This window comes from Centruroides vittatus, unplaced genomic scaffold (genome assembly GCF_030686945.1).
Source record: "Centruroides vittatus isolate TY-2023 unplaced genomic scaffold, ASM3068694v2 scaffold_386, whole genome shotgun sequence".
NCBI classification, from domain to species: Eukaryota; Metazoa; Arthropoda; class Arachnida; order Scorpiones; family Buthidae; genus Centruroides; species Centruroides vittatus.
The window spans coordinates 4,247,842-4,517,444 of record NW_027122706.1 but is presented as its reverse complement, the minus strand read 5'-3'; the positions used below and the strand labels follow the sequence as shown (position 1 = coordinate 4,517,444).

General features: G+C 31.1%; 9 protein-coding genes and 1 long non-coding RNA gene across 14 annotated transcripts in view; 3 read left to right on the top strand and 7 right to left on the bottom strand.

The window, feature by feature from the left end:
- Positions 1 to 5,039: 5,039 nt before the first annotated feature.
- On the top strand, positions 5,040 to 7,638 carry LOC136988832 (uncharacterized). 2 transcript variants are annotated; one of them, XR_010882812.1, is made up of 4 exons: positions 5,040 to 5,089; positions 6,032 to 6,265; positions 6,888 to 7,022; positions 7,615 to 7,638. XR_010882812.1 is itself a non-coding variant. In XM_067286795.1 (3 exons), the coding sequence occupies exons 1-3, from the start codon at positions 5,043 to 5,045 to the stop codon at positions 6,949 to 6,951; spliced, it is 345 nt and encodes a 114-aa protein (XP_067142896.1). In that variant the 5' UTR covers positions 5,040 to 5,042; the 3' UTR covers positions 6,952 to 7,056. The 2 variants fall into 2 exon arrangements, 1 of the variants encoding a protein (XP_067142896.1); XM_067286795.1 differs by lacking the exon at positions 7,615 to 7,638 and having other exon boundaries at positions 6,888 to 7,056.
- A 3,128-nt stretch (positions 7,639 to 10,766) lies between these two features.
- LOC136988705 (E3 SUMO-protein ligase ZBED1-like) lies at positions 10,767 to 18,332 on the top strand. 3 transcript variants are annotated; one of them, XM_067286647.1, is made up of 5 exons: positions 10,767 to 10,941; positions 11,057 to 11,178; positions 11,357 to 11,542; positions 14,979 to 15,156; positions 16,573 to 18,332. In XM_067286647.1, the coding sequence occupies exons 1-5, from the start codon at positions 10,929 to 10,931 to the stop codon at positions 18,270 to 18,272; spliced, it is 2,199 nt and encodes a 732-aa protein (XP_067142748.1). In that variant the 5' UTR covers positions 10,767 to 10,928; the 3' UTR covers positions 18,273 to 18,332. The 3 variants fall into 3 exon arrangements, with proteins under 3 accessions (XP_067142748.1, XP_067142747.1, XP_067142749.1); XM_067286646.1 differs by having other exon boundaries at positions 10,768 to 10,941; positions 11,357 to 11,546; positions 14,983 to 15,156; XM_067286648.1 differs by having other exon boundaries at positions 10,915 to 10,941; positions 11,057 to 11,252; positions 11,357 to 11,546; positions 14,983 to 15,156.
- Positions 18,333 to 30,201: 11,869 nt separating this feature from the next.
- On the bottom strand, positions 30,202 to 49,275 carry LOC136988899 (histone-lysine N-methyltransferase PRDM9-like). 2 transcript variants are annotated; one of them, XM_067286909.1, is made up of 4 exons: positions 49,183 to 49,275; positions 46,372 to 46,548; positions 36,330 to 36,522; positions 30,202 to 31,617 (listed from the first exon to the last, which is right to left on the bottom strand). In XM_067286909.1, the coding sequence occupies exons 1-4, from the start codon at positions 49,183 to 49,185 to the stop codon at positions 30,647 to 30,649; spliced, it is 1,344 nt and encodes a 447-aa protein (XP_067143010.1). In that variant the 5' UTR covers positions 49,186 to 49,275; the 3' UTR covers positions 30,202 to 30,646. The 2 variants fall into 2 exon arrangements, with proteins under 2 accessions (XP_067143010.1, XP_067143011.1); XM_067286910.1 differs by lacking the exon at positions 30,202 to 31,617 and adding an exon at positions 31,731 to 32,143.
- A 12,505-nt stretch (positions 49,276 to 61,780) lies between these two features.
- Positions 61,781 to 70,533, top strand: LOC136988910 (uncharacterized). The gene is made up of 3 exons (XR_010882830.1): positions 61,781 to 61,808; positions 63,351 to 63,436; positions 70,487 to 70,533. It is a non-coding gene; the product is annotated as an uncharacterized lncRNA (long non-coding RNA).
- A 6,068-nt stretch (positions 70,534 to 76,601) lies between these two features.
- Positions 76,602 to 97,969, bottom strand: LOC136988897 (cytochrome P450 3A21-like). Its single transcript, XM_067286907.1, has 14 exons — positions 97,894 to 97,969; positions 94,617 to 94,719; positions 90,909 to 90,961; positions 89,157 to 89,253; positions 88,373 to 88,489; positions 88,042 to 88,136; positions 85,782 to 85,927; positions 82,917 to 83,029; positions 82,215 to 82,332; positions 81,991 to 82,151; positions 81,698 to 81,786; positions 80,924 to 81,067; positions 78,215 to 78,377; positions 76,602 to 76,773 (listed from the first exon to the last, which is right to left on the bottom strand). The coding sequence occupies exons 1-14, from the start codon at positions 97,962 to 97,964 to the stop codon at positions 76,696 to 76,698; spliced, it is 1,548 nt and encodes a 515-aa protein (XP_067143008.1). The 5' UTR covers positions 97,965 to 97,969; the 3' UTR covers positions 76,602 to 76,695.
- Positions 97,970 to 111,805: 13,836 nt separating this feature from the next.
- Positions 111,806 to 135,966, bottom strand: LOC136988896 (cytochrome P450 3A11-like). The gene is made up of 14 exons (XM_067286905.1): positions 135,831 to 135,966; positions 128,919 to 129,021; positions 122,691 to 122,743; positions 120,107 to 120,203; positions 118,808 to 118,924; positions 118,475 to 118,569; positions 117,563 to 117,708; positions 114,908 to 115,020; positions 114,030 to 114,147; positions 113,806 to 113,966; positions 113,519 to 113,607; positions 112,827 to 112,970; positions 112,274 to 112,436; positions 111,806 to 111,970 (listed from the first exon to the last, which is right to left on the bottom strand). The coding sequence occupies exons 1-14, from the start codon at positions 135,902 to 135,904 to the stop codon at positions 111,893 to 111,895; spliced, it is 1,551 nt and encodes a 516-aa protein (XP_067143006.1). The 5' UTR covers positions 135,905 to 135,966; the 3' UTR covers positions 111,806 to 111,892.
- LOC136988767 (glycerol-3-phosphate acyltransferase 3-like) lies at positions 121,029 to 121,505 on the bottom strand (the record flags this gene model as incomplete). The annotated part of the gene is made up of 1 exon (XM_067286732.1): positions 121,029 to 121,505. A coding segment is annotated over one exon (477 nt), but the record flags the coding sequence as incomplete, so codon positions are not given.
- Positions 135,967 to 137,340: 1,374 nt separating the features above from the next.
- LOC136988791 (uncharacterized) lies at positions 137,341 to 241,584 on the bottom strand. The gene is made up of 41 exons (XM_067286753.1): positions 241,429 to 241,584; positions 237,709 to 237,811; positions 234,633 to 234,685; positions 231,148 to 231,244; positions 225,455 to 225,571; positions 223,666 to 223,760; positions 223,305 to 223,450; positions 221,451 to 221,563; positions 218,806 to 218,935; positions 217,851 to 218,011; positions 217,627 to 217,715; positions 216,207 to 216,350; positions 214,748 to 214,910; positions 214,498 to 214,556; positions 194,351 to 194,428; positions 191,692 to 191,794; positions 185,426 to 185,478; positions 183,208 to 183,304; positions 182,387 to 182,503; positions 182,029 to 182,123; positions 181,178 to 181,323; positions 179,134 to 179,246; positions 178,471 to 178,588; positions 178,244 to 178,404; positions 177,954 to 178,042; positions 175,772 to 175,915; positions 174,512 to 174,674; positions 157,432 to 157,544; positions 155,550 to 155,652; positions 153,608 to 153,660; positions 150,405 to 150,501; positions 146,802 to 146,918; positions 146,531 to 146,625; positions 145,957 to 146,102; positions 144,913 to 145,025; positions 142,994 to 143,111; positions 142,773 to 142,933; positions 142,488 to 142,576; positions 139,817 to 139,960; positions 139,064 to 139,226; positions 137,341 to 137,446 (listed from the first exon to the last, which is right to left on the bottom strand). Exons 1-41 carry the CDS (start codon positions 241,512 to 241,514, stop codon positions 137,369 to 137,371), a joined length of 4,623 nt encoding a protein of 1,540 aa, XP_067142854.1. The 5' UTR covers positions 241,515 to 241,584; the 3' UTR covers positions 137,341 to 137,368.
- A 3,218-nt stretch (positions 241,585 to 244,802) lies between these two features.
- On the bottom strand, positions 244,803 to 253,385 carry LOC136988790 (JNK-interacting protein 3-like). Its single transcript, XM_067286752.1, has 13 exons — positions 253,071 to 253,385; positions 252,858 to 252,978; positions 252,742 to 252,791; positions 252,595 to 252,674; positions 251,077 to 251,308; positions 250,590 to 250,710; positions 250,373 to 250,463; positions 248,257 to 248,330; positions 245,687 to 245,747; positions 245,524 to 245,611; positions 245,204 to 245,382; positions 244,972 to 245,133; positions 244,803 to 244,905 (listed from the first exon to the last, which is right to left on the bottom strand). The coding sequence occupies exons 1-13, from the start codon at positions 253,371 to 253,373 to the stop codon at positions 244,803 to 244,805; spliced, it is 1,665 nt and encodes a 554-aa protein (XP_067142853.1). The 5' UTR covers positions 253,374 to 253,385.
- A 4,811-nt stretch (positions 253,386 to 258,196) lies between these two features.
- LOC136988889 (cytochrome P450 3A2-like) overlaps positions 258,197 to 269,603 on the bottom strand; it is a 23,307-nt gene continuing 11,900 nt past the window's right edge. Inside the window, exons 3-14 of the mRNA XM_067286898.1 lie at positions 267,848 to 267,900; positions 267,686 to 267,782; positions 267,013 to 267,129; positions 266,438 to 266,532; positions 264,640 to 264,785; positions 262,345 to 262,457; positions 262,042 to 262,168; positions 261,629 to 261,789; positions 261,145 to 261,233; positions 260,309 to 260,452; positions 260,084 to 260,246; positions 258,197 to 258,553 (exon numbers count right to left, since the gene is read on the bottom strand). Of these exons, the coding sequence (XP_067142999.1) occupies positions 258,476 to 258,553; positions 260,084 to 260,246; positions 260,309 to 260,452; positions 261,145 to 261,233; positions 261,629 to 261,789; positions 262,042 to 262,168; positions 262,345 to 262,457; positions 264,640 to 264,785; positions 266,438 to 266,532; positions 267,013 to 267,129; positions 267,686 to 267,782; positions 267,848 to 267,900 (1,383 nt within the window). The 3' untranslated portion in view covers positions 258,197 to 258,475. The remainder of the gene's footprint in view (positions 258,554 to 260,083; positions 260,247 to 260,308; positions 260,453 to 261,144; positions 261,234 to 261,628; positions 261,790 to 262,041; positions 262,169 to 262,344; positions 262,458 to 264,639; positions 264,786 to 266,437; positions 266,533 to 267,012; positions 267,130 to 267,685; positions 267,783 to 267,847; positions 267,901 to 269,603) is intronic.

Here is a 269,603-nt window from a genome sequence, read left to right as displayed (position 1 = left end):
TCGACATTCCTTCCGCCACTGAATTATTCGAATATACAATAGCAATCTTATCGTTTTTTTCACATGTAGTATAGAAATTTGTAAAAGATACATAATGCAGTTATAATAAAATATTAATTTTAATTAATGCAAAGTACGTTAAAATATGAAAATTTATATTTTATAAAATACAAGGGGAAGGTCATTGGAAGGTGGAAGAGGCGCTTCCATCGCTTCCAATGACGGCACCCCACTGTTAGACTGACATTTTTAACAGCAAAACAAGATTTTTCTCAAGGTCATAAAAATGCGCATTGACTTACGGACTGACCTGATAGAAACGTAAAGCATTCTGTTAAGAAGGTGTTGATACCAAATCGAAGGTAAATCAACCTGTAAAGAGGTCCTAGAACCCTGAACAATTTCGACAGTGAAGGGGAAAGAAATTCCGGTTCGACGGAAGTCAACTTCCTTTTAGTGGAGTCCTTATCGCACTGTCATCATAGAAGTTTGACGACAAAATGAAGATTTTACCCCTCAAGATTGCCCCCGTGCATCCTTTCCACGTGGGAGAAATTCGTCTGTTTGATTGGACATTGACAAAGAATATTATCGCAATTTGCTCCAAATTCGAGGAGTTAGCCATTACTCTTCAGATGAAGGAGGAGCTTCTCTATGAGATAGAGAGGAGTTAGCCACTACCCTTCAGGTGAAGAAGGAACTTTTCCATGCAGGGCCGGATTTACCAATCCGGGGGCCCTGGGCACAAATATAGTGGGGGCCCCCTTTAACAATAGGCAAATTTGATGATTTAGAAAATTTACACAAAATACTGTACTTTCAACTAGATTTCAACTAGGAAGTTGTAAATTTCATTTAAAAATAAGGTTATTGTAAACATACATATATTTTATTGTGTAAAACTAATTATTTTAATTTAATTGAAAAATACCTATGTAAAATTTTTTCCCGAAATTTTCCGATGTTTCATAGGTTTTTTCCCGGGTTTGGTTTTCTTTGCCTGTGACCCGCATGATTAGGCCACACTAGGCTGTCGCAGTAATAGGAAAAAAATTGTTTAAACATAGTTATGTGGGGCCCCTATTTTGTGGGGGCCCTGGGCACCGGCCTCAAATGTCCCTATGTAAATCCGGCCCTGTCTCCATGAGATAAAGAGGAGTTAGCCAATAGCCTTCCATGCGATGAAGAGCAATTATCAGGGCTTCTCCATGAGTTAGTTAGTTCAGCCACAAGTATCTCGAGAAAGAGTACGTATTATCAGGCACTCTATTGATAGAAGAAACGTGTAGAATCAGGAAAACCTATAAGGAATATCTACGAATCAACTCCCATATCACGGACATTTAGAACATTGAAGGAAGATCTCGATACTCGATGACATCAATGAAGACGTCGAGAAATACAGTTGAGGTCGTATGTCTTGTTAGAGATTTGTAACTCTCCACACGCGAGATAGGCATAGTTATAAGATAGATTAATCTCCATTCGCGACATAGACATAGTCGTAAGGTAGAATAGACTTCCATACGCAAGTTAGGTTTAGGTGGAATAGCCATTAATATAAGCGTAGATGGAATTATTATTTAGAATATATATATCCTTTGTAATTAATCAATTAATCATTCAATTTGTGTATATTTTGTATCTATCATATAATCAGATTTAATAAATATTTTAGTTTATTATGAAACGCATGACTCATCCTTTCGCTAGACGCTCACTTGATGCATTCGACTTCCGCGAGTAAAATGCGTGGTTATCCGCATTATAGAAAACTGATAACCTGGTGTCGGGAATCCTGACGTCACAACCGACAGTAAATTAGAATTATGCACCAGGACTAGGAGAGGAGTTACTTATCTTACTTAGCGCGAAGACACTTTATTTAGCGAGAGCGGAAAGTCAACTGGCAATTAGATCAGCAGAGGTAAAATGGCGGGCGGTGCGGTATAGAGAAGGGTGTAGCACGTGCCACACTGAACCGCAACGTCACTCTCGCCGCCGAGGATAGCTCACGTAGCAAAGCGGCAACCTCGACAACGTAGACTTTTGCGCCATTATTTAGAAAGTTAATTGAGTATTTGCGGATCCAGCAGGCCGAAGAATGCGCTGGATCCAGGTGGATTGCTGGATGAGGGATCCAGCAATTGCAATCCCTAGCTACATAATGATGTATTTATAACTATACATGATATATATGTATACAGAGGATGCAAAAGTAGGTATACAGTTGTTATTATGGGGGGAAAAAAACATACAAGGAGAATATAGGAAGAAAAACCATTTATTTTTATGTACAAATTAAAATCATAAATAAGGAATAAGAACTAATAAAAGACAACAAGCAATAATAATGAACACCAAACATTTGTATTTCTCAGATTCTCGACTATATACCTACTTTTTCACCTCTGTGTATATATAGCGTGTGTACAGGTACTGTACATATTAATATATAAAATATATATATTATATTCACTTTATAATAAATACAATAAATATGGTAGAATTTTAATAGTCGTGGAATTAATAGTAATTGGCTGTAAGTCCTAGGCCTTTTTGGCACATGGATCATAATTCTCTACTGGTTTATTGGCGGTCGGATGACTAGCGCTATCATGGAGGAGCGGTTGCATTCTTTGAATGCAAAAATAAGAAATCAAAATCGTAAAACCATAGTCTTCTTGGATTATGCAATTCGCCTTTCAAAGATCCCGCTGTCAAATGTAAAACATGCTTCTTTCCTTCAAACATGCATCCAACGAATCAAGGTATAATTTACATCTTCAAATCTTTTTATAGAAAATTTATCTTACCGTCATTTGTCTCTAAGATTAGTACATGGTCTAATGTTTCTGAACTCTAAAAGCAAAATTAATCTTCTATATGCAATAAACAAAATCCAATAGGCAAAGAAAACTTGTTCTAGAGACGCTGAAGAAGTATTTCTTCAAAGTTCGTTTCCTTGTAAGAACACTTTTTAATCAAGGACACATGCAATAAACTCTCAGGTAAATTGCCGAAGTTTGTAAACAAAGAAAGCTGCTGATTAAAGCTTAACAATCTGAAGTTGTTTCTCCGATGTCGAAAGCGCTATCTGTTGGAAGCGAATGTTTGTAGAACCTGTTTCTGGAAGCGGTTGATACACGATGTATTCGGATGCGTTCGTTAATAGCAATCGCTCTGAGTCTCCGCTACTACGAGAGTACGTTGATGTTTGTAGGCATTTAGGAATGAAGTTGAAAGAAAGTTGGCGGCGCCCCTACTATAGATAGTACCCTGATGGAGGGATCTATGATTTTAAAATATGAGATTTTAGAGACAAAAGAAAGATCCCAATTGTAAAATTTAACAATAAAATGAATAATCTTGCCGACAGAACACACAGAGAAGCCGCGAAAAAATTCGAGAAGACATTTACATCACTGCGTGCATTAACTTGCGCTTTCCTAATAAAGCATTTTTACGAATAAAATGCTTTATTAAACTAAAAAAATCGTCATTTCTTAATGTAAACCCATAGACCACGTGATGACAGTCGACAGAACATGGCGGCGATGACTCGTGTGTCGCTACTCTGATATCTAGGTACTCTACAGGAAACTAGAGAGCTTATAATGAGAGACTGGTCATATAGGAATAGATAGCTGCCGCCATGTCTTTTCCAAACTGCTTATTTAGCTGCAACCACATACTATACTTAGTTGAGGAAACGGAAACATTCTAGCACTTATTTAAATGGAAATTCAGGAAGAGGAAAATGAATGTCGTTTTCGACTTTTAGAATTATTTTTTACTGTTGTTATTTGTTTATTTAAGAAGCGTACAATAGAAGTAAAATAAAACATGTTTCGTTAAAAGCGCATAACAGATTACCGAGCTATAGGCGTATTTCTGTCTTCTGTGACGCCTTCCGTTCTAGAAAGTTAGCCAGGTTGTTACTTAATGATAGCGACGCAACTCTTTAACGTTGCTATGATTACTGTCTTATAACGTCAGCTCTCACTTTAATCCGCCGGACCAAGGTTCATGTCAAAGTTGATTCGAGTTTTTTCGAGGGGAAATCAACCCAGATATGTTAGGTTCTATTCCCGACCGTTCAGCCGACTCCAATGCGGGCCTTTTTGAACTTGCGACGGGCAAAAAAATAGGCCGAGCCGAGTTGAACAGATAAAAGAATTTTAATGAGAATTCAATAACATTCCCACGTTCGCTTATTCATTTATAGGATAGAAATAGAAGGAACGACACAATATAAAATTTAAAAGAAAAATGAATTTCAATTAAGAAAGGATTTTGGCATTAATATAATTGAACAATGTTACAGTAATTTTAATTATTTATTGTAGAAAAATTGATTAATAAACTGTCATCAACAGCAACACTGCATACAGTAATATTATTGCACAAATGCCGGTTCAGATGTAGCTATTGTCATTAATAATATTCCTCTTTTTGCCATGTAAACGTTAAAAGGGAATACATTAGTTGTATATCGCAACACGACACGCGAGGAGGAGTGCCTCTCGGGAGAATTTTCAATGGGAAACTGACCCCTGTTTAGGTGCTACAAACATGAAGAAAACTCGGAAAATTCTACATTGTCAGCCCGTTGGCGAGGCGCGAACTCGCGAAAAACTACAAATGTTCAGTGGTTTTTCCACTCGGTCACTGGTGGGTAACTCTAAAAGGCCTTCAATCCTGTTCATTGTGGGTTACAACATACCCACAATGGTGAGGGAGGGACGAGGCTCAATGTATCTGGGACAGAGCTTTCATAAAATATTCTTGGAGACTTGCTCGCCCGGATTTGATCCCAACTCCTTCAGAGAGGTGAGCCGAGACATTTACTGCCACGATCATCACTCTTTAATCATTATTACACAGGGACAGGTTCAAAAATTAAAAAAAAAGATTAAAAATTAATCATTAAAATTTTTTATCTTCTTCAATTTAACGCGTAACAAAGAAACTCAACAATTGACCCGTTGATTGTTTTGCTCTTTTATTGCGAAGAGTGCGATTTCGAGTGCGATTGAAAAATGTTTTTTGATTCTGGCGATTATCGACCCTTGCCTTCACCCTTGGGGTAAGAGATTTTTCACATTTTGTTGTTATTTATGCAAATAAGAAATTCATTCGGAAAATTAATGGCTTTAAAAAGAAATTGCTCGGTGCAAATGATAATTAATTAAATTTAATTTAAATTGTGTATTAGGAAAATCGATGCTATTAAATTTTGGTTGTTAATGGTCGACGGGTGGGGAGATAAAAGAGGTCATGTGTCTTATCTCGAGTAGGGTCGGACCTAATGACAATTATACTCTTTGTTAGCATTTACAAATCTTTTGTAAAACCCATTCCTATCCTCAAAATTAAGCTTTTTACCATTTCACAATAGTTGAAAATATAAAAAGTTTTTAAGTAAAATATCATAACATATGGAGCAACCAAACGTTGCAAGGAAAGTTATGCAACTCGTTGCTGGATTGTTAAAATTAAATTTAGTCATTTTTATACACATTTTTGAAAATTCTCCTTGTTTAGACGATGAATATATGGTCACTCCATATGTGTAACACAGTGATGATAATTATTTATATATCTATCTATACCTACTACACGTAGAAAAGGTACAGGCGTATTCTTCGGCTCCATTAAAAACTATAGACCTCTGTCGTGATGTTATTGGGTCCATCGTTAAGCGACACATACTTCCTATTATACGTAATCAAAGTTCGATAGAGCACCACTGTTCTCCTCTGAGATTGGCACTAAACCGAAAAATGTCAGAGATAAGAATTACATAAAGTAATGAATTCTGAATTCGAATTAGGAGAAGCCCAACACATCCACAGAATAGTAATAACATTAATATCTACGCGATAATTTGCTTATTTCATAGAAAATTTTGCGAAAGGTTAGATATTTTATCTAACCTTTCGCAAAATTTTCCAAGTAATGTATTATAATTTCTCTATTAATTTTACAAATATTTATTGCATTGTAAATTCTTTCTTTCCGCTTTTAGTGAGCGATTGGTTAAAGATAAGAAGGATTGTGGATTAAATAATAACGTTAGGGTTTCTGCAAGAAAGATCGAAAGGAATAAAGACTTCAGAAAGCAGGAGGATAGCACGGAAAATAGTTTTGGATATAATATTGGATATGTTATTGGATATACTATTGGATGTACTATTAGAGATAGAAAGGCATTGAAAAAAGCCGGATCTTTCTTTAAGGCAGTATGGAAACCAGTCAAGAGGTAAGTTTCTGTATATGTCAGTACAAAGTTCGATTTAGCTCGGTCATTCGTTCGCCTTTACAATTCTCACTGAATCCAGTGTGATGCTGAACCGAAGTACCTCAAACAGCAACACAATTATTCACAGTAATTTTTATATCAATAGCTACACAATAGTTACAGATATGAGCTTGAAAACTTCGTAATTTTTATGAGAACTTTCCTATATTTTTGGTGATACATGGAGATTTACCAAACTAGTTTCATTTCTAATCCAATGAAAAGATAAGATACAAATGAAAATAATAATAACGAGCAATTATTTATTGTGACATCGTCACAATGTCGGCCTGCAATCTTTAATAGTGGAAATTTATAGTACAAATTTTTCAAATCGCAGCCCAATAATTACAAAGCTTTTACAATAGTAAAATTGAATTTAAAATATCGCTGAAAGAATATCATTCAGAATGAATAAATATAACACTTTTTTATTCTAAATTTGATATAATGTAATATTTGCAATCAATCAATATAAATACAGCCGAACCTCCATGTTGCGCTCTCTATATGCTTTGATAATTTAATTCAAATTCAGATATAGTTTTTCAATAAATAATTATACTTGTTTTTCACATTCCAGATCAGCGCAGAAAGTATGGGAAAGCATGAAAAGTGGAGAAACCGAATACGTTCGGTTTGAATAAGGATCTCTTTTTCTCCATCATTGAATCAAGTATAAGATTTATCTGCTTGATTTTGTCCGAGTTCGTCTCGGGTAAGTGTTTAATCGGAATGTTTTTGTATTCTATACTCAGAACTTAGGAGGTTGTCCACTCTCAACTTATAAATTAAACGCCATTTCTGTTCCCGATGTACAGTACCACCAACACACAATGGCCAGGTAACAGGAGAACAGGAAACGTGTATTAACGTGGAGATACATTATGTTCTTCATACGATTCAGATTTCACATATAGACAGACTAAGCTAGGCTTTCAAAGCATTAGAATTATATATACAGTGTATGTATATTCTTGTCCAAGTACCGACAAAAATATATTCTGGGAGTGTACTAGTCTCGTAACATAGGAAAGCAACAGCATAAATAAGAGTAGAGATTAAAATATTCAGCATGTTTATGTGAATATGAGTACATGAAGATTCTAAAGTAACCAAATTAATAATAGTATATTTGAATCATAATAAATGACACAATAGTAGCGAATTAACAATTATGCACCGGATAATTTTCGTTTGATTCGTATATAATTGTTTTTAGAAGAAAATTAACCTACTGATTTAAAAATTATTTAAATAATTGAATATTTCAGATTAAAATATTGATTATTTTCATTTTATTTTCACAGATTTTAGAAGAAATTTAGAGATTTCATCTCTATTGTCAAAATTTCAAAAATTTCAAAATTTATTTATACTTTAATGAAATTGCATTCTCATTATTTGGACTTTCCGAATGTGGCTTCCCGAAATTTGTCTTTATTTCGATTATGGCACTTTAACTGAATTTTGACCTCACTAATTTTGACGTAATCCCGATTTTGACTCTAATTTTAATTATATCCCGATTGTGACGTCTCGAATATTGATCTCAACTCGATTGTGATTCACCAATTTTGACTCCCAATTGCTCTTTTCGAATTTTGACTTTATTTTGATTGTGACTCTTCTAATTTTAATTTCTAATTGTGACTTTCCGAATTTCGACTTACCATAATTGTGTCCATTGTTTATCTCGTCTGAATTCGTCGACCATCTGATGAAGACTTAATATACTTGTAAAATTGGAGAAGCTTTACCCATTGCAATTCTAATCAGTGTTGTGGAGTCGGAGTCGGTAAAATTCTTAAGACTGGCGATTCTGACCTCGAATTTTACTAATGGTAAAATGTGAAATACGAAAAATATTTTAAAATTAGTATCTAAAGAAATTTCTTAGAAAATGGATACTTCGATAAATTTAGATAAGTATAAAGTCGTCCTTTTATTACAAGCTACTCATTCATTGTAATATGCAAAAAAAAAAAAAAAAAAAAAAAAAAAAAAAAATTAAAATTTCAGGGTGATAACACAATAAAATAATAATAAAAATATATTAATTTACACATTGGCCAGGACGACTGGCCTACCAATTGTGTGACTTACTATTATTTGTATTTAATCTCAAGAACAGTGCTAGATAAATGAAATTCAAGACCAGATATGGAAAGCTTAGGGGCAGGAGGCTCAAGATTAACTATATTTAACTATATATGAACTTCCGATGCAAACCGGAAGTCACATCATTTCATGAACTTTTCGGGCTTGAGCTACCAGGCTATGCAGCCCCGGCAAGAATCGGACTTGCTTTCAAGAAGCTTTCAGTATCGCCAGATGTTTTTAACTTTTCCAGGCAAATTTAAAAAAAAAAAAAATAGCCCATAAGTAGCTCGGAAACCAGATTCCTTTTTGATAAATAACCTAAGATTTGACGATAAAATCAAAAAGATATTTTCCGTACTTTTCCAGCAATTAAAAAAAAATCTATTGACAGGAGTCCTGTCAATAGATATATACAACGGTGCTAAAAAATAAAAAGCTTTCTGAAGCACGATTTCAAAGTAAATACCGTATTCGCGTATAAGACGATCACGCATATAGGACGAGGTGTGACTTTAAAGATCAAAGTAACGAAAATTAGATTTATTAATACAATTCCAACTTTATTTCGTTTAATCACAAATAAGATATAGAATGCGCGTAAATGCACACATTGTTTCGCAAAAATTACTAGCGTTTTAAACTTTAAGGAAAAATCTTGGGATCGCAGCTGGAGAATTGGGATTTTTTTTTTTTTTTTTTTTTTTGCCAATTCATAACAATCGAATTCACCCTCCGCTTGTCCGAATTTTGACTTCCGAACAATCATCTGTTTTCACGTGGGAATGGATTAAAACTTATATCGGGTTTCCATGTTATTTTCAATTTGGAATTCAATTCAAAAGCTTTGCTCTTCCTATTGCTATTCATCTCTACTCTTAACAATATATAAAAATGATTCAAACGACTCAGATAAAATAATTTTGTTCCTAAACACAAGAGGGTGAGCATCCGGTAAAAAATGCGAAAACACGGTTTACAAACAGGGCCGGATTTACCAATCCAGGGGTCCTGGGCACAAATTCGGTGGGGGTCCCCCCTTTAAGAGTAGGCAAATTTGATGATTTAGAAAATTTACACAAAATACTGTACTTTCAATTAGATTTGAACTAGGAAGTTGTAAATTTCATTTAAAAATAAGGTTATTGTAGACATACATATATTTTATTGTGTAAAACTAATTATTTTAATTTAACTGAAAAATACCTATGTGAAATTTTTTCCCGAAATTTTCCGATGTTTCATAGGTTTTTTCCCGGGTTTGGTTTTCTCTGCCTGTTGCCCTCATGATTAGACCACACTAGGCTGTCGCGGTAATAGAAAAAAAAATTATGTTTAAAAATATTTTTTTTTTCAGGTATTAAATTAATTCTACTTTTTTTTAAGAAAATAATTTTTTTTTTAGTTTTGTGGGGGCCCCTATTTTGTGGGGACCCTGGGCACAGGCTCCAAATGCCCTTATGTAAATCCGGCTTTGTTTACAAAAATCATTTGCAAAAACGCAAAGAATCCTTCGCTTACGCCTATAGGACGACCTAGAAGCAGTGAAAAATGAATAAAACCCTCGTGTTATATGCGAGTAAATACGGTATATGTTTAAGAAATAAATTGTTTCATATGAGTCATTTTCATCGAAAATCCCCCATTTTCTACTAGCATGTCCTCCGAAGAGATTTTTCTGTAGTTGGTAACCCTAGGCCAAACCCATAATAGGCTTGCAAAAGGTTTTCTTAGTGTTCAGAGGGCAGAGGGCAGAGGAGCTTAAGAAAAAAAAGTCTGATATCATATGTTCAATTTTTATACGAAATTATGCAAAAGTTATATTTGCATTAAACAATATATTTTACAATTCTTACAGTATAATGTAGATCCGGATAGCCGAAACGTCAGGGTAGCAGCCTACCGCTCTGGAGGACCCGAGATGACTTCCGACAGATTGAAAAATCCCCAGGAATTTTTCGGGGGTTGGACCGTCCGGATATGTCGAGCCGTGTCCCTCACCATCCGACTGTTCCATTCTGTGTCTGGCCGTCCCCATAATGGGTTTGCTGAAAGAGGTCCTCTTAGCAAACCCATTATGGCCGGCAATTTTTCACTTTCCGCCCACAGAGCGGAAAGTGAAAAAAAGTATAATATAAATTATATACGATAAATAATATATTACAATACAAAAATTATGTATTTTGTATAATATTTATAAAAAGATACATAAATTTTTCCTAGAGTTAATTTTTAAAACTAATTCTTTCAATGTTCGACTAGAGTAGTGTCGATGATCTGAACTAATTGGGATCGAATAGTTTGTGCCGTAATAGTTAAATAATAATAAAGGAGTAAAATAATAGAATATTACACACACTAAAAAAAAAAAACACATAAATAAATCTAATTAGGAAATATTTGTCGTTTGTAATAAAATTGTTGCCTACGAGATTTTTTATTCTGAAGTCTGGCAACACTGCATTAGAGGGAATAGTGTTTATTTTGGTAAAGGTGATCGTGTTCGAGTGTAATTACATTTCAAATGGAAAAGAAAAGTAAGAATCATAAGAATATGGGCAAATTTGCAACTAGTTTTGCAAAGCAGTAGATTATTTTAATTTGTTTATTTTTTAATTATGAATATTATCAAATGTATTTTTTGTTTTTCAGATTTTAATAAATTTCAAAAAAGTTATGAATGTAAAAAGGAACCAGAATTGGATTGCAACTGTGAGAAAAAAGAAGAATGGGACTGCACAATTCATGGACTCTCTGTTGATGTGCAAGTGCAGGTGAATATTAATCAAAGACTACATCTACAAAATTCTTATGACATGAAGTAATATGAGAATTTTTTATTGGAATGGTATGATGTAGTAATATAAATATCATATATTAATAAAAAGACTTTTTGTATTTTTTTAAATTTACATATTTATTTTAAAATGAAGTAACTGTGTTTTTTACCAGGAAGCATTAATCGAATCTGATTATCAGTCTTCGCCTAATTTACCAGAGAATCTCTCCATCCGACTGTCGTCGATACCCGGAGTCGGTTATGGAATTTGGTCCAATACAGAAATACCCAAAGAAGTTATTTTTGGTCCTTATGAAGTTCTTACATATCAAAATATCGATTCGGGACAAAAGAGTGAAGTATGTTCTAATAGATGTTTTTAAAATTATTTATTTATTCATATTTATTTTTCTATGGCTGAAAGTTAATGTATTTTAGATCAAATGCTGAATGATACTAATGAATGAATATGGATGAATATTCCTGGTTGATTGATTTTTTATTGCAGGCAATAAAACATAACTGGTAAAAAAATTAGTTACTGAAAATGTTTGCTTTATACTCGTAGGCACAAAAAACCTTTCACACTATTTCTAGCAGACAAATTAATGAGCACAAACGTTTTCGGCCGTTTTAAAAGGCCTTCTTCAGGTGCACTGAGGACGGTTGGAAAGCCGGATAGCCAATGTTTACGTGACGTCATTGTTTATGAGGGGTTTCCTCTTACAAGTGACGCCTTAGCAGAGAAGGTTTAAACGAAATTGACCTTGGAAAATATTTTAAGATTAGCCAAGATGCGTGAACTATTGTCGAAGATATGCGTTTTCCGCCTTTCACGATTCGCATATCTTCGACAATAGTTCACGCATCTTGGCTAATCTTAAAATATTTTCCAAGGTCAATTTCGTTTAAACCTTCTCTGCTAAGGCGTCACTTGTAAGAGGAAACCCCTCATAAACAATGACGTCACGTAAACATTGGCTATCCGGCTTTCCAACCGTCCTCAGTGCACCTGAAGAAGGCCTTTTAAAACGGCCGAAAACGTTTGTGCTCATTAATTTGTCTGCTAGAAATAGTGTGAAAGGTTTTTTGTGCCTACGATTTTGAATTAGTTCTAGCTTTGTGTGCAGAGATTTGCTTTATACAATCTTATTTCAAAATGATTTTGTTTGAATGAAAATATTTAGGCTTATTTTCAATGTTCATTAATTGGATATATCAAAACCAGATTGTTAAATATGTTACATTGGCAGTTATGTAATTGTTCTATAGAAGCAAGAATAGATTAGTATAATGATTGATTACTGCCAAAATTGCACAAAAAATGTAATCTTGACAAGTACAATTGCTGCTTTCATTTAAATTCCACACTACCAATTTCTGAAGAAGTAAATGTGTTAATATGACTAGACAGTATAGGTGTTTAATATCTATAGTATACTGTTTAGATATGATAAATGTTAAGGTCAGGTATTTTTGACAGTTCTTTCAGTTAGTATGGAAGCTCCTAGATCTGTTCAAATTGTTGTAATATGACTGTGCTATACTTTGACAACAATAGCATATGTTGCCAACTAGTTATATAAACACAAATGTGCATTACTTTTGTTTGTTATGTGCTATTTTATATAGAGGAAAAATGGAGAGTATGGAAGAAATGCTTAAAGAGGTATTAATTGAAAAATGCAAAAAAAGAACATTCTCAAATAGTAGCCTATACTATATAGATATGGTATGGTATAATACAATTTTACTCTGTGTATTTGGAAATATTAAACTAAAATGTTATTTATTGTAGTAAAAACACAAATAAAACATAAATACATTTGAATGTTTTTATGTTAATGGTAAATGGTTACATAAGTGTCTGGACAATCATCTGAGATTACTTAGGGTGGAGCACAAATTTATGTGGAATTTGGTTTTATGAAGTATCAGCTGACATGAACCTCTGTAAAACAATACCCTACTGTAGTTTTAAATAACCAATAACAGCACTTAAGTCCTTCAAATGCTTTTGTTAAGGCATTTACATGTCATTTGGTAAATTTATATTTAACAAATCACTTATGTGAATACCTGAAGAAATTTAGAAACAAATTTAGAAGAATTATCAAACAAATAAATATAACTTATTCATTTTAGGAATGATTTTTTAAAACATCTGTAATATGATGAGAATGCTATTATCAGTATATATACCATATTTTACAGACTATAAGACAACTTTTTTCTTCGAAAAATTGCCTCCAAAATTCAGGTGCATCTTATAGTCTGTAGCGTCTTATAGGTATTTTTTTAAAAAATTGCTTAAAAATTAAGGTGCGTCTTATAGTGTGTAGCGTCTTAGTCCGTAAAATACAGTAGATTTTAGTGAGGTTGCAGCCAAAGTTTTTATCTTTAAACCCCTGGTCATACCATGAGATTTCCAGCCACGCAGGCGACCCCAACATGCACGAGTCGAATGTGTTCTTCTCGTGGTTTTCGCTGGTGTTGCAACTCGGACACACGTGACCCTCTAATAAACCAATAAAATTACAGTAGCTTGTTTTTGACTACTTTCATGAGTTTACCAACATTTTATGTTCTACATCAGAGTATTTATGGAATTTTAGCCAATTTTCTTATTAAAATGTAAGCAGTTCCTTTTCTAGAGTAAAAGAAAAAAAGCAATTATTTTGATAGAGCTGATGAGAATACACAAAAAGATAAAATCTTTGATAAAACGAAGAATTAAAATCCCAGAGGTATTCGTGAGCCTGAATAAGCTCAATCAATCTCTGTTCTGTAAAAGTATGAATCCTCTATCTATCTGTCATGAGGATGAACTATTTTCAATGTTGTCACAATATGATGTGGCACAAAGGCATTTGCTGATTGGATGCACGTTTGCAATCGGTGCAAGTAGAACAAACTTTTTGTTTCTATTTGCAGTTGTAGTCATGCCAGTTTTCAAAAGGGATTTACTAGTTAATGGGAACAACCGTCATGGTTCCAGTTTCCTGCGCAGCTGGAAGTCGCATGGTGTGACCACGGCTTAAAATGTGAACATCGGGCACTGCTATCTTGTATTGACATTTGACATTCACATTTTAGAGATGAAAACTTTGGTTGTGACCTCGCCTTTGTTAAGTAGCATAAAGTGAGGATTATACATAATTAGTTTGTATTGGGAGAAAGTTTTAATATATATAATTTTAGACTTTAAATATGCTATATCATTCATTTTTAAAATTTTTATAGTAAAAATTTTTAATAAAATTTCTTTCATCAGTGTTTAAACTCCTGATATATTAACACCATTCATTAAAATAGTTCAAGAACTCTGAGATTTATTAAGATTAAATTTTAAAATTTTCTCAAGATTAAACTGACTCATGAATTAATAAAGCATTTAATTTTAAGATTTAATCTTAATAAATTCCAGACTTATTGATCTGTTTTAACAATTTACATTTAATATGATTTCTATGGAGTTGTTTATTAATAAGGAATTGGTTAAACAATTGCTATTTAAAAAATTGAAATCAGTTATAAGAGTTAAGAGTGGTTTCATCTAATGCATGCAAAATAACAAATTAATAATTTGTGGATGTATAAAGAATTTGCACCAAATACTTTTTTGAATAAGCAGGAATATTATTTGACTGTTAAAATAGCAACTGTTCATTATTATGAAATCATTTAATAATCTTAAAATTCTTTTTATGTTAATGTTTTTAAATTTCAAATTAATTTCTATTTATTTATTTTGTATATAAAAATCCAAAATATACTTTTTTTAAAAATTAATAGGTAGCTGTTGATAATTGGATGCATTATATAAATTCAACATGCAATAAACAACAACAAAACCTGATTGCTTTTGAATATAATGGACACTTATATTATCGCACATCTAAAGTAATAGCTCCTGACACAGAACTGCTGGTTTTACATGATGATGAATTAAAGAATAGAGCTAGAGACAAAGGTACAAAAATTTTTGATTATTTTTATTTTAAAATTTATTAAAATAAATTATAATATTTATTGTTTCTTAATTTTTTTATTTAATTTTTTTAAGTTATAAAAGCTAAGGGTATATTTTGTACATTGTCTTACTATAGTAAAGTCACAGTTAGCCAAAATAGAGTAGAGTTGAGGTATCTTGGATAATAATAAAAGTAAAGAAATTTTAAATTATAATTATTTGCTTTTTGTCCTATATTTTAATTAATGTTCTTAATAGCTAATTTTAAATGTAATTATCTTTTTTAAAGTTTATATTGTCTTGAGAAGTTAACACAGTAATGTAAAGTAATGATATAGTGCTAAATGGACATGCTATACCATTATTGCGATGGGTAGCACATAGCACTGTGTGTCAAGTCAAAAGTGTTACACCGTGAAAACTATATAAGAATTGGTTTTTCACATCTAACAATAGGGTATTTATATCTAAGGATTTGTAAGGACTGAAATATTCTTTATTTTTGAACAGTATTATTATAAAATTAATAATTTTATATATTTTATATTTCTCTCTTATAAACCCAGGCAATACTTTCTGTAACAAGCTAGCTATATTATATTCTTTGTTGACAAAGTAATTTATTTCAGATGATATGGAACCTCAATTAATCACTTCTCCTGTATCTTATGATCTGAAACAGTAAAAGACTATGTACAATATATAATATAAAAATAAAAAATTAACAAATAAAACTTTGTAATTTCATAGTAATAGTTTATTATTTTATAAAATTTAACTGAAATGTTAATACATTTCTGGCAAATTTTATTTTGCATAAGCTGTTTCAAATGATTAATATATTGCAAATAGTCATCTATTATTTTACAGTTTATTATCATTTATGTATAGTAAGAGAAATAGAATTATATGTGTTAATATATGTTTGTTATGAATATTTCTTTCAAAAGAAAAATCTTTATGCGTGTTCAGTAATACTGTTTGCATATTTTGGTAGAAATAAGTGTCATATTTTGAAAATATGTTGTTTATTCCTACTATAAATTTCATAAAATTTTCCTCTTAATTGCTTTTAAACATACAATATTTTTCATGGGAATCATAGCACTTGTAAAAGACTGGGAAAGAAAAATGAAATGTGAATAGAAGCAAGCATAATATGCATATCTTTATACTACTATCAAATTATGAGCAATTATTTAAATTGATTGCAGAAAATTTCCACAATTTGATAAGTGATTAAATATTTGTCTTTTTATTTGTAATTTTTAATTCTATTTCTGAAAACTATATAATTCACAAGTATTTTGTCTAAATTACTTTTTTGTGATTTATTGATAATAAATTTAGTAATTAAGTTGAAAATATGTTAATATGCATACATATAATTTGTGTTATTAATTAAATTATTTTCAGAACTTCTACATAAACTTAGGCCCAACATTGAACTGACTGAGCTTTCAGATAAGACTGTCAGTTTAGGAGCCACTACAACTTCATTAAATGAAAATATTTACAACAATTCAAAATCTTGGAAATTATCAGAACAAATTTATCAACAACAATGTGCAGAATCTGTTGTAATATCTAAAATAAAATATAAAAAGTCAGATCCAAGACAATGTAGATTAACAGATGGCTTGATTCATTATCTTTGTAGAGGCATGCATTCATTACATACTATAGAAGAATCAGCTTTTATAGATTTTGTCACTTTGTTGGATCCAAAATTTTCTATTCCAAGTTATAAAGAACTTACAACAGATTTAATTCCAGCATTGCATGAAGTTATTAAAAATAACATTATTTTGGAATTGAAAAAAGTAGAAAATGTTTGTATAGCTCTTGATTTTTGGAATATAAGCAGTAGTAATTATCTTAGTGTAACATGCCATTTTATTAATGAAGAATGGATATTTAAGAATTATTTATTAGAAACAGTACAGTTTTCATGTTCAAGGAGTTCCAATGAAATAAAAGAAATATTGAATGAAATCTTTTCAAAATGGAATATAAAAGACAAGGTACATGTTATTGTATGTTGCAATGATACAAATTGTATTAATACAATTAATAAAATGGATTTGATTCATATCCCGTGTTTTAGTCATATTTTAAATTTGGCTTTAAAAAAGTGTCTTAATGCTGGAATAAACAGTTATGTAGAAAAATGCTTAAAATTAGGAAGAGTTCTCTGTCAATTAAATGATGAATCCTTATGTTTGCAAAAACAAATTTCTTCAAAATTATCTATCCAAAAATTAATGGTTAAGTGTAAAATAAGTTGGTCATCAATTTATTATTTAATAAAGCATATAGTAGAACAGAAAGAAGCAATTTGTTCTTTAGTTCTTGAATTAAATGAAGTCTTCTCAGAAAGTGATATGATCATTTTTGAACAGTTAATAGAGTTGTTAGAGCCATTTGCAGAATTGACAGAAGATTTGATTCCAGATACTTATCCTGTGATTTCAACAATAAAACCAACATTATATCAATTGAATAATCATTTATTGTCATCACCAAAAGATGAGAAGTGTATAAAGATGATAAAACTTGTAATACAAGAATGTTTGAATGACAAATATCAAGAAAACTGTCATAGTTTTCTTTTAGAATCTTCATTTTTAGACCCTAGTTTGAAAAAACTCCCCTTTCTTGGATCTAATGAGATGACAAAGTTGTGTTCTAACATTAAAGATAAAATGGAAAATGTTCAGAGAAAGAAATTTTCATTAACAAGTAAAAATTTAGAATGTTGCACATCAGAACCATCATACAAAAAATTGAAAGGATCATTAAAATTGCTGCATTCTTTATATGGAAATTCTCACGAATCTGTATTAAATGATAAAATTTCAGAAGAACTAAATCATTACATAACTGCAACAAGTGTTCCTCTAGGGACAGATATTTTACGTTACTGGAAAAAGCATATCACTATTTATCCAAATTTAGCAATTTTAGCTAAAAAATATTTGTGTGTTCCTGCATCAAGCATTCCTAATAACAGAGCATTTAATAATGAAGGTTTTATTATGAACTGTAAAAGATCAATAATTCATCCAGATAATGTAAATGTACTTACATTTCTTAATTATAATCTCAAAGAATAAATGAAACAAATATGTAAAAGTGAATTAAGTCATATTAAAGCATATAGTAAAAGGTTTTAATTGTATTGATTTATGCTTTTCCATCTTCTATTTGTTATCTTTTTGTAATTTTATTTTAGACTTATGAGAATGAAAACTACATAATTAATAAATCTTACATATTTAAAACTGATATGTGTTCTTTAAATTGTTATATCTTGGATATTTTCCTTACTTTTTACTTTCCTTATAATATAATAGATCAGGGATGGTGAATCTATGGCACGCATGTGCAAAATGGCATTCAGGAGAAATTATCTGGCGCATAACTTATATGATTTCTTTTCTTTTTTTTTAATTTATCGTAATTTTGGTTTATTGTTATGGTTTTATATTTAGTTCAGTATATTATCATTCTTTTCTGTCAGCTTCTTTACATTATTCTAATTAAATTATTATTTGATCTGATTCATATTCATTTGATTTCTTTAAAAATCATTATTCAGTCTAAAACTTCAGCATTCTTAAGTATTTTTAAAGATAATTATGCTTACTATATGGCATTTGGATTCAAAAAGGTTTGTCATTCTTGATGTAGATAATTATTAACATTCAAATATATTTAGCTGTTTATTTGAATAGTTGTTAATGTATTAACTATTAGGTCTTCCATTAATTATTTGTACAGTTTAAGGAGGAAGAGTCACAAAAAGTACATCATTGGAGTTTTTTGTAGTATTAATGACATTCATGTAAGCCTACTTGCAGTCATAAACTACTCAACAAAAACCCGATACATTATAATAAAGCATCAACAACTGCCGTATGACACTGGGCTATACAACGACTATAATAAATTTGACCCAAGAGGGAGGTGTTAGATGTATTTTTGAGATTGTGGTGATTTCTATGTTTATTCTTTGATTTTCTTGAGTATGGAGCAGTAAGGAGTTGTTACTCCTTACTTCTGCCATAACTTGTGGAATTAGTTGGCTTAGATCACTTTTTGGAGGAGGGATATGCTTGGAACCACATTTTAGGATTCGGTGGACTCGTTCTGGTACTGTAACATCGAATCGTGATACTCCCATTTTACAGGCATACACTTTTTCTTACACTTGCTGGAATACTTGAGCCATTGCAGTTTTTTGTTTATTTTATCTTTCATAAGTTTTAGTCTATGTGAGATAATATATGCAATGGCTCAAGTATTGCGGCAAGCGTAAGAAAAAGTATGTGCTGGTAAAATATGAGTATCACAATTACTCCAATGTTATAGTATCAGAATGAGTCCATCGAATCCTACAGTGTGGTCCCAAGCATACCCCTCTTCCAAAAAGGAATCTAAGCCAACTAATTTCACTAGTTATGGCAGCAGTAAGGAGTTGTTCTCAAGAAAATCAAAGAATAAAACTAGAAATCACCACAATCTGGGAAATACACTTGTCCCAGTGATATTGAACAGCTGATCACCAAAGAATGTAATGCAGTGAAACAATTCCTTTTAAAAGGGAACTTAAGATTGATTACTTCAGACAAAGTTTCAAGCAGTTTGTATTGTGTGAAAATGGTGGTTTTCTAATTATACAAATTTTACAATACATAAAAGGAACTATTTCTTATTTAATAAAACATTTATTAAATAAATTTAAATTCTTAGAAAAATATTTAGGATTATAAGATACTAAATTATAGTTTTTAATGGGAATCTGGAAATATTTTTTAGATAATACAGTGATGTATATTTATTTTAAAAAATTATCAAGCAACAGATTTGTTTGGAGGTTTGAAAACCTGTAATATACTGAAACTAATTTCAGTCCAATTCATAATTGTTTATGTAAAATAAAAATAATAAAATTTCTTAAATAATTCTCTAAATGTCTATTAACATTTCATCATTCTAATTGGTTTTTGGTTTTAGGATTGGTAATTGCATCAGAATAAATTTTAAAAATTATTAATTTAACTAAAACAATCTCAATTTAAATTGATAGGCAACTAAATAGACAATAATTCTCTTAAAATAATTCATTTAAATTCTAGACCTCTGTCAGAAGTAATATATAGATCTGGATCTTCACTTACAGGTCTGTATTAATTGGATTCTTTTAAAATTGCAATCAAAATTTTGTCAAAAAGTCAATATTTGTGAAAAGTTCTAAACAATTATATCATTTTATTTGGATTTACAAATACAGGATGATTCAGGATCTCTGTGGCATGACAGATATTGTAGGGAAGAGCATTTTATGTGCAGCAATCCATATTCCGTAATAGATTGTTTAGGAGCTATATGACTGCAGACAGGTTTTAGATGACAGCTAATACAATAATGGAAAAGAAGTAAAGGCATAAATTATGCATGCACTTTCAATAGCTGTAAACTGTCTGCACACTAGTTTACAGCTTTTGAAAGTGTCCACTCTAAACCTCAATACATTCCTACATGTGTTGTCAATAGTATGGGCAACAGCACTTATGCTAGTTGAGGACTGATTGGTGAATCTATACTGCTTCTTTGAACCCAGCTGACTTCACATTCCATCTGCCCATACTAATATGACAGAAAAAGCCGTCCTATTCTGTGAAAGCATTGATGCAGTTGAGCAAACTTTGTAAGGTGTGGGTGTTATCTTCAGTAAAACTGCTGTTGGTAAATGCAGAGAGCTTCTCATACATATCCTCTGGCTTTCTCCTGACATATTATTGTGTCAATAGGCTCAGTTGAATTATAATGTCTATCCTTGATTTTTTATCTAAGTGAACTGTACAAGGTCATCTGACAAGGGTTGCATAACATTTCAGGGAACATAGATTGCTCCACATAAAATGTTCCTTTCTATGAGATCTATCATGCTGCAAAATTTCAAATCATCATCATTTTCTTTTTAAGAAATATTTTCATAATATGCAGCAACAACGTTGAATTATGTTAACTTCATTTTCAAGCAAGAAAATTTAAGAGAAATTCTTAAAATTAAACTCAAAAAAATTTCCAGTTGCAATGTAGATTTATATATTTTATATTTTAAATACAATAAATGCTATTTAAAGATTTACTGTTTAAAAACATTGACTATTATTATAAAAGATACTTTAATTACAATTACACAAAATTTAATAGTTAAGATGACAAATGGAATTTTTTCATTGCAAAAAAGGCATTTTCAGTGCTAGTTGCATATTCTACATACATACATACATACCCTCATGCTCATGATCCAAAAAGGGTGAGCAGCAGGTAAAAAGCAACTGCAATGTTACAAAGTATCTATTCAGCAACTTTCTCCACATTTTCCTGTCCAGATTGTGGTGATTTCTAGGCATCTCTTTTGCTTCAGACACACTCATCCTTTCTTAGCACACTTTCTCATTCTCTTTCTGACTCAACACCTTATGTTCTTTCAGATACTCATCCACTGTTTCACCAAGACTTTCTTGGCCTTTCCCTACTTGCTTCCCATCCACCCAATGTGACTTCTGTGATTCTTCTGCCATACTCAAGTTTTGTACCTTACATGAGCACAAGAACAACACTCCCATACACAACTATTCATGTCTCTTTGGACATCCTTTTATCCCTTGCAAATCTATTCATTGCATCCATTACCTGTGCTCCAGCATTCACTCTTCCAGTAATTTCACCATTTATCCCTCCATTCCTATCTATCATGCTATCCAGATATTCAAACTCATTCACTTGTTCCAATTGTTTACCATTCAGCTCAATTACACAATCCAATTTACTCAGCTTTGTGTTCAAACATAATTACTTTAGTTTTACTTATATGAGGACTATATGCTGCAAATGAATATGCCTCTTCAAGATTAGATTCCAGTGTCTGAAGCTCTTCCTTGCTCTCTGTTAATAGCATAGTGTCATCTGCATACAACAAATGACAGACTTGTTCATTTCCAATTCATTCCACACAAACTTAGGTACTTTGAATCTCCTCATACATGCAAGCATCTATGAAAACATTAAACAACCATAGGGACACAACACAACCTTGTCTTACACTCTTCTCAATTGTGAACCACTCAGACATTTTGCCACTTTGCTGTTTTCAAATATTGCTCTCACACCTCTAAATAGTTTACCTCTCATGGCATAATCACATAATACTACAGTTTCTCCTTATTCACTCTTTCATATGCTTTCTCTAGATCAATAAACACTGTAAACCCTTTTTTACCCACATTCAAAATTTCTCCACAATCATTTACAACATGAAGATCTGGTCCACACACACCTTTCCTTTCATAAATCTATATTGCACTTTCAATATTTGCTTTGCAATCAGATGCTCAGCAAACTTATGCCATGAAAGTTCTTTCAGTCTGTTTTTTCACTTTTTTCCTTGTTTATTGGAATAATCATAGCATTTCTTCAATCGTACTGTGTTCTGTGCTCTTATCCTAACATAAGTTGCAGTCAGAGCATCCACTTTTCGCTCCATATTTTAACATTTCTGCAATCACACCATCCAGTCCAGGAGATTTGCCATTTTGCATTCCTAACCTCCCTCATGAATAGGGTCACATCCATTACTATGTACATTTATATCTGCAACTGTTCCTTCATTCATGCCACGTTCACTGCCTCAAGAGGCTTTCAAAATTTTTACATCACCTATTACACGTCTCACCATTTGCACTTCATACATAGAGTATACCTCTCAGTCTATCATCATATACAACAAAATCTATTATACTCATCTGACCTTTCATATGATTTTCCCATGATGAATGGTCTTGCGTGGCAAAAGGTGTTGGACACCCTTAGGTCTCTTTCCACACAGAGCTCAACCAATCATACTCCATTATTATTCACCCAGAAATTACAGATTCTCAGATGTCTCTACCCACTCATCCATTCATATCTCCAGTTTAATCAATGCTCTTGAAGGTCACATTCATCCAAGACATCTCTCCCAATATTTCCTAAAACTCATCCTTTTTAGCATCCCCAGCAGTATCCTCTGGGGTATACACAATGACAACAATCACTCTCTGCATTTTCACTTTGAAGCAGACCCACATCATTCTTTCATACACTTGCTTATACTCCTTCAAGCATGCATTCACTGAAACACCTACTCCTGTATTTGTTCACACCAGATCACATTCCTGTTCACATTCATACATTCCTTGCCTTTCACTCTTAACCCACTCATGCAAAGAATATCTAACATATTTTCAGTTATTTCCCTTATTAATTCATTTACTTTCTCTCTCACTTCTCTTACATTCTACACACCCAATCAATGATCATGCTTCTGTCTTCTTTTTCTCATTAGCCTATTTTGGTCCTGTTGCTTCCTGGTTGGTGGGGAGACAACTCTCAAGGTCAAGAGCCCACCACTCCCAGACCCTGCCTTTCTTTCCTTTTGCCATCTTTTAACAAGATGAAATTTTTACATGGTGGAGGTGTTAGCCCTAAATCTGGACCAGTGATCCTGCCTTTGTCTGGTCCCTATCCTCTGACCTTTTCACCAAGGGTATCCCTGTTGGTAGCAAAGCTGCCACTAACAGCTCACAGTGTCTAGAAGGCATACAAACATTACTCACCACATTTAAGGTGTGGATCTTGGAGCAGTTGTTGCATATTCTCTAAATAGGAAAATAAATTTCTAAGCAAAATATTTACATGACTATTTAAAATTCTCAATAATGAAACTTTTTGAATATTTGCTGGATATTGTTGACCATATTAAGGTACTGTATTAAAGTATTTAATATGGTAAACAATTTTTACCTTTTTGAAATGTCTAGTAGAGCACAAAATAACCAGAGCTTCTAAGACAAATTAAATTTATGTTAAAATGGTAAAACATGTTAGAAAGTTGTTTTTTGCATACAATAAAACAACTTGTAAAATATTACTAGAATTCAAAAGTTGGATAAGGAAATTTTTGAATGCATTGAAGATATGAATCGAGAGAGAAAGGATAAATAATCTGATCAGATCTGCTAGTAATGTATATAAATAAAATTTTTGATAGACAGAAAACAACAGTCATATTCATGGATATTTTAATATTTTGTAAATGTCTTTTTCACTTTACAAGACACTGTAGACCAGTGGTTCTCAATCGTTTTGAAGTTGGGGAACACTAAACTTTGACATTTTTTTCTGCAGAACACTTACAATACATCAGCTTTAAAACAGGTGGCAAATCTTTTTGAAATCAAGAGTGCATTTGGTCTAGTATATGATGTCATTGGTGTTTGCTGATTACATTCCCATACAAAAATTATTTTACATTGTATTGATATTTCTTTTGCAACAATTTTTAATTGTGTATTTGATTTTCGTGGAACACTTGAAGTGACTTCCTGGAGCACCCGTGTTCCGTGGACCACGGATTGAGAACCACAGCTGTAGACAGTAATTCACTATTAATTAACAATATTTAACATTGCAAAAGTTTTATGGTTTAAATAAGTTACTTTGAAATATAATTTCAATTCCAGTAACAAATTACAGTATTTAAATCAGAAAATACTTTATTAAGTCTATATTTTCAATTTTGTAAATGATTTATTACAAGTTAAAACGTAAAATTGTATTCAGTCCAAAGTTAAAAAATTTTGAAAATAACCATACATATTGGAATACATAAACATATTCTACATAAGATTTCTTTTTCTAGACTGTGTTTACATATTTCAGCATCAGACTATAATTGTACAACAAAATAGAATATAGCAAAATGTAAATGAATTTAAAATTTTAATTCATTTAGATTTACAGATATACAAAACCCAATAAATATAAAGTGTTTTCAATAGTGTTTTCTTCTGTTCGAATTTAATAAGTTTCAAAAACATTTGAAATTAATATAAATCATGTTTGATTTTAGTAAAAGTTTTGGCTGTTTTATTTATGATTTTAATCTGTAAAAATGTTTGTACAGTATAAGAACATTAATTTGGCTCCTATGGGTCAGAGAGCTACCAGATTATCAAAAATATTGGATTACAGATCTTTTTATATTTTTGCAAAATTTTATGTTAAATGCAATCTGAACATTGTAGACATTGCTGTGATTCTGTACCAGTGCATGCTGATATATGATTCTGATATGTTTGTGCACACTCCTTAATCAGTTTGAAGAAAATGTAATGCTACTCTTAACACTACTCTGTGTTAATGTAGTCATGCCCTGTCATCCTATTGAAAAACATTGAACAGGTTATTGCACAAAATTGGCATTTGTGATGATTTATGTGCATATAATAATTACATTTTAGACATGCTGTAATGTGCGATTCACAAAAACTACAAGTTTAAAAAGTCCGTTTTCAGGTATGCTGTCCTTGCATTACCCTGTAGGAAAGAAAATACAGGTTGCAGTGTGGGAACTTCCTTATTTGAAACATGCACAACACAGCGGCCGTTACTCCTTGGAGATTGGAGTTGAGCACATTTGAAAGGGCGGGGTCTAATGTTTTTTGTATGGTTGGTTTAGTAACGATCATGCAGTGGATGAGAGAAGCGTGCGTTTGCCGTGGCAACTTACTTTTCCAACGGCCGTTCGGTCATTGCAACCCAGTGTGCATTCAGAAAACAGTTTAATATTGCGCCTGCAGGTTGTGTTCCTGATCGAAAATCGATTGTTCAGTGGGTGGACCTGTTTATGGATACTGGTAGTGTGCAGAAAAAGAAACCAGGACACCAGAAAACATCGAGGGAGTAAGGCTGGCGATTTTGAAATCCCCTAAGCAATCTGCATGCAGCTGTGCATAGAATTTCTGATTGCACAATGAGACAAATTCTTCATGAAGACCTGAGATTTCACCATACAAACTGACAGTAGTGCGACAACTTAATCCACGCAATTTTGTTTGATGGGCAATCTTCAGTGGCCAGCACGCTCGCCAGATTTAGCCCCGTGATTTTTTCTTATGGGAATATCTTAAGTCCTTGGTGTATACCAATTGTCCAAAGACCCTGGGTGAACTGAAGAACAATATTCGTGCTACTATTGCCAACATAGATACAGACATGCTGGACAAAGTGGACCGAAACTTCCGATTTCAACTCTCCAAATGTATTGACCAGAATGGAGGCCATCTTCAAGATATCATTTTCAAAACCTAATGAAATAAAATTTTAAATGTACCTCTATGTAAAGAAAAAAGAATTAAATTGATATCTCAAATACTTTTTGTTTTATGATTTTTTAAAATAAGGAAGTTCCTGTGCTGCACCCTGTATATCAGCCATGTACTTACTGAACACAAAGCATTTGTACTAGCTCCAGTCTTGAGACACAGTCTTGCCTGAAGACCATCATAATAATGTCTTGGTATTGTGAAGTACATTTTGGTCTTGTCTTGGTCTTATGTCATTCTTTTATTTGGCATTTTATAACAGTAATAAGTAGGCCTATCAGTATCAAGCTCTGATACAGATGTTTTTCTAAAATAAAAGTTGTCTCAAATGTTTAAAATCCAATCATAATGGAGAGAATAAACATTTCTTATAAAGATCATGAATATTTGCAAACAATCTTTAAATTTTTGGTATTTAATAAAATATTTTCCTTTATACAGTATTTACTGCTTTGTAAATATAAATTATCTAAAACCAATGAATTTGATCACCATTTATTACTACAATGTATAATTGAAATAACTTTGTTGTTTCTTAACAATATATCAGGGAAAGACAATGTCTTTTTATGAAGTAGTTTACATGCATTTGTTTCTGTTGTAAATAATACTGATTCTGGTTTGTTGTACTTATTTTATAACACAAAGTATTGGGTTGATATAGATGATAGGATTAAAAAACAAAAAAATGAAATACTTGGTAAAAGCAAGTTCTGGATCTTCCTACTATTAGTTCTTTGTAAATTACAAGTGCAATTAACTGGGAAAAACATGAAGATAGGACTACTTTACTATCACAACTTTTAAAAGAATAATTTGAACAGTATGCAAGTTCAGGAAAAAGAACCAAACCCCTAAAAATATTTCCAATCCAGAAATAAAAACTAAAATATCTAGAATTTTGTCATTTAACAGATATGTGCAATTCTTGCAAAAATTCTTTATGGAAAATATACCATTGCAGCACAAAAAGCATAAAACTTTAAAATAAAAAATCATAAAAATGATTTATACTGCTTTATGCTATTTTATTTAATTATAATTTATATAAAACTGTTATATGTAATTATAAAAAAATTTTCATTTAAACAACAAACTTTTGTAATTTATGTTAATCAGTCATAATGACCAGTCATGCAATGAAAGCTAATTCACAAATTGTGATTTTAGTGTTAACCTGTTCAATAGTCTTGCAGTTAGGGATTGCAATTGCTGGATCCCTCATCCAGCAATCCAGCTGAATCCAGCGCATTCTTCGGCCTGCTGGATCCAGCACTGCAGATCTGCAAATACTCAATTAACTTTCTAAATAATGGTGCAAAAGTCTACGTTGTCGGCGTTGCCGCTTTACTGCGTGCGCTATCGTTCAGCAGCGAGAGTGATGTTGCTGTTCAGTGCAGCATGTGCTACATCCCCTCTCTACACCGCACTGCCCGCCCTTTTACCTCTGCTGATCTAATTGCCAGTTGACTTTCTGCTCTCACTAAATAAAATAAATAACTCCTCTACTAGTCCTGGTGCATAATTCTAATTTATGGTCGGTTGTGATGTCAATGAATCACGTGACGGAACGATTTATGATTATTTAATGACCCTGAAACCAACTAGCGCAGAGGCAGAAAGGGTCTTCTCCGCAGCAGGATAAATATGCAATTCATTAAGAAGTAGGTTGGAAGATAACACCATCAATACCATTTTTCTTGAGATCCTACTTCCAGAAAAGTCAAAAAAATAACAGATGTGATTGATTTAATTTTATTTAATTCTTATAAAATATTAGTCTTGTCTTGAATAAAATATTTTAAACTTCTACTCTAATTCTATTAAATAGAATAAAAGTTAAATTCTATAAGTGGTTAGTGGGCTAGGCTAGGCAATTTTATTGTGAAAATTAGTGAGAAACTGAGAATACCTAGTTAGTTAAATTGTTAAATTAATGAGTGTCAGTATCTTAGATATATGATGATATGAATGTATGTGATTCATGATTTTGATGATAATAACTAACTACTAGACTACTACTAATTACTTACTCACTATTTTACTAACACTAATAATTAAATTACTTATAAATAACTACAGACTGATATGTAGAGCCTATATAAGAAAACTGGTAAGACTGATAGCCACTTAGCCACAGATTATCCATCATTACATTATTATAATATATTAATACAAATTAATTAGTAGAATTACATTTGCTATTATTTAACTTAAAGATTACATTATAATTATAATCTAACTAAACATTTAAAGTTAATTATCTCTATCTCAAGTGTTAAACCAAAACAAAGTTAAGTTTACTACCTAAATGTGTAAGAAGTTTTACTGATTTATAGTGACCAGTCTAAATAATAGTTTCTTAAGTATTAAAAAAAATGTTTTTTTTCTTTAAAAAAAACCATAAATTGCTGGATAAATAGATAAATAACACTTTATTGCACCAAAAATACATCTGCGCTGGATCCAGCTGGAATGATGTTAGTCCAGCAAAAATCCAGCTGGATTGCAATCCCTACTTGCAGTATTATGAATAGGAATTTATAATGTGTATTTCTTACAACTATTTTATATAATTTCTTTTGTAATAATAAATAAGAATAAGGAAATAATAATAGTAAAACAAGAATTTTTAATCATGCAAGAGAAGCATTTTTGTTGAATTATACAATTGAGGAGCCTGCATAATAAAATAATCATACAAAATGTATATATCTTGTATTAGTTTTTAAATGAAATAAACATAGATTTGTGTTTTTACTAATGAAGGTTATCATTAATTAAAAATATTAACAAAATCAGACTTAGTGTTAAACAAAAAAATAAGACAAATATAAAGATCATCTAGTTCATAATTGCAAAAATTTCACACATTAAGTTTGCAAAGACAGAATTTACTTTATGTTAGACAATATAGTGTTTTTTATATATATTTGAAATTAGTTTTACATTGATAGAATAAGTTTTAAAGAATTAACATAGCAATTTTACATTTGACACTAATCATCTATGCATTATTTACATAAATATGATTCTTATAAAATAGGTAAAACTATAATTACAAAATTTGAAATGACTAGAATGCATTTGCTAGATACAAGAGTGAAATGCATTATTTCAGTTGAACAGCTGATACTTTTCACATTACAAACATTTCGAAAAAAGTGTAGACAGAAAAATTTAGCTAAAAAAATTACACATTTACAATAATACAATACCTTAATATTTAACAAATTTCAGTTTAAAATTATTTAACTTGTTTTAAGAAAATTTTAAATTTTTTGCATTTCATTGATATAAAAAAATATTGTAAAAAGTTAACTTTGTCCCAGTAACACAGCTTTACAAATAACATTTTAAAATCATTTGAATAGAATTATATACAAATCAAGCATCTTCTGATATAATAGCTACTTTCATCATACAATTATTTTTGTGTAAAGAAATAAGGCTAAATACTTTCATTTAGAAGAAAAATTTTTTTTAATAATAATAATGTTTATAATTTTATCTTGATCAATAAATATGATATAATGAGGTTCAAAAAATGTCAAGTTACATCAGTAATATTCTTCATGACTTACTTTATAGTAAAAATCATCAATTTGATCGCCTAGTTAAATTCACTACTAATTTTAAGAAAGATAATGGATTTATTAGTCTTTAATCTTTTATCAATATTGTAATTCATATACAATATTGATAAAAATCATACAAAAATTAAGTTTTAATTAACAAATCTAATCAATAATACTAGTGAATTAACCAAATATCCATCTGGACTAAAAAAATGGATATTATACAAAATAAATAAGATATAGTATACTACTCTTACTCTTGCTAATCTGGCCATTCTTTTTCACAGAGGGAATGCCAGATTACTGAATGTGATAGGTCTAAAGGCATTGAATGAAGTAACCTGTCATCTTCAGTACTGTATACACAAATGCAAGCCAAGTAAACAGGAAAACAGGATGTGACACTAACATTTTCATGGAAATGTAAGTGGAAAGACAATCACATGGGTGGTATGCCTGATTAGCAATTGCATTGTACAGTTTTTGTTTTCACTAACAGTATATGGAATGCACAAATATTTGGCAGGAGTTAAACTTTTATCAGTTGTTACTTTTATGTGCCTTTTAATTCACAATAAATATATTATGCAATAAAAGATTTTCCATAGTATTATCTGTAACAGATATTAAATAAATTGTAATTTTAATATAACAAAAAACAACTGTGTTTAATATTCACTGAAAAATTTATTTTCATAAACATAAGTTATCTTCTTTGTTATCAGCAGAACACTTGTGTGTTGGATGATTACTATTAGCAATAAAACCTTTTTTACATATATTACAGATGCAAGGTCTGTCATCTATATGAGTTCTTAAATGTTCTTGGAGTTCAGATTTATATGAAAATCCTTCTTTACAAATATCACAGAAATATAGTTTTTCTAATATGTGATTATTTGAAACTACTACATTACAAGTTTTGTCAAAATAGGATTTGTTCCTATTGTGAAGTTTTTTGTGTTTTTGAAGATAGGCATTACTCACAAATCCTTTATTACATATTTCACAAGTATGAGACTGTTCTGTAGTATGGATATGTTGATGTTTTTGAAGATCACTACTGTCAGCAAAATTTGTCTTACATACATCACATGTAAAAGGTCTCTCTTCACTGTGAACTTTTTGGTGTCTTAGAAGATGACTACTACTGGCAAATCCTTTTCCACAGATTTCACACATGTAAAGTTTTTCTCTCCTGTGAGTGTTCTGATGTCGTTGAAGATCACTACTACTATTAAAACCTTTTTTACATAATTGACACACATAGGGTCGTTCTCCCGTATGAATTCGCTGATGCTTTTGCAGACAATTACTGGTTGTGAATGCCTTTTTGCATATCTTACAGATATAGGGTTTCTCTCCAGTATGGGTTCTATAATGTTCTTGAAGATTGCATTTATATAAAAATCTTTTATTACATAATTGACATACGTAAGGCTTCTCTCCTGTATGTCTTCTTTTGTGTTTTTCAAAATCACAGCTATAAAGAAATCCTTTATGACAAATTTCACAAATATATTGCTTATGATACCTTGGTGTCTTATATAATTGATTTAATGATTTTTTAGAGTAGCTTTGATTTATTTCCAAAGAATTTTGGCTTTCTACCAATGACGATGATTTAGATAATTCAATTTTATCCACTGAAGAAATTTTATTTTCTGTAAAATATAAATAAATAAATGAATCATATAAACAAATATAAGGTGGCCCAAAGTCAAATAACCATGTAAACATTAAACTGTAGTCTTATTCAAAATACTTCATTACTTACAAACTACTAAAATTGCTCAAAATGAGATTCTTCTTGTTCAATACATGATGCTCTCTGCTTTAACTTTTTTAAAATCCTTTGATAGCTTGTTCGAGTGATTCCAAATTCTGCCAATGCTTTTCTTGTTGATTTACCTGGGCTGGCATCCAATGCCTTTGCCACTCTTCGTACATTATCATCAGTTACTGCAGTTCTTGGTCGACCTGATCTTGGTAAGTCTACTACTGCTCCCGTTTCTTCAAATCTTTTATTTAATTTGTAAATTGCTTGGCGAGTAGGTGGTTCAACAGCTGGATATTTTTCAATAAACAATTTTCTAATTATTGCGTACTTTTTATCGTGTTTCCACCAATTTTGTAAAAGAAAAACACGCTGTTCTAAACTCAGTTTACGATTCATATTTGCAAGTATACCTGGAACACACAAAACAAAACATGGTTAACTGACTGTTGGGCCTCCCTATACATATATATATCTAAATTACTTTAGCATAAAGAATTTTTATTAATTTACATTTTCTTATTTAAGCTATTATTATATTTAATTAAACTTATTACAATAAGCAAACTGTAAATAGTATAAAGATAAACTGTTTTATTCCCTTAAATATTTTCAAAATTTAATGTTAAAATGCTTAATTTGCTGAAGATTTACCCTCTTAGTGTTCACAGAATGGAAAGAATTATAATATTTATATTAATTAATTTTTTTAAACTTCCAGCATAAAGAACTTTTATGTGATAAATTAATTCCCATTAATAAAAAAATAAATGCTATTTCTTTGGTAACCTGTATTCATCACATAAAATAATTAAATTAAACTTTTCATACTCAGTGTGTGAAATAACACTCCTTTTGCATATGATATATTTGTTAAAAGTGAATAAGTAAAATAATGTTGTCATAACAAAATTTATTTAAGATTTTCTAATAAAACAAAAACATAAATGCTTAAGTTCTCATTTTACTGGTTTTTGCAATCAAATAAGGAAATAATTATTAGTAAGAAACCTTGTAATTTATAAGGTTTCAAGACCACATTATTTATAATTCATTTGCTCAGTTATTTTTATACAGTTTTATGGTGTATGGAATTTTTATTTAAAAAATTATGCAGAGTGAGCAAGTAATAAATTTACTTTTAAGATATGAAGAAGAGAGTTTGGAAATACACAGTCAGACTTGGCAATGGCACGTTGCTTAATAAAGCTGCTTTGGTTAAGCTACTAGAGATTGTTTTAAGTGAGGTGTTCAGTATTACGTGGAACTGTTTCATATTTTTGTTCCATTTTTGTTGGAATCTGAAATATCCCATGTTCAAGAAAAAATGAATATCCTGTATTATGAATAATCCTGGTTCATTTTAAGTGTAGTAGGTGAAAAAAAAACTACATTTGAAACACCTGCTATTAAGTGGTAGAGAGCATAATGTATTCTATTAAGTACATTGAAGGATTAAATACTAACAATTGATGGTTATTCTGTGTACAAATGTAGTTTCTAGGTTAGTTTTCGGCTTACAATAAAACCTGTGACTTACTCAGGAACCTAACCTGTTCATAAGTAGGAGAGCATCTGTATAAAATTTTTGGAATCCAGATCCTTCTGGTTAGCAGTATGCACCTTAGGCTAGGCCTCCACTTGCGATTTCTAGTTGTGGTGATCAATAAATCACTGCCACAGAAAATCTACAAGGTGCACACCCTGCAATAGATAAATTGTTGAATTAGAACAGTTTTCCAATGGATGACATTGAAACTGCTTGTGTGATCGCTCCTTTGCATCGGGCAAGAAGTAAATGGCGGAAGCATAGTTATTGGTTACATCCAATAACAAGTGAAAGATTATTGAAAGGGCAGTTTTATGAGTTATTTGAAAATTTATGTGAGCATCCTGCAAAGTTTTTCCAGTATTACCGAATGACAAAAAGTAGTTTTGACAAATTGTTGGGAATAATTGGTCCATCAATCACACACATTGACCAGAACAAGACTGTAGACTGCTTCAAAACTGCAACTAGACTATTGCAAGTGGCTGCATGTCCATGCCTGTTTGTGTGATTCATTGGGTTGTGTCACAGCGAAAATAGGACCAGTTGCAATTTTTTAATTGCTGCAATTGTTTAGTTGCAAGTGTATGCACTTGTATTGGAAACAATGAGTTTTATTTTTGCAACTGAAAAATCACAAGTAGAGGCCTAGCCTTACTGTGTAATCAGGCAGGTTTTTTTAGACAAATATTTAATGAGTAATAGTTATCAATAACAATTATTGTGAAACAAAGAGGGATATTATTTTTTTATTACAATTAACATTTATTTTTTTTTTATTTAGACATACTGGGAAGAACCCATGATGCAGTTATTATAATTAATATAAATACTAAAATAGTGTGGTTGAGATTACAGGGTGATCTCAAATTTGTAATATAACCACTTAAAATTGAGACCTTGTGGACAATTATTGCATTTATAAAGATGTTTTATTCAATTGTAAGTGATTACAGTACAAATCTGAGATTATCCTGTAATCTCAACCACACTATTTTAGTAATAATAATTAATAAAAATAAAATTGTATGATTTTTGTAACTAGCTGTTTGCCACATTAAATTGTGGCATTCCTATTTTTATATATGACCATATGCAAGAATCTGGTAGGAAGGATAAGCAGGGAATAAGGAGCAGGAGAAAGAGGGTACTGGTGTCTTGTATTGGCTGTACCAAAATCTGATCAGTTTGCTTTAAGCAATTTATATTTTCATAGGAAACAGTTCTACAACTATTGTTTTGCTGTTTGCAAATGTAATTCAAAATGTTTACTCAGAAATGATACAAAACAGTAACTGATGTTATAAAGATTATATTATCATTTTTATCCCAGTATAAAAAATTTTAAATACTTTGTTGTTTGTGGCACCATCTTAAATTGTCTTCAATGCTTTCAAACTTCATTGCATTAGCATTGTATCTAATAATTTAAAATGAAAGTTACTGAAATATTTCTTAACAAAGCCATTTTGAGCAGCTTTGCCAGACAATGCACCCAATATCGTAAGCAAATGTCACTCAACTGACTTGTCATGTATCATCTATTTCCAACGATATTGGAAATAGATGTATCGAGTATTGTTAGTTTGGATTTGTTATTTAAATTAAATTGCAATAACTGCACCATAAAACAGAATTTTCACATTAGAAATCTACACAGAGAAAAGTTATCAAGCATTAAAGTAACAGTTTATGTAAAAATATTCTGAATTATCTGTGCCTATAAAAGTTTATAAACAACTTTTAATAAGTGGAGATTCATGGAGTTGTTGTGTAAGAAAAAAGAAATGTCAAACAAAACATTATTTGGAATAGTTGGGCACTTTCAGAAGTGAGTCCCAAAAAAACTTTTAAGACATTTAGCTTAAATGACTGTATTCTCTTTTGGTTCTGTTCATATAATTACAAATTGAATCAAATTTTGGCTTTATAAAGTAATGGTATAAAGTTTAAAATAATAAAACATACTTCACTAGCACTGGAAACATATATCATCTTCAGACCATTAAACCTCTTCAGCTTTCAGCAAAACATGTAAAATGTAGCAATACTGATCTGTTTAACTTTGAATTCTACATGTGTGTTCTATTTGATGCATTCCAATTTGAAATGAGCTCTGTAAACCTGAAGCTGGAATCAAGTGGATTCCAAAAACAATAGTGAATTGCTACATTTTATGTTTTGCTGGAAGTTGAAGAGGTGTAATGGTATGAAGATAAAAGTTTAAAATGTTATCTTTCAAGTCTATAGTAAATGAATGTTCAAGATTTTGTTCTCTTGATAGGTAACATGTCAATAACTGCCAAGTCTGACTTGCAACAACACCAATCTCCTTATGTTACATCTCATAATCTAAATATTCAGATAGGCTAGATGACCAAGACAATTAAGGCATCGCATACTACTGGAAATTTCAGGAGTTTTTAATAGAGCTGTTTTCCTGGATATGTCAGGCCCCATTCTTCACCAATGACTGTTTTTATTGTGGACCTGGCCAAACCCATGATGGATATGGTTTAAAGACCATCTTTAATGTCCACAAAGTGGAAAATATTTAAAAATCTAAATATTCAAAAATATGTTTTATTTTTAAATATTTAGATTTTTTCCTAGATTGTTTGCTTACCTAATATATTAGGTGCTGTTATTAGTAAATAAAAAGTTTACTTATAACACTTTTTATTGATAATTATTAAAATAATAAATTTAATCTGCTATTCACTTTATTAATATATTTTTACATTCATTATTAAATAACTTTCTTCCTCAATAATTAGTAATATAACAATGAGATGTAAAATTCTTAATTTATTGATAACATAATAACTCATTTCTTATCAAATAAATATTACACTACAACTAAGAAATTTTATATAATTAAGACAACTAGCTATGAAATTTTAATATTACAAAAAAATGAATCTGATAGCATCTGGACTTTACTTATGAAACATTAAACACAGTTAAATAATATTTATATAAATATTATTTAACTAATTGTTTCACATTTTAATTTATTAAAGTGATATTCATTATCAATATTAATTTACCTTCTTTTTTAACTTCATAGAAAACTAAAAGTTCTTTTTCTGGTGGAATAACTTTAGAAGCACGAAAGAAGATTTGTCCATTATATTGAAATGCAATCAAATTTTGTTCTTCTTCATTAGATGTGGAGTTAATATATCTCATCCAATTTGTAGAAAGTTCTTGTTTATCACCTTCTGCATCAACAGCTTCAATCTATGAGGCACAATTGAAAAAGTAAAAATGTGAGCTTTATAATTTATTAATCAATGATTCTTTATATTCTTACAGAAAACTGAATAAAATATAGCTGGTTTTTGGGATTGCAAGATCGGGCTGTAAATAGCAGATTGAGATATTTGTAGAGCTCTAGACTCCTACATTTGAGCGACTTACTACTTTTGGACCACTTTAAAAATATAGTAATTTGGGCTAAATTTCAAGGAATTCTGCTCTACTTTTTATAAAACCTATCTGACGACCTATGAGGTTCTCACCGGACACGTGCTGCTTACCTGCAGTTTATATTACTATTATTATTATTATTATTAATTAATGAAAATAGCATATTGTATACATAGCTGTATTCTGTTTGCTTAATGAGTTACATCACTTACATGGCATTTGGCATATTGTACAAAAATACATAAATCTTGGATAATTCAAAGTCGTGATTATTTTGTCCCTTGAATTTTGAACTAACGAGGATTTGCTGTATTTATATTTATGCAGAGCTTAACTCTTCAGACAATGTCTTTCATAATATTTGGGATGTTTTGTAGTATTTATCTAACCTAATTTTGAAAATTTTATATCTAATTTGATTCATACTTGCCAACCTTAGACTATAGTTGAGGCTGACTTTGATTACAAAGGCTGAGAAATAATAAAAAAATTTATAGAAATGTTGTTGACAGTTGTAAACACTTATTCAATCTCTTTATCACAATAATAGATTTATAATATTGGTTTTTCCTACTAAAGAAACTACTAGTAATAGAAAAATAGAATACAGAGTAATAGTATATTGTATTATAAATAAGTATATAAAAAGTTCAAAAATGGCTAAATTTTAACAACTAACCAAATATATTAGATTTAACATGAAAAACACTGAATTGACAACATAAGGTATCTGAATTTGCTTTATCATGTTTGTTTTAAGGTGTGTCAACTGTATCAACAACGTGGCAGTGACATTGAGAAAGAACTCAATTTTGCCAGACTCTCAGATTGATTTTGTTATACCAAAGATCTATCTATCACATATCTATCACATTCTGGGCATATTTTGTATGCAGCAATTTTTTAGAACAAATTAATTTCTTATAATTTAATCAGGAATTTAAAGCTTCTGTTAAAATTTTCATATGTGTATGAGAATTCTTGTATGTCTGACAACATAGAACTCAAAGAAAATATTACATTGAAGCAGACAATTTCTAAAAAAACTGCTAAGAAAGCAAACTTGGGATGTTTAGTATTGGTATAAATCCTTGTTTATGAAGACAATACATTAATGGTGTCATCTCAAAAAGGCAGAGAATTTCTATCTCAAGCTGACAGACTGACTACTACTTTCAAAAGCAGATTCTCAGCCTGAAAGATGGAAGTTGGCAACTATTTGGATTATTACTTCCACTCCAATGATAGCTGAACTGTTCATTTACCTGGAAGTCTAAGGTGTTGTTTTATTTTTTTAAGGATTTAAATATTTTAAATATTTTTTAAGGTACTTATTTTGACATTGAAGAATAGAGAGCTGAATATACAGTGATACCTCAGTTTTTGTTGATAATCCATCTGAAAACAATTGGCAAAATCCAAAACCGATGAAAACTGAGGCAATTATTTCCATACAAATCAATGTAAATCCAATCAATTCATTCTAGACACTCCAAAATACATACTAAAAACACATTTTATAGAGAATTAATATAGCGTTAACTACTAAAAGCAATAAGAAATTAACATAAAAGACTAATTAGCATAAAGATGAAAGCAATGGAATTGTTCGGCTAGACACACGGAGTAATGTCTTCTCTTGTGAGAAGCTTGTTGGATATGAGCTTCTAGTCTATATTGCCCCATGATAAAGTGTGATGTAATTGTCATGTAATAGTAGTTGTATGCCTTTATGATGGTCATATCGAGGGGAATAATGCCTTCCTGGAAATCCGTTTAAGAGTAACTGGCCCCTATTCAGGCGTACAGACATACAGAAAACCCGGAAAATTTTACGTGGCCAGCCCACCCTGGCAAAGCACGAACCATGACCAAACTCCCAGTGTTCAGGGAATGGAACCATTGGCCAATGGTGGGCCGTCACGGGGTAATGTTCACACAACGAGAAATAATGCCACACTGCTCTGGAAAATGCCTGGGTCGCCCTTTGTTTTCGCAACATTAGCAGTGAGGTCACTTGAGCACACCGACAAAATCTGAGGCAATCAATGAAAACCAAGACAAATTTTTCATGAAAAAAAATAGACGAAAACTGAAACCGACGATAACCAAAGTCAACAAAAACCGAGGTATTACTGTAATTACAATAGATTAGATGTTGTTCTATATCGTGTTCTTTTATAGAAGTCATTATAAGGCTAATGTCAGAAGAGTGCGATTTCATGTCTGTCAATTTTCACAGATGTCACAAGATTGCATAAAACACGTGGGAGCAGTGAGATGGATGGGCTGCTGAATTGTCTGCGACAATTTCATTATGTTGCATAAACATTTGCACTGGAAGATACATTCGAAGCCTATGATTGTCAGATGAGCATGAAAAATGATGGACGTGGTAACATTATTTCAAGGAAATACTGGGTTGGCCTCGTTCCTGTTGAAGGATGTAAGGTATCTGCATATTCTAAAAATGGGACATGGATATCATCCTTGGGAATACAATCATACAAATTAGTGAGGGGCCAGAATTGAGAGAAACTTCAGTTGAACTTTATAAAAACAGAAACAAGAAAAAGGAAGGCTGGTTACAATCAAAAGAACATACCCAATATTACCAGTCTTTTTTGTTTTTAAATACTTCTATACATAATAATAAATGGAACATCACAATCTATAAGATCCATGTTGACATATACACATCCGAAATGAAACTGATTCCTGACATGCTCTGTGAAAAATAGCAGTCAACTGATAACTGTCTTTCTATCAGTGAATTTTCACATCTGCGAATAAAAAAACAGCATCCACGTGTTTTCACACTTGTCTGATATTAGCCTAAAGCCATGGTTCTCAATCCATGGTCCACGGAACACGGGTGAACTGTGAAGCCACTTGAAGTGTTCCACAAAAAAATTAAATATACAATTAAAAATTGTAAAAGAAAAATCAATACAAAGTAAAATAATTTTTGTATGAGAATGTAATCAGCAAACACCAATGACATTATATACTAGACTGAGTGCACTCTTGATTTCAAAAAAGGTTTGCCACCTGTTTTAAAGCTGATGTATTATAAAAATGTCAAAGTTTGGTGTTCCCTGACTTCAAAACAATTGAACCACTTCCTATATTCTGCTGTCAGTTTTATTTTTAATATAATCTTTATCAAATAGTTATATTCTTGCCAACTTATCTTTATATATAAAAATTATAGATGGAATGATTTCAAGTTATTTTTTTATATTAGACTGCATAAGAAAATAAAATTAATATTAACAATGAAAATTTTAATACCATTGAACATTAATTATGATGATATAATTATTTTAAATTCCTTTTCCTTTTTATAGGAAGCTAGTAATTATAAAATTTGTCATTGTTAATAAAGTTAGTTTTGAGCTGTGTTTGACAAATGAATTTCTGTTGTCTTTAATTGATTATGATATCAAATTCAAAAACTGTTCTATTTCTGGAATTTCTTGATTTGATCATAACATTTCTATCAAGTTTGTTTGCTGTTCACAAAAAATTCACTTTTTATGCTTTATGATATAAGAAATAAGTAGGCCCTACAACAACTAAAAATATGATTTAATGATGGGTTGTTATTTTTTAAACTATTATTTTGAAACAATAACACACATTGTTATTTAAATAAGATTGTTATATAAAAATAAAAGCTGATACAAAATATGTCAGATATGCATTGTTGTTACTTATACAATACTGTATAAGTTACAAATGTAGAATAGTCAGAATAGCAAATCATAGAAAAAGATTTGATAACATATTAGGCTCCTATCCTGCTAACATGGGGAACCCAGGTTTATTCTGAGTTGGAGACAGTGGCTTTAATGGCCAGTCCATACAGAATATGTCAATTTCTATCCTTCTCCACCTGGCTGCCTGTTATGCACTTGGTCAAATCAATGGACATGATTAAAAGACAAGCCAAAAGAGGGAACTAGAGAGTTTCCACAAATTACGTAATACTATTTTTTATGATTTTTAATACCTTCCCTCCCCTTTTAAAACACTGTAATGTTACTCACTACAACCCTTATAAAATTATGTAATGCTATAAGAGTAACACCTGTTTAGAGTTACTGATACAAAGATTTGACCAAGAGCAGAGAACATTTCCTTAGTAATACTACATCTTACAAATTAATTTTCTATATGCATACCATAAAAACAAGATTCCAAATTTATTCACATCAGTTAAAATTTAAAAAGTTTAACTCTACACTTAAGTTAATTAAATAGGCTGCCTACTCAGCCTATAAAAAGCTTCTTGCCTGTATTATTTAATTACAAAAAAACTACTTAGTTACTTATGACTTCATTAGTCATAAGTAACTAAGTAGTTTTTTTGTAATTAAATAATACAGGCAAAAAGCTTTTTGATATATCTACACATATGGGTTTATTCAACATTGAAGATAGATTGTAATATTCATCTGTTGGAGAAAAAGATTTTAATTGGTCCTATTTTCATCCAGCTTTAAAACATGCACATGTGAGTAACCAATTTTAGTTGGCTAGGTAATTTACATTGTAAAGACAGGAAGAAAATTCAAACCTATTTCAATTATTTTCATGCTTAGGAATAAGTAAGATAATTGATTTGAATTTTCATAATTACCTAGAAAATGTAAAATTCTTTACTTTCCTACAAAAAGAATCTACAACCTAGACATTGTACAGTTATGTAATGCTGTATAAAACATCCCATCTTGCATAATGCTCTGTAACCACTGGTGTACACACCCACTTACCCCATTAACATTGACAATACAGCATTACATAATCATGGAAGCCTCTCAGACATAATCATAGATTAATCACAGATGATTGCACAAATTCATTCATTCATTGACCATTAATTGCTTCTAAATCATTATACAGCACTAGTAACAGTTGTTATTTTTACCTGTTCTTTTTAACAGTTATTTTAAAATAATAATCTGTTACTGTTATTTACAAATAACTACTTTGTCATTACTATTATGATTATGATTATTATTTTCAATACTATTGTGATGGAAACTAATTAATAAATGCTTTTATTCTGAGTTTTGCTTTCAATATTCTATTTCTCATCACACTTTCCAATGGTTCTTACATATATCAAACATTTTTCTTTTTCGGATTTAAATAGTGACAATTGTTAGGAAATATATTTCTACAGAATGTTAATTCTTCTTCACTTAACATGTTTTCAGTTATCACAATTATGAAGTGATTAGCAACTGAAAGTTTTAACAACAACTTTGATTCAGAAAATGAAATCAGTATAATGTCAGAAACATGATTTGTGCTTGATACATAGAGCATAACATTGGACTAGTTTACAAATCCTGTAGCTCCAAAATACCTACTTTAGGGGCATCAAAAACTGGTTTTTGAGAGAAATACCACATTCATGGCAAAGTATTTTTACTTCTCTGAAATCAAACACACCAGAAACATGAGGTTTGTAACAATACAGAAGCTGTATTACACTGTTTTGATTATGCTGGTATAATAATCTGAAATACATGAAATTTGGACATATGAGATTTGTGAACTAGCTGACAACATATGTTACATTATTATTTAACTGAATAAATAATTCTCATTTAAAAAATATTTATTATAACAATTTTTTTCACTAAACAAAATGTAATATTTTATTAAATAGTAATTAAAATACCTTCTAACTATTTTTACAAAACAGAAAAGCAAGCAAGTCAAGCTATGTTTGCTTTGTTTAATCACTCTGATATACTTGATCTACACTTAAACGGCAAATACCATCTCCTCTTCATTTTGTTTGATTTCAAAATCATTTAGAACATAAATTTGTTTTTGTAAATAAATTTTATTTTATTTAACTTTATTTAGTATATTATTTCAAAATATTAGAATTTAGCAATGTCAATCAACTATTAAGCCTTAACTCCTTAAATTATACAACCTTGACCTTGGCTGAGAAAATCATTAATGCAAATTTTGGTACTTTACGGTTAACGAGATGCAGCCTTTATACATTGCAACAGGTAAGATTTAAGCTCTGAATGAGGAGTTTCACACAACTCCAGAATTGTTGACCCTTCACAAGATATTTGTCTCCAAAGTCAGTTTTTAACACTTATTAGTCTACTGCCTTATTCTACATGCTAAATATGTAGACATGTGCCTTGGTGCGAGTGATAGCAAGCACCCCCTAAAACTATATAATATCAAGTACTCCATGAACAGTCAAGTAAGCTACTTGAAGCTGGCAGAATTGCATGGGCCAAATTGTTAAACATGGTAGTCTTTTGTGATAGTTTTCTGGCATCCCATTAACCAAAAAGTACCCAAATTTTTGTTAAAGCAAACTAACTACTGTTTTTCTAATGATTCATATTAACCAAGTTGGCTATACTTTATAGGGCCATCTTTCTAAGGATTCTATATCAAACTCTTCTAATACATTCCTGCAGTTGCTGTTTATTTTAAAGCTTCTTCTTTGTAATTTTTGTGACCATAATATGCCATCAGTACTCAAAGAATTGAAAGTAGAACTTTTTCAGGCCAGTATTGACATCTTATCTGGGGCTTTTAAAGGAAATTTTTTTAAATCTAAACCATAATTTGTGTTTTAGTTTTAGTGACAATAATAAATTAACTTGGCAAATAAGATGTTTTCTGTTGTACTGCATATACAGACCCAATTATAAAGGGTAGTCTGCAACATCTTTACTGGATATGCATCCCCAAACCATTTCACTTACTGAAATTTTACTGTCAAGCAATCCTTATTATACATCTTGCCTTTTCTATATCTAATGTAGTTTGTCAGACATCCAAGTGAAATTTGAATTTATTCAAAAACAAAAGAATCTCACATGTCAACACTTCAGTTTGCATACTGTTTAGCTCAGATAAGCCTCTGTCTATACAGTTTACTTGCCAACAATGGTTTCTTGACAGTAGACTTTTAACCCAAGTTACAGAGGCAATGTCACACAGTTTACATAGTTAAAAAAACTAGCAGTAAGTTCTTGTATCCTATAATGTCATGGTTTACTCATATGTTCACTTCCTAATTCAATGTTGCCATGTTTATGTCTCCTTTGTAACAAACATATGATTGATTGATTGATGAAAATGCATTCTCCACTATTTCACAAAATGATAAATCTTAAGCATTAAAAGCAACAATTACAGAAATTTATGCAATGTTAACTGTCAAAAACTTTCCATTTTGTTTATAAAATCATACTAATGAATGTTAATTTGTTTATACCAATGAATGATGAATCATTGGAAACATTGCTAAAACAGACTTTGTCAGTCAATGCAAAGCATTCTCATGATATATGATGTCATGGACAATGAAGTCTTTTTGGTTTGCAGTACAGTAGACCCCCCCATAACACAGGTTCATATAACATGGATTCATATAACACGGCGAAAAAATTGCGATCGTGTTCATATAACACACTAAAAGAGATTCGTATAACACGGTAAAACGTCATCGCTGACTCATGTTGCGACAGGATTGGTCGAATCTGGACCAATAGCGGATACTGTACAAACCATTGAGTTTAAACGAGCATTGGACCTATAAAAAACATTTGTTATTCAACAGCCATAAAAATTATATTTTTATTAATGATGTCTCCAAAGTTAAGTTATTTTTCTGTGAAAAATTCGCTGATCAGGAAACATGCACCCGCCGTTCGACAAGCCACTCTGCGATGAAAACAAGCTTAAGCAATGGTGTCGTCAAACAGTGCGCACTCGGTAAGTAATCCTATAATTTTTTGTTTATAGCATAATTTATATGGATTATTCCCAAAAAATTATACGTGATTTGGAAATGCTGAGTCAAATTAGTCTAAAATCGATTAATTTTATGGAAGAAAACCTTTCACACAGCCGTAGCCCCTAAACTGCACACGTGCCAGGCTGTGATTGGCTTATGTATTTAAGTGACTCGTACAACATGGATTCATATAACACGGAATGTATCTACTGTGTTATAGGGGGTCTACTGTATAATGATACTTTAATTTAAAAAATAAATGTTTTTATAGTTATTTTATGGATGATGCAGTTTCTAAGGCATCTACTATAAATTTACAACACATGAATGATGCTGCATTGAAGTAAAACAACACTGCTTACTAAATATGTTATAGATCAGATTCCTCTTAGTAAACCATTAAGATGACCATTTAAGAAAATAAGACTAATTTTTGGGTCATGTAAGAAAAACTCCACATCAACTCAGTAGAAATTGTTCCTAGCAGCCTTATGGGTTTTTGCTTAAATTTTGTACATCTATGATTATATCATGTTAATGGCGTTAAAAAAATAAATACATACAGAGAATATGTGCATATGTTCATTTCATTAATAATAATAACCCACACAAATCTTTTAAACCAGCATATAAAAATACTTTAATTTAAACCATTGCAAATGTTTTTGGCTTGTTTTAAAGTCCATCATCAGGCTGTTATAGAAAGAATATATCTAAATTAACATAACTTCGAACAGTAAACAAATATAATTAGAACACTTTTGAAACTACATAAAGTTTTGAATATAATATAAATTCAATGATATTTATCAACAAAATTTATATTATATAAAATCCTGTTTTTATTATATACTCTCATTATATATCTATTTTTTGTGTATTTTTTACTTATTTTATCATGTTTAAACTGCATTATTATTATTTTTATATATATTCATCCTGTATTTATTTATTTTTATATACTGCACTTTGTTCTTAATTTTAATTTGAAATGTTTGGCATTACTTGTTTTAAATATTTATATTATGTTCTTGATTGTTAGATTTTGTTTTATGTAACCTGAAGGTCATTAAAAATGACTGAAAACAGTGATTAAAATATTTTTTGCTGCTTACAAAGATTTTTAATGACTTGAATATTCAACAATATGTTTTATGCTCAGCATTGTGATTGGTTAAATTTATTTTCCTATCACAAATGGCTATAACAGATATAAACAAAATTAAAAATTGTTATATAAATTATTGTCCACCTAAATTATGTAATCCAGCCAATTCCTAGGCACATTTAGAGATATCATACAAGAATATCCATGATCTGGAGAGTCTGTCTTCATCCTTGAAGTTCATCATCTTTCCCATCATCTTAGTTTTATAAATTTGTAGTCTCTGGATATTTGAGGCTATTTCTTATTCTTATTGGTTTGATTATTCTCATATCATCTCATTTTATAGAAAGTGTATCATTCATAATTTGTAGTGCCAAAGCTGTAGAAGGTATTCTTTTCTAGATGGATGGCACTTTAACCTATATAGTAAAATGTGCTGCTGCACTATATACTCATTTTCTGATTGTCTCTGGCATCAGGAATGGGATACTATACACTCTAGAAATCTCTTAAAATCCATCTTATCCTTGTTGTTTCCTGGCAAATCCATAGAGAATACCAGAAATTTACAAGACGAGAAATTATTGTTGAAATTCTAATCAAATTTGTGGATATTATTTCTGCTATAAGTAAGCTAAAAGTGATTAATAAAAGATTTTTTACAGTCTTAATGTAATATTCATTCACTATAAAGTCAAAACAAATTTAATTACTACATGTTTTTTTTAAACAAAAGTAATAATTTAGTATTTACCTCACTGTTTGACTTTTTTTCTGTGTTATCTGAACTTTCATAAGGACCAAAAATCATATCTTTAGCAATATCTGTGGTAGTCCAAACTCCAAATTTATTTCCAGAAACAGCAGATGGTCGAATGCAAAGATTTTCAGGTAAATTTGATATGGCTTCTGTAGAAAAACTAGTTTCCTCCTGAAAAAAGTTAAATACAATTACATTTTTTAATATCCTAAAATATTGCATAAACATTTATTTTTACAGATTCTTACAAGAACACAAAAATCATCTTTTACTGAAAATTTACAAGGATGACAAACCAATCTTTTGCATATTCATATTTATTGAATCTTGTGAAAACTCTGACTACTAAAAGAATAATGCCTGTTTTCTGACTAATTTTTTCAGGCTTTTATCTTCTTCGCTAAATGCAATGTACAGCACTTATTATATTCTATGAACTCAGTGTGTCAATTACTCCTCAAGTAGTTGTAATAACTTGTTTTCTGTTTTCATTTTGGCAGAAAATTGATGATAATATATTAATTTATCTACACAAAATAAACACTGCACATATAACCAATATCCAGCAATAAAAAATTACAACAAAGCAAATGTTTTCATCTGTGTTTAATGGGCATTGTGAGGCTCTGGAGTTAATTGAAATTAATTCTCTGAAGTTAATTGAATGTCTCAAGGACATCATGATCCAAGGCCCAGTATACTTTATGCTTTGTGACTTTCAGTCTCTATCCTTCCATCCGTCCTGATTTTGTTCTCTGTGTAACTTCCTCCTTAGGACTCATCTAAGCACAACCTTAACATCCTAGAGCTTGCCAATCTCTTATGCCACAGTTTTTACTTTGCTTTTGAGGTACAACTTTTTGGCAGAGAGGTGTGCCTAAGATGCCCCTTCTAAGGCACCCTTTGCGAACTGGTCATTCAGCAACTTGAAGCCTCCAACTTGCCTTCAACCACCAAATTCTCTTGCATGTTACTTTGACAACATTCTTAATCTTGTGGCTGCAAAAATTCTGTATTCAAGATTTCTCGCATAAAATCTACACCAACCTCTACAGCCTTTGTCTCCAACTGGAACAGGACAAGAGCAAGAAGTTCACTTTCTTGACCTCCAGCTTACCTTATCCAAAGAACAAATCTCAACTAAAGTCTACAGGAAGCCAACACACTATCCAATCCTCATCCCTGCTCTTCTCTTGATCCTTTTTTCTTCAAGATGGCTGACTTCAATGCCCTAATTTGTTAAGCCTTCACCCATTTATCTGACACCGAAGACAGGAATCAAGAACTCCAAACTATCGCCTGCTATGCCAGACAACATGGCTACTCTCTGAACATCATCAAAGATCTAATTCGTTGTTGTCGTTTCTCTACAAGTTCTGTCAAACCTAACAAACGATCCCACGACACCATACACAAAGCTGTTACATATGACAGAAGACTGTCCACTCTGCCACTCTACAAAGAAATTGCCAGAAATAATAACTTTTGAATAACTTTCTGAAGTCCCTCAGTTTTCACCCTTCTCTGCAACACTTAAAGACCATCCAGATATGCACCGCCTACCTGGTATATATACTATCCGTTACGAATCACAGAGCCAACCGCAACGTAGATACGTGGATGCTACAGGACAATCTTTAAAGACCCGCCTCAAAGAACATTGAACTTCCATCGGGTAAGTGCTGGACAACACCACATTAGCAACCTTGCAACCTCACATCAAAATGTACATCTAGATCCTGATATAGATATAAATTTTGATTGAGTATGCCTCCTACATAACACCTCTGCAAGAAATGATGTGTTTAGATATTTAGAACAATTAGAAATTTACAAAGCAGCAAGAAAAAATGTGGTTATCAACTTTAGAAATGTAGACTCCTTCCTCCCTACTTGGAAGTTGATCTACAGAGATCTTACAAATCTCCCCCTCTCTTACATCACTCCTCTTTTAACAAGTGGACAGCAATCGCCTATTCCTAGTAACTTTTTGGTTCAAACTGTTTGTTTTATTTTTTAGTTAGTCCAATGATCCAATGATGCCCATTGAACATGGATGAAAACGTTCACTTTCTTGTAATTTCTTCTTGCTGGATATAGGCTCAAAACAAATACAAACATTTTCTTTTCTTTCTCAATATATCTATCTTTATAACATATTTATATTCTTTTTCCAAACACTTTATTTTTTGCACTTATGGAGAATAAAATAGTTTTTCTCACTTTCCGTAATACAAATTTAAAAATAATAAAATTAAATAATAAAACTTAAAAAATAATAACATTTTCAAAATTAAACTTATTAAACAGTTTAACAAATATTAACTTAAAATGGAAAAAGAAGGGAAGAAATAAATAAACTTTCATTGCTTTTGTTATGCTAAAATGTTATGTTTTACTTTCAAAATGCATTTCTTAAATTTACTATTTCAATTTATAGTTAAATAATAAAATATAAAATTATGAGAATAATATACATAATCAAAACACATTTGTTTCGATTATGCTTACAGCAACATATATATGTTGCTATAAGCATATATGAAAATATACATTATATATGTTAAGGAGTATTCACGTATTCATATATGTATAAAACTTAATTATGTTTGATACTTAAACGAAATTGATTTGAAATCGAATACTGACTAATTTTTATACACGGAAAAACATAAGCTTCTCGAATCACTAAACCAAGGCAATCAGACTACAATACTGACGAATGCTAAATGTATTAAGAGATAAGAAAAAAATGAATAAAGGAATAATCTAAGAAATAATTAAAAGCAGTCGCAGTTTTCTCACCATATTTTGAATTTTTCCTTTTCTTTTCAGTTTCTCACATCATATATTTTACAGAGAACATCCTTTAATGTTGTTACTTAATGTATAGAAGCAGTGTTGTCAGACGAGAGAGCGAACAATCTGCAAGTACCTAGAATTTTACTAAATTCTATATATAAAATTTTCCAACTTAATCGAACTTGTATTAAATTCAGAAGTGTTAATGTGAATTTGTTTTTTATTTTTTTATTCTATTGGATCTCACATATAAAATTTTTGTATAAAATATATAATTTGCAAAATACTTGAATGGCCAAAAATACAGTGGCAGTGGCCGGATGGCCGAGCGGTAAAGGTGGCAGCCTACCGCTCTGGGGGACCCGGGATCGAATCCGAACGGGTCGAATAATCCCCAGGAATTTTTCGGGGGGTGGTCCGTTCGGATATGTCGGGCCCCGTCCCTCACCACCCGGTCGCCCCATTGTGGGCCTGGCCGAACCCATAATGGGCCTACTAAAAAGAGGCCCTCTTAGTGCCCACAGGGCGGAAAGAGTTAAAAAAAAAAAAAAAAAAAAAAAAAAAAAAAAAAAATACAGTGGCGTGCCGTCATTGAAAACGGTGGAAACGCTGCTTCCCTTGTATTTTCTAAAATATAAATTTTCATATTTTAACGCAGTTTGAATTAATTAAAATTAATGTTTTATTATAATTACATTATGTATCTTATTACAAATTTCTATACTACATGTGAAATAAACGATAAGATTACTATTGTATATTCGAATATCAGTGGAGGAATGAAAGCGCTGTATTGTCGAAACCGGATCAGCTTCCAAGCAGCCAGATTATACGCATTGGCGCATGCGCTTTACAGACGGCGCCAACCTCACACGGCTTAGCTGGTGGAAGCTACACACGTATAACTCTTCCAATGATTCTATCCCGGAACGGTTCTGGGCTGTTAGCCGCCCTCGCCTGATTATGTGAATCATAAGTACGTTTATAACTTAAACCAACCGATAGGAATTTACTGGTATGTTTTTATGATAGTTCTGTATAGTTGACAAAAGTTAAAAAGGAATCCATTAAAATATTTGATATTTTTATTCTGCTCTCCCATTTTATATTACTTACGGATTTCAATGTTAAACCAGTGATATTACGATTTCGTATGTCCCATCTATAAGGAATATGTAGAAAAAAGCGTGTACAATTCTTGTACAATGTTAAAAAATTAACTGTTACTTTGGCAGCATCATTTACAACCAAATTTAATGAATGAGACACAAGGTACAAGAAGCTCCAGAATTTATTTTCCTTAAGTTTACGATTTATATATCCGTTGTCATAAAAATTTGTCTTTCCACTTTTTTCCCAAGATTACAAATATTCGGGTACAAAGTAACCGGTTTCAACTTATTTCTACTTAAGAAGTAATTAAATAATTAAGAGATTAGGGAATTGGGCACGAAATAAACCCTGCTGAAAGAGCCAGAATTTTACTTAAACAAAAGCTTAACCGAACCAATTTCTAGCCCAGTACAGTGGAGACTGATTTTTTCGTAATATTAGATGATAAAGACAGAAATTTTTTCAGTTCAATGAGAGTGGCTAAATAGTTGTAAATTTTGGAAATTTTCGTGGACACTGGTCCTAAAACGAATTAGTTAGAAAACAAATGACGGACAATCTACTTAGTATTAAGTTTAACATATTTAGATTTTTACAGCTATGGCGAAAAACGTTTAAAATTTACAACAACCCTGTCGCGTTCTTTGAGGTACACTAGTGATGCGACGAGACGCATTTGATATTGACCGGTATCGGCACCTTCGGCATGCACACACTGCACACCTACCCGGACCGTCTCTGATTCCATTCATTAGCCACTCGTATCGAGCTATTTGACTAAGTGGATTGTTTTAAAATTTAAAAAGTTAAGAATATTTTATGTTAAGAGGGTTTTTTAGGAAGCCCATTACAGGTTTGGCCAGACCCCCATGAAAAACCACCTTGACCCGTCCGGATTTGATTTTGAGTCGCCAGAGTAGTAACTGCCACCTTAACTGTTTGTCTATTCTGGTTTCCATCTTTAACATCAACGGATACTGTTATAAACCATATACCGGGCTCTGTCCTTCACCCTATTGTGCACCTGGCCGAATCCATAATGGGCCGGCTAAAACGAGGCCCTCTTAGTGCACACAGAGCGGAAAGAGTTAACTAACATTTGCCATTAAGTGGGGAGTAACCGAGGCTGCTCAGAATGTTGTATGTCCAACTTTACAGCAGAAATTTATACGAATAAACGTTGCTTTGAACTACCCTCAAAACTAATGAAAATAAATGAATAGTGACGCACGAATATGAAAGTATTCCGTTCGTTTGATAATTCAGGTAACGTACAGTACATATTCAAGTTTTAACAGTGATCAGTAGTATTGACAGGTGTAATTGAATACACGTGGATGTTGATCTTAACCAAATTTCTCGAACTTTCAGCATCATTTTAAATACCGTATATTATATACGGTATTTAAAATGGTATTTACGGTATTACGGTATGTATTTTTAGATACATAATACATAATGCATCATGTATCTAAAAATAAAAAATATGGAAAAGTTAATTCATTCGAAATTTATTTTACTAAATATTTGTTTTTATTTCTAGGAATGGAAGCGGTATTTAATAATCAGTTTTTACTGAGAAATTCTTAGCCGTTGTGAACAAACTTATTTATCATTAGAGTACAGATTTTCAGTCAAGCGGCAATGGTATTTTGTGCATAAGAAAGGAATTCATTTTGAATAATATTATACTAAATCTACTTAATAAAACGCAATTAAAATTCAGAAATCCATACTCAATAAATGGGTTTCCTGTTAACTGGAAATTCGAAATTATCAGAAAATATTTCTAGTTTTCTGCGAATTGATCGTCTGTTGAGAAGGGAAGTGAAAGTTAGTGGTATGCATTGAGTGGCTTAAGAGTATGCGAAAAAATAATAATAAATAGTAGCTAATGTATTGTATTCCGGTGCTACATTAAAGTTTTTGACCACGCTACGTCATTGGGTGCTTAGTCTTAAATAAAATGTAATTATAATTTTATCACATTTATCTATGTTTTTCCTGCAAAAATTTTCGCTTTAACAAAAATGTTTTTTACATTTCATTGCACACTGCTATATAATTGACCAAGGCACTCCCGTTTGTCGATAATACGAAATACAACTAGCAAAAATGCGAAATGCAAAAATACTTAAGAAAATGGCTGCCACGGGGTATGCATATCAAAAAAGTATGGGAACTGCTGCTGTGAATCAATGTAGTGAATTCGGTTCGTTAATTTTTATCTAACCAACGCAATTTTGTCTAATAAACATGAGTTATTCAAGTGCAACGAACATAGAAATTTCTTCCGATTGTGGGTCTCAAAAATCGCTTGCCCCTGGATTGCGGAGGGGAAGAAATTGTTACGGTACTGCTTTTTACAATTTTGACCAATAATATAACTACGTAACTTATATTTGAAACAAAATTTCATAGATATTTTTGTAATTTTCTATAATGCATACGATTTTCCACGAATTCACCACTCACACTGACAATTTTTTCGCAAATTTATTACTATCTTCCAATTACAATCTCTTCTCAAGTACAATCTCTTTATGCTTTCTATCGGACAATATGTGTACCACGACGTGTGTTGCAGGACGACATTTGGTCACACTGCTATTTCGAAACCTTAGTCACAGTGTGACGTATTTCCCGAAAACTTTCGAACTCCGAACAGTCCGACCCCAACAATTTTGGTTTTTTTTTCGTTTTCGGTGATATCGTAACTTTCTGAAACAAAATTAAGCTTTTATTGCCTTTGACAGGTGCATTCCCTACAAGTTTTTAACAGAAGGGATGTAAAATTATCGTTACGATATTCCTTGCGACGTTACGAACTGTAAACATAATTGAAATGTCGTGCACAGATAATCCCTCGTATCTGAATTATACGAAATTGAAAGCTTATTGAATATTTGTAGTAATGACTTAAATGGTTTATCGTAGAAATTTCGACGTAATAAGTGACGAGCTTGATGCGACGTAATACTCGACTAACAATACTTTACAATCGTTCTTTTTCATATTGTTTGTGGAAGAAATAAACATGATTTTTATTGTTGTTTCTCCTTAGAAAGTTTCCAGCAAAATTCTGTTTCGGTAAGTCTCACGGAAGTAAGTAATCCTTTGTTTTTGTTTATGTAATTAATATTGAGTATAAATTCTAATAGAGCATCGACCCGAAACATATTTATGCCTTCAAGTTGAGATATTTATACAAATTATTGTTGAATTAAATTAGCGAGATTGATTTATAAACAGATTTTTGTTAGATTCGAGCTTCTTTTCGTTCAAATTGAGATAATTACAAAATAAATATTAAAAACATATTAACTGAGATAATTACCCTCAAATTATTAAAATGAAGGTGCGGTAAATGTGCAATAGTTTGGACAGAAATCAGTTGGAAAAATAATCTTAGTTCTCTTAACATATTTTATATATGTTATAATTTTCTATGCAAAGTAGTTTAATTCCGAGATTTCTAAGCTATATTTCGGGTTTGATTAACAATACGAAGTATTGATTAACATATTGTTCATATTGTTAATTAAATCATTCGTATTGTTAATTAAATTTCGAAACAGAAAATAAAAGAAAGTGTCTTCTGTAGCAATGTCTTGATTATATAATCGATATATGAAGCAAAATTCTATCAAATATAAATAAAATAAGCAACGTTCTAATCAGTTAGGTCTAATTTCAGTATCGAAGTGGAATAGTTAAAGGAACACTATGGCCAGGATCAGTGTCATGAATTAATTTATAATTTAAGCAGAATCAATTGTGTAAGTTATCATCTTTGTCTTATAGAACTTTTTTCAAATTTTTACAAGAATATTACTTTCAGGTTAACGACGTTCAACTTGGAATTTTACTTGGACATTTTTCTTCCCGATGCCAGACAGTAGAATCAGGATGAATAGCATAATTTCTACACCTTCTTTTCATTTAATATCGTAATACAGTAGAGAGTCGTTAATCCGAATCAATTGGGGAGTGGGGTTGTTCGGATTAGTAATTTGTTCGGATAACCGATTATGTGCGAAAAAATATATTAACCTATCCAATGTTGAAATTTTTCTCCGTTGCGTGTCGCTTCGTGTTGAATTCTTCGTTGCGTGTCGCTTCGTGTTGAATTTTCGTCGATTTTAAGCCTAACGAAAATTTTTATAATAATAATCGAGGCTATCGTACCGTTAAAAATTATTTCTTTATTTTGTACAAACAAAATAAATATATTGAAGAATATAAAAACACGAAAATTATACTTTAGAAGTAAATCTAGTACCAAAAATGTTGTAAAATGTACCAAAATTCTGTACGACACAGTCCGACTGAAAATCGTTCAGATAACCGGCGATTCGGATTACCGGGGTTCGGATTAACGACTCTCTACTGTATTTAATTTAAGGATTTTAATAAATAATAATCGGGTTTTTTCCAATTCCAATTAGTATAAAAGCTTGTATTTTAGTAATATTTTACGTTTCAATTTCATAAAACTTTTTCACATTATTGGGTGCTCTAGCCAGTCGTTAAGTAAGGCTTAGCGCCTTTGCATCATATGCGCTACCTCCTGCATCACGTTCTGTACGCTACGCACTTTGGTTCTTTTCTGTACTAAAAAGGCAAATAATGCTCAACCTTAACCTATTTGCTACCAACGACTCACATGTTACAGACACTGGTAAATCTTACTAGGATGCACAAAGGTCGAGAATTTTAGATATATATTTATCTATTAATTCTATAGAGGTTTCACAACTAATACAACTGTCATAGTTGAATTACTTAGAGATTTCATTCTAAACCCTATAGCGCTATCTCTATTATGGAATCCATAATTATACATCCATAAAAAATACGGAGGAAATGCATTTACAAGTATTGTGGTTCCTAATCGTTATAATTTGTTTGTCAATTTATTCACTTTGCTTTCATGTGTTGAATTTGTTTGTAGTAGATTTACTTATATTTTTATAGTCTAGTGGCTTAGTTTACACTAATAGCTATAGTCTTTAGCCCAAGAGCTTAACTAATTCGCTATAAAGTAATTAAAAATTGTAGCGAAGCAAATTATTATAAACACACGAACCTCCGGCCACCTACGGAAACATTAAAACGTGGCCGCTGTTGGTATTAAATGAAAATAAGAATTACCTCGATTGTTCTTGTAACGTGGAGAAGAAAAACGAAATTTTCGTATATGGAGAGTATGGAAGATGGCTCGCGAATTATATTGTTTATATATAATGGAGAGTCAGTGGCGTAGCGTGGGTGTCAGCCGCCCGGGGCGGAGGAAAATTTCGCCGCTCCCTTATTTAGGTATTTTTACAAGATATTATTATTTATTGTGAAATTTTGCCGCCCCCTAAAAGTGCCGCCCGGGGCGGGCCGCCCCTGCCGCCCCCACTACGCTACGCCACTGTGGAGAGTGGTCGCGAATTATATTGTTTAATTCTAGATTGAACTCTGACTCTATCATCACCAGATGAAAGCATTGAAAAAATTGACACTAACAGAAAGCGTTCTACAAACTCTGAGTACAGATCCAGCATTGTGGCCAAGAATTTTAGGAGACGTCGAAAGAAGTTTTTTAGTAAGACAAGGTCCACCTAAACCATTGCATAATTACAAATTTCCTTCCAATGACACTGGTCGACATTTTAGCGTAAATTATTATACACGAATTTTAAGCAATGGAGAGCAAGTTTTACGAGACTGGCGTAGTGTACTCTCTTTCACAAAACTGCGTTTACTGCTTCTGTTGCAAAATTTTCGGCTGTATAGTTGGTTCTCTTTCAAAGGAGGGTTTTAAAAGTTGGAAGCACCTCAGCGAAACTTTAAAAGAGCATGAAATTTCCAAAAATCATGGCTAGAAATGAACCTAAGGTTAAAGTGTTGTAAAACTATAGATGCGGACTCTCAAAGAACTATTAATGCCGAAACAAATCATTGGAACGAGGTGCTTCTATAGGTGCAATTACTAAAATGCTTCATAAAACTGGTCTGGCTTTTCAAGATACAAGTGACAAGTTGTTTGAGTATAAAAACGGCAATTTCTTAAAAATAGTTGAGTCGCTATCTGAATTTGATCCCATTATGAAAGAGCACGTCCGTGGAGTGCTAAAAAAAAAAGACTAAAGCTCACTATCTCGGGAAAAATATACAAAACGAAATAATAGATCTGCTGCATCAAAGTGTAAAGTGTCATATTATTGATGAAATAAAAAAATCAAAATATTTTTCCATAATTTTAGACTGTACTCCTGACATTAGTAAGGTAGAGAAAATGACTCTTGTAATCAGACATGTTTCAATCAATAAATTTGACGCTGATGTTGAAATTAAAATTAATGAAAGCTTTTTAGGCTTCTTACCAGTGGAAAGATCCACAGGAAAACAAATGTCTGATATTATAATTGGAGAACTTAATGACTTGGGTTTAAATTTGCAGGATATCAGAGGGCAGGGATACGACAAAGGGTCCAATTTTAAGCTTACGAACAAATGAATTTTAGTTTTTAATATAGTACAGAAAAAAATTAATCTAAATTTACGAATACATGTACAGTACTTTACAGTACATACCTGTAAATGTACAGTACATGTTTACAATTTGGTGATGTTTACAGTACATCGCGGACTCTTTATTTGTGAATGTGGTTTCTCTAAGACATTATAAAATGAGATGATTTTTAAGGTTAAATAACAAATACAGTTATTAAAATTATTTTGCGATAGTAGAAAATAAACTAATTTATGTTAAATTTACCAATATCGAGTGATGCTGACAACGACGCCAAACGGTAGATATTGGAACTACCGTGGAAAAACGCCAATAATGAGCACTTAAAGACCGCTAAATAGGACGACAACACAGAAACACAGATGTTTTCATGTTTCGTTCTCTAGCATTTATGATGATTATATTAACATTTACTGTAAATGTACATATTTTAATATGATTTTATGTGCTTTTAACGTTTTTCTAGTGATATTACGACTTCAATATTTGTGGCAGACGGATGTAAATCGAATAAAATGACTTAAACTTGATTTTTATTTTTCCATATACTTTTTTGACAAACGACGTATAATCGAGAACGACGTAACTCGAAGTATACCTGTAGTTTTTAATTTGTTGCTAATATTGCTTTCAATATATTTTAGAAGAAAATGACTACCGCCCAAGGACAAATACAAAGCACGAAACGCAAAAAACAAATCGAACAAAAGGCAAGTTCCATTTATTTTCTAAATTGAAAGGAAATATACAAGGAACTTCGCAATAAAGTAGTCTAAATCTACAGATACAGTATTGGCTTGGCTAAATTCAAAAGTAAAATATAAACAACAAAGTTTTGTGCCAGGAAGCAAATCAGAAAATTCAGAAAGTGGTTGAAATATTTGTCCAGAAATTTTCGAAGAAATCCGTAGATTCCCTGAGAACCACATTTAATGACAAAATTTTTAGTATTTTTCAACTTATTCTAGAACATATTGCAATTATTAAATCCGAAATAAAACGCCTAAAAATGGCTGAGTGGATAAAATCATTAAACACTGGTAATTAATTGGTTGTGGAGTCGTACCTCGCCAATGGGCTGGCCACGCGGAGTTTACCGGGTTTTCTTCCCGTTAGTAACATCTAAATAGGGGCCAGTTTCCCATAAATGACCTCTCTGGAGGCATTCTACCTCGGCAGATCACCCATGTGTCGCGTCGCCGTATATGAATAAAATCAAACCGAAATAAAAGAAATTCGATTATCAAAAACTTTTAATGAATCTATAATAATTTACAAAATAACCAATATACAGTAATTTTGTGGAAAAACTTTACAAGAACTGAATCAACATCGGACTCCTCAATTCGCTTTACTGATATAATAATTATTATTAAAGCTATTTGTTCAAAAAAAAAAAATAAAAATAAAAAACATTTTTTGATTAGTTGTTCAAGAACTCCCTTCTTTAAAAGTGACTAAAAATGTTTGTAAAGAGCAATTCTAAATTTAACAAGCTGTGTCAAAAAATAACTGTTTGAAAACAGCGCTCAAATTCGAATTCCCAAATAAAAATAGAAGAACGAAAATCCATATACTTTTTACAGACAAGAAACTATGACTGAGTAAAAACGGGTCAATGACAACATTGAAGTATTTATTTTATTTTAGTCTGCAACACTTCTTTCGCGAAATAAGCCGGGGGTCCTGGAGGATTCAGAGGTCTTTAGAGAGGGTTCAAAAAGAAAGAAAAATGCCTTAAAAACTTTTTACTAACTTTTTAATAACAAAACTTGCAATGATTTTTAGGGATGATTTAAACTCTTTTAGTGAAGCACAGAAACTTATGCAACTCGTTGCTGAATTTTTTAAATTAAAATTTATTTACTGAAGCTTTATTTTGATGTCTTCTCAAATAATGATTACATTTTTTAAATTCTAAAATGCAATCATTATTTGAAAAGACTTAACTTTGTGTTGAATGTTTTTTATTCTGACAACTTTTATTTCACAGTAATGTAATTTAATTATGTAAAAATTAAGATAGTTGCTTCTATGTTAAATTTTACAATTTTAAAAGACGTAATTATAAGTTTATTTATTTAGTGTTAATTTCTTAACTAACAAGTAAGTTGTTATAGAATATGATGTAGACAAATTATCGTGACCTTCGAAGTATCAAACACAAATTCGTGTTAATAACAACCACTTGGCTTTTTTCCACCTTTATTTAGTTGATACGGTACACGTTTCGGGCCTTATGCCCCTCATCAGTCAACTAAAATAATATAAAATAATGTATACAGCGTTTTTACCGACAAGTTATATAAACATTTAAACGTATATAACATACCAGTTCTTCCCCCAGTATGGCACTTGTACACGGTAAGTTTGGACATTACAAACTCGAGGATAAAAGTTATAAAATTCTTTTACATCTGTTTTGAGTTAAAAAGTACAACTATTTAGTATAACAATAAATTTACATTAACTGTGAATAAAACTGGGACAAGTTCTTACTTTGTTGTTCTCTTGTACTTCTTAGTAGATGGTTAATACACAGTACATTTTCAAAGGTCGTTCGAGCACTTTTGGCTCGTTTATGTTGAGACAGAATCCAGAAAATTTTTTAAAAGACAAATTTGTAGACCAACTTTGGGTATAAGTTTTAGTCTGAACTTTCCCCTGTTGAACGTTGTTTAGGTTTTGCGACATTTAAAATTTGCATAACTACATGGGTTGAAACGAAGTGAGCCTCCTAGCGGTATTTTTGGTAAGATATTGAGATTTATTGTATTTTTAACTAATATTAAAATTTATAATATATTTAACCAGTTTTTATTAATATTTATACTTGTATTTTTGTTTATACAATTTTTTGATTTAATTATAGCAAAACTTTCTTTAAACTTTCTATTATATATGTCTTTTTCTTTATACAAAACTTTGGTGTTGTCCTTATCAATATTACAATTATTTATTAAGCAGTGGTCGTGGAAAACGGATTGCATCCTTTGGTGCTTCATATCAGCTATATGTTCTTTTATTCGTATTTTTAGTTTCCGTTTTGTTTCTCCGATGTAGGTATGTGGGTCTTTGCAAGTACATGGTATTTTGTAAACGACGTTTTTGGATTCTTCGATGTTTTCATTAAGTTGTTTTTTTCCTTTATTTATTATCCGTGATTGCAATTTTTGATATTTTGGTGCCAATTTTATATTTATTTTTCTCATTTCTTTGTTTATTTCTTCGTAGAGTCCTTTTATGTATGGGAAACTTTTGTATTTTATATCTTGGTTTTTTATTTCCTGGATTTGTTTTTCATAGGTTGATTTTTCTATTTGTGTTTCCCATGTATTTATCAATCTAATTGGGTATCCGTCTAGTATGAACTTTTTCTTTAAATTATTTACGTGTTTTTGAACATTTTCAGTCGTCAAAAACGTCGTTTACAAAATACCATGTACTTGCAAAGACCCACATACCTACATCGGAGAAACAAAACGGAAACTAAAAATACGAATAAAAGAACATATAGCTGATATGAAGCACCAAAGGATGCAATCCGTTTTCCACGACCACTGCTTAATAAATAATTGTAATATTGATAAGGACAACACCAAAGTTTTGTATAAAGAAAAAGACATATATAATAGAAAGTTTAAAGAAAGTTTTGCTATAATTAAATCAAAAAATTGTATAAACAAAAATACAAGTATAAATATTAATAAAAACTGGTTAAATATATTATAAATTTTAATATTAGTTAAAAATACAATAAATCTCAATATCTTACCAAAAATACCGCTAGGAGGCTCACTTCGTTTCAACCCATGTAGTTATGCAAATTTTAAATGTCGCAAAACCTAAACAACGTTCAACAGGGGAAAGTTCAGACTAAAACTTATACCCAAAGTTGGTCTACAAATTTGTCCTTTAAAAAATTTTCTGGATTCTGTCTCAACATAAACGAGCCAAAAGTGCTCGAACGACCTTTGAAAATGTACTGTGTATTAACCATCTACTAAGAAGTACAAGAGAACAACAAAGTAAGAACTTGTCCCAGTTTTATTCACAGTTAATGTAAATTTATTGTTATACTAAATAGTTGTACTTTTTAACTCAAAACAGATGTAAAAGAATTTTATAACTTTTATCCTCGAGTTTGTAATGTCCAAACTTACCGTGTACAAGTGCCATACTGGGGGAAGAACTGGTATGTTATATACGTTTAATGTTTATATAACTTGTCGGTAAAAACGCTGTATACATTATTTTATATTATTTTAGTTGACTGATGAGGGGCATAAGGCCCGAAACGTGTACCGTATCAACTAAATAAAAGTGGAAAAAAGCCAAGTGGTTGTTATTAACACGAATTTGTGTTTGATACTTCGAAGAATAATACAACACGGTTTCACAAAAATCAACAATTATCGTGACCTGTTAAATTTTGATTCCTAGGGGTTTTTTTGCGTTTCTCAATGTTTTGACATTACAGGAGCCCAAAAGTGTAAAAAAAAATTACAAAATCGTGTATGTGTTTGCTTGTGTCGACGTCTATTTTGGGTTATATCTAAAGACTGATTAACCAAAAACCTGAAATTTAACATGGTTATTTCTGTACACGGGACGGTGATACTATTAAAGTTTAGTAATTAAAGGACAAGGAAGTAGAGAGTACTGAAAAAGTAATATAAGAGCTCCTGACAGTTTTTTTTAATTTTAAATTTGTTAAAAACAATCGGTTATATCCGGTTATTGCACAACCAAAATCCTGTTTTGTGAAACAAACGATCTTTAGAAAAAGTATTATCAATATAATAGAGATGAACCCCCCCTCTATCTCACCATTCCCTTGACCTTTATATATAAACATTATTTTAAAATAAAATATCATAACAGATGGCGCCACATATACCATATCGAACCTATATCGAACGAAAAACCGTAGATTAGAATACTTTTAATGGCGTTTCGGCGATGTTCGCCAATTGGGCGATTTTACTTCATGGTTTGTAACAGTCTCTACGTAATTGCCATTTTATAAATCAAGAATTTTTGATCATTTATATAACATATAAGTTTGAATTTTTTGTTGATTGTTATTAATGCATTTCACTTATATAATTGTACGTAGTTTGCCTATATATGTAATATTGGTTAATATATAGTATTAACCAATGTTTGCAGATTGCAATTTTATAACCGACTCGTTAGGCATTTTTATGACTTACTCTTTTATAACATTTATATTTGAAGTTTTTGATATTTTTGTATTGATAATTTTTAAAACGCTATTACTAATAATATGACTACAGTAATATTAACTATTAACCTTTACCAGTTTTTAGTATATTTGCTTAAAAAATATACTAAAAACTGGTAAAGGTTAGTAGACTATATAAATATAATATACTAAATATCTCTTCGTAAAAATTTATTATTGGAAGTATTTTTTAATGAGAATTAATAAAAAAATTTTAATAAATAAGGACACTTTATGTTATGGTTATGTTTTGTAGTATCTAGAAATAAAAAAGTCTGGCGCATTGCCACACAACTTTAACTTCGTAAAATGAGTACGGGAAAGTCGTGTAAGAGTTCCTGACAGCGTTAAAAACATCCGGTTATATCCGGTTATTGCACGACTAAATCCTGTATGGCGAAACAAACGATCTTTAGAAAAAGTGCTATCAATGTAACAGTACGAAATAAAGTAGATACAGTGATTAACTTTATTATTGGAAGCTTACTTACATTAACGCTATTACACTATTACGTCATACATCCGTCTGATATCTATTGTTGAAATTACGATTGATATATTTATCATGGAGACTTTGAGAATCTTAACCTTGATTTGACTATTTTGCTTTTACTTTATTTGTAAGTTTATTATTTAACAAATATTATATTAATTATAAGCTGTGATTCTGCAAGTAGATGTAAATCATTTACACAGGTTATAATAACAGGGAATGTCCTTGTCCTCGTTCGAGCTTGTTAGACATCCAACGTTAAACATACAGTATTTATTTTTTAAATTTACTATTACAGATATTCTCAGAAAAAAATACAGATATTGGATTTCTAAAGGCATTCCTCAGACCAATTTTGTTTTTCTTTTGGGTTCCATTTACGAATTCTTCAAAGCAGTAACATATACATATATTTAAAAATATATACCCGGAATGGCAAACCTTTTTGAACCCGCGTGATGATCTGGTGATAAACCGAAAGGATGATTGAAAAAGACAGATGGTAAACCGAAATCGTATGATACGTTACATGCAGATGATTTCTCCTTACGTGTCACAGGTTTGCCATCCCGGATATATACTGTACCTTGAAATATTTTATACTTCTGTTTTCTGTATTATTTTTGATTTATTAAATTTGATGAAAATTCTTTAAACATTTTGATTAAGTTTTCAACTAATTATTGAAGAAAATTTTATTTTTAGTAGACAGAGTTTTTATATGATGTTAAAAATATTATTTTTAAATATTCTAGTTGCTCACAGCAATTTACTATTTATTATTATTATTACAGAATTAGTGTTTCACGTTTCTCATTATATAATAGCCAATTCATGAAGTAGAACTAACATGGTATTTGAAATATGGAAGAATATTTGGGTACGTTAGCAAGGTTATTTTCTTTTGAAAGTTTGCTATTAGTTTGCTTAATTAAATATATGCTAATATAAATGAGAATCGTCCTGCAATCTACCTTGACATTTAAAATATATAAACTTTAAATGATATATGCACACAGTAAAATCTGCTTATTGTAATCATGGATATTGTTATCAATCGTATAATATTATTAGAGCATGTTCTAAAACATATAAGTTAATAATAATAATTATAATTAATAAAGCTACTATTTATATATTTTACATCATTTTAATATGTCCTTTTTAATGAAGAATCAATAAAAACAGAACTTGAACTCATTGTAACAATATTAACTTTTACTGTTTAATGTTATTACTTATCAATATAGACGAGTCTCAGATTACAACAAGCGAAGCCCATTGTATGCATGATAATTATTATTATTTAATATAAATTTACAAATTTTATGGTATATTTGGTAATTTCTGTTATATGTTTGTATGAAAATAATATATATATAATAATTAATTTCATACATATAAAGAACTAATGATAACAGTTTCGACTTTTTTTGAGTTTATGTTTATTATTTACCATTCGATGCGTATCATGTTGTCGTCTATTTAATGTTAAAACTAAGACACCGTGCGACTTTATATTATCGTCATAGAATTGAGACAGAGCGTTGTGTTTTTGTAATTAAAATTTTTCGTTTATTTCCTATTATATTGATAATTAATAAAACCCAGCGTGTCCCCATTATTGTCAATTATAGTTCTTTGTGATAAATGTATCGCCCCTAGTCTCAGGTTGTTAAGACCTTTATTAAGTCCTGTAAAAGACATCTGTAACCTAGAAAGTACCAATACGAAGTATTAGTACAAATAAATTATCTTTCGCTCCATCTAACCCCAGTGCTGGCACGTGTTTGAATTTTTACTTTCCCGGCTCTGTTATGTATAATACAAGGAAAGTATGGCCATCGATCTAAAAATGAATCTCAAGATTTTTACATTTTTGGACATATTAAAATGTTTTTACATTGTTTCAAGAGACCTTGAAACATCCAGAAATGCAAAAATATTCGGGGCGCAAGATTTCGTTTTCCCTCTTTTAATCTTAATAACTCCTGTGCTTTTTGTCGAAAATTTCTGCAATTTTTCAGGGACGTTTGTGTATTAGGGAATTAATACAATTAAATTTTGGTGGTTAAAAGTTGAGGGAGTGGGAAAACAAAGAGGAGTCGTGTGTCATATTTCGAGTAAGGTTGGACTTAATGATGTTTTTACTCGTTATTAGCATTTATAATTTTTTATAAACCCATCCCTGCAATCAAAATGAAGCTTTCTGCCATTTTATAATAATTACAAATATAAAAATTAAAAATAAATACAAATATACAAATATGTCATAACAGATAGCGCCACACACGCACTTTTAAATGTTGCCTGGAAAGTTAAGCAACACGTTGCTGGATTTTTTTGTAAGGGTGTGCATATAAATATGGATATGTTTGTGAGCGTGAGAGAGAAAGTGTGTTGTGAGTGTGTGATCAGAAAAAAACGGTTACTGGCTACACAAGAAGGCAATTCTCTCGGCGTCGTTTGTTTTGTTCTTGTGTTCTGTTCGTTTTTGGCACCCATTTTCCGTTAGGCGCGGTCAATGCGGCTTTTTTTGCTCCCTACAACGTATCTATTTACCAATATGCTGTTTATCATACATTGTTTCAATTTCTTGACAACATTTCTCGGTATTATACGTTTCGCCTTGTTGCAAAAATGAAAAATAGATAACGCCTGTATCACTCTTGCCCGGATAAAGGACACCATAACCTTGCCTGGATAAAGGATCAGTTTGGCTGCTTCTTCCACATTTAGCCATTGCGCAGATGTCGGTAATTATCGTAGAGGATCCATTTTTTATCGAACATTTCAGAGCATTATACCTTTATTTTTGTTCCAGAATATTAAAGAATAGTAGTTTCAAATGACCTGCCGCTTTTGCTGAGTTTGTTTGGCACCCATTCGTCAAGCTTCTTGACTTTTCCCAGGCCTTTACATTTCAAGAAATCGTCAAATAATGAACAATGAACAACAAGGGAGAAAATTTAACTCTGAAAAACAGTAATTTCATTTGCAACTACCCAATATATTCAGGTTACCGTTATATACCCAATATACAGGTTGTATTTATTTTGAAGCCCATCGATCGAAATATTTTGTATCAAGTACACACATAAAATATTTCAATCGTCTTAAGAGTGTTTAAATTTTCGTAAAAAAAAGTTGAAACATGTTATGAGTTAAATGAAGTATTTTCGATGTCATTTTGAATATATTCAAACAGGAGTATAGAAATCTGATTTGCAGGATCTTCTTTATCGTTTTTAAATTAATTCAGTCATTATGCTATCTTTTTATTGTTTTCTATTATTAGTTTTAAAATATATGTACAGTGGAACCTGGTTAACTCGAACCGGAAAATCTCGAAATCTCGTTTTCTCGAAGTCATTTTCTTTTCCCCGATCATCTAGTATAACATGTTAAATGAAGCAGGTTAATCTAATACACAAAATAACACCTTTTACTTATAGCTGAGATAATTTTAATTAGAAAACTAACGTTTTCGGCTTACTCAATAAGCCATCTTCAGGTTCTAACATTCGAAAAAAGGAACATTATCGTTCCATTAACAGAATACAAATGTTTGAAAAAAATTCAAACCGTTAGCAACGGACAAAAAAAGAAGAACATGGTAATATAAGTAAATAAATATACAAAAATAAATAAAAACAAAAAAGGAAGAACATGGTAATACAAATAAATAAATATACAAAAATAAATAAAAACAAATAAAGTAAGAACAAAGTAATATAAATAAATAAATATACAATCAAATCGTCATAGTGGGAAACGATTCCACTGGTGATGCTTTTTTAAAACAGAGTGGCAGATTATCGAGGAATGATGCCAAAACAAGCTAAGACAAGCCTACGAGTTCGTCATACATCTCTTAACTACGAATTTCCAAGCTGTTGGTAGGCTGTCAGCGTCCCTCGCATTTATGCATGCCTCTCCCAACTTGCTTTTATAAATTTCAATTTTTTCTGCGGTGCCTGCTAACGTTGGGGAGCTCAAGGGTTTTACAATATCCGCTTCCTCCCATTTAATTACTGAGCCTTGGGTCTGCGCGTATTGCGAAAGTACTGTTGCGTTGGAGCCTTTCCTGACATCATACTTGTGTTCCTTAAGTCTTTTCCCTAAAGTTCTTGTTGTGACTCCAATGTAGTCTTTTTCGATACCCAGCTCCGCGTTCTCGTACGGGATTTTGTATACTCCTGCTTTTTCTTCCTTTTTGATACGATCCTTATCATTTCTTAAGATTGTGTATAGGTTCGGAGCTCTTTTTAGAACCATTCTGGTCTCCTTGCGATTTGCAATTTCTTTCATGATACCTTTTGAACTCTTGTTGTAAGTAAACTTTGTGATTTTATTGGGAACATATTTTGAATCTCTTGTTGTGCCCATCTCATACTTTTTAACTAATCCTGCTATTGTGCCTTTTTTATAACCTAGGGATTCTGCCACTTGCGTGATTCTGTCGATTTCTTTATCTTTGTTAACAACGTTGTCACAATATATATAGGCCCTTCTGATAAGAGCTCGGAATGCTGCCAGTTTGTAATGGTATGGGTCGTTAGAATGCGATGGAATATAAAGTGGGCTGTGTGTAGGTTTTATGTACACGTTGGTGGAAAAATGCCCTTCCTTGAACACAATATTGATGTCTAGAAAATGGATAGCGAGGGAACTCTTTTGTTCCATTTTTAATTTTAGGCCGTCATTGTTGCTGTTTACCCTTTTCACGAAATTACCTATCATACTATTATTCTTCCAAACAATAAGAACATCGTCCACGTATCTCTTGAAATATAATACATCCTTTCTAAAATCATACAGGACTTTTTTCTCCAGTTTTCTAATGACCAACTCGCACAATACTCCTGAGAGCGGACTTCCCATTGGTACTTCCCGTTTTTGCCTGTACGCTTGGCCGTTGAAACTAAAGCAGGATTCATAACATACTAGATTGACCATCTCTGATATCTCCTCGTTGTAACGTGCTAATTCCGGGTTTACATCAAATAAGAACTCTAAAAGGGCTTCCTTGCAAGACTCGATTTTTACGGAGGGATACATGTTTTCATAATCAAATACCGTTGCCACTTCCTCTTCCATTAATGCTAAGTTTTGTATCTCCTCGACCACTTTGGCAGGATCTTGTGCCACCAGTGCGCTGTTATCAAGCTGAGAGGATATAAATTTGTGTAATCGCTTTTCTAAGATGAAAGTCGGTCCTTTGCGTTTTTCTACTATTGGCCTTATTTCCTTCCCTTCTTTGTGAGTCTTGGCGAATGCAAACAATCTTGGCATCCCTGGTCTTGCGTTACTGCATTTCTTAAGAAAGGGTAAAATAGTGTTAAGTTTTGTTCCCGCTAGCTTTTTGACTCTCCTATCAATGCTCTCGATGATTTTGTATTCGACTTTTTCACATTCTGTTTTTGTTATGTAATCCTCTAACGCTTTGTTGTACGTTTCTCTTTTCATAATAACTAAAAGTTTACTTTTGTCCGCTCTTGTAGCTATTAAATCGTTCACCCTCAACCATCTTTTAGTAAACTGGATGTAACTGTTCTTGCTTCCTCCTTTCTTCCAATTTGCTTGGTTCTTAATAACCGTCTTCCATCTGAAATAATCCTTTTCTAAGGAATCCAGCCCTACAATTCCTCTTTCAATTTCTTGAATCGATGTTTCCCAGTCTTCTGAATTCATTGGGACAAAGTTGGGGCCTTTCTCTAGAACCTCTTTTACCTTCGCTGGAACTTCTATCTGGTCCCACATGGTGAATGTTGGAAAGTTCCTCCTGGTTCTTTTAATTGTTTGTTTAGTGATGATCCATTTCATTTTTCTGACAAAGTTTTTCGTTGTATTTTTATAAACCTTATCCGTTAGTTGAATTACTCCTTTGTTAATTTCCAATAACATTTCCGGATCTTCATCATGTATCTTATTTTCAAGGTTTATAAGCTCATGCAAGACTCCGTATTTCTTGTTTTTAGCTATCCTGATGGACTTACGTAGGCACGCAATGCAAAATTTAACTTTTAAAGAGCGGCATTCTTTTGGGACGCTGAGTCTATAAATAGGCATCGGAAATACCTTATTTCTGAAACACTCCTTTAAAAACTCCAGTTTGCCATTAGCCTTCACCAGTCGTAAAGCCAACCTTCTGTACTCCTTATAGTATTTAACCGGTGCCGTCATTACCCATACCATTACAAACTGGCAGCATTCCGAGCTCTTATCAGAAGGGCCTATATATATTGTGACAACGTTGTTAACAAAGATAAAGAAATCGACAGAATCACGCAAGTGGCAGAATCCCTAGGTTATAAAAAAGGCACAATAGCAGGATTAGTTAAAAAGTATGAGATGGGCACAACAAGAGATTCAAAATATGTTCCCAATAAAATCACAAAGTTTACTTACAACAAGAGTTCAAAAGGTATCATGAAAGAAATTGCAAATCGCAAGGAGACCAGAATGGTTCTAAAAAGAGCTCCGAACCTATACACAATCTTAAGAAATGATAAGGAGCGTATCAAAAAGGAAGAAAAAGCAGGAGTATACAAAATCCCGTACGAGAACGCGGAGCTGGGTATCGAAAAAGACTACATTGGAGTCACAACAAGAACTTTAGGGAAAAGACTTAAGGAACACAAGTATGATGTCAGGAAAGGCTCCAACGCAACAGTACTTTCGCAATACGCGCAGACCCAAGGCTCAGTAATTAAATGGGAGGAAGCGGATATTGTAAAACCCTTGAGCTCCCCAACGTTAGCAGGCACCGCAGAAAAAATTGAAATTTATAAAAGCAAGTTGGGAGAGGCATGCATAAATGCGAGGGACGCTGACAGCCTACCAACAGCTTGGAAATTCGTAGTTAAGAGATGTATGACGAACTCGTAGGCTTGTCTTAGCTTGTTTTGGCATCATTCCTCGATAATCTGCCACTCTTTTTAAAAAAAGCATCACCAGTGGAATCGTTTCCCACTATAACGATTTGATTGTATATTTATTTATTTATATTACTTTGTTCTTACTTTATTTGTTTTTATTTATTTTTGTATATTTATTTATTTGTATTACCATGTTCTTCCTTTTTTGTTTTTATTTATTTTGTATATTTATTTACTTATATTACCATGTTCTTCTTTTTTTGTCCGTTGCTAACGGTTTGAATTTTTTCAAACATTTGTATTCTGTTAATGGAACGATAATGTTCCTTTTTTCGAATGTTAGAACCTGAAGATGGCTTATTGAGTAAGCCGAAAACGTTAGTTTTCTAATTAAAATTATCTCAGCTATAAGTAAAAGGTGTTATTTTGTGTATTAGATTAATTATTGGCTGAGCTAGTATCTGCTTTATGAAGCATGTTAACTCGAATTCGTCGAAATTCGAAGTCCCATTCGAGTTAACCAGGTTCCACTGTATTTTACTTTTCAACTTAAAAGTAATGGAATAGATTTCGTGTTAATATTTTGTTATTTATTTTTTAATGCATTTTCATAGAGCGTACGAAGGTTTCACACCTTATTTATACATAGCAAAACCAGAATATTTAAAAAATATTATGGTGAAAGACTCAAATATTTTTAAATCGACGAGTAAGTACTGTATGTCTTATTTAAATACAAAATTTTCAGGATATTTAATTTTTTTATTGGATTTTAGCTGTTAGTAATTTATATGTATTTAATTTATTTTTTGTCAGTTGTTTTTGTTCAAGCGGCGTATTAATTGTATTGTTGGGAATAATAATCGCATGCGACACAGCATTACTGAGCAAACGTACTAAATAAATTAGTATTGTTATGTATTAGTATTGTAATATTATGATTTTCGTTTAAAGATTTTTAGCATAAGAAATATTTTGCGTTTTAACTTCTGTTTTGTATTACTTAAGTTAAAGTTTATAATTTTTCTTGTATCCTACTTATTTTATAGAAATTTCAAACTGGAAATATAATTTTCGATCAAATTTTGACGGCCGGCCGTGACCAGCAATGGAAGAAAATTTGGACAATTATTTCTCCAATATTTACTAGTGGTAAAATGAAAAAGGTAAAAATAACATTTAGTTATTCAAGGAATAATAAAAATGCTGATAATTGGAAATTAAAATAAAAAATATATTAAATTATTTAAAATTAATATTATAAATTATTGCTTGAAATTGTAAGGATTAATTTTTCAAGTGTAATTGAGACATAACGAATTTAAAACAAAACGAACTTTTCTCTTTATATGATTTTGTCGAAAGTATTAAGGAAAAAACCCCGGCGATTAGTATAATACTGTATTTCAATGCGCTTTTATAAACGTTATATATTTTTTACTTTAGTTTTATCTCTTTTTCTGATGATATATATTTTGTTCATGTTTTCATTAAGATGGCTCCTTTAATAGCAGAATGTGCAAATAATTTGATTAAAAACGGCATGGAAATTGCAGAGAAAGGAGGCGTTTTTCATTGCAAATTGTAAGTACAGTATTTTATTTTGATGCTCTAAGTCTTTGTCCTTATTATATTATTAAAACCTTTTTATATTTTTAATTATTATAAAATGGCAAAAAACTTAATTTTGAGGGAAAGGATGCGTTTTATAAAAAAAAATTATAAATGCTAATCACGAGTAACATCGTTTTAATTTACTAAGCGTAACTTTTGGCCTTTTTTGAGTAACATCAATCACACAGAGATATATTAATTGATTATGTAGACTTTGTTATTGTATTGTAGGGACTCTTCAGTCCTTTTTTACAGATAGTATTCAATTATTTAACACAGATTGGTATTAAAACTGGGCAATTAAACTGGACATAGTATATTAAAAAAATCTTTTTTTCAAAAAAGGTTTTTAAATTCAATTTTATATCAGTTTATTTATTTATTTATTTAATTTTTAAATTTTATCAATTGTACTTTTACCCATATACAGGTTTTTTTTAATATATGAATATATCCAGTTTAATTGCCCAGTTTTAATACCAATCTGTTAAATAATCGAATACTATTTTTAAATGAGCAATTATTTATTGTGAATTATGAAATGGCTGCAATTTTTAATCATATTTTAAATTTATTTCATTTAAAATATATGCTCTTTACATTCAAATTAACAGTGTCTTGCCCCTGTACATCATACTTTTCGTTTAACAATAGCGTCGTGCCAGTCATCTATCATAAACCTCTCAGGAAAAAATTTTTGAATTGAAATAAGATGACTTCCTATTTGCATCGGAAGTTTGTATATAGTTAATCGGGGCCTCCGCTCCCTAAGCTTTCTATATCTGTCATATTTGGGCTAATCTATTTCCATTCTCGAGCTTAAGGAAAGACGAACGGACGACAGTGGGATAGGTCTCCAATTTTTTTCAAATTGCAACCCAAAAACGTCTGAAGAGGGGTTAATAGAATCCGAAATGAATTTTCGAATACAATAATAAAGTCTACATAATCAATTAATGTATCCCCGTGTGATTGATATTACTAAAAGTAGCCAAAATTTAAGCTTAGGTAATGATGATTGAACCCACCAGCGGTTTCTTCCACAATAAACTACCGAACACTGGTAGTTAGTCGTTGGTTCGTGTCTTTCCAAAGGTCTGGTCACATGAAGTTTCCTGGGAATTCTTCACGTTTGTAACATTTAAATACGGGACAGTTTCCCATAAAAAGTCATTCCCCCGGCAGATCGCCCACGTGTAGCGTTGCCATATACAAACAAACAATGACATTTGAATAAATCAAAACTTAATCGTAACACGCAACTTGTCATAAATATTATTAAAATTATTTAACTTTCCATACTTTCTATCAGAATAGAATTACTTTAAATCTATGCCCAATTGATAGATAAATTTTTACTTTTTGATAAATTTTTAGAATAATAAGAATTGACCGATTTTACTGGTGGCCATTCTTTCCCTCTGTTATATAATAACAGAGGGAAAGCATGGTGATTGGTCGGAAAATGACCCCCAAGATTTTTACATTTTCAGACTCGAGACACCTTGGAACGTCCAGAAATGCAAACAATGGGACTTTTTTTTGTATGTATGGATGTTAAAGTGTGGGGAGCACGATTTTGTTCACGCTGTTTGAAGCCTAATTACTCCCGTGCATTTTGTCGAAATTTTGCAGAGAGGATTTTTTATTTATTTATTTATTTATATTTAAAGATAAGAAGGGCTGTCTGTGTAAGCAACAGACTTTGCCCTGTATGATAAGGAAGGAAGAAGTAATAGAAAGTAGAATTAGAGAAAGAGGAAATAAAGGAGGAAAGGAAAGTGTGAAATAAGCAACCTTAAGCCCAAGGGACCCCATGGGCGTCTGCCTCGCTTTTATTAAAAGAAAACAATTAAAGTATATTGGAGTCAATTACAAATAGAAATTACATAAATAACATAGTTAATTGACTATGTTAGTGGCTGGTTTGCCAACAATCACATTACAATTTACATTATGTACATTATTTACACAAGTAGGTCCAGTTAGTAACGTCGTCGTCATCGTCGTTGTTACTCTACTCATTTGGTTGTTGTATCTGATATCTTGATCTTCGTTTTCTCAGTTGTCATGGTTTTCGTGGTTTTGTTCATTTGTGTTTGTTGTTGTGGGCGTCGTTATAGTTGTGATGTTTTCATTTTGTCAAAGTCATGGTTAGCATTGTTGTCTTTGTCGTTTTCGTCGAGTGTTTTATTGTTCATCATTGTTGTCTTGATCTTGTTCCTAGTTGTTGTGGTCATCTTGATTCTCGTCGTCGTTCTGATCATTATCTCGGTTTTCTATAATTGGTGGTATTAGTGCTTTACTATCTCGTATGAATTTTGTCATGGCTTTTAGTAATTTGTCACAGGCGAACAAGTCTTGTGTTTTGGGTGGCCAATTGTGACCCTCCTAGGGAAATTGACGCTATTAAATTTTGGTGATTAAAGGTCAAGAAGGTGGGGGAGATAAAGGAAGTTGGTCTTGGCATATCTCGAGGAGGATCTAACTTAATGACGATTTTACTAGTTTCTTTTAATTTACTAAGCTTAAATTTTGGCTACTTTTAGTAATATCAATCACACGGGGATACATTAATTGATTATGTAGACTTTATTATTGTATTCGAAAATTCATTTCGGATTCTATTAACCCCTCTTCAGACGTTTTTGGGTTGCAATTTGAAAAAAATTGGAGACCTATCCCACTGTCGTCCGTTCGTCTTTCCTTAATCTCGAGAATGGAAATAGATTAGCCCAAATATGACAGATATAGAAAGCTTAGGGAGCGGAGGCCCCGATTAACTATATACAAACTTCCGATGCAAATAGGAAGTCATCTTATTTCAATTCAAAAATTTTTTCCTGAGAGGTTTATGATAGATGACTGGCACGACGCTATTGTTAAACGAAAAGTATGATGTACAGGGGCAAGACACTGTTAATTTGAATGTAAAGAGCATATATTTTAAATGAAATAAATTTAAAATATGATTAAAAATTGCAGCCATTTCATAATTCACAATAAATAATTGCTCGTTTAAAAATAGTATTCGATTATTTAACAGATTGGTATTAAAACTGGGCAATTAAACTGGATATATTCATATATTAAAAAAAACCTGTATATGGGTAAAAGTACAATTGATAAAATTTAAAAATTAAATAAATAAATAAATAAACTGATATAAAATTGAATTTAAAAACCTTTTTTGAAAAAAAGATTTTTTTAATATACTATGTCCAGTTTAATTGCCCAGTTTTAATACCAATCTGTGTTAAATAATTGAATACTATCTGTAAAAAAGGACTGAAGAGTCCCTACAATACAATAACAAAGTCTACATAATCAATTAATGTATCTCTGTGTGATTGATGTTACTCAAAAAAGGCCAAAAGTTGCGCTTAGTAAATTAAAACGATGTTACTCGTGATTAGCATTTATAATTTTTTTTTATAAAACGCATTCTTTCCCTCAAAATTAAGTTTTTTGCCATTTTATAATAATTAAAAATATAAAAAGGTTTTAATAATATAATAAGGACAAAGACTTAGAGCATCAAAATAAAATACTGTACTTACAATTTGCAATGAAAAACGCCTCCTTTCTCTGCAATTTCCATGCCGTTTTTAATCAAATTATTTGCACATTCTGCTATTAAAGGAGCCATCTTAATGAAAACATGAACAAAATATATATCATCAGAAAAAGAGATAAAACTAAAGTAAAAAATATATAACGTTTATAAAAGCGCATTGAAATACAGTATTATACTAATCGCCGGGGTTTTTTCTTTAATACTTTCGACAAAATTTTATTTAATTGTTTTCTGTAACGTAAAACAGAGATTTCAGAATCAGTAAGTACAGTACAAATTATTGAGAGCGGTGGGCCATTTAATTGCAGCACTTCTGTCAATACTAGTTGTAGGTAAACTAAGCTTTTCATTACCTTTCTACCTACGTCGTATGTTTGTAGCTTGTGCTATTATTTAAGATCTTAGTTGTGCCTTTTAGATTTAAGTCTTTTATATAAATAATATAAAAGACTTAAATCTAAAAGGACAGCAATTTTCAAATAGCAGATCTACAGATTTCCACTGACTTCTGTCTGTCCGCACGTTCTTCCTTAATCTCGAGAACGGAGTTAGATAAATGAAAATGGAGACCAGGGCCAAGATCCCAAACGTCTTATAAGATACGACATAGTATCTCTCCAATATCGTAAAGTTATCAGAAAATAACAATATTTTACATTTCGTATTCATGAATGAATGATTCGTAAATTTTACGGTAAAACAGACAAAATTGTTAACCTATACTATGTAACCCTATTCGCGACGTCTATGTTAATATGAAGTTGTATAATTATGTTAAACGAGTAATCGTAAGTTACGACAAAATGCTGCATAGGTTTCTTTTATCTTATTTTACAAAAATATTCGCCAAGGTTAAAAACTTTTTCTCAAACGTCGAAGAATGCAATTCTTATTACAGCAATCTGTAATAAAACAATTTACCGAGAGGCAATAATTATTTTAAAAACACCAAATATAGACTGAAAATAAATATTAATAATATGTTTTTGAATACTGTACTTTCAAAATATTCACACGTTATTAGATCGAACTTAGGAAATAACCGGTATTCGGGCGAAGAGACACCAATTAAATGGTAACGACATCATGGCTGATTTGAGTTAGTTGTATATCGTTACTTAGATCATATGCCCTCAATAATTAAAATGTTTTATTAATTCACTATTTCCGAAATGGAAACACACTTATTATTTTGTTCTAAATATGTTACCCATCATATTATGTATTGTAAAACTGTATGGTTTTAGTGCATTCTCTGTATATATTATATCTAAATTAATTGTAATTTTGTTTTTATTAATAAATGCGATACAAATGCCATGAGCTACTCTCCCTTTCGCCACGTAACCTGTCACACTGTTCACCTTCTACGCTTCCATAACTGATCTCTCTCATTTCCTAACGTTTTCAACCAGGTAATACAAATGAATCATCCTGATCTTTTTGATCTTTGCTAGGATTTTAGTAGACGCTGTCACATACTTGCAACATAGGAAGATAACATTTTATTTAGTTAAAGTAAATATCGGCTTACGAGACTTTTTATAATATCGTAGCTTGCGATGTGCTTTGTGAATATGAAACTTTTCGTATCTGGCAACTTACGATGAATTACTTCCTAACTTACGATACGAGATGTTTGCGAATCCGGGCTCAGTTATAGAAAGCAGTTATAGAATCCGGGCTCAGTTATAGTAGCCAGAGACCTGAGAATTATATATGAAGTGTCAGTCTGGACCGGAAGTCATATCATTTCAATTCAAAATTTTCTCGAGAATAGAGTTGAACAGATGAAAATCGAGGCCAGGTTTCGAAAGCTTATTTTTAAATATTAAAATATAATTAAAAATTGCAGCCCTGCATTACTACTATGTCACAATAAGTAATTGCTCGTTTTAAATAAAAACTTTATTGATAATTCATAAACAAATTTTCGAAATTAAGTTCAGTACTTATTGATTGTAAATTTCATATCAAACTTACTTTTTCAAATCATTTTTATTTCAAGCATTGTAAAAAAAAACATTAAATTCATTAATTTTCACATTGTTATCTAACAATATTATATCATTTTCTTCTTTCTACTTTGATCATAAGTTTTTTTGGTTGAAGTATGCCTTGTCCGATAAAATACTCTAAGGGCAACTAGAAAAACCAAAATAAAGATATTATAATTTATAATTAAAAAATTATTATTATTATCTCAAAAGTTTGCTATAGATTATGTTTAATTTAGAATAACGTATTGTATAAAAATTTTTTATATAAACAGTATAAGAACAAAAATAAACAAAGCAGCATTTAATAATAAATTAACTAATTTATTGCAGAAATTTACTATTATAATAATAATTAGTACTCATTATCAATGAATCGAAACCCATTATCATAATTTGACTTTATATTATTGTAAACGTAAATATATTAAAGTTTTAAGTTAGAAATGTTTTTTGCAGCATTTTGACGATCTTAATCAATTGAATGATGTTCCATGCCATACTATTAGTTTTATATGAAGTGACTTGTCTTTATGATAATCTAATTCTATTTTTATGAAAAAAAAGATAAAATTTTCGGTTAATATTAAAAATTATAACAAATACTATTCCTCAGAGATTACTTACATTAAAAAATAAATAAATGGAAATAGTTTGTTTTGTTTCATATTATTTTATATAGGCCTATATCAGACCTTACAAATTTATAGTGCTGCGTAATCTATTTTCACTAGTCAAAAAGCACCAATAGAAAGAATAAAAATATGGCGGTAGAAGTTTATTAACTAACTGTTATAAAATTACGCTGCAAAACAGTTAGGTCTATACTGTATTTATTTATTGTACGGTAATTGACATTTCAGGTTTCCTCTTTATGGTAAAGACACGAAGGCTTTATAAATTAAAAAGCAGCTTTTATATCTTTCATGATAATAAAAAGTAATTTTATTTCCATTGATTGTTGAAGTCATAAGTTTTGTTTCTCTTTGGCACATTCATTTTGCATATGAATGAAATTGTTTAGGACATAATATATTAATTTTAAAAATAACAGTACAATCTGAATATGCCAATTCAAATAAATAGCACGTTCCACTTTTTCGTGTTGCTTTTTGAGTATTTCACGTGTCTTTCATTGTGCCGAAATCAGAAAGAAAAAAATAACGCATGCTGGGGTCTATTTTATTTTGTTGAGTTACCGATCCATAGCGATGGTTAAAAGATATTTCCATGGAAAATATGGAATTCGCATGAAAATTACACATGTTTTCGCGTTTTACTAGGCAATATTATCCAAGATCGATCAAATATATGCTGTGATAAATTGGCTGATTGTGCTTCATTTGTTGGCCATGTCTGATTTATATAAATATTATAGCTTAAGAGACGTGTGAACATTAATGCAAGGATAGTTTATATAAAAATTATTTTATACACACATAAAGCAGATAAAATAGAAATAAGTAAGCTATTTTAAGAAAGATATATGCATTGGTATGGAGTAGCATTACATTTGCATATTTTTATTACTCGAGAAAAATAAAATTAAATAAACATCTTAATTAAGAAAAAATAAATAATATAGTTACTTTTGTTTCCTCTGTAGCTTCCACTCGAAGATTGCGAAAGATGTAGACGAGACACATTTTTACTACCATTAAAGCAAATCTCATTCCAATACAGTTTCTTGGGCCTTCTCCAAATGGAAGATAAGTGAATGGAATAATAGAACTTCGATTTTCTGGCAAGAATCTGAAATACAATTAATGTGAAATTTCATAATAATTCGTGTCATATAATAAATTAATTAATTACAGTGAATTTATAAAGTTTTAAATCGTATTTTGTCACAAAATTCTTGAATATCAGAAATGTTAGGCAATACGAACGTATATTAATATATTATTAATATAAATATATTAATTATTAACATTTATAATACAAAACAGTGAAAAAGTATTAAGCCTACTATGTCATTAAATCAGTAAAGAAATTTTTCTAACCGAAAGTAAATCCAATTTTTAGAAACTTTTACATTTAATAACGAATGAATAAAACCATTTTTTAATACATATACAATAAAAACCTGATTTTTGGCGTATTTTTAAGTGACATGTGCACAGAGACTTTGAGTGACCTAAATTCCTATGAGAAGTTCTATAGGAACCCTTCGAGAGTGCTAACGAAAGGTTAGATGTAATAAGCAAAAGTAATCAAGGTTAATATCCCCTTGTAGAAGAATCATTTTACAAAAGATTTAATTTAGCTTATACCATGCATTGTTTCATACTATTAATTTGGATATATATTCAGTTCAGAAATTATGTATTATTATAATATTATATAATTCAAATGTGTAATTGTTTACTCCAAGAAAACGACAAAAGAAAATGTTAGAATTTCTTTGCTCCATTTATTATAATATTGTAAATTTCAAAATCCAAAACCTGAATTTAAAAACCGATTTAAAATTATTTAAGTTCAGAATTAAGTCATTTTACATGAAATCAGCAAAATTTGAGAAAAACTTTTTTTTATCACTGATTTCAATTAAACGCTTTTCTGTAATATACAGAGTAGTTCCAAACTATTGGAACAAACTTTGGGAACTGATTCCTGGCAAAATAAAGAATAAAAATGGTCCTATTAACATACGTCCAGAAATACATTAGTGCTCATATAATCCATTTTTGTGTTCTTGCTTGCAAGTACAGTCAAACCTGTTTTTATGCGCTCTTTTTATGTGCGATTTTTATTTGTGCGATTTTTTTAATGCGAATTTTTAATTTGTGCGGTATAGTTGGCTACTAGTCTCGTGCGATTCGTCATGTCTTACGTTGACTTATTATAGCTAAATAAACTTATTATAGCATAAATGCACTTATTATAGTAATATTATTGCATGAATATGCGAAAAATGAAATAATTTACTTTTTAAGTCAACAAAACACCACCTGGACAAAAATATGTAAAACAGACGATAGACCAGACGATGCAGTCAAGTGCTGACATCTGTTGTCAATAAATTCTATTTCGTACGGTTTTGAGTTATTTTCTATGTGAGACTTTTTTTATGCGGTCCCTGTTGACCGCATTAAAAAAAATATTTTTTTAATTGTGTTGCGAAAACTATTTTTTACAGCCATTCGTGAAGTTTCGTGAGATTTTTTTTTTTATGCGTTTTTTTAATGCGGTCCCTATCCCCCGCATAAAAACAGGTTTGACTGTATATGGAATTACCTTTCCCAGCAGATGGATTGATTGAGAGAGGACTGTTGTGTGGCCCACCCAATGGTGAACTCTGATTTCTGCCTGTGAGGCATCTGAAAAGTACTGTAGATGCTGAGTCAGTTCCTAATGTGCAGACTTGTGGATCCTACCTATAACGCTGTCGGATACAAGCAGAAAAGGGTGTGTCAGTCCACGATATGACGTGTGCATGCTTGAATAAACCCATGAAGGACTTCTCGATCATTTTCTGTGACTGTCCAGACAGGTGTGTCATACTATTCTGCAATTTTATGTAGCATAATAAAAACTATGATTTATTGGCATATGTTTATAGGAGCATTTTTTTCTTTGTCTTGACAAGAATCACTACCCGAAAGTTTCTCTCCATATTTTGGAATCATCCTATATATTATCGTAAGAAATATTAACTATCTTTAGGTCTACAAGGGCGAGTCAAAACAAATTCAGGTTGGACTATTTCATGTCGAAAGAATGACACCAACAAATTTCGAATTCATTTCATTATAAAAAACGTTTATTGATACGTCTGTTCGAAAACTGTATAAATATAAGAAGCTTTGTTTGGTCAATGCAAAGCTCAGAACAAATGTTTGCTTCCTACATGTTTGCTTCCAAAAATAAAGGAACCAGAACAGAGCTTAATCGTGATGAACAATATGCAGGTCTGAACTTTTTCTTTTGTTTGCGAAAAACAGACTTATGAAATGTTCAAATAGACGTACGTACATTAATTTAAAGAAGCTTTTCCACAATCCAAGCATTTACATGGTTAAAGACATTTTTTGAAAGTTGAGAATTGACACTGACACATACAAACATCTACAGACTCATGCGAGAGTGTCGATTAAACTCTCGTTAATTAATACAGTTGATAACTTCACAGAAGCCTGCCGAATTATCACGTCAATATGTTGAACATCTCACACACGGAATAAGAAATACAAATTTGAATGGTCATTTAATCATTACACGCTTTTGTTTTCGATTATTTTATTATTGTTTAATTATTACAAATTTTCTTATTAAATAAAAATTAAACTAAATACCTGTCAGGATCAAACTTTTCTGGATTTGGGAAAAATTCCTTATCATAATGCATTGCATAAACAGGAATTAGAATATTCATTCCTTTTGGTATTTTGATACCTAACTCTGGTAATTCGTATTCTTCAGTGCATTCTCTGAATAATCTAATTAAATAATAAAACGAAATAAATAAATGTGGTTTATTTAACTACTGTATAATTATAAAAATAATACATTTTTAATAGTGAGAAATGTATTAAAATTAGGTTTAAATATAAATTTGGTAATATTATTGACTATCATTTTAAATTATCATGAATTTAAGAAAACGTTGTTTGAATTTTACATAAGATTAAAAACAAAACAATTTTCCCTGATTAACATCTCATAATACACGGAAATGTGTAATTTTTGAAACACGAAAAAATTTGCGAAACTAAAGTTATTAAATTGGTATAAATAAACGTTATATTAAGTTATACACAAGTGTATGTATCAAAATCTACAATATCTTCTGCATTTTAACTAAATCATCCTATATTTATAGATATAGGACATCTAATCTTCGGATATTTTAATTGTTGAACGAAACACTACGTCTATAAATATAGAATTATTTAGTTAAAACACGTAAGAATACAGCAATCCTATAATTAAGAGAAATCTACGATTTCTGTTAACTGTATTTATGTATCAATAAATATTGCTATATTTAAATAAAATTGAAATTGAGTCAGAAAAATAAATAAAAATTAAAAAATTTTTTAATTTACTGAATCTTACTGAAAGCTTACTGAATCAATGCTGGTTTTTTTCTCAGTGTCTCGTTGATAACGGCATCCATATATTGCATTTTATTAAGCACGTCAAAATTCAGCTCATCCTAAATAATATCATTTAAGATTAAAAATAAATTTTAAATAAAGTTTGATTCCCTAAAAATTTTAAAAAATTTAATTAAATATGAGACATTTAATTTTCTAAATTCCAAATTTATAAAGTAATAAAGTAAGTTTGATAATCTTAATAAAATGTAGCATTAAATTTAACTAAATTTTGAAATTGCATCCTTCAAAATTGATCTTACATTCGTTTTCCAGATCTCATCTACTTCTTCAATTAATTTATCCTGATATTCCGGATGTAAGGCCATGTGATACAAGACGAAAGCTACTGCGTTTGTGGTCGTCTCATTTCCAGCAAAAAGAAACCCAGCGCATTGAGCCATCATTTCGTCGGAGCTCATGGCTGAAAGTACAGTTAAAATTATATTAAATAAATGAAAAGTATTTAAATATAATCGAAACATACTTTTATGTATTGGTAATATTTTAATATTTGACATTTCTTCTTCTTTGGCTTCTTCTGGGGAAATTTCCAAAACACCTTTTTGTGAATCCATTAATAACTGAAGAAAATCGTAGGCTTTCTGCAAATATAAAATTGTTATAAGTGAATTTAATTATTATTTAAAATGGAAAAATGGGATAGGTAATTTAATGTATTTATTTTGATAGGCAGAAATATAGTGAGCAGAGTAATTCCCTTATCCGTGGTTTGAAAATATTTAATAAAAGAAGTCTGAAAATTAAAAATCCATAAATTTGAATTCATAAATTTTGCGCATGTGTCTCTATCTAGGCAGAGACATGAATCATTCTTTTCTTAAATATTTTCCCAGTCTCCCGCTCACCATTTCATTTACTGTTGCGGTATCGCTATAAATACCGTACAGAGCTTTATATAATTTAGTTTTCTTAATACGGCTTTATCATTTTTAAATTAAAATGTATCTTAAGTATGCATATATGCTAAAAACGTACAGTATATAATATGAGGTTTGGTATTATTCGTAATTGAAAGCATCTGCGGGCAGACTTAGAACCTAGTACTATTCCTGTTTCTTATATTAAAATTATGTTTAAATAAAAAAATTGAAATTATAAATCAAACAATAAATGCAAAATATGTAAGATATTACTAAAAATAATTTAATAACATTGATTAATTTACCATTTTGTCCTTTTCTCTTTGATTAATAACATGTAAAACGAAATCCTTATAATAACTGAATGACTCATGGATAGATTTTATCTTTATCAATTTTGTTAATTTTGGGAATAAAACTAAATAAAAATATAAATAAATAAAATAAATAACACTTGAATCCATTATAATTATAAATTGTTTTAATAAAATAAATATGATATTTAATGCAAAAATAAACTACTTATTAAATATTATGTTCAAAATTAAGATATCAATATGTAGTCCATTCGCTGTAATTTCATGCTCGCATTCGCAATAAATAGTTCCCAAAAGTAGTACTCTTTTTAAACTATTGTCTCCAAGACTAAATTTATAATAATTAAGGGTTGTTAACATTATCATTAGGACACTGCTATTGCTTCTACAATGAGAGAGGTAACGTGAAAAGATACATTTTGTAGCATACTCTGTTAGAAGCCCTTTAATAGAACTTGCAATATATAAAATGAGAATGGCAAAAATTTAACTTTTACAGATATAGATTATAGATGAAGATACCACTGAAATACTAGTATAAAACATATTAAGGAGTTACCTAGTAGAATGTCATCAAACTCTTCTGTGACAAATCAATGAATTTCATTTTTCTATTCGGCTATTTTTAAAATTAGACTTGCCTTTGCAGGTAATACAAATAAATTAACCTTCTGTACATTAATCTTACAGAAATTTTTGATTTTAATATTAGGATGTGGCAGGTCATGTATGATATCAGCATAGGAGTGTCTAGAAATTAGTGACGATATATTTGAATGACCTCTAAGCCTGATGTAAAAGCTAGTTGCCATTTCAAAAACATATTGATTTCGGTGCGGTATCGATTCTATTGTGAGGTTGCAGACGAGGTCCGTAAATCACGAAATTCTTGCATTTAAATTATAACAATAGATTATATAGAAAAGAGAGAGAAGAAAAAGAAAAAGAAAAAACTCTTGATCTAGACATCGCGACGCAAAATGTAAACAACGAGTGTCGGAACACGTGACGGAACACGTGCCAAAACATGTGTTAAAAACGATCCATCTATGTCAAATGGAAGGGTAGAATTCTGACACGAAAGTCCATAAATAAATAGAATTATGACACAAAAACTCATAAATAGGTGAAATTCTGACTCGAGTGCTCATAAATAGTCGATCTAAGAAGACAACTTCGGAAGGGGAGAACAGTTTAATAGATAGAAAACGTCGCGCTTGAATCGTAAAAGTCCCTAGATGACAGAAATCGCAATTAACGGGCTAAATTATGAGTTCGAGTCTTGTAAATTTATCAACAATCTCCGAACACAATGGTCAAAAAGGCGCCAGATGGACACTCCGAATCGGACCTTTCCCATGACCCGGGTCGTCCCGAGTTTCGCCTAGAAACATGGGAAAGACCAATCGGAAAACGGGAAAGGGAATGAGGGGCCAATCGGAAATTGGAATAGCGAGCGAAAAACTATAAAAATCGGAATCTCCAAGATCGGGGAGAGTCTCCTCCGCATCCAGCAAAGAGCCGTGATCTGTGTTGTGTTGTGTCGCCGCCAACAACATAGGACGTCTCAGCACCTCTGCGAGCAGCTGTCCAGCGATCTCATCTCGTCCGCCCCGGGGCTTCGACGGAAGGGAAATCCTCGCCACTCCGAAGGACTGTAGAGAAGTGGACTGTCAATTGTGGATGTAAGCATATATGTTATCCAATAAACGGGTTTTCTTATGTAAAACACTTGTCATCATTTGCATCCTCCGCCACACCCACATGCAAACGTCCCTTAGGCTCATCCTGACACGGGATTAACTTATCCCCACCAGTCGGCGACCTTACACTATCTATTGATAAACTACTAAATTATTGTTCTATACAGTATTTGAATGAACCGTGCTTAGAACTATATTCACTGTAAATTACAGTACATTTACTTTGTATTTTAATTCTCTATTATTTAATATAATACATTATCCTGTATGAAAGTTTAAATTATTGTATATTGCAGAATATGTATAGCATTAGGCGTTTATTATTTATTTTGTTTTTGCTTTTATGTAATCTATATTAAGTTTTCAGCAAGATTCGGTAAGACACTCTAATTACAATTAGGTATGTCAATTTTTTATAATTTGATTTAGATTGCATCGAATTTATCGATTTATATAGATTTAAATCGACTAAATGTATTATAAATTGATATTTACAAAGAAATTCTCGCTAGCACAATTCATTTTGCGAATACTTCTCTTTTTTCGACTATTGTCTTTCCCATTTTCCTGTAACAAATTAGATTACGAGAATGTGTGCAAAATGTCCTCATAGTAAAGTTTAGATTAACTGAGAAAAGTGGATAATGAACGTGACCATATATCGAGACATGAAAACATGGACTAGTTTTTATAGATTTTCATTACTTTATTTTACTTAAAATTCTTCGAAACAAATGATGAACATGCACATTTAAGAAAATAAACCATTACTTTACGATATTCTTCACTGTAATTATTTATATTACTGTATTTGATAGCAACAGAATATTAAAGTATGTTAATACGATGACGAAACAGTTCTACACAGATAGCGCTAAAAGGATGTTACTATGCGAGTATTTTTTCTATTGTTATTTTCTTGTAATGGAACAGATATTTTTAATTATATTTTTTACATAAGGCACTGAATTTCTATTTAATTTAAATTTGTACAAATTAAATAAAATTAACTAAATACACAAAACGCGATTGATTCATTAAAATTACGCCCTGCATAATTGTTTCATATAGAAATATATATATATTTTAAAAATTTTAAGGAATATGAACATTTTTATGAATCATTTGAATAAAATATAATAATACTTACGTAAAATCATGTCTAACAATGTAACATCTTTGTTTACTGCTTTTCGAGACATGATAACAAACTCATTATTTGGATCGTCTAAAGAAGATAATTTCGTTCCAAATGCTGTTGAAGCTATTACATCGATAGTGAAACAAGTAATGTATCTAAAAGCGTTGAAAATATTAATTCAATATTGCCATGAATAAAAACGTTAAATAATTAAACTACTCGCAGTTTAGAATATTATTGTAAATTATTGTAATAAAAAATTGATTAATTCAAGGGAATTTCATACTTGTAAGGAAAAATAAAATAAAGTAAACACCATAATTAAATAAATGTAAGAATTATACATAACATAAAACCAGTATGAACAAAATGTTGTTTAATATTCATAACTTAAAAATATAAAGTTTTGAATATATTTCATTTATTTAATAAGCGATTATTTATTGTGACATTGTCTCAATGAAGGGCTGCAATTTTTAATCATATTTTTAATTTATTTCATTTAAAATATATGCTCTCACTTCAAATTATTACTGTAGTATCTTGCACCTACACATCACACTTTTCTTTTAACAATAAAGTCGTACCGATTATTTATTAACTACTTTCAGAGGAAAACATTTGAATAGAAATAACATGACTTTAGTTATTCATCGAAAGTTCATGTATAATTAATTGCAGTTTCCTGCCCCTAAGCTTTCCATATCTGGTCTTGAGTTTCATTTATCTAACACAGTTTCGAGATTAAGAAAAGAAAAACAAACTGACAGACAGTAGAAATTTATAGGTGTACAATTTTTCAAATTGCAGCCCAATTAATAAACATAATATTTGCTTACATAACTAGATTGCAAGAAAAGAAACATTACATTTCACAGTAAATATTTAAAAGTGCTACAATTTTAATAGTGCACACAGAATTTAATAATAGGTATGGTATTATTACAAAATAATAAGCAAAATTATATATCGGGCTTAATAAATAATCAGGCAGATTGTTTAGTAATACAGTAAAACCTGTCCAAAACAGAAACCTAGTTACAGGGGAAAAATTCTTCGAAACGAAGCGTTATTTTCTGTAATTTTACTTTTACCTGGAAACCTGTCCAATGCGAAACAGGAAAGGTATTAACCTGAATAAAAAGAAAAATTAAAATTTCACTTGTAGACAAACACTTTCAGCTAAGTATAACTGTCATGGCAGAGCGTAACAAGCTATATTCCGAAAACAATTTTGTACAGTACCCTGACAGAGAAACGAAAATCACACGACGAAGGTACATACGAACACAGGGTTGTTGTTAATATCAGTCTTTGTTGAAATTAACCAGGAGCAGAATCTAATACTTTTAAGAAAAGAAAGATTTCAAATCGGAATGGGTTTGGAAGAATCGAGTTCACGAGAACAAACAACTAATGTATTCGTGAAAACAACGAGAATAAGTTAACACAAAGCTGTCAATTTGTCTTGCAGAGAGTATTAGCGTCCAACTAGTACCGAGTATTCGAGAACAAGTAGAACAACATTGTTGGTAATTAAAGATTTAAATTAAGCATTAATATTCACGAGAAATCAAATCACAGAATAAGTTGGAATTTGTATTACGGTAATGAAATTAGAATTTTCCAAGGCAGCAAGACACGCTAATTCTTGGTATTCGAATTATCTTGTTCGCTGTGATGTAACCTGATAAACATTCGAGAAGTATTCTAATATCCAGAACTTGTTCTAGATACAACGAAAATTTTTTGCAGTTGAATATTTGCCAACTCTTCATTGAAATGTTACCATGTTTAGTTGGAATCATTTTGAATTAAACTTAGTAATAAATTTTTTTACGTGTGTTAAAGTGAGTTTAGTTTAAAAATAAATGTACTTTGTGACGGTTATCTAATACAATTTAAAGATTACAGATAAAATGAAAAACGTGTTCAAAACAAAAATTAATTCGGTATAGTGCGATTCTGGTTTACACAGATTTTACTATACTACAAATGTTATTTTTTGTTCTCAGGTTGTTAATATTTTAAATATAATATTAATACAATAATCTTTAAAAAATTGTAAATTTCTCAAAAATAAACGAGTTTAAAAACAACTCTTTTTTATCCGACTTTTTTAACTCATTTCGAAGTCGGATAAAAAAGAGTTGTTTTTAAACTCGTTTATTTTTGAGAAATTTACAATTTTTTAAAGATTATTGTTTTAATATAATAACCGATCCCATTGCTTGATATTTATTTATTATAATATTAATATTTAATTTACTTTTTACACTCGATGCAATTATTTTCATTTTCGTCAGCGATTTTCTTCAATTTTTCTGAGAATTTCTCCGCACATTCTTTAACCAAATAAGCCATCTAAAAATATTTAAACATGGTGTATATAAATTAATTAGTTGGAAAATATAACAAACGTTTATTCTGAATTTATAATACATGTTAAATTGATTAATGGATAAGTTTCATATATTTAATACGCAGGGAATTGATTACATTTTGAAATTCTTTTATCGTTAAAAATCTTAAAAGTCATTTTCAGAATTTAAGTAACAAATAAAATTTTCTACGATTTTAATCAAATGAATTTAGCTTACTTTCCTCATTTTTCCGCTACTGAATGTTGGGCTCACGATGCATCTAATTCTTTTCCAATCATCATCTAGTGCAAGAAACATCGTTTTGTCGAATAATGGATTGCCCGTCTGTACATTCTGAAAATACAACTTATTATTTAAGTAATAAAATTAGTAATAAAATAAAGTAATAAGCCTTTTTAATATATTTAAACTTAAAATTTTTTACAGATAAACAATGTTTTTTTATTTTTGTGGGAATAAAATCCACAAAAGATATACTGTATTAAAATTATGTCTGATAATGAATATCTTATATATATCTTAGATTATTTAATATTTTTAATAATTATTTTAAAATTTTCAATTAAAATTTATGTTAATAAATATAATTAAATTTATTTCGTAGTTAATTTTCTATCTTTTAGTTTTTAAATATAACGGTCACGACTTTAAATTTGCAAAGATAGGACACCATCTTCTGTCTTAAAACAACTATTTAACTCCCTTTACAGTTCCAAAAATAAATACAGTAAGTACAAAATTTATCCCAACTTGAAAAACTCAAAATTCTAATACTTATTTAATTCGCGTGTTCTCGTCGTTCATGCATAGAAAAAAGAAAGTACTGTAAAGTACTGAAATTTACTTGGCGAAGTACTTTTTCTTAACACCTAGAAACTTCAACAGACGATGTAAGGCATGTAGGAAGAAAACACAAAAATAAAAGCTTTTCAAAATATGACGCAAATTTCAGGTTATTTACCACAAATTCGCGATCTGTAAAACATCTTTTGCAACTTACCGCTCTATTATGAAATGTATTAAAATCTTTAACAAAAATTTTTTTCAGAATATGAGGTTCTGCAATACAAATAATTGGTCTAACGCCCATAAATCTCCTACAAAAAAAAAATATAAAAAATAATATGAATTTGAGTCATTCATAAAAATATTATATTACAGAATTTAATTTTAAAAATTTATTAATTTCAATATTCTTATTACTCAGAGATATATTAAAAATAGTTTTTTCAAAAATTTATCAAGTTAACAATAAGATTATTATTTATATTCAACTTCACAATATTTATCCGATGACGAACTTTAAAAGAATGAGTTTAAAATGTCTTTATGAATTTATATTAAATTAAACAGATTCAAAGAAAGATTAGGGGAGACCGTACCACGTCCGGACACTTTTTGGTTTACAATCATTTTTTGTGAATCGAGACTATGAAAAATAAATTTAGTTATAAACTGCTGCAGCACTGTCTATTGCCTAACTTTTGATGTTACAATTTTGTCAGTACAGAAAGCTTGTTTTCCGAAAAACGGTAAATGGTCCGATCGCCTAACAGACATAGCTGACAGGAGAATGGATCGTAAGGACCAGTCAGGCCAGTAAGTCAGGCCAGAAAAAGTTCAAATATCATACAACTTCTGTAAAAAATTTAAAACTCATTCTTGTATTTAAATAATTGCAAAATGCTTCGAGAATCAAAGGAATGACAATCATTTGACGATCTAAAATTTTAAATACATAATATTCACTTTTCACTGAAAAGCATAAGCTACACGTGCTAACAATAAAATAAGCGTTTTAATGTTAGCCAACATTAGCTTAACCATTAAAAGATATTAAATAAAAAGATTGCTGTTACTGCATCAAGGAGATTACAGGTATTAGTACGGGTTGAAGTTTGGCCTTTATATCAGCTTTTAATCTCTGTTTGTAAATACTTATGAACGATTTTTCCTAGCGACGGTTTGCGACAAGTTCGTATCAAACACCTATTCGTTCTGTATTTCTACTCAGGCAATACTTATAATAACATTTCATTGATCCTGATGGGTAGTCCATCTAGAAAAGTTAATGATGTAAATATATTTCTTAATAATGATTAATTTTCAAAAAATACAAAGTTGATGCAAACCAGTTGAAACATAAACAAAATTCATTTCACAAGTGGGCACTGAATGCACCCTGTAGTGAAACATCTGATTGTGGAAACAGGGTGCATTTTTTAACACGAGTGATAGAGAAATTGCTACGTGAATGCTATCGAACGAAACTTGCGATTTGATAATAACATAACAGAGACCCAATAGACATATTCCTTTATGGAATACTCTCCATTGAAATACTGCAAAACCTGCCGACCAAGAATCTTACTAGTGTCATCGGAAAAATGTAAACGAGACATCTGAAATTCGTTTATCACTTCCTGTGTCCACAAGATTGCTGAAGTTTAATATCGCAGATTCAGTATATGGATGCCAGTTAGCAAAGAACTCTGGAAGTCCTTGATGAGATAGGCAACGCGAAATTTAAATTGTTCGTCGATGGAATTGTCCGCAGGTAGAATTGAGTCTCCTGAATATAAATTCAAGAATTAGAATCAAGACTGGAATTTCGAAAATAATCCGAAGATTACATTAATGATAACGTTTGCTTCGACGTTTATTACTATATCTGATGTACATAAATAATATAAAAGACTTATTGGATTTAGAATGTGGAAGAAAGATATGAACTGTAAAATATTAAACTCACCCATATATTCGGCCATATTTTTTATAATATTCCAGCTCTATTGAATGCAATGGCTGTGGAAATAAAACAATAATTTAAAAATATAACACGGACACAATTACAGGAAATCCTCGTTAATTCGAACTCGGATAATTCGAAATCCCGTTAGTTCCTACTATTTGTCCTGGCCAAGGATATAGAAAACTACATGTTAAGGTATTCGGTTAGTTCGAAATACGGCTACTTCGAAATTACAAGTGAAAATTCTGTGCAAACTATGATATGCGTGTGTTCGGACTTGTTCGTTTAGATCAGTGGTTCTCAACCGGGGTCCACGTGACATTACTGGGTCCAATAAAAAAGTACCGATTTGGGGGTTTACGGGGGTCTATAGGGTAATTCTACTTCAGAACCTCGTTTTACTGAGAATTAAATTTCTACTGTATATATATTGTCAGTTTCTTTATTACTCATTTCTTGCATAAGGGTTAAAATATAAATTATTTAAAATATTGAATACGTATACGACATATATATCTCATTGACAAAGGTCAAAGAGAGATTATAAAGCCGGGGTTTGTTAGGAGAATCTTATACCATCAGCGTCATGTCACTTGATAGTGACATTTCTGAACGTTTTCCTTTCTTTTTTTATTAGTGAAAAATATAAGATTTTTTCCTGTGCAATGTCTACGGGAGTCCACAAAAACTTAAGAGGAAAAGGGGTCCATGGGTAATAAAGGTTGAGAACCACTGGTTTAAAATAAGTGCTTCCGTACTAAAAGGAAAACCATGTTGACTAGACTAAAGCATTTTCGGATGTCATCTTACCCATAGAATACTTTTTTCCTCTTATCTCATATAATACGGCTGGGTTTAGAGATTGCAAGATTGGGCTACATTTCCAGGAATTCTGCTTTATGTTTTATAAATTCTAACAGCCTGTGATTCTCACCAGACACGTGCTATTTATCTCCAGTTTATTCACATTAGTATTATAAATTATTAATTAACGAAAATAGCGTCGTATATACGTTGCCGTATTTCGTTTGCTTAATTAATAAATTACACCAGTTACGTGGCATTTGGCATACTGTACGTACAGAAACGTGTAAATCTCGGATAATACGAATTCGCGATTATTTTGTCCATTGAATTTTGAACTAACGAGGATTTCCTGTAATATTAAATTATTATGTTTTAAATATAATAATCAATTATTAGATTTTATAAAATTTATATTTTAAGAATTTTCACATTTATTTTGAATTATACTCGACAGAAAAAAAATTGACGCACCCCCAAAAATAATTCAATTGTAATAAAATGTCATATTCAAATACCTTTCAATCGAATATGCAAATGTTAAATAATTAACACCCAATGAGTGAATAGTCTGAGCTACAAAGCATTGGATTTTACTAGACGACAACACGAGCAGAATCTATACTCATGACGTCCATTATGCTGGCTGCCATTGACCCACAGGCAACATCAAGAACGATTACAGTGGTGCTGGGCTCGATTAATGTGGAACTGTATGCAGACGTGCATGGAAACATTCTGGCTATCATCAGAGTCCCGCTGTTATTGTCAAATGTCACACGACCCGACAACAGGGAGTTATAGTTCGGTGGACCATAACTCCCTGTTGAGTTCTTTTGATAGCAGGACCATCACAGCAAAGCGATATGTTGACATTTTGAGACCTGCTGTGATACTGTTCTTTTTGCAGTACGCAGGGCACACTTTCTAACAAGACAATGCCCGGACACACAGCACGCCTCTCAGATGAATGTCTTCCTTGTTGTGACATCCTTTCTTGGCCAAACTGATTGCTTGATCTCTCTTCAATTGAGCATGTTTGGAGCCTGATAGAGGGTAATTCAAAATTTAAAATCTTTGCATCGATGTCGGGCTATTATTTATGGCAATTAAATATGTGTTGTTTTTTCTAAATCGGAGAAAAATTAATTAATTGTTGGTCATCACGATATTATTTTTCACTTTTCAGTACTCTATGAATTTTCTCCGTGTATATTATAACATTTTGAAGAAATGTATTTAGCTAATACGGAAATACGGATTATCGTTTTATTACTGGATAGACCGATCTTAAATATTTATTATCTTATTTAAGAAAAATCTGGCATTTGTTTATGTAGGCCACTAAATATGAATTTGATAGAAATAGAAAATTAATAAAGTGTAAATTAACTAAATAGTTTAATTTTATATAGTTTGAGGCTCTGGACATGCCCCGGAACCCCACTAAGTTAGTCTAGGTTTATTGTTTTTAATAGAAAAAGAAAAAGGTGTAAGACAAACTTACATTCTTTATGCATTTTTTTTTTGTTAAGTCCCAAAATCGGTCGTCTCAAGTTAATATCTAATTTTAACATCGTTATAAAGTATTGGCTTGTAAACAGAGAGGGAACAAAAGAAGCGCCGACTTCGTTAATTGGATCCAGTGATAGACCACTTGCCAGATGGTAAACTCCTAGCTGTAAAGAAGCAAGGTATTCTAGGACTTGGTAAACAAGTGGGTCGGATATCTGCGGACGTAAATGTAAGCTTCACTCTCACACGATCAAAGCGGATCTGGGTGAAAGATGTTCGCGCAAGGAAGATTTCTAATTGGTCGAAAGTTTCCGTCCAAAAAATCCTTAAATTGCGGAGCAGACGGGATAGGGGTGAGACGGGCTCGAGACTGGTAACACGGAAGTCTCAGACATTTGGGAAGCCCACTGAGCTTAGAGAGCATACTCCTCTAGTAACTATCTCAGGAACGGATAAGTGCTGATTCCGGACGAACCCTGCAGTAGAGCCACTCCACAGTCTGACCGAGGCCTCTCCAGAGCTTAATAGTTCCCGAAAGCCAATTTAGTACGTGAGGCACCACGCTTTGTGTATCCCGTATTAACTGTGTTTTCCAACTTGTATACTCTATATACAGTTTATTTACAATATATATATAGTTTATCTTGAATGTGGTGGTGTGCTTTCACCGAACCTGGATCACAACTATATTGAGTCACGATAAATATGACAAATCAACTCAACGAGACGGAGTTTGGGGAAGAAACTACACTATCGTCTTAAACAATGATGGCTATCTCATTCTCGATATACGGGTCTCGAATTCCACTTGGAAACGAGAAAGAAACCTATTAGAATACAAGGATAAAAAATAATCGAAATCGCTACTAATCGGGATGGACTATTAAGAACGAAAAGAGAATAAAGCTCAAGTCCAAGGGCAAGACGGTCGTTTGTTACACGGTCTCTTGTTTCGTACGTATACGAAAACCTGCTCGTCACTACCCGAGTGCTCTAAAGTGTCACCGCGCCTTCTATACTTGTGTGGTGTTCCCGATATTATCGATTCGACTAATTAACCTGTCTATCCACAAGGAATCGTGAACAGTACGATCGAGTATGTCCACCACAAGAGACATTTAGGCCTACTCGCTTTCGAAACATCCTACTCGAGAGAAGGAATTTTGAAATTATTTTGTAAGCGTTTTTCACGTAACAATTGAAGTGATTGTTTGTAAACGTAATTGGTCTCTGTGTGGATGAAATCTACATATGGGATCAAAACCCCTTTTTTTGCCTCCAACAAATTTGGTATTGGACGGTGACCACGATCTCAATCAAATCTCTTAACAGCAAGTTCAAGCAATTTTATCATAAAATTAAAATATGTATATTTTAAACATCAAATACCTTTTTCAGCGCTTTGGTTGTTTCCAATACAAAACTGCAAATTCCATTAATTGCACATTGAATTCCTTGTCGTTTCCAGTACTGAAATTTTCTATTCACATAACTAAAAATATTTATATAAAGAATGAGTTTATATACAGTATACAAAAAATTACAGTGCGTTTCATAATGATATGACTACCTATCTTTTCACATATAACTTTAGTTGTTTCAATCAATCATTTCTAACGATCAGCTTTTAGCATTAGAAAGTAAGTTTTTAAAGAGCAATTATTGTTCTCTAAAATCTTTTGGTAATCCACAGATAAAATCGATTACTAAAGTGTTAGCAATCGATTATAATCTGTGGATTAACACTGATTGCCACAATCTTTCCAAGCCGTAATCTGGCCTTTCTTATATTCCCTTAAAGGTTATCCTCAGCCCATCTTACGCACACAAATATCTGGCAGTTCCACAGTAGAAACGTCATCCAGATGGTTGCTTTTATCTTTGGAGTAATTGGCACAATATACGATGTTAAACATTGATGCCAGAAGTTAATTGTGTGCGGTATCAAGATAACTGTTTTGATTTTTATAACATAGACATATCATTTTTAACACAAAAATACAGTGGTGCCTCTTACTTCGAATTTAATTTATTCCAGAAAGCCGTTCGAACTCTGATTCGTTCGAAGTCCCAATCAATTTTCCTTAGAAATAACGGATGGTGATCCTAAAGAATCCATTCCCAGACCCTAAACGATAAGCTTAAAAATTATGTGTATATGCTGTTTTAAGGTAACAATAACGCAATTTAATGCCTTAAATAATAAATTAAAACTGAAAAACAATAAATGAAATACGCAAATATTGTATATTGAAATGAAAACTGCATTTACTAATTTCATTGCTGACAGATCCGCTACACGTATACCGCTTTCATGCTTCGTGATAAGTTCCATTTTCGTGTCAATCGTCGATATTACATCCTTTCTTTTAGACCTCGTTGTTTCCTCATACTTCTTGGAAGCCACGTAGAGTTTCTCTAACGGGATCCCGGCTGCTTTTTAACCGAGGAAATCCCCTTTCTTAAAATTGCAGGAAGAAATTTTAAAAAATGACAAATAGCACACTAAACATCAGAAATGTAAAGCGAAAAACGCACTGAAAACATACAAGCATAATGAAAGAGCGAGAGACGACTTGGCGCTCAACAGACTGCGTTTAGCTTCGAGCACATTTTTTTTCACTGCGCACGCAGTTCTAACTCTGAAGTGTTCAAACTACGAGTACCTCTGTACTGAGATAATAGGGTTTTTTTTATTTATTTTGTTTATTATATTGATCTTTTACTTTTGATTCACGATTAAATATATTATAATCGAAGCGATGTATTTGAATTTGACTTTTATTTAAACTGGTTTATTTGGAAAATCGATGCGGTCATATCATCAAAACACACTGTTGAAGTCTTTAATATAAAATTTTAAAAAATTGTTAAACTGAATTACATTTGAGTAATTCATTCCATTTAAATATACTTTAATTGTTCTGCATTATTTAAATAAAGCTTAATATTAAATACATAGAATATATCCCAATAAAATTCTTTGTTAAATGATATAAATTAAAATAAGTGAAGAATGAGAATGATTATTTGAATTTAAAATATGAAAAAACAAATAAAATATACTTAAAATTACTAAACTACAAATTATTTAAATTTTTTCTTTCAAATTTCTGTAAATCTCCAATTAATAATTTAGATTAATTATTAATGAAGCTTTGTTAAGCTGCTTTAAACAATCTATGATTTCTTAATCGAAATTATTTATTGTAAAATCTTATAACTAATCAAAAATTTAGTTAATATGAATGTAATAAATGAAACAAACGAGTTCACAATAAATCGAAATTCAATTTTTGTATTGTACGGTAGTTTTATATTTCAGAATTAAACTGACGGCAATGAGACACGCATGGAGCCGATTCTACTGAACTGAATCGAATGAAACTCGGTACACAGCAACACAGATTGTGGAAAAAAGATTTACGAAATTTTAATCACCCGAGGAATGTGATGACGGAAATATGGAGCTGAAATGATGACAATTATAAGACAGGTAGACAAAATTTTATAAGAATAAAAATACATTTTACACATTTAGAGTATGTGCTCAATGTAGGATCTTCGACCACGTATTGTAATTGTATCGTCGACATCAATGTGTCGACCACGTATTGTAATTGTAAAACCGCGTTATCAACTACCGTACATTTCAGGTGAAATCTGAGAGACGTATCGCACACTCCTGACCATCAGCTCCGATACGGAGTGCACACGCCTGATAAACACGATACAAATAACCACACTAGAAACTAATTTGATTATTCCTAAAAATTTATGGAACATTTTCCTTTAGTTCAAATACAGATAAAAAGTTCACTGTTCCGTGAAAAGCCGTATTCGTAAAAGTACAATAGCAGCTCAGACTCGGACAACTCAGTTCTAGTACATTTTATTCAATTAATCTATGATAAAACTAGATAAATAAATCTCAATATTCTATTCTAAATATTACTTCATAAATATGATAAAATACAAAATCTCAAAGTTCATGTCATCAATTTGTATTTTGTTTTTATTAGTTAGTTACAATAGTTACTATTATTTTATAATGATTAGCGATAACCGAAAACAATTACAATTATATAAAATATGTTTTATTTTAATAACTTACAATTGGATATTTAAATAATAATTTTTAATTTTATTTTTACAAAATTGATTGATTTAGGCCTATACATAAAAGTAGCTATAGTTAAAGCCTTCAAATATTATGGATACAATACAATTTTAATCTTCTTATATAATTTATCATTGTTTATTCAATGACGTAATTCAACATTTTCAAGAAAGCAGATGGCATTGAACAGGATGTAATTTATCAATGCTATTTTTTTTCTAATTAAATAATCATTTGGTCACGAGATAACTCACTATGACTATAATATTTAAATTGTATTTACATATAATTTTCATTAGTATTAACTTATTTCTATTGATAGGCTAATTGTTTATCTGATCATTTATATATTGGCAAAATTATTCATTTTATAAGCTGCTAATAACAATATTTAAATTAGTTTTGGCGAAAATACAAATATAAATTTTTGTTTATTTTTAACTCACAGTGAAGAAATTAAATAAGAATTATAATTAAATATTAATTAATTTGATAAAAGACTTTTTTTAATAATAGACATTGTTGTAGATAATGACATATACTTACATGACGCATAACAGCAATACACTTGCAATAAGTGTAATCCATGTGGAAGGAATAAACTGATTTAACTCCATCACATAAGAACTGTACAACTGTCAAGTACTGTACAAACACAGCTACCAAAAGGTCACCATTTATAGAGGAGAGGATGCTAGCACTGCCATCTATGAATTATAACAGTTACTATATCTTGAGTGCGATAAATATCGTCGCCTGTAATGTGAGGCTTCGAAAGTGGACCGGAACCACACAAAAATGTAAAAAAATTTGTAAAATGATTTTATACAACTATTAATGTTAAAAGGTATAAATTTCATGCCTAATAAAAGGACGTATTCCACTGACTTTCCAAACACCATTGTCAAACTTCTAGGCTTACAGGAAAGCGATGTTGAACGTCCCACGTACATGTTTTTGTGTTGAAAACTTCGGCCGCAAACTCTCTAATAAAATTATATAAGTCCTAAGATCAACCATCTTCAATTGGGGTCGAATTGACAGACGATTTTCACTCATTCCGCGATCTAGATTCCAATCTCGTTACACTTAGTAACGAATGACGACCAATCAAAATGCGGAGTTGAGTAAAAACAATCAATCGAAGTGGTCGATCTGGGATCCGAAAAAGTTACAAAATCGGAATTTCAAGGACAAGGAAAGCTTCTCTTTATTGCTTCCTATTTTGCCACACCTTCCTTGGAAAAATCCCCAGGAATTTTTCAGGGGGTGATACACCGGATTTGGTTCGGCCCCGGCCCCGCCCTATTGTGGGTCTGTCCGAACCTATAATGGGCTTGCTAAGTGAGGCCCTCTTAGTGCCCACAGGACGGAAAGTGTTAAAAATAACCTCCTTGGAAGAATTATCTTCATCTCAAAACAGGACTAAACATCTCCTCTACAGACTTCCTTACAACTATGCCCAGGGCCACCGAATCCTAAGGAACATCGAAGAATCTTTCTTTTAGGACTCTCTCTCTCGCAGTAAGAAAAGGAAACCTGAAGATTTAGTCTCTGCAGACAGATCTAAGGATATTGTTGTTATAAGCTATATTTTTTAGTTACAATAAATCGGGATGAAATTTACGTAACTGGAGAGTTGCCTCTGTGCCTAACTCACTGACTTACGATTCGGAACTACTCAGATATCCCGTTATGACGCGCGGATCGGCGGCCTCACAATTGTACAAATACACTCTTTGCCATAAAAATTAGAGTACCAACAGTGGCGTAACGAACATAACTGACGCCCGGGACACGACACTTTATTGGCGCCCCCTCCCCCTCCAGAAACACACATAGTTTGTCTTGGAGACCATTTGGGCGCCCCTCTGCGAGTGGCGCCCGGTGCATGATACACCCCTTTAACAACTCAATTGCTCACAAACCATGGAAAATTCGCAAGCTATCTTGCCAGATTTACAAACAGGGCATCAAACCAATGTTCAACTTGCATGATTGAAGATGGCACAAGACATTATGTATATGATTGCATAATGACAGAAATAGAGAGAACTGAATTACGACAGCTTTTTCAAGATTCAAACCTAGATTGGCCTTGTCACCTCTCAAACATTTGGATCAATCATGAGACATTCTCTGCATTTAGAAGACTAGCCAGGAAAACTTACCTAGTCACAAGTCAATTAATTCAAAGCTAATTGATAAATTTTATAGTTAATGGTCTCATTGTTAAGTAAATCCTGCTCGTTCCTAACTTGCCAGTACTACCTGCAACACACATCAACTCATTGCTGATTAGTTTCACGGATGATCGTTCTCCTATCCAAATTCATAACTAATTCGTCTGTTCTACCTGAAACGCCTATCTATCTATACTGTTGATAGGTCACATAAACGATGATTCTCCTCATGACTGCGATGATTTTCCTCATGACATTAGTGACCACAACCTCTTAGTGACAGTGCAGCGATGTACTACATGTGTTCTATAGACTTCAATTTACGACAGTGCAGTGATATCCGTTAGTGTATGCACTACAGGCGGCACCCGACCCATTTGTGATTAGTGATCACAACCTTTCGGTGACAGAGCAGCGATGTAGGACATGCGTCCTACAGACTTTAACTTATGGAGTACAATCACAAACTTTAAGTGATAGTACAGTGATACCCGTCTGTGTATGTACTATAGACTACACCCGACCCAACTGTGAATGGACCAAAGATTGGAGATCTGACTTGGCGGCTGAAAATGACTAATCAACCCGGAAAAATCCGCACACCCGCATACATCAAAATAGAAACTTACAGGACTACAAGACTTGAAAGGACATCTGTTGAAAACGATTGATAAGAATTTATAAACAACACCTGTAAGATGGTATGCGTTCATTTGAACTAACGGTTTTTACCTAATTATAATATTATCAAATATTACATAATTGTATATATATATATATATATATACATACATATATATATTAAAAAAAATACACTCATGTACATATACTCATGATGACAAGAAATTATATTGCTAGAGATATTATTTAGACTTAGTATTATACGATTGATTTAATATATAAAAATGATTCACTTAAAATAACTTCGTAAATATATTATGGATCAGCTAAACACTTACTATAAATGATAAATGTTAATGACTTCTTATGCGGAATCGAGTATTGTTATGTAAAAATGAATACTAAATGTTACTTTACTGGTGTGTAAATATTATTAATTGTGATGACATCTAAATGACATTAGTTGTTATATGCCATAACTGTATAGATTATACTTGTGTTATTTACTGTTATGTCGGGAATCAATGTTAAATCCAATATTTCAATTGTACATATACTCATTCTGTAATTCTAATTATAAACTTTATGAGACTTAACCCTGGTAATGCTATAAAGCGGGGCCAGGGTATGTGCATTTGCACCTTAAAATAAATAAATGAATTGAATTGAATTGACACCCCTTTGCGAATCCCTCGCTATGCTACTGCGTACCAAGAAAGAGTTGTCGTATCATTACGAATCATGGCGTGTAGATCAGAGTCTCAAGATATAGAAATTATTAGAGTTATAGCATGATAACTCATTGTGTAATGCTAGCAGAGGGCGTTAATGTAAGTCCCTCTTGGCCTATAAAAAGCACGCAAAGCCCATGCTGTCTGCAGTTTATCTGTTATAGAGGGACGCCAGATCACTAGAGATGTCTTACGTCGCAATTGAAAACCATATGAACAACTAACAGTATAAGAGGGATCATCAGGTTGATGGTCAACTCGCCTAATAGCCCGCCACATAGGCCGTTCTGACAACACTATGTAGAAATATTGGGACCAGTGAGCGAGAGAGAGCTTTCACTCACTGCCCCCAGGCTCGGGAAGCCCTTGGCAAACCACTAAGAAAACCACCTCGTCCTCTGACAAGCACACAACCGACCGTATCATTGTTCGTCATCCAGACACAGGTGACGCCATCATTATAGGTGCGAACAGCCTGTCCGTACCATTTCGAGCGCTTGGGTGAAGAACATTTGATATTATGGCGATCATTACGTGTGCTGCCATTGACACCACCCACTGCTCCTTCGTTTGGAGTGGTGTCACTCCTGACAGGATTTGACGCAACGAAATGGAACCGGATCGTCTCCAGCTACAAATCCAGATACAGTTTTGGCACTGACGATAGCTGTGTTCGTCTCTAGAGGCCTCATGATGAATGCCTCAATTCTGCCTACGCTTTGGAGCGGTACAGTATACCGTCCCCACGGCTGATGTGATGGTCTGGGGTGCCGTCAATACGACAGTCGGTCATGTCTAATAGTGATCCATGGAACCATGACAACCCAGCGGTATGTTAGTGACATTCTACAGTCACATGTGTGTTCTCTCATAGCAGGGCTCCCAAGAGCCATTTTCCAACAAGACAACACTGGTCAAGGATGTCACAAAGCTTCCTTGGCACATTGCCACAATTACCTAGATCTGCCTGGTCCCCTGATTTGTCGACGATCTAACATGTTTGAGATCACCCGGGACGGAAATTGGACAGCCTAGGAGTTTGGCCGAACTAGAAGACCGCTTGCAGCAACTGTGGACCGAGATGAACTATAGACACCTGTATGCCTCCATGCCCACCCGTATAACATTTTGTATTTATGCTAGAGATGGCCCACAGGGTACTAAACATCCTTTAATTTGTAGTTTATCTTGCAATAAATGACCCTTTTGCTTTCATTTTGTAATCACTTATGTATATCACCGTCGTTACACTCACACATTTACAATTTCGTTAGATTCCGACAACTTCTTGATGCGCTAATTTTTATGGCAATGACTGTAAACACAATTTCTTTTCGTTTTATATTGTATATTAAAAAGTAAATCATATTTTATTTGTTTATGTTAAAAGCCAATAACTGAATAAAATATGTAAGAATACAGGTTCGTTCACATATATGTTTATTTTATTTATAATATAAATAGAAATCTTAACATAGATACTAACCTTGAAATTCATCTGTTTAAAGAAAGATATTCTAACCGTAAAAATCATTCTATCGTCGATTTCTGTTTCCAGAAAAATCTAAAAGTAATTGATCTTTAATTTAATTTCTCGCTAATAAAAAAATGTAACATCTAATTGGAATGTAAGTAACAGTTGGCAAAATATTTAACCAGTTGAACTCTGTCATTCACAACAGAAAAATATAATTTTAATATTAATGCAATTATTCGCCTGTGTTATTCAAAATGAAAGAGATAAATGTTAATTATACATTAGGATTTAGTTATACTTGCTTACTAATGCTATATAGTATGAGATTACTATCCCTAACAGCACAATCACGGAATTTGTTTTTTACTTGTCTTGCAGTTATATAATATAATAATGGAAAAAGGTAATAGTCACAAATATACTTATAATTATAAGTATATTAATTATATATAATTATAGTAATAACGATGTGTAATATTTACATATATTTACATGTTAAAATATACGTAAATATTAAAGAATAATAATAAGCTGTAATATTTAAAATAATAAATGTAAATAAGTATAATTGTAAATATTTCCCTTTTCTATTATTTTAACGATTATATTTAAAATTTAAAGAGTTTAACGTGAATAGTTGCTTATTTAAACAAGTTGCTTGTAAGTGTCGTGATTCTTCATCTAAGCATACATAATTTTACGGATTTTCATATCAGATGAAAATTATTCTAGTCTTGATTCATGACCCATATCTTTTTCAGTGTTTTCACAATCAAATTACTCAAAGTACCATGAAAATAAGATTATTGATATTTCAAAGTATTGTTTCTTTGAATATTATACTAAGAAGCAGGTTATGTAACAGAGTATAAATAGCATAATAGCAAGTAAAATAAACACAAGCACATAAATAAGCTTACTGCTGGCCCGTGACTTCAGTTGAGCGAAGTTAAATGCACTGTGAGTCATATTTTAAAATTCCATAACTTTTATGTTTTGTACACTTTTTGTACTAGCACATACTGGAAAGTATCATTTGTCGCGTGTAATTTCAATATAGAGAAATTATTTTTGATTGAAATTACTAACAAAACATCGTTATATCTATGCTTTTCGAATAGTTATTTCGATGAATATTAATCTCAAAACTTAATTTGTTGAATAATAATTCAACAAAGGATCGTACTGTGGTTTATGTTTTTATTAGTATACCTACTAAATCGTACAGTTAAATATTATATAATTCATAACCATAACCGGTATAACCATAAAAATAATTGTTAATAAATAATGAAATTATTTTGAAAATCAATATTTTCGCTGGATCGAGAAATAAACTGTAGTAAAAAAATTTTAGAAATTTTCATTTAAGAAAACTATGATTATTTCAAATTCTAGTTTAATTATTAATATTAAACGACATTGATATTGTTTTTCTTAAGTTTCTACAAGTTTTTGAAACAATAAATATTGCCGCGGCTCACCTTTTCCACCGTGTCATTCGTGGTGCAGGGGTTAGCGGCTTTGCCTGTCGGAAGGAGGTTCCCGTTTCGAACCCCTTTGATGAATTTTTTTTGTATGTACGTTCTCTCGATCTGAGAACACATGGTAATTTGTTATCATTTACATATTCTAACCATGTCCTCACAGTATATAATCGCGAGCTTTCAGGTTGAGGGCAGTTATTGTTCCAGCGCTGCAAGCTGCAGCAGTTGTACATTCTCTTAGTGAATAAACACCACTTTGTGCTCCTAACGACTGGTTGCCGTTTGTCTCCGTAACAGTTTGGTGGAGACGCCGAGTACTGCCTTTCACTTCCCATCATCATAGTGGAGATATTATCCAGTCCTCGACGAAGTCTACGTCTCGAAGGGTTACCGCCAGAATACGGGCTGTGTTCTCCTCCTGGACGGACAAGACTAAAACCAATGGCCGAAGACCGCGAAAAGACATCGGTGGTAACCTCCGTCCCTTCTGTGATACAGCACTGTCGGAATCCTTCTACGTTTGCTGGTGATGCTACTGATGACCCAGCAGAATGGCTGAGGGAATACGATATTTAACCGCTGGGACAACATGACATGCCTCTCCAATGCCTACTTCTTCTTAACTGGTACAGCTCGACAGTGGTACGAAAATAATTAGGCAGGTCTTGGTTCGTGACAACAATTCAAGACCGAAATCCAAAAGGTATTTCGAGATGACAGGCAGCAATCCCGGCGAGCAGAAGAACTTTTAAAAGGCCGGGCACAAAAGCATGGGGAGAGTACTCAATCATACACTCAGGATATATTACGTTTGTGCAACAAAGTGAATCCGGATATGAAGGAAGCCGATAAGGTGTCTCATTTGATGAAAGGCGTTGCTGAAGACGTGTATCAGGACTTGCTCACAAAAGAACTCGCCACCACAACCGAGTTCGCGAACTGGTGTCGCTACATCGAAGACATGCGACAGAAAAGAGTCGGACAACAGAAATTCGACCGTCTACCGAATGTCGTACATGTGGCTTCCTTGGAAGAACAATCCGATATGGTCGCTTTCATCCGGTAGATTGTAAGGGAGGAGGTTCAACATATCTTGGGTTCCCAGTTGGAAGATGCTGATCCGAAAGGCTCTCCACTCGATTCGTTTGTCAGAGAGGAGGTCGAGAGAACCCTAGCCCCAATAGCTCAGTCTGTGTCATCTTGGACGGCAACCCAGCCGAAACGGCGCCCTATCTATGCTGCCGCTACCCGGCGACAGCTTCCGGCTGCCGAACGACCACGAAGAAAAACCGACTTGTAGCGAACAGAAGATAATCGCCCAGTTTGTTTCCATTGCGGACGTCCAGGACATGTTGTACGTTATTGCCGAGAGCGGAGGCAAATGTTTGACGCTTATCGCACAAATAGAGAAACACAGGATGAGCAGCAGACCCGCCGACCTTTCTCCGAAAACTACGCTCGCCCCTCAGGGTCTTGCAGTTTTTCGCCGTATGCTGGGGAAGAAAGAGGACATTCACCAACTCGCCGACGCATTAGATCGCCATCACGATACCGCCGTCTTAGTCGATCTCCCCTGTCGCAGAGCAGAGGAAAACTAAGCGATGCGACCTTTCTTGGGGGTGAGGCCGCTTGCCAAGAAAATCCTCCTTCGACGACTGTTGTCCGGATGACCAGGAATTACGTGGACATTAGTATCGATAACCAACCCATGCGTGCCCTCGTCGATCGGAGCGTCTTTTTCTGTACTCTCCGAAGCATATCGTCGGCAACTGCGGAAGACCATGTTCACCGACACAACGGACGTCATACTGAAGGTAGCGGATGGAAATTTCGTACATCCAACCGGAAAATGCGTATCCAGCGCGAATCAGTATAAATGGGAGGTACGAACCACTTGAATTTGTAGTTTTGCAGCATTGCAGTCATAATGTCATCCTCGGTTGGGATTTCCTGGAAGCATCTCGAGCCGTAATAGATTGTGGGCATTATACCCTCCCCCCAGAAAAGTCAGCCAAGTTGGACACGACTCGCAGTTAAGCCAATAAATTACCCAGGAAAATAATGCTTTGTTCTATTGCCACTTGTGCCATAAAAGATTTCAAATAAAAGAGGACTATTTTGCACACATCCAGGATCATTACAACAGTGATTCCTACGACTTTGTTCAGGAAAAGCACGAAGAAAACGCATCGGACAACAGCGGATCTGTATAAATCAGTTGCGCATTTTGCCCCGAAATTTTCGATTCCGTGGATCACTTTACCCATCACATGGTCATCCACATCACAAACAGCAAGTCGTCATGTTTGGTCCCTCATACTAGCGAAGATCGCGAAGTTACACAAGCCATCGTCTGTTCGCGACAGGAATCGAAGCCCAAATTCTTTATTATACTTAATGCAGTCGATTAACAACACGAGGCCGGATACGCAAACTGCGATACAAGCTCCTCCATCGCAAGAGAACGAAGAAGGCACGGATTTTTTGCAGAGGCTGCTGGGAATCCATGATTCGAAGATGATAGACGAGATGTTGGATTCGGCAGATTCGGCTGCCAGATTGTTAGGGGTCCAAAAAGAGTAAGTCACCATTTTCTACATTTTTTGTGTAAGAAAACAACCAGGACAATGTTATCTACGGAAAAGAATTCTTCTTAAATGTGTTAGTCACAGCTTTATAAATGTTAATAATCTCAGGGATTGTATGATTTGAGTTATGAATAATCTCGAAGGATTGTGCAAGGACTTTTTTAATTTTTCACAAAATAACGAAAGATTAACATACAAAAAACTCAACTTTGTAAACTAGGTCATTTTATGCACATCATTTTTCACTATTTATAACATCTTTTTGTAAAAATCTGATGAATTTTTATCAGAAATTTAGCATAACAACTCATAATTAGGTTTTATTTATATATATATATATAAAATATATAATATACAAATATATCCAGTTATTAATATAATATCAAAGTGTGTAATATATTTTGGCCAGTGCAGATTTCATAAGGCATTTTTATAAATATGTTAAGCTATTGATTGAGGCATTGTTTCGATCTATGTGGAATGACTTGATTTTATGTCAAAGTAGAATATTGCTCGTATTAAATATCATATGCAATAGTCATATGCAATATTATGCAGTTACGTTGCAAGCGCTGTTAGTTTGAGGTGCAAAATTTGACTTTTGGAGGGCAAACTGTCATGATTTAACTCGAAAGTGAGGCTTACTTTCAGGGGCAAAATTTGAGATTGAGGACAGAATGAGGTAATTTAGCTGGAAAGAGTCTTAATTTTTGAGGGAGAGTTGGATCTGTTAATGCGTGTGGATATTATTGAACAGTTAATGAGCGAAAGATTCAAAGGTTGTTCGCTGCTTGCTTTGTTGGCATCAGGAAACGTAGATTCGTGATCAAAGGTATCGCTTTTTGGAGTCAGCCTAACAGCTTGATTCGCTTTATTTTTTGATATGATCTTTCTATGCTTTTGAACTGATTTTAAGTTTATGTATCACATCGTAGATGGACGGATATTATTGCTGCTTTACTTTATATATTAATATTGTATGTATGTATGTACAGTACACAAACGTATAGTTAAAAACATAAATTCATTAAATTTTACGAATAGACGTAGACTAGAATTAAACATATGAGCGATTAAGTGTCAGATAAGATCACAAAAAAGGATGTTTACCCTTTGCCACGCATTGACGATACCCTAGATTGCTTAAGAGGAGCCAATTTCTTTTCCTCGATGGACCTTTATTCAGGGTATTGGCAGATTGAGGTCGACGAACGTGATCGAGAGAAAACCGCCTTCGTCACACCAGAGGGATTATATAAATTTAAAGTTATGCCATTCGGTTTATGCAGTGGGCCAGCTACGTTTGAAAGAATGATGGGTAACTTGTTACGCCATCTGAAGTGGACTATGTGCTTATGTTATCTCGACGATATAGTCGTGTTTTCCGAAACATTTGAAGATCATCTGCTGCGGTTAAAAGCCGTTCTAAGCTGCATACAGGATGCAGGTCTTCAGCTGAATCCGAAAAAGTGTCTTTGGTGCTAACCAGATAACGATCCTTGGACATCTAATATCAAGAGATGGGATACGACCTGACCCTGAAAAATTACGACGATTTCCAGTCAACGATTTCCCTACTCCAGAAAATACTCATGACGTAAGAAGTTTCCTGGGTCTCTGTTCCTATTACCGCCGCTTTATTAAAAATTTCTGCTGTAAAGCTCAACCATTACAGCAACTACTAAAGAGGGAGTCCACGTTCACTTGGGGTCAACTCGAAGCCGATTCCTTTGCTACCTTAAAAAAGGCACTTACTTCTGACCCTGTATTAAGATTGTACGACGAGAATGCGCCAACAGAACTCCACACAGATGCCAGTGGTTATGGGATTGGGGGTATCTTAGTCCAAAGGCAAGATGGCGAAGAGAAGGTAATTGCTTATGCGTCCCGGACACTTACCAAGGCAGAAAAGAATTATTCGACGACAGAAAGAGAGTGTCTTGCAGTGATATGGGCAATCCACAAATTCCGGCCATATCTCTTCGGTAAACCATTTGTTGTGGTAACAGATCTTCACGCATTATGCTGGTTAGCTGGACTGAAGGATCCCTCTGGAAGGCTCGCTAGATGGGCCTTACGACTTCAAGAATACGACGTTTCCATCTGTTATAAAAGCGGACAAAAACATAAAGACGCAGACTGCCTTTCGAGGAATCCCATAGATGTCGACACTTCTAAAGCGGCTGGCTTAGTTGCCACACTTACGAACGTCGCCGCCGATCAAAGGAAGGATCCAAAGTTGCCGCAGTAATTCGTGCTCTCGAACTGTCTGAGCCTATCAAAGGAGAATTTGAACTTATCAATGGCGTTCTTTGTAAGAAAAATTTCGAATTCTTTTTTAATTTAAAACTCTAAAAAAACTTTAGATTACAATCCAAGTAAAAAACTACTCTTTAAATCCGATTTCGAGTGAGTTAATTAGACAATAGATAACGAAAAGATGCTATACTTTCATGAACTTCTTAATTTTATTTCCCAAATGCATTTCGCAACGCCTCATCAGTGGGTGGTTGAGTCTTGTTCTTGTACTATGGTTCATATGGAGGTTATAGCCCTATTAATCGCTTTTCCTCCGATGAGTGGCGTGATGATCGCTATGCGACCGAAGAGCCGGCCGTTTATCTCACGGTCTATAAGTATTGCGCGGGAAACCGTGCCTTCAGGGAGGACTTTTATGGGGAGCTGGCCTCCTATTCAGTCGTTATTGGTTAGGAGAAAACCCGGAAAACTCTTAACAGCCAGCCTGTCCGAGTCGCGGCGCGAACCCACGACCGAACTTCCCAGTGTTTAGGGTCCGGTCACCACCGCTATGAGCTGCGACGGAGACCACTGGTTGAGTCTTGGTAACCTCCGTTCTTTTTATGCTGGATGATATTTTCCCAGCATGCATCTATCTGCATACCGTTATTCAGGTTAATTAAATTTGCATATTCTTTTATACAGAAGTGTTCTATTATTTTTCGTTTTAAACAATTTTCTTCTTTATAAAGTATTTTTACATTATTTCTATCTATTTTACAAAAATTATTTTTATAATGTAGACACCACGGCGACTCTTCTCTTTTTAATCTTATTGCTGCCTCGTGCTCCTTTTAAGCGTATTTCCAACTTCCTTCCGGTTTCTCCAACGTAAGACTTCGTTTGTGGACAAGTACAAGATAATTTATAAATTACACCTGCAACATCAAGTTTGTTTAACATATTTGTATCATCTTTGTTTATGACATTAGACTATGTTCAACAATTTGTTCTTTTGTTTTGCCACGATACATATAAATTAATTTTTAAACAGTATTCTATATCTCTCATAAAGTTTATGTACAGTACATACGGAAATTCAACATATAAAGTATTATCAATATGATTCTTAACATTATATCTGTAATTTACAAAGTGATTGTACCACTTACATAAATTCTTTGGATAATCATTCATGGTAATTTGTTATCATTTACATATTCTAACCACGTCCTCACAGTATATAATCGCGAGCTCTCAGGTTGAGGGCAGTTATTGTTCCAGCACTGCAAGCTGCAGCAGTTGTACCTTTCTCTGAGTGAATAAACACCACTTTGTGTTCCTAACGACTGGTTGCCGTTTGTCTCCGCGACAATATCATTTAGAATATTTATTTTTCTGTCAATAGTCTAAATTACTTCAATGATTTTGTGAATGTTCGAACCCACCGGAAGTAAGCCGGTAATGATATATCCTTTTATCGCGTGGTTCCTACGGAAAAATATGAATCAGAAGGAAAAGGTACGAATCAGAAGGAACAACCGGCGAAAAATGCTGGTTGGTAAAACTGGACACGTGACCGGGACGATAAAAGGGCGACGAGAGCGGGAAAAGGGGGTCGGTTACATAGAGTCCGTCCGATCGACTCAAGGTCGGTTACGGAGTGTCGTTAAGACAGGGTGTGCGTGTGCGCCGAAGTCCGAAGGAAACCAGACCGAAAGACTACTTTGACTCTTTAGCGGACCGACCCGGATCACGAGGTATGACCCCATTTCCTGTGAATTCTCCCTCCGCGGATCCGAACTCAGGCGACAGTCGCTCGCCTCTTTGTGTAATTGTAATGTTAGCCTTAATAAATCGTTGTTGTTGTTATTATTCGTTGTAATGTCCTTTATTCGAACGTCGTCACCGCCGCTCTACCGTCGAACCCATCCACTTCCTCCACTCGCGTAACGCGTAACGCGTAACTCATCCGAACCGCCATCTTGACGTGGGCAGGCCTAACGGACCTGTTCGCCTCCCGGCACCCACAATTTTACATATTCATTTTACAATATTGATCATTTTTAAATAGCCTATCTACATATCTGATTTATCACTTAAAAATTATCAAATTTAATGGCTAAAGTTTATTATTAATCTGTTAATATAGTACGTTTAAAAAAATAATATCCTTTTTAAAAAGGAATGAAAAAAGTGTAAAAACAAAACATTTTTAGTTTATTTTTAAAATATTTCTTAAAAGATAATTTTATAAAAAACGTTAAAATTATCAAAATAAATGAAATGTTATAAAATTTGACATTTAAAATGGAAACATTCACAATAAATGATTTAATGAATTCACACAGCTTAATAATTATTACATTTGTAATTTAGGAAAATATTATTTATATAATTAAATTTAAAAATTAAAGAAGTTATAAGCTAAATAGTAAATAGAATACTTAAGATAAAAAAATATTCTTAAAAAATAAGCTTATTATGTACATTTTTCCACCTCATATTAGTAGTGACTTACCCTGGAAATGATACTTTTCTGATAACAACAGTCATGCCGGTCATCTATGTAATTCCACTCTGGGAAAAATTTTTGAATTAAAATTCACGTGACTTCCGTTCTAGTGCTGAAGTTCTTCTATAGTTCATTTGCACGTAATTTTTTTATATTTGGTCTCGTCTTTCATGTATCTAACAACTTTCTCGAGATTAAGAAAGGATAGTCAGAGAGAGACAGACAGATGACAGTGGGAATTTATAGGTCTACAATTTTTTCAAATTGCAGCACAACAAAACAGACAAAAATTCTATAATATTTTTAATGATAAAATTATTTCAAAAAACTTCAAATAAAAGTAGAGATTGACTAACTGTTATTACTAAAACAGGTAAGCAAGAATAAAATACTTTAAAACAACTTGTTTAAATGAAACATAAATTATCATTAAATCTAACAATTATGGAAAAGCAGGTTATAATATTAATTAATCTCGAGAATGGAGTTAGATGAGTGAAAATCGAAACCAGTTGGAAAGCATTTTCAATTTAAAATTAAAATATAATTGTATTCATAGGCAATTTTCCACATTAAGTTCGGTACTAATTAATTAAAAATTTCATACCAAATTTACTTTTACTTTTTAAAATCATTTTATTACGAGCATTGTAAAAAAAAACATTAAATTCATTAATTTTCACATTGTTATGTGACATTATTATATTATTTTCTTTTTTCGAATTTGATCATAACTTTTTTCGGGTGAAGAATACCTTGGCCGGCAAAATACTCTAGAGGCAACTAGGAAAAAAACAAAATAAAAATGATATAATTTTTAAATTATTGTTAAAAAAATTATTATTATTATCTGAAAAGTTTGATTTAGATTATTTTTAATTTAGATTAAATTATTTATTTACTTATTATATCAATATCATAAAATATTTTTTATATAAACAGTATATGAACATGAATAAACAAAGCTGTATTTAATAATAAATTTATTAATTTACTGCAGAAATGTACCATAATAAATGCATGATTTTATTATTTGAACAAATTAAACAAACATAGAAGCCTAATTAGGAAAAATAAAATATTTACTTTCGTTTCCTCTGTAGCTTCCACTCGAAGATCACGAAAGATATAGACGAGACACATTTTTATTACCATTAAAGCAAATCTCATTCCAATACAGTTTCTTGGGCCTTCCCCAAATGGAAGATAAGTGAATGGAATAATAGAACTTCGATTTTCTGGCAAGAATCTGAAATACCGTTAATATGAAATTTGTAATAATTAATAACACTGAAAAATTAATCTAAATTTGAATTGACTCGCCCTTATAAGTAATTTTTCAGTAAACAGTATCTAAATTCACATTTAAAAAGCATGTTATTGACTGAATATCCCAAAACTTAAAATGAAAGAATTTAATGTCAAAGAAACATAGACTATGACAGATCATATCACAGGTTAAGAAAAAACAGAAAAGAGTTGTTGCTTGATATCTACATATTTTCTACAGGTCAGCAAAACGAGACAAAATTATACTTTAATCACGTTTTCAATGACTAAATTCAAATTTATATAACTCCTATTATATTATTTTTAATTTTTGAATGTTTTGTTGTTAAATAAAGATCAAACTAGTTACCTGTCAGGATCAAACTTTTCCGGATTTGGAAAAAATTTCTTATCATGATGCATTGCATAAATAGGAACTACAATATTCATTCCTTTTGGTATTTTGATACCAATCTCTGGTAATTCATAATCTTCAGTGCATTCTCTGAATAATCTAATTAAATAATAAATTTTGAAATAGCGTTAATTCGTCAAAATTAAATGAATAAATGTAGTTTTATTTAATTAGTTTAATATTAAAAAATTACAATTGCTTTAATAGTGAGAAATTTATTAAAATTAAGTTTAAATGTACATTTGATATTGTTAATAGTAACTATTATTTTAAATTATCATAAATTTAATAAAACACTTTACTTTTATTTATAATTCAAACAAACAAAAGTATTTTCCCAGATTAACTGTAACTTTTGTTATTACATTTTACCGAAATTTCGAGGCATTCCGAAAAATAACTTTTCAGAAAAGTGAGAGTTACCAGTAGTTAATAAAAGCAAATATATAACTTTACTAATCTATTTTAATAAATAAATACATTAAATATATAAATATATTCAAAATAATATAACAATATATTTTTATTTAAATCAAACTTTACAGTTTCTATTGACTGCACCTGTATATCAATAAATATTGCTATAAAGTAATAAAATAAAATACTGTCAGAAAGATAAATAAAAATAAAAAAATTCTTTAGCTTACTGAACCAATGGCGGTGTTATTCTCATCGTCTCGTTGATAACCGCATCCATGTATTGCATTTTATTAAGCACGTCAAAATTCATCTCATCCTAAATAATTTCATTTAAAATTAAAATAAAGTTTGATTCTCAAGTAATTTGTAAAAATTTAATTAAATATGAAACATTTAATTTTCTAAATTCCAAATTCATAAACTAATAAAGTGTAAGGTTGATAATCTTAATAAAATGTATCATTAAATTCAAGTAAATTTTGAAATAGCATTAATCCGTCTTAATTGATCTTACATTCGTCTTCCAGATTTTGTCTACTTCTTCAATTAATTTATCCTGATATTCTGGATATAAGGCCATGTGATATAAGAAGAAAGCTAATGTGTTTGTGGTTGTCTCGCTTCCGGCAAAGAGAAACCCAGTGCATTGAGCCATCATTTCTACGGAGTTCATCGCTGAAATTAAGCTTATGTTAAGTTAAAGAAATAAAAAATTTTAAAATCTAATCGATATCATACTTTTATGTTTCGGCAATATTTTAAAATTTGACATTTCTTCTTCTTTGGCTTCTTCTGGAGAAATTTCCAAAACGCCTTTTTGTGCATCCAATAATAATTGAAGAAAATCGTACGCTTTCTGTAAATATTAGTATAACGTTTTAATAAGTGAATGTAATTATTATTTAAAATGGAAAAAGGGGATAGGTAATTTAATTTATTTATTTTGATAGGCAGAAATATAGTGAGCAGAGTAATTCCTTATCCGAGGGTTGTAAATATTTAATAAAAAAGAAATTAAAAAATTAAAAAGTTTTGCTCGTGTGTGTATACCTAGGCAGCGATATAAATCATCCTGATTTTAATTATTTTCCCAGTCTCCCACTCACCATTTCATCATCCACTGTCACGGCATCGCTATAAATACTATACAGTGTTTCTTTTTAAATAATTGGCTAACGGATTTACTGACACATTAGTAAAAAATACGTAGAAAGACTAAAATGCCTTCACTCGCCAAGAATACAACTTTATTCTTTTACACACTGTTTAATATAATTTACTTTTCCTAATACGGCTCTATTATTTTTAAATGAACCTGTATCAAAACCATATGAATATGCTGAAAACGTACAGTATATGATATAGGGTTTGGTATTATTCGTAATTGAAAGAATACGTGGGTAGACTTGCAAGCTATCTCCACAGATAAGAGGGAATAATGTACTGTACTGTATGTACTACGTATTAAATAGGCTACCATATGAAAATTATGTTAATAGAAAAAAATTGAAGTTTTAAATTAAATAATAAATGCAAAATTTTTTAAAATAATTTAATAGAATTAATTAATTAATGAAAATTATTTTTACATTAAAATTTAATAATTTATTATTTACCATTTTTTCTTTTTCTCTTTGATTAATAACATGTAAAATGAAATTCTTGTAATAGCTGAATGACTCATCGATAGATTTTACCTTTATCAATTTTGTTAAAATTGGGAACAGAACTAAATGAAAAAATGAAATGAAATAATACTTGAATCCAATATAATTATAAATTAATTAGTAATAAATATGAGCCTACTGGTCTTATTGTTATGATGAAAGATTCATCACACACCTTTCCGATTTTTATTCAACAGTTCCCTTTTATGCTGTCAAAATGTTTATATGTAACCCGACTGAAGAAGGCTGTTAAATAAGCCGAAATGCATTCCGGGACATCTTGCGTTAATGAAAAAAATCGGAAATCGTAATGAATTTGGAATCATAACAATAAGGCTAGCAGGCTTATAGTTATTTATTATTAATTAATAGATAATAAGCTTATATCGAATAATTATAAATTGTTTTAATAAAATAAATATGATATTTAATGCAATAAATAAACTACCCATTAAATATTATTACGTTCAAAATTAAGTATAAAGTAAACGCAGCTAATATGAACCACTATGTTGTCTTTGACCCATTACTTCCAGGTAACTGCTGCAATTAAACTAATATTGTGATGCAAGGTGCAAAAATGATACCCAATGATATGACAAGAGCATCTTTATTAATCTATATTAGTTTCAGCATAAAACGCCATGTCCAAAAACTTAGAAGTGAAGTTAATATGAGCTATAGTAGTCCATATTACCTATACATGTCTTCCTTCTGCGCTGGCATATATTTCATATGCTCAATGCTGACACTTCTGACACTGGATCCATTCACCACTAGCGCTACTGTTCTTTAGTCCAGTCACTTTAGACAAGAAAAAGTGTCAAAAGTCTTCAGCATTCTGCTGTACGCTTAATGTTTTACAGTGATAATAGGTGCATATATGGAATTATACATAGATGAAAAATGAGAACAGATGTGGAACTCACAGGGGCAATAGGCCGATTAACTATATACGAACCTCCGATGGAAACTGGAAGTCCTGTTATTTCAATCCGAATATTTTCCCCTGAAAGGTGTTAGATACTAGATGACCGGCATGACTCTATTGTTAAAGGAAAAGTATGACATATAGGGGCAAGCCACTACTAGTTTGAGGTGGAGAGCATATGATTGAAAATTGCAGCCCGGCGTTGTGACGATGCCACAATAAATAATTGCTCGTTTCTGTAAGAAGTATCCGTTTTATATAATATATAGATGCTTTTATATCAGCGAGACGCTAAATTTTCGAATAGGGAAAAATAGCAAATAAAAGTTAGTTTCTTATATTAAAAAGCAATTCTCACTAAATACATACATTTACGTAATGCGATAGAAAAAATTTTCGCAAGAGCAACATACTAATCTGTTTGTAATTAGGCAAAATCATTCAGTTAAATTGTGGAATTCATCCTCTCTGTTTTGCATAATGGGTCGTATTTTCTTCCACGCTGTACTGTACGTTCAAAATGAAATCCTTCCGATCATTCGTGCCATCTGTTCGATCGATTTTGCAAAGAGTCTGCCCTTTCGTGCAATTCGTCCATTACTTTTTCCTACGTCGAATACTTGTGCGTAATTAATCCACAAATAGTTGCAAAGTGTTTCTGTATTCGTGATATTCATATGATTATTTGTGAAATCTCTCCACGAAACTCTGCCACGTAGTGCGAAACAGCATGTCATGCTAACTGTTATATTTCATTAAAAACTTGTTATATTTTTAATTATTATAAAATGGAAAAAAGCTTAATTTCGAAGGTAGAGATGAGTTTTATAAAAAAAAAAAAAAAAAAAATTGTAAATGCTAATAACGAGTAAAATCGTCCTACTCGAGATTTGACATACGACCCCCGTTTTATCTCCCCACTCCTCGACCTGTAACCATTAAAATTTAATAGCATCAATCTCTCTAATACACACATTTCCCTGCAAACTTTCAGAAAATTTCGACAAGAAGAACAGGAGTTATTAAGCTTCAAAAAAGGTGAACAAAATCGTATTCCCTCCACATACACTAACAACATCCATATATAAAGAAAAAAATCCCGAAATTTTTTTTGCATTTTTTGACGTTTTAATCTCCCGAGTTCAAAAATATAAAACCTTGAGATGATTTTTTGACCGATCGCCATACTTTCCCTCTGTTATATACGAGTATAACAAAACCAGGAAAGTAAAATTTTTTCTCAAGTTTCCGAAACTACGAAGAAATTTTATTAAAAAATTTAAAAATTCTTTTAAGGTATAATCGGAACCTTATCTATACTGATTGTAACAGGTTAGAATTTACTCAGAATACAACTTTATTCTTATTTATTTTAATTAAAATTACGCATTTTGGACCAGGAAACCTACCAAACCCTCTTCAGACTAAAAGTAACAGAGTTTTCATCATTATTATAATTATATAACAATATGAATTTACATTATTTTTAAACTGTTAAAATCAATACGGATAAGGTTCCGATTAAATGAGTATGCCTTAAAAGAATTTTGAAAGAAGAATTCTATGAAACGATTATGTTATATATAACTGTTTCATATAAAAAACATATTTTAACATTTTAAATAGTATGAAAATTTTTATAAATTATTTCAATAAAACGTTACTATACTTACATAAAATCATTTCTGAAAACGAAATATCCCTGTTCGTTGCTTTTCGAGCCATGGTAAGAAATTCATTATTTGGATCTTCTAAACAACATAACTTTGTTCCAAATGCTGCTGAAGCCATTACATCAATGGTGAAACAATTCATGTATCTAAAAACGTTGAAAATATTATTATTGTCATAAAACATTAAATAAATGAACACTTTCTTCGCAATTTTAGGTATTATTGTAATATTAAATTAATTAATTCAAGGTAATTTCATTGTTCAGAATGCTGGAAAGAAACAAAATATTTATATAAGATACAAAAGCTAAATATATATAAGAATTAGAATTAATATAAAAGCAGTATGAACAAAATGTCGGTTAATATTTATATGTTTAAAAAACGTTATATTTTTCTATTCCATTTGTTTAATTATCTACTTTTAAAATAAATTTTACTTTTTAATAATCGTATGTACTGTATTGTACGTTTTAATACTTTTAACTCGTGAAAATTTAATTAACATTTTAATTTAAAACGTGATGATAAATATTTTAGTGTCGAATACGTAAGCTTACACGTGCGTATGCTCAGAGCTTTGATAGCGGAGGACATGAAAATTGATGAGCCTTATTGACGATCATGAATGCCTACCATGATTGTTGTATAATATAATTTTTTCTCTTATATAACTGTGTATCCACACCAAATTTCATTAAAATGTGTCCATAAGATTTTCAAAAATTCGACAAAATGTGAAAATTCTCTTAATTTTGAACACCAGTGTATTCAAAACGAAAACCTGCCAAAACGGAAAAAACAATTCGGTATAGTGTGATTTCAGTTTACACAGATTTTATTCTACTTCAAATGTTTTATTTTGTTCTCACGTTGTTAATATTTTAAATATAATATTAATATTTATTTTACCTTTTGCAATCGATGCAATTATTTTCATTTTCGTCAGCGATTTTCTTCAAATTTTCTGAGAATTTCTCCGCGCATTCTTTAACCAAATAAGCCATCTGAAAACGTTTAAACATGGTGTATATAACTTAATTAGTTTGAAAATATAAGAAACGTTCATTTGAAATTTGTAATACCTGTTCAATTATTGAATGAAAAAGTTTAATTGATACATTTAACTTTGAGAAATTTTTTTGTTGTTAAAATATCAAAATTTATTTTTAGAATTTAAGTAAGTAAATAAAATTTTTAAATAAAAATCTTTCTGCGGTAATTAATCAAATAAATGTAACTTACTTTTCGCATTTTACCGCTACTGAAGGTTGGGCTCACGATGCACCTAATTCTCTTCCAATCATCGTCTTCTGTAAAAAACATCGATTTGTCGAATAACTGATTGCCCGTCTCTACTTTCTGAAAATATATCTTATTATTTAAATAAAAATAATAAATAAAGCAATAAGATTTTATTTATAATATATTTTAACTTGAAGTTTTTTTTAGAGTTAAATAATTTTTTGTTTATCTTTGTGAAAATAAAATCGATATTAACTTAGATATTTTAAAATTAAGTCTGATAATGAATATCTTATATACGTTTCACCTTATTTAATATTTTTAATGATTATTGTTCAAATAGTAAAGAATTTTAAATTAAAATTTTAAAGCAATAAATATAGCCGAATTTTATTTATTTCGTACTTAACTTTCTATCTTGTCGTTTCTAAATCTATCGGCCGTGACGTTGAATTTGCAAAGCAAAGATATTTTTTTTTCGCCTTAAGACTAGCATCTACATCTTTTTTCTCCAAAAAGAAATAATTACATAAAATTCATCACTGTTTGGGAAACTCAGGAATCCTAATTTTCGTAGAATCTTCGAGAAAAATAAAATCACATACCTTAGCTAAAAGCCTACTAGACAATCAAGAAGTCGATTTATAGTAAACAATTCCTAGCAGTCTGATCCATGTAACTGGTCTTTAACAATCAGTTTCTAGTGATTAGTTCTAGAAAATCGGTTATTCACTATCGGTCTTTAGAACATAAGCGAGAATTCTATAATATAAATGAGAAATTTATGCAAAGAATATATATTCTTTCGCCTAAAGAAGATATTGATAAAATGTTGAAACTGCTTTCTATGGATAAATTTTCATAAATTCGAATGATCTATCCACTTCAAACACAATGTGTTACGCTAAAAGCATTTTTAGTTATTGATTACCGCCACATTAGTCGTACTACAGAACAATATCTTCAAAAATCCTTATAATTTTGCATAATAACAAATTTGTATTTTTGTTTATAATTATTAGCCCAATATTTGAGTTTATTGCTAGTTCTGATGATAACTTACGAAGTATTCGCCTGTTCTCGTCGCTTATGTGTAGGCATAAAAAGAAAGAAAGTATTTGGGGAATCGAGTTTCGCTAAGTAACTTACTTTCTTAACTTCTAGAAACTTCATCGGATCAATGGCATATAAGGAGCAAAACATAAGAAATAGAAACTTAAAAATATGACGCTAAAAAGTTTGCGTGATTCATTTCATCCCAAAGCCCGATTTGAAAAAAAATAATATTTTGTAACTTACCACTCTATTATGAAATGTATTAAAATCTTTAACAAAAATGTTTTTCAGAATATGAGGTTCGGCAATGCAAATCATCGGCTTATTTCCCAAAAATCTTCTACAAAATATTTAAAAAAATACGAATTTATGTCATTCATCAAAATATACATTATAGAAGTAATTTTAAAAACTTAATAAAGTTTTTAATTTAAATATTTTTATTACACAGAATATTCGAAAAAGTTTAAAAATTTATCAAGTTAACAGTAAGATCATTATTTAAATTCAACTTTATAATATTGGTCCGATGACGAACCTTGAAAAAATAATTGTAATTTAATAAATTCATAAAAATGTTTGAAACAAATTCAAGTTAAGATTAGAAGAGATCGTACCACGACTGGACACTTTTTTAGTTTACAATCATTATTTTTGTGAATTGAGGCTGTAAAGAACAATTTTAGTTAAGAGAGATATTAAATAAAATGATTGTTGATACTGTATCAAGGATGAAGAAACTACATTTATTGGTACAGGTGGAAGTTTGGCATTTATATCAGCGAAATATTTCTTTTAATCTCTGTTTGTAAATATTTATGAACGATTTTTCTTTGTGAAGAATGCAACAAAAGTTCGTACGGTATCAGAGGCAAACTCATTCTGTATTTCTACAGGCAATACTTTGACAATGACATTTTGAAGATATTATCCACATAGAAAAGCTATTAGGCCTAAATATTAGACCTATAAAACGGCTAAAACACTTGTCAAGGGATAACAATTGTCACTAGCCAATATCACGATATCAATTGAAGATGTACGATTAGCAACACATTATTTCTCTATCCTTTGCTCTATTTTCTAATCAATGTTTCTCTAATCATAAAGAGGAAACAATTACCACTGTCTCAAATTTCAATTAATAATTGTTTCTCTCATTGATTTACCTGTTGTGACAAGTCACAATATCAGCGAAAGCTTTATAATGATAGTTTTTATTACTTCTCGTTAATAAATTCCAAGAACGAATTTTTTCAAAAGTAAATCTTTTAGTTAATTCATGTTCAATAATTGCTTCTATTGCTGCTTTAATGAAATGCAATCCATCATCTAGCTTGAATTTCGTTTGAAAAGTGTTGAAAGAACCATTTCGAGATATGCTGCCTTTCATTTGCTCAGGATTGGGAACTAATTGCACACATTCTCTGCTAATTACTGTATTGGATCCATTACTCATTTGAAAATTAAATGAATCAGGTGCATTGTCATACTCTGTTTCTGTTTTGATCCCATGATTTATCATTTCTGCCTTTTCAATTTTACGCTGACCATACTCAAATACCTTTAACAACAATTTAACATATCTTCCTCGAATTCCCAACGATGCACCCATTGCTGCTAATGTCAAAAATATTAATAATAAATATTAAAAACGTCGGCACAACAAAACGAAGCCATAAACAAATAAACATGCGATTGACTCCTCCATCTTCTTAATGATGTTATCACTTCTCGTACCCTTTACACAATCCATGACTGATGTAAATATAATTCTTAATAATGATTAATTTTCAAAATGTACAAGGCTGATGCAAACCAGTTGCAACATAAACAAAATTCATTTCACAAGTAGACACATTTCACCACCGGACGCGTTTGGTGGAACTTCTGATTGTGGAAACGGTGCATTTTTAAACGTGAATGATAAACAAATTGCTATGTAACGAAACTTGCGATTTGAAAATAACGTAACAGAGACTTACACGCATCTAATAAGCATATTTCTTTACGGACAGTCTCAATTGGAATTTCTCAAAACAAACCGATTGAGAATTTTATTAGTGTCGCCTGAAAAAGTTAAACAAGACCTCTGAAAGTTCATTCCCGCAGATTCAGTACATGGATTTCATTTAGCAATGAACTCTAGAAGTCTCTTGATGAAGTAAGCACTGCGAAATTTAAACTGTCCGTCGATAGAACTGTCCGCACGTAGAACTATCTTAAATAAAAATTCAAGAAGTAAAATTACGATCAGAATTTCGAAAACGATCCGAAGATTATATTAATGATGGCCTTATAGCGATTACTTTGACATTTATTACTATTTCTGATATACGAAGATAATAGATTTTTTTCAATTCGATCTTAAGAATGAAATATTTATTTATAAATAAACAACAACTAACCCGTTACATGGGAGGGGGGATCGGACCGAAGGTCCGGGTAGCGTAACTGGTAACGTGTCTGCACGGATAGCAGAAGTTGAGGGTTTGAATCCCGCTTCGGACCGATTCTTTTCTTCCAGTTAGGCCTAAATTTATTTAACTATTTAATTAAAATTCTAATTATTAAATTTAGCAAGAGATGGCGCCTAACGCCTAACTCTAGTAGCAAATTAACTTTAATTATTAATATTACTATAGCCATTTGCTAGCCCGATAATTCGGCAGTTGTTGGTCTGAAATATTTATTGTTTTTCAAATTATAGTTGACTATCGTGATGAGACCATAGTCACAATTATTGTATAAAATGATTTAGAAAATATTTTTAGCATCCTAGAATGTGGAAAAATGATAAGATAGAACTGTAAATTATTAAACTCACCCATGTACTCGGCCATATTTTTTGTAATATTCCAGGTCTATGAAATGAGTTGACTGTGGAAATAAAACAAAAATTTGAAAATATTTATAATACAAACACAATATTTAACAGTAAATTATTGTTTTAAAAATAATTATCAATTATTTATTTAAATTTCATAAAATTTATATTTTAACAATTTTTACATTAATTTTACAAACAATGTACATTTATTTTAATTATAAATATACGTGATTATTCAACAGTAGTAATTTATACTGAAATTAATGAGAAATAATTGTGAGAATCGGACTTTAACATAAACAATCTAACATCGTAACATCAACTTTGTCAACTATCTGTCAACATTCACACCTAGGAGTATATCTTCTTTTAAGTTCTCAGCGCGAAAGCTAAGCTAAGCTAAGCTAAAGACGCTTTCGTGCGACCTTCTGACCTGCTGTACCGATTTCATCATCTTAATATAATACCGAACGGGCAGTCAAGGCATGGTCGCCAGTCCCTCGATAGAGGCCGTTTTCGCCAGTCTCTCTAGGATTAAAGTCATCGAAATTTTACTGTGTCAGTTTCAATTGTACTCTATCGGATTTTCACGTTACCCTCAACTGTGCCTAGAAGAACTTTCCCGGATCGATCCAGAACTTTCCCGGATCGATCCAGAACTTTCTTGACCCAGAACTTTCCCGAATCGATCCAGAACTTTCCCGATCCAGACCTGTCCCGAACGATCCAAATCAAGACCCCAGACCTCTGAAATCCGAAACAAGAAGAATCACCATCAACGCAGATATTTCCCGACTCGCGAACAATTGTAAACTCTCTCTCTCTCTCGCTACCGTTAGAAGTCGATATAACCCGATATATATTGTATCATGTACAGTACTTCTATTCGTCGAAATTAAACGGTTATTTAGTTGTTAACTTTAGTGTCTGAATACTTTACGTCTGTCGGCTGTCTCTCCGTCTCCAGATCGCTTACTCACGCGGCCGCTCGCGTGACCTACTTTTAAAAATAAACCAACTTGCCGTCGCGGTTTCCATGTCGAACGAGACACAATGGTGTCAGTCCTGTCAAGGCATCAAAGAGGTGCCGACCCTCCGGTCACATAATAAATTTGTTAGGTGCTATTTAAAACAGTATTGTATTGACATAATTCACTGCCTATGTCACTGATATAAACGTTTGAATAAAGCAGACTTGTTACGTGAAAAGTAAGTGCTTCAATAGGAAGCATACCACAATACATTGCTGTAAACACTGTAATTGATGCTCAATGAAGTATAAAAGTTTAACATTGCCCTTACGTTAGTAATGAGTAATGATCCAAAAACCTTATATGTGCAACCATAGACAATGAACTGATTACAATGTCTGGTTGAAGTCGAAGTAATAAATTTTAGTTGTTCACACTATTTTGTTTCTACTTTTCTCACAAAATAAATGTGTAACTACAGGTATCCCTTGTATACCACTGTAGTTACGTTCCGAAAAAGTGCCGTGTTATGCGAATCCGTGCTATACTAAAACAAAAGACTAATGCAAAATATAGGATTAGGTTTCAAAAGTTAACAAAAGTCTGCTATTCTTTTTCGTTACTAAGAGAAATATGTTTTTTAAAGCAATCAATAATTTATTTCCAATCAATAATTAAGTAATAATCACAACTAAAAGTACTGTATTACACGTTAATATTAATTTTAGTTAAACGAGAACGTTTTTTACAAACTATCTTCTGAGCTTTTTTGTTGATTATCAGCAACATCATCATTTTTCAATTTTTCTTTCATAAAATCTGATATATTCATTTGCTTTCGTAATCCTAGAAGACATTTATAAATTTCATTATATGAAGCCACGCATTCTGAAGTACTCTCTTAAACTTTATGCTTCTTTCAATGGAGGTATCTGTAGTTAGAAAGTAGAGTTCCAATTGTTCGACCAAATTTATCCCTTCTCGTATGCTTTTAAGGATGAAATTTTGAGGTTCAAAGTTTTTATGTGTGCTATCATCCTCTGAATTAATTTGGTCGATCTCAGAAAATATTTCGACCAAATTTTCTTCGACAATCTCTTCTTCTTCCAATCTCTTCTTCTTCCAATAGTTCTTGAATATCTTCAAGATTCATATCATCAAAACCTTTCCTTCCCATATATTTAGCAAGTTTTAGTATCACTTCGATTTTGTTTTCAAATGGATTGAGCCCACCAGTGACCAAGCGGTTCCGTTCCCTGAACACTGAGAGTTCGGTTGTGGGTTTGCTCCTTGCCAGGGCCCTTAGTCTCGAGTTTTTCGTATTGTACGCGAATTGACGTCATTGAACTCACTCGTGTTACTATGGGTGTGTTTACTGCTGAGCTAATAGTGCTACTTCTGAACACCGAAAGTGACGTCATCAGCATGTGTATTCGTGCTTACATGTCCAGTTCGAAAGTAAACGCAAACGCTAACAAGAAATATGGCGGTTTCTTGCAAATCATATTGTCAAAGCTGCTATTTTAAATGTTACGTTACGGATAGAAGTACTTGATTCCGAATCAGACGAGGATGATTTTATTGTGGATATAATTGTAGAAGAAATGAAAGAAAGAATTTTTTTCCTTCTTTCATGTTTTCTACAATTATATCCACAATAAGGTCAAATAAAAAAGATAGAAACCTTTATTGTAGAGACTGTACCTTTTTATAATCCAACCGATTTTAAACAACACCTTAGACTTACAAGAGAATGTTTTGAAAGTCACCTTTAAAAAATAAGCCCAATTATAGACACAGAAAAATTACTCCCTCTGGAAGACTCTTCAAAAGCATCTTTTATGCTGCCTATGGACATTGGCAAATCAAGAATCATTCAGGTTTGTTTATACGAAGTAATATATGACATTAGATGCAGCATATAAGAGAATTGCAGATTATACATATATATAATACATATTTAATGCAATTGTTTTACCTAGTGAATGGATGTGACGTTGCTCTTTTATGATGTAACTAAACTGAGTTCAAAATAATTGATATTAAATACAAAACTTTTTTTTTCTTTCTTTTTTCTAAGGGTACGGCGATCGTTTTAATATGTCTAGACGGACTGCGTGAAATATTTTCAATAAGGTTGTTAATTCTCTCTTACAAGTTAGTGTTAAATGGAAATGAAAAAATAATCTCTTGGCCATCACAGAGCAGGATGATGTAAGAATAATGAATTTTTTTTATACCCAATCCGGTTTTCCTGGAATTAGAGGCTCTATTGATGAAAAGCATATGGCTATTAAGATATCAACTGAAGAAGTAGCAGCTTATTTCAATAGAAATAAGTATTACTCTGTCATCATATAAGTTTAGTTTGTAATGAGAAAATGGTATTCAAATGATACAATTTCTTGAGAAGTCATTTCCCATATGTAAGTGAAAATTCATTCAAGTATACAAACTTAGGTAATTATGGATTATTATTAATGCTGTTCATTTCTTTACGATTTATTTAATGCTCTGAACATAACACTTCTGAAGATTCCAAAAGCATGTAAGGTAAACATCACTTTTAATCATAAACAATGAATCGAACTTAATTTTTTCACATTAACTCTCTGTTTATGAAAAAAGTCATCTAAAGCTATTGAACCTTACAATGAAAAATGATCATTGTAGACATTTTACACAACATATAATTGAAATTTACCAATAAAAATACTTTCTGCCGTTTATTTTTCCAAAACTAATTCCATTTTCATTACTTTGTACAGAAAGTAATTTTTTCACGGGAGCAGCCATATTGAATTAGCGCAAAGCTCGACAACGAGCTACCTAGCACTTCGAGCTTACCAATATCGCTAAACATGACGTTACATAGCTCTAAAGTAAACGCCAATGAGCGTGGCGCTCGGACGATAGTATACAGGCTGAACGTGCTGACAGTAAAATTAGCTCAGAAATAAACGCACCCATAATAACACGAGTGAGTTCAATGACGTCAATTCGCGTACAACACGAAAAACTCGAGACTAAGGGCCCTGAACGGGCTGGCCGCGTGGAATTTTCTCCACGTCTGTAACGCCTGAATAGGGGCCAGTTACCTTAAATGACCTCCCGGAAGGCATTATTTCCCTCGTATAAACAAATATACAGTGGTGCCTCATATAACATACTTAATCCGTTCCAGGTGCACGTCCGTTATACGAAACACATTTTCCCATAGAAATACATGTTAAAACATCTAATTCGTTCCGCAGCATAAAATAACCGTATTGTATCATAAAAAATGAACATGGGGTGCGTTCTTTTATTCCTCTGCGTAACTCTGCGCGAGCGACATCCGTTTAAAAATTCCTGCGGAACGCGTTCCTAAATTCCGGTGGAACTGCGCGCCGTCGAACGGCAAAAACGGCCGTTTGTAGCAGTAGTTTATGGTGGAAAGCAACATGGCGTCCTCCATGGCTCAGATAGTTTCGTTTCCGGGTCCATTATGTGGTTTTATGAATGAGAATTTAGAAATTGTGAAAGCGCGAGTTAGCGCACGCGGTGATGTAAGTGTCTTTATGAATTTTTTTCGAGGCTATTTTGAATGCTCTTTCAACAAATAATCCATTTTATGGTTAAATTTTACAATTGGGACCCTTCTTTTGCCTTTTAAAGCTCATATTTTAGAATTATAGATTCCTCCGTCAGGATACTATTGATAGTACGGGCGCCGCCATCTTTCTTTCTTTCACCGTCGTTCCTAAATGCCTACAAACAGCAGCGCACTCCCGTAGTAGCGGAGACGCATTAAAGAACGCACCCATGGAGCAGTCACCAATTATGCCGGAAAGTCCGTTGTTCACAGCCAGTCCGTTGCTCGAGTCACGTAATGGCCAAACAGAAAGTCCGTTATTCTCAGCGTCCGTTGTTCGAGGCGTACGATATACGAGGCACCACTGAATATACTTAATAACTACGTCACAACTTACCACGGGCCCATCAGTGGCCAAGTGGTTCCGTTCCCTGAATACTGTGGGTTCGCGCCTCGCTCAGATGGGCCGGCCAGGTGGAGTTTTCCGGGTTTTCTCCACGTCTCAAACGCCTGAATAGGGACCAGTTGCCCATAAAAAGACCTCCCGGAAGGCATTCCCCTAGGCAGATCGCTCAAGTGTTGCGTTGCCATAACTGAATAAAACAAACAAATACAACTTACCATGGGACACTATAGTCTAGTAGCTCTAACATAAAAAGAGAAGACAAGACAAATGGATCGATTACATTGAAGCTTTGAACTGACTCTGGCCGTAAATTTTTTCAACAGGCATTGAATGTTGATGGCTTTATTTTTCTGATAGACAAAGATGTGAGATTCCACAGTCTAAAATTGTGAACAGCTTCCATGCCTGTATGACTTCGGTAGATTAGTCTTCTATTTTATTCACGACCCTTTGCAAAGAGTTCTTGATGTAATGAGTTTAAACGTGACTATGATTCCTTGATCTAACGGCTGAACTAAAGAAATTGTATTTAGTGGTAAGAATATTATTTCAACTTTTGGGTAATTTAAATATTTTAGGTGGCTTGGTGCATTATTCAATATTAGTAAAACTTTGAAATGCATACAGAATGTGAATGTAAGTCCCAAGATCGGCCATTTCAGGTTGATATCGAACTTTAGCATAGTCTTAAAATAACGGTGACATACTATTCCGCGATGTGTTGATCTCGAATTCCACTTCGAAACAAGAAAGAGAACTATTAGAAAACGAGGATGAGAAATCGCTACTAATCGAAATGGACGATCATGGACAAAAAGTATAAAAGTTCGTGTCCCAAGAACAGGACAGTTTTGTTTATTGCGTATCTGCACTTGCTGTAGTGCTTGCGATGTTCTCGACTTAATCCAACACTAGTACAGTATTAGCGATCATATTTCTCCGGAGCCGGATTCATCCGTCGATCCACAAGGGACCGTCGCACTATTGAATACGTCCATTACTTTCATTAAGAGACATTTACTCTCAAACGTTCTCGAAGGAAGGAACTATGGAATTATTTTGTAAACGTTTTTCATGTAACAATTAACGTGAATTGTTTGTAAAGGTGACTGGTCTCTGTGTGCATGAAATCTACATATATGATCAAATCTCTTTTTATGGCTACCAGCAAAATTGATATTGGACGGTGACCATGATCGCCATCAAATCTCACAATACTAAGTTGAAACAATTTATCATAAAATTACAATATTTCTATTTTTAATATTGAATACCTTTTTCAACACCTCGGATAATTCCAATAGAAAACTCCAAATTCCATTAACTGAACATTGAATTCCTTGCCGTTTCCAGTACTGAAATTTTCTATTCACATAACTAAAATATTTAATATGAAGAATGAGTTTATATACAATATATGAAAAATTACAGTGCGTTTCATAATGATATGACTACCCATCTTTTCATATATAACTTTGTTAGAAATGATTGAAACAACTAATCAGCTCTTAACATTAAAAAGTTAAGATTTAACGAGCAATTATGACATTGTCACAATAAAAGACTGCAATTTTTAATCATCTTTAAATTTAAAAAAATCATGTGACTTCCGGTCCGTACCGAAAGTTCGTTTATAGTTACATTGCGCCTCCGGCCCTTAAGCTTTCAGTATCTGGTCTCAATTGTCATTTACCTAACTCCGTTCTCGAGATTAACGGACACGGACAAACGGCGATAGTGGAAATGTATACGTATACATTTGGAAAATCCAATTACTATATACGACATTTAAATATAAATTGGAATTGAAAATAAATGAATAACTATTTACTTTTAGTTTTTAACTAAAAGTAAATAGTTATTCGCTTTGCCGTTTAAGCCGTTTTGCTTATGCTATCATGCAGATACATTTTTATGCTTCTTCCATCAGAGGAAATTATACTGCCTAAGCATTGGAAAGTCTTTACCTCTTTACCTTAGAGTGTGAAAAACCTTCTAGCCAAACATATGCACCTTCCTGCCTTTTTCTTGTACTGTACATTACCTTAGTCTTCTTATTAATTTTCATCTTGCATCTCTCTGTTAGATGTGTATTGAGATTGGAAAGAGCTTGCTGGAGCCCTCCCTTTCTGTCTTCCGCTATCAGGACAATATCATCATCATATCGTATCGCAATGAACAATTTTCCATTTACTTTTACTCCTGATCTGTTGGTAGAAGGAATTTTTTCATAGCTTCTACACAGAGCCGTAACTAGGCAGGTGCAACAGGTGCACCCGCACAGGGCCCACTTGGAAGGGGGGGCCCAAACTGCTGTTCACAAGAAATTATATTTTTAAATTTTAAATGTTTCCGCCTTTCTACAGCGCGGTTTGGCGATTACATTTTGCCTTACTTAGACCCTAGATGTCTGCTCACCAGTGTTCTGAACCGTGGCGACTTATAGGGGACGTAGTGACGTTGCGGCAACCGCAGACAAATCAGCCAAAAGTAGCGACTTTTGAAATTTTTTTATTTATTTTTTGAGAAATGTAAATTTATGTTTATAGTTTTCAAATTTACAAATTTTTCTCTATTGCGCTCTCTGGCAACGACTAATATTATTACGATATACAAAACCGTATTTTTAGATTTTTCTACAGTGTGCAGAGCTAGAAATCTGTAAAGGTAACATTTTGTAACAAAAGTAAATTTGCCCGGGGATTTTTTTAATTGCTAAATTGGTGTAATTAATAAATTTGCTGAAATGAAAGCCAGAAAAGTTCAATTAAAATAAATCTTATTAAAAATCTATTGTAATGTATTTGTTTTATTATTTTCCCAAATCAAATAAATTAAGGGGCCTAAATTCAAATTCTTGCACAGGGCACAGGAATGGCTAGTTACGGCTCTGCTTCTACATATACATATTGAATAAGAGTGGAAAAGTCTGCATCCCTGCCGTACTCCTTTTTATGATTTTCGCCTCTTTTTCCCTACCAAAAAATGCTGTCTGGTTTTTATGTAGTTATAGTATAATTCTTCTCTTTCTGTAGTCAGTTCCCAGCATCTTCAGTGCTCTGAACGTGATCTCCCAATCAATAATGTTGAAAGCTTTCTCGATATCAAAAAATGCTATTAATACTTGTTTATTAACACGGAGAAGTTGTTTGTTCGATTATCAATCTTAGGCTTAATATTACTTTTCTTGTTCCCCTTCTCCGTCGAAATCCAAACTAATCGTCTAATAGGTTCTGCTCTATTCTTCTCTGTAGTCTTTGATAGATTATTCAGCATAGCCTATATCTTTGATGCATGTGACAGCAGACTCAAAGTTTTCTGTTATTCGCATTTTTCTGCTTTTATTTTCTTCGGAATGGGTATTATTATTATCGTCTTAAAGTCTGGTATCTTCCTAGTCATGTACTGTACATTTCATTCACCAAGTTGTAAAGAACTTGCTTGGTACTTTCTCTTAAAGCTTTTGTAATCTCCACTAGAATTTGCTCTAGTCTCGGACTCTTTTCTGCTTCATTTTCGTACAGTATTATCAAATGCTTGTTTCAGTATTGGTGAATTCAGGCCCACTGCATCCAAATCATTCTCATTCTTTAATGCAAGATTACTCGGACTGTCCCCTTCATAGAGGTTCTCTATATATTTTCTCCATCTTCTTGCAATTTGATCTTTTTCTATCAGGATGTCTCCCTGTCTATTCATAATGATATTTCTTTGTTTCTTTCTTTCTCCGATGTGAGGTTCTGGATGAGGTTCGACCACTCACTAAATTTTGTTTAAAAGCTTTCCACTAGGGAAAAAAATTTCATAAGATAAACACAACGCGAAGATAAAAAAAATAATAGATGTAAGGGTAGGACGACCTGAGTTTATGTGTCAAACCGGCAAGACGAACTTTGGTTTGGATTCTCTTGAATCGGACCAAATTACGGCGAACTCGAAGTGCTATAAAATATTTCGATCAATTAATAATTATCGCGAGATGCCTAATACAAATTTTTGACAGGAGAGAAAACAAAACCCCTTTGTAATACGAGCAAAAGTTCCAGAGTTCGTTTAAACATCCTGTTGTCCAAGATCGAGATGCGGTGTCGGGTTAACATCGTGATTCGTCTTTTCTCTCGCCCCGATCGGGTCTAGTTCTACCAATTTGAAGAAAAAGAAAGAACTAATTTGGGAGGAAAGAGAGGGATTCAGGACCAATTATATATTGTTCGGTCCGTGGATAGATTCTATATAAACCCGCATCTCAAAGTCAAACTGCGGTTCTCTGGCCATTCTTCCCTAACCGTGTTGCGTCAATCCATTTTCTCTGTTAATTCGTTGGCATCTACCAGTAAACTTAGTACGTTTTCTTCAAGCACGTTCTTGATCAGCGTAGAATGCTAATCAATTCTATGCTGCAGCAATCTGTCACCAAATACCTTCTGTCGTGACAATAAGTGCACGACTTCGTCGCTTGGAAACTCGGAAGTCACCGTCTTACTTCTCAGCTAAAGAGTGGTGTTCGACAAATTTCTGGAGTAAGTGATCCAACCACCCCGTCAACGACTTCGCCCGCGCATAGCATCATCCGAACTCCTAGTAGATTTACGAACTATTACTCTAAATCCCAAGAACATCTTCGTGGAACGAACAACTGGAGTAGACGGAAAAACGTTAGATGTAAGAACAATTTCTGTATAAATAAACGGGAAAATCTGTAAAGGTGTTTCGAGTCTAAATTCATCGGCACCCGCAAACCCTCCCTGAGTTCGGTTTCCTGGTGAATTAGGTATCAGGCGGCGACAACGAAGGTCCTATATATCCTTACAAAAATTGTCTTTTAACCATCCTATATGCTCATTTTACATTTTCCTTCTGCATGTTTTCCTGTATTTCTTTACACATGTTGTTGATCCATCCTTTTTTAGATTTCTTTACCTCTATATTTACTAAGTTCCTATACCTTTTGTATTTCTCTTTTTTATTCATCTCCTTGTACAGCCTTATACTCTCCAAAGTTATAAAATTCTTTAAAGTTATAAAATGTAAATAAAATCAAGTTGAAATGTGTTCAGATAAAAAGAATATCAGGCATATACTTTATGTTTCGGAAAAGATATAATGCTGTACTAACAGTAAAACAATTCGTAATGAGTATGGGGAAGATGCTCCTAAACTTCCAACATGTCAAATGTGATTTAAAAGGTTCAGTTCAGAAAATTTTGAACTAATGTATAGAAATTATACAGAGTATCCAAAAGCAGTCGACGAAGAAAATTTGCAAAAAGAAATTGTTAAAAATCGATGAATATCATACAGAATACCTAACAAAATACACCAGAAGTATAAAGCGAGAAACGCACTGAAAACCTACTAGCATAATGCGAGAGCGAGAGACGACTTTCATGCATAACAATGTTTGTACGCTTCGAGCACATTTTTCCACAACTGGTTTATTTGGAAAATTGATGCGGCCATATCATTAAAAAACACACTGCGTTGAAATCTTTAATATAAAATTTAAAAAATAATTATTAAACCAAATTATATTTGAATAATCATTTCATTTAAATATGCTTTAATTGTTCTGTATTATTTAACTAAACTTAATAGTGCCCGTGGCACATTTCAGATGCGCCCTCACAAGTACACGCATAGGTATTACGCAAGCGTAAATGAATGTAATAAATTCTCTATTATCCGCGCTGATAAATGAAACAAACGAGCCACAGTTCATAATAAATTAAAATTCAATTTTTATATTGTATTCGTATTTACATTGCCTATCTTTATAACAATGTACAACAATTTAGTTTAAAAATTAATTGCTTAATATTAAAAGAATGTACATTAATAAATAATGAACTTTTCATTTTTCATTATTTATAAATGTTTCAGTAAATGTACTTGTTGTTGACTTAATTTCATTATAATTAACTATAAAATACACAGGATAGTCATTTAGAGAAAACTTATGCTATTAAACAGAAATATTAATGACTGCTAAACTTCTGGAGAAAACATCGTGGTATATGTTATAATACTTCTTACCTTAGTATTAATAAGTCTATTCGGCCGATATATTAATTTAATGCTGTCGATATATCTTATAGTTAACAGAAATACTTTACTTTACACTACACCTCCTTCCCAAATACTATATAAGAAAATACACGTTTATATGAGACTGTATTTAAAAATAATTTTCAATTGTAATACCTAATTTTAGAACACAAATGTCAAAATTTATGTAAGACATTTTCCTTATTATGTGATTTACACTTTGTTATAATTTGTTGTTAGTAACTATCTATATCTATCTTCATTTCAGAAGAGTTTCTACGTGCACTATTATTTTAAAACAACGATTTCTCTTATTTTCATATTACATAATATAGATAGATTGTCGTATTATATTATTTTACAGTTTATATATCTTGTAAGTCAGTATTTTGTAAATATATTCCTAAAATAAGTTATTTGATTCAACAATTTCTTTCAACAAATATTATATTGAACTTTATTATAAATAAATTAAAGAGTTGAACATTTGCTTATTAACTCTTAACCTTCCATAAATCTTAAGTTTGTTTTTTAAACAACTAAAAAGCGCAATTTGATATTATCTGTAACATAATAGGAAAAAAGTATTTTTATCATTTGAATTTTTATGCTAATTTATAAACATTTTTCAAATAGAATCTTTACTTTCTCGGCTGTTATAACTTATAACAGAAAGAGAGTACAGCAATCCAGCAAAAAACGACCCCCCAGATTTTTACATTTTTGGGCTCAGGACACCTTGAAACGTTAAGAAATTCAAATGGGGGTTATTTTCTGTATGTATCGATGTTTGTGTGTGGGGAGCGCATGATTTTGTTCAACCTGTCTGAAGCAAATCGCCCTCCAAAATTTCGGAGGGAGATTTGCTTATTAAGGGAATTGATGCTATTAAATTTTGGTAGTTAAATGTCGAGGGAATGGGGAGATAACGCAGATAATAGTATGTATCTACAGTAGGGTTAATGACGGTACTTAATGACGATTTTACTCGTTATTAGCATTTACAATTTTTTTAAAAATAAAACGCATCCCTACTTTTGAAATTAAGCTTTTTACCATTTTATAATAATTAAAAGCATAAAAAGTTTTTAATAATAAAATATAAAAGATGACGCCACACACGCAGGTTTAAAGGTTGCCGGGAAAGTTAAGCAACTCGTTGCTGGATTAAAAAATCCAGCAACGAGTTGTTAACTTTCCCGGCAACCTTTGAATCGATTGTAGTTTGATTATGAAATATAATGCAATTATGTTCAAGAACAACAAATTCTTTACTTAAAAAAATATGTATTGTATATTATATAATATTTAGTCAAAAATATGATTTGTTGTTTTCTTATGTATTTTATTCAATTAATCTGTGATAAAAATAGATAAATAAATCTCAAGGTTCTATTCTAAATATTACTTCATAAATATGATAAAATACAAAATCTCAAAGTTCAGTCCATCAATAATTTGGAATATGTTTTTATTCAATATTAGTTAGTTATAATAAGAGTAACTATTTTATAACGATTAACAATAACTAAAATCAATTATAATTACATAAATTAAGTTTTATTTTTATAACTTACAAGTGAGTATAAATGATAATTTTTATCATAATTATTTTTAATTTTATTTTACATAATTAATTGATAGATATATAAAAGTAACAAAGTTACTAAACGGCCTTCAGATATTATAGATACACTTTTAGTCTTTTCTTATATAATTTATCATTGTTTATTCAATGACGTAATTCAATATTTTCACAAAGCTAACGTCATTTAACAGGATGTAATTTATTAATGCTATTTTTTTTAAATTAAATAATCATTTGGTCACGTGATAACTCACTACGACTATAATATTTAAACTGTATTTACATATAATTTTTATTAGTACTAACTTATTGCTATTGATAGGCTAATTGTTTATCTGATCACTTATATATTGACAAGATTATTCATTATATAACCTGTTAATAATAATATTTAAATTAGTCAGTTTTGGAGAAAATACAGATATAACTTTTCTTAATTATTATATAACTCGCAGTGAATAAATTAAATAAGTATTATTATTAAATATTAATTGATTTGATAAAAAGACTTATATAATAATAGACATTGTTGTAGATAATGACATATACTTACATGACGAATAACACCAACACACTTGCAATAAGTGTAATCCAAGTGGAAGGAATAAACTGCTTTAACTCCATCATATATAAGAACTGTACAACTGTCAACTAGAAATACAGTTACCTAATAATAATCATTATTTATACAAGGGAGGAAGCCTTCTAGCACTGCCATCTATGAAAAATAACAGTTACTAAACCTCGAGTGTTGATAAGTGTTCTACTCCATTGTTTCTCAAACTTTTCTCTAGCGCGACCCAATATATTTGTTTGTAATGATTATGCGACCCAAATGTTTGTAATAGAAAATTTTAAAAAACCTAGTAAATTGAACGTATATTATACAGTCAAACCTGTCTATAACGGAACTGTATATAGCGAAAACCAACCATTAACGGAAATTTTCTTCGGTCCGTTCAATTCTTTTTTGCAAAAAAGTAATGTAAATTATCCTCTATATAACGGAACCTGTCTAACAAGGAAATGAAAAGGAAAATCGGGCCGTATAACGGAAAAATCAATATTCTTATCCGATTTAATTCAAATTTAACAAGAGGTTTACAAGCCTAGCATATATAAATCATAGGAAAGTCAAAAAATACACATCCCATACAGAATAGTAAAACTCGACTACTATATTACAGTAATTTTATTGGGATTCGAACGGAAAGTTTTCGTGTATTTTTTTAACAGCTGTTTTTACTTAACATAAATATCTGCTGTAATTATAAATTGTGAAATTTAAAAAATAATTTTAATTAAAAAATGAAGCAATACAATTAAAAAGATCAAAATCTTATTATTTGCAAGTTTTAAAAGTAATCGCCCAGTTTTATTAATAATTTCGTCTTTGTTGACACGTTAGAAAACTATGTAAGCGTGTTTCTTTTTTATCCAAAACTGTCTTATCTAATAACAAGCATTTCCAATAACTATAATATATTCTGAGAATGTTCTACGAAATATAAAATGAAAACTTTTGAAAATATTTGTTATAATATCTTAGTAACAAAGCAGTACTATCATTTTACAGTTCATTTTACTTCAATACAAGTTCAGTATTATGTTAACAAGAGGACACAGTGCTGTAAAAAGTAATCTTAGTTTTATTCAAGTTCTTATGTATTTTTAACTTTTCACAAATAAACACTATCCTCACTTAAAATAATTTTTTTACTCTAGAAGAAAACATTTTATATAAATCTTTTTTTAAATAAAAGAATGCAGAGATTTTAGAATTTATACGTACAGGTGCCGGTACAAGTCATCGAGAACGATGCGGCAACTCCCTCAGTACTAGTTACAAATAAATCAAGTCTCTTATAGCCTTTCTTACTTACGTTGTGTGTTTTGTAGCCTACTGTTTAAGACTTTAGTTCTGACTCTCGTAATATAAATAATGAAGGAGAATTAAACCGAATTTTAAATGAAAAATTTATTGATAATTAATCGACAATTTTCTACATTAAGTATATTTTATTGCACTGTTAAACATTAAACTCATTAATTTTTACATTATTATCCAATATTATTTCATTATTTATTATTTCATTTTCTTTTTACTAATTTGATCATAAGTTTTTTTGGTTGAAGTAATCCTTGGCCCATGTAATACTCTAAAGGCATCTAGGAAAAGAACAAAATAAAGGTATTAAAATTTTCAATTTGTGTTTAAAAAACGGTTATAATTAACTACAAAAGTTTGGTTTTTAATTATTGTTAATCCAGAATATATTTATTCACATATTATAAAAAAATTATATATGCAGGGTATGCACACGAAAAATAAAGCGATAATAATAGGCTTAATAATAATAAGCGGGAGTTTTTCCACAAAATACAAGAAACATTAAGCTAAAATTCTGGCAGACACGTTTAAAATTATACTCTGAGCATCTGAACATAGTTCAACACATAAATAATATAACATCACTAAACAATCATGACCCATATGACAAGAATGCATGTGACCTAGTTCGGGACTATGTTGACAAAACTGCATCAAACTACCGGCTGACTAGGGGCTGCATGTTTAGAGACACTGAAGTGTTTATGGTTGCCATTCAAGATCAGAATCATAAACACGAAAAACTACAGAAAATACATCCTGAAGGATACATCACTCACAAATGACTCTTACATAAAATGCCACATTCTGCCAGAAACAATACAACATATAACCTCTGGTTGCAAACTCTTAGCACAGACAGCTATTTACATAGGCATAATCAAGTAGCAAATATAATATACCAAGAGCTTGCACAAAAATACAGATTATTAAACATCCGAGTACTCTACTACAAATATACTCCACAAATAGTATTAGAAGATGACACACACACAAAATATACTACGACAGAGCCATAATCACAGATAAAACAATTCATCACGATAGACCTGACATCATTTTCATTGACAAATGCAGTAAGATCGCTTATATAATAGACATCTCTGTTCCAAACACTCGTAACATAAAAAATGCTCACACTGAAAAACCAAGTACACTGCATTTGCTCAAGAAATAAAACAAATGTGGAGGATGAATAAGGTATTTATGGTACTTGTGTCCTCTCTTCTACTGGTGTTATACCACATACATTACACAAAAGTCTGGAAACATTAAACCTTAATACAGTATAAACATATACATGACACTGCAGACAGCTGCAATATTGAACACATGTCACATTGTTAGGAAGTTTCTAGATGTTGGACAAGTGTTGTGGAGTTGGAGTTGGAGTCGGAGTCGGACTCAGTAAAATTCTTTCGACTCCGGCCACTCCGACCTCGATGTTTACTATCGGTAAAATGTGAAGTAAGAAAAATACCTTTTTGTTAATTGGTATCTAAAAAATTTCTTAGAAAACGGACACTTCGGTAAATTTAGATATCAAAATGATATTAACCCATAAAGGCCGCGTCATAGCAAAATGTCATATGTATCTCATACACAGGCTTTCCAAAATGTTTAAAAATCCTGTGTATAAAGTTTGTATATAAAGCCAATAAAACATTACAACATATATTACATATAAATAAATACATATTACATATAAATATTACAATATATTACATATAATAAATACATATTACATATAAATATTACAAATATATTACATATAAATATATTACATATAAATATAAATACACAACTTTACAGCATTATATTTGAATACTTTTGTTATTTGAACAGAACACAATTAAATAAGCATCTTAATTAAAAAAAATAAATAATATAGTTACTTTTGTTTCCTCTGTAGCTTCCACTCGAAGGTCGCGAAAGATGTAGACGAGACACATTTTTACTACCATTAAAGCAAATCTCATTCCAACGCAGTTTCTTGGGCCTTCTCCAAATGGAAGATAAGTGAATGGAATAATAGAACTTCGATTTTCTGGCAAGAATCTGAAATGTCATTAATATATATTTTATCATAGAATTTATTATTAGTTCGTTTAATTGGGGCAACGGCTTAATTGGGCCAAATGGATTAGTCCCAACGTGTCCCAATTAAGCGAAATCGACTGTAATTACATTGAATTCCATAAAAAAAGAAATGCTTCAAAACACCACATTCATTATACTTTAAGTTGATTATCATGTCTAAATATGAATTGACTCGCCGTTATAAGTAATTTTTCAGTAATCGGTAACAAAATTCTAATTTAAAAAGCATGTTAATGACTGAACGACACAGAACTTTGAATAAAAGAATTTACCGTATTTTACGGACTATAAGACGCACCTGAATTTTGGAGGCAATTTTTCGAAGAAAAAAAAGAGTGCGTCTTATAGTCCGTAAAATACGGTAAATTCTTTTATTCAAAGTTCACGTTTTCAACAGATCAATAAAACGATAGAAACTTATACTTTAATCAAACGTTCAACATCTGAAGTCATACTTATATAATTTATATTAACGTATTTATTTTTAAAATTATATTATTTCTTAATTATTGCACATTTTCTTGTTAAATGAAAATCAAACTAGTTACCTGTCAGGATCAAATTTTTCCGGATTTGGAAAAAATTCTTTATCATAATGCATTGCATAAATAGGAATTAGAATATTCATTCCTTTTGGTATTTTGATACCTAGCTCTGGTAATTCGTATTCCTCAGTGCATTCTCTGGCAAGTCTAATTAAAACAATAATAAATAAATGAAAGTGCATGAATGAACTATTTTAAAATTTTAAAATTACTGTGTATTTAATACTGGAAAATTTATTGAAGTTAAGCTTAAATGCAATTTTATAAAACTCTAGCAATTTAATAATAATAGTAACCATCACTTTAAATTATCAAGAGGTTATCGAAATTATGTTTGTGTTTTAATTTTAAATAAAATGTTTTCAACGAGAAATTATTATTGTGACATCATCAGAATTCCGGGCTGCAATTTTTAATCACGTTTTTAATTTATTTAATATAAAATATATGCTATCCACCTCAAATTAGTAGTGGCTTGCCCTTGTAAGTCATACCTTTCTGTTAGCAATTGAGTCGTGCTAATCATCTATCTAATTCCTTTCGGGGGAAAATATTTGGATTGAAATAACGTGACTTCCGGTTTGCATCAGAAATTCGTATATAGCTGATCGGGGCTGGGCCTTTTGCTCCTAAGGTTTCCATATCTCTTCTAGAAGTTCATCTCGAGAAGAGATATGGATCCGTTCTCGAGATTAAGAATGACTGGCGACGGTGGGAATTTATAGGTCTACAACTTTTTCAATTTGTAGCCGAATAATACAGTGTATAAAACATGAAAATATGTAATTTTTGAAACATGAAGGATTTTCCAAACTTCTTTAAAATACATATAACACCTCCCCGAGTTTCGCCGGTGTTCTATCTATGCAACATTCCCGTCGTGAGTCGAACAGGTCGCATATAGTACATGAAAAATAATGATAAACGCGTATCATTCTTAAAGACACATATTCATATTCATATTCATATAAATTGTGATTACCCACGTAATGTAGAGAACATGCATGTTGCAATTAGTTACAGTAATTGTGTACAGTACTGCGACGCTGTTTACGCGTTTTACACTTCAAACCAACATTTAATGTTTTAATACATTACATACGATGTTTGATTAAAAAAGCTTAACAGACACATGTAGGGAATCAATCATGTTAAAAGAAATCCAAAAATCCTAATGAGTAGAAATCATGTTTATTGCCAAATACAATATTACATTTAACATTTAATTAGTGTACCATGCCTTGACCAAGTGAAAATGATTGTCGTAAGTTGAAAATAACTTTTTTCAAATATCTGGTTTAAGCAGTCATTAGTACTGATGTTCGTGAGTTAGGAACTGTAAAATTAAGCGATTTCTAGATATATTTTGGCAAAAATAACTACTTCGAAAAAATTTTAAATGTATTCTGAAGATATTCAAGTAAACCTACTCAGCAAAATGTAAATCAAAACACAGCACCTTATGTTTCTGAGAAATTTAATAGAAACGCAACAAACGTTTTCAGCCAAATCTATTAGCCATCGTCAGGTTAGACACACACACACATATATACGAGTATATATATATATTGTTAGTTATAATTTTTATTTTATGTTTTCTATTTTTGTTTTTAATATGTATATATGCTCATTTTCTTCGTTATTTCATTTGTATTTAAATTTTGTTCCATTTGTTTATATTCGAATTTGTCTAACCTGACGATGGCCAATAGATTTGGCTGAAAACGTTTGTTGCGTTTCTATTAAATTTCTCAGAAACATAAGGTGTTGTGTTTTGATAATGTATTCTGTAGAATTACTTTCAGTTATTAGTTAAAAAATAATCCAGATATTAATTTCATTCATTAAATTTTCTCCAGTAAGTTAGATAACTCTAGTTATTAATTTTCATATATAACAAAAGCAAAATATTATTCCTAGTATTGTAAGTAACTTGTTATTTTTTTAAACTTATTGCGAACATTTTTTCACTTTGTATTTATTACTATCAGAATCATATTTCTTAATATTAATTGCAAGTTTTGTATTACATTACCGAAATTTTAGAGGCATTTTGAAACATCGTTTTTACAAATAGCTTTTATATTGAAAAGCATTAAAGAAAATAAATATATGTCTCTATCAATTTACTAAATAACTGAATTAAAAGTTATAATACGTTAAAAAATACTATACAATGTCAGTTATCTTTCAGCTCTTAATACGACTTAATATTCAATTTTTAATTCACCTTAAAGTATATAATACCTAGCTATTGTAGTACGGGCTTACACACATTGAAAGCTGACATAAGTTAATAAATACATATACTATGAATAGAGATTTCTTTTAAGTTATATTTCATTAATATTATTTTTGTTTTCCCTCTGATACGTCTTGATATATCATATTCAAAGCCTTTTAATAAGAGTAAAAAATGGCTACATCTTGGACTCGTATGGAAGCTGTTAGATCAGATCAATAGATTAAACGTAGATATATACACGGTATATCAGAACTTGCCAGAGGGAAAATAAAGATAATGTTAATGTAATGTAATTTTCTACAAATAGTAAATATATTTTTATTAATAGAAATAAATACTATATTTGTGTAATTATAAACATTGCTATATTTAAAATATATTAAAACTGTGTCAGAAAGATAAATGAAAATCAAAAATCTTTTGGCTTACTGAAGCAATGCTGGTTGTTTTCTCAGTGTCTCGTTGATAACAGCATCCATATATTGTATTTTATTCAGTACGTCAAAATTCATCTCACTCTAAATAATTTTATTTAAAATTGAAAATAAATTTAAAAATAACATCTGATTCTTTAGTATTTTGTAATGTTTAATTAAAAATTTCTGTATATCCCAAATTCATAAATTAATAAAATAAGTCTATTATCTTAATGAAACGTAACATTGAATTCAAGTAACTTTTGAAATAGCATTAATTAGTCTTAATTGATCTTACATTCGTTTTCCAGATTTCATCTACTTCTTCAATTAATTTATCCTGATATTCCGGATGTAAGGCCATGTAATATAAAACGAAAGCTAATGCGTTTGTGGTCGTCTCATTTCCGGCAAAAAGAAACAAAGTGCATTGAGCCATCATTTCTTCGGTGTTCATGGCTGAAATTAAAGTTATATGTTAGATAAATAAACATTTTAAAAATCTAATCGATAACATACTTTTATGTTTCGGCAATGTTTTAAAATTTGACATTTCCTCTTCGTTGGCTTCTTCTGGAGAAATTTCCAAAACGCCTTTTTGTGCATCCAATAATAACTGAAGAAAATCGTAGGCTTTCTGCCAATATAAATTCTTAATAAGTTATTGTAATTATTATTTAAAATGAAAAATTAAAGTAAGTAAAACAGTTAATTTATTTTAATAGATAGAAATGAAGTGAGTACTATAGCGTCTTCCACTATATTAGTATAGAAAAGAGGTTTCAGTGAAGTTGCGAGCCCGGTAAAGGGTTTCTGTACTAGCGGTTTCAAAATAGTAAAAATATATTAAAAATTTATAAATTTTCTATGCTTTCGTCTGCATGTACTGTACAACGTTATAAATCTTCATTTCTTTCTCAACTACCGGTATTTTCCTAGTCTCCACTCTTATAGTTTGTGTTAGACTCAGTGCGTTGTTGGAATTAAGAAGGTTTTTTATAAAGCCCATCGTGATTTCCTTCTGTCCGAAATCGGACCGCGGAACTCACGATATTGAGACGGATAGGGCCATATATATCTGGAACAGACACCCAAAAAATTACTGGGGTATTTTGACTGCTTGGATTCGATTTCGGGTTCCAAAAGCGCCTTAACTACCATTAGGTTATCCCAATTTCACACTTAGTCACGTTATATCGTCCAAGGCGTGAATGATATCCATGCTTGCAATATCGTTATTAATATTGTTTATTAAATTTATTGTGTTTAATATGGCTGTGCAAGCAAATAATTTCTTTCCGAAGGTATTTTCATTGCATGGGCAAATTTTATTAATTTTATTTATTATCTAATAATGTTTATTTCCTGCCTTATGCAAGTTTGTGGTTTAGGAGAACGTTTATTTTCAATGTGTAAGTCAGTGACCTGTAGCTATAGTAGCTCCAAAGAAGAAGCAGTTGTTAAATATATGGAAAAAAGACTCAAAATGTTGGAGATGGCATTGAAAGGAGAACTTTATTACATACTAATGAAAAAATGCTGTTGTAAATAAATCCCCAAAATGATTTCAAAACAGAATCAATATTCTGTTTCCGAATTTGATGTAATAACTTATACAGTGTATCCAAGATGATTTATATAAAACTAATTCCATTTAACAATTTATTGCTATGTTTTTTAAAGTTAATAAACGTTTTGTCTAAATCAGGGACGGCGAACCTATGGCACGCGTGCCCAAAGTGGCACGTAAGAGAAATCATCTGGTACGTAGTGTATCATATGATTTCTGTCTTTTTCAATCATCCTTTCTGTTTATCACCTGATCATCTTTTATTCAATCAGATTTTTTACATTTATTCGAATTAAAGCGTATTCGTTTAATTTCTTTAAATATCGTTATTCGAAGTCTAAGAGATTGGCACGCATTAACATGTTTAAAGGTAAGTATGCTTACAATATGGCACACGGACTCAAAAAGGTTCGCCATCCCTGGTCTAAATTATTATTTTTGAACAATTTTCATTCCAACACTCCAAAGTTATAATAAATTTAGCAGTGTTAATTTCAAGCAAGTATCTTTGGACTAAGATCAGCCGAAGAGTGATGTTAGTATAAAGATAACACTCAACTCAATGAATTATAGTATCCCCGAGTTTCTCCAAAGCATAGTAATTTTGTCTTACACTGACAAAAATTTCTTGGAGTCTTTAAAAACTCGAGAATGCTTCAACTTACTAAAATTTATCCCCTATTTCATGCTGAATACGAAAAAAAAATTGCTGTAATATTAATTCAATAGTTTTTCAAAATTTGATTAAAATGTGAAAAATGATAAAGTTTTGGGTCAAAGTTACCTTAACATACGGTAGTAAGAAATAATTTAATAAAGTCGATTAATTCATTTAAATTATACTCATCATAAAAATTTATTAATTTACCATTTTCTCCTTTTCTCTTTGATTAATAACATGTAAAATGAAATTCTCATAATAGTTGAATGTCTCGTCAAAAGATTTTACTCTTGTAAACTTTGTTAAAATTGGGAATATAACTAAACGAAAAATAAAGAAATGAATATTACTTAAATCCATTATAATTATAAACTATTGTAATACATAAAAATTATATATAGCTTATATATTTAATGTGATTCAGAATAAAGAAAGTAAACACATATCATACTCTCTGACTAAAAATACACAATTCTAACAAAAGTAACCAGAACACGCATCAATTTATAGTAACTTTATTTTCCAAAATAATAGAATATAAGAAACCAATGTTTCCTATATTCTATTATTTTGTAACACCGGTTTAATATAGGAAACATCCTATATTGAACCGGTATATTCCTAATGAAGAGGCCAATGAGAACAGGGTCCTGTGCTTTTAAACTGTATAGAGATAGTGAGCTGGAAGCTATAAAACAACATATACTTTGCCAGAATTGGATTTATCAAGTTTATGCAAAGGTGGGGCATTGCACAAAGAAATTCTACTGCGCTGATTGAGAATATATTATTTCTGTGGGCCAGGAGAGAAAATAAGTAATATGGGGGGATAGAAGTCATTTTCCATTACATTTAATTGGCAATATACTTTATAACTATACTGGTTCAATTTTAGAAAATTGCCTCTATTGGATCAGTCAAAACAACTGGGTTAACATGATTTTTAAAGACATATATTCAGAGAAGTTAACACTTATTATATTTGAAGCAACAGTAATAATCCATTGTTAATATATGCCAAGACACTTTTATAAACTACGTTCCAAGTCATATTTTCTGTAGGAGGTTCAATATGAAATTCCTCTACATTTAAACCCTTACAAATTGAAATAAACTTAAATGTGCAAAAATGCGATTGATTCATTAAAATTACGTTCTGTTCATCGATTGATCTAAAAAACTTTTATATAAAAATTTTAAAAAATATGAATATTTTAATGATGTAGTTGGATAAAATATAATAATACTTACACAAAAGCATAGACAAAAAAGAAACATCTTTGTTTATTGCTTTTCGAGACATGGTAACAAATTCATTATTTGGATCTTCTAAAGAAGATAACTTCGTTCCAAATGCTGTTGAAGCTATTACATCAATAGTGAAACAATTCATGTAACTAAAAACGTTGAAAATATTAATTTAATTGAAATTTTAATAATAAAATGTGAATATAAACTAATAAATATAATATTTGCATAGATAAGAAGATTGAAAGCAAAGAAACGTTACATTCATATTTATATTTAATATTCTGTTATTAATCTTTATTTAAATTTTTTAATTTTTCGTAATCTTTACGATTTATTACAGAATAATTAATATTAACGTAAATCATATGACAGTGAATTAATGTGCTTTTATTAAAATTTTCGATTTGTCAATCAAATATAATTGCAGTATTTTTAGGTTTTCTTAGTGAATAATTTATCGAAAATTTTATATTTTATACACAAAATTTAATTGAAATACTGCATATACAGGATTATTAGAAAACTCCAATTTTTTTCAGGTTTTATAGTATTTTAAAAACAATATTCAATTTACATTTTGCTATCGATGCAATTATTTTCATTTTCATCAGGAATTTTCTTCAAATTTTCTGAAAATTTCTCCGCACATTCTTTAACCAAATAAGCCATCTAAAAATATTTAAACATAATGTATTGCATTGTATTGTAACGACTTAATTAATTTGAAAACATAGGAAACGTTTATTTTAAATTTATAATATATTGATACATTCCTGTGTTATAAATTGAAAATGAACGTGTATACTGCATGTTCTACAATAGTTACTCAAATGAATTTAACTTACTTTTCTCATTTTTCCGCTACTGAAGGTTGGGCTCACGATACATCTAATTCTCTTCCAATCATCATCTTGTAGAAAACTTAACATTTTGTCGAATAATGCATTTCCCGTTTTCACTTCCTGTAAAAAACTTTTTATTATTTAAGTAAACATTAATAACAATAATATAAGGTAATAAGCTTTTCTTATAATATAATGAAACTTGAAATACTTTTGAACGTTAAACATAATTTTCTGTAAAATAATTGTAATTGAGAAATTTAATTAAGTTTGAGAATGAATAACTTACATTCAGTTTAGTTTATTTAATAATTTTCACGATTATTATTCAAGTATAATTTAATTTGTTCCATAGTTAGTTTTTTATCTTTAATTTCTAAATCTAACTCCAGTTTAGGAGAGAACTGCCTTAGACTACCATATAACTTTTTCTTTTCCAAAAGAAAATAAATAGGCATGCATAAAATTTGTCACCGTTTGGAAAACTTAAAAGTCCCAATTCTGATTTGATCTCTATGAAAGTAAAACCATACTTCGCCCAAGTCTCTAACAGACAACTAGATAGGAACTGATTCTTTAAATCGACTAATAGTTGGACCTTTGAAGTTGGTCTCTAACAGGTACTTTCTAGTAATTAGTCCCAGAAAATCTCTGACAATCGTTATTTAGAACACAAACGACAATTCTGTAATTTAAAAGATTAATTCTTTGTCTTTATGAATTTATGAATAGCGGTAAAACATGGTTATAGAAGAGTCCTGATCGTAATTTATCAATCAACTAGCCAGGATCGCAACCCTAACTCCAGACACACTATATTAGAGTACAACCAGCATTTAAACACTTTATATAAAGAAATCGTTGACCACATACGTACGAAACTCGCATACAGGAGATCCAATACTGTGTATAAGCTATTACGCAACGGGAAGGACAGGGCCGATGAAAATCGAGCCCCAGGGGTATACAGTGTTCCGGTCAGGGACAATAGGCTTCAAAGGAATTTAATCTACATTGGTTCAACTAAACGGTCGTTACGAAAAAGAGTGTTTTGTGTTACTGAATTTAAAAAGTTCTTGATTGTGTGTGATTCATTCCAGTAATTTGGTAAGAAGATAGTATGCATAGGAATTTATGTAATACAGTCAAACCTGTTTTTATGCGGGGGAATAGGGACCGCATTAAAAAAAACGCATAAAAAAATCGCACGAAACTTCACGAGGGGCTATAAAAATAGTTTTCGCAACACAATTAAAAAAATATTTTTTTTATGCGGTCAATAGGGACCGCATAAAAGAAGTCTCACATAGAAAATAACTCAAAACCGTACGAAATAGAATTTATTGACAACAGATGTCAGCACTTGACTGCATCGTCTGGTCTATCGTCTGTTTTACATATTTTTGTCCAGGTGGTGTTTTGTTGACTTAAAAAGTAAATTATTTCATTTTTCGCATATTCATGCAATAATATTACTATAATAAGTGCATTTATGCTATAATAAGTTTATTTAGCTATAATAAGTCAACGTAAGACATGACGAATCGCACGAGACTAGTCGCCAACTATACCGCACAAATAAAAAACCGCACAAATTAAAAATTCGCATAAAAAAATCGCACAAATAAAAATCGCACAGAAAAAGACCGCATAAAAACAGGTTCGACTATATTTATTCACAAGCAAAGCAATGATATTCCTGACTTAATTGCTTAAAAAGGTAACATATATAAATTTTATAGTTATTTTTGGTTCCTATTTATCGATCAACTGAGGTTGTTTCGTTCGTTGTTACATTAAAGAAGATAATTTATTTAGGCCAAGGAATAACTTTAAATGTTCTTTCTTAATATTCTTAAAATATTTTCTATATTAATTAATGTATAAATAATTAATCAAAAATGCCCTAAATGCTAATTACTATACTACTGTAGTAAAAATATAATGTTTTATTCTAAAGGTTAAAAAATCTAATTTGTCTTTAAGCCGAATAATAAACAATATTCAAAATGTGTTAAATGAAGTGTACAGTACAAGTAAAAGAATATGGAAAATGTCTTTTTTTTTAAATTTGAGAAAGTAGAAAAAAATGCAATTAAAATCATCTCTAATCTCTAATAGATCAGAATTGAATACGTGAATTTTAGGAAGAATGCGAGGTCTAAATAAAGGAGAAAGAAAAACAAGAATTATTTTTCATGAAGTCTCCAATGTTACGAACTTGACTAAAGGAAACAAATGTAAAGCTTTATCATCTCTATCCATTTTTGGCGAGTTTTTTTTTACCTTCCTATATTACAAGAAATGTTTTATCCTGGTTACGTAAAGAAACATGAATTAATTTTTCGTGAATTTTTTATATTTTATTATTACGTTTTATTTCCAACGTAATTTTAAATTATTTCATTTCCTTATTTATGTGTGCTATTGATATTTATATTAGGCTAGTCTTGTCAAATTTTTTGTATTTAAAAAAAATCTTATAATCTTATTCCTAGTCGCGAGTAATCTTATTTTTAGAATAATTTTTTCAGATTTCGAATTATTTGAAATCACAGACTGTTTGATTAGTTGTGATTCTACAGTTTACTATGTGCGGGTCGAAATGATCCGGTCTTCATTGTAAGCCAAGTAGAACCCACGATAGGTCTGAAAAAGACCCCGAATAGCCCCAGGATGCAAGAAGTTAAAATAAACAAATAAATAAGTATCGATAAAATAATAAATATTTACTTCCATGCAAATTTCCGGAGCTGACTTCGCGCTTTCAAGGTTCTACTTCTTAAAACCCACTTTCAAACATTGAGGGTTAAATTATTCTCGAGACGAATTCTTCACGATTAGTACATGTTTTAATAATTAGTTTCGTAATTTATTTTATATTTGTTTTAAAAAATAAAATTAAGTATAAGAGGTAGACTATATGGAAATAGTTTAAGAAAGATTTTCTATCCCAGTTCTTCTGTTCTTACACCGCGTAAAGTTTTTAAAGATAATTTACTCTATCGTCATATCAATTTATATGATGCTTCTAGTTCATAAATGCTTCTAGAACATTCAATAGTAAATTCGTATATTCAAGAATGGCTAGATCGCTAGACATGACCATACTCAGAAGGTTATGCACGGTATTGTAGCATTCCTAAAATATAGAATTTAAGTAATAATTTTATGCTTTTTCCATTTTTTTTTTTTTTTTTGCATTTGAAATTACGCTATACACATGTACAGTGTATTCCCAATATTCTTAAGCTTTCTAATGTTTTTGATTCATTTTTGTCGCTAGCTTATGAGTAAAAAGCGGAATGATAGGATCGTAGCAGATAACTGTTTTATCAGTTATATTCAAATAACATACTTCACATTGCCATTTTCTGCTTTTTCCAAATTTGCAAGCGATTTACATTGAGATAAATTTAAGTAAACTTCTATCGATCATAACTTAATAGCCGATTTAAATTATTTTATTTACAAATTATTAAATATTGTCTGAATGGTTGATAAAAATAATATTTACAATTAATGATGCTCATATTTCATTTAAACTTAATATTCATGATTAAATGAAAGGAATATGTTTAAATATAAAAATTCATTGCAACGTACCATTCTATTATGAAATGTATTAAAATCTTTAACGAAAACTTTTTTCAAAATCTGAGGATCTGCAACACAAAGAGTCGGCTTAAATCCCATAATTCTCCTACAAAATATAAAAATAAGAATTTGAAAAATTAACCGAAATATTATATTAATTAATTAATTAAGTAATTAAAAACATTAATAATGTTTTGTTTTTCTATATTTATTACATGCAGATTTAGTATATTCGAAAAGTTTTTAGGATTTATCAAGTTAACAATATAATCATTATTTACACATCATTACATCTTTAACATCCATTACCATTTGTGACATACAAAGGTAATGTGACGACCGGCAAAAACCGGCCAGTCCGTTTTAAATTTTATTGTTCAAACCCCTCGGGAGATAGCGATCAAGATTCAAAGGATGTGCAGTCTTCCGCCGGCAAACTCACTTCCCTCCTCCCCGGATCTAACCTCTGAGTCAGGGAGATCGACTCATCATCTACCGTCATCGCAGCGGACGAGACCGGGAGTATAAATAGGGGGGAGATAGCTAAGAACGGGGTCGGTCGCTGAAGGTCCGCACAAGCCACCCGACCCGTAGGATCCGTCCCGAGAAGCGAGGGCCGAGACACGAAGTCACCGAAGCCCGCCGACGACGAGCCGCCCGCCCGATCCTCCCGCTTCCCTCCACGACCGGAGAACTGAGAAGATTAATCCTACGATTACAGCTAATCCTAGGAAGAGGTATGATCCCCCCCTAAATTTGTAAACTCTCTCTCTCGCGGTTAGGAACGGAACGCGTTAGATCTTTTGTATCTGTTTACCGTCTAAATAAATCTTATATGTGTTGTCCTGTTATACGTATATTGCCTTTCTTTATCGACGACCCCACACACACTCCTCCACTCGACCTGACAAGTAACTGACCGATCCCGACAAGTCGGGATATCGCGCAAAATTAGCCATCCTTGACAGTGGGGTGGGTCTTGCCGACCTATTCGCCGAGAACAAGGAGGTCCGACTTCCGTCCTACCTCCCGGCGTTTCCCACAGTAACATAGACGTAGAGGCTATTTATTAATATCATATCACAACTTGAAAACCCTTTAAAAAACTTTTTAAAAGAATTTTCTTGTAAATTTTTACATAATTTAGATATAATTATATTATTTTTATTGATTTATATCTGCGAAAACTTTTATTCTTTCTGTGTTCGGTGTTCATAACGCTGGCTGAGGTATACACTAATTTCCTTTTTTCTTTTTTCGGTGGCGTTTTGCCGTTCCTAACAGTAGTTTATTGTCAGTCGTAGAGAAACCGTGTTGTGCTAGATTGCTTATTCGAACTATTCTTATTTTATTCTTTCGCCAAAGTCTATTTTCTGAGCAACATCATTTCCAATGAATAACAAGGCTAAAAAATTTAATCTTTCACCTCCATTGTCAATCGCAAATACGTTTTGAAAAGTTTTAATTTGTTAATACTTTTTTTCAACTATTGCTACCGTTATAGGGATTATCAGCAGAATTCCCAATGCGATTCACGTATTTGGAACTAAATTCTACAAATTGCTTGCTTTTAAAAACTTTAGAGTTTATAGCGGCAAATTGATGTTTTCCGGAAGAAAACTGTTTAAAGATTTAATTTCTTTAAAGAGTTCGTCAATACTATTTTCATCATTAAGAATTGAATAAAAATTCATACTGGTACAATGTTTTGTTAATTCGTTTAAATCACCTATTTTAGTTAAATTAAAAAGAAAACGTTAATGCATTTAAACATTAATCGCAATGTAGATGTAGACACTGTACATATCGTTTTTCAGAAACAGATTTTTGAAAAGTTTGATTTTCATATTCACGATGCTTCATGATGTCCACATTTTCATGTGTATCGTGTATCTTCCAATAGACGCCTAGTCTCTAATACACGCTGAGTCACAGCAAAGACTGTTCTGCATTGAAGCTAGTCTCTGGTTTTACCAGCCCACCGCTCTCGTAGAATTGAATTTCGGTTTAGTTTTATATATGCATTATGGTTGTCATCTTAAAATAACGAAAGTGGTCTTTAATTATCCTCTGCTCTATCTGCATTTTTTCATCTGTTTCTTACTCAATTTCTTCAGTTTTGTTCGTAAGCTGATAAATGCCGGTTTCTATACCAGATCAGTCAGCAAGTTCGGAAAATCGACGTCTCCTGTTAGAAGATATGCGATACCAATTTTTGACACCATTATCAGGTACCGATGATCTGCGGACGAATACAAAATCACATATTATCATGATACATACCACAATAATTACCGCGTGACAACATTTTTGAAGCAAAATTACAATTCAGTATGCACAAGCATGAAATTTTACCAGATAAGTAATATCACATTAATATATCTGTATGCATGTTCTTCAACCAAGTGGATAACTCTTGGCTTACACACAGCTACACAGCTTTATAAGCGATTTGTCTGCTGAAAATCGTTTAGTCGGTTTACTGTGATTCAAAAGACCATAAACCATTCCAAAATCAATACCAAAATTAAAATCGAAACAGTGGAAAGGACGTGTACCGTGTCTATATCTACTAGTACGTCGTAATACACGCGAATTACCAGGTTGAAGAACGAAAGACGCGAATGAGGCTGCATTAAGTCGACTTTGTGCCAGATTCTAATGTGCACCCAATTTGTCAGACCCGACAAAAAGCAAAAAGATGCGTATTAGAATCGAGAAAACATGGAGAATAAATATGAAAGTTTATTTTTTAATTATTTCGCACTACGATCGCGTTCTACACCACTGAGAAATTCGATATTGTGAAATTTATAAAACAATACTTAAAAAACAAATGAACATAGCGCATAAACTTCTTACTTATGACGTTGGAAATAAAACTAGAACATGTAATTTTCTGTAAGTGGATTTATGGATATTAATCACAGGATTTGCTAAATTCGGGAATAATAAAATATGAAAATTCAATTCATATAAAGTATTAATATATTCATATTGTGATAAATTCACTGGTATTAATCACAAAATAATTGGCATTTAAATATAAACACTTTGTATTAATTGAATATTTATCTTCTATTTTTTCCAAGTTTAGCAATTTCAATCATTCATTTCCATAAATATACTGTCAGAAAACGAGATAATTACATAAGTAGCAAGTTTAATTTATTTAGTATTACAGTTCTGTTATTATTTATTAGTATACTCACCCATGTATTCGGCCATACTTTTTATAATATTCCAGCTCTATTATATGTAATTGCTGTGGAAATAAAATAAACTTTAAAATATTTGTAACACAAACACATTTGACATTAAGCTATTGTTTTAAAAATATTTATCAATTATGTATTTAAACATGGAAAGAAGATTATATTTTAATAATTTTATTGTAGCTATTTTTAATTATAAATATTCACAACAACAGTATTAGTTTATATTATATTATGAGAAATAAAATTTAATAATACATGTAACTAACTAATTCGGTCACTGACATAATTGGTTTAATAAAACCAGACTTCTTACAGGAAGAGTAAATGGTGGAGTGGAGAACACATCAAATTACATTACAAAAGTTTGAAATCTCGAAAATATTAAATACCGTATTTATTCGAGTATAAGTCGAGGATTTTTTTTCATTTTTCACTGCTTCAGAAACCTAGGTCGTCCTACTCACGAGAGAAAGATTCTTTAATAATTTTTGTGAATCGTATATATTTCATGCTGGTCACATAGCAATGATTATAAATGTAAATTATTTCATACTTTTTAAATTGGTATTTTTAATGAATATTTGCACATTCTGAATATTTGCACTTTTTCCGGTCATACACATTATAATCTTTTGGTACGTGGAAAAGCATTTGACAAGAGCTGATAGCAAAGCTATTCAGGAAATACAGTAGACCCCCTATAACACGGGTTCATATAACACGGAACGTATCTACCGTGTTATAGGGGGTCTACTGTACTGCATTTCAAATTCACTCGACAGATCAGAGAACGATGCTTGGTGGAGTGAGAGTGAAGCTTCGAAGGGCGAGTCCGAGTAGATAAAAGGTGATAGCATCAAGAAAACATAGTTGTCTGCCTTAATATGTGCATTTGATAATATTTTATTTGTGATTAAAGGAAATAGAATTAGAATTGTATTAATAAATCTAATTTTCTTTAATTTGATCTCTAAAGTTACATCTCGTCCTATATTCAAGATCGTCTTATATGCGAGTAAATACGATATTTGGTACTGTACGAAGCATAAAAATTTAACGTTGAACATCCATACATTAGCGCTAAGCGATGGTTCAAAATCCATCGAAGAATCAATGGTTTCGCACAACCATAGTCAATGTCTGGCTGTGACTATGTAATAAATTTTAGTAATTATTATTCAAACTATTCTGTTTCGACTTTTTATTTTTAATTTAACTATTTTGAAACCAAAAATGGTTTATTTTTCAATTATAAAATCACACTAATTAAAATATTATATTTATTAAAGTGATTTTAAAATTACATAGAGGTGGTCACAAACAAAACATCATGCATTATGGTTTACCATTTCTTTAAAAAAACTTTAAAAAATGCAATCATTTTGTAATTCTAAATAAAAAATTTTAAAAATTACAAATTTCACAAAATTAATGACCTATTAACTATATTACGTTCATGAGAAGTTACGTTAGAACGTGTAATATTTAATTACAAGTTGATTGAACATTTCTGACATTTTTAGAGGGATTTCTGTATTGGGGCATTGATGCTATAAAATTTTGGTGATTAAAGGTCGACGGGGAGGAGAGATAAAGAGGGACGTGGGTCGTATCTCGAGTAGGGTAAGACTTAGTGACGATTTTATTCTTTATTAATATTTAAATTTTTCTTTTTAATAAAACACATACCTATCCTCAAAATTAAGCCTTTTTTGCCATTTTATAATGATCAAAAATATAAAATTCTTTTTTTTATATAAAATACTATAACAGATGGCGCCACCAAAATTTTAAATGATGCCGGGAAAGTTAAGCAACTCGTTGCTGGATTTTTTAAAATTTAAATCATTAAATATAAATTTGGTACAAATAGAGTATCAATAGATAGTATAAACAATTATAGTAATCACAAAATTAATATTTTTATATAGAATACCTTCTTAAATATCTTAGACGTTTCCGATACAAAACTCCAAATTCCATCAATTGGAGATTCAATTCCTTGCCGTTTCCAGTACTGAAGTTTTCTACTCACATAACTAAAAATATTTAATGTGAATAATAAATTTATATTTACAGAAAATCATGACACAATTTTTAATATAAAATTAAAAATAATTATTAAACTGAATTATCAATAAATTTAAATAATTTTAAAGGCCTGTGATGAGCAAAATTTTATAGATTTTCGCCGCAAGTGAACAAGGTTCATAGGCTCATAGGTAGACTCGTAGGTTACCGGACCGCACCAAGTTTTCTTACGGAGAGACATATTTTAAGCCTGCTTAGCACCAACATACTTTATAACCATCAGTACAATAACTGATGATATGATATATGCTAATCATATATAAACTAACACTCTATAGTTTAATCTCATCTTTTTCACTGGTCAAGTTGAGTTTGAATGTTCTTCGTCACGCATTGAAATTCAGCTTAATAAAAATTGCATAATGACAAAAGACGTAAATAGGAAAACAAAATTATGTTGTGAAAGCCCGGGAGCTTCATATTAGAATCTCGTGGGCAGCGGGATGCTCATGACTGACATAGATCTTTGCTATTATGTATATAAATAAGTTAATACGCATGCAGACTATTCTTGTCACTGAATTTTAAAAGATTCCTTTAAATTAAATTGAAAGTGGGGAATTTGATCTTTTCTTTAATTTTAATAAAAATGATAACCTTTTTATGATCTGAATTTTTATGTTAATTTTTAAACATTTTTAAAGTATAATTTTATACTTATCTATCATTTAGTTATATTTGTTACATAAATTTTAGATTATATTTATTTCTTTATCAGATTTTGAACGATTAATCGTAGCAGAAATATAATGCAATTATGCTCGAAAATGATGACTTTTTCACTAGCAATGAGTTATGTACAGTACTTATTATATATTACACGATATTTAGATACATTATCAATATGATTTGTTTTTCCTTTATACAGTTTATTCAATAACTAATTTCGTATATAAAAATAATAAATATACCTCATAATAATAATAATAATAATAATAAATAAATAAATATACCTCAGTTGTCATTCTAAATATTGCTTTATAAATATGATAAAATACAAAATCTCAAAGTTCAAGGTCATAAGTATTTTTTATTTGTCTTTCTTTATCAGCCACAGATAATCTTAACAATTTAATGATTAGTGATATACTAAAAGCGATCACAATTGATTAAAATTAATCTTATTTTGTAAGTTACAATAGAATATTTAAATAATAATATTTTATTTAAAATTTATAATAATTGTTTACTTTCATTCTATAAAATCAATTGATTTATACACATAAATTTTAAATACTACACGTTAAGTTACTGAAAACAAAGTTACCAAATGATCTTCAATTATCGATAAATTTAATATTTTTATGTAATTTATTCTTGTTCATTCAATGACGTAATTCAATATTTTCCTGAAATCAGACGTCATTTAACAGGATGTAATTCATTAATGCTATTATTTTTTTAATACCCAATAAAATGTTTGGCCTATCATAACTTACTTATGATTATAATATTTAAATTTTGTTTACATATTATGATTTTCATTATTATTTATTAATTTTTTATTTGATCTTTTATATATTAGCAAGATTATCATTTATATGAAATGTTAATAACAATATTTAAATTTAGTCAGTTTTAATGAATATATAAAATTAACTTAATTTTCTTAATTTTTATATAAATCATAGTGAATAAATTAAATGATAGTTATAATTAAATATTAATTTATTTCATAAAAAGACATTTGTGACAATATTGTTGTATAGATAAGGACATGTACTTACATGATGAATAACAGCAAGAAACTTGCAATAATTGTAATAAATGTGAAAGGAGTAACATGACGTAACTCCATGGCAAAAGCAGGCTTACAACAGTCAACTAGAAATACAGTTACCTACTGGATGATTTTTATATAGGAGAGGATGCTAACTCTGCCATCTATGAAAAATAACAATTACTAAACATCAAGTGTTGCTACAGTATTGTACAGCAAATGTACTGTACAAATATACATCGTTTCATTTCGTTTTATATATTAAGAATTAAATTGTATTTATTATTGTTTGTGTTAGACGAGTTAATGATTGAAATAATATGCGTAAGAATTCTGGTAAATATTCATATAATATTTTATTCGTTATGTAAATAAAAATTTCAATATAAAATACACGAAAAACTTCTAGAAATCCATTTGTTAAAATTGAGAAACATTGTTAGAAAAATCATTTTGTCCTCTACTCCTGTCCCAATCGGAAGTGATTAAAATTAATTAATCTGTAATTTAATTTCGTATTCATAAAAATGAGAAAAGAAAGTAACAACGTATAGGAATTACAATAATGACTGATAAGATACCTTTTTTTTTTATTTTTCCAGTTCTAATTCTTCAGTTAGAACAGTTCAATACAGTCACAAAATTAGTACAAAAGACTCGCGCATATTATTCTAAAAAAATATTTAAACTGAAAATTATATAAAGAAAACTAAGAATAAATGATATTCAGATCACCATATATAAATTGTCATTTTTAATATAAAAAATGAAATATTCGTAAAAATATTCAAAATCTTTTCCTCTCTTCATAGTACAGTATATATATAATCATAATGCAAAGAATATTATTGCCAGCATTTCTTCTGGAATTTACAAAACATTTAATACGGTATTTATATAATATAAATCATTTATTATTTTATTATATACAGTGGTGCCTCATATAACGTACTTAATCCGTTCCAGGTGCACGTCCGTTAAGTGAAACGTCCGTTATACGAAACGCATTTTCCCATAGAAATACATGTTAAAACATCTAATTCGTTCCGCAGCATAAAATAACCGTACTGTATAATAAAAAACATGAACATGGGGTGCGTTCTTTTATTCCTCCGCGTAACTCCGCGCGAGCGACATCCGTTTAAAAATTCCTGCAGAATGCATTCCTAAATTCCGGTGGGAGTGCGCACCGTCGAACGGCAAAAACGGCCGCTTATAGCAGTAGTTTACGGTGGAAAGCAACATGGCGTCCTCCATGGCTCAGATAGTTTCGTTTCCGGGTCCATTATGTGGTTTTATGAATGAAAATTTAGAAATTGTGGAAGCGCGAGTTAGCGCACGCGGTGATGTGTCTTTACGAATTTTTTTCGAATGGTAGCCGGCATTCAAATTTTTTTCTGGCTATTTTGAATGTTCTTTCAACAAATAATCCATTTTATGGTTAAATTTTACAATTGGGACCCTTCTTTTGCCTTTAAAAGCTCGTAGTTTAGAATTATAGATTCCTCCATCACGATACTATCGATATTGCGGGCGCTGCCATCTTGTTTTCTTTCACCGTCGTTCCTAAATGCCTACAAACAGCAGCGCACTCCCGTAGTAGCGGAGACGCAGAGCGAACGCTATTAAAGAAAGCACCCATGCAGCAGTCACCAATTATGCCGGAAAGTCCGTTGTTCGCAGCCAGTCCGTTGCTCGAGTCACGTAACGGCCAAACAGAAAGTCCGTTGTTCGCAGCGTCCGTTATTCGAGGCGTACGTTATAACAGGCACCACTGTATTTATATTTATTAATTGTACAGAGCGGTTATAATTAAAGTTGCCCTACTCAGACCTGTATAGAGCCCGTTCTCGTGGAATATTTTGAGAAACTTAGTATATATGTTATATGGACCACGGGGAAAAGAAAAATGCAAAAAAATTATTTAGTTCGAATTTTTACCACTAGGTGATAAAATAGCGCATGAAGAACAAGAAACACAAAATGGAGACAGGCTAAAGGTTTTTATTCACAAGATTTTGTAAAAAGTTTTGAACACGTGATTGATGCAAATGGATTGCACGTTCAACAAATCTTGTGAATAAAAACCTTTTGCGTGTTTCCATTTTGTTTCTTGTTCTTCATGCGCTATTTTATCACCTAGTGGTAAAAATTCGAACTAAATATTTTTTTTTGCATTTTACTTTTCTCCATGATCCATATAACATATATACCAAGTTTCATCAAAATACGTCCACGAGAACGGGCTCTAGATAGGTCTGAGTAGGGCAACTTTAATTATAACCACCCTGTACAATTAATAAATATAAATATATAATAAAATAATAAAATATATATATTATATATATACCGTATTAATTATTCTGTATATATAATATTTTAACGTGTAAAAAGTATAGAGATGACACGCATTATTAGTATTATAAATATCTATAATTATGAATATTTTCTTTCTCCATAACGTTAAATGTTAACTTCACAATTCATCGACTCCTTCATGAATCTTTCCTGAAATAAACTTTGCCTCGACGAAGAATACAACATTTTACCAGAAAAGCTCTGTGTTGATGAAATCAAACAATTTTATTTAGAATTCTATGTTCTGATATTTATAATTTACGAAAATAAAAACTTTGATTTATTGTGATTAATTAACTGTGATTTTTTTAAGTTAGGATTTATTTCTGAAAAATTACTTCGAATACCATGTAAAAGTGGATTTTTTTAAACAGATCATGGGATAAAGGAGCAGCGTCGATGATATTTTTGGAACAGTAGTTTGCATAAGAGAACACTATTTTAATTTAAGCAAGATTTAGAAGCCTTTAATTTTACCAACAACAGGACTGTTTACCTTATAGTAGTTTTAGAGATTTGGTGAAATCTTCTATCGGTCAGTTTTGTAATAAATGGGCAAACAAAGATTACTTAGAGTCATAATGAACAGGTTTTATTTGACACATGAGAAATAATTGAAATTTAGAAAAAATAGTCGTAAATATAGAGTGAGCAAAAAGTCTGTAAAAACGTTAAGCATTTATAAAAAATGGAAGAAATATCAGAATGAAATGGTTTGTGTTGTAAGTATTGCCAGTATGGGAAATTTTTATTGATGAAAAAAGTCGTTCCAAAAATCACTGATAGGTGGCATACAAAAGACAACAATAGACATACAAACGATAATGAAAACACCTTTCGATATGATTTTTTATTGCAGAGATACTTAAAAGTTCTGAGTATTTCAATCACGTCCTTTCACATTGTTGAAATTGAAAAATGTTATTCCCGTCAGGTAACATTTATGTATCCGGTTATGCTGCAGACTGCAGTTTCAGGCATTATTACTTAGCTAAATTGTCTTATATGCTGTGGTGGAGACCATCCAACACTTGCTTGTCTAATGAAAGCATTGAAGTCATTTTCATTGCCGTTTACATTTCTTTTGTGTGTCAGCTTTATCTATCGGTGGTTTTGGAACAAATTTTTCACTCTCAACAAAATTGTTTGGACAATATTTATCATACAAACCCTCATTTTGATAATTCTTCCATTTTTTATGACTGTTTAAAGCCTTTATCGCTTTCTTCACCCACCTGTATATGATATAAAAGCCCACTATTATTTTGCCGATTCTATTCTTTTCCAAGAAATTACTAAGCAATAACCTAGTGAAATTGGTCAAAATAATAGTCCAGACATGAGGGGCTACAATGGGTTACCTTATTTTATTTGAATAAACAGCGCAGACGACTTGCGCAGTATGTCCACATTTCGAGAGGACCAGGGAAGGAGTGATTAATGTTCAGAATTCAGCGGTCACACGACCTTACTTTAAGGCAATACTGTACTTATTTGTTTCTATATTGTACAGTACGTCCCATAAGAGAGCATTCAAACTTTTGGAGCAAGGATGTTCAATCTTTTCAGTAACCTCCTACTATAATTATGTGAAGAAATGAAATAAATATGGCAAGGAGATATGCAAGTACTGCCATTTGCAGATTGTTCGATAAAAGAATAAAATAGATGATAGAAGAATGGAAAATAATAAGTAATTACAGGTAACCCCCGTATAACACGATACTTCTATAGCACGAATTCACTCTGACACTGTTCGAGAATTGGGTAAAACCCTCGTACAACATGAAATGTAATAAATTTTCACCAGTGGTGTGCCATGATATTTGATGATAGGGAAGCTGTGTTTCTGTAAGAAGCCGACTTCCAGGAGCAATCAGTTAATTGCGCGTCTGTGATTGCCTAGAGTCGATTTGTGGTGGCGGAAGAGACGTATCTGACAAAAACCGACAAAAAAAACAAAATAAACATATACTTATACATATATATATAGAAAGACGACAAGTATCTGATAAAAACCGTTCATTTGAACATGAAATAAACATACAATACACTATGTACAAAATAGTTTCCTTTAGGACAATCAGCCGTTCGGACATCCTGGGCGTCGATGTGGTTCTTCGATGATCGATCAAAGATGGTCCTAGGACAGTGGCGTTGACAAGTCTGTAGGGCATGGGGAGACTTCCTCTGTTGGCGTCGGGGACACGGTCTAAATCCGAAGTGACACGGTTACAGGTTGGCACAATAGACGAGAAATTGTTTTTTTTTCTGCGCGTCGACACACGACGTTTTGGTTATTCGGAACGGTCAGAGATTATATCAATCTCCGTTCTTTCTTTCGTCCATTTGATTGGTCATTCTCCCTCAATCACATTTCCCGAGTGGTCGGTCCCTGGTTACTAAACGTAACGAAACTCTTACCTGGAGCGGGAGAAAAGTCAAAATCGAAGACGAATTCGATCTTCCACCGATCATAGGACGACTTCCTCCCGCGATTTATGGTTTCTGCCCGGCAGTTTGATATGAACAATGGGTGTCCGACTACACACGACTTTTACCTATGTTTTTTTAAACTAATAAATTTTTCTCTAAATTAACCGTTTTTTCGCGTCTTTCGTGACGGGTCAGACCACAAGTTTTAAACAAATACTGGAAATGACAAAAATAAACAATTTATGTATTTTAGTTCTAAAATACAAATAATACATACATAATACAAATTGATACGATACAAACAATGATAGAAAAACTTGTTTTTTTTTAATTTTTTATAAACTAATTCTATTCGGCGATTTTTTCCGCAAAGACGTTAATTACTTTATCGTAAAAGTCGCTGGTCGTCGACTCCATCGACGTATTTAAAAGCTTTTTTTCTATCGAAAGCAACGCTAGCGACGACAATTTTTCCTCCTACCGAGTGTTCCTGGCCAATGTACCAATTCGCTTCGTAGTCGAAAAAACTGCGCTCAACAGACCCACCGGTAGATTGTACCGTAAAAATTAATGATATTAAATCATATAATTCTTTTAGTACGTCTTTGTTCGGATCGACATTAATTATAATATGTTTTGTGTTTAAGAGTTACTTGTCAATATAGTCCGGACACGAATATAAATATTGCGATTCGTTACGTAATTTAGATAAATCAAAAAATTTCTCATAAAATTTATTTAATTTAAAGAATTAAAAGACGCTTGGAAAAATTGTGTTTCGTAATATTAAAATTATTAACATCTAAAAGTGATAAAAATTCTAAAGATTTTGTTTGAAAATCTGTCAATATAATTATAGTATAATTAAAAGAAAATTATAATTAAATATAACTTTGCAAAAAAACGTACATAAAAATAACATTGAATACTCTTTACTTTTTAAATCTTAAACAATTCACTTAGTCAGATAGCTCCCTACCCAGTGGCTAATGGTCGTTGGAAACGTTTCACGTGTGTAGTTTCCACAAGCTAAACCTACTGAGTTGGTGCTCTGTAAAGCGCCAATGCCCTCTCGCTGCTTTACACCATTCAGTTATTCTCGCTGTGGAACAACATTCCTCCCGCCAATGATATTCAAATATACAATAGCAATCTTATCGTTTTTTTACATGTAGTATAGAAATTTGTAATAAGATACATAATGCGGTTATAATAAAATATTTATTTTAATTAATTCAAAGTACGTTAAAATATTTAAATTTATATTTTAGAAAATACAAGGTGTGTCTGAAAAGTTCAGTGAATGGTCTCATAAAATAAAGGAAACAAGAGATACAAACAAAATACTTTTACTGGCATTCAAAGTAATTGCCATTAGCGACAACACACATTTGACATCTGTTGTACAGCTGCTGGAAGCTGTGAGCAAACACTTCTTTCGGTATTGCACGAAACACCGTTGTCACACGTTGTTGGATCTGCGCAATGTTGGAAAAGCGTAGGCCTTTCAGGCGGGGAACAAGAAGAAATCTGCAGGTGCCAGATCTGGAGAATATGGAGATTGTTGAAGAACTGTCACCTGGTGTGTAGCGAGAAAGTGCCGTAATGCTCACGCGTTGCTCCACTTTGCAGTGACACTCCTTCTCATACTGTCTGCGTTGCATTGTTTGCTGCGAGCACTTCTGTTTAACTGTCGTGATTTCGACGCTAGGGGGCACTAGTTGGTAAGTCTCTCACTACGTCTGCATCAGCGTTGCCAGATTTGGCTACTTTGCGCCAAATTGGGCTACTTATTTTTCAGTTTGGCGTTAAAAAAAGCATTTGGCGCACTGGCTACTTTTTGGGCTACAAAAATTTGACTTGGCTACATTTTGGGCTGGTTACACAAATTATTTCATCCTTTGTTTTGCGCCTAGAACGGTAATACTTGTGTCCTGTCTACTCGTTTTGTTTTTATACATAGTATAATTTATATAAGTTTTATAATTTATTTATTATTGGTATTAAAATGGGTAAATGGACAAAGTATTCTCGGTCCTTTCGGAAAGAATGGCTTCAAGATAAAAATCTTAAAGGTAAGCGAGAAATTTTTCTCATTAAGTTGCATTTTTAAATATTTTGGCAAATGGCGTAATTTTAAATTGATTTAATTAAATTTAAACTTTAAGAAAAGATAGCTCCAGTAAGTATTCGCTCATGACAGGAGAATTTTTAGTTTATAATAGCTTGTTTTTTAAAGAAAATTTAATATAAATTCCAGTTAAATGATATCCTAGAAAGAAAGAAATAAGAAAAAAAAATTGCATCTGTAAACAGAAATGACTAATGGAAAGTGCTATACTATACGGAATGGTACCAAACATGGTTACTAGGGCCTAATTTTTATAAATTTTAATTGTTTTTGATAAAATTAGTAACAAACAACGTTACGCTAATTGTAACTGTTTGCCAACGTCAGCTTCTTGTAAATGTCTTATATATATAATAAATTAGTGATTTCTTTACAAGAAGCTATTGAAATTGACTGGTGTGGTCTCGTTAACAGACAAGTACTAAAATAAAACTGAGATAATTAAAATATAAAACAATATACACTAAAATATAGTAAACAAAACAGAAAGTTTTTTCATCTCTGAAATTACATGCATATTTACATGTAATGATATATAAACGTTCGAAGTATGAACCATCAACGAGGTTGAGGCCGAAGTTTTAAACGCGAAAACGTGTACGTCCAACGTTCAGCGCCGCTTTCCTGTAAGCCAAGAAGTTTGACAATCGTGTTACGGAACAGAATGGGGTTGCAACTTTTACGTGCACTCCTTCACATTCGATTTTATTTATTTTCCAGAAACATACGTGTAAGTGAATGCCTGATGAATTAATAAAAAGTATTAATAGTTCTATGTACGAATTAGGTATACAGTCAAACCTGTTTTTGGTCGGTATTTTTTTTGTGCGGTATATGAAAATTTCAATCAAATTGGAACATAATTGACTTCTGTAAAATTTTTAAAAACTCTATTGGATGTTTTCTATGACAGCAGATTTTTTCATTTTTTATCCATTAAAATTTGTTTCTCATACGATCTTTTCGGTCCCCTCGTATTTTAGCATAAAAATCATAAATATTGTGTTATATTTGAACAGATGCGGTAAGTTAGCTGTACTAATTAAATAAAAATTATTTTATTTGATAAATTTTATCAAATAAAATAATTTTTTAACGATTATTTTTAACTTTTTAATGTTAGATTCGTATTTAAGTGAAAATAATTAATTAATATAAAAAGTAAAATTCTTAGAGGATTTTTCCCCCATTAGGGATTGCAGAAAAAGGCCCAAGGAGTTAAAAAAGCAATTCCTAGTTATTTCCTACGGTTTTGAGTTATTTTCTATGCGAGACTTTTTTTATGCGGTCCCTATTTACCGCACAAAAACAGGTTTGTCTATTATAAATTATAACAATAAATATGCAGGATATAAAAATATAACCTGTATATTTATTGTTATAATTTATAGTTTGAGAGTTCTCTGTAGTTACATATCGCACTGTACATTGTAAGTTTTACAATAATAGATAATTGAAATATAGGCTACTAAATGTGTTGCATTTATTCCGTTAGTTCTTAAGCCTGAATGAATACTTAATAAGTATAGACTACTTACAAACCGATGTTAGTGCTTTAAATTTTAAAGACTGCACTTATTAAATCTAATACTTTCTACGTGTTGACTGTGGCATTTGGCTCAAGATCAGGGTTGTTCCAAGCCTTTCTATAAAAGGTAGAGTACTAAAAAGTTTTCTTTAAAAAGTCGACCAGTAATGTGCGATAGTATTTTTTTAAAAATCAATATTAAGACAACTGTAGTGTTTGTACCAGAGCCCCTTTAGCCGCCACTCGAAAACATCGAGTGACGTTCCACTTCCCAAGACGAGGACCTAGGGGTTGGATTTCGGTAAGCAGTGTTGGTGTTATGTGACGGTGTCGTTTACTGTAACGAAGCGTGATATGTATATGATTGGATGCGACGAAAAACTAAATAATGGTTCAATTGTGAATGTTACGGCGAGGGGTGTTTGTAAGGATGTGTTGTAATGAAACCGTCGAAATCGTTTAAATAACGAAATTCACGCTTCTTCATCCTCCGCATAGTGCAGTCGTGCACCGAAGACCTCAGTAATGTTCAAAATAACCACTCAGTCGGTTGAATAACACAAAGTTTATATTTACAACTCAAATGTACAAAAGAATACAAAATAGCATTACAATTGATTATGCACAAACACTAATCCAACAACAACCGACTATTCCCGTACAAATTCGTCGAAAGAACTCCTTACGATCAAACAGACTTGTAATTAATTAACAAAACCTCCGAGTCAGGAACGAGTTCGTACTAAACCACGTAACTTCCAACGCGAGAGACAGTCATAACTTCGATGACCCCGATCCTGATCCGATCCGATCCGATCCCCCGATACGAGCTCCTGTTCCCGCCGAAACTTGCTGCTTATATAGCGATCGGCGTTTAAATCCTCCGCCAATCAAATTCGAATGTTTCCACAACGTCCGGCCAACGGTCATTTTCTGTCGGCCAATCGTCCGTCTGTCGACGATTTGAAACTTAACGGCTCTTTCCAACGGACGCTTCCAACGGCCGTTTCTAACGGTTTTTCCGTTACGAAAGTTCGTTATATTAAAACAGGGCGGAAATCGCTCGCCTAGGCGATTCCAAACCCTACAACCTCGATGTCTTTCTATTTTTTTTCCGCTCCTCTGCCAACACTAGCGTTACGTCGTCGGTCCTTTTTCTTAGATCGTCGTCTAGCTTGTCCATCAATTTGTTTCTGGATTCTAAAATTCGTTATGAATGATAAACTAATACCCACCTGGCGCCGAGGACAGCTTATCGCGGTCCAAACTGGGTCAGATGGAGCGTGTAATTTGTGGTATACCTGGCGTTATCTTGTAATAAAAAATATCGTAACTATATTACGATATTTTTTATTACAGGATTTTTAATTAACTATATTAATTAAAAATCCTCACATTCGAGCTCCCGGGTTGCACGTCAAACGAAAGCGTGCTCGCTTCCGTTTAACGTGCAACCCGGGCACTCGAAATTCTAAACAATAAATGGCGAAATAAACGGTTTTACAATACAATGATTGTTTCTGTAATAATAGCATCGAAACAATTATTACATTTTCAAGTCAACTATATGATTTATTAATTCTGTTTTTCTATTTAGTATTTGAATATTAGTTTGTCTTCCTACAGTTTCAAATACCTGTCGGCAACTTATATAACATAATGTTTGGTGTGGAAAGCCAGATGAAAGGTGAAAGGAGAGAAAAGAAAGACCGCCGATATGGTTGAGTCTGAGGAGGGTATTAATAATAAGGATGGGTAAAATAAAGCATAAGTGTGCACTCTTGTATTATTTCAAATTTCAGAAAGAAACTTTTACCGCATTTACATATTTATTTATATTGTGTTATCATTATTTTTACATATAAGAAATATGAATTTGAAATCTTAATAAATAAATATAAAATGTACTCTAAAGCGTATCGAATCACTTTTTGATATTTTAAAATACGACACCGACAAAGGCGATTTTGAAAGTCATCGATGAACTTTTCATTTCATTTTCGGTATCTGGAAATTAGGTTCCAGTCTAAAAAGTCTTGTAATTTATACTTATTAATTTAACGTTTTACTACTTTAGTAGGCGTTCAAGTAAATACTGTATTTTCTATTTGTTATCTAATAAAATTTTACCCCTGTCAACAAAAGAACCTACTGTGCAAACTGCTTTTTATTCCGATAATTTTTCTATTTTCTATTAAAAAGATTTTACAAACTTTTTGTTCTTCCCGTACTGCACTTTTCTTTGATGATTAAACCCCCAGTTAAAAAGCAAGGGAAAGAGCAATGTAAAAGCAAACCAGTGGCTGAGTGGGTAAAGCATTACCGCTAAACAGATGCCTAATACATCCCTGGACCTCATGCCATGTGGTATTTCTTTCTGTCGGGGTATGTAAAGGACAGGGTTTATGGCGCACTGTCTTCGGAAGAGCGCCGGAATTGCATTAATATCGATAATACGACATACGTACATGCAGAATCAATAAGTTAAGTCAAAATAATCTATTGACTAATGCAGGCATTACTACTTTGACCGTAAACAGCTGAATGTATGTATATATTATATATTATTTAAATATATACTTATAAATAATTTATAATTTATCAAATTTCTGTTTATTAAAATATATATAGTGTTACATTTAACATACAAAATTCATACAAGATAAATTCATATATTGCAAAAATACTATTATTGCTCAACAACAATCAAATGAACGAAATGTTGAAACAAAAGTAATGAACACGAAGTACTAAACTTTAAAATTAACACATTGAAAAATCGCTGGTAAGATTCATCGTCATCAGAATCTTTTTCACTAGAATGTTATTGTATGGTTGAAGCAGATGATGGTGTCCGAGTTTAACATTTATCGTTGTTACTTTTAAGTAGCTTCTTTGCTAATAAGTGCTTCAAAGAATCGATAAGAACTCAACTTTGTAGTTTAGTTTTCATTAAACTTAATTGCAAAAAAAAAATAAATAAATAAATAAGTTCAACTGCTGCACTTGATTGAGGAAGCAATAAACTCTAAAAAACTCTATTTATTGCCAAAGTAAAGTTAAAAAATATAGAAATATAGAATAAAAATGAATGTTTTCAAAGGAAAGGTATTAGGATTTCATGAATGGTACTAGGAAAATAGTGTTGGGTATCTTGGTACTGGGACAAGTAAAAAGGTACTAGATTAGTACAAAAGTACTGTACTAGGTAAAATAACACCTTATAAAAAGTAGCTCAAAAGTAGCCAACTGCTCAGGCAGTTGGCTACTTTTGGGCTACTTTTTAAAAATTATTTGGCTACAAAGGCAAAAAACATCTGGCAACGCTGGTCTGCATGAGCGTAACATCCTAACCAGCACGGTTATTCAACTATGGGACCATTCACCAAACTTTTCAAACGCACCTTGTACAAGGGAGGGTCATTGGAAGGTGGAAGCGGCGCTTCCACCGCTTCCAATGACAGCATGCCACTGATTTTCACATACTTAAGTACTAATAGTTCACCTTCTGTCGATACACGTGGTCCTTCTCGAAACTTATTTCAGTATTGCCAGATCTCAACGCTTCTGCTCTTGGTGTTGCCAGATGTTTTTCCCTTTTTCCATACTTGCTTTATTCTTCACAAGTGCTTAGCACCATATAAGGAAATTTATAAAGATCTTTTAACTAAAAGCAAGCATTCTAAAATAACATATTTTTTGCAAAAGGTAAAGCATGGATCTGAAGATGATGCAGAAAAATGCTGAGAGGATAAGGATATCTTGACAGAAAGAAAAAGCCCTCGGTAAATAGTGCTTAGTGATGACGATGAAAACATTGTTTAATTTATATTAATATGTATCACTTAAGATAAATATCTTTATTAAAATTTTCTTAGATATGAAAATATAATAGCATGTTTTTTAATTTTTGGAACCTAACCCCCCCTTTTCGTACTAGTTCTTTGTTTCATATAACACAGATTCGCATAACACGGCAATTTTTTGGAACGTAACTCCCGTGTTATACGGGGATTGTATATCAAAATTGCGTGATAATGAATTTCAACGTTTTCAAGTATATTAAAATTTAAATAGAGCTTTTAGGATATGATAAAGTGAAGAGAATCGAATATCATGAACAATTCGGATTGATATTAATACTTCCGACAGGGAGCATGACGCAGCAATCTTGAGGGTGTTCTCCTAAGCAGACTCGATTGTATATTTAATATTAGAACATTATAGCTTAAAAATAATAAAGAAAAAAGGAAAAGTTTGCTCGTAAATACTTCAAAATTTTTATTGTTTTAAAATTAAATTTGAATGATTAAGTTATAGATATTAAATTTGGTAGAAAATATCTCCAGACGTTAAAAAAAAACAAAGACAATTGAACAAGAGAATACCATTTAATGAAAAATCATAATTTTTATTAAAAACAACATGTTGTTACTTGCTTCTAAGTAAATCGTACAAAATAAAAGTCAGCATTTATTTAAAATAACATCCAGCTCACAAATTATATAGTTTATATATCATATAAAAATTATATAGTTTAATAGTACATTTGTGCAAATTATACAAAGTACACAAATTATATAGAACAATTGTTTCGAAAAGATGTCTAATCAGCTGATAAATATAATTCGCTTAAACGACTTGATTTAATAAAAATTCAAATGCATTATTTAATTCTTTTATACTAATTATATTTTAAAACATTTAGTTTAAGTATTAAAGTTAAAGTCTTCATAATGCATTCATTAAATTTTGACATATCTTATTTCTGATATTGAATTATAATTATACCATATTATACCATGGTATATTATCATCATTCCAAAGTCAATATAAATCTGATAATTTTCTAATAGTAAATCATTTACATTTAGAGTAATTATGAAAAAAAATTTAATGAAAATAAAAAATGTTGAAATATCTTTGCTCTCAGGAAAATAAAACAAAAATTAACTTTAGGTTTGGCATTAATTAATTATGAATTTTATACCAATGTTACTTTTTAAAATTACTTTTATTAGACATTGTATAAAACATTAAATTAATTAATTATCACATTATTATCAGACATTATTAGTTTATTTTCTTTTTTCTAATTTAACCATAATTTTCTTTGGCTGAAGTAAACTTTGACCCTTATAATACTCTAAAGGCAACTAGAAAGATAATAAAATAAAACCATTAAATTTTTCGATTTATGGTCAAAAAATTATTTTAATAGTTTCCAAAGTTCTATTTGGAGTTTTGTTAATCTAGAATATATTTACGTACAATAGCATTACATTTTGTACACAGTGAAGCGTCGGAAATTGGGATTAGTTGGTGTCAGATCCCATCCCTGATTTTCAAATGTGCTGAACATGTAAGTTAGAATTTTAAGTAATATTACAGCATAAAGTACTGTAATTCAATTTTAGGCCTAACTTCAAGCCAGTATTTCACTAGAAATGTAGGAATGCTTAAAAATTTGAAATATAATATACAGAATCACTATATTTAAAGAAAAATACACTAATTATAAAATTATAATTAGTGTATTTTTATTAATTAATAATTATAAAATTATACACTAATTTCAAAATTAAAAAATTTTTAATTCTGAATGAGTGTAGGAACAGCAACAAAGCAAGGCCGAAAAACATCAATAATTAAATTACCATTAAAAATGTTAATATGCATTTTTCTACTGAAAATCCAGATTTTAAAGTCCGTATTTTCGAGGTTTCACTGTAACCTGAATTGTTTCTGAACACAAAGCTATGATAAAAAATAAATCCATTATTATCTACTAGCAGGTAGGCCCGGCGTTGCTCGGGCAAAAGTAACGGTAGCGAAGATTAAGATTATTACTTTATAGTTAACCTTACCCGTTTTCACAGAATGCAAGAATTGGGTCCCCCTGTTTCTAGACTAATTAGAAAATTGTTAGATGGGTCTAAAAATATGCTCAATTTCCCGCAAAAACGAAAAAAATTGCATCTGCGTCTTGCACTTCGTTTTTTCTTAACAATTTCATTGTTACGTAACACTTCCATTGTTACTTAACACTTCCATTTTTGATGGAATTTAATTCTGTCCCTCTCCCCCATGGGGAGGAATTTCGAAAAATTTCTTTTTAGTGCGTGTCCTCGTGACGTACCCTAACTGTGTACCAAATTTCAACTTTCAACTCCTTACTGTTTGGGCTCTGCCCTGATTATTATTATTATTATCATGTTCGGTTAAGTGAGATATACTCGGTTAACACCGGTGGCTGTGTACCATGCCGGACCGAAGTCAAGGCATAGTAACCAAAACAGAAATTAAAGAAGTGTATCAGTGTGTGTGTCTGTATTCAGGAATTTTCTCACAATACTGTTGTGTGAATCTACGGCGTAGTTGTTGTCTGTATGCTGTCATGTTTGTTTCGAGTTTTGTGATGGTGTAGTAAGTACGGATGATAAACTCGTTCATTTCTACTGTCCCTTTCATCCGTTGTCGTGGTTTTCCAGCCTTTGTGGTCTGTGGATGCATTGCCACAGAAACACCAAGGCTGGGTTGGTTCCTCACATCTGCTGAGGGCATTGCAGTAGCCATGCTTGGGCCGGTGCTGCTTTCGAAACCAGTAACCAAGGGAGACTGTAACCTATTTTCCGAACGTGAGCCTCTGCCTAACCCACGAACGCGGACCTTGTTAACCTGGGCGAATTCCGAGCCGGTATCACACTTTGATCTGGTTATTACCATAATAAATATCTCCACAGAATGTGGGTGTGTGGTCACTCTTAGCTTCATTTCTCCCTATAGACCTTACTGACATGGGTGTCCCTACTAGGAGCTTATGCTCCAGCTTGCATTGCCCTATGAATCAGTAAAATTACTGGGCTTTCCTACCACGACCAGGTGGTGACCACGGGAGAGTTATTATCATTATTATTATCAACTCGTCTCGATTATATATATAGATAGATTGCACAAATGTATTATTAAAATAATAATTAATATTTATTAATTCATTAATAGTAAAAGCAAATATGATAGTTGCTTTTACTGTTCCGGATCATCATAATGCCCAGATATTAATATTTTATTTACCATTCATTGAATTATTGAGTATTAATTTATATTTTAATAGTATATTTGTGAAATAGATAATAATGGATTTATTTTTAATTAATGGGTTTATTTTTAGAATTTAATATATTGTCAAAGTAAATATATTAAACAGTTTTAAGTTAAATATTTTTAAACAGTACTTTAACAACCATAGTGTTTTCGAAAACGTCATACTATTATCGATAGTTTAATTTCATGAACTAACATCATTACGACCATTCAATTCCACTTTAATGGAGAAAAAAATAAAGACATAAAAGCTTTGGTGAATATATCATCTGATAAATATTATTTTGTAGAGATTTCACATATAATAGAGGATAGTATATTAGAGATATTGCTGCTAAAGGTTAAGGGGGTAGGAGATGGAGGGAACACTTTTCATATCTTGAGTGTGGTCAGATATAATGATTATATTGGTTATTAGACTTCACATTTTCCCACTTTTATAAAAGTCATCTCCACTCTTAAAATGAAGCTTTTTGTCATTTTATTGTATTTAATAGTATAAACAGTTATTTTAACAAAAAAATCATAACAGATGGCGCCACACAAATTTTACATTTTTCTACCGGGAAAGTTATGCAACTCGTTGCTGGAGTTTTATATATGTATCAGTCGTGGCACTTTTCAAATTGATACTTTTGACTAGTGAAAACAAATCATCTTTCAAGAGTCAAAAGTTTCAATAATTCATGAAAGAATAAAAATATAACGGTAGAAGTTTATTAACTGTTATAAAATTACAGTGTAAAACATATTTGTTTATTGCATGGTAATTGACATTTTAGATGAATTTTTCTGCTAAAGACACTGCATCACTATAAATGAATTGCAGAATTTATCTCTCTATATAATAAAAAAGAATCTTAATTTCAATTCATTGTGCATATTATCAGTTTTGTTACTCTATCAGTTTTTTGCACATTCATATTTCAAATAACTAAAATAGTTTAAAGCACAAGGAAGCAATTTATAAAATAATAACGTAATCTAGGTAGCACTACATAAACAGCACATCCCTATTTCCTCCTGCCTTTTATTCAGCATCTGCGTGTGTTCTTTTTGTTTTGCCGAAATAAGAAACATAATTTAACACATGCTATTTTATCTTTGCAGCTTTACCATTCCAAAGGGTTAGCGAAAAATTTTTCCCATGGAAAAGATGAAATTTATATACCCGTGGAAATTACAAATTCATTCACATATTAGTATTCCATGTTATCCCCAATTGATTATAAATATGTTGGAATCGGCCGGTAACCTTAATCGCGATCTGTTTGCTGGCCGTTTCTGATTTATTATATAAATGTCATAGCTTAAGAAATGTCTGATCATTATTGCAAAAATAGTCTATATATAAGAAGTATTTGACAAATACATAAAACAGATAAAATAGTTTATTTATTTCTATTTTAATGTTTTAACTAATATATATGTATTAATATATAGAGTAGCATTGTATTACATATTTTTAATAGTTGAACAAAACAAAATTAAATAAACATATTAATTAGGAAAAATAAATAATATAGTTACTTTTGTTTCCTGTGTAGCTTCCACTCGAAGATCGCGAAAGATGTAGACGAGACACATTTTTACTACCATTAATGCAAATCTCATTCCAAGACAGTTTCTTGGGCCTTCCCCAAATGGAAGATAAGTGAATGGAATAATAGAACTTCGGTTGTCTGACAAGAATCTGAAATACCATTAGGTAAAACTTCATGATAATTCGAAATCAAAAAAACAAATTAACTAATTAACTACACCGAATTTATACGTGGTAAGTAGTACGTTAAAATAGTTTGAAATCTTATTCTGTTCTTGAAGTCATTGTATTTTGAAAAAAACAAACTTTATATATTAGTTATTGATATAAAATGGTGAAGAACTTTTACCAAACTTTTCAAATTAAAGAAACAAATATTTGTGAACGAAAAGAAAATTCGCTTTTTTGTCAGAAAGTATTTTGTAACTATAAAAAAATAATTAATTTGGGATAATTGTTTTGAAAGAATCACTTGATGAAACTTATTTTACCTTATACGATTTAATAAATGTATATACAGCATACTAAATTTAGATTTATTTAGTTTGAATGATAACATCTACATAGAATTTGGGATATTTCCAACACAAAAAATAAAAAAAAATTACATGATATTAAAATGTCAAATATATGATTGATTACGAGCGGATTGCCGACGCGGTTAAGATGTCATTCTATAGCTCTTAGAAATTCGGCAGTTGAAAGTACGGGAAACTTATTTACCGTCTAAAACAGTGGTTAAATCATCAGACGAGATTCTGAAGAACAACTCAAAAGTTGGGCTGTTACACGTCTTCAAGAAATGGCATAATTACAATGAATTCTTCGAGGAAGAAATACTTCGAAACACCACATTCATCATACTTAAGATTTATTTTTTTTCGTACATGATAATCAGTCGAAATTTGAATTGATTGCTATAATTAATTTTTCAGTAAGAAATATCAAAACAAATTTAAATAGCATGCCAATGACTAAACAATATAGAACACTGAGTATAAGAATTTAATGTAATTGAAACTTAGATTTCTCAATCAGATTGTATCAGATTGAGATAAAACATCAAACGTCTGTTACTTTACTTATTCCTATTTTCAACAGATTTATGAAACGTCATAAAAGTGAACATTAAATTAAATTTACAATAACTAAGGACATATTTATATAATTTTTATTATTTTTTCTTACAAATGATATTTATAAATTTAATCCATATTTTGTTGTTAAATAGAAATTAAACTACTTGCCTGTCAGGATCAAACTTTTCCGGATTTGGAAAAAATTCTTTATCATAATGCATTGGATAAACAGGAATTATAATATTCATTCCTTTTAGTATTTTGATACCTAGCTCTGGTAATTCGTATTCTTCATCGCATTCTCTAACTAATCTAAATAAATAATAAAAATAAATTTATTAAAATTATGTTTAAATCAATTATATAAAAACTATATCCTATACTAGCGGTCGCAAACTGATGGTCTGCGAGAAAATTTTGGTGATCCGTGCAGAAATTTGGACATTGGTACAACTCAAGGTTACGCGAAGTATTACGAAATAAATGAAAAATGTTCGGTTACTTTTTCTCACTATTGGGAGTATTTTTATTTAAATCTAAAACCAAACGCGAAATGACTGTCATCAATAAATAATCAACAATAAATAATGTGAGTGCAGTTGTTATCCTTTGTGGAAAAGAGTCGAGAATCCATAAACTTTTTTCAAACAAGCAGCAACAGACTTCATAGTACATTGTTATAATTAAACAAGTGAATTTCATATTAATAAAGTAAAATGAAACTTTTATGAACATTATTCTGTAGATGTTTGTATCGTTTAATTAAAAAAATTGATAACAATGGTCCGCGAGATTCAAAATTGTGAGTTTAATAATCTTTCTGACCTCACAGGCTAGTGGTCTGTGAGGTCAGAAAAGTTTGTGTCCTCTGTTCTATACGTTTCATATTAGTAACTATCTTTTTAAATTATGATGAATTTAATAAAATATTGTTTGTGTTTTTATTTTAGGTAAAACTATCTGAAACACTCGCTTCTCTCGGAAATGACAACTAAAGATATAGCCTAACTCATATAAAAATACACACATATGAAAATGCATATGAGAAAAAGAATATGTTCTTATAAGAAACTTGTAATATATTGATAAAAGATCCAGCCAACAACAATTTTACAACAAAATTTACTGTAATTACATTCTATAGACTAAAAAGGATTCAGTATTTCTCACTTGATAATCGAACAGATATGCAGACGTAAATTTATTCATTCGAAAATAGCCTAACCTATATCCTTTCGAGAAATATTTTAAATATATGTAGAAAGTTTCATAGAAATCGGTTCATGTGATACTTGAACAAACAGACAAACAGACACGAATTCAAATTTATATATATCGTGTGTATAGTACAAACTCCCAACTAAATTCTGTTGAGTTTTCATTATTAGAATGATTTTAATATTTGAAATTATATATCAATAGATTTGATCGAATTTTATATAGGTGAAATTGGAATGATATCCAGACAGAGAAACTGCGCAAAACGTTAAGATTCATTTCAACTTTTTGAGCCTTACTAACATAAACTCGAGTTGTAGAGAAAACAACGAAAATAAAATACTAAGCGCGTTCGTTTTCCATCGACAGACGATCTTGCTTTTGTTCCCTCTTATCAAAAAATAATTAAAATATATGAACAGTTTTACTTTTACCGAAAGTACAAAATAACAGGCAAAAAAATGTGTTACACTCAATACAATGTCGCGTTTAACATTCAATATTGTACGGTACTGTACAATGCGATTACCGACTGGGACTGACTGCTGCAACTCAAAAATTAGTATCGAAGTTCGTAACTCATATAATAAAAAATATACGGTAAAAGGTAAAAAAATCTATAATATATTCAATAGAAATATTAATAGTTATTAATAGATAAATAGTCCAGATAATAATTTCACTTAATAACTATAAATATCTTGAAGAAATTTAATAACTTTTATGTATAACACGCAAAAAACAATCTAATCCTGTCAGTAATTTGCTTTTGTTATTAATTTTGTTATATAATTGTAAAAAGTTTTTCAATTAGAATTAGTATTTATTATTAACGCTGGAATTTTGAGGCATTCTAAAATATCATTTTTCAGCAGTAGGTATTATATTAAGAAACAAAAGCTACTGGTAGTAAATGTAATTAAACATATCTCTTTATCAACTTACTTTCATAAATAACTGCTTTAAAAGATGTATACATATGAAAAATACAGTAATATTATAGTATTTCTATATAAATCAAAAATTGCAATTTCATTGACTATATTTGTATTGCTATGAATATTGTTATATTTAAATTAATAAAATAAAATTGTTTCTGAAAGAAAATATAATAATAATTTCTTTAGCTTACTGACTCAATGCTGGTTTTAATCTCAATGTTTCATTGATAACAGCATCCATATATTGCATTTTATTCAGCACGTCAAAATTCATTTCATCCTGAATAATTCATTCAAAATTAAAAATAAATTTTAGAATAAAGTTAGATTTCTTAGTAATTTATAAGAGTTTCATTAAATATGATACATTTAATTTTGTATATTCCAAGTTATAAACAAATAAACAAAGTTGATAATCTTAATGAAACGTAACATTAAATTCAACTAAATTATGGAATTGCAACTTTCAAATTGATCTTACATTCGTCTTCCAGATTTCGTCTATTTCTCGAAGTAATTTAGCCTGATATTCCGGATATAAGGCCATGTAATATAAGACGAAAGCTACCGTGTTTGTGGTAGTCTCATTTCCAGCAAAAAGAAACAAAGTGCATTGAGCCATCATTTCGTCGGAGCTCATAGCTGAAATTGCAGTTAAATTAAGTTAAACAATTTTTTTTTTTCTGAAAAATCTAATCGATAGCATACTTTTATGTTTCGGCAATATTTTAAAATTTGACATTTCTTCTTCTTTGGCTTCTTCTGAAGAAATTTCCAAAACACCTTTTTGTGCATCTAATAATAACTGAAGAAAATCGTAGGCTTTCTGAAAATACAAAGTTTTAATAAGTGATTGTAATTATACTTTCAAAATGGAAAATTAAGATAGGTGAATCAATTAGTTTATTTAATAGATAGAAATGTAGTGAGTGCTCCCCTTATCTGCGGCTTCAGTGCTCCACATTAAAAATATTAAATAAAAAATTCTTAAATTCTTAAAATAATCCTTAAATAATAAAATATAAATATTAATATTAATTAAAAAATTCTTAAATAAAACTCTTTATACATTTATTTTTGGCATATACACATATACTGTATATGCTAAAAAAGGATATGATAGGGAGTTCGGAATTATTCGTGGTTGAAAGTATCTGCGAGGAGACATGGAGACTATCCTCGCTGATAAGGGAAGATACTGTATATACGAAATAGACTGACATATATAATTATACTTTGATAAACAACTGAAACTGTAAATCAAATAATAAATATAAAATATGTAAGTCATTATTAAAAATAATTTAATAAAATCGATTAATTTATTTAAATTATCATGATAACAAAAATTTTAATAATTTACTAATTTACCAGTTTTTCCTTTTCTCTTTTATTAATAACATGTAAAATGAAATTCTTGTAATAGTTTAATGACTCTTCGAAAGGTGTCATTTTTACAAATTTTATTAAAGCTGGGAAAAGCACTAAATAAAAATAATAAATAAATATTACTTAAATCCTAATAATCATAAATTATTTTAATAAATAATTATGATATGAAATGCAATAAATAAACTACTTATTAAATATCATCATGTCTAAAACTAAAATATATCGAAGTAATTCTACAGATACATTCATATAAAATGTACTGTACATATATATATACATTTGTTTATGTATGTATCCATGTGTGTTTAATGTGTGTTTGCAAGTTAAACATGTACAGTATAAGAAAATCTAATGCATTTCACTTTGACTTCAAAAATTCTAACAAAAGTAACTAGAATAGACATCTTATAATACAGGGTGTCTGATAAAGTTTATTATTATTACACAAATTCATAACACTAAAACAAAGCTGTCTATTGATATTCTCTCTCTTGCCACAAATCGCATAACAAAAAGAATTTTTACCTCAAATGTTTTTAATGGTGCTAGCGCTTTGAAAAATTAAAAATAGTGACAAAAATGATAGTACTAGCGCAATGTGTATTGTGGTTATCTGAAACAAAATTGCTGAAACTGTGCAAAATAAGAAATACAGTACATAAAAGTCTCAATGTTTTAATGAACTTAAAACACAGAACAAATCTTACGTTATTAGTCTCAGCGGGAGTTATTCTTTGGAAAAGTTTCGCATACGTTTTATGGAAGTTTAGGGTTTTATGTTGTGCCGCATTCATTATAGAAGTGGACCCCATTTAACCCTCGGGCTGCGGTTGGACAGGTCTAATTTAGACAATAAGGTTAGAAGAATCACTGAGATATTGTTGAAATTAAAAAGTAACATAAAAGATTGCACTAATGCAATATACTTAATACCCTGTATCGTGCCTGTCAAAACAAATTTTATTTTACAGGAAAAAACTAAAAAGAAAATTTGGTATTACAATTGAAGGCTGACTTCGAATATCATTGCAAGCGCCTAAATAGCGAAATTGAGATTTTTTAATAAATTTTGCACTGCAAAACGATACAGCTAATAGTATCTTTACTATTAAAAACATCAGACTGATTACCGTAAAAAATGCTTCCAACTTATCAACTGCATGGAAAAACGTTGCGCGTGTATACAAAATGGCAGACGAGCAGACGTTCGCATTTATCCCTTCGGAACTGCGAACAGGGCTGGCCCGAGAAAAATCTGAGCCGTGTGCAAAGTTTTCGTGCATGCCTTTTAGTAATGATAAAAAAAAAAACAGTTTCGTACAACAAATATTTTAAAAATAAACATACCACCTGTTAAGTCGATTAGCGAAAATCAGTTAAATTAGCGAATAATGAAATGATCAATTTTTAAATTTCGCAACAGTTGATCATGCAGGATCGCGGGGCGTTGTGAAGTCGCGCCGTTCGCACCACCCTCCGGTTGGTCCTGGCTGCGGAAGCAAAACTTAGGAAAGAGAATGCGATTTAACCTTCAAATTGAAAATATAAAAAGTCGAAAATACAGAGGGAGTCAATAAATGAATATTTGTCACGCGGTGAACATATTAAACTAGCAGTAAACCCCGAGTAAGGTAAGTGGAAACACGCTGCATGCAACATTCTGTAAATTTCATGGCATAGAGCATACACCAAAGGATGGCTTAAAGGACCTCAGTATTTATTTAAAATTTCCTCGGCAATGTGAGTTCAGATTACGTCCTATGACTCTACTCTCATTGGAATAAGACGATCCCATGAATTACAGCCCCAAAATGCATTTTTCTAACTGCGGCCGAAGAGAAGTCAGGTCAAGGATATCCTGAAACGCTTTAATGGCCTTCAGAGGATTTTTAAAAAAATCACGTCTTGCTCAATTTGAAGAAAACATAACCTAATATAATTCATCTAACCATGTTTTATTATAAAATTTTAACAAATGTGAATATTTTTATGAATTATTTCAATGACATATTATTTTACTTACTTAAAATCATATCTGAAAATGTAACATCTTTGTTAGTTGCTTTTCGAGACATGACAACAAATTCACTATTTGGATCTTCTAAAGAACATAATTTCGTTCCAAATGCTGTTGAAGCTATTACATCGATAGTGAAACAACTCAAGTAGCTAAAAACATTAAAGTTATTCAATTAATATTGTCTCAAATTCGAACATTAAATGAATAAATTCTTTATTTGCCCAAAAAGAAATTTATTATAAATCAAGGCTATTTAATTATTCAGAATGTTCTTAAAAAACAGTCTTATAAAATAAAAGCAATACCATAATAAAATAATCATAAAAATAATATATTAATAATGATTTCATGTTATTTAACGTCGTTTATATTCATAATTTATGTTTAAAAAGTGATATTTTTTTCTTCTTTTTATCATTATATGTATGTTTTTCTCTTTTTAACTCGTAAAATTTAATTAATATTTCAACTTAAAAATAAGAATATAAGCTGATAAACATAATATTTGCTTAGATTGTAAGCAAGGAATATTACATTTATATTTACAGTATATGATATTTGTTAATAATCTTTAGTTATTTGAGAAAGATGATTTATCACTGAATAATTAATATCAATATAAATTACATCAGCATACTACGTTTATTATCTACAACAATTTTGAATTTTGTTATTTAAATATAATTGCAGAAATTTTAGGTTTTCACAATGGATATTGTATCGAATATATGTGCTGAAATTTTATATTTTCTAAACAGAATTTAATTGTACTAATATATATATTATTAGAAAACTTTAAATATTTTATTTTGATCAGTATTTTTTTCATATTTTAGATATAATATTTAATTTACTTTTTGCAATCGATGCTATTATTTTTATTTTCGTCAGCGATTTTCTTCAAATTTTCTGAGAATTTCTCCGCACATTCGTTAATCAAATAAGACATCTGAAAACATTCAAACGTACTATTTATAACTTAATTAGCTGGAAAGTATAAGAAACGTTTATTTTGATTCTATAATACATGTTCAATTAGTAAATAAAAAAGTTTAATTAGTATATTGAATCCTCAAGAAATCGATAGAATCGATTACACTTTGAGAGATTCTTTTATTGTTAAAAATCTTACAAGTTATTTTCAGAATTTATGTAAATAAATAAAATTTTTAAATAAAAATCTTTCTACGGTAGTTATTCAAATAAATTTACTTTTCTCATTTTTCCGCTACTGAAGGTTGGGCTCATGATGCATCTGATTCTCTTCCAATCTTCATCTTGTACTATAAACAATGATTTGTCGAATAATGCGCTTCCCGTCTGCATTCTCTGCAAAATATTTCGTATTATATTTAAGTAATAATAATAATAATAATAAAGTAAACTAATAAGTCTTTTCGTAGTATAATTAAATAATATAATATATACGAATTAAAATAATGTATGCAGTAGTATAACCTCGATTATCTAAGGAATGTGCACTACGAGAACGGACTGACAAAGTTATTTCTTATTAAACATTGCGAATAAGATAAAATGTTTACATGGTATCACTTTTAACACTGGTAAATTTAATTAAATATAAAAACGACAACTTTTACATCATTTATTATATATTTAATATGTATATTTGTTTCAAGAATAAAAATGTGTATTATTGTAGATTTTCCCGATACGTTTTTGACGCTAGAGAATGAAAAAAATTCAAATGAAAGAAGCGTAACACATGACTTTTTGTTAATTATAAATTAAAGAAAATTAAATACCAGATATTTTTCATTGCCATTTACCTCATTTTTCTAATTCGCAGTTCTAATTCTCATATTCATATAAATTAATCAAAATTTTATCGATTATAAAGAACTGTTATTTAATTCCTAATTTAAATTATTTAATTATAAATTATTAAATATTGTGTATTAATCATTGATAAACATAATATTTATAGGCCTAATTAATGAATTTAATGTGTAATTTAAATTTAATAACCATGAACAATATAAGTTTACATATAAAAATCTATTGCAACTTACCACTCTATTATGAAACGTATTAAAATCTTTAACAAAAATTTTTTTCAGAATATGAGGTTCTCCAATGCAAATATTCGGCTTAATTCCTATAAATCTCCTACAAAATATTTTTAAAAAATATGAATTTTAGACATTTTCAGAAATATTATATCATTGAAGTTATTATAGTGAATAATTTTTTATTTTATTTTAATATTCTTATTCATATATTCGAAGTCTTTCGGATTTATCAAATTAACAATATAGTCATTATTTATGTTCAACATCACAATATTATTCCAAAAATGAATTTAAGGGAATAAGTTTTATTTAATAAATTCAGAAGCAGTTTTTGAATAAATTCTAAGATTAAATATAAATTCGTAATTTATAATTACGACCAGAATTGCAGAAACGATTCAAAAATAACATTAATAACGGCGTTATAACATTTACTTCAAAATGTATTACGAATTGTGAAGTACGAATTTAATATGGAAGATTTTGAGCATCAAACACAAGACCGTGTTATTTATTAAACACTTGGCACTTTTCCACTTCTATTAGTTGACAATGTCAGCAACTGCAACGATTAGCTGACATTGTTCAACTAATAGAAGTGGAAAAGTGCCAAGTGTTTAATAAATAACACGGTCTTGTGTTTGATGCTCAACATATAAGAAAACACGGTTTCAAGAACACCTAAATTATGGAAGATTTTATTATATATAGATATAGACGAAGTAATATTAGATATAATATAATATGGATTGCCTTTAAAGAGTGTATTAGGCATGAAATACAGCTAACATTGTAAAAAAACAAGTTTTGTTTTGGGTGTCGAGAATGGATTAATTCATTTTACATTGTTTCTTATGAAAAAATTTGTTACGGTTTGAGAACGAATCGGTTTCCGAACAACTTTTAGGAACGAATTAAGTTCGTAAACCGAGGTTTGACTGTATGTACCAGTAAAAAACTCTAATAAATGCTAATTTATCATTGTAACACTATACACAGAAATTTTATTCTTAAATGTGCTTTGATGTTTATTTTAATAATTTTCAAATTAAACCATTTTTTAAAATGTTATTGTTATTTGCTCCGTATCTACTATAATTCGTTGATATCTTTTTGGATTAGTCGATACCACTTTTATTGTCGACTAAATGGATAATTCAGACTTCTTGTAATATCTTTCATTTAAAATCGAAATTTAATTTCGGGAATTTAGTCCCTCTTCAGTCGATTTTTACATTTGTTTTTCCAGACATTATCATTCGTGGAAAAATTTTACGTAATATATAGAAAATCAAAACTATCTATGAAAATTTCTTAATTATTCGGGTATTATTGTTCAAAATTGTAAGATGTATATTTATGGATGTTTTATAATGTTTAGAAATTAGAATTTTATAAAAAAGGTCAAATATATAAGATTTTACAAGGTTTAAAAAAAACATTATAACAAGGAAATAGGCCTATATTGAAAATGTAAATTAATTGTAAGATAAATAAATGTCGAGACTAAACTAAAATTATAAAAGTATGGCAGTTTATTTTTTACTACAGTAGAGCGTCGTTAATTGGAACGTCGGTAATTGAAATGGCCGGAAATTAGAACGATTTTCAGTCGGACTGTGTCGTGCTGAATCGAACGTTTTTGATACTAAATTTACTTCTAAAGTATAATTTTCATGTTTTTTATATTCTTCAATATATTTATTTTGTTTGTACAAAATAAAGAAATAATTTTTAACGATACGATAGCCTCGATTATTATTATAAAAATTTTCGTTAGGCTTAAAATCGACGAAAATTCAACACGAAGCGACACGTAACGGAGAAAAATTCAACAGGAAGCGATACGCAACGGAGAAAAATTTGAACATCGGACAGGTTAATGTATTTTTTCGTACAAAGTCGGAAACTGGAACAAATGACTAATTGGAACAACCCCAGTCCCCAATTGATGCCAATTTTCGACGCTCTACTGTAATTTCTTTTCATGGGTTTTATTTCAATTTGTGCGCGTGGTTTCCCGAATTATAAATTTATATTGCAAAGAGAGCAAAGAAAACATTATAGAAGCTTTAGAAATTTTTTTCAGCATTATAAAATTAGGAAGAATAATACGAAAATAACAATTTATACTTGAAAGCATGGAATTCTTTTATGAAAAATACATTCATATAAGTAGAAACTTAACTTTATAATTATTATTTTTTGTTTAACTCACCCATGTATTCGGCCATATTTGTTATAATATTCCAGTTCTATTAAATGTATTGGCTGTGGAGATATAAATAGTTTCACATTTTTATTTTAACACAAACATAACATTTAACATTAAATTATTATGTTTTAAAAATAATTATAAATTATTTAAGACTTATAAAATTTATATTTTAACAACTTTACTACATATATTTTCAAATATAAATATAAGTTCAGGTTACTATTCGATTGTAATAATTTTTAATGAATTGAATGAGAAATAATAAATTTTAAATTACTTTTTAAACATTTTATGACCTCATTCATTAGTTCGCTCACTGATAGATGTTTGAATGAAGCAGACTTCTTACCGGAAAAGTAAACGGTCCATAGAAAGCAGGCAACATTACATTATCGGAGAAATCCAAAATCTCAAAAATGTCAAATATTTGATGCTATATGAAGAATGAAAGTTTAACGTTGGATGTTTTTACGTTACTGTTGCGCGATGGCTCAAAAACCATTTGACAATGAACTGATGACAATGTCTGACTGCGATCGAACTTTAGTAACTATTGTTTAGTCTATTTTATATCTGCTTTTTCCACAGAAGATGTTTTTTATTACATTCAGAAAATATACGGTTTATTGAACTATTGAAATCACATAAAATGAATGATTACATTGCTTAGAATATTTAAAAATCAAATAAAGAAATAGAAAATACCATAATAACATTTTTAGCATCAGTTTTTGAAACAAATTTTAAAGCTTGCGATCTTCTGTAAGGCCGCGACTCCACTAGCCGTATAAGGGCCGTAAAACCCCTCACCGTAAAAGCTTTTAATCACGTGACCATGATATTTTACGCCTGAGCAGGTCGTAAAATATCATGGTCACGTGATTAAAAGCTTTTACGGTGAGGGGTTTTACGGCCCTTTTACGGCTAGTGGAGTCGCGGCCTAACAGTGAAAAATCTAATTTTATTGTTTCTAACTGATAATTTTACTTCCGTGTCTGTCATAACGTTTGGGTTGTAAATACTAACCTCAATACGCAGCGATAAGTCTTTGGTGGTGAATATAGAGACATTTAAAACTAACATTTATGTATTCCAATAATTTTTGTGCCTTATCTTATGTATGAAACACGTCTCCTGTAGTCATTTTGACAATTATGTTCTAGACTGTGTCGAAGATTCCATACAGTCAGAGCCGTAGTAATATTTATGGCGTTCTTGGCAATGCATTAGATTTTTCAGTCCACGACGCATAAATGTTTGCGAGGTGAAGAGAGTCAAGCGCTCCCTTACGCATCGCGCACGTACTGTACCCTGTTACCAATGCATTGCTACGACTCTTAAAACAGTACACACGTCACCAGTATCTGGTAATGTTTACCGGTACTCTATAATTTTCTCCCAAGAGGACATCGCAAAAAATTTGGAACGATATTCCATTAAATCATTGCTGGAGATTTCAGCAGGTCATTGTGCATTTGTACTATACAAGAAGCATTTGAAAACTCTAATATGGACATGACATCAATAGTCTCTGACAGCGTCGCAAACATTTCGTAAAATTCTTGAACAGACGACTTAAATCGAAGTGCTTCATCGAAAAATAATTAATTTATGCACAGCGCAGGATGAGCCATCATTTTAGAAGCTATAGAAAAAAAGACAGAAGTTATTTCTAGCAGTACAGGAAGAAATTGACATGAAAATGTAGCAGAGATCGAGAGATAGTGAGACAGAATGCGAGAACAAGAAAACGAGCGCAACATGAATAGCTGAATTCAAGAGGAAGGCTTCAGTGAGAACGACAGGTAAAAAGCATAAAAATCTTCAAATACGGTCGAAAGGCACACGAAATTCTAAGACAAGCAATTTTGCTAAATACTGTTTCTTCAATGACAACGAGAAGAGGCACTTTTTTCCAGGACAACTGAAAAGTTAGTAAAGAAACGGTAAGAACAGACAGAAAAGACAAGGGTTTTTCAATCAAGCAAAAAATACATTGTTAAAAAATTCACAATTCTGTATGCTCATTATTCAAAGATATGAAAAGAGTTATTCATAACCTTTTGGGTGTTGAACAATTCTTCAAAAGAGTAAGTAAATTGGTGAACACGACTTTCATCGTCAAAAAGTAGCAGAAACTAAGGAAGAGATAGAGACAGAGAGAGAGACAAAGATAGTAGTGAACAACGAGCTAATTCTGTTTTGATGTGCTTTAATTTCGGAAATTTGTTTTCGTCACGAAAAGCAAACGTGTCTCCACTCTTTTACAAAAGGAAACTTCGCTTATATAATACAATTTGAAGGCGACATGCTCCCTAAATGAAAAATATTACGGAGCTCTTTAGATTGAAATAATCAGCGGAAGGAGTAGGAATAATATTGGAACGTATCTATTTAGATAATGCAGGAGATCTGAGGCTCAAGAACCTAATCTTCTAGAGTAATGCTTATATGCTAATGCTATGCGTAATGCTATTATATGCTATGCGTAATGCTAGAGTAACCCACAAAATCGAAACAAAATCATATTTACTGCAACATAATACTCATAAAGAACCATCTTTCCATCAAGAAAATTGCAAACAATTGGTGAATCAGATCACAGTTCTGTGTAAAAAGTAGACACGTTTTACAGCAACATCGAGAGAAAACTGAGATTGGCTGAGATCTACTCGTACAACCATCTGAGTTTAATGCATATGTTAGAACCGGTGAAGAGTGGTAATAATTCGGATGGATCCGAATGATTTTTTTTCAATTATCAAACGGTAACAAAATGTCATATTCAAAACAAGACACAACAGAAATTCCAAGGATCCAAACAGAACTGTGATCTGATTCACGTGTTTGTAATTTTCTTGATGGAAAAATGGTTCTATATGAGTATTATGTTGCAGTAAATGTGATTTTGTTTCGATTTTACGGGTATAAGCTTTACTGTAGAAGATTATATTCTCGAGCCTCAGATCGCTTGCATTATCTAAATAGATCCGATCCAATATTATTCCCACTCCTTCCGCTGATTATTTCAATCCAACGTTATTCTGAACACATGAAAGCATCAATGGGATTAATTGCATTAATATATCTCTGATAGAAACAAGTAGACAGTTTTCTTATTTTAATGTTGTCATTTTTCAAAATTAAGGATAGTGAACACAGACCCATTGTAATTCTCTGCCGATGGTTTTGAAAATCACGAAACCTGTGTTCATGGGTATGCTTTTTGCTTGAAGCCCACCTTATTGAAATCATCTGAGCTGATTCTTATTCTACGGCGCTCAAAAATAGCTACCGATTAGGGATTGCAATCCAGCAGTGTTTTCAATCCAGCTGGATTTTTGCTGGACCAACATCATTCCAGCTGGATCCAGCGCGGATGTGTTTTTGGTGCAATAAAGTTTTTGGTGCATCTATCTATCTATCTAACAATTTATGGGTTTTTTAAAGAAATAAAACATGTTTTTTTTTAAATACTTAAGAAACTTTTATTATTTAGACTGGTCACTATAAATCAGTAAAACTTCTTACATATTTAGGTAGTAAATATAACTTTGGTTCGGTTTAACACTTGAGATAAAGATAATTAACTTTAAATGTTAAAGGTTACATTATAATTATAATCTAACTAAAGTTAAATAATAGCAAAGGTAATACTACTAAATAATTTATATTAATAAATTATAATAATGTAAGGACGGATAATCAGTGGCTAAGTGGCTACAGTGTTACCAGTTTTCTTATATAGGCTCTACATATCAATCTGCAGTTATTTATAATAACTTAATTATTAGTGTTAGTAAAGTAGTGCGTAAGTAATTAGTAGTAGTCTAGTAGTTAGTTATTATTATCACAATCATGAATCACATACATTCATATCAACATATATCTAAGATACTGATACTGATTAATTTAATTAACTATTTAACTAACTACGTAGTCTCAGTTTCTCACTAATTTTCACAATAAAATTGCCTAGCCCAGCCCACTAACTACTTATAGAATGAAAGTTAAAAACTCTTACTTAATAGAATTAGTGTGGAAGTTATAAAACATTCGTCTTGTCTTGAATAAAGTATTTTAAAGGATTAAATAAAATAAAATCAATCACTTTTGTTATTTTTTAAAACTATCTGAAAGTAAAATTTCAAAAAACAAATGGTATTGATGTTGTTGTCTCCCAACCTACTTCTCAATGAACTGTATATATATCCCGCTGCGGAGAAGGCCCTTTCTGCCTCTACGTTAGTTGGTTTCGGATTCATCAAATAATCACAAATCGTTCCGTCACGTGATTCATTGACGTCACAACTGACCGTAAATTAGAATTATGCACCAGGACTAGGAGAGGAGTTACTTATTTTATTTAGCTCGAAGTCACTTTATTTAGCGAGAGCGGAAAGTCAACTGGCAATTAGATCAGCAGAGGTAAAAAAGCGGACGGTGCAGTATAGAGAGAGTGTAGCCAGTGGTGATATTCAGCGGGTTCGCACAGGTTCGGCCGAACCCGTTGTTAAAATGTTCAGTTTTCCGAACCTTGTTAAACACACGGAACATTTCTCAGTGGTTTTGTTTCTTTTAAAAAATATATTAAAATATACGTATTTTACTCTGTAACACTACTAAACTAGAGCCTTATACCCCGTTCGCACCGAGCATTTCAATCTAGATTGTGAGCAAGGTCGGGGACTATGCCTTGGTGCGATCTCTCTCGGCCGTTTCAATGTCGATCGAAACGAGGTTTAATCGCGATCGATTCAAGAGAGTTCTTGAAACTAGATCCAGTCATAAGAGAGATCCCACAATCTCATGCGCGCGAGATAATACGAGATGGCCGTGGAACACGTGTCGGGCTATGGACAGCGAAATAAAAAGGATATTGTATTTCGAGAGATGATGACTATTACGTATTATCAGGGCATAACGAGCCATGATAATAGACAGATGATGACATCTGCCTATTATCAGGGCTTGTTACGTTCTCTCGAAAAGATATTGTATTTATTTCTAGCCAAAACTTCCATTTCGTTTGTCGGTGACTGTCAGGGAAAAATTTTCTGCCAGCGAACCCTTTGTTAACTATTTCGAATATCACCACTGGGTGTAGCCCGTGCCACACTGAACGGCAACGTCACTCTCGCCGCCGAGCGATAGCGCACGTAGCAAAGCGGCAACGCCGACAACGAAGACTTTTACGCCATTATTTAGAAAGTTAATTGAGTATTTGCGGATCCGCAGCGCTGGATCCAGCACCTGGTACTGGATCCAGCAGGCCGAAAAATGCGCTGGATCCAGCTGGATTGCTGAATGAGGGATCCAGCAATTGCAATCCCTACGACCGATAGATGTTTCGTGCCAGTGATATTTGGGGAAAGATGCAGGTGGAAAGTTCGGACAGATACACAGTGTGGAATTTGCTCCAATAGAAACAACTTAAAACTTTATATTTTACCTTCATGCAATGAACTGAAATGTTTTAATTATGGTTTGTGCTATACTAAAATTATGTATTTTAAAGCTTTGCAAAGCGATTCGCAAACACAAATAGAAAACTAACATAGAAAGTTGGAACAAAGTAATGCTGCAAAATGCAGCGAGTGAAGAGAAAGAAAGAGAAATGACGATTGTAGAAGTTAGAAAACAGTATAGGCACTTCAACGAACACTTCAGTGAAAAATCAAATTCTAGAATTTTAAGATGGTTTTTGTAAGAAGACAACCTATTCTGCATGAAGGAATTCGCTTGGATTAGTGGATAAAGCTTTACAAACATTTGAAATATCTTGAAAACCATGGGTTTCCATAATTGTGACCGCTCCTCAGAAATTTCCTTTCAATTTTCCAAAAATATTTAGAATAAAGCATTCATTTAAAACAAGAAACTCGCTGCTCGACTTCCCCAAGTAGCCTACTGGGAATATGTATGTAATACAAAACTGCAGAAAATTTTATTTGTTTTATTTCATAAAAAAAATTATTCATGGTGCAATATAGATACACTTACACTAGCTGTACTGTACATGCAAGCTTTTTGTTTATATGTTTACAAAATATAAAGCTATAAGAGAGAATCGTAACTATGCTCATCTTTCCCAAACTTTCCTATGAAAACATCAATCATTGTTTTAGTTTTGAAGAGATTCATTTTAAATATTTATTAACTGATGTTAGGAAAACCATGCATTTGTTTCTTTACGCCATTGAATATAAATTTGATACAAATACAGGAATAATATATTTTATAGATATATTTGTAATATCGAATACCTTCTTAAATATCTTAGACGTTTCCAATACAAAACTGTAAATTCCATTAATTGCACATTGAATTCCTTGTCGTTTCCAAAACTGAAGTCTTCTTCTCAGGTAACTAAGAATGTTTAATATAAAGAATAAGCTTACAATTTCGAAAAATTATATCAAGGTTCTTAAAGATAAAATAAAATAAAGTAATTTATTAAACCGAATTACATTTGAATAATTCATTCAATTTAAATATTCTTTAATTATTACTTATTGTTTAAATAAAATTTATATTAAATACATATAATATTTCCTAAGAAAATTTTTCCTTAACTTTTCGTGAATCTTAAGTTTGTTTTTTAAACAACTAAAAAGCGCAATTTGATATTATCTGTAACATAATAGAAAAAAAGTATTTTTATCATTTGAATTTTTATGCTAATTCATAAACATTTTTCAAATTGAATCTTTACTTTCTCGGCTGTTATAACTTATAAACAGAGGGAGAGTACGGAAACCCAGCAAAAAAATGACCCCCCATATTTTTACATTTTTAGGCTCAGGACACCTTGAAACGTGAAGAAATTCAAATAAATTCGGGGGTATTTTCCGTATGTATCGATGTTTGTGTGTGGGGAGCGCATGATTTTGTTCAACCTGTTTGAAGCAAATTGATTGATGCTATTAAATTTTGGTAGTTAAATGTCGAGGGGATGGGGAGATAATGCAGATAATAGTATGTATCTACAGTAGGGTTAATGACGGTACTTAATGACGATTTTACTCATTATTAGCATTTACAATTTTTTTAAAAATAAAACGCATCCCTACTTTTGAAATTAAGCGTTTTACCATTTTATAATAATTAAAAGCATAAAAAGTTTTTAATAATAAAATATAAAAGATGACGCCACACACGCAGGTTTAAAGGTTACTGGGAAAGTTAAGCAACTCGTTGCTGGATTTTTTAATCCAGCAACGAGTTGCTTAACTTTTCCGGCAATCTTTGAATCGACTGCAGTTTGATTTTTTTTTTTTTTTAAATAAAGACTTAGTCGCTTCCAAAAAAATTTTTGGTGGATCACCATTTATTTCCTTAAAATGTTCGAGAATAAAAACTTCGGGACGACCCGACCTTTCTTTTTAGGCTTCACGGCTGCCCAGGAAACAATTCTTTAAAACATAGGAAAAACTCCAATTAAAATTATAAAAAATTTCACAAAAATTGGAATTGGTGATCTTACGACGTCTTGAGTTGCATCCATGACTTCCGCTAATAAAATAATAAAATATCCTACTTCGGGAGTCATGGAATAATCCATGACTCCCGAAGTAGGATATTTTATTCGCTGGATGAAAAAAAAAATTTTTTATCCAGCGAAATTCTAAAATTGAAAAGTATAATAATAATTCGCCGCCACAGGGAAGACAAGACAATCTACATTTTACAGCGCAAATTTCCAAGTGGATATAAGGTCCGAAACTCCCGAACGGAAGTCATGGATGCAACTCAAGACGTCGTAAGATCACCAATTCCAATTTTTGTGAAATTTTTTATAATTTTAATTGGAGTTTTTCCTATGTTTTAAAGAATTGTTTCATGGGCGGCGGTGAAGTCTAAAAAGAAAGGTCGGGTCGTCCCGAAGTTTTTATTCTCGAACATTTTAAGGAAATAAATGGTGATCCACCAAAAACTTTTTTTTGGAAGCGACTAAGTCTTTTTATTTTTTAAAAAAATTTTTTCATCCAGCAAAATTCTAAAAGTGTAGTTTGATTATGAAATATAATGCAATGATGTTCAAGAACAACAAATTCTTTACTTTAAAAAAATACGTATTGTATATTATATAATATTTAGTCAAAAATGTGATTTGTTGTTTCCTTATACATTTTATTCAATTAACCTGTAATAAAAATAGATAAATAAATCTCAAGGTTCTATTTTAAGTATTACTTCATAAATAAGATAAAATACAAAACTCAAAGTTCAGTCCATCAATAATTTGAAATCTGTTTTTATTCAATATTAGTTAGTTATAATAAGAGTAACTATTTTATAACGATTAACAATAACTAAAATCAATTATAATTACATAAATTAAGTTTTATTTTTATAACTTACAAGTGAGTATAAATGATAATTTTTATCATAATTATTTTTAATTTTATTTTACATAATTAATTGATAGATATATAAAAGTAACAAAGTTACTAAACGGCCTTCAAATATTATATATATACTTTTACTCTTCTTATATAATTTATCATTGTTTATTCAATGACGTAATTCAATATTTTCACAAAGCTAACGTCATTTAATAGGATGTAATTTTTTAATGCTATTTTTTTTAGTTAAATAATTATTTGGTCACATGATAACTCACTACGACTATAATATTTAAACTGTATTTACATATAATTTTTATTAGTACTATCTTATTGCTATTGATAGGCTAATTGTTTATCTGATCACTTATATATTGGCAAGATTATTCATTATATGACCTATTAATAACAATATTTAAATTAGTCAGTTTTGGTGAAAATACAGATATAACTTTTCTTAATTATTATATAACTCACAGTGAATAAATTAAATAAGAATTATTATTAAATATTAATTGATTTGATAAAAAGACTTATATAATAATAGACATTGTTGTAGATAATGACATATACTTACATGACGCATAACAGCAATACACTTGCAATAAGTGTAATCCATGTGGAAGGAATGAACTGATTTAGCTCCATCGCGTAAGTAGACAACAGTCAACTTGAAACACAGCTGCTTAAGGGTCACTATTTATACACGAGATGATGCTAGCACTGCCATCTATGAAAGATAACAGTTACTAAGCCTCGAGTATTACACATGTATTATACAAATAAATACAGTTTTCTTTCTTTTTATATATTAATAAGTGAAGTATTTTTATTTCTGTTTATGTTAGAAAAGCTAGTAATATAAATAAAATGTGTAAGAATACAGGTGAATATTCATATATATTTATTTATTCATCTTTAAATACAAATCTTAATTTAAATTTCATTAAACGAGCTGAGAGAGCCATCTGCTAAAGTAAAGAAAGATATTCTAGTTAAAAATCACTTTGTCACATACGTCTGTTCCCTGAAAGGAGTGGTTAAAATGAATAAACTTTTAATTTAATTTCTTATTGATCAGCAAATCGAATGTAAATAGAAATTAATTCATTTATAGAAATCCAATGGATATTTTGGCGTGGGATCTCCGCAGAGCCGTAACTAGGGTATGGCCAACGTGGCCCTCGCCATAGGCGCCGATTTAATAAAGGTGCCAACGAGAAGGTTTCGGAATAATATGCATTCGAAATTAATAACACAAAAAAGTCTATATTTATATTTATGTAGTAGTTATGATCTGTAATTTCTACGAACATATATTTCAAAAATAAACCACCATTTTTATTTTTTATTTAATAACAAAAATTGAAAAGGCACCATTTTTATTCGTTGCCATAAACTTCCAAAATCCTAGTTACGGCACTGAATGTAAGGACATTTTCTACGTTGGAAATCTGAACGCAACTGCCGAGTTTCCTAGTACTTGGTCGAACGGCCTAGGAGTGTCAGCGAAGAAACAAACAAACATTTTCACTTATATATATAAATTAATTCTAAATAAATTTTTATTCCTCCGTTAAATTTTCTTCTCATTTTATTTATTTATGTCTTCTTTCTTCATATTAATAGTATTAGATATAATAATATAATATTTGTTTTTATTTCAAATTAATAAATATACAATTACTGGAATATGTGATTAAAACACATTCAAACCTATCCATCTCAAACATATTAATCTGGAAATTTACTTTTCCTCCTACAATTTCAGTTTAAATACAATATATTTTCCCTGTTTATCTCAAATAATTTTTTCCCATATCTCGGTATCTTAAATTAGGGACTGAAGTGTCAATTACAAATTCGAAGCTCAATAACTACATTTTGATATTATAAATTGCAGTATAGAAACATCTTTTTCAATATAATAGCTTACATAGATGCATTTAACGCTGTTTTTCTCTGATTGACTACGAGTTTGGCTCGCGCATTTTTGGTCGAAGAAAGTCAAGCATCGGAAACAATTGATAAACTATTTCTGTTATGTCAAAAATGCTATATGTATACCTAATATGGGCGTGTACTGGTCTGTGCATGCTATTGTATTAATAAAATACCGTACCTCCAATCAAACCTATTACTGTTTACTATGTAAGAACCTCTATATATCGATTTTTTTCTCATTCCCGCGAGATTCGAGAAATACAAATTTCAACCGATTAAGTAAAGATGTAATGAATGTATTAGCTTTTTTGTACCTGAATTACAAAAATTTCATTGCTGTGTATGAAAAAATCCGTTTAACTTGAGTTCTTGAACACAATGAATATGATTTAGGTTTAAAAAATAACAAAAGATTGTTGATCATCGCTATGTTTTCTATACGTGGAAAGTCATGTATCAATTGATAGATAGTTTTATATTTTCCTATTGTTGAACATTTTATTTTTATTATTTTGAAAAATTGTCTCGTTAAAAAGTTATATAACTCATTAGCACATTATAGGTTTAATTATTGCATTTAATATTTTTATTGGTTGTTGTTATAATAATGCGAGTTTTTAACAGAATAGTATGAGTATTAATTTGCGATAAAAGCAATTATTAAGTCAAAGTTTTGAAGGGCTTTAATTTTACAGTACTAATATTTATTATTATTTTTTTAAAAATAAACTTACCTGTGAATATAAAGTAAACAGGGAACTATATGCTTTCATTTACCCCAACATCAGATTTGCAGTTACACGTGAAATGAATTTTTTATATCTAAAATTATAAATTTTGTTCAATGAAGTATCTTGTTTACTCACTCATCTTTACCGCTACTTTCCGGTTTAATACAAATCTTAATACGATGTGACTGGCCTTCGATCTGTGATGTTAACAATAGAAAAATTTCTACATTACTCTGTCCGTTATTACCGAAAATGATAACATGACCTGTGTTTAAACTGCTTTTTCTTTGATTAACAATAAAGACTGACAATTTTTATAAGCTATAACGTATTCACGTGCTAATGGGCTAGGACAGAAGTGGGCAACCCTTGGCACGCCAACGGTTTTTTCCGGCACGCAACCCAAGGTTCAGTTTAAAAACTAAATAGTTAATACTTTTCATATATAAATAATTTATCGGATTACTAATGTGTATTTACGTGTATTAATGTGTATTACTCGTCTAAGTTATGATTTTGATTCTTTGGAAACGTTCTCTTAATACTTAAAACACATGAAATAATAATAATGTGCTGCCAAAAATTTTAGTTGGTACGTGAGAAAATTTTGCATCATATATTTAACAATTTTGGCACAAACACTTTAAAAAAGTTGTTCATCTCTAGGAAAAGAGATTACCCCACTATGACCATATTGTTTCGAATTGCAGTGCTATCTGAAATTCGTTTGACTCTGGAATATTTGGATTGCTATGGCTGCTCTCTTACCATCTGACCATATCTTTCCTAAATCACAGAAGCACAGAGAAATTGAATTTTGACAACGTAGAACATGTTGTTAACGGGACTACTGTCGAGAAACAAACTCGTAACGCACTAGGCTCTTTTAAATTTTTGTTTTTTCCCCTTTGTGGACATTACGAGAAACGATTTTTCCATACCCATTGAGATCGGCCAAGCCAATAATGGGAGGGAAAGGATAGTCACGGGTCAACATAACCGAGACTGAGTGCCTATGATAAATTCCTCAGAACGTTCTAATAGTTTTGGGTAAACCTGATATTGAACCTGGGTTCCTGGAGGCTGACATCTTTATCGCCTTCCGATAGAGTAGGAGTTATTAAATAAAACAGACATTTACCTGCACCACCAGACAATAATTGCAAACGTATTTGCATATATGTACAGTAGAGACTCGTAAATCGAAACCCTAGTAATCGGAATCGCCGGTAATCGGCACGATTTTCAGTCGGACTGTGTCGTGCTGAATCGAACGTTTTTGATACTAAATTTACTTCTAAAGTATAATTTTCATGTTTTTATATTCTTCAACATATTTATTTTGTTTGTACAAAATGCAGAAATAATTTTTAACGATACGATAGCCTCGATTATTATTATAAAAATTTTCGTTAGGCTTAAAATCGACGAAAATTCAACACGAAGCGACACGCAACGGAGAAAAATTCAACACGAAGTGACACGCAACGGAGAAAAATTGAACATCGGACAGGTTAATGTATTTTTTCGTACATATTCGGTAATCCGAACAAATTACTAATCTGAACAACCCCAGTCCCCAATTGATTCCGATTTTCGGTTCGCTACTGTATTGGAAAATAGCAAGGAAAGTTTTAGATATTAATTTATTTCATAAATAAATTAAATTTTTTATAATAATTTTTTATACATCATCGAACACGTTTTTATTAATTATTTAATGAAACAATATATCCGGATACTTATCGGTCCATTTTATAGTCCGATAAGAATCCGGATGCACTGTTTTATTATTAACTAACATTTATCAGATTGATTATAAACATAGTTATTAACTACTTAATTTAAAACTGAATGTTTAAATTTTTCATAATTACAACTAGATAAATGTTACTTTATTAGAAATAGAACTTTATTCAGTACAATAAGCTTTGAGGGGTAAAAACGTCAAATTATACGACTATTAGAATATCGACTATACATATTTTATCACAAATTGAACTAGATTGTAATCTCTTGTACAGATTACAATATGGATTCTTATCGAGCCATTGTATAGTCAGATACGAATCCGGATGTATCGTTTGATTAAATAATGAATAAAAGTGTATTCAATAATATATAAAAAATTTATTATAGTAAAACTTAATTTATATTTTAAATAAATTAATATCTAAAATTTTTAGTGTCGTTTTCATATACATATCATTAGCATCATCATCATTATTATATTTAACCATTAAAAATCAAATGCTTGATGATGGTCTCCTGTAAAGGACCGCTTTTGGCAGAGCAGGTGTAAAAGCAACACGACCTTTGTAATTGGTCCCACCTGGCGTTCTGTCTGTAAATGGTCGGGAAGACAAAGGGTGTAGCGTCTCTGTTTATGGGACTTGTGTGTAGGCGTCAATGTGTTTACCACATGTTTGTCGACTAAAAAAAAATGTAAACAAGTTACGGTAACGTTACGGTAAGCTGTTTCGTCGGGAGAGGAGCGGACGTTTTTGAAAGATGTTTTCCTTGCTGGCGTAAATTTGATCGGAAAGGAAGAACCCTGATAGGTCGTAAGTTGTCGTCGAAGAACTCTTTAAATAGTATGAGTGGTGAGTGAAATGGGGAGAAGGGCAAGAGACTGATAATACGGTAGTCTTAGGCAGGGCCGGATTATCGAATAGGCAAAGTAGGCAAATGTCTAGGGCCCGTAAGTCGGAGGGACCCGGCTTCAGTGCAGAAGATTTCTCTGTTTGAAAATGGGTTAAATTTAAGAAATTCGATAGGACAGAAAATGCTGTACTTAACAATTCTTTTCTTACTAAGCTCCTCTCGACTAGCCATTCCCTATATATATATATATAAAAAAAGGTCAACAGCCTCCCGTGGGTCAGGAGTAACGCCGCGGGATCTCGCACCATCTAGATATATTCGTAGGTCCGCGTCTCGTGGCAGTACCGATGTATGCATGGTTATGATTTATTTTCTAAATCTACACCTATACGTCGCGACATCGCATATTCGATATAGCGTTCAAGTCAAGTGCGAAGATATTACAATTCAATAGTGTTTTATAAAAGAGTTAAAAAGGATGACACTACAGTGTGACTTGGGGTGACACCACGATATCCGCACCGGGTGTCACCGATGCTAGCTACGCTAATGTCACATTATATAAGATTTGTTTAGAAGCAACTTATTTAAATGGGGCCCCAATTTAAATTTTGTCTAGGGCCCGCTAGAGGCTTAATCCGGCGCTGGTCTCAGGCACTTGGACAGCCCGCTGAGCGTAGAGAGAGTATTCTCTGACGACGAACTCAGGGACGGATAAGTGCGGAGACTGAAACAGGCCGTATAGTTGAGCCAACTCCACAAACCGACCGAAGTTTTCCCAGAGTATAATTGTCCCCGAGGGACAAGCTGTTACGTGAGACACCATACTTTGTTATACCGTGTGTGTAATGTTGTTTAACTTGTATATTCTGAAATATTTTGTTTGTAAATAAACTGTAAATATTCGCTGTATTGAGAGTGGAGGTGTACTTTTCTACGAACCAACGTAAGAACATTCTCGAGTCGTAGGAACCAACTCGAGACGGATTATCGTAAAGATCTTCACTTCTAATCTTTTCCATTTTCCTTGTTCGATGCTTTAGTTTTCCAATTTACGCCAGCAACTTTCCTTGCTATATTGCTCCATCGTACTTGGATTCTTCGTGGATACTAGTGTAGGATATTTGTAGTCCATCTATTGTCCTGTCTTCTAGCAATGTGTCTAGCCGTTTGTCGTTTTGAACTTTTGATCCTCTTTACGATATCATATACCTTTGTTTGGTCTTTGATCCAGGTAATTGGTTTCTTTGTCTTTTCTAGTTATGCCCAGCATACCTCTTTCCGTACGCCTTTGTATAGTCTGTAGTTTCTGTATTGTTTAGTTGTTAGTGTTCAACATTTCAACAGTGTTCTGCTCCACAGGTGAGCGCTGGTAGATAAACATTGGTTGAATAGTTTTCTTTTCAGGCACAGTGGTAGGTTGATTTTTAGAATTATGCTATTGTTGCCAAATGTACTCAGTTCAATCCTAATTCTTCTGTTTACTTCATTCATGATATTGTTATCCATAGTTATTTCTTGACCCAGCTAGACATAATTTTGTACTGTACTTTTATTTCAGTTATGTTTAATATAATATTTTTCAGAGTAAATCCATTAAACGTAACTTTTGACGTTTTCACATTTACTTTCAATTCCATTTTAATGCTTTCCCCAGCTATTTCTTCCAACATTTCTTCTAATTTATTGAAATTGTTACTAATGGTGACAATATCATCTGCAAAGCAGAGGTAACTCAAAAATTTCCCATTAATTTTAATTCTTTTCTAGCTCTAGTCCAGACTTCTGAAAATTTCCTCCAATGCAGCAGTGAACAGTTTTGATAATATCTTTTCTCCTTGTCTTATCTCTTTTCCAAGCTTGATCCCTGCCTTTCCTTTATCCAAACAAATGGTTGCTTGCTGTTGCTTTGTTAAAAAATTCCCGATTATATCAATTTATGTTCTTTCTATACCGTTAGTTATAAGGCTTTCTCTACTGCAGATGGGAAAACAGATTCAAAAGGCTTCACAAAATTTATAAGGTTAAAAAAAAATGGTAATTCATATTCTTTTTGGCGTTCTCTGATCCTTCCGAACTGAGTTAAATCCTCTTTGGAATCTTGCTAGTTCTCTTGCATGAGCAGATTCTAGTTTAGATTCGAGTCTGTTTTTTAATGTTTTAATAAATCATATACATACATCCTTATATATATATATATTCAAACTTCATATATATACAGTTATATATATAGTTCATATATATATAGTTGAACATATATATACAAACTTCAGTCAAAGAGTAAACATTTTCCCGCATTTGACAATATATATATTGTCAAATGCGGGAAAATGTTTACTCTTTGACTGAAGTTTGTGAACACAGACTGGGACATATCTCAGGAGAGAACTGTAAAATGTAGAAGTTGTCTTTAGATGAGTGATAATAAAGATTGACAGATTGCTGTGACGGGATAAGGAAATAAATGTGAGGAAATCTTTCGCCGGTTGGTTTGCCGGTTATAGATTTAACAACAGTAAATGTGTATTTATTAGATAGACTATCGGATATTCGGGTTCTTGACATTTTTAATTCGGATCATTTTGAGATTTTAATGTCGTTTGGACTTACGACGGATAATGCTTTGACTCAGAAACTGACAAAAATTGGTTAAATATTGAAACTAAAAAGAGCGAAATCAACTGATAAATTCTGTTGATAAGAACAGTTTAAACTCGATTCCCACGAGTTGAGTTCCTTGTTAAGATGAGTCAAATTTCGGTGACACGACTACGTCACCAATAATTTTATTGGTCCAAGAAGATCATCTCTTCTGACGAAATCAAAGAAGGGCCTGCAAACTCCCTCCCCATATAAAAAGGGAGTACGATGAGTAAGACAAAGAAGTTGTTACTGACCGTGTGTTTGTGCGCTCAAAAGGATAGTTACCTGTCGCCGCCGATCCTCCCTCATCATCTATATTCAAGTCGAACTGTCATCGTTACACTTCCTATCTGAACAACTATTACCTGTTAGTGGACAGAGTCATTACCGACAATCTACTACAAGATCATCTATTCTTAGCCCGAACGCCTACAACGGTCTACAAGGATATCATCGATTATTACATCGACATCCGACTACATATCTTGAGGTATTTATCCTACACGCGAATATTTGTAAGCTCTCTCTCTCTCTCTAATCCGCGTAGAATTTATGTTCGCGGATCGTGAGCCATGTACCTTATCACGTGTTTCTCTGTAAAGTAATCGTTTGTATCTAATTAGTCCTATGGAAAAAATAAACGGGTATATTTTTATATATAAATCTCTGGGTGCGTTCTTTCCGTCATCCTCTCCACTCGCTTCATTCCGGGTCTAACCCATACGTAACCGCTCGCGCAATTGATTTTCTGTATCAATCTAAGGATACAGTGGTGTCATCCTGACGTGGTATCAAAGAGATACCGGCCCTATGGTCACAGTGGTGTCCCGGAAGTGGGATTTTGTTTTGAAGAAAATAATCTAACAAAGAATGGAGGCTCAAGGTGGAGAGAATCCGGGAGGAAGTGCACCTTCGGGATTATCCGGAATGATTCCCTTAACCCCCTCATTTTCGGGCGACACATCAGGATTGCGCATCAGGGACTTCTTTGACTCGCTAGACGAAATAGCAAAACTAACTGGATGGACTAAGGCACAAAGTCTCGGCGTCGCGAAGTTAAAATTAACGGGCATAGCGAGGGATTTCGCATGGAAGGATGCGCGAATGCGAGCAATTGATACATACGAGGAGTTCAAACGACAAATGATCTTACGCTTTGAGAAAGAACCATACTCGCTTAGACTTCAGAAATTCCATGCATGCATTCAGAAACGCGACGAGGACGTACAGACGTACGCAGTTCGGTTGCAAGGCCTAGTATCGGAGACCATAATCGAACAGACAGGGGCCGATGCTCGCGAAACAGAAATAATCAAGCGATGCCAAAATAAAGAGCGAGACGAGCGGCTACTCGCCCAATTTTTAAGCGGTCTCAACGATAGAATTAAAAGACGGGTGATGTCCAGAGAACCAGATTCCTTTGATAAGGCAGTTAAAGTGGCAATCAGCGAGGAAACTATAGAGCAGTTGACCGGGAAATTACAAGGGATAGTCGGAGCAATAAGCAGTCCCGAGGACGAACGCACAAGTAACCTCGAAGCGACGTTAGCTAACATACTAAGCCAATTAAACGAACTAAAATTAAAGGAGGATCATCAGCGGCGTGGATTCACACATCCAGTAAGCAGGGGAAGACACTATTATTCCTCGAGAGGAGGACATGGGTATTCTCGATTTGATTCATCTGTCAGGGGAGCGCGCGGCAGAAGCCGACCGTATCGATCAAACAATCTACCAGGCAGACGAAGAGGCAACTTCCAACCTAATCTAATTCAAGCGCCATCTCAAAACCCACCACAGGGGAGAATAAACAAAATGAATTCGCGACAGAATAATAGGCGATGGAGGAACGATAATACACACACACGTCGACCTCAAAAAAATATCCGATCTGAGACCATGACTTTAGATGTACAAGAAAAAGGAAATGAATTGGGAGTGCGAAATCGAATAGGAGCTAGAAGGATAGGCGATAATCTAGAACCTAGTCTGTGTTGTTCAATCAACGATTATCCAGCTCGACTGGCGATAGATACTGGTTCCACGGTAACACTTATATCTCGAACCTTCGCTAAGAAAACAACTACAATCAATTTTAATAAAAGGGGAAGAAGAATACTCTTTCAAAGTGTCACGGGACATGGCATCAGAACGTATGGAACTATAAGGTTCCGGTTTCAAATAGGACCTTTACAATTCGACTACTCCTGTTATGTAGTAGACGATCAAATACCTCATCCTTTTGACGGTCTATTAGGACGAGATATAATTAAGGGCCAAGAACTTCTCATAAATTTAGCAAGAGAGAAAATAATACTTCCAGGAGGAGAGGAAATAGATTTTCGGAAGCCAGAAGTGGAGACAACACGATCAATCCGAGGAAATGGGAAACGAACTCGTAAGGGTACGTTTATACGACCTCCTACAAACTCTATAATTATGAAAAACGACAAATCTAATATTTCACAACAACCTATTCCTAAAGAACAGGCAAGAGAGGTAATCTTGATAACAGACTGCAATCTTCCTCCAAGAACAGAGATTATTACTACCGCGAGAATATCCGGAGTAAAACGGAGAGGAGAAATAGGAGTTATAGAATCTGGAATATCTAATCCAGAGGGTGTCCTAGGTGTCGATTCCTTAGTAAAGACGAGAAAAGGAGGCCAAGTCCCCATCCGAATCATGAATCTATCTACTCAACCAAGGAAATTATCCAAAGGCGAGTGTGTAGGAACCTTCCACAAGGCAGTAGAGGAAGAAGATAACCCGAACACAATCAAATCTACTGACGCTCAGAATTCGAGTGCAACTGCAACTCTAACGAAAGAGGAATTCGGTCAACTATTCGATTGGACCCGCATTGGAAAGGACAAGAAGCGTCCCTTATTAGATCTATTGTACCAATATAGGCATGTGTTTGCCGCGAATGACTATGATTTGGGATATTGTCCAGTAGTAGAACATGAGATAAACACCGGAGATGCCTCTCCTGTGTATCAACCACCTTACAGGATACCTTATGCTCAAAGAGAACAGATGAATAAAATCATTGACGGACTATTGGAACAGGGTATAATAGAACATTCGAAATCTCCCTGGTCAGCCCCCGCTTTGTTAGTGAAGAAAAAGGATCAAACATGGCGTCTTGTGGTAGATTATAGGAGGCTGAATAAAGTGACAAGGGCAGATCCTTATCCTTTACCTTTGGTGCAAGAAGCGCTTAGTCTTATAGGTCGGGCGAAATACTTCTCGACAATGGATACCTTATCAGGATTCTGGCAATTAGGATTGCGCGACAAGGAGAAGTCAGCGTTCTCAACCCCTGATGGTCATTACCAGTGGAATCGCATGGCAATGGGCCTTTGCGGAGCCCCAGCGTCTTGGCAAAGGGCCGCAGACTTTATCTTACATGGCTTAAAGGGGAAAACCTGTCTAGTTTACATGGACGACATACTAACTTTTAGCTCCGATTTCCAAACGCATCTAATTCGTTTAGAACAAATCTTTCAGAGACTGGCTACAGCGGGTCTAAAATTAAAACCCAAGAAGTGTCATTTCCTTCAACAACAAATAAAATTCTTAGGACATGATGTCTCGGCTGAAGGAATACGACCCGATCCAAATAAAATAAAATGTGTTCTGAACTTCCCTCGTCCTACAAACGAACACGATGTCAAATCTTTCCTTGGATTAACGGGTTACTACCGAAGACACATTGATTCTTATGCAAAGATAGCAAAACCTCTAACCGATTTGTTGAAAAAGGATAACAAATTCCAATGGGAAGAAGAACACGAACGCAGTTTCGAGAGACTCAAAGAAATAATCACCTCAGCTCCTCTTTTGAAATCTCCAGACTTTTCCAAACCCTTTATTCTATCCACAGACGCATCAAACGAAGCAATTGGAGCGGTCTTGTCTCAAGAAGAAATAGACGGAGAAAAACCTATCGCATATGCTAGCAGAATATTAAGAAAACCAGAGAAGAACTATAGTACTACGGAGAAGGAGTGTTTGGCGGTAGTTTGGGCCACCAAATACTTCCGACCATACCTGTATGGGAGAAAATTCACTATAATAACGGATCATCGACCATTAAGATGGCTTATCAGTAATAAAGACTCTACTTCAAATTCTCGAGTTGCACGATGGGTCATTTTCTTACAGGAATTTGACTTTGATATCAAACATCGAGCCGGAAGTTGTCATAAAAATGCAGATGCATTAAGTAGAATTCCTATTCGACAAATTTCGACTGCCAACAACTTCGACCCAATCTATTCAAAGTCTCAAATTGGCGAATTTCAGAGAAAGGAAGAGAAATGGAATACCATTATTCATTATCTAGAAAGCGATACGTCTCCAGATCAGACACAACATTATTTCCTAGATGAAGAAGGAGTGTTGTATCATCAACAATCTACCCCTCAAGGGGAAATCATAGAACAACTAGTCATTCCGTCCATCTTAATTCCCTACATCTTACGAATTCATCATGACACACCTATTGGAGGCCATTTGGGATCACAGAAAATGCAACAAAAACTTCAATCGCTGTTCTACTGGCCAACAATGAAACAGGATATAAAAACCTATTGTCAGAGCTGTCAACGTTGTGCTTTAATGAAAAGAAAGGACAAACGACAAGAAGCGGAATTGCAGCTATTTCCTCCTCTAACACGATTGTTCGAACGTACCGCTATGGATGTAGTAGGACCTTTACCTGTCACGTCAAATGGCAACAAATATATACTTGTTTTCATCGATCATTTCAGTCGTTATGCCGAGGCCATACCTTTACCGAATATTCAGAGCAAAACTATTGCGAAAGCATTTGTCACACATATCGTCCTACGACATTCCACACCTGTTCAATTACTTACTGACCGCGCACCGAATCTAATATCTAAGATGTTTAAGGAAGTATGCGAATTATTACAAATAAAACGACTTCTTACTACCGCATATCATCCTGCATGTAACGGAATAGTGGAGAGATTTAACAAGACCCTTATCGATATCATTGCACATTATGTAGCTAAGGACCAACGAGATTGGGACGAATGGATTCCTTATGCGTTGTTTGCTTATAATACAACTATACATGCTTCTACAGACGACAGCCCTTTCTTTCTATTATACGGGAGAGATCCAACCTTTCCTTTTGATCTAATAACTAGTCCCACGAAAACTAAATACGATGTTGAAGACAATTATGCATCAGAACTTAGATACCGAATGACGGAAGCTCATCAGGTAGCACAAAAACATGCAGAACAAGCTGCCCGAAAAAGACAGACACGACATCGTCAAACTCACAAAATACCTACGTATCATATTGACGATCGAGTATTTTTGAACGAAGTAATTGTACCTCAAGGACTTAAACGAAAGTTGGCACCGAGGTGGTCAGGGCCATTCCGAATCGTGGCTGAACTAAGCCCTGTTACCTTCATCATTGAAAACCTAACTACCAAGAAAAGACTGCAAGTACATGCTAATCGCCTCAAGCACGCAATTGCGCGGCAAGAGTTTGAGCTGAACACTCTACATCAACCTGTCCCTACCACATCGATCAATCAATCTCTTTCAGAGGAATGTTCCTATTTAGACCCCTGGGACGAATTTATCTTCTCCGAGATGTCACGACAACAATCTGAACCTACATCTGAATCGGAATCAGAATCGGAAGCTGAAGATGAAAGGGAACCTGAAATAGAATCCACTATCGAAGAGGAACAACCGACTTCATCTCATTCTTATGCTTTAAGAAGTCAAGGACCTGTGGAAGATCGACCTTGGATCCTTCCAACTCCACGACGAAGTCGAATCCCTAAAAGGAAAGCTAGCTCACCAAGGGAAAGCAGAAACAATATACAACCCCCAAAGGTAACGAAACGCGGAACCTAAATCGCAAAATTCTCTAAATCGTAAACTTAATCCCTTTTAAGAAACGAAATAGCTACGAAATCAAAATTTTATTAATATAAATTATAATATGTCCTGTTACCTTCTTCATCTAACGACTTTTCCCCTTTATCCAGAATACTCCGACCAACGAGACTCCAGGCATTATGCATATACAGCTCTTGCTACGATTTATCCTTATAATTTTGCTATGCATGTAGCATTTATATATCAATAAATCATATTTACTCCAGATAACCTATTCCATGACTTCCTTATTATTATTTTTTTTTACTATTCTACTAGAAAGAGAGAGAGCAAATATCGTGAGGAAATTGCCAATTTCCGTACTTTATTAATAACCTCCGCGAACGGAAAAGGTAACATATATGACGTTATGACGCGATCGCAATATAATGCAAAAGAGAGAGAGCCGGAACGAATCTGTAAAACCAATTCCTTAGGTGAAAATCCAGCTTGCTCGATAAAACCAAGCTTGATTTTAGAAAACCCAGGGTGATGTGACGATCGGGATATTGTGAACTTTATCATTTATATGTACCTTTATAATCTTTTAACTATATTTTATACAAACTCTACATTTTATACAAAAACGGAACGAAATAGACCAAAAAGGGTTAGTTAAACGGGAAATCAACTGATAAATTCTGTTGATAAGAACAGTTTAAACTCGATTCCCACGAGTTGAGTTCCTTGTTAAGATGAGTCAAATTTCGGTGACACGACTACGTCACCAATAATTTTATTGGTCCAAGAAGATCATCTCTTCTGACGAAATCAAAGAAGGGCCTGCAAACTCCCTCCCCATATAAAAAGGGAGTACGATGAGTAAGAAAAAGAAGTTGTTACTGACCGTGTGTTTGTGCGCTCAAAAGGATAGTTACCTGTCGCCGCCGATCCTCCCTCATCATCTATATTCAAGTCGAACTGTCATCGTTACACTTCCTACCTGAACAACTATTACCTGTTAGTGGACAGAGTCATTACCGACGATCTACTACAAGATCATCTATTCTTAGCCCGAACGCCTACAACGGTCTACAAGGATATCATCGATTATTACATCGACATCCGACTACATATCTTGAGGTATTTATCCTACACGCGAATATTTGTAAGCTCTCTCTCTCTCTCTAATCCGCGTAGAATTTATGTTCGCGGATCGTGAGCCATGTACCTTATCACGTGTCTCTCTGTAAAGTAATCGTTTGTACCTAATTAGTCCTATGGAGAAAATAAACGGGTATATTTTTTATATATAAATCTCTGGGTGCGTTCTTTCCGTCATCCTCTCCACTCGCTTCATTCCGGGTCTAACCCATACGTAAACCGCTCGCGCAAAATGTAGAAGTTGTCTTTAGATGAGTGATAATAAAGATTGACAGATTGCTGTGACGGGATAAGGAAATAAATGTGAGGAAATCTTTCGCCGGTTGGTTTGCCGGTTATAGATTTAACAACAGTAAATGTGTATTTATTAGATAGACTATCGGATATTCGGGTTCTTGACATTTTTAATTCGGATCATTTTGAGATTTTAATGTCGTTTGGACTTACGACGGATAATGCTTTGACTCAGAAACTGACAAAAATTGGTTAAATATTGAAACTAAAAAGAGCGAATAATTATTTATCTTTCTCGAATTTATTATATATTTTTCTGAAATAAACCTTTTTGTTGATGCGTAGAGTTATGATAAATTATTGGCGGCTTTGTTAACTTCGGTAGTACGACATAGAATGGTTAAGAAAACTGTTTCTTTATCATTTGAGAAATAACGGTTTGATGCCCAGTGTTTACGTTTAAAGAAAACTAACAACCGAATATTACAAATGTTTAGTAGAAATAAAACTAGGGATGTGTAATATTTGACGAATATTGTAAATTAAATAAAAACTAAAAGTCGTTATTTAAAGCGGGAAAAAGTTATTTTTAGCTAAAATGAACTTACAATTATTACTTAAAATAGTAAAATTTTTTGGTCCTTAGTTAATAAAGTTAGATCTAAGAAATCCTGTGAAAACATTATATCCCCTTCGGATTGGTTGAAGTATTTAGGGAGTATTTCGCCGGACCTAATATAGTAATTAATTTTGACTTAAGTTTTGGTAATAATATTTCTCTTTGGACGATCCTATTTCTTTTAGTGAACTGGAAAATGTAATTAGAAAATTAAAATCATCTGTCGCATGGTTTCGGTAACATAAGGAATGAAATGAAAAATACCTTTCTACAGAAATATTACTAGTTATATTGGACGTTTAGTTTCTTTTGGTGTAGTTGTTCTTCCTTTAAATTGGAAAAATTGCTTTAAAGACGATTTACAAGAAGGAACGTAGGCAAATGCTAACCATTTACAGACCAATTGCTTTAATTAGAATCATTAGAAAGGTTTTTTCAACTATTATGGCAATGTATGCTGGTAACATATGCTAACAATAAGTAATAGTATAAATGTGAAAGACACAAACAAATTTGTTATTAATTGACAAAAAATATATAAATGGCCCATATATCCCAAATCACTATGGGTAAATAATTGGACCATGCTATACGGGAGAGATAGACCTGCGTTAAATGGAAATTGGAATGAAGCAAAACATTAATGATAAAACTTTATTGTCCGGTTTAGTACATTTTAGGTGTTTTTCATATAAAAACATTTATGCCAAATTAAAATTTTGTCAATTTTAAATATTACGGTCATAATTTTTTTAACTTTATTTAAGTTTGCTAGTTTTAGACTTTTCCCATACAAGTCACATTTATTGCCATTTATTTATGATTAAGGTATTACTGTACACGTGATATTGTAGTTTGACGTTAGTCATACAACTTACTTCTGTATCAAACCCTCATATATAAAAATGGTCCATCTCTCCCGTCCCGAATGTTAGGAAGAAATAGACAAGGCTGTTACTACACCTCTGTTTAAACTAAAAACTATTACAACACATTACAACGATTAACTGACATAATTTACACTTTGTGTAAGACACGGGATCCAAAACATAATCAGATAACAAAATATGATCTTATTCTCTAAAATATGAAAAAACTTTTGACTCATCTGATTTGTATTTCACAGTATATTAATTAAAACATTTTGTGCAAAGATCATAAAAACAAAACAGTATTATGCATATACACCATGAACAGATGATCCTATCATTAACATGTTCTAGCGAACGGTCAAAGAAATATTTAACTGGCCCGTCTTACCCGGACATACCCTATATTAAATTTGAAATTTTTATTTGTTTCAGGAAACTGATACTTTTTAACTGTTAACAGAAAGATTTCTATTATAAGATGAACATTTGTGGAAGTGTTGTATGGTAAGTGAATTATTCTTTGATATTTCAATAAATTAAGAACTGGAAATATAATTAAACACGGGGTTATTTTTTTACTGTATTGTGAGTTTCAATTTCCTAAGCTGTTTGAACATTATTCTTAGCTTTTGCTGTGAAATTCTGGACACATTAAACAGCATGAGTATTCAATAATTAATTATCGTCGATTAGAAAAGCAAAATAATAATATATGTAACTTATAGATAATGTTAGTTGAACATATCCTGAATTTCTTTCATAGTAAGTAAAAATCCAATATAGGTACGTGGCCGGCGCTATTTACATTTAATAAAAATATAAATGCGACTTTTACAAAGAAATAACTTTGCATGTTGTCCTCCTTTTTCACCGTTCGCACCATCAGCAGTCCTTGTACAATTCTTTCATCCTTCTTTCATAGTCTTTAGCGACTCTTTAATTGGACCAAGTTTTTTTTTTTTTTCTGGGTGGAGGTGTCCTTTTAGTGGATAATTTGAGAGACTACAGTTGTTTTACATTAAGCAGGCTTTTCATAATAGATATGGCTTAGGACCAGTGGTGTAGCGTCAGTGGCGGGCGGGCGGCAAAATTTCACAATAAATAATAATATCTTGTAAAAATACCTAAATAAGGGGGCGGCGAAATTTTCCTCCGCCCCGGGCGGCTGACACCCACGCTACGCCACTGCTTAGGACCCATACTGAGAATGGAAATGGGACCCTCATTGATATTAATCTATTTATAAATTTGTTTCTTTTTGGAGGAAGCTTACTAAATTACCGAAAGAAGACTATAAACAATTGATTTATATAAAAAAAAAAATTTTCCGGCTTAATAATAATTCTTTTGGAATGTCCTTTTCTAGCTATTTGTACTCTTCAAGTGAGATTTTTTCCTTTTCGCATTGTGAACAACTAAGAGATTTACATTTGTCAGAAGATGTTCATTATTTGAGTAAAAAAGGTTGGTATTCTGGAACTTTTCTTAATAGAATGTGAACTCCAGCGTTATATTTACTATCTAATTTGAGTTATAAAATAAAATCATTGGCTGTACAATTTAGACTAAACAGGTTTTCGATAACCTTAAATTAATGAATGTCTTGTGTAACGCTGATACTCTTTTTGTGAATGACAGTGAAGAATATGAGGAAACAAACACTTTCCTCATTCATTTAATATACTTTCAGATATTCGATCTACTACATTCGGACCTGAGTTTTATTATCAAAGTTTTATTCCATGACAATTTCGTCCTTTTAAAATTAACGATATTGTTTTTAGTTATTTCTTTGCATTTTTTTATTATGTATGCTATTTTCTTGAAAATATATTATACAAACAATCAATACATATATAAAATTTACAATAGCAATTATAATTATTTTACACCCATGCAACTCTTTATATGTATTATCAAAACAAACTTCGTTCGGAGAACAAGTAATAAGCGTTCTGGAGATGAATTTATACACACGTGCAAAATATAAGGACGGACGACATTTGTACATAAATTGTAGATGAATGAAGACAAATATGAAAAGAACTGTATTGCAGTTCGACGTCTAACGCAGGTAAAACACAAGTTGTACGATTTTACAAACCAACGCAGTAAATGTAAGTCTTTAGTAAAAAAGATATATAAAGTTAGATATAGATGAAGAATGGGTGGAAAGTGTTTACCAGTATCCAGGTAGCGAAACCTGTATGCCACCTCGAACCGTAATGCAGCAGTCACAACGTTGTGGCAGTTCGACATCGACTGGTTCGGTGACTTTTTCTAGCTATTATTGCTAGCAATTGTTTTTGTCCTTAAGTTTTGGACACGTGTAATAGCATACAAAACAACGAAACAAAAGAAACTTTAAAGAAACATAATTACAGTCGAATCGCGATAAGTCGACACCCTCGGTTAAGTAGTCAGTTTTCTGTGGTCCCGGCCGACTTACACAGGCATTACTGTTAAAAAACTCCGGTTTACTTGACACCGTTTAACTCGTCACCACTGGATAAGTCGACATACTTTTGCTGTCTCACACTCCGATAAGTCGCTACCCCCTCCTGAAAAAATGGATTCACTCCGCACGTGTGGTGCGAACTCATTTTTTTCAGGAGGAAAAGTCGATTTATTTATTAATATATATAATATATTAATAATAATAATACATTAATATATTATATATATATACATATTAATAAGAATGCCTTAACATTTTATGTATTTTTATGTATAAAATAATAACAGATAAACAAAAAGAAAATATACAATCTACATCAACGTCACACCAGAATCCAATTTTGCATTTTCTCATGCCATTAAGATTCCTTAGACGTTACTTGCCAACAATTGGCAATTGCGAAGATGATGTGTTAAAGGCGTTCATGATCGTTGAAAAAGAAAGTCGAGACAGTTAAGTGCTCAAAACAAACAACACTCAACGAATTTTTCAGTTTTTCATCTACCGAGTAATTGTAAATGGAGGACACAATGTATTGTAAGCCTATACTACTATATAACGCACTACTGCATTTTATTAATTGAAGTTTTGTGATTACAATTCTCATGTTGACTCAGGACATTTTCTTCATAATTTTGAAGTTTAGACTACCTACCACCAGCGGGCTAGAAGCAGTTAAAATGGGATAAGGACGGTATGTATGAGAAGAATTTTTTGTGGTTTTAATAGAAAGGTGTCAGATCCTCCAATAAAAGGCTGACACTAGATCGGTTTTAACTTTGTGAATTTTCTACCTACGTTTACTTGTTTTTAAAAAAGCTTATTCTTCTAACCATTATTGCTGTTACTTCTGTGGTTGGATTAAAGGATTAACGATGGACTGAAAAATATTTTATTATTTTTTGTGAATAGTCTAAACTTCAAAATTATGAAGTTTTGTGGTTTTTTTCCAACTTCGCTTTAGTCGTCACATCGGATAACTCGACCCATTTCCACTTCCCCTTGGGGTGTCGACTTATGCGGAGTCGACTGTATTTCCAAAATTTCTAACATGCTACAATACAATGAGCAATATACGCAAGTCCTCACTTAACGTCATTGAGGAAAGGTACAAGTAGGCTACATTTGTAATCATTTACAATTATGATTGTTAGAATGTCTTTATAGACACTAAAGTTGATTACACGAGATGGGAAAAAAATTCTGGAGGTTTCAAGCACGATTCAATTAGAATAATATTAACCGAATTATAATGACTTGTTGATATATTAAATTGTTCATATGATTTAAGCCTATGATAAAATTGATTTCGTTACACTTCGTTTCGCTTAACATTAGTGACGGATGCTGTATTGTAATATTTAAAATTTTAAAACAGAATAACAACAATTTGCGAAACAGTTTGTGACAGTTTTTAGAGTCTGTTTTAAAAATAATTTTGAAAATTGTTGATTATTTTAATAATTTTCTTTATTAATTTCAAAAATATGCTCGAATTTATTAAAAAGAAATCTGAATAATTATAATGATATTATTTCTACCGTTATTTAATGTTTGTTTTATTTTCTCTTTTCTAACTTGACCATAATTTTCTTCGGTTGAAGTATACCTTGACCCAAGTAGAAGTCCAATGGTTGCTAAACAGAGAAGTAAAACAAAATAATAAATATAAATGTATGTTTTCAAAAATAATGAATTAATATTATATAAAATTGGCATATTATTAAATTTTAACAACTGCGTATATTCATAAATATTAAAAATTTGTGTAATTAATATAATTATATTAATGAGCAAATTTCATAAATGTTGAAAAATAAATTATTACTTTTGTTTCTTCTGTTGCTTCGACTCTAATATCGCGGAAGATATAGACGAGGCACATTTTTAATGTCATAAAAGCAAATCTCATTCCAATACAGTTTCTCGGACCTTCCCCAAAAGGAAGATAAGCATATTGTGGTATAGAATTTTTGTTCTCTGGCATAAATCTAAAAGAAGATTTCAATTATAATCAAATATTATAACGAACTAACAAATGAAACTACTAGCAAGTATTCCATTGTTTTATCTGCCCTGAAATTTGCATTTACACCATATTATGGAAGTTCACAATATAGAACAATATAGAAAACTGGAATAAATATATCACTATCGAAAATATAGAAAATAAAACTTTTCTTTCTGTACAGTTTTCTACATTGATCTGTTCCTTTTTTCTTTGATTTTTATGAAAGAATACTGAAAATTAACTATGAAAACTAGGTTTGCAGAAATCTGTGAAATCTGGGTTTACAATGATTGCAAATATATAAAATAATAAATTTGATAGTAATGTAATAAGTTGTTGGTAAATTATTTAATATGATTAAATTTATATTAAAAGAGTAATAAGATAAAATGCAGCAGGAAATTATTTTCTAGAATATAAAATGTTTCCTTATTACTGCTTTCCCGTCTGTTATATATAACAGAGGAAAAGTATGACGATCAGTCAAAACATATACCCTCATAAGATTTTTACATTTTTAGACTCAGAGGACCTTGAAACATCGAGAAATGTAAAACATTCGGGTTTCTTTTCTGTATATATGATAGTGTGTGAGGGAACAATTTTGTTCACCCCCTTTAAAGCTTAATAACTCCTATGCTTTTTACTGAAAATTTCTGAAATTTTGTATGGAGATTTGTGTGTCAGAGAGATTCATGCTACTGGTATTAAATTTTTATGGTTAAAGGTCGACAAGATAGGGAGATAAAGGGGGTCGTGTGTATTATATCTCGAGTGGACTTAATGGAGATTTTGCTTGTTATTCGCATTTCTAATTTTATATATAACTCATTTCTACTCTCAAAATTAAGCTGTATTCCATTTTAAATACTTGATGATATAAAAAATTTTACTAAAATATCGTAACAGATGATGCCATCACAATTTAAAATTTTTTTTACCGGAAAAGTTACACAACTCTTAGCTGGATTTTTTAATTAAAGGGTCATTTAACCGGTCATTTAAAAATTAAATTTTCTGTCAATTCTTAATTATTTATATTTCTTTGTTGTATCATAAACCAAAAATTCTATAAGATTTTAATTTGATCATTTAAAGAAGGTATCGTGAATTGGTAATAATTGGAAAAAAAATTGTTTTGTAATTTATATATATAAATCATCAATGAAATAACATATAGAATAATTTTTATAATAAAAAGCGATCATTATGTAACAATTTTTATAAATTTAATTATTATTTATAAATAAAAATAAAGTAATTAATTAAAGATAACCTGTCAGGATCAAACTTCTCCGGATTTGGGAAAAATTCTTTATCACGATGCATCGCATAAACTGGAATTAATACATTCATTCCTTTGGGAATTTTGATCCCTAGCTCTTGTAATTCGTATTCTTCAGTACATTCTCTCACTAATCTGTAAACATTGAAAACAATATTAATTATACCTATATAATAAATGGTTTATTTCTTTAAAATTAAATAAAAGTTAAGACTATTTAATTTTGTTCTACTTTATGAAATAACCATTGAAATGATGGAAAACAAGCTAAAAATTCTTCCAGTAAAATAGTCTACACATTAGTGATATCGTTTAATTTATGAATTATGTTATAGACTAAGTATTCAGATAATAATTATTAAAAATAAAAATGAAAAAAGTTATTTTTAATAGTATAGTGCAGGAATTCCCAACGTTTTCATGTATCGATCCTTTAAAAAATTTATTTTCCATTCATCCACTTCAACATTATATATTATATATACAACATCCCTTCTATATAATTTTTAAAAACAGTCATACTAAATTTATTTCAGAACGAAAAAATATGCAAAATTTTTAAATATTTTAAAATAAATTTTTTATATTCACAAAGTTTTATTGACCCCCTCTCAAACTTTCATTGATCCCCAAGGGGTAAACATCAGCTTCATTTGGGAAGCCTTGATGTAGAATGATCAAAAACTCACTGTTCATCTAAATTGTAGCCTAGGCAATCAGTACAACTACATATTTAACGTTATATTCGTAATGTAGTTGCACAGTATTTGTAGAATATATAAGGAGTGATCATTCTTTATATATTCTACAGTTTGTTATTATTTTATTAAATTATTGCATTTCTTATCAAATAGAAAAATGCAAAATAATTATGTTTATAATTATTCGTGGTATAATATAAATATTCTTTTCAACCTTTATTCCCTACGAGCGTCCATTATGAGAAAATGGACGCTCGTAGGGAATAAAGGCTCATCGTGAATTCGGCCAGCCTCACAACTGGGACCCAGATTAGTGAGAAACTGCCCGACATATTCAATGAATCAATTCTAGTGACTGAATATTGTTTTATTAATATAATTTAATCATTTATATAAAATAAATCTGTAAAATTCTTTTATTCTTTATAACCACTTCTATCCAAATTAGGAATTAAAATTACATATATTTTACAGAATTTTTTCATACGTGTTGGAAGATGACAATCCAATTCATTGTCATGCCCAAGAAACAATCAAATTCTATTTAAACATAAATGGAAATAACTTAAAATGATAAATAGAAACGTAATCATGTTATCACTCCCTCTAACAGCATATGGATTGAAGTATAATTGCATTTAAGAAAATATTATATTTCAAAATATAAAAATACAGCACTATGATTCGTATATAAACATAAAAGATCTTACTGTATTGCAATTGAATTTAACCTGAGAGTCTCATTTATAACAGCATCTAAGTAGATAGTCTTAGATAGTACATCAAAATTTATATCTTCCTGAATAATGAAAAATATAACATAATTTTGTTTGCAAAGCAATAAAGCATCAAATAAATTTTAATAAATAAAATTGCAATATCTATTAATATAAATTATATCTCAAATATAAAACAAATTTGAACTTGAACATACGTTGTTACTCCAAAGGTCGTCTACTTCCTGAATCAATTTATCTTGACATTCTGGACTTAAAGCTAAGTGATATAACACAAACGATAACGTATTGGTAGTTGTGTCACTTCCACCAAAAAGTATCATTGCACACTGAGCCATCATTTCTTCCGAGCTCATTGCTGAAATTATAGAATTTTATATTAAACTACAACAAAATTTAAGATAAGATTTATTCTCTGTGTACTTGTAATGATTAAATTTTGTTAAATAGATATTTCTCGACTAAAATATGCAGTTTCATTCTGATTTGCACTAGGTAAGTTGAAATGCTTTCGAGTAAAATACTTTCTAATAATAGGTCTATTAATTGTGAAGTGAAGTAATATATACTGTAGACCTAATTCATGATAATCGATTTTGTGGCTGCTGTAACCTGTTTAGTTATAGACGAGATCGCCATCAGATAGAAAAAAAAGGATTATATTTTTAATACTATAGGAAAATCCTTTTCCAAAAATTCTCGAAAACTAAGGCAAATAGAATAAATCTGTTTCTTGTATTAGAATCTTATTTAATTGTTCTAAAAACGTGCAGTTCAGAATTTTGAAAATGGAATTCGTTAATTTTATGCGATTTTTAAACTTCATAGAAAATTACCGAATTTGATTTTCAAAATTCCGAATAGTAGGTTAATATAAGAATTAAATAGGACTCTAACGTAAGAAACAGTATGGTTCTATTTGCCTTATTTTTAAAGGATTTGTCCATAGAAAAAAGGTTTATATTTTTAACATCCTCTGCTGGAGATCTTGTGCATAACTAAAGAAGTTACAATCAGCCTACAAGCAACTATTAGTTCTCACGAAACTCGTCGAGATTATTAGCTCGTAGTGAATGTATCTAAGAGTTTCAGAAATCGAAAAGCGACTTAATTAAAATTTCGATTTTATTCAATAGGAGAAAGTTAACATACTTTTATGTTTTGGCAACGTTTTAAAATTGTATTGTTCTTTATCGTAATCATCTTCATTTGCATCTTCCGGTGAGATTTCCAAGCTGCCTTTTTGAGCATCTAATAACAACTGAAGAAAGTCATTGGATTTCTGCAAATATGGTTTATCAATATATTATTTAGTTTAAAAATAACATAAAATATTAACGTTATAAAACTAGCAAACAGTGAAAATATCTAAACTGTTATGAATTTCTTAGCTGAAAGAAAATGATTTAATACTAAAATTTATTTTGTTCAGATAGAAGTAATCAGGTCAAGCTTCGGATTTATTAAACCTGGAGCTTGACACGATTACATTCAATTCGTTAATACAGCATAACCGTGTGAAAATTCTAAAAATTGAATAGAATAGCCAATCACAAAAAGCGACATAGCATAATAATTTAAAATTCGAGTTTGTAATTTGAATTCTCGTAACTTCAACTTATTCCCATCGTCTTTGTATATTAGGTTGACAGTGAAGATATAGCCGACGTCATTCAGAATAATTGGAGAAGAAATATAAAATACACGTAATTTTTATTTGATGTAAACTGTATAAAAGCGTATGAATATTCAATTAATAAAACAATAAATAAAGCTATTATAATGTAGGAGCTTCGAAGAATTATTTAATTATATTAGTCGATGTGTCACAAACATAATCTGTAAAGCTGCATGACACAGAACATCATTTATTGGTAAAATCACTATTTCAAATTAAAATAAGTTCAAATTATCATACGAAAACGAATAAATGTCCAATTTGTAGATCGAGTAACCATGCTTTCTATATTTTAGCACGATATAATGAAGCTAAGATCTCGTCCCCCATTGAGAATATTTATTTTTGATTTATATCTTACGATTGCTTTAACTGAAAATGTGATTCATTATGTAGTTTTGGGCAGGCGAGTTTTCGTAATGAAATGAATAGATTTATTTTTTCTAATTTTATGACTTATATTACTGTATACATTTATTCATAATCGAAAACAAACGTCAACATTTCCGTATTATTCTGATACATAAATATAAACTACCTCTAACAAACTAGCCAAAGGTTCTGAGTTGTGATTAAGAAAAATTAATTGATACGCAATTACATCATTAGTTTTTAAAAAGAAGAAACATTTAGAAATTTTTTCTTGATATTTATATTTATGCAATTTTTCCTAATTTATACTGATCTATTTTATCGACACTATTAGAGTGCATCTATACATAGCAAACAAACTTATATTTTTTAAATTGTTCTTTTTAATTCATTCTTTAAGAAAGAATTAAAAAAGAACAATTTAAAAAATGAATTAAATGCCAATTCATGTGTATGATAGTATTGTATCCATTAAGAAATATATTTATTATTTTTGTTGACAAAAGAAATCCCTTCTATATATATAAGCCATTATCGTGTCACGTCTGTAACGGTATCCACTAACGTCCTATCCGGATACACACCCTGATTTACACACTTCATCTTCACCGAGTCGGACCCACACAACGGGGGGGGCAGAAAAAGACGTGAGGAAACTAAATTTATGAAGTATATTATTTTTATTTACTTCAATTACTTTGAATTAAGAATATCTTCACTTTCTAATATAGAAATCCTGTTTGCTGTTTGTGTATTGATTTATTAAGATTAGTTTTAAAGATAAAGAATTGTATATATTTATATATACTAATTAAAAATTAAACGCATTAAATTTTCATATATTAAGTGGATCAAACGTTACTCATGGGAATTTGTAAAGAACGCCCACTAGGGGACGTCCCGGGCTATTAGTATACACAGACTTTAAATACGAGGGCTGTTTTATCGAAGTTTCGATGGTCCATAAAATAAAGACAAGTGTAAATAACAAAATGAATTTTTTACCAAATGTTAGGTACAAACATGGTTACTTTTCGACATAATCACCGTGAAAATTGAGGAATTTGTCATATTTGTGAACGAGCTTTTCCATCCCCTTGTCATAGAATGTTGCCGCCAGTGAATTGAGATAGCCTTAACAACGTTGTTTTGAAGTTCGTCATTACTTCATTAGTCTCAAACCTCTGCCCTGCTAGCCCCGTTTTCAGTTCAGGAAAGAGATGGACGTCTTCTCATGTTAAAAAGTTTTAAGCTGGGTGGAAGTCTGAAAGGAGGAAGTCTCCACTACCTTTAAACACCCAGCGTAGAGCTCCGATTTAGTGTCGAGCGACTTCCACCTCTTTCCTGAACAGGAAAAGTGGGTAGGAGGGCAGAGGTTCGAGACTAATGACGATCTTCAAAAAACGTTAGGGCCCATCTCGGCAACATTCTATGACAAGGAGATGGAAAAGCTCGTCCACAGATATGACAAATTTCTCAATCTTCACAGTAATTATGTCGAAAAGTAAGCAAGTTCGTACGTAACTTTTGGTAATAAATTCATTTTGTTATTTACACTTGTCTTTTTTTATGGACCATCGGAGCTTGAAGAAAACAGCCTACATATATTACAGTATTAAAAACTTTAGGCTAATATATTAAATAGTTTTGTTTCTACAAGTAATAAAAATAAAGACAACTAACTAAATTAATTATAAACTAATTAAACAATTTTAAAGAATTCTAAATTTCAAAAATTATAATTTACCGTCTTTTCTTTTTCTCTTCTATCAATGACGTGTAATGTGAAATTTTTGAAAAAATTAAATGTTTCAGCAAAAACATCCACTTTTATAAGAATAGATAACTTCGGAAACAAGACTAAATAAAATAAAATAAACCAATTTTAAATAAATAAATCATTTTTAATATCTAAATGTGCTAGAAAACACTATATTCATTAAATTGGAATTAAAAAAATAAATTTATAATATTGAATTAGGAAATTTTATGTATATTTTAAAAATATAAAACAAAACCACCAATTTTACAGTCTTACTTGACACCGGAAGATCAGTCAAATGTCTGGATTACAAAATATCTCTTATTAAGAAATTAGAGCTGTATAAAATTCAGAAGAAATAAAAAACAGTTCTATTATATATTAATGTTTCTTAAAATGTTTAATACTTTTATTTTACACTTCGTTACAGCATTTAGCGAAATATTCCACAAAAGAAAACACACATTTCAAAATAACACATTTTCAATTATTCCGGGATTCCATTTAATAATGGACAACATAAAATTTCATCACTCTGACATCATTACAACATATTTGACGGAGCAGTCCATAAATTACAAGTACAGTACTTACCATCCTATTCATCGCAGCTTAATCCCACAGAGTATTGAGGAATGTTTCTCCGCATTCAAAAAACAGTTGTTAGAATAACGTCACATCTAAATTTACAACTAGTTGCTTGCTATTATCGATACAATTAATTCGGATATTGAATTCCATCGTTTTTACCATTACATGAGAGTTGTGCTTTAGAGAGCATATAATGCATTACCGTTAGTATAATTTCATCGAACACTCACTGCTGAAATCTTATTTCTGCAGAGTTTCTTCTGTCAGAGTAAGAAGTGTCATTTTGTGTAACCTATGCTGGTCTATATATAAGCGAAATACTAAATTATCTAATTCGGAATGATACTGAATAATATAAACCAGTTTTTATTTGCTGAGAGTCGCTTCTTACATAAATTTACATAACGCGACAGAATAAAAACTAATAATAGTTTTCTCGAGAGAAACATACTAATTTGTCCGTAATTAGGCGAAATCATTCCGTTAAATTGCAGGATTCGTTCTCTTTATTCTATATAATGAGTTGTACTTCCTGTGACGCCGTATGTTGGAGAAGAAATCCTTCCGAACGTTCGTGCAATCTGTTCGATCGATTTTGCAGCGAGTTTACCCGTTCGTGCAATTTCTACATCGAACGCTTCTGTAAAATTAATCCGCAAATAGTTACAAAATGTTTCTGTATTCGTCATACGCATGTGATCATTGTAAAATCTCTCCGCTAAACACTGCAACGAATTTTAAAACACCAGCGCTTTCAAATCTAGCTTAGACCATTCGATTTTTCCATTTTTATTTGTAGTATCAACTGCGTATGATAACAAACGTAAATTGCGTAGAGTAAGAAAAGCATTGAAACTAAAACTGACAATCAAACTAAAATTAGAAGTAATATTGAAACCACGACAATAGTTTTTCTTTGTTTGATTAAAATGTTTTCTTTAATTTGCGAAATTCGTCGCTTCTACCCTGCATACTGTGACGTGCTTTTGTGAAAAAGCTTTCCCTAAATCGCGAAAACTTTTATTATTGCACGTCGTACGCTAATTCGTGAATTTTTAATCGTCACTCATGAAGTCTGTGTATCAATTCGTAAATTGTTTAAGAATAATTTCAAATATCTTCTTATTTTTGAAGTGTATATTTTATTTCCTGGAATATTTTCGCTAAATGCAACGGAATCTAATTTTAAAATACTCTGGTGTTTGCTAAATGGCTAAGTATCTTCAACATTGGATTTTTTATACTTACTCAGAAGTAGAGCCCATATAGGAGTATCTATATTTGTTGCTTTACGTGCCATAGTCACAAATTCGTTATTCGGATCATCTAAAGAGCTTAATTTAGTTCCAAAAGCTGTAGACGCTATTACATCGATAGAGAAACAATTTAGATAACTGAAAATATTTTTAGTCGAATAAGTCAATTTATTTGTCAGTAAATCGTAGAAAAGTAATCGTAATGTTTTAATTTGTCAACTGTCACTCCTAAATTATTTATTTAACTTGTAATAAAAGCTATTATTGATGTATGGTATTTTTATTAAACATGTGTTACAAGAAATATTTTATCAAAATACGGAATGAAAATTTAATATTCATTATTATTTTACCTTTTACAATCGACAGATTGAGTTTTGTTTTCATCGGCTATTTTCTTCAGATTTTCTGAGAACTTTTCTGCACATTCCTTCACTAAGTAAGCCATCTGAAAAATTTCGAACCATGCTTATTCAAGCAAAAACATATGAGATGTAAACAAAATTATGCCAAGCAAAAATTTATCACAATTTAGACGACAGTCAAAAATTTTCTTACCAGTTTTTCATGGTAAAGATAAGCTTGACGCTTCAAAGCGATGTGTAAACAACAATAATACTGTACAGGTAAAATTATTTTGGATCTTGTGGGTATCGCTTCCAAGCGCCAAGTTTATTTTTACCATAAAAAACTCCTAAGAAAAATTTTGACCGTTGTCTAAACTGTGCTAAGTTTTTGCTTGGCTCAATTTTGTTAGAATATCAATTTTTTTTCTTTTGCTTTATGAAGGCTTGAAAGTATTTTTATTCTGAAAGAAATACATACTCTCACTTTAATATACTATTCATTAATTTTCAAAAATTTTAAGCTGCTATATTTAAGCTTTTCTAAGAATACGTATATACAGTTTTTTTTTTTTTATTACGTGGGCATTTACTTTTTTCTACTACAATATCATTGCATTCTATCCATTCGTTACTTTGTTTGAAGACATAAGCGTAATGTTCCTTTTGCAATTGACATCCACAGGCTTAATTGATGATAGAACATGAATGGAAGAACAAAAGATTAAAATCTTAGAACATATCTTTTTAAATTACAGATCGAACGCGGAAATTTATAATTAATTTTAAAATTTAAAAACATTAATTAATTATAAATTTTAAATCTATTATTAATTACTTTTAATTAATTTATTCATGTCAAGATGCATTGAATTAGGAGAGCTCAAACAGCACTCCCCAGGCTGACGAAATAGTGTGTCTCCTTGGAGTTAACTGCGGACCTTCTCCCGAAAGTTTTGTAGATTTCTACCCTTTCCTGATGTCTCGGCCAAGGCACTATTTTCTCTCAATGGGGTGTTTTTCATTTCTAAGGAATGAGAAAATTGTAGTGTTTCTTCTAAAAGCAATTTTGTGTTTACTACATCGGGCGATTTTCTTGTATATGGTACTGAGGGCCTTGTATGTGATTAGTACACCGTGTGACGGAACTGTCTTGGATGGAACACCTGAAAAGGATAGAAATCTACAAAGTTTTCGGGAGAAGGACGGCATGAATATAGTTAGTCCATTTTATGTTACTTTAGGCCTATAATCATAAAATTTAGCAAACTCGCTGTAGAGGTAATCGCCATGAACTCTGATGTTAGTTAGAAACAATAATAGAACGAAACAATGACGTAATATTTGTTTACGTCTAGATATATTTTAAATTATCATTATGTTGCTACCTAAAAAGATGATATAACAGTCCGATCGACCGAACGCTTTCGGTATGCCGTTTAGTAAAATCGTTATAAAAAGTTTTAATTCGCATAAATTTAAGCTTTTGTTATTCCGTATAACATTTTGAATAAAATTCATTTGTTTCCTAGAAATTTTATTCTTATAAGCATAAAATTTAGAATGACTCCGAAAATCGGCAACTCTGATTCCTGTAGGCCTATATATAGTCAGTCATTGACTTTTTTATTTAGCAGAAAGTCACTGTCTTGACTCTAAATATCAATACCCCAAAAACAATTTTTTAATACCTCTAGCATCATTGAAATTAAGTTTATAAAGATTCAGTTTTCCTTTAAAAAATATCAAGGGATGATTCCTAACAAACATTTTGTATTAAAATAAAAATTTTACTTACTTTTCTTATTTTTCCACTACTGAAAGTCGGACTCATTATGCATCGAATTCTCTTCCAATCGTCGTCTTCTAGTAAACTCAACATTTTGTCAAATAACTTATTTCCTGATTTTAGTTTCTATAAAAGTTTTTTGAAATATTAAGTAAATATTCATAAAATAAAAATATAAATAAATTTCTTATTGCTTAAAATCAAGTGTATAATGCTAACGATTAACTTATAAAACATAGAAAACTAAAGAAGTAGCTTTAAAAAAATAGAAATTATGTTGCATAGTACAAGGTGGTTATAACTAAAGTTGCCCTACTCAGACCTGTCTAGAGTCCGTTCTCGTGGACGTATTTTGATGAAACTTGGTATATATGTTATAGGGACCCTGGGGAAAAGGAAAATGCAAAAAAATATTTAGTTCGAATTTTTACCACTAGGTGAAAAAATGGCTCACGAAGAACAAGAAACACAAAATGGAAACACGCAAAAGGTTTTTATTCACGACATTTGTTCAATATGCAATCCATTTGCATCAGTTACATGTTCAAAACGCCTTACAATGCAATACATTTGCGCGCCACGTGTTCAAAACGCCTTACAGTGCTGAAAGGCATTTTGTACATGTGACTGATGCAAATGGATTGCACATTCAACAAATCTTGTGAATAAAAACCTTTTGCCTGTTTCCATTTTGTGTTTCTTCTTCTTCATGAGCCATTTTTTCACCTAGTGGTAAAAATTCGAACTAAATATTTTTTTGCATTTTCCTTTTCCCCAGGGTCCCTATAACATATATACAAAGTTTCATCAAAATACGTCCACGAGAACGGACTCTAGACAGGTCTGAGTAGGGCAACTTTAATTATAACCACTCCGTATGTAAAATAAATTTTTATCACTAACAACTCATCATATATTTGATTAAATTCGTTAGATTTAAGGTGTGTTTACAGTTTAATAACAGAAATAGACATCGATAAAATCTGTTTTATGTGATTAATTGCATTACAATATTTGTGATGTTAAATCTACAGCTATTGCAGTAGAGTAAACTTTTTCCAAAGAGGTTACACGTAGTCTTATAGGAGTTTATATGGAAAATGTATTAACAAGATCAAAATTTATATTAATATGAAGAAGAAAGGAATACTTAATTCTATTATGAAACTAATGTAATTAATGAAATGACCAATTATTTCTCTGTTGAAATTACGATTAACTGAAATCACAAGTCAAAATGTTTTCAACAAGTTTTTCGTAAACCTCATATTTTTTATCAGTTTTTAGTAGGTCTCCACAGGAATAAAATCACCATTCGTCCTGCAAAGCTGCTGCAAGAGATAAGGGCGAAAATGGTCATTGCGGTCGATTTCAAATTCGTCGCTCTAATTCATACCATTGGATTACGATCCGGACTCTGAATACCAGTCCAACAATTCCATCTCATTTACAAGAAACAAGTTTCGCACATTTCGTGAAATGTGGCACTACTCAAATGGTATAAACATGACTTTTGGCTCGAATACTTTCGATAATATACTGTTTATGTAAATTGAAAAAAAAAAGAATTTTGGATAACGAAATCTCTCCAGAACAAGAAGAAGAAAGAACACTTCGAGCGAGAAACGGGCAGAGTGAATAACGGATGGCTTTAATAGGGGAAAAAAGTGAAATCTACTCCGTACGCGGCGCTAGTATCGACGAGGTTGTAAACAGACTAAGCGATACGTTGTCGGTTCTAAAGTACGATTTGTTAATTCTTTAAACGAAAATCCAATAATTATTTTAAGACTGGGTAATGGCTGATAGAGGTTTTAACATTCAGGAATAACTAATTACTAAAGAAGTTGTGGTAAATATACCCACTTTTATGAGAGGAAAAGCACAGCTGAGCAGCAGTTTGTCATCTCGAGACAGAAAAACATCTAGTAAAAGAATACATATTGAACGTATTATAGGAATGGCTCGTACTCACGTACTGTACATATAAAATTTTGAGGCAACACATGCATCCGGCAGTAACGAAACTTGGCAGTGAAATTATATTTATATGTTTTATGTTATGCAATTTTAGACCATGCATTGTTGGCAGAGATTCTTAATTTGTTTCACTGTTAGTCTAGCTCTCTATTAATACCGTATATAATTTTTTTTTCCATTCTAGACCCTAGCCTAATTTAAGTTTTCCATCTATAGTATTTTTAAATTTTTGTCTGTTTATAAATTCTAAGATTAAGAATGTATACTATCATACACAGTAAGGTCTTCATTGTGGAACTTCAATTCAAAGTAATATAGTGGTTTTAAAATTTGTACTATAGTTGAATAAATACTTGTAAGCTAATAAAAGAATTTTAATCTTTAAAACAAAATCTCTTTTTATTATTTAAAAAAATTCACACTATACACCATCTAGAAAAATTTTACATAAACTCAAATTGTAAAATAACAATTAGCTCAATTATTTTATAAACTTAATGTTTATAAAACATTTTTTTTAAAAAAGAACTGGCTTAATATGCTCATGGAAAAACATAATTAGTGTTTCAATCATGTCTGCAATGAATTTATTATCTCTTGGAATGATACAAACTTTGAAGTCACTTTTTGTGTAAATAAACAGATGAGCAACTTGTCTATTTGTCACTGCTAATTGTCCTTGGATTTGATGAAAATAATCATGATTCCGTTTTAAAGTAATTTTGTCATCAGTACATTCCAAATATGGTATCTTTAGCACATTCACAGGAAGTTTAAAATTGGAGTAAGGACATTTAACTTCTAATATTTTATCATCATCCACTAGCCCATCTGGACTTGCAGCTAAGAATGGGTATTTTGAATGAAGAAACATGCCACATTCTTTCACAGGAGTATTTACAAAAGAATATGTTTCAATTGCTTCTTTTTCATACCTTAAGCCGTGAGAAATTGCCTTACTTTTTATTGGCCTACTTGACAGTAATGAGCCACACAATTTTACTCTGTCTGTTGATTTTAATTTACAAACTTTTCCAAAGTTTGAAGATGTCAAATGCAACAAATGTTCCTTCTTCCAAACTGCACTTTTTCATTGTAATCTGGTCTCTTTTTCCAAATGTTTTATGTACTCCCTACTTGCTTCAGTTACATGTAAAGCACTTAAAAAACATTTCAGACATTGTGCTTTTGCAATAATCATGATCTGATTCTAAAGCCCTCATGTTTGCTGGTTGCCTTAATTGCAATATCGGTATTGCACAACCACTTTGCATGTTCATTGCCAAATTAATAACAAAGTTTGTATAATCAGGGATTGTACTGCCAGATGGTCTGGGGTCAAATTTTATGTCTTCCAATAATTTTCTTTTCATTCCTCTCTTCTTAAATAAATGAAATGGAAGCTCACTAGCCTTAACTGGGGAACCTTTATGTTGGCGGGTAGGCTGATGGAATGTTTGCAGAACCTGTGTGCATGTTTTGTGACACTTATATGTGCCTGTTCTTCCATATTCTTCTATTGCCAATAGTGTTACACATACATGTTTGCAATACGCTTTAGGCCCTTTACCTGCTGTACATTCACATATTACATTTTCTATAACCCCATCATCTGTAATTACTAAATCTGTGTAAATCTGTTCCCCTTGATTAATTCAGATTTTACATTACCTTTAAAATATAAAAAAATGTTTCTCTTTTGTTCCTCTTATTATTAATAAGAATTCATTAAAATACATCTGCACAGCAGACAGTGGCATTCTTTGATCTGACATCTCCATGTAGGCATCAATTGTCTCTATAGTCAAAACTGGTATTTGTAAACTTGGAGAGAGATCCTTATATTCAGATGAATCAGGAAGTTTGAGTTCAGGAGAGCTATCACAGGATATAGAAAAATTATGAGTTTCCTGATTCCTCTCATATGCCAGTAACCTGAAAATTATTGTAAACAAGTTTAATAACTAGTTAAGATATGATCACCAATATTTTATTTAGTTTTTTCTGTCTCATTGACAGGAAAGGCAAAAATTATTATTATATATTATATTCTTACCTTAATATATTACATATAATATAAAAATAAACAGTATAAGGTAACTGAACAGTATTGACAAGCACCTAAATATGGCATATATATAGTGTATGCCAGATTTAGTAAAAGAAAATGGGCAAAAATTCACTTGTACAAAAAGTTTATTGGTGAAGAAATTAGTCTTATTGCATTAAATTATTGAAACAAGATGACTTGTGACCAATAAAAAAGACATTTTGATTATATTTATTTTAAATACTCCAAATATTGTTTTCTCTTGGTAAAAGATTAAGATATATATCTCTTATATTGTCTTAGAACTTCATAGAAAGTAGTTTTGTTTGTATTGATTGTTGTTCTAAATTACAGTGATAACCTATTGGTACAGTTAACATTTCAGATACTGATATAAATTGGTTATAATATATCAGGCTCAGTACATGACCATATTCCAAAGGAAAAAAAATTTATTTTAATTAAAGTTTTGACCTTATGTATTGGTTAGACAAATGTGAAAGGAATCAATGAGAACTTTACTGATCTTTAAATGTTTTTATAGACGAAAAATGTGCATTTTGTGAAATCTTATTCTTAAAACTTTCATCTACTGGTAAGTTACCTTATCATGTAATAGTTATAATGACTTGAAATTATAAATGTAATAATTAACGATAAAAATATAGATGTAGATTATTTTAACTTACCTTTCTATTAAATCGGCTTTTCTACCAGCTAACTTGGCATTGTACTTTTTTAATTCTTCCTTTAATTGTACCGTTGTTAACCTTCCTAAAAAATATTTTCGTTCTTCCTTTATTATAAAGTAAGCTATCCTTCGAACGGAACAGCTTGTTTACAACCGTATCGATATGCGCGACACCTATGTCACGTGATCACTTTTTTCCCCTATTGTCATTGCCGTTAACAGATATCCTCGAGTTTCCTTGTTATGAGAAAACTTCTCAAGCCAGCTGTAAAAGGAGTGTCCAATAAAATCTATTTTCTCACTGATTTATTAATCAATTAATTAAAACAAAATCGTCAAATCTGAAGAGCCGTCATCAGTTATTCGTATCAAACAGTATTTATGCTCTCGCGGGAGACTTCACGTGCTCCAAACCATCTACCTCCTACATGTTAGTTTGTTATACAAATTGTCCGTGATTACGCAAAAATGCAAATTTCCCCGTAAGACATTGATTAGATAAACATATTTTAACCTAAATTTTTTTAATGAAAATATGTATTAATAAGAATCGTTTAATGTAAATTTTTATTTAAATACAGAAACAAAAACACATTATATAATTACAGTAAGAATGATAAAATTATCGAGAAGTGTCGAAAGTGAAAATACTTTATGACGAAATTTCGAAGTTGTCTATGACTTTGTGAAAAAAATTATTAAATAGATATTTTAGAAATTAGATAATTTATAAAAAATTTCAAACGAGTTTAATATATTGTTACTTAATTAGCTATATTTTATTAACTATTTGATTGAATAATAAATACAATTAATAAATCAAAAAGTTTTGCAACTTAACAGATATTACAACTTCTACTGAAGTTGTTACAAGTTACAATAGAAGTTGTACAACTTCTATTGTAACTTGTAATAGAAGTTATATAAAATACACGCGCGCACAAAGACTTCGTACTTCATTACTTTGTACTTCATACTTACCATTCTGTTATGAAACATATTAAAATCTTTAACTAAAATTCTTTTCAGAATATCAGGATCCCCTATAGAAATTTGAGGTTTAAATCCCATATACGTCCTAGAAAGCGAAAGAAAATTAAACTATTTTATTCAAAATAATAACACAATAATGCTTGAAAAAACAAAGATTTTCAACATTACTTTTACCTTAAAAAGATAGAAATCGTTTTATTATTGAATTTGTTAAAGTTATTTTATTTCCCATCTATACAATTACTTAACTGGTATAAAATTCGGCAATTACAATTTTCAAAGTTCAATTTGAATAAATCAAAGAATTCACAAATTTTTATCTAACTATAATATTCACTTAAATTGAGTTGTTATTTAGCCAAGTTGTATTATTTATTTTATAAGGAAACTAGAGCATATGAAGATCACATACACTCAAAAATAAATATTAAGCAAAATTAAACTATTAATAGAAAAGTATTCTACTTATTACTTTTTATTTTATTTTATTTCATAGTACAAGCCTGTGTGTACAGACATATTACAACAAGGAAAGACATTACAATCGTCAATATCAATTCCAGTATACATCATTATTTTGATAAATCTAAAATAATAGTATTCCGAAATGGAAGAAAACATTCTAGAAATGAAAACTGGGTTATAGAAAATTCTAAAATAGAAGTTGTTGACGAATACAAATATTTGTGTGTATTTTTCCAGTCCAATGGACTTTTTAAAAGCATTTAAAGTATATTCACAGTAAAGTTAATATTGGAACAGATAAAATTATTAAGGCAATGGGTCTGGTGGATTGTTATGTTGGAAAGATAAAATTATTCGAGTCATTTTTTTAGTCAGTAGTGCTTTATGAGTCCGAGATTTGGGGCTTTGATTGGAGAGGAAAAGACGACAATTTGAAAATTAATTTTATTAAACATTTATATTTTTTTAAAAGATGGATTCCATCGTACATTATATATTTGTAGTTCCAAAGGGTTCCTCTTTATTTTAATATAATAAATAAAATAAAATAAAATAAAAATAAAATAATTTAAGGTGGGTTACGTAAACAGTCAGTCAGCAAACTGACAGACTCCGCTAAATTATATTTAATTTCTGAAAGAGTAGCGTGGGGAAATCGAATTGTGTCATTGTTGCAAAATTTTGGCTATTTTGAAACAGATGCCTCTGATATTTTAATGAGATTAGCAAATAATTATTTAAAAGATTTTAAAGATTGAGCTGCCAATTATAAATATAATAAATTGTATTTGGATATTTTTAATGACTAGGGCTCGGTAACTTATTTAAGTGTAGAGAGACCATTTTGTATTATACAAACAGTGTTATATGTGCGATGCAATATATTTAAAAGAATGATAGCCTTCTGTTTAGATTATTGTGAATTCTGTTCCACTCGTGTTAATTTTGATGCTTTTCATTTGGTAACTGAATGTGAGGCTCTGAGAAAAGTGTTTTGGTTCAGATTATTTATCGGTTCAATCATATAAGCAATTGTCACATGACTGTATTTATAATTTTATTACTAAGATAAACGGCTAATGGAAACTAATTTGATTAATTTAGGACGATATTGTGGATATAGTATATTAGAGGATGTTTTAGTGTTTGAAAGTTGGCAGCGTTTTTCGTCGGCGTTTTTGGCGTACTATAATTAATAATTAAACAATTACCTGGAAAAATTAAATACATTTTTTTCTATGTAATTTTTATAGCATTTTTGTTTGCATCGACTATTCGCTGTCATTTTTGTGTGTTTTTTTTTCTGGATATAATTATTATTCTCAGTTTTGATTGTTATTGTTATTAATATTGTATTGCTTTTTTTTAACGGACTTATTATTACGCGCTGTACTGTTAATAAAATATTCTATTTAGAAAAAATTTTTATTTTTATCTAGCATAAAAAAAATTATATTACAAATTTTACTTAATCATTAAGAATTCGCCATAAAAAATTTAATCAATGGCTCTTTCAAACGATGTTAATTAAAAATCGAGATGCGTTTAATGATACATTGTTTGAAATTTTTGGAAAAAGACAACGCATGTAAGTTAGTAATTGGAAAAAGAAACTTAAACAAAGCATAGACAACAAAAAGATTTATCATTATTGTTTGGAATAATCCAGACAACCGAATAAATGTCATTTGAAGTTCATCTTTCTTCATGCTTTTTTAAACTTTGGCCAAATACTAATATATTATTTGAATTCACCAGTTTTAAGCTTTGTCAGACAATTACTTCAATAATTATTTTAGAAAAATTTTATGTATATCTAAACTTAAAAAATCAAATTATACAGCTAGGATTTCACTTAAAGTATTATCAATAAAGTATAACGTAGTATTTTTTGAAGCCAGTGTGTTTTAATTAATTGAAAGATGCTGTTTTTATACTGTTGTTTGGACAATGAATCCATGTCTGGATGAATTGAGGTATATTTGATTGTAATGACAAAAAATATTCAGATTTGTTCAGATAGATGTAATAGATTTCTATAAAATAAAAATAACATTTTATATTTAAGAAAGCATGCAAGATTATAAAATCGGATTAAATATGGAAAGGTAAACAGTAAATAATTAGTACAATATCTTCAAACAGTGGTAGTGACATCTAAAATTTACTATTTCAGGTTTAAATAATGGTTTTTTAAATATTACAATTTTAAATATAATTTATTAAATTTGTGTATTTGTTTTATTTTATTTTGTAGTATTACTAAGTATTGGTTGCTTCACTCCAAATATTTCTTTTGATTCAAAATTTGCATGATTTGTTTCATTCCCTATAAATTATTTATAAAAATTTTTTAGAAATATCTTATAATGTAAGATTTCTTCCTATTTCAGAGGGTTTTATAATTTTTTTACAATCAGTTTTCAATTATTTCTGTCAATTTTTGTTAAATACGTTCAGTCTCTGTAAATATAGCGAGCTCGATTGTGTAATTATAAAAATAATGTAAAGCTAACTGTAGAAGAATTTAAATTTTTAATAAACGTGTAATTCTAATTCATATATTGAGCTTATTCTTTACAAAAATCACTGACATTTATTAATGTAAAAAATTCACAACTAGATAGTGGCAACGCCTTTACCGCCTAGGCTATGGCTAACTCGGGTTAATTCCTTGTCAGAAACTTTAAAAAAATTTTCAGCATGGTTAGTCATGAATGTGTGCGTCATCTCTCAATACCTGACCTCATTGTAGACCTAGAATGGGAGTAATGAGAATAGAAGGTGTATGGGAAATCTTAAATATTTCCTACAGCACGGAAAGTATAAAAACAGTACATTTAGTTTTTCCCTTCAAAATACTTATTCTCAATAATAAGTAACATTTCATTATTATAAATATTTTTCTCGAATAATAAAACTTTTAAAAGTAAGACATTTTAATAGATTTATCTTTTAAAAATAGTTCTAATAACTTAATAATTTATGCAAACATTACGTCAACTCACCCAAAAACACGGCCATATTTTTCATATTGTTCTGTTACCAGTAAATGTATGGGCTGTAAGAACAAAAAAAAAATTGAAATTCAATGATTCGATTTCATCCTCTTACTGCAAAGCTTGCAAAAATTGTCCTATTTGTTGTTATAATATATTATTCGGATATAACGTGTTAAATGGTGCTTATTCTATACTTGGTCAAGCATACAAATATTTACTATGTCTGTAACACAAGTGACCTGTGAACGGAGCTTTTCTACGTTAAAATTCATTAAGATCAAGTATCTCGCAAGAAAATCTAGAAGCTTTCGTGTTAATGTCAACGAAGAAGGATATTTTAAATGAAATAGATTCTATAATTAAAATAAAGACCAAATCTGCCCAAAGAGGGATCACCATTTATTTTGTGTTCCAAGACAAACACTTTTCGGCGACTGACCTTCCTTTTTAGGTTACTTGTCGCCGGAAGGTTATTAAAAAGTCCTTTTAAAACACACAAACACTTCCAATTAAAAGTCGGCGGTCAGTCGCCGAAAAGTGTTTGTCTTGGAACACAAAATAAATGGTGATCCCTCTTTGGGCAGATTTGGTCTTTATTTTAATTATAGAAAAATTCTCCATCGGACGAAAATTTACTGATGAAACTCTACAAATGTCGTCGCCAGGGGTCAGCTGTCTAATCTACATTGTCCAGCGCCTGTTCCCAGTGGATAAAAGCAGCCAAGATACCCCAAAAAAGGCAAGATGGATGTAAGAAAGATGTCTGATTTATGTCACCAGTTCCTTTTTTAAAATTTTGTAATTTTAATTGGAAGTGTTTGTGTGTTTTAAAAGGACTTTTTAATAACCTTCCGGCGACAAGTAACCTAAAAAGGAAGGTCAGTCGCCGAAAAGTGTTTGTCTTGGAACACAAAATAAATGGTGATCCCTCTTTGGGCAGATTTGGTCTTTATTTTAATTATAGAAAAATTCTCCATCGGACGAAAATTTACTGATGAAACTCTACAAATGTCGTCGCCAGGGGTCAGCTGTCTAATCTACATTGTCCAGCGCCTGTTCCCAGTGGATAAAAGCAGCCAAGATACCCCAAAAAAGGCAAGATGGATGTAAGAAAGATGTCTGATTTATGTCACCAGTTCCTTTTTTAAAATTTTGTAATTTTAATTGGAAGTGTTTGTGTGTTTTAAAAGGACTTTTTAATAACCTTCCGGCGACAAGTAACCTAAAAAGGAAGGTCAGTCGCCGAAAAGTGTTTGTCTTGGAACACAAAATAAATGGTGATCCCTCTTTGGGCAGATTTGGTCTTTATTTTAATTATAGAAAAATTCTCCATCGGACGAAAATTTACTGAAATAGATTCTGATGATGTCATTAATATTATTGCTCAACAAAGCAAACTTTTAAATAAAAAATTAATGTTCTAGACTTGTGCTTATTGCAATTTTTGTCAATGTTGTATTTTGAATATATTTAAATATAAATAGAAAAAAGACATTTTTTTTTATTTATGGGCTGAGCCGGTAATGATTTTTTCCACACAGAAATTTTAAGGCCAGTCCGCCCCTGGAATATACTAATCAGTGAAAGTTCCTATCACAAAACATTATATGATAAAACAACCATATTATAATATACGCAACTCTCCATTTTTTTATAATTCAGTCAAAACACAATTTTCTATCAATTGTTTGACGTAAATAAACTTTTGTTAACTTAACTGAGAGTAAACTTCCGCCATATTTATAAATACAACTTAAAATTAGTTCCTTATTTTATCGAAACTTATATGGAAGAATTTTTGATTATTACATAAGTTTACATGAAATTAATTCTATAACTTATTTTTAAGTATGAAATATTTAAAAGACAATAAAATGACTAATTTTATTAGTGAAGATAAATAAAAGTAAGTTTGATTAATAAAACTGAGTGAAAATTTCAGTAATTAATTTCAAAAATCAGAAAATATTTTACTGTCTATAAAAAAAATCCACAAATGAAAGTCTTAAACATTTAAACAAAGTTATGTTTATTTTTGTAAATAGTAGTTGAATACAGCAACTTCACGGTAGGAGTTTGTTTGTAGAAATGCACCAATAAAATGCCAAAGAAAATAAAAATAATGAAATAAACATTTTTAATTTAAATAATTAATTTCATAAAATAAAATAATCTATTAAGTAATTAAATGTGTGAGGTCCAAACCTTCAGATCCTAAGATTAAAATTACCCTATGTCTATCTACATTTAAATGGAGTGGCAAATAACCATCTTTTCCAGGGTGGCATTATTGTTAGGTTGGCCCCTGGTAAGTTGACGCCTTAACTGCTTTGGCCATCTACATAACTAAACGAAATCTTAATGCATAAACTTTTGCCATTTTCCGGCTAATTTATAAATTTCATTAATAATTTATAACAGCTTTTATGCCTTCTGTTCAAAATTCCCAGATAGATATGAATTTTGATAACTCAAGTTCTTTAATATTTATCCATTAAGATAATGTATAAAGGATTTCCACAACTGAAAATCTAGGGTAAAAAGTCTGATGAATATGATAAACATTTCAAATCATGGACATTTCAGGAAGGCAGTACTTTATCTATCGCTAATAAAAACAGAATTGTAAAAATTATCAATATTTCTTTGCCTCAATCGTAGCGAAAATCTTTTTGTTTTGTTATTAACAAAGTAATATAAGTTATTTTTTAACTGAAATTCTTGTCAGTTTTCCATAAAATGTTTTCCACTTTTGTTCTTATGCTACATTTATTTTTTGTTTTAAAATCTTCAAAATGCTGTAAATATTGATACAATAATATTAATATTTTGTATAGAAAGAAAATTATAGCAAGTTATACAGAAACAAGCGGTGGAATGAAGTTTATATGAGGATACTTTTTTCTATTTTATCAAACAGCAATTAAAATAAATTATTTTTAATGTTACGAAAACATTAGGCTAAATTTCCAATTTAAAAATTCTAAATACACTGTTATATTTTATTTCCTTTTAACTGATTTTAACTGATCAAGAAATTTAATGCATAAATATACTAAATATACATATAAAACCATCTCACCTTATATCTAAACTTATATATTCCTTTAATAACACTCCAAATTCCATCCACTGGTGTCTGAATTCCTTGATTTGTCCAATACTGTAACTTTCTTTTTAAATATCTAAATAAATGTTTAAAAAGGTACACGTAGATTTAAAATTATAAAAAACAAAAACACATATATTTTAATAACAAAAGTTTTATTAAAAGAAATCAACTCTGTATTAAATGATTGCCAAGTCTAAATCTAGTATAAGCATGTCTATCTTGCCGACACACGTCATTCAAATCATTATTTCAATGGCATAAAAGAAAAATTTCTTTTATGACCATTGACAATCATTCTCTTGACAAGCATATATTTCTAATAAGACTGGAAGAGATTTCACAAATAGTAAAATCACAAATAGGGAAGTACAGTATAGTATATAAGTATAGAATTAATTGTATAACTATAATTCTAAAAAATTAAAATTTAGAAAAAAGTCTTCGAGCAAAAAACACTCTAACAGCGCCGACTTCGAGGAATTTACGACATAGACAGTTAACAATTTAAAAAAAAAACGTTTATTATACTTTTTCTCTTTTATCTAAATGCATTTCGCATCAGTGTTTTTATAGTTGACAAAGCTATCCGAACAAGCATCAACAGATATTCCCATATTAAAATTTATGCTATTTACGTATTTCTTAATGCTGTAATGTTTTTTACGCGACGTTTAACAATATTGTTTTCTTTATACAAGATTTAATATTATTTTTATCAATTTTACAATTAAAAAATTGCAATGTTTATACCATGGAGATTCTCTGTGTTTTAGACGTATAGCCGCTTCGTGTTTTTAAACCCTTTCTTCTAGTTTACGCTTGGTTTTTCCTATATAACATTTAGGTTGAGGACACGTGCATGACAGTTTGTATACTACCCCTGCAATATTTAGTTATTGATCTTGTTCCTTTTCTTCTTTATTAAGAATAAAATTTATTACATTAGATAACCTATTTTTTGAGTGGCTATATAATATGAACAGAAACATCATTAAATTGATCATTGTATTTTTCATATAAACAGTTTATATATGGGAAAGGAACATAACGACAATTTGTTTTTTCATTTTTTACTTTATATCTGTTAATCATATGATTATCGCACCACTTACTTAAAGTATTTTTCGGATATCCGTTTAATAAATATTTTCTAAATAATTGTTTATCTTCTAATATTCCGTAAGTATGAAAAGTCATGCAACGTTTAGAAAACAATTAATTACAAATCTTAGTATCCTACAGATATAAAAAGAAATACTTTTTTCATGAAATTAAGAAAAATATTAACAAGAACTTCACTGCCTGAAGATATTATATAAGAAGAAAAACGATATTTATAAATTAAGCATTTAAACACTGATATAAACTGTATAAGTATCGATCCTAGAATGGTAACAATAAGGGAATCACATTGTATATATCTTGTTTATTAAACTTTAATAGATAGATAGATTGCCAGTGTTTAAAATGTCCGTACATAACTTTATTGGTTCCGTGTAAATAATAAAAAATTAAATCTTACCCACTCTAAAATTTTATTAAGTTAACGTGCTGAATAAAATTACCACGGAAGTGTATTGCACCATATGAAACTGTTCGATCACTTTTAGTAACGAAAGGGAACAGATTTCAAGAAAGAAAAATACCATAGTTTTTAATATTTTATTTTCCTTTTTTCTGCAATAATCAAGGGTGTTTCCATCACGCTAAACGAGTAATTATCAATTAAATAATGTTTCCAAAGCAATAAAAATAGTAATAATGAATAACTTTTAAAATAATTTATTAAACCCATAATCTAATCGCACTTAACCCGAAGAAAACATAGCCATGTAATTAACATCATATTATATTATTACATCCAGTAAGAGTAAAATTTTATAAAAAATAAAAATAATAATAATAACAGACGAAAGCATATACAGAGGGTGATTGGTTAACGAACATAATCCGTTCCAAACTTTGTTTGCTATCCGAATTGTTCGTTAACCGATTATCGATTTACCTTAGGTTTTTATGGGGATTTGATTAATTCGTTCTGGAGACCTCCCAAAAATAAAAAAAATATATACTTTCTTACTACATTTATGTATATGTAATAATAAAAATAATACATATATACACAGTCTTGCATTTTTATTAGTCATGTTTTTTCTGTTTTGTGGGGGTTAAAGAATCTGTCTATTGTCGATTGCTTTTCTCTCTTCTTCAGGATTTTTCAGAAGTAATTAATAGCATTGTAATTGTAGAGATCCCAAGCCTATTAACCTCAACCTAGTTTGGATGTTATTCTAAGACCGCTGTTCCGACATCCGCCCACAACTTGAAAAAATGTTTAATAGAAGATATCAGCATTAATCCTCTTTTTCAGAAGAAAACATATCTTATCTCGCCGAGTTTCTTGGTGTTCTTCATTCAAGAGTACTTGGCGTTCTTCTGTCGTCAGATCAGTTTTAGGTTCCATTATGAGTCTTCAATGGTCTTTATTTCTCAGATGTGATTTTTGTTACTCCTTTAGCTGCTTGAGTCTTCTTGATAATACAGTATCTTTCTTAGATAAGATTGAACTGCAGCCTACTGTAGACCTGTTCAAGCCATACTGCCCAGCAACATCAGACATCTTCTGCCTACTCTCTACCTTTGCTATTATATTCTCACCTTTCAAAAATAAAAACCAACGCAAAACTTATCGAGTACCCACCCGACAGTCTCGCGAATACTATAAAAGAATTGTTTCTGTCAGAAAAATAAAAGGCTGGAATTACAAGGGAGAGTTTCAAAGTTCGAAGGAATACTATTTGATCAGTATATACTGGGTTGAGCGTCGATGTCGATGTCGACGTCTCCCGCGCTCTGAAAAGTTTCGAATTGTTGCCTGAAGACGAGGGAAGACCAATCGGTATTCATTATTTTACGTCGCTTCTTCTTTGTGTTTGTTCTGTGATATGTTCGTTATCCGAACATAAAAATCTTTCGCGAAAGTGTTCGTTATCCGATTTGTTCGTTAACCGAACTGTTCGTTAGCCGATCACCCACTATTAAATCTGAAATGCTATGATGTGATAAACTTTTCAAACACATTATTATTTGTTTTATATTACTTTTTTCATTTATTTAGGCTACTTTTCTTTTTTCTAAAACAACTCAAATGCAAGGTCAGGTTCTTATGAAATATTTAATCGTTTGATTTAAATATCTTTAACACAGATAAACAGTCGATGACGTATATTAACGTCATAGCATTAATGAATTTTATAACAGGATGTAATTCACTACTTTTTCAATATTAATTTATTTTGATTATATTATTAATTCTAAATAATACTTGTACATTTTAGACAGTATATATATTTAATCATAATTAATTTAATCAATATAATTTCAAAATATATATATATATATATATTATATTCTTGTTATAAATTATAACTTATAAAGATTAAAACTTGTAAATAAATAAATCTGTATATTTATATATATATATAGGAAATGGAAATGCAATTCTATATATTAAATTTTTTAAAATATATGTAGATTATGTTATTTTAACCTAAAATATAGACTATATGTCTGAATTTATTCGCCTATATTAATTTACTATTTCAGAACAAATATCTATTATTATTATAAATCAAAAAAGCACTTTTATAAGCAATTTAATTATTTATTATTATTAAGAAAGAAACTTACATAATGTATAGAAACAAAATAGTCCCGATAATCGTAAAACACGTGGAAAGGCTAAATTGTTTCAACTCCATGACAGCAAACGACATGTTACTGATTACCAGTTAAGAAGGAAACACGAGTTATATTAACTGTATTATCACAATGTGAAAGTATCAATGCACGCGGACTATCTAATTATTCATTAGGCACAAACTACTTTTTGTATCTGAGAAACTCAGTATTTTTTGTTTTTGTTTCTTTAGAGTGTTTTCTATGTTTTAATTCAATTTATAATGCATATATTACTATTATCATAACAAGAATAAAAATAAAATTTTCTATAAAACATTGAAAACTTATTCTTTGCTTATACAACTTAAATTACGTTTTTATCTGTTTTGAGTTAAAGTTGAAATTTTGTTTGATCTATGTAGAAATATTGTTATATATAATTTGGGTATTTACATTTTAGTTTATTTTTTAATTAAAATTTATTGTATTTGAATGTATAAAATTTAAAGCATTGATATTCAGTTTAATTAATTAATTAGTTTATTAAAAACTTTGCTTAATTTATTTAATCAAGGTTTTAATCAAACATTTTCTTTAAATTTGCCGTTTGTAATTAAAAATTGTTAGGTATCTGTTAAGTTATAATGTTCTTTTAATATCATCATTGTCATCAGCACTATCGAAGTTACTAAAGTTATTAAAGTACTGTAATCATGAAAATTATCTATATTTTTACACGTGTTATAGTTAAACTATGAATTATGTACCTTGACGATAACGGAAATTATATAACAGAACTAATTCCTGTATTAACAAATAGGGGAAAGTAGTGTAATACAATGGCTCTAAGAGAAAACTAAATAACACATTCGAATTTATATAAACATTAAAACTTTATTAGCAAGATGTAATTTTGAAATATTCTTTAGAATTTAGTTTTATTTACTTTACATACGAGTTATTTTTAAAATTTTTATTAATCAATTTTCAATGCTATCCATCGAGCTGGAATGCCCGACCATGTCGAGTATCACCGCTCAATGATTATGCTTTGGCACTCAAAATTTTACTTAAAGATTTACATACAAAAACACTCACATTTATAATTATTTGGTGTTTCTAAACCTCTGAAGTCTTTCTCTAACCAATTCTTTTGCATTTTTTCTGCGACTTTTTAGATTTTCTCTTTCTAACGCCTCTAGTTTTGATTTTCTGGAAAAGCTGTTAGAATTTGTGAATTTTTTAAAAATTATTTCTACTCAATTTTCGCCATTTCGTATTGTTTGAAATACAGGAAAGAGGTAAAATATCACCTGAAGGCACTGATTGTTGAACTTAGCTTACGTGAGCGTTGTTACCCTTTATGGCCTTATTGGATTCTAATGCATTTTTATTGGTCTAACAACATATTATAAATAAAATGAACAGCAAGAATGGGAGGATAAATAAATAGTTTATACACATAATGATCTGATGGTGACCACAACATGATTGTAGACTTACGAGACGTTTGCTATCTGACCACAATAATCACACTTTCACAATTCTATTTTGTTTCTACATACCTATTGTTCAACTTTCTTCTGTAAAATAATAATTTAAATTTAAAAACTATATTTTATTTGGTAATACGTTTTAATAAACATATCAACATATTAATAACAATATTTGTTATGTTCTTTGCAAAGAGTTCTGTAGATAACAAACATTTCATTAACATTAACAAAAAATTTAATACTTAAACTTTATTAGTCAGAAAGGGACAATATAGTGGCAACTACAGCGGATGAGGAGAGCGAGGGTAAAGTTGTTACCAATCAAAACTTCCATGAAAATAAGTCTAAAAATAACAAAAATGTTCAACTCAACAAGAGTAATTACTAAGTAATTAGATTGAAGTATGGTAAATTTTTAATCGTGAACAAAAAATACTGGCATTGTTAAAAATCTTTATGACTATGTAGATATTGGACACGTTGTCTGGTAAAGCGACTTGATACAGCTCGATAAGCTGTATCAAGTCTCTGTATCAATGACATAGTCCATTTCAGATAAAAAGCGTATTATCAAAATATGTGTAGAGTACTTGTATAAACCAGAATAGTGTTATCTCCTAAAATTGAAAAACTTTAGGAGATAACACTATTGACTTTTTAAATCTTGTCTTATTGAAATAAGATTATAACTATCTCACATTTGAGAGTATTGAAGTAAAACAATATAAAATTTAACAACTAAAAAATTATAAGAAACTTTTAATTGTTATTTATTACATAAAATTCGCTTGAATGACATTTATAATTACAAAAACTATTAATTTTAACACAAGTAAACCTTTTGTAATAGCAGCATTTTTCAAATTAATCATGTTTAGAATGCTTGTCCATTCTTAATACAGTACCTTGTGCTGTAGTAGTGACAAAATATATTTCAACCTATGTCACTTCATAACAGTTAACTAGTGCTTCGTTTATTGTTAAAAGTAAATAAATAATTTGTACCACTTTTATTTTTATTTAACGAAAACATTTTAAACTACAAAACAATAAAAGTTGAAATTATATATTTGAAGTAAAAATAAAATTTTTACCGATATTTTTATTTTTTGTTAGTTTTTACGTAAGGATATGCTTGTAATATTTCATATGCCCAACGATCGTATAACTGTAATACCGTTAGATCAAGAATTGCCTCTTAACTTTTATTAACTCTATTATTAAGAGTTAACAGAGTTATTAAGTTAACTCTGTTAACTTTTTTATTAAAACCATAAAATATTTTCTTTGAGATTTAATATTTACGAGAAATCTCATCCAATTTGAATCTAACGTGTTTATATTTCATAATATTATACGTGCATATTCCATACTTTTGTTCATATATTTTACAAGAAAATGAGCCTGACGTTGCTTCGGCAAACGATTTGGATGATTTGGCACATATTGTACGTTTGGAAATTAAGTTATTACCATCAAAAACAAAACATCGCATCTAAAATAGTACAGTAGAAGCCGTTCCTCGGGTTAAACCTTAATTTTCTCCCTCTCCTCCGCGGGGAAATTTCCAAAAATCCCTTCTAAGTGTGCATTTTCATGACGTACCTTAACTGTTTACCAAATTTCACCTCTTTAGGCTCAGCAGTTTGCTCTGGGCGATGATGAATCAATCAGTCAGTCAGGACATGTAATTTTGTATATATAGATTTATCATTTTAAAAATAGAAAAAGAAGTTTTGACCCATGTTTCAAATTTATGTAAAAACTCTATAAGATAATTACTTATAAATGGTTTTCTGTATTTTTTGTTAGAGGAAAGAAATAAATTTTAAAAGTTAATTTTTAGAGAAGAATCATTAAGGTTTAAACAAGAATAAAATTGAATTTTCATGGAGAATCTATAGATTTATTATAGCTTTCTTTTTCCTTTAGTTTTTTCTTCTCCGTAGAATTGAGCATTCCGTGATGCATTATTTGGTCATCTTCAGAACTAAAAACGAGAATTATTTAAAGTTATTTTACTTTTTTTTAACTTTATTTATAATAAGTATCGTACCATTTTCTTTGTTGGGGTAACAAAGTCTTACTATCAATTTTATTGTGTACGTAACTAATAAAATCGTCAAGAATATTATTAAATCTTCCGGAGATATTTTGATCATAACACAGATTATTTCGAACAGACTTCTTTTTGAATAGGCCAAGAAACTTCGAGAAGCTATAAATAAAAATAAAAATTTAAAACGTTGTCTCTTTAAAGATGAAGAAAATTTTGAATATTTCTTTACAATATTTTAATTGGAAATTTATATTTGTTTGGTATGTTCATATTTTTAGGATTTTCAAATTGGATTGCTTGTAAAACTTGGACTGTCTCTTCCATTTTTCCTTTATAATAATTTCTTTCAGTTAACACCTTACAAATTTCTGCTCTAGTAAAACAATCGCGATGATGGCAAGAGTTATTCTGTGGAATAAAAAATATGATTTTGTAAAACCCTTTGTTTTATAAATGAATATAATTACACTACTGATATAAGGAGAATAATAATTCTTTCAAGTCCTTATAATAGCTATAAAGTTTATTTTATTCTTTACTCATTCTTACTTGATTATTATTTTTATAAATTTCGAACTTTTTCTGTAATTTTTTATCTTCAAGTAATTGTTGTTTCAAAAGATAAGTTTTCTTTTCTCTGAAATATCAAAGTAATATGTTTACAGTTTATAATAATTTTGAAGTCTTCTCGCATAAAAATCAGGCTACTTACTTATTTGAATTTACATTGTTACCAGGTGTAGTGAAAAAGTACATTTCTTCCGAGTGTATGTCTAAAAAAATTAGTTTATGGAAACATAGCTATACACTTTTTTAATAAAAAAAAAATATAGAATTAGAAAAATTCCTAGATAAAATGAGCAATTATTTATTGTGAATCGTCACAATGCCGGGGAACAATTTTTAATCATATTTTTAATTTACTTTATTTAAAATATATGCTTTTTATCTCAAATTAGTAGTAGCTTATCCCTGTACTTTATATTTTTCCTTTTTCTTTAACAATACAGTTGTGCCAATCATCTATTAACTCATTTCAGGAGAGAAATGAATCGAAATAACATGACTTCGGGTTAGACAGAAGCTCTTATACTATATTTAATCGCGGCTTCCTGCCCCTAAAATTTCCACATTTGATCTCGCCTTTCATCTATCTGACTCCGTTCTTGAGAGTAAGGAATGACAGCCGGACGGACGACAGTGAGAATTTATAGGTCTACAATTTTTCAAATAGCAGCCAATAATTAGACATATGAAAGATGAATGTAAAAATATATTAATGAATTGCATCTGTTTTTCTCAGATGTAATTAAAACTAAAATATTAAATTAAAAGTTTTATTCGTATAGATCCATGTGAATTTATGAAAGCTTATTCTAATAAAGTAGTTTTAAGTTAGAGATTTTTATGCTTGTTATTTCTCTATTATTTCTATCTTCAATTCTGTCTTAACAGTTAGTATCTAATGTATTCAATTTTTGTATAATAAAAGCTTTTAAATGTTAATATTCCTCAGTTATTTTCTTCATAATCTTTAAATTCTGGATTAAGCTAATAAATTCTTTGAAAATTCATGCAATTTCTTTGGAAATTACCGTTTTTATGTATCATTAATTTTATCAATTGTTGAAGATGATGCAGATGAATTAAATTTCAAGTGTGTGTAATTGTGAGGCCCGAACCCTCCTTCACTTGTTTTTGTATTCTCTTTTTCGTCGAAACAAATTGATTGAGTTGGTTGTTGATATTTCTTTGTTTTGAAATGCGTGAAAACAGAGGAGATGCGTTCTTAGGAAAAATAATTGGAGTTAGTTAGATGTTTGGAAAGGAGAAATTGTAAACAAGAAACCCCGATACGTAAGACGAACAAAGGGGAATACGCTTTAATGCGTCAAATTGCAGAGTGAATCCTCTTGGTCAGAGCTATATCCTTTTCCGAACGGAAACAAAAAACATATCTTTCTCTGATTACGGGCTATCATCCCGGGGAAGTAGTAATTGAACATTTCAGGGAGTGATGGGCCCGGCATCGTGATGAAGGAAGATGTACACTGTACAGTACATTACACTTTCTCCATTAGGATGACAAAACGATGCTCGATCACAAATTGATTGTAGTTATGGCAAACGAACAGGAACCAATAGGAAACGGGCAGAAAGGAGATCCTTGTTAAGGAATGTGAATTTTGTACTGTTATTTTCAACTGCCAGGGGGCGTCACATCGTCCCGCGTCTTTTATGTACTGATTTCTGCCATGTTACAAACTAGCACAGAAGGCGTGTGCTGGTCGACTATTCTTTGTATTTGTTTGTTCAATTAAACATAGTTTACAGTCAAACAGTGTATCATTAGACACAATCTCCTCACTTTTACCAATCCTTACTAATCAGAATATTGGTTTCGGGTCAGAAATATATATATATAACGTGTGCCCAAGGACATAGGCTTTTCCCGAGGTATGAGAAAACGTCTTTATTGACTGAAAGATCAACGGTCATTCTCTGGTTTCGTCTTTTCCTGGAGTACGAAGGAACGTCTCCACTTCCGAGATCGACCATTGGACTCCCAGTTCTTTCATCGTCTTTTCCGAGGTACGATTGAAAATTTTTTTTTAAACCAAAGAGATTGACTGTCTTTTCTCAACGGCAAAGAACAATGGTCTTATTCTACATAAGAGGCCGATCGTCTTTTCCCGAGATTCAACCTGGTTACGTTGGACTATCTCCGCTCAGAAGCCCAACAGGCCGAAGACTGATTCTGCCTAATAACAGATCACCGATTATCTAACTACAGATCAATGGTGTCGCTTAGGTCATCCTCCAGATTGGATGAAAGAAACTCCAAGAAACGCTTATTCACATTCCCTTTAGGAGTGTCGTCGAGTGGACTCCCTTCAAACAAATAATTGTAAGCGATTCTGATATTAAATAAATGCGATTGTCTCTATAAACTGTGTAAGTCTGTGTTCACTACTCTGTTACGGCTCCATCCTCTCGTTTCCACGAGAGGATGGCGGTGACCCAACTTTTCCACTTTCTGGTAGTGATGTTTCACCAACAAAGAGTCGGGATTTTGCTTGCATAATTTTTAGTTACTCTTGCAATAAATCGTAATTCTTTGTTGTGATAAATGAATAAATTTATTATTTTCGTATGTGGATAAAATGTTGGCTAAGACATAAGATTAGTTATAATCTTGGATTCCGTTTATAAGCATATACTGTATATCTAATTGTTTTGATTATTATAAAAAACTGTTTAATTTACAATGTAAGAATTTACCTGGCGTATTGTTTTCAATCCCTAGTTCACTGCGCATTATTTCTTGATATAAGGACTCAGGAATTAAAGATTCCCTAAAAATATAATTATAAATTATCTTGAATTAATTGTACAAAGTAAGTACCAGTTTTAAATCATTTTTAAATCTGTAAAAATTAAAACTATAACATTAAAATATAAATTTGCTAATTAACTTAGGTAAAATAGATTGGAATTTGATTTGTAGAATTTTTGTAGCTAAAATTTCTAGCATTTAAAAAAATTAAATCCAAGTTTAGCAAGGATAATTATACTTTTAAAGTGTTCGGTTTTTACATTGTTTTATATGTACAGACAAACATCGATTTAACGTGACCATCAAATTATTACTAAAGTGTAAAACTGGAGGACCTCAAACAGTAAGAATTGTTCCAAGAGATCGTAATTAAAATACACGCTATTCAACGCTCATTGGATACTTACTACTTCAAATGAAACTAAATTTGATTAGGAGACATTTCAGAGCATGACGAAGACATTCCCATAAAAGAAAATCACTGTAAAGCTGGGGTCACACTTACGGAAAAATACCACTGAAAGCCAAAACCGTAAAAAAGTTTCGTTCGTCACCCGTAAAGTTTCTGAAAAATGAAGTCCAGAGGTACTCAGTGGAATTTTTTTCTAGCACGTAAAATGTAGATGTTAACCAATCAGATCCCTGGGAGTGTTGACGTATTTACAACGTCACTGACGTTGCTGCTGCGCTGCCTGAGGCTAAAAACGAGAAACCGCGTGAGCTTTTTATTCAATCAAATTTACTACGAACTATTCTGTGCAAAAAAAAAAAAAGAAAAAAATTATACAGCTGAAATAAGGGACACTTGGCAACGCTAGGTCTTTTTTTAAAAAGCACACTGGAATGGAAAATTTTACTTACTCGTAGTAATACTGCCGATCATGCAGACGAAGTTCTTTAATCAGGCTTCCACTGAAACCGAGCTGCTCGCAAGTCATAAACAACTTCCTCACCCAAAACTTACGCTTCTTCTTACGTCGTCGAAGCACCGTACATACAGTTAAAAATTAAGCAATGCATAATTGGTAACCGAGTACCATGAAAGAATCCGTGTTTAACTTAAATTGGCGGGAGCCGGAATGAATGTAACTGTAGCGCTGCTAGTAATGTGAACTGACATTAGATGGCGAAGAACTTTGTTATTTTTTCATTCCGTTTTTCACGATTTTACGTGCGAAACACTGAATTTACACTGAGCGGAAAATTGCCATTACGGTTCATTGAGCTTTTTTCTGTAAGTGTTACCCCAGCCTAACACTTTTGGAGCTGTAAGCAACGAACATTTTATTTGTACAAGACATGCATGCTATAGAAATTTTAGGAATGCAAGTAATACTGCTTAATATGGTATCCATTCTGAAGATATAAAACCTGAAGGCGATTAACAGAGTCTTCAACGGGCGAACCTCTCATATGCAATGTGGCTTACTATTTCTCAAGGAGCCAAATTTGCAGTATGTCTTCGATAAACCGCACATTTTAAGTATCTTCAAACTAAAAACTACACGGATTAAGATTCAAAGCGCTAATATCAATAGTACAGCACTGATCAGTTATTGTACTAAGTTCCTTTTACAGAAATATCTTCCGCATGACCTAAAATATCATCAAATTTGGTTGCTTTTGAACTGCTAAGTATCTTTTTTGAAAGCGTTGACTAGGTGTATCTTAATTATGATCACTTAGTATTTAGTAATGATTTCATAAATTTTTAGTCACGTAATCGAATAATAACGATATCTTTGTGATGCCGAATCATACATTTAATGATTCCGATATTCTAAAAAGTGCTCTATTTAATATTTGTGGGAAAAATTTGTTTACAAACATTTCATAGAGCTTTATGGATGCGGACGAGTGCTATCCGAAAGGATACTATATTGAGGTTTAACTGTATATTTAAAAAGTTTTAAATGTTTAACTGTATACTTTTATTTTTAAACCGAAACGACTATTTTAAAAAGATCAAATCCAATATAAGCTATATAACGTGTCATTCATAAAATTTAATTTATTATCTATTGACATTTAATATATAGAGATGTCAGTTGTGCTTTTTACCATTGTGATCTTGAATTGAGATTTTCACTATGAGCACTTTCTTCTATTGTTTCAACGTGTTGGAAAGTAGTTTCATCCTTTGTAAAATATTCTATAATGAGTAATTAAGAGAGTTAAAAATTGAATGTTTTCAATGAATAATAAAAGCATTTTGTTGCTTTGAAACCTTATGTAATGAACTATAAAAAAATTAATAAAAAATAACAGCTAATCACACCTTTCCTCAAATTTTTAACTTCCTCAACGTATTCTTGTGATCCTTTCTCTGTTTCTACAACATTTGCAGTTCGTAAATTTTCATTTGTTTCGTTCGAGGGATTTTTGTTTACTGACAATATCTAAATGAAAATAACTTAATAATGCTTTTATTTATAAAAATATAAAAAAACACATATAATTAAATTCAGACCAATTATGACACAAGTCTACATATTTTCTTGGATTTACAACGTTATAGATTTATGACATTATCTACGTTAGAAATATGTTAAAACGTAACTGCCGAGTTTCGTAGCAATTGGTCGAACGGCCTAGATGTGCATAGCGAACAAACAAACATCCTCATATATATGAAAATTACACAATAAATATTTCACGTATTGATAATATTCATATTAAGTTATTATTACTGAATAAAGCCGGCATTTGCAATTCCAATCTTCTCAATAAGTAATTCATACAAATTTGAGAGTTGTATAACTTACGTGTTTTGGTTTCTCAGATTCAGAACTTTTAGATTCGGTTAGTGTTGTAACATCAAGATTTCCATTTTCTTTAGAAATTGATGAATATTTGAATTTTTTGTCCTGAAATGGAGAGTCATCCGCATAATAATCTTTTAAATTCGAAATGCCCGATACGTTTTTTAATAAATCATTATCGTCTTTTAAATACTGGATCTTTGAAAAGAAAGAGCCGTTCTCCATATTAACGGTACTATTGTAAAAAAGAATATAAAAATTGAGAATATTTAGAAAATTATTAAATCTAAAACACGAATTTTTCAATTTGATAATAAATAAATAAATATAAATAAATGAAATTAAAAATGAAAGAAAAAAGCATTATTTATTAATTAAAAACACAAGGCAATTACTGAAAAAATTCATGTTAGAAATTTAGTATAGTATGTTAATATCATAATGAGTGAATTAAATCACTCGTTTAGATCACTCATTATGATTAATAATATACAATAATATGAATTTTATAATAATGTATGTAGTTTAACGACAAATCTTCTCTGTAATATGTAACAAAGCAACACGGCAAAATTTTCAGTTTTCTTGTGTCCATAATAAATCTGTGTCTTTCCGTTCGTTAATAAAAAGAGTGTGCACAAATTGCACAAGCATTAGAGACAGAAATACAGAACTTGAAAGAATTACGGGAATAATCATCGCATTGGGATATAAAAATAAGCTTATGCAGTATCTAATCCGGATCTGCCATTACAACATCACTGATAATTACAAGAAATTTACATTTTCTTAAACAAAGGAACCGACAATGGCCAAAACACACAATAAAAATCATTTACGAATGCAAACTTACAATATGCAGAATTGTAAGGAACAATTAGTATCCCACAAAGACACAAAACAAGTGTATACATGATACATAATACACGATACCAGCCAGGATAAAAATTGTCCTTATGATAACGGAGTAGATAGGTTACAAAAAATCTTTATACGAGAACATAGCTTACGAGCACAAATATGATGCAAGCGATCAGAGGTCAATTAAGCACAGCATTAACCAGCATCGCAAATGTAGTGTACATGGAAGTTTTGTGGGAGAATGCTAAAATTGTCCGGAAAATCGACTCCCTTGCGCAGAGATTCACAGCCAAAAAAGTAGAAATTTACAAAAAAGTAAAAGGGGAATGCCTAAACTATTATGACGCGGTATCTCTTTCTTCGGCTGTACAGTACATACGCTTTGATGAGCAGATTGTGACCATATGCATAAATACCATTACTTTTTCTTTTTTTTCATTTAATTTTTATTATTATCTTATGTTTACATATTACTGTTTACGCATGTAAATATTTTATTTCCAGTTTTTGGACTTATCGAATATTTTTGCTTAACATTCTATTAGCTTGACTTTGATTTCATAAAGATGACTTATCAATTCGGCTGAAACCGTTAGAATATTGAATAAAGAATCGTTCTTTTTTGTCGAGTAACAGTAAAGTATTCTAGAGTAAACTTACTTTGATTGAACAGAAGCATAATTGGATGTTTTTGGATCACTGTCCACCAATCTGGATAATTCTCTGTAATCTTCGATTAACTAAATAACAATTAAAATGCAACTGATAAAATGCTTTAATTTGTGTGCAATATTAAACTATAATTACTTTATGATATCTTTCTTGCAGTCCGGAAAATGCTTCTTCTATCTGTGTACCTTGGATTGAAATTAATTAATTAAATAATATAAAAAATACTTTTAGAATAAAAAATATATACAAACAGTGTTCGGAAAGAGTTTTTGCTCTGTGATTTAGAGAAAAAGTCAAAGATTGGAGGTCTTTGATTTTATCTTCTAAACATTTAAAATTTTCTTCGGCATTGCATTCTACTTCTATAAGTTTCTATTAATTAACAGTATATCATAAAATATTTTATATAATGGTTGATATGAAATGAAATATCTATTATAATAAAGAAACGAAAGATTACTTACTTGTTCCACAAGTTTTCTCATGTTTCTTTCATGTTCAAACTGCCGAAGAAGCTGTCTTTTGTCTTCTTTAATTAACTCTAACTCGATTTCTTTTTCTCGATTCCGGACGTATTCAATATCCAAGTCTTCCAAAATAGTTATAATTGTTGGAATTAATTCTCTTACTACATGATTGTCATATTTTTCCACCAGGAACTCAAATTCATTGTATAAAATGTCTGCTAATTGCCGAACTTTATAATTTTGAATCAAACTAAGACATTCATTTCTGTTAGTAATTCCAGACGCCGAATTTTCAGACATGTTTTCCTTTTTCGAACTTTAAAGTTTTGAAAGTAATGACGTAAACAAGAACAAATTTTAAGATTTAAAACCTACAGATAATGACCATACAAACGAAAAGAATCTGACGATCACGTGTCGTGCTTAAGCCAATCAGATTTAACGCTAGAGGTCTCTAATATGTAATACTAAGGTTTTAAATAAAACATGTTCAGTCGTTTTGAGAAATTGTTTAATGTTTGAATAAATGTTTGTATAATTATTCAAATCTTATTTTTAGGATAATTTTTGTTTACTTTTGTAGTTAAATTAATAAATCAATTGTAACAGTTAAATAATTAGTTAATGCAACGCACAAGTACACTATGGCTTAGTAAGCCGATCGTAATTATGTTCGTATGTGTACATTTGAAGTGTGCTTTCCCCTTATTTCCAATATAAAGTATTCGTAACAAAATTTTTGTGATAATTCGTCGATTGCCGGTGGCACATTTTCTATTCCCCCCCCAATTCGTTATGATTTAAGCTAATTTTTTATATATAGAGAGTAGTTATATCATATAGATATTAATTCTTAACAGAAATTATTCTCTATGCTCTAGAAATCTGTATGTAGCTTTACGTATGTTTAATTATGTAGCCAATAAAAATCTATTAGCTACATAATTAAAGTATTCATTATATCTTTATTTAAAATGGCCGACCGTAATTTACTTATTAAAATTATAACGAAGTACAATAATAAAAAGTTTGTCTTCTGAAACTAAGTTTTTGTATTCTTCGTTATAACTTTTATACGTTATAACTTTTATACATTATATTTTTTAAACTTTTTAAAAGAGGTCTACTGGTGGCCGAATGGATCACTGTTAATTGATCGCAGCTTTGTGCCTCACAAGAAGGTTGATCATGTGCAATTTTTCATGTTTTCTTCAGATGTTTATCATCTAAATAGGAGAAAGTCTCTCTAGAAGGTATCCCTCCTTAGCGGATCGTCTTCGTGTTGCATTGCCTTTTTCCATTAATGCTATTCTACCTTTTTTAAAATTCTTAACAATACTTTTTTAAAAATAATTCTGTAAAATTAAACCATTGGTTCGCAAATGTTTTAAAGGCAACTGCCCCTTTCTTTTAAAAACAGTTTTTGCTTTTAATAAATAAACATATAAATACGACTTTTCTTCGCAGGTAAACACCTTGCTTTAGTCCTTCTTTTTCGCCGTTTCACCATCAGCAATCCTTAAAATTCACAAAGTTACGGAGACGACCTTCCTTTTTAGGCTACTGCCTCCGCAAAAAAATGTAAAAATATTAAAACAGTTATTGCTCTTTTCAAGCTTTTCATAAAAGCATACCGATTATTAGTTTTATTAGAATAAAATATATCCCAAGATTTTCGTGTAGTCTTTGATAGTACACAATTATATTTCGAAGAAAATAGCATAGAAATATCTTATGCCAAATAAAATCAAATTTTGATAAAATTATTTTATGGTCGTAATCACAATAACAACTTCAATATGATAATGCTAATACAGTGGTGCCTCATATAACGTACTTAATCCGTTTCAGGTGCACGTCCGTTAAGTGAAACGTCCGTTATACGAAACGCATTTTCCCATAGAAATACATGTTAAAACATCTAATTCGTTCCGCAGCATAAAATAACCGTACTGTATCATAAAAAATGAACATGGGTGCCTTCTTTTATTCCTCCGCGTAACTCTGCGCGAGCGACATCCGTTCAAAAATTCCTGCAGAACGCGTTCCTAAATTCTGGTGGAGTGCGCGCCGTCGAACGGCAAAAACGGCCGCTCGTAGCAGTAGTTTACGGTAAAAAGCAACATGGCGTCTTCCGTGGCTCACTTGTCAGATAGTTTCGTTTCCGGGTCCATTATGTGGTTTTATGAATGAAAATTTAAAAATTGTGAAAGCGCAAGTTAGTGCACGCGGTGATGTAAGTGTCTTTACGAATTTTTTTCGAATGGTAGCCGGCATTCTAATTTTTTTCGTGGCTATTTTGAATGCTCTTTCAACAAATAATCCATTTTATGGTTAAATTTTACAATTGGGACTCTTCTTTTGCCTTTAAAAGCTCATATTTTAGAATTATAGATTCCTCCATCACGATACTATCGATAGTGCGAGCGCTGCCATCTTTCTTTCACCGTCGTTCCTACATGCCTACAAACAGCAGCGCACTCCCGTAGTAGCGGAGACGCAGAGCTCCGCTACTACGTCTCCGGTTACGTTTGTTTAGTACGTTAGGAAAACACTAACGCACCCATGGAGCAGTCGCCAATTATGCCGGAAAGTCCATTGTTCGCAGCCAGTCCGTTGCTCGAGTCACGTAACGGCCAAACAGAAAGTCCGTTGTTCGCAGCGTCCGTTATTCGAGGCGTACGTTATACGAGGCACCACTGTATATGCATTGAAAATTGCAAGCGTAAAAACGCTTGCAATTTCCATGCATATATTAAAACATTTAAGAACACATTTAAAATACAAAATTCTTTAAAATATTGAGCTATTAGAATCCAAAGAATAAAATACAGTAATATATACTGTATACAATTTAAAATAACAAAATAATAAAATAAATAAAAAACGTTGTTTAAGGTTGAAAACGTTCCTTGCGATTAATAAATAATTCCCAGTGAGATAAGGTGTTTTTGTGTAAGTATAACATAAAAGCAATTATTCTCACAGCTTTACAAGATACTTTTATTTAAACAAGTGATATATAAAGTCTTTCGGACGTTAAGGCTAGCAACTTCGAGCACGTGCGAAGTCATCACAACCTATCCAACACGGATCACTTTTCAAATATTAACAGTAGACCAGTATTAAGTAGTAGTCGTTGTCCATCCTCTCAGCCAGGGGGAGGACAATTACTACAGCTACTACTTTTGGTCGAATTAACTTCAACCTTTATCTGCAACATAGGAAGAAGGAAGAATAGGTCCGATAAAAAGAAGGAACTGTTGCAGTCTCTTTTTCCTATCAGACCCACTGGTGGGGTGGCATTCGAATAGAAAAATTATATAATATGAGGTTACTAGAATACACAAAATATGATTCAAGTGGCTTTCGAGGGTGCTGCTTTTAAATATTTGGTCCATATTTTATTCGTTGGCAGATCACCAATTGATATTAGACAGTGAAGGAAACAGTTTGATAGTGCTAACATTAGAAAAAAAACATGACATATTATCTTATTTTTTAAGATATTGTATTTTCAATTGGTGTTCACTTGAACAATAATGTACCATTTTGTACCATCCGATACTCGGATGGTACAAAATGGCGATAAACATGACAATGGTTTAACCAATGGACTAAAATAACCAAACTCTTTATACGATTTTCGTTTTAATATTTGTTATATCATAGTATTTGGTTTATATAACTACAAAGATTATCTTACGTAGGGTTTATCACACCGAGTGACCAATCTAACACATATTAAAAATTTTCTTCTACTGTACACAATTTAAAGAATTTTGAAAATGTGTTAGATTGGTTACTCGGTGTGATAAACCCTTACGTGAGATAACCGGTAAGAATGTCGCATTCGGGTGCAGAAAGACGAGTTGGGGAAAATCGAAGAGGATCACCGTCTGGGTCAGCTGTTCGCGGCAACAAAACCACAGACACCACGGTTCCTCGAATTCGGCGGCTCTCTCCTTTGATTTCCCCCCGTTCCTACTTCCGGGAGACGATGGCGTCTCCGTCGCGTACGAAGAGGCAAAACTCGATAAAACAGGAAGTGACAACTCGGACAAGCTGTCCCTTCCTATCAGGGACGAATCCTGTTCAAAATTTTTGGATATGTTGAAAGTTATAAGAATAATAGGCCTATCTCTAGCACTAAACAATAGGCAGAAACATTATTTGGTGTAAATAAAAAAGTATGGACTATTCTAAAGCCCATTATATCTACAGATGAAATATGAAATATAATGAAAAAGTATTAATTAAAAATTTATGAGGATAATTCAATTTTTGTGGGCTCTTGACACTGGGGACCCAGGACTTAAGCCTATTGATCTCTATGTAGATCCGCCCTTGTACACAACATATGTATAGTGACTGGATACAGCAAGCTTTCGATACAATCTGGCCGTGTTAAATGCTTCGAATGACGTCATGCGCGCGCACTTGTTTGCTGCGGCAAATCACACAAGTAAGCGATCCAGTTCCCGCACTGACTTAAAACGGCTAGCCGCTAGCTGCCAATGTAAAAGGAAACACAAATGATAAAAGAGTTTACGCGTTAGAATAAATTATTAATTAAATTATTGGCATATTTGTTCTCATATAAAAAGTACATTGACAGTCAAAACTTTCTCTTAAGCATGCGACGCATGCTAAGCAAGCCCAGAGAATTCGCCCCTGGTTAATCATCCCTCAGGATTATACGCACTATTTGAGAGTTTTGTTTACAAATTTTAGCAATCTTTCAGAGATTACTTGCAAAATGAATGCATGTATCGCTTCTAAAGATAGTCATACTATCATTAATAAATAATTTTTTTTAAATCCTGCTATTGTGTAAATGTAATCAATAAATAACCGTATACCCCAACCCGTATACCCCGTATACCCAACATGACCAATTTTTACAAAAATGTTTGGATAAATATAACTATTTAAACGTGTTAAAATTTTTAAAAAACTGTATTTAAAGTTGACACGCGGGGAAAATATAGTAAAGTGATAAAATATTTAAAGCCATTATAAATTAGTTAAGAAAAATTATTGAAATTACTTGAAAAGTATTAAAATATATTTTATAATTTTGTTCTTCGCGAATATTTTAAATTTAAATATAAAAACCTGTATTTTTCAATTGAACGATTTTATTTTATAAACGAAATTTAAAAATTACATTTCACCAAAAAGCAAATTTATTAAATCTATTTCAATATTCAATTAACAATTTCAATTTCTATATACCTATATCTATTTTATAATATTATATAACAATTTATATGTATTAGTAATAATACATATAATAACAATACACGTTTACTGTATTTAAAAATTTTGTCAAATCATTTTTACATTCTACACATGTTTTGAATGAAATTAATTTCTTTTCTGCATTTTTTATTGAAAACTTATCGTTTTCTTGATTCAAATTTCACCATAACTTTCTTCGGTTGAATGAGACCTTGGCCGGCGTAAAATTCTAAAGGCTGTAACAAAAATGCTATTTAATGAAATTGTATATTGCATATAACTTACATTTATTTTGTATCCGTTAAGATCCTTTTTAATCTACTTTACTGTGTTACTATTTTTAAAATTACATCTTTTAAAAATTGTGTGCACGTGCATCATCTTGAGCTTAAGTTTTTAGAAAATATGAAAAGAACAAGTTTGGAATGAGTTTAAAACAGAAGCAGGAAAAGTTATATCAGTTCCAAATATCGGTTCGTTTGACAAAAATTTTAATAAAATGTTCAAAATAGTATATGCATGCACAGCTGATAAAAAAAAAATTGTATCAAATTCAATAAATCTGCGTTTATTTTCCATATTAAATATTAGAAAAAAAAAACGAAAATTTGGTAAAGTCAGCATTGTTATGTTGACAGTTCGATGGCTCAATGCATAAATTTGAGCTTTTGTTATTCTGCATAACATTTTGAATAAAAATTATTCGTTCCGATGCAATTTCATCTTCATAAGCATAAAAGTAAGCCATAAAAGCAGAACAGATCTATGGGGAATATCCGTGAACTTTGACCTATCTACCCAGAAGTTTAACTGGTATTCAGAAATGCTTAAGGTTAAAATTTGAGTTTTTTAGACCAGTGCTGGATGAAGAAAAAAAGAGAAGAAAACACAGCCTTTTTTTTTGGCAATTTTTGCGATTTTCAATTGCTTATATTTTGGCAACCCTTTCATAGAAAAACCTGAAATTTTGCATACTGCCTAAGAAAACAAGTATCTTTCGAACGACATAATCAGACTCACTACAGGGGTTTTCCGGCAGAGACATTGATTTTCGAAAATCGGCAACTCTAATTCCTGTATATATAGTGAGTCAGTGATGTTTTTATTTGGCGGCGAGTGACTGTTGCGACTCTCAATAAATATTCATTCATCAATATTATTATAAATTTTATAAATTCCTATAATTAGTATTGTTAATTAAAGTTTGTGCGCCTATATTAATTTTAAAAGCATTTTACATATCTATTATTTAAATAGTCCGTTTTTTCATAACTATTCTCATCTCTATCAGCCAGCATGATTTATTGACCGATGGCAGCGCGTTGGTAGTAAGAATTTTGGAAAAGAAAATTATTTTCGCAACTTTCAATGAAATGTAAGAAAACTGAAAAGTGAAATGCTGGAATTTTAGAAAACTAATTTTAAACATTAATCATATTAGACTCTAATTTTTAAATATAAATAATTAAATTTTTCGAAACAAAGTTAATCAAACAAATGCAAATTATCATATTATTACAGATTTTTTTTACGACACATTTTTAAACAATATAAATATAAAAATTTCCATTGTTCGCACTACTAATATTATATCTACACGTTTTGTTATCTAAATGTTTAATTGATATGATTTCTAAATATTTCTACACTTTCACAAATGATTGCTCTGCAGTTTTTTAGTATGTAGTATTTATACATATATTATTTACAAAGCATAGTTCATTTCTAAATAGCATTTTCTAAAAGAAAAATTTGCTTTGAATTACCTTTGATTCTTCTGTTGCGAGGACTCGAAAATCGTGCAAAATATGAACTAAACACATCTTTAACACCATAAGTGCAAATCTCATGCCAATACAGTTTCTCGGACCTTCTCCGAAAGGAAGATAGGCGTATGGAGGAATAGAACTTTTATTCTCTGGCATAAATCTGAAATCGAATTTTTTATATTAATTTTTAGATTGTCGCATATGAATAGTTGAGAGAATTACCTTTCTGGATCAAATTTTTCAGGATTTGGATAAAACTCTTCGTCATGATGCATTGCATAGACAGGAACAACCAGAACCATCTTTTTTGGTATTTTAAAACCAATTTCAGATATTTCATATTCTTCTGTGCATTCTCTGAATAATCTAGAAAATAAATATTGTATACTCTATTATTAAACTAAACGATAATTATACTTTCACAGTTTATATAATAATCTACAAGTAACATAATAAATTATTTTTTAAAATCTACTATAACATAAATTTGAAGTGACAATAGTATTTTGTATTAATACTTTTAATATTTTAAATCTCAAAAAATAAACTGTTCATTTTAATCTTATAAAACGTTGCTTATTATTTTTATTATTATTAGTGTGAATCTAATTTATGTTTTAAAACAGTGCCTCTTGTTTGTTGAAAAACAAACAAGAAGCACTGTTAAAATTAATATAACTAAAAATTGTTTCTTAGGAATTAAAAACGTTAATTTTCTCTAAAACTAAAAAGTTAAAAATGGATTAATAGGCCTAAATTATATTTTAGAAGAATGAATAAGTTAAACAAAAACAAAGAAAAATATGTGTGTTTGTGTGTAAATAAATACGTTATAATTTTAAATAAAATTTTCAAATCATAGAAAATTTCAGTGTATCATTAATGATTTAAATGACAGAATTAAATTTGAATTAAATAAGCATATTCAGTTTGATCTTATTTTAAATATGATAAATTTAAAATAAATACTTTAAGTATATTAAATATTTTTATATACAATATCTTTTATTAAAATTAATCATTTTAAAAATTTTTAAATAAGTGACATTATTATTTACTGGAATCCAATTGGCTGTATTCTGAGAGTTTCACTAATAACGGCATCAAGATATGGCATACTAGTAAGCACATCAAAGTTTATTTCCTTCTACCAAATATAAAGTTAATTTAATTACATTATTAAATATTAATGACATACACAAATATTACAGATATATACTTAAATACAACCAAAAATATATAATTAGATATAAAGACGTAAGGACCTCAAAGATAGGATAGAAATTGCGAAATTAAAGTTTAATACACATGAAAACAACGAATATTTTCAAACAAATAAACAACAAATATATATTTAAACAAATAGTTTTAATTTTTCAATTTATGAATGGTAAAACATTTTTGTTAAGTTAGCTCTTTTTCGATATTTCTTAATCCTTAGTTTTAAATAAATAAGTGGACATAAATATATACAGAAAGATATAAATGTATTTTAATTATTATAATAATTAAATCTGTAATTATTGTATCAACTCCACTCACATTTGCACTCCAAACATTATCTATTTCTTGAATCAATTTCTCCTGGAATTCGGGATACAAGGACAAGTAATGTAAGACAAGAGATAACGTGTTAGTACTTGTTTCACTTCCAGCAAAAAGAAACAACATGCATTGTGCTATCATTTCTTCCACGCTCATAGCTGAAATTAATTCATTTTAGAAATATTTTCTATTTTATAAACATCATATAAAACAGCCAAACCTCTGAACAACGATTACTGACGGAAACATACAAATTCTCCATTGTTTGAACAAAAGCGCCAACACTATTTCGTATGCATTTTTGTTGAAACAAAATAAAGAGGTTTCTGATAAAATAGCTGCTGTTTACAACTGGCCGTTATTGGAGGTTCAACTGTGTTATATAAATTACGAAATGACTTGTGACAAACTTTTATGCTTCGGTAATATTTTCAATTCGACTTCATTTTTTTCGTTAGTTTCTTTGGCATCTTCTGGTGAAATTTCCAAGGTACCTTTTTGAGCATCGAATAATAACTGAAGAAAATCGTTTCTTTTCTACGTGTATATTCAATAGTTAATACAAATTAAATTATGAAAAAGTAAATAGATTAATATGAAGTAAATCATAATATATTTAAAATTAAATAAGTTAATTATGAAGAAACGGTAAACTTATATAACTAATTTTACGTTACAGAATCTTTAAGAAAATGTAGAATATAACATATCACCTCATTTTCTTTCTCTCTTTTTTCGATGACATGTAAAGTAAATTCTTTGAAATAGTCCATCGAATCTCCAAAAACGTTAATTTTCAGATATTTAAAAATTTTCGGAAAGAAAACTGTAATGAATTAATAAGCAATTTATACATAAAAGACATGAATTTTACATATGTATATTACAGATGACGCATTTTAAATGTTATATACCTGTGAAAATTCGAACCCGCCGGAACCAAGCGCTAACAATAAAATTTTTTATTGTTTGGTTCCCACGGAAAAAATGAATCATGAGGAACAAAATCCGAATAGTGCTAGTTGGTGGAGGAGAGGAACGTGACCGAGACGATAAAAGGGCGACGAGAGAGGGAACGGGAGTCGGTCGGTTACGTAGTGTCGATTAGACAGAGTGTGTGAGTCCCGAGTCCCGAGGGAACCCGACGTCGAACGAAGGACTACCTTGCCGAGGATACTTTGACCTAGAGGAAAGACCGACCCGGATCACGAGGTATGACCGCCCCAAATTCATGTAAACTCTCCCTCCGCGTATCCGACTTTAGGCGACGGTAGCTCGCCCCTAATTGTAACTGTAGCTTTAGTCTTAATAAACTTGTTGTTGTTTTTATACGTTGGTAATGTCTTTTATTCGAGTATCGCTGCCGCCGCTCCATCGTCGAACCCATCAACTTCCTCTACTCGCGTAACGCGTGACGCGTAACGAATCCGACCCGCCATCTTGACCGTGGGCAGGACTCCCCGACCTGTTAGCCGAGAAAAAGGCGGTGCGACTCCGTCCACCTCCCGGCGCACCCACATACCTATAAACTAAAAACTATAAAAACTATAAAAACTCATAAACTACGAGTACATTATAAAACCAATGTATATTTTTAAAATCCCAACTTTTTAAAAACCCTGCGCACGGGCCTAGTAACACGAATAATTATGGTATTAGAGCGAATATCTCTAAACATAGTTTGATATTTAAATCTTTGTTACTGATTGTGAGCCCGGACTACAGTTTTTTAAAAGATTAATATTTTGATAATTTATTTTAAATGAACGTTGACAAAAAGAAAAAGTTTTAGAAAAAATTACGAGGAACTGGCGAGAGTTTGTCAAAGATAACACTTCCCTTTTAACGACTCCTTTACCTTGTCCCAGGAAACAGAGAGAAAATTCGGGATTGGATAACAACAGAGTTTCCATTCGATATTGCCTTCTGGGTAGCATCTTGACTCAGGAAAAAAAAAATGAAAAGGTATAAAAGGACCAAGAAAAGTTTAAAAAGGTCGTTTAGTTACATCGACTTCGTCCAGTGGTCCGCCAATCCTGTCCAGTTCGCCAAATGACCAGTCCAGTTACGTCGTCGCCAGCCAATCGACATTATTAGATAGAAAGAAATTTGGATAGAAGATTGATAAAATTAGAGAACTTTTAAATCAAGAAATTGTCGCCATTAAAGACATCATTTAGCATCAAAGGTATTTATCTACCCACGACCAAAAGTAAACTCTGTCGTGCTTTGGGTGGGTATTAGTTTGTAACTTAGAAAAGAGTCAGTCAATAGCTATAATTCGATTTGTGCGCCATTGATTAGTATTAAATCTTATGTAATCTAGAATTCTTTTGATTGATGATATCATACGGTGTCATTTTGTTATGTATGCTTGTAGAATTTTATACACTCCCGTCAAATAAATTTAGCGTTGTTTTAGTATAATTTTGTCGTTTAGTGCATCACTTTTGGGCTTATGCCCCGTCTCTCTTATTTCTCTCCTCCATCCCTTATCATAAGATCGCAGACGTGTTGAAAAGTGTTAAAAACGCGTGAAATTCGAACGAGTTTCCTATATTCCCGGATATAAGTGGAGTTAGAGTACTGACTTCCAGGGACGCTCACGTTACTCTGATTATTCATTTTTATCGTTAATTGGTTAAGCCTCATTCATAAGTGTAAATTGAATTTTGAAAAATATAATCGAAAAAAAAATATAAACCAGTTTATAAAATTAAATTGACATTTATATAGGTAAAAGCTTCTTTTATTAAAATATATTTGTAATATTTGAATTACAAATTGTTGAGGATGAAAATGTTCTTTTGTTGTCCAATGTATCATTGAAAAGTAACAAGTAAAGAAAAATTTTGTTATTGTTATTTTTCTTGCTGAATAATAAATACATTTTATGTAAGATAACATAAAATTTATACAGATAGGCAAAATTATTTCCTATCTGAAGATGTTAATCCAAATAAATATTTTAATCTTAAATAAATTTAGAAAAGTACAATAATACTTACAAAATATTACAAATCGAAATGACAAATTTGTGCTTGTTGCCTTTCGAAATTTATTCACAAATGTATTATTCGGATCGTCTAAAGAACTAAATTTTGTTCCAAATGCAGTAGAAGCAATTACATCGAGAGAAAAATTAGATAAATACCTGTACATAATAAAATTTTAATTATTTCCTAAAGTAATTATATAATTTCATAAACATAACACATCACGAAAAGCAGAATATAAAAATATTTTAAATTTAAATATAATTGATTTCTAATAGCATGGAGTCTTTTTTTTTTAACTCTTTCCGCCCTGTGGGCACTAAGAGGGCCTCTTTTAGTAGGCCCATTATGGGTTCGGCCAGGCCCACAATGGGACGACCGGGTGGTGAGGGACGGGGCCCGACATATCCGAACGGACCACCTCCTGGGGAGGTGGGGGTTCGACCCGTTCGGATTCGTACCCGGTCCCCCAGAGCGGTAGGCTGCCACCTTGACCGCTCGGCCATCCGGCCTAATAGCATGGAGTCATAATGGATTAAGTGACAAGTTAGTACGCTTAATATTAATTTAATTTTTCTAATGAGTTGTAAAAGTGCATAAGATCTGATATAAAAATAATTGATAGTACAGTTAATTTTGAATAAATATCTTACATTTCTTAAATTAACTAAGTTTATGTCCTTTTTGTTTTGTTTGATTTTCAAAAGACATAAGTCAACATTTTTATTTGTAATTCTAATTTGACACTTCAAAGTATATATAAATATACAATAAAACATATTTGAAATTAAATAGATGCAGACTTTTTAAATTAACTTTTTTATTAAGTTTATTATATACTTTAAAAATTTATAAATATTATTAATATTATAAAATAAAATCACATATACAATTGATTATACACGCTTATTACATTCTATCTTTATTGAGTTTGCGGGGACAAAAATCACTAACGTAAACTAAATTTACTAAACGTTTTCAACATTTTCGTATCCTAAATTTGAAAAATTGATTTAGATTGTTCCATATAAAATAATGGATAGAGTTTCTGAAATAAGAACAGAGCAGATACTCATTAATTCTGTGCTCATTGCAAAGTAGATCATAATATGTACAGAAGCTGTATTTAAAAAATAACAATGATAACAATTCAAATATATATTAAATTCTATATGAAATTTCCGATATTTTTGTAAGAAATTTCAGATGATAAAAAAGCACACATCATAACACGCAGTGTTAGAATTTTCGAACTTTTTATAGTCTTTTCTATTTTATTGTTTACTGCAACCGTAGCTAAGAAACAAAGCCATGGCGGAAGAGTGATATTTAATATCCAGAGCGGATATACTGGATCTTAAATATCCAGTGTATAGTCTCTATTCTTACTCTAGGAAATGTGGGATGATTCACTCAGAACTGAACACTTATTACGTGGAATATCTCCGTATAAATTGAAAAAACGAACACAAACAGCTTCTGTTCACGAACGGAACGGTTCTTTATTTCATCACGAAACAGTCGACCAAGGTTTTATACTACATGTTGAAAAATGATATACTGTGCAGTCATGAGATTTTGAACAAAGTAATTTGTCAGTCCCGAATGAATCACTCTGTAGTATAATTTCTTTATTTGTTTATATTAGTGGAATTCGTCGAAAATTAATTTCGAAAATGTTCTAAATTTAAAAAATATGTTTATTTTATTACATAGACTGTTTTATTAAGAAATTAAATATATAATTCAGCAAAAAAAGAAACTTAAACAGTAGATTTAATCATTTTAAATTTTAAAAAAATCTATTTACTTTTTACAATCAATTGGCTGATCTCCATTAGTTTCAATTAATTTTCTCATATCTGTTGAAAATTTTTCTGCGCATTCCCTTACCAAATTAGCCATCTGTAAAATTTTAAAATATAATAAAATGTCGCAACAATGCAAAATTTATTCAAAGAAAATATTCAAAATTATTAATAATATAGCGTACAGGACGCAATCTAAGCACAGGAATTTCTAAGGACAACGATTATTTATTAGTGTCTGTCACCAAGTGATACTTATTTTTTTAAAAAAAAATCTAGTATCTGAAGTCAACACAAACAATTGAGACCAGTGAACGTTGTGTTTTCTTATTCTCGTACAGACAATCATAAAGTTTTTAGATCTGAACAATTTTCGTTTCCCAACAGTTCACGAATGATTTCTGTGTTGTGTTCTCTAGAAAACGCCAGCAGTTGCATTATTTCCGGCAGCATCTCACTGGATTGATGCTGAGATTTTGAATACTCCCAATATTACTTTTCATGAAATTTTTAAACCGAGATTAAAATGTTAAATAATACTTTTATTTATGTTAAATTAATGAAAGAATTTGTTTACTTTTCTCATTCTGCTGCTGCTGAAAGTGGGACTGATAATACACCTAATTCTTTTCCAGTCGTCATCAGTCAAAACGCTTAACATTTTGTCGAACAATGGATTTCCTATTTCGAAATCCTGAAATAACAATTTATTATGTGCATTATTTAATGAATTATACATCTTTGGTAAATAACTAAAAAGCACGAAATTAAAATAGAATAGTTCTAGGATCGCTGACTCTATTCTTAACAATTATGTAAATACATCACAAGAAACGACTAAAACCACTAAATCTTTATTTAAAATTAAAAAGTTTATTTTTTTATGAAAAATGTTTAATTTATTCAATTTTTTTACAGTTTTACATCTTTGATTAGAAAGGTAATAAATGCATTTTTGTGGTATGTTCATGAATAATATAAATCATAAAAATATAAATTGCAAGTAAAATCACTAAGATATTTGCAAGTATTTGTCTATTTTCATACAATGTTTGTAGAATTTTAATATTAGACTGACGAGATTTTGAGTTGTCTGTCTTATTTTGAACTGGATTCAATTGACATTATAAGTGATTCGAAAGATGTAAACATTTCAAATAAAAGAATTAAAAAAAAATGTATATATAAAAATTTTAAAATTTAAATTAAATCAATAAAGAGCTTAATAATATTTTCGTATTCAAACTTACCATTCTGTTGTGAAACATATTAAAATCTTTAACTAATATCTTTTTCAAGATATGAGGTTCTGCAATAACGAGTTGTGGTTCAAGGCCTAAATAGATACTATAAAATATATGATGTTTTAAAAGTATAAAATAAAACTAACACTATAAATGTACACTACTTACCCATGTATTCGGCCATACTTTTTATATTCTTCCAATTGATGTAAGTGATGAGGCTAGGGGAAAAAATCTTTAAATAACTTTTGTAAGGAAACTTCAACATTTTTTAAAATTTATTTTATTTACATATTAATTAATTAATAAAAACTTAATCAATAAAAATGCCTAACAGTTGATATAAAAACTACTTAAATTAATAAATTTCATTAAGGATAATTTCTAAAAATATTGTAATTTTATTCTGTAATTGTAATTGCTGCGTAAAACAAATAAATCTAAATCAAATAGAGAAAGTATTTCCAATTAACTCAGTTTTCTAAATTTTAATTAATATTAATTCATCGACTAATGTTATTTATATTTTAAAATGTTTAAGCATATCACTGAGAAACATTTTCAATAAGATGACATATTATAGTAATATTAAACCTGCAAATCTGCATTCTAAACTAAAATATAATGCTAAAATTGTTTTCAGCAGTATATTTTAGAAACAGAAAAATTGTAAAATCATTATACTTTTCACAAATAACAATTTTGAATTACGTTTCTGAAATTTAATTTTAGAAAAACAAAATCACTATTTATTAATTAATACAGCCTCATACATGACAAGAACTAACGATTCATTAAATTTACTTTATATAAAAGTGATGCATAAATACATATGATTTTTCCACGTATCTGTTTGTGATCTTCATCACTATACGCGATGTGTTACAAATAAAACATTTATAATACGCTTCATTTATTATTTTGGTTTCTGTCTTTTAATTTACTAGTATTTTTATAGAAGAATAACGTATTAAATTTTGTGACTCGAATCTCAAATTTTTATTAAACTATACTTTCTCCAAATAAAAATATTCGCGAGTAGAAATACAAATAATGGAAAGTTAATTATTTCAACAATCCCTTTCGTTATTTAAAATTTATAATATTCTATATAAAAGAATGATTACATAAAGTTTCATACCTGAATCAAATGAAATTACTGAAAATGGACATAGTATGATTGATTATTTATTATTACAGTATATCTATTCTGAAAGAGTCACATTTACGTTCACATTATTTAGTAAGATCTGTTTCATCCTAAAAAACTATACTAGAAATGAAAACATATTATAATTCTATTTTTAAACAAAAAATGTAAGTCAGAAATCAGTAGCATTATTTCAGTACTTTTTATCCTTTCAATACCGTAATCTATAAAAGGATAGCAAATCTATAGCATGTGCGCCGCAAATGCAGAACGAAAGAAATGTCTAACACGCAACATATACAACTTCGTTTATTACTTTTACTGTATAAATAAACATTATTTTAATTTCAGTTTTTTGTTGTGTTTTTACGTTCAGCTTATCATCTTTCTCTCATCCAGCTGCTTTAAATTTATGCTAATAAAAGTATACTGACTTCGCTTCTAGCTGTTATATGTCTAAAACATCTGCACGAATAAATTATTTGAAAGATAATCATAACTATTCCAATGCACGCGGACTCAAAACAGATTTGTCATTCCTAGTGTATAATCTCAAAATTACATTTCGTATTTGAGGATAATCTATTTTTTATCATAGATTTTGTGTGGCCAGGATCTCTCACCCTTCAGAGGGGAAACCGACTGTCGAACCAGAGTGAATTAACTGGTGACTTATTTTCGTAAACTGAACCAGGGCTGCGAAGAAGCGTGGTGCGGTACGATTTAATTGACACATCCCCGATCGTAGATCCTGAGGGAGAGCAAGAGATCGAT

Bases quoted from the DNA above. Each gene is read 5' to 3' on its own strand.
- LOC136988832 (XM_067286795.1), top strand. From the start codon at position 5,043: ATGTTTTTTGATTCTGGCGATTATCGACCCTTGCCTTCACCCTTGGG. The intron at 5,090-6,031 runs GTAAGAGATTTT...TTCCGCTTTTAG, and splicing joins CCCTTGCCTTCACCCTTGGG to TGAGCGATTGGTTAAAGATA. The intron at 6,266-6,887 runs GTAAGTTTCTGT...TTCACATTCCAG, and splicing joins GTATGGAAACCAGTCAAGAG to ATCAGCGCAGAAAGTATGGG.
- LOC136988705 (XM_067286647.1), top strand. The intron at 11,179-11,356 runs GTGAATATTAAT...GTTTTTTACCAG, and splicing joins CTGTTGATGTGCAAGTGCAG to GAAGCATTAATCGAATCTGA. The intron at 15,157-16,572 runs GTACAAAAATTT...AATTATTTTCAG, and splicing joins GAATAGAGCTAGAGACAAAG to AACTTCTACATAAACTTAGG.
- LOC136988899 (XM_067286909.1), bottom strand. The intron at 36,523-46,371 runs GTAAATACTAAA...TGTGCCTCATAG, and splicing joins AAAAAAAGTCAAACAGTGAG to ATTGAAGCTGTTGATGCAGA. The intron at 31,618-36,329 runs GTAAATTAATAT...TATATTTTACAG, and splicing joins CTATGAAGTTAAAAAAGAAG to AAAATAAAATTTCTTCAGTG.
- LOC136988897 (XM_067286907.1), bottom strand. From the start codon at position 97,964: ATGGAGTTAAATCAGTTTATTCCTTCCACATGGATTACACTTATTGCA. The intron at 89,254-90,908 runs GTGAGTTTAATA...TTTTTTTTGTAG, and splicing joins AAATATGGCCGAATATATGG to GAGATTTATGGGCGTTAGAC. The intron at 78,378-80,923 runs GTATTTAGTTTA...ATTGTATTTCAG, and splicing joins GAAAAGTTTGATCCTGACAG to ATTCTTGCCAGAAAATCGAA.
- LOC136988896 (XM_067286905.1), bottom strand. From the start codon at position 135,904: ATGATGGAGTTAAAGCAGTTTATTCCTTCCACTTGGATTACACTTATT. The intron at 117,709-118,474 runs GTAAAATAAATA...CAACGTTTTTAG, and splicing joins AATTGCATCGATTGCAAAAG to ATACATGAATTGTTTCACCA. The intron at 114,148-114,907 runs GTAAATAATAAA...TAATATTTACAG, and splicing joins AAAGAGAAAAAGAAAAAATG to AAAGCGTACGATTTTCTTCA.
- LOC136988791 (XM_067286753.1), bottom strand. From the start codon at position 241,514: ATGTCGTTTGCTGTCATGGAGTTGAAACAATTTAGCCTTTCCACGTGT. The intron at 217,716-217,850 runs GTATGTTCAAGT...TTCATTATTCAG, and splicing joins ACGACCTTTGGAGTAACAAC to GAAGATATAAATTTTGATGT. The intron at 191,795-194,350 runs GTAAGTATATGT...AAACATTCTTAG, and splicing joins GTATTGCTGTTATGCGTCAT to TTACCTGAGAAGAAGACTTC.
- LOC136988790 (XM_067286752.1), bottom strand. From the start codon at position 253,373: ATGTCTGAAAATTCGGCGTCTGGAATTACTAACAGAAATGAATGTCTT. The intron at 252,675-252,741 runs GTAATTATAGTT...ATTGTTATTTAG, and splicing joins TGCAAGAAAGATATCATAAA to TTAATCGAAGATTACAGAGA. The intron at 250,464-250,589 runs GTGTGATTAGCT...TACTCATTATAG, and splicing joins AGTTAAAAATTTGAGGAAAG to AATATTTTACAAAGGATGAA.